At 45.5% G+C, this 240,356-nt stretch overlaps 1 protein-coding gene and 1 long non-coding RNA gene across 4 annotated transcripts; one reads left to right on the top strand and one right to left on the bottom strand.

The window, feature by feature from the left end:
- Positions 1-18,673: 18,673 nt before the first annotated feature.
- LOC119461630 (NADPH oxidase 4-like) lies at positions 18,674-201,088 on the bottom strand. Of its 3 annotated transcripts, XM_037722989.2 has the most exons (13): positions 200,172-201,087; positions 81,501-81,596; positions 71,017-71,130; positions 66,386-66,470; positions 60,014-60,111; positions 58,633-58,660; positions 54,435-54,507; positions 53,319-53,399; positions 52,659-52,812; positions 49,322-49,578; positions 45,918-45,980; positions 42,444-42,504; positions 39,397-39,456 (listed from the first exon to the last, which is right to left on the bottom strand). In XM_037722989.2, exons 1-11 carry the CDS (start codon positions 200,325-200,327, stop codon positions 45,923-45,925), a joined length of 1,200 nt encoding a protein of 399 aa, XP_037578917.1. In that variant the 5' UTR covers positions 200,328-201,087; the 3' UTR covers positions 39,397-39,456; positions 42,444-42,504; positions 45,918-45,922. The 3 variants fall into 3 exon arrangements, with proteins under 3 accessions (XP_037578920.1, XP_037578917.1, XP_037578919.1); XM_037722991.2 differs by lacking the exons at positions 39,397-39,456; positions 42,444-42,504; positions 45,918-45,980 and having other exon boundaries at positions 49,469-49,581; positions 200,172-201,088; XM_037722992.2 differs by lacking the exons at positions 52,659-52,812; positions 53,319-53,399; positions 54,435-54,507; ... (4 more) ...; positions 81,501-81,596; positions 200,172-201,087 and adding exons at positions 18,674-19,301; positions 22,319-22,419; positions 24,420-24,497; positions 26,336-26,444; positions 37,200-37,319 and having other exon boundaries at positions 39,390-39,456; positions 49,322-49,468.
- Positions 74,551-75,962, top strand: LOC125947329 (uncharacterized). The gene is made up of 2 exons (XR_007468189.1): positions 74,551-74,805; positions 75,829-75,962. It is a non-coding gene; the product is annotated as an uncharacterized LOC125947329 (long non-coding RNA).
- Positions 201,089-240,356: the final 39,268 nt, after the last annotated feature.

The following is a 240,356-nucleotide window of genomic DNA, read 5'->3' on the forward strand; positions in this document are numbered from 1 at the left end:
TTTACTAATTTCTTATGTAAAGGTTATTACTGGAATAGCCTTGTTTTAATAATCCGTGAATCCTCTCTGAAATTACCAACATGTAACTTCTCATTATACCATAGTTATTGCGTAAGGTGGGCTTTTTTACGTAAACTAACAAGCATTCATGGCGCGTGACGATGTTTGTGCTTGCAATTATATTGAGGGGAAAATCGTCTTGAAAATTACTGTCTGATGCACTACAAATTTCACAATGGATCTACATATCCCTAAAATAGTTACCTTCAATAACAGCAAAAAAAATGAAAAGTTTATGTTCTGGTGATTTGTTGCCTCTTTCAGTACGCAACTACAAGTACGTAGTTATTGATCAGTAAGTATATTTGCTGTGTACGAACGAGCGAGCATACGCAATAAATATTCCTAAAGTTACTTTCATGTTAAAATTCACTTAGTGTTTGCGCTCTTGCAACAAAAGAAGGCGAAAGACGAGTGGCACATACGTAATCCGTCATGTTCGTTTTCTGACGCGTCGCTTGCTCGTAATTATGAAATGAGGCATACGTATACAATGTTGCACTGTTAGCGTTTCATTTATTTTGGCTTGTCTTGTTTTTTGCCGCGTATATTTCTCGCGTACCCTTTATCTATACACGCCGTGCTATAGCTTAGTGGCTTTGGTAGGTTGTACTGCTAAGCTCGAGGACGGGGGTTCGATTCCCGGCCACGGCGGCTTACATTTCGGTGGAGGAAAAATGCACAAAACGCCCGTGTACATAGATTTAGGTGCACGTTAAAGAACCCCAGGTGGTCGAAATTAACAGAGCCCTCCACTGCGGCGTCTCTCATTGCCATACTGTGATTTTTGGGTGTAAAACCCCAGAAATTATCATTACTATCATTACCCTTTACCTGTGCTCTCCATTCTTCGTGATATATGGGTAAGTTCGACACGTTGAGATCGAGATTGGCATTCAACACGTTTTTATCATCACACCCACAGCATCAGAGGGATTTCTGGCCGTCGTCATATGACCACACGTCATAAGTTGTTATCGTTAATCGTGACGTGAGTGCAAGTACGTGAAGTTACTAATGCCATGACCCATCAGCCATCTTAGCCACACATTTGTGCCTTTCCACACTATACTTTGGTATACCAAGTGAACGAGCCGCGAGAGTTACGCGGTTTCTATTTATTTTTGGTACCGCGGCATCGGCCAACAGACACATTCCGCTTCCCAAGAGCGCAGTTAAGGATTTCGCCTTAATAAAGAAACACCAGAGCGCTGGATGCAGTCTTGTAAAGCAAATCGAATGCATGAAATGAAAGGAAGGAAACGGTTATAAGGTGCAAAAGCGTTAGCATTAGTTAGCCATATCTGCTACGCTCTCTTGGTTATTATCGCAGTCTCCAGGTTATTTGCTTCTGCAGCACGTTCACGTTGCTCATTCCACGCATAACTAAATGAAGTAAGCGCGCGGAATGCGTTACTCAAACAGCCGCGTAAGCAGCGAGCTAGAAGGAAATAGATATAATACCCATATTCACAGCCGGCAAACGCGTTCTCTGTGTGGTGAGTCACTGCGGTATTACCTTGCGGTGACGTGGTACTTAATATATCCGAAATTATCGCGATTTTGGCTAATAGCAACCAAAATATCAGGCTCGTAGCAGACGCCCGCCGCCTTGGCGCGGCTTCCGCAGCGGAGAAAGCCCACGGGTCTGGTACAGCAGCGCCCCAGCGCGGGAGTTCACACAAGAAGGTCCTCGCTCCTCCCATGCATTCGCGCGGCGCTTTGGACACTCTCCCATATTCTAGGTGACTCTAGTTCGCGCCACCTAACCTTCTAGCCACCATAGTGAGAGCAACGGCGGCGGCGGAGTGTTGCAAGCAATCATGACAGCAGCGTCGGCGCTGCAGTCGCCAGCAAGATCGCTCCACGGCGGTTGGTGCCGCGGGTTTCGAAACAAGCGTTTCTGTTAGCAATTAGCGCTCCGCATATTTGACATAACTAGCATTAAGCTAATGCATACCGTGCCTTGTTAATAGAGGAGACAATAAATGACTAGCAGATATCCTCTGATGGACCCGCCGTGGTTGCTTAGTGGTTATCGTGTTCGGCTCCTAATCACGGGGAAATGGAATCGAATTCGAGCCACGGCGGCCGCATTTTGATGGGGGCGAAATGAGAAAACACCCGTGTACTTAGATTTAGGTGCACGTTAAAGAACTCCAGCTGGTCCAAACTTTCCGGAGTCCCCCCACTACGGCGTGCCTCATAATCAGATCGTGGCTTTGGCACGTAAAACCCCATAATTTTTATCCTCTGATGAGTGGTCCAGTGTTAAAGGTGCATTCACTTCAGGCACGTCACAGCCGGCTCAAAGATTTTTTGTTGGTCTCGGTCGCATGCGTTCTACGTGCTTTCCCGAATCGTCGGGAGTGAACAAAAATTATTTCAGCTAATGCGAAGTGGTGTGGGTAACGAAAGCCGCACCGATTTCTAGGCTCGCAGTGAAGAGCTCCTTAGGTCATATTGACGCGAGACAGAAGAAGACCGGCACCGAAGCAGAGGTCAGCATTAGACCGGCACGGAGGAAGAGAAAGTAGAGGTTGCTCCTCGCCATCTTGGCTGGTTGCTGCTACGCCTGTGCTACTCGCCTATTTTGTAAATACTTGTAAATATACGTTCTCGCGCAACATTTTCTGGTGGAGGTGCGGGGTACGCTGCCTGTTCATTCCCATCACCCAAGCACGGAACTCCGAAGTGGTCGCCGCGTTGACCCCTCGGTGATGGCCACTGAAGCACGCACCGCGCCGGAACCTACCGTGCAGCAGCCGTCCCCGCCATCTGTCATCTTATCGCTTCCGCAAGATCCGGGCACCTTCTCTGGCACAGATAACGTGGACGTCGAGGACTGGATTGCATGGTATGAGCGTGTCAGCAAACAGAACAGATGGGACGATACGCTTATGCTGGCGAATGTGATATTTTACCTGAAAGGAACCGCGCGCGTCTGGTACGAGACGCACGAACACGATCTGACCAGCTGGGACGTTTGCAAAGAAAAACTGAATGATTTGTTCGGCAAGCCCTTGGGTCGTCAACTAGCCGCTAAAAAAGAACTTGGCTCCCGTGCGCAGTCATCTACTGAATCATACATTTCGTATATTCAGGATATTCTAGCGCTTTGCCGTAAAGTTGACGGTAACATGTCCGAAGCGGACAAGATCGGACACATACTCAAAGGAATCGCCGATGACGCATACATAAAAAGGAAAATACTATTCTTTGCCTGCTTAAATATAACCACGAAACTGAAAAGCATTAAAAATAATACATACAGATTGCTCGGTTAGCCTAACTTTTGTAACAACCGACGATAGTTGGATGGATGGATGGATAGATGGATGGATGGATGGATCGATGCTAGGAGTGTCCCCTTTGGAACGGGGCTGTGCGTTGCGCCACCAATCACTTGTTATTATATTGCCTAATGTCCTACACAAATAATTCTTCTCACCGAACTTTCTGAACCCCTATTGGGAACTTTGTTTTTATACGCCTCCGTTGTTTGTCGCTTCCCTGCTTTTCTTCCACCAATCTTCCAATCGCCTCTTATTTGCAGTCACCTCTTAACGTTCGCGCGTAACCATCACCATCTAAAATCAGTTTCGGTAAACTAAGATGCTGTGCATAAGCCTCCGTGATTCGCAACGCATTCCGTCAGTCACCTCAATGCGCAAGTCCCGCACCGCACTTGATTCGAATGTTTCTCCTGTTTCCTTCTGCATTACGCTTGCGCGAATTCAGCTACCTGTGTAGTGCTGCAGTGCTACATTTGTGGAGCAGCCAGCTAATGCGTCGTGCTATTGTCCTAGAGGAACCCTTGCGACGTGGGCTCGATTCCACCCAGAAAATTAAATTAAAGGATCTTGTTAAATTTAAAGGATCTGTTTTGTCATTGGAGAGTGGTGACACAGTCTCAGTGGCGCGCGCCCAGTTACCAAAGTTGGCATCATAGACGGTCATCGAAGATCGGCATACTCCTACTAGCACACACCCAGAGACCCAAGTTGGCGTCAAAGAGGTTCAATGAAGAGCAGAAGTTTACTTGAACAGCAGTATACCTACGCAGTCCCGCATCTACAGTGACCCATGTCGGCGGGAGAGAGATTCGTTAAAGGGCGGCACATATACATTATGCCACATACCCAGTTACTGAAGTTGGTGCGATGGTTGGTTTCGACCCTGTTCCCTCAGCATAGCGGCCTGATACTCTAACCATTTGATCATGTACTAAACAGAGACCCAGGTTGGCAAGAAAACGCTTATATTACATACAAATATACATATTCAGCTCCCGGTAAGTCTGTGAAGTAACCTAAGAATGCTAATGCATTAATAAGTAACTTTCTATATAATCTGTAATTAACGTACACCATGTAAACTTTCATTCTACGTTGTCCTGAACACGCCTGCTTTTTGAACGAAATATATACCGCGTCAATCGGTGAGCTCGGCGAGAAGATTGGAAAAAAACGAAGTGCATGAGAATAGGAATAAAATGAGTGAGTAATTATTTTCAGGGCCCATACGCTACTCATCTCGAACTTTCTTTGTACATCCCCTAACTAGGCGCCCATTGTTTTATTTTTCAAATATGAAATGTCTGCCGTTTTTGGTCATTCAAATGAAGCGGAGGAAATTTGTACGCGTTTCAAGTTCAAGTTCAAGTTCAAGTTTATTGCTTCATTAGTGGTACATATATGCAGTAGAAAATATACAGAAAGAGGTCCCACAGTTAGAAACTGCAGCGGGACCTCTTGTTCTTAGTTACATAACATTATATAAAAAAAGGCGTCAATTGCGGTTATGAAAAAGAACGAATTACACAATTTCTACAGTGTTAAAGCAATACAAGTTATGGCAACACATCACCACATATACAAAGGTGCATAATAAGCAGCATAAAATACATCAAAGAAGGAATGCAGGTTACAAGGAAGTAATATAAGCTATCAGTGAACGTTGGTACGACGATAATGTAGGTGAGGATTTTACGTGAGCAGGTAAGTTATTCCACATTTTCACACTAGCAAAACCAACAGTTAGTTGGCCATAGTTGCTGCGTGATTTTGGAAGTAAAAGGTTATTTTGTAAAGAGAACCTGGTAGTGTTAGGATTAGCAAGACTATTCCTGCCAATGATATAATGTAATTGTGGATTTTAAGTAGGCGGTAAATAACAATGCTGTGATTGTACCAGATAATTTTATTTATTGTGAGGAGATTTAACTCAGTGAAAATGGGGGTAACATGAGCATTATATGGAGCCGAAGCAATGATACGGACAGCGTTATTTTGGATGTGTTGTAAGGGAGCTATATGACAGTGGTATGTGAGGCCCCAAGAACTGATACAGTAATTAAAATGGCTGTAAATAAAGGCATAATACAATGTCAGGAGAGTGTGCTTTCGAAAGTAGTGTCTGGCCTTTAAAAGCACCCTGATATCAAAGCGGCTTTCCTTTTTATGAAGCTGACATGCAAATTAAACTTTAGAAAGGAGTCTAATTGAACACCTAAAATGAGCACTCATTAGATGGTAATATTGGGTGAGAAGCTATGTACAGTGGTAGAAGGTTAGGGCGAGGTTTATTGTGTGATCTAAAAACCATAAACTTCGTTTTCTGAGGGTTAATTAGCAATTTATTTTTTTGCACCAACTACTGATATTATTTAGTTCATCATTTAAACGCTCAATTAGCGTACAGATGTCGTTATGAGAAGCGTAAACAGTGGTGTCGTCCGCGTACAAAAGACATTCTGTAGAAGTTAGACAGTTTGGGAAATCATTAATGAAGATTAAAAATAAGATGGGGCCGAGTATGCACCCCTGTGGAACGCCAGTGTTAATTATTTTTGTGTCAGAAAGTACTCCTGAAATGCAAACCTGTTGCTGTCTGTCGTGTAAATAACTGCGCAGTAGCTCTAAAGATGGACCTGTTATGCCATATGCGCTGAGTTTAGTAAAAAGAATGTTGTGATTAAGGGAATCGAATGCTTTCGAGTAATCGATAAAGACAGATCCTACGAATCTGCCCCCATCAATTTCCGCTTTGATCTTGTCAGTGAGGGTGATTAAAGCTAGGTTAGTAGAATATCCAGCACGAAAACCGAACTGTCTTGGTGTTAACAGTTGGAACTTGTCCAAGTAGTTAGATAGGCGCTGTGCTATTAGTTTTTCATATAACGTCCCTAGAAAGGTCAGGAACGAGGGTTTAGCTATCCTCATTTAGTCCATATTTAAGATAAACACTACAAAATTTGCTGTCAAATCACCCCTAAGAAGCGCTCCAATATTACGCTATAGACATAAACTAAGTGAGTGGTTTAGTTCTTTCAGGGCCCATGACCATAATTACTTAATGTTTTCGAGCGCTTCAAGTCGCACCTAGCAGTGTCGCTGTAATAATTTTAATTATGGGGTTTTACGTGCCAAACCAGTTCTGATTATGAGGCACGCCGTAGTGAGGGACTCCGGAAATTTGGACCACCTGGGGTTCTTTAACGTGCACCTAAGTCTAAGTACACGGGTGTTTTCGCATTTCGCCCCCATCGAAATGCGGCCGCCGTGGCCGGGATTCGATCCCGCGACCTCGTGCTCAGCAGCCCAACACCATAGCCACTGAGCAACCACGGCGGGTGTGTCGCTGTAAACTCAAAGAGATAGTGCGCGTTCTTTTTGACAAACCCTTGAAACGTTTAGTTTACATTGTTGGCATTTTCGTGACCTTAGAAACATGGATGCGCTCTTTGGTCAAGAAAATTCATAGTTATCTTCATTTTTATTCGTGAACATTGCTTCTGGTTGTCGAGGTTCATTAGTCAAACAATTAAGATGGTTTGCTGAAAGTGACGAAGAAAAGCAATAGATACTTTGAACGCAGGCGCAATTAAGCTACCCGTTCAGCAAGTGGAAACACTCATGGCGTTTGTGCTGTTCTTAACCCAGCGAATAAGGGGACTTTCAGGCCATAAAGTTAATTTTATTTCCCCAAGGAAGGCGCGTTTGCCAATCCTGAGCGCCAATCCTGAGTGCCAATCCAGATTGACTAGCCAATCCGCTCAGGATTGGCTAGTAACTTTTACGGGTGGCATTTTTCGAGTGGCTTTTCATTCCGCATGGATTGCGTCACTTGGAAGCTTGAAGACGCGACGCCATTGACAGAACGCGTCACTGCCGGAAGTGAAATAGAGTTTTGGCATCAGTCAAAAGAGAGAGAGAGACAGAAAAGCCAGCATAGAGACAGAGCGTGGCTGGCGCAAGAGCTGGCATCTCGCCGATCACCTTCATTGGAAGCAGTGTTGGGTAAGAGCACGTGTTGCGAAGAGAAAGCCGCCCCACTTTATTTTCGTAAACGCTAGCGGCAACACTCCTCTAGCTTCGCTAAAGGAATTTTGGGGTTTTACGTGCCCAAGCCAACGATCTGATTATGATGCACGCCGTGGTGGCGGGCTGCGTATTCCTTCTAACAGCTAGGTTTTTAACGTGCACCCAATGCGTGGTTTACGGGAGTTTTCGGATTCCGCCCCCATCTGAATGCGGTCGCTGCGGCGGCGATCGAACCGGCGACCTCGAGCCCAGCAAGGCAACGCCATTGCCACTGCAATACCACAGAATTTACCGCTGTAGCTTCATTTAAGCACTGTGTTCGAGCAACATGCTTCAGTTTCTGCCCATTCTGTCATTTCAAAAAGCTCCCAAGTGTTTCCAGGTTCTCGTATGATCGAAATTAAGCTTAGTATGACCACGAACAATAAAAGCAATAGGCCAGAAATCCACACTCACTGTGTGAATTTGTGCGCAAGAAGACAAAATTTTCGTGACAGAAAGTTCGGTAGTATTGCCTTGAAACCAGTTGAACGCAATTCCCGCACTGTGCGTTGTGCAGGGTCTCGTTATCTTGAGCGATATTTTGTAAAGTGTGCAAGGAAACCAGTAACAGCGATAACATGCTTGCGGTTCGGAAGCTCCGTGTACATCTAGTATGATGTTAACATTGTCCGCGGTTACGTGCCTATGCATTCATCATGCGTAGCTAAGGTTGCCAGCTATCAAGTGAACGAAGTGGGGACGGGGGGAAGAGGAGGAGGAACGGGGAGGCTGGCCCTGTTATTGCGAGGAGATGCCAGTCTGTACGTGCACCAAGGATGAACAATTTATTTAATCCCTCCGCGTAGCGATCTACAACAAGGCAGGTGCACTATTGTTGCCTGACTAACTTGCGTATCCATGCGGATAGAGGCACTAAACGGTAACGGCCTACAACGGAACTATAACTACGACAAAAGTGCAACCGCCTTTATGCTAATGACAATTGGATTACGGCGGTTTGATACAAACGCACATAGACACAAACACTCAAAAATACATACATAAATAGGTAGATTGCCCCTGTAAAGAGCCTGAGGCACCCTAAGAATGCTAAAGGAATAAAGCTATATCTATTGCGCTGGCGTTAGTGTGGTCATGTATCCATGTTGTGACAGCCCGCGGTATCGGGCAGCAGATCAGAAAGCAAGGGTGCAAAGCAGCACAACGCCTATGCGGGGGCAATGTCGAGCCCTCTATCACCACAATGGTTTAAGCAGAAATTCGGAAGGTTTTACGATGTCCGTCCGTCCGTCAGTCTGTACGTTGGCGGGAAATCTAACTGATTTCCCGCCAACGTGCTATGTGTATCCATCCATTCGGCAGCACTAGTAGACAACGGCGCTTCTTTTCGTTTGTCGTTGATGGCGACGAGAAGAGGGCGATGGATAGAGAGGCACGATGCATACGTTGGACGTTTGAAGTGTCTGATTCCGCGGACAACGAAACCATAGAGAAAGAAATTCAACAAGGGGGACACTCAGCAAAAACTGGCAACAGGAAACACGTCACCATACGTCACGCTATAGTATTGATGCCGAACGTTAGTTGCCGCCAGCGTCGAAAAAAAGAAAGTGATATTAGGTTGGCAGACATTGATTTATTTTTTAAATTCTCTGCTGGGGAAAACTAAAACGTTTTGCGTATAAATGAACTTAAGCTTTGCGACGTATTTTTCTTGCCTTACCTAGCGACAGGCGAATGACGCGCCAGATGCATGCGTCATCCACCAGACACTCCCCCGAAGTGAGTGAGGGCGGCTGCGCGCGCGTTTGAGCGCTCACCCGCGGCGACCTGTCCGTCTCCTTTTTTTTAAATGTATCCTGGTTTCTTGGGCTCCCGGCGTATTCTTGCGTTCCTTCTGCACTGGAACAAGACACCACTGCACTATTGGACTACGGCAAGGTGAGAAATTTTGTTTCACAGTCTACGACGCAATTAGGCTTACAGCATGGGACCGAGATGCAGTTAGCGAAAAACAGTTCGGCCGTCCTGGTGCAGATAATTTGAGTTATTGAATCGTGCTGGGACATGTTTCCGACGCTTCCTAGGGGATTATTGTAACTTATTTCGGTTCTGTTGAGGCACACTGGCCGCGCAGCGCGCTGTGACGCAGTTAGCGATAGGCAGCTCGGCCGTGGTGACAAAGTTAGTTTGGCGTGTAATGAGTCTTAGAGGGACAAGTTTCTGACGTTTCTTGTGGCCCCGCAAGAACATATACCTTTTTTTCGGTACTCACGACTGTCGAAAACGCGACGGGCGATTGCGAAGAGTGATAACATGTGAGTGTGTTGCTGGCGCCGGCAAAACGCGCGAAAGATAACGCCGAGGAACATTTCAGAAACTTGTAATTAGAAAATTCCGTTTTCTAAAAGACCGAAAACAGGATTTGCACCCACGCATTTGTCTTGAGTGCGAGTAGAAGGCATTCTGCGAACGTCTAGCATGGTCCGGCTGGGAGCCTTTGTTGCGTCCGTCTCTGTGTATGTAGCGTACCGTCGCGACGCCCGAGGCCAAGTTTTGGAAACGCGACGTCGCCAGTGTATTTGTGCTGCTAAAGTGCAGGAAATGATGCCCGGAAATGGGGGAATGCTTGGAAATCAGATGTTTTCATATTTTATGGTATTGTTTGGGATGAGTCGGGTATTTTCCACCCCATGTATGTAAAAGCGAATTGCTTTTGTTTGTAATACCGCCCATTCACCGCTTTCGCACGTTTCGCCTCTACACGCAGTATTCCTATATCTATATACCAAATGACACATGCTTGTAACATGCTGTTCCATGCTTGTAAATGTCACGTGCTTGTAATTTACTTTTTTCAGCTGATGCCGTCCAATGGACGCTTCATACGGGAACTACTGCGTACTTGGGGTCACAACGTTGGATGGACGCACAAAGAGCGCGAGACGAGCATGTAGAGCAAAATAAATATTTCCTCATTTCAGGAGTGTTGCGTCTTTTTGAAATTGCACGTGGCACAGATTCGATGGGACTCGACAAGATCGTTCGCAATCATTTTTACCGAATAATAAACTGATTCCGCACGAAGATCGTGCGCGGTCGGGCAAAAAAAAAAAAATGCAGCTCGCGTGCTAGCTAGCGTTCAAATGCGCGCGCCCAAAACCGAAAACGGCAATGATTGATGCCGACCGCTTGGCGCGCTGCCGTCAATTCGGCCGCTGGGCTCTATGGGAGTGTACGCTCTTGGTTGAATTCCTTTCTCTATGACGAAACTGACACACGTACTTCTTTATCTTTCTCGGGTCACCACGTTTCACCATCTAAGAAATGTTATCGCTCATCGCAGGACGCGCAGGACGCGCCTGCATGTTTCGGAAATTTCTCGAATCTTATCGATGGTTCTATCCTCTGTCTGTTGTCACCGAGCCTTGTGTAATCTCAGTGTATGTATGCGCGACGCGAATTGTGTAGTACTTTGTGGAAAATACGCCGGCACCAGCGATTACTCTGCATGGAACTATGCTGGCACCTTCAATAACTCATGCATAAAAGCCGACTCGCTTGACCCGCTGATCAGATTGCGACGATCGCCGACTGTGTTTGCCGCTAATGTTGGGCTTCGAGTGTAACTTGCTTTTGTGGGCACAAGTTCGTCCAATAAAGAATCAGTTTCGTCATTCACAGTTTTACTACTTTTTTTGTTTGCCACCACTACTACGTGACAAAATGGTCGAGCACATAGCCGGTCCTCGCCGAGGGAACCATGTCAAGGTAGGCCCACTCGGTGCCAAACACCCCCCTCATGTAGTGCGGAAACCACTTGTTTTAGGCCTTCGAGAGGTCGATGTTGCAGTCCCTGCAGATGGTGAGCGGCATGTTTCTTTCGTGAGCGTTATTGCAGCAAGGTATGAAGGTAATCTTGCTGCAAGCTATTCGGTGCACTGACATGAATCGCTGCGCCGTGTGCTTGGTGGCCCCGGAACTTACATAGTCGGCGGCAACGGTGATGTTTCGGCCGCTGTATGCTACGTGACCTATGCAGATGTTTCTGACACTGTTGTGCAATAGCGAATGATCGACTTGGGGGGACAGATCTAGCGCGACCGGTTCGATAGCCAGTGATGAATGTAGACGTTCTTGTATATGGCCACGCCGGCGCATCTTCCTCTGAGGCGCTTACTGTGCCCGATGATTTCAAACCCACTCCACCTTTCCGAGAGCGCGAGTACGTCTGTCCAGGAAATGACCGCGTCTCACTCGTGATCCCTGACGAGATCAAGCAACTGCTCAGTCGATGGCGGCAAGAATCACGCCTTTCTCAAAGTTGTGTTTCTCGACAAACTCCTGGGCCTGCCCCATGTTCATGTTCAGCTTGTTGTCGGCAGAGCCTGCCATGAGGTGGAACTGGAGCTGTTCGCTGGCATTTGTCAGACAGAAGCCGTCAATACTGCATGGTGGCCCGGGACAACGCCACGTACACGAGCTAAAGGGGGCGCTTGCGGTCATAGTCGTACACTATACTTCATTCTTCGTGGCCCCCTGGGACTTGTGAATTGTGACAGCGTTTGTCTGCACGAAAGGAAACTGCGTCCATCGGCAGGAAACGTTCTTTTGGGCAATTACCGCGTTGGTAAAGGTGCGTTGTCCGATGGGCATCCAATTCATATGGACGCGAGGATTCCTCTGGCCAATATGCTGGGAACACGCCACAAGGCCGACGGCCAACCACGGGAACTGTAGCCAGAGTCGCACAGTAGAATCGTTATCATCGGGTTCGAGGCACTAAATCGTGCCCATGCTGCCTTTCACAAGGCCGTCGGTGACATTCATAATGGCTGTGATCCTGTGAGGCTTGTCCATGCACCGTGACCATTCTGCAGCCAAGCCCACTCATATACCACTTGTCTTCATCGTAGCCAACTTCGCACTGCCTTGGAAAAGGTACTCCGGCTTCTTGCATACGACGATCTTGTCATTAGCCGGTCTGCACACGTCTTCCAGACATCAGCCGCTGTACCATCTAGTGCGGCCACTAAATTTATTTATTTTTTGGCACTTCCTTGATTACATCTATGCTACCCTATCCTTGTTTTAAAGCACCGAAAACGTTCACCGGAACTGTAGTCAAAATGGTCCCGCTTTTCGCGCTAATTTGACAGGTCTCTACCTGCCTAATTCTCCATCTCCCCGTTTTCATTTTAACAATTCTAAACCTGACTTACCTGTAATCATTTACGCAAGGACAGCACGATCTCCGCAATGCTTCGGTTGGCACAGAATACCAAATTTAAAATTTTGGTAATACATTGCTTGCCTAGGGCTGTTCCTTGTCCACTTCTAGTTTTACGCTTCGGGGAAGAGATTGCATTGATTATTGCAAATCGAATACTTTCAGCGAACTCAACAAACATATGTGTTCAGCCCTTTTATGGTCTATAAAAATGAGAAGCAGGACTTCGCGGTTATGTTCGGTTTCTTTCCTCAACAGTTTCGGTCGGTAGACCAACCTTTATCAAGGGCTACAGTAAGTTCTCGTGACACAGCCTCTTCATATATATATGTATTGTAGCTGTCCGGGTAGATTAACTAACCACCAGACATAACTTCAGTAAGACGGGTGTTGTCCGCCAAATAGTATTTTCCCCCCCAACACTTCTTCTTCCTCTTCTTTCACATTCCAGAAATAGTCCGCTTCACCCTCCCCGGCTTCTTTTGTTTACACCTCCTGGTGTAATATTTGAAAACGTTTCCGATTGAGGTGCACTCAGATTGACCGGTGGCTCCCAGGTACCAAATAGTCTTCAATACACCGTGCTGCAATGACGTTTTAACCACGGGGAAGGGTCCGTAAAATGTAGCGTTGGTTCCTTTCCTTTCCTGACTAGGACTCGGTATTCCACTTCTATATCTGGTATGTCGTTGTTTCGCCTCTTGTCCAAGTTCCCCTTCATGCGCTGTCTGTAGGCGTCTTCTTGTCTCTCACTTTTCTTGACCTCACTAAGTACAAGCTTCTCCAGGCTGCGGAGTTCGCTATCCGCAGGGAGAGTAGGCACAATTCCAGAGGTGGCAAAGAGAGAACTGCATCCTAAACCGCTCGTATAAGAACGATTGTGGTGTCTTGTAGCAGCCTCGAGGCAGCACTTCTAGCCACCTCGGAATTTCGGGTACATCTTCATGTATTGCTTGATGTCCCTTATAGCACGTTCAGCATGACCGTTTGCTGCAGGGTGGTAGGGTGAGCAGTACTTTAGTGTAATCCCATGATCTCGTATCCAGTTGGCTAACTTTTTGCTCCAAAAGGCCGGGCCATTGTCTCACACTATCGTCTTTGTGTTTTGGAAGCATTCAGCTTGAAGAAGACCAATGACACTGTTGGCGTCTTCTTTTCCTGCCTTGGCAGTGATCATTCTTGTGCATTCGTCGATACTGAGTAAAAACGCTTGAGTTTTCCTTGTGCCTTCTCCCTTCTTTGTAAGTTCCGCGAAGTCCGAGTGGATGACATCAAATAGAATGCGTGAATGCTTCGGGGTTATCATCACATCTGTCGCCTGCTTGAATTTCACTTTGTTCACTTGACATAGGTGGCACGTGTGAATGTAGTTTCTGATGTCACCCTTCATACATGGCCAAGTAAACCTTTTCAGCAGTTTGTTGTAAGTGTGCCAGAAGCCGTCATGTCCCCCCGACTCTGGACCGTCGTGGTATAGTTGAAGTATCTTGGAAACCATTGTCGATAGCAAGTGATATCTTACGCCCACAAACTTCATTTCCTCAGTGCCTTCCCGCAACTTGACGTGATTTATTTCTTCTGGGTGTTCGCTTGTCTCGTGGACAAGTAATCTAAACATGGCGTCCGAATCTGTCAGTAGCGGGCCTGGCCGATGTGATACGTCAAAGTCGAACTGTTCTAGTTAATTAACATATCTCGCGATTAGACCATGCCGGCTGTGCCATGCCTAGGAGATGAGGCAAAGCTTGATGATCGGTAAAAAATGGTGAATTTCGCGCCCTTCTAGGCAGGTTCTAAAATATTGTACAGCTTTTAAAACTACCAGCGCTTTTTTTTCTGTGGTAGTATAATTGATTTCAGCAGGCTTCAATGTATAGCTGTATTATCCAACGACGTATAGTGATTTTGATGATCCGATTGTCGTGGTGATTTTTGATATCGAACTGCACCCGCTGCTTAGCGCAACGCATCAGTATTGAGCGCGAAAGGCAAGGAGAAGTCTGGTGTGCGTAGGATGGGATCTGACGGTAACAGTTCGACTAGTTCGCCATATGCCTTTGCACACTCCGGATCCCATTGGAACCAGACATAACTTCAGTAAGACGGGTGTTCTATCTATTTAATCTTATTCTACGACAACCCATCTTCATCCTCTTCTATCACATTCCAGAAGTAGTCCGCTTCATGTATATGCACTCATTTCTTGCAAACCTGGTTCCCGGCCCCCCTTTTCCCTCTTTAACATTGGCGTCGTGCAGAGCTACATGATGTTGTGCTGGGTCTTTTATCACTGCTAATTCAACGTCCTCATAGAGTCGCGGAACTGCAACTACTGGCTATCTAACATTCGTCAGCGACGCCATCGTGGGCTTACAGTTCTTATCCTCCACTTTGTCCCTATGGACCACGTTCTAGAAGCAATGGTCGCGTGGTGTGATTCCCGTGACCCAAAGCATCGGAGTGACGTGTAGCGTTCAACCATGTGTAATTGTTTGCCGTAACGTGTTACACCAGTCCCAGCTTGTAATTGCAGCTTCGACTTCGAAACCTACACACAAACACACGGAGGTCTGCACAAATTGTAGCCAATGTTATGGGGGGGCATAACTCTGCCGGCTAAACTACTCGCTCATTCGCGTTCAGATTTTGCGGATAAATAGAAGTTTGTAGTGAGTTTTATTTTTATTTCGAAATTTGGGGCCATTACTTAGCAGTTTCGTGATCAATAACGGTTAGTGGACGTAGTCTATGGCGATGCTACTAAACGATATCTTGCAACGGATCATGGTAGCCGTACATAAACATGTACGTACATTCTAAGAAGTATTCCGGGGAAAATGGGAGTAACTGCACAGTTAGTCCAAAAAAGGGCACTTTCGTCCCTCAAGGGAGTAACTGCAGGAGCGTGGGTGGCGTGTGCAAATTTTGGAGAGTAAGTGTACGATCCCTGGTGCGAAAGAGAGCAACGGCGAGGACGAACTGCGACAGTTACTCCCCATGCACTCTGCTGTTTTCGTCCGTCTCGTGGAGTGATGCGGCGAACGCGGTATTGTCTATATATCATGAATAGTTGGAAGTTCGTGTACTGTCTACGCAACTAGATGTAAAGCAGCACGTTGCATCTTCGTGAGAAAATTGCCGGAAATTTAAAAGGTGGAATCTGAAGAGCCGTGCACTTCGTGTGCGTGCACACCATAAGAGAACGGTACACATTAAGCGCGCAAGTCATAAATGGATTGCCAGATTTTCTTGGCCAATAGTACCTAAGGTGTTCCTTTCGTTCCAAGGAGATAACTGAAGCGATGTGTAGCTCAAAAGGGGCACGCTAAGCGATAGAGAAGTTGTCCTCTGTCGTCTTGCGTGCCCCGTTTGCGCTCGCTACACGAAGATCACGTAATGTCTCAGTTTAAATCACCGTAAGAATAATCGGGCAGCTTTCTTTATGTAGTCGCTTAGATTTGTAAGTATGCGCAACGTTAGATTCTCCCGGCATAGCATACACCAAATGGCGAGTCTCTTCTGTTATTGCCGCACCTGCGTTAAGGTCGTTAACCTCGTCTCGGTAACCTGACTTGTCAGCGGAGCTGCCATGGTGAAGTGGTTAGGGTACCCGACTTGTGAGCGAGAGGACATTAGTTCTAATCCTACTTGCCGGCGCGTTCAAACGGATGCGCCGGCAAGTAGGATTAGAACTAATGTCCTCTCGCTCACAAGTCGGTTTGCACTAAGCACGCAAACGAGGCGGAGGAAACCGCGATAGCCTTGGCGCTTAACGCTGCCAAAGGCCCAACGACTGTTTTCTCCGACTCACGCACTGCCGTCAGGGCCTTCTCGTCAGCCCTAGTGTCTAAGCACACGGCTAGCCTAGTCAAAAAATCTCTTGAAAACACTGCGGATAACGAGACAGGAGGTCACCACATCGTCTGGTTCCCGGCCCACGTTAAAGGCGTAGTTAATCAAGCGGGATGCAACCCCAACGAGCAGGCCCACTGCCTAGCGCGTGAATTCACGAACCGCGCCCGGGCTAGCGGTCCAGCTCTCTCACAGGATTGCTCCCCTAAAGACCCTCTTATCACCTTTAACGAGATCACATCCCACTACAGACTGAGCAGAAGGAAATTCCCTCCCCCTCACCCAAAATTAAACAGGGCTCAGTGTGTCACGTTCAGGCTATTACAGACGAGATCGTACCTCACCCCCAGAGCGCTCAATCGGATAGATTCTAACTTCCCGCAATCGTGCTCCAAATGTGGGCACGACTTCTGCTCTTTCGATCATATGCTCTGGCTCTGCCCGTCCAACGCGGGCTCTGATCTTCACGACAAGTCCAAGTGGGACGCCCTACTGCAAAGCGCGGACTTTACGCATCAACGACAGGCCGTCCAGAGGGCCCGCGACGTCGCCGAGAGTCACCAGCTCCCGGTTCCGTCATGGGCGGAGCCACCAACTTGATTGGGGTGCCTTCGGCTCCCCCAATCTTTTTCCTCAGGACCTTTTAATAAAGTTCTTGTCAACTGTCAACTACCGGCGCGTTCTTTTTTCAGCCCAGTCATTTCTTTATCAGCGTATAAATGGCTAATTTAATTAATGCCATCTTCGAGGAGCATCGGCAAGAATAACCGTTACTCTCTTGAGGAGCATCGGAAAAGAGCAACTGTTAGTCCTCCACATGGGGAGTCACAGTTGATCCCCTCTCACTTACCCCCGAAAGGGAGGAAGGGTTGTGGCAGATCAGTTCCTCCCCTAAAGGAGTAACCTCAATACCCCCTTTCCTCCTTTTCTTCTTAGAGTGTATATACATGTAAGAGTGTGTTATACGTCCTTCTATCCGGTGGGTAATAAGTCGTAAGTAAAGGCACATGTACAAAATCAGCCAAACGCAAAATCGACGAACCCAAACAGACGAAGCGTCACGGTCCGCTCAACCGGTTACAATGGAAGTTGAATAAAGGACGTGCGCTGTGCGAATGGGCTCTCGCCTAACTTAGACGATCATCGTAAACGCGTTCTGCAGGGGTTTCTTTAAAGCGATGGCTTTCTGTGGCTCTTCAACCCACATTGCAACAGGTACGTATATATGCTTCTGCCTCACCGTTTATACGACCTTGAGGGTGACCTTGATACATGGATATATATATATATATATATATATATAATTTCGAATGGCTGGTTTTGAACTTTGGGACGTATTCTAGGACGATCATTATCAGCGATTCAGTGTGCGCGAATAGGCTGGTTAAGCAATACGTCACGCGAAAGCAACAGTACCACCGAAAGTGATCGTTCAAGAACACGTCCTCCGGGGTGCCCTTCTGCACATCGTCGAATTCCGCCATATGGTGGAATTCTGTAACAGCGGCATTTTGAGTGGACAATGAGAGTTGATAGGATGGTGCATTTGACAATATGGCGGACCTTGACTATTTCTGCAACAGCAACCCCGGTTTCCCCGGCATGTTTCCGATGCTTTAATAATTACACCAGTGGACGTTTGCCTACGAAGACGGAAGAAAATAAATTTACAATTTTCGCTCGTGTAAATCGGCGCTTGAAGACGCTTGGAGCGTTAGGCGAGTTGCAGACACAATCTACTCATAGGAAAGGGGCGTGCGTATTTTCTAGCTGGTGATGAAGAAAGTTACGTCATGCGTTCGTCGTCAAAATTCGCTTCGAATCTCGCATGGCACTCTGGCGCGTTTCTATAAGGTCAAGTAAGTCATGCGTTGCGAGTAAAGGCGGTTTATTAGGGAGTAATTGTTCCGCTTTCTCTGCAAGGTCCACCATGGTGGCTGAGGAACGCGTTTCTCACTGAAATCTGTAGTGCGTCTGTTTTAATGCGCTTATTTGCCTCGATGGCTCACGAACATTCGCGTACACAGATTCTCACAGTGCAAGGAATCTGCGTAACTATTCTTGCACGCTTAATGTGCACGTTCTCGCAGATATCTGCCACGCTTTCCACGTGGTATAGATGAATGTGAACGCGCTCAGTTCCTTTCCCGAAAGGCACGTTCCATCGATTCTGCAGAATAATGACAAAGACACTCACTGCAAACAACATGTCTCAAGTCTAGGACTTAATTTTATTCGTCAAAGAAAAAAAAACAACGAGGCTCTGGTAGTGAGACAACAGAAGGAACTCTCTCGCGCTAAAATAAACGTAATCTTAAACGCGTATTAGCGGGGGCGCGTTGCCGGTAAATAACATCAACTAACAAATAAATAAACGGAGCAGTTGATATCAGGCACAACACAGCAGTCAACAACAAATAACAGAACGTCTCTGAAGGAAAGGTCAAGCGACCCGGAAGTCCTCTCTCATCGAGACAAAGGACCCGTTGCATCACCGATGCAAACATTCACTTGCAGAGGCACTTGCTGAGCGTCGTTCCCGTGACAGTCCGATGCACAATAGGTTTGAGTTTCCGGTGATCGAGGTTCAGGTCACTTCTAAAGACAGCACAGCGCAAACAGCGAGTATCACAAGCAATGACTGGGAAGTGCAGCCGGCAGCACGTAAGACGTTCTCGTTCGGCTTGTCCCGCTCGCGGATACGAGAGTCTCAGGCGAAGCTCTCCTTGTAGAACGAGAACTTGTGCCCCGCCAGTGTGGCGATGTGACAGTGCTTCTTGATTTCCTTGTTGAGTGAAGCCGGTCCGCACGAAAACACGGCGACCTTTTGCCTGCAAATATAAGGTCAAACACGTTTGCGGGAACCATCCACGCTGATTACCTAAGTAAGCGAATAATAAATTTCTCACACTATCGAATTATCCTTCCAACACTGTGGGCCAGCGAAATGCATGACATCACCCAGCAAGACTGGGAAAATGGAGCGTTTAACACGTTAATGGTCATTTCATAATTAAAGCATTGTGTAGGGGTGTGTAATGGTGTGTAACGATTTTGAACGAGTACAGGCAAGTATTTTTGGCGGGTCAATGATTTTATATTTTTAAGTGAAACTTCCTGTGCGAAACCCTCCAGATTTTTCAGACCATCGCTGGGTGCTGCTGTCTGGGTGAAGCTGGATGCAGCACTAGCATCTCTACTGCTCTTACAGGTGTCCCGGATGCTGGCCTTGTTTTCTACGGATACTCAGTAAAAAACTAATGATATATAGATATCATCATTGCAGCCGCGGACAAGATTCCAACTCGAGGAAACGTAGGGTAAACGTAAGACACTAATAGAGTTTCACTGGCTACAGCACTGGCAGTCACTTTCTCCTAAATGCTTACAATAGTTTTCCGCTTTGATAAAAAAGAAAGCGCACCATTCCTTGGTTGACGGACGTTAGCGTCCCAAAGCAACACAGAGGCTTTGAGAGAGGCGTATACGGAAGAGAGCAGTGGATTAGTATCTGGGACTTTGCAGTGCATGTGCCCGAGTTCAATACACGACAATTTTTCGATTCAGCTTCCACGAGACTGCTAGCACCACTGCGTGCAATCGAGTATCTAACCTCGCGCTCATCAGGATAGGTAGCCAAGGTCAGTGTGCCACTGCGGCGGGTAACATTGTGCGGACACCTGAAGTGTTGCGCCACAAGCCTGAAGGTTGACGGTGCTATAGAGTGAATGAAGGAAGGCAGGGAGGGAATGGAAGCAAGGATGGGAAGAGAATAGAACTGAAGTAGTGGCAACCGGTGTGCATCCCTTCATTCGTTGACCACGCATACTAAAAAGGCTGAAGCCAGTAAACGCAGTAAGTACACGTTACGTGCACCATGATAATTTGCATAAAGTGCGAATAACAAGCCCCGCCCTTCTTCAGAAGACTTCTCTCTCGTGAGAGAGATCAGCGATTAGGCATCGGCGAACCGTTTGGTCGCCTTGCAATCATGCCAGTCGTGGAATGGGTGACGAGAACCGGAATACCGGCTGACAAAACTCTTGCCTAAAACACTTCTGTGAATACGCGTCCGGAAGGTTAAAGTTAAGCATTAAAAAAGGAATAAACATTTTCTATTTTCATCGCGTGAGCTTATCCCATGCCGCAGTTTGACATAATAAATGGCAGTCACTCAAATTCACTCACTAAATATATCTTACGCTCACAGCTCACTCAAGCTTGCACTCATCATTATTAACGCTTGTAATGTTTCTTTCATTTCAATGTAGCTGTGTATGTGTTTGTGGATTATGATTGTGTTGTATGTATGATTGATTGCATGTGTTGAGATTATGATTTGTGGATTTGTGATTTATGTTTATATTATGTGCTGACTATATGTGAAAATGTGATTATATGTGACTATATGTAAAAATGCATGTACACGATGTGTGCACCACCCGCTGACTAGAGACTGTATTGTAAGGTGCCATTATTGTTTATATTCTTGAGACTTTTTTCTTCAGTGCAGTGGAGTGATTGAACTTCTACATTGTATGTACCACTTTTTTTTCCTCACCGTGTTGCTGTGCAAACGTTGCTTATATGAGAAGGCTATTTTAAACCCTGTATGTTGCAGGTTAGACGTATTCAAGAGTTGAGGAGTAGCCGGCGCCTTACTTGTGCGTCAACATCTCCTGATATCATATCAATAAAAAAAATCACACTAGGCCTCTTTCATAGTGACTGGGGCACAATAGGATCGGGCTCACCCTTATCCACTCGTACTGAAACAACACAAGCGGACCTCTGAGCTGAAGCGCACGTATGTAGAATGTTGGGGTGCGGGCCCGTAGCCTCTCTCTTCTCTGCAACAGATCCGTCATTGCTTATTCAGACTCGCGAGTCCGTGCACTCATGTTCACTTGGGCCCACGCAGCCTCATGAAATAAACCGAAACAGATTCATAGTGTATTTCGTTCCGACGCCACACCGTTCTCACAATCTAGACTCTCAAAGATTCGTGGCATCGGGGGCTGAAACACGCTTATTCTCGTTAGCTCACAGTAAGAGTATTTGCTTGGTTATGAGTAAGTTTTGTGTGTAATGGCGTTTCAAACAGCATGTTGTCTGTGTGGGCACGTGGGTTCGTGGGAATGGAGATAAAGAAAACGGGGTAAATTGCGAAATATTTAGAATATTATCTTGAGATTCATTATCGTCTTTAACCGGTGCTGTGAACAGCCTTTACGTAGCGTACTTTTTCCGTAAATCAGAAATCTCCTGCCAGTGAAGTTGTATTTATTAGACACTAGTAGTACGTTATTCTCGCATTTTTGCTATAGCTATCTGGTTCCAACAGGTCGCGGTCATGGACACATGGACTCAGGATCACGTGGACAAAGCCCCGTATGTAGTTTCAGGGACCATGTGAGACAGGCTTACGTCTACTCACTCAGACTCACAGAAGCTCCGTCTCAATTCGACTCAGACCGGCACCCAACAGACCAACCCAGTCTCTTGCTCATGATGATTCTAACATTGACTGGGCACGATTGAGTTCGCCGACTTATATGTGAAAAAACTACAGCATTTTCTTGTGTCAATGTGGTGCATTTTTCATTTGTGTGTAATTTATTGCAGTTTCCCCGTACTTTTCAGAGCACTTTGCAGCCTGGAATGGCTACAGCTTTGATAAGTATCCTGATAGCAGAGATCAACTGTTTGAGGTACTGTAGTTGCACAGCCGCAACTCTGACATTATTTACTGGATTTTTACTTGTGTACGAAACTCCTAAAGTAACTTCGACATAACTGCTCCTGAAAAAGACGGAAACCTTAAGGATTAAATGCTGCACGAACTCACCTTTGGTATACCGTCTGCCACTCACGAAACAGACGTGACCAATCTGGTCTTCCCACACGTATTCGGTTCGCAAGTAATTGGTACTTCTGCCAAAATTCATTCTGCGAAGAAAACAAAATGCAGAGCTCATATTTACAGTGCACACACAAATGAAAATTTCTTACGACGACAGCACACCTAGAACAAGGCAAGGTACGGCGCAGAGATGCGTCAGCGCGTCACTACTTTATGCACGGTGAACTTGAAAATTTGTAAATTGTGTGGAACGTTGAGTAAATATTAAACGACAGGAAGAGTTGTGAATTTCTTTGGTGCTCGATAACTGCGCTGCTTACGATTTTCGCATTAATCGGGAAGTATTTTGACGACAGCAGTGAAAACATATCGATCTGGACAATAAATCGAAATTCAGGCCTAAGCTTCAATGTTTCTAAGTTTGAAAACCCCAGGCATATTTTGTTGCCGTCGCACATTTTCTGACTCAAGACATCTTTAGTACCGATGCGCAGGATGTGTTTCCATGCTTCTGTGTGTGTGCGCGCGTACGTACACATGCTGTATCCGTGTTTGCGATGCGCGTCAAGGTTCCAGCGCAGTGCTGCTCTTACACCACGAGCAGCCGACGTGACCGTTGTATGCAAGATGCTTGAAATACAGAGGGAGCTGAGCTTGTCGACTTAACCAAAACACGCCGCTTCTGTTACACTGGTCACGACGCAACACCGGACGTGGAATCCATCGCCGGCCATCCATAATCTTAAGCCGACATTCATTTTTCTTCTATTCAAAGGTTGATGTTATTGTCATCAACGTACTAACGTGGGTAACGGGTTCTTTGTTTTTGTACTTGATGTGTACAGAGTGAGGCATCGATATACTGTTCTCTAGGCGTACCGCCTGCGCAATGCAGCCTGAACGAATGGTGTCGCACGCAGCTAACATCTCACATTTATGAGTAATACGCACAGTTGCGTGATAAACAACGGGCTACGACGTCTCGATGGTATACCACCATCTGTTATGGTAATCTTGCATTGAAACGCGATGCAAGTACACGGTTAAGTAATTCTGTTCTGTATAGTAGTGAACAGATAAATTGCACCCAGGGCTCACTGATACTGATTTTGAATTCCATTACTGTATTTCCCGATAGAAACATTTTTATTGCGTTCCGAATTTGCTGTGTCAAAGTGTAAAAAGGTGTATGTGAATATGTGTATGCATATAAACATATTTTTGATGTATAGAGCGAGAGTAACTGACGGTGGTCTGCTCTGGACCACCTTCAGTTGCACTCCGCTCCTAGAAGAGGCAGGACGTGTGTCGAGTGAACTCCTGAACAACACTTTGGAATATTGTGAACTTGGTTTAAATATGTATCCGGGACCTCAAAGAGGCACGAGGTAATGCTAACACATTCTCTCGCATTTACCACAATGTTTATTAATAACGGAATTTTACACAGCTATCACGACATTAATTAGAAAGTTTCAATTGTTTCAATTTGATTGAATTGTTTTTAATAACGGAATTTTACATAGCTATCACGACATTAATTAGAAAGTTTCAATTGCTTCAATTTGCCCCGACGTTAAATCAAAGCAATATATGAATATCGTAGTCGTTTCAGAAGCTGGTTCACCGCAAATAAGGATAAGGAAAGAGAGAAGTGCTTCAATTTTCACTTTCATTTACACGTAACATGGCTACTTAGTCGTCAAGCATCGATATCACGGGTATGCATACTCAGTTGCCACCTAACCGAAAACGTCGGGGTAGCACTCGAAGGAAATGTTCAGTGTCTGTTAGCATTAGGCAGAATATTCCTTTATTTTTGTCGAGCAACCAAGTCCCCTGATTTTATTTATGCACATCAGCCTGATATTACAACACGCAATTGCAAATTTCTGACACAAAGGTTGCAGCTCAATTGCAAGTATTATCGCCGTTGGGCGATTGCACTGCAGTTGCACAAGGAAGATTTGAAGCGACTTGATATGACACAATGAAAAATTACACCTGTCGCCAGGAGTTTGCGGCTTACTGCGAAGTTCTTTGCTGGCACAGAGGAGTGCTCACGCAGTACAGACGTTCTGCTTACCGACATAGTCTCGTGTGGGTTACCTTGCGTCACGTAAAGGTGCATAGTGAAAAAATCAGGCAAGTTTTGTCTCCACATCTGCAGGCAAGACAAAAAGGATAGGCACATTGTTAGGCCACGTTGTAATGAGATTTGGATAGCATGTTTAGCGCCAACGGAAGAGGACAGCAAGGGAGACGGCACCACAATACGCTAACCTAACGTAACCTAACCTCACGTAGCCTAACCTAACCAACGCGCCCAACAATCGGCAATGCAAAGAGAACCTTAGGAACTCAGCGCAGTGCGCTACGTTAGTTGATGGCTGCGATTTTCTTTCCTGTTCGCACTCCAGCTCTTAATGTGTAAGCGTTCACAAGCTCTCTCTCAATATCTGTGTTAAATATCGCGCTCGCATTATTTCTTTTGGTTTCTGACCAACCATTATGATATCGAAGAACGTCAAGTTAATAGCTGCATATGAGAAATCTGTTCACGTAGTTACATTTTGGAAGTGACGATATAAAATATATGAAATGGAAAGCAGCGCTAGAAATATTATCAACCATTCTGAAAGTAAAAGAAGTCAGGCGACTGTACAAAAACTCTAAATAAATAAGAATAAATACACGATTTTCAACGCCACGACATCTTTTAAAGCAATATTTTTCGCAATCATTACAAATGTAACTGGTTCCGCTATGTAGAGCAGCTGAGTGCAAACCTGCTGTTATTTGTATATCATAAAAGTGCTGCGTAGAAGCATACTTATATTGCAAAATACGAAACTTTTGGCTTTTCGAGAACCAGTATCACACACGCTTTATATAAGTTAACTGCGTTTCACCATCCAATGATCGTAATGTGCACTCATTGATACACGTAATTACACCACTGTGTTCATTCCAATAAAAGCCTTCTGTTGGCGTTAGAATATTATGTGCTATATTTTGGCACGTAATATCTGGGCAAGTTTTTAATTTTTTTATTTAAAGCTGTCTTTGAAGGTGTAAACATTTTGATGAATGATTCACTATAGAAAAACTGCATTTACGTGCTGTACTTTATACATGCAGACGATGAACGCGTTTTTAAGTACAGCCTTTATTAGGAAACGACACGTGTCAACAGCAGGTTAAGTTGGATCATATGACCACCTTCCTATTTTACATATGTATTGTGAGGCAAACACATTTGCAACGAATTTGTCTACTTAATGAAACAATATACGTGAATAAATGACGATGCTTTGTAACGAACATGATGAAAACACCAGTACATCCTACTTTCTGAAATTAGGTTTCGCACCTACAATAACCTTAATGAGCTTAGACGACCCTCGTGTGACTTGCTGTGTCGTATTCGACTTTTATTTTCACAATTTTATCAGATCATAAAAAATGTTCTCCACAGATTGAGAATAGTGGTACTTTTGAACACATTAGGTGAAATAATAAAACCTTTTGTATATCAAATATTTTCATTTTGATAAACAGGTGTCGTACCCTGATTAGGGCTTCAGGGCAGGCTTTGTAAAGAAGACACTCGCATAACAAAAAGAAAATTCACGGTTCCATCTGACAAGGTCGTTCGCCTGTACCACAAGGAGTACAGCGTTCTTAAACTAATTTAATGCTTTCATTTGTTAACATTTACATGGGTGAAGTGACGGAAAAACCTTGTCGGCTCTCTCCGCCAACATTTATACAAATTTGTGCTCACAGAAATATTTTCCCAAGATGATGCATCAGTGGAAGATCGAATGAACAATATACTGTCTGCTGTTATTGTTTCTGTGTTCGTTTGTTTCGATTCGGAAGGCCAACAGGCAGGCCTTAGAGCATTGCTTGGATTATACATCACTATATAGCAGTCACGCTTACATAACTCATTTCGGCATGCAACGGCTTCAGATGAGTCGTCAAATCTTAAAGTACCTCGTAATGAAGGTTGGTCAGGTGATCCGCGAAGGTGGTGAACATGCTGATGCTTCTGCTGACCCAAACTAAGTGGAGGCGTTCAACTCGCAGCACGTTCTTCGAAGAGCTGTGAGGAGAAGTGCGAGAAATCACTTCACTGCCCTTTGTTCTGGTACGTACACAGTTAGCCCTGTAGGATTGTCATGTCACATCATTTCGTAACACGTCTCATTTTCACTGAATGCATGGCTCAACAGCGTAACTGCTTGTTTACCCCGAAAAAGCTTAAAATGCACACTTGGTTCACAGAAACGCGCAGAAAATAAGGTGCATGCGTAAGTTGCATTCACAAAAAAAAAATATAGTGAACGCTAACGACGTGAACATGACCCTGATATAAATGCACCTTAAAGCAGGCGCTTCCGCCGTGTTATTTCTAGAATTATTTAACTCTTGTTCAGCGGAATTTTACTAAGTCAAGGAAAGTTAAGGTATTACAAACAGTCGCCAAAATTGTCACCACGTCACGCCCCCTTTTCTCTTTTATGAAATTTTTGTAAAAATTTTCGAACCGAAGTACAAAAGTGTCACAATGACCGCTATCGGGAAGCTGTTATAATCATGGCCGACGGTGCCGTCATAATTTTATGGCCGCCAAATGAAGGCAAGAAATACTTTTAACTGTTCCATCCGCACACATCTCTAATGCTAAAGGTAGTTGGTGCTTTGTTTTTTTTTTCTTTTTTGCTGTTGAATAAAGACGTTTCACGTGAAATCGCTGTGCTATACTTAAAAAATATCGTTCCACAAAAAACAAAATGGCAGACCGGCAAGAGAGTGTCACTGCTCCGTCATATTCACCACAATAGTCAATGTTATGTGTAAAACGTTGAACAACAATTTAAGGAAAACCTGAGCGCCTAAACTAACATCTCGATGCTAGCTATGAAATGGTTAAGCCATACATTTTCAAACTACCCACAGTGTTGCACATATGCATTACGGAAGTGAAAGAAGCGGCCATCGCGGTGGTCATTGCCACAAGCTCGCGCAGAGATCGCGCAGAGATCACTCCCAAACAGTACGCAGAAATTACGCTAGAGGTAGAGTCCCACAGGTAGCGCTGTGAGCATATGCCTCTGCTGACAAATGCGTTTCGTTCGTCCCTCGAGTTTCCGACGTCGCGACAATGTCCTACGAAATCGCACCCTGCCGAAAACAGCCGCGATCATCTGTACTCTAGGTCACGAATATCTCGCAAAGAACCTGAGAGCCCATGCTTCGGCTCAAGCGCACGTCCACCGAGCCTCTCAGCGAAACGATCGTGGAGGGACTCAATAGGTTTAATCTCCTTCGAAGAGGATGAAAATAGCGCATCAAACAGATGGTTCTCACGATTTCATCAGCGTGGTATTTCATGTATTTTCCTTAGTACGTCAAGACATGTCGTTTACAAATGTGCTGACTTGGCACACGTCGGCATGTGCATCAGGCACCAGCTTTTACGGGTGCAAGAGCTCCCTGCTTCTGAAACTTTGAATGCCCAAATGAGTAATCGTCGTCATTTCATTAACGCCGTTATGATTTCTAATGCGGTTCCTGCATAACAGAGATACCCAAGTTCTTCTGGAGGCGCGGACCTGTATGATTCGGGAAATAGAGAACGCTTCAGACAAGACACGTTCATGATTCCTATTTTTGCACATTTTAAAGCGGAACTGTCAGCCTCTAGTTGGTCGGGATTTTTTTTTCGTATCAGTGTGCGCGGTGCTCCGAGAAAAATGTGGTCCGATCCCGGAGGCAGTGCAAAGAAGCGGGAAGCACAGAGTGTGCAGCTTCTCCAAGAGGCATCCCGTGACGTCATTAGACGATATCGTCACAAGACGATGTCGTTATTCTCGTATATTCGAATTACAATCCGAAGCTATGATGTCTGCAGCTTGTCTGTAAGTCATACTTTACAAATCTTCTGACACAATTTACTTTGAGAAATTAATTTAGTTCACTAGCGCACGTGTGCTTGGCGGAGGGCCTAGGAGAATGAGGATGAGTGCTGCCCTTCCCCACACGTGCGTGCGCAAGAGATGTGAGCGCGAGCGCAGACTCATACGCTTTGTGCCCTGCCGTGCACTAAGCAAACGCTGCAGTTGCAGTTAGCTGCGCTCTGCTACGTAGCCTAGATACCGCGGCCTGATGGTGGTGCCGCGACAAGTCCACTGGCTACGCGCACTGCGGCTCGCTGAGGTTAACGGCGTTTAGCTTACGTTTCGCGCGTCCTAGGCGCCAAAATCGGAAGTAGTGGCGTCTACGTTAATACCCAAAATCAAACTTTAACTGCACGACACGATGACGTTCAGTGGGCGGTGCGTTGTGGGCGCAGCCTGCTCCGCCGTAGCCTTCGCAGTGGCATTGCCATTAAAGAAGGCGCGGAAGGACCGCGAAGGCCGTGTTTGATTGGCAATGACTGTGCTTTTGCTGAACCCATTTAAGTACTTTTCGCGGCACAGTATTTGTGAAATAGCCTATTTTACCTTCAAATGCATTTCTCATCTTCAATAAAAAAGTGGCTCAGGGCCCCTTTAAAACTGCCCCTACAACGTCTCCTCAGCAAAGAATAGTTGGCAAAGCGACGGCGTATACGTGCCGGAAGATATGAACAGTATGCTGCTATGTGAAACCTTTATTATGCGCGAAGAAATCAATTCTTGCCGGCAGGCGGTGAGTAGCCGCACTGTGCCGCAGCGATCAGTGGACATCCATCTCTCTTTTTTTCGGAACGGGACAGTCTCTGGCTATTAAAAATAAAGTTCACTTTTGTTTGGCACATTACTGCGTATTTAGTTCGTGCACGTAAATTTGACGTGGTGAGTTTCCGCGGTTTTGTGATGTCGAGCGACGGACAGGCCAACTTGGCGCGGTCTGAAAACATTTTCACCAATCGCCAAAGGCTAACGGTGACAAAGCGTAGAATCTCAAAAAAAGGTTTTCTTTTCTTCAGGCTAACTATGCATAATCAGTGCGTACACGTCTGCTTGAGATGGGCAGTTTTCAAGGTTTTCCTGACCTCTCGTGACACAGGCAAAGTATAGGCGTTGCATCAAAAATGTTCGACCAGTCGCGGAGGGCTACCGAAAGAAATGGAATAGAAACAGATTGGAATAGCCTTATGTAACATCGTCCTTAAAGTTCGTATCGACCTTCTTAAAATTTGCAACTGCTTCTTCGAGCTCTATACCATTTGTAAACAGATATATATTGAAAGTGGTACCGCTAGATTTCCTAATTTCTAGTCAAAATTTTACTTTGGATTTTTACACGTTCATTTCTAAATCAGAAGAGCCCAATAAAGTTGCTTCACCGACACAGCTTTGGAATCATGGCCTTGAGCTGGTGGGGTTAAACAGAAATTATCGTGAGAGCAATGCAAAAGTGACTTTACAGCGAAGTTCGTCTGCGCACGCCATAGCCAATCAGCACCGTGGCAACATCTTTATGCTACGACATCCATGTCGCAAAACAATGTCAACACAGAGAAGTGACAGGGAGAGGTATCTTCAGCCACGGTACTTCGTAGTACGGGAAGCAACGACCCTGTTCTTAACATACAGCTTTCCAGCGAGGCAGTTTCTGAAGTCGAAAAAAATTATTCGGTGTAAACCTCCAAAATTTGAGCGCTTTACGAGGCGGTAAACAAAGACAAAGTTGTAGAGGAGGGGAAGTGTATCCCCTTATAAACAGAAGATCGGAGCCTTAATTATTTTAAAAATGGCAACGTACGCAGTAAAGCGTGCTTGCGGGTTCTAAAACTGTCTGTTGTGAACTTGAACCAAAGCATATTCAGCATATTAGCTTTTTTTTTTTCTTCACATTTGGTAGCCAATAGTGCACTGTACGAGTTTCTTTAGCGACGGACTTAGTGCTTTAATGAACGAAATTCAACGACGCTGTCTGTGTAGCTACGGAGAACGGAGCAATACCACGTGACGCTGTGCCCACCAATGGATGACCGCTAACTGTGCCTTCGGTGAACCACTGAGTACCGGGTTTATAAGTCATGTGGCTTTGCAAAGAGACAGACGAGAAACAATGCAAGAATAGTGTTTACACACTGTAATAAACTTCCTCAATGTGTTTGTGTCTTTTAATGAGTAAAAGGTATTTTTAATCATGTTGATTGGTACGTCCATCGAAGTGTGCGACAGCACCTGATCATTCAGCGGAAACATTTTTAGCACCCTGTAGTCAGTAAGAGCCTAAGAATTAAAAACAAGCTTCACTCACAAAAACACAGTGCAGCCGCACGTTAAAGAGTCGAGTCAGCTGTAGTCCGCTCACAGCTTAATGAATTTACTCTGATAATATAAATGCTAGGCTAAATTAAAAACAAAGGCTAGTGTTTTCAAGCTAAACTGTTACATTTGGCGGGGCATTGACATTAGAGCCACCCATAACCATTTCATTAGAGGTTCAGGTTTCATTGTGAAACCAGTGACTCGAAGACCGATCTGAAGAGAAAACCTTTGTTTAAACATGCGAAACCGCTTGATTTTTTAACATAAATCCCTACCAAGTCGCTCACCTTTTGTTGTGAGCAAGTATGTTCTTTCTCTCCGAATGACGTCATATTTGCAAGAGCCCTTGCATGGTTGCTGAACTTTTCAAAGTGCAGCGCTGTGTGCCGTTGCCCTCAGAGCGCGGGACGCTTTGAGTGCTACATCTTCCGGTTTGCCACATCCTGAAGTTGTTTTGGTCGTAAGTTTTCCCTGAACTGCGTCAACTCTCAGGAGAAATGTTTTTCTTACGCGACCCTGTCGTACATCTTCTTCCAGTTTCTCTTTCACTGCTGCCGCTATCGGTTGCAGTCAGTATATATGTTTGTATGGCGCGCCTCCTACGCTCTCAGTTGAGTGTTTTTCGTTGGCGTTGCCGCCTAAGCTGCTATTTTTATCAGTTTCTTCTAATGAAAGATAGGACGTGCTGTCGTCTGCGTTCGTATGACTAAAAAGTCAGGAAGTGGAAGCTGGATGCAGTAGGCACAATATCGATCCTCTCACAAAAAAAAAAAACACAGTAATAACAAAACAACAATAATATTATGCGTCAAACCCTTATACGCAATTCTCTGAATATTAGCCTCTAGCTAATGTTGTTCCAAGCCGTTTTGTAGAAACATTATTTATGGGAACGCCTAATTTCATTCGCGTGACTTTATATAAGTTCTGTCTGCTTCGTATTACCCTTTGCTGTATCGTGTTGTCTAACTTTTCGCACCATCGTATGTTGTCTCAATCCCCCACTGCTGATGACGAAGCCCAGCTGTATTTTACTCTATAAAATGTCTCGCTTAAGTGGACTGTGTCCTTTCCGCGTATTTATAGACCGTTTTATGGGCGAGGAGGAACGTTGCCTCGAACGAGCGTGACGCGCCGCTCTCCTCCTCGCACTGTTATGTGCGGATCGCCCTTTCTCACAGCGGCCGCTTGGAACGGTAGCGGTGTCATTGCAAATCAGTGCAATTATAACGTGTGTATTATGTGATTGCTGCGACGTCAGATGGCTCAAGGTCAACGAGCTACCGCTACACTTTATTCGACTGCTAAACAGACTTGTACATAACGAATCACATTAAATGTGAAGCATTTGCTGGCGAACGTTTGCCACTTTGACAGTATCTATCTTGCCGCCTACGTCTTGGTACTCTCATGATCGTTTGGTTAACTTGGTATTTATCAAAATTGGCATAGTATGACAACAGTGTCTGAAGAACGTAAATGAGAGGTCATGTCATGACATGCGTGTCGTAGGTCATGAAACTGCCGCCTAAAATGACAATGACCCAGCGAAAAAACATTAACACTCAAAACCCACTGAAATGGTTTGAACGTGGGTACTAAGGGAAGGAAACACTAAAGGGTGCTGGTAGAAATCATATTCATTAGCATGAGTCAGCAAAAATGGCAATGACTAAGCGAGAAAAGATTAACACTCATAAACCACTGAAATGGGTTCAGACGTGTGTACTACTGAAGGCTGGTGGCATAAGGCTGGTGGTATAAGGCTGGTGGTAAAAGGCTGGTGGTCGAAGTCATAGTCTTGAGCATGACTAGGGCTTTCGCCTTAAGGTCTCTTAGGCGTAGCTGAAGGGACTGCTGAAGACACAAATGTCATGACATGCGTGTCTTGTAGGTTAGGAAACAGACGCCTACGTCTTCGCGCTCTCATGGCCGTTTCGTTAACGTGGTAGGCACCCCGCACACTGCTTCGCATAACATCGATTCCCACAGGTCGTGGGATCTGTCAGCATTTAATTACTTGTAGTCTATTATATTTTATGCTAATTCTGTAATTTAGCGATTACGTTTTGTTGCCGACAACGCTCACGGTAATTAAATTCTTTTTCCAGTAAATAATTACCTGTAACTTTCTTATTTGATAGGCGAGACAGGCTGTTACAGCCTGTCTCGCCAATACGGAATTTTCGGAACCTGAATTTCACGGTAACTACAGCATAGGATGCCCGAGATTGCACCACGCAGCAGCTTCATGGATGCGCATGTTGAGACCGGCAAACCCGGGATCTCAGTATTTGTTTCTTCATGTTAACGCTCCACCAGATGTCAGCTAACGAATTGAACCGGTGCTGGTATGTCCCAATAGCGACGGCGACTTGGAGCGTTAATGCCGGGGTATCAGCGCCGGACGATTTTTTACAGGTTTCCATTGCTCGAAACGGGAGCGCCTTCTTCAAGTCCGAGCAACAATGAAGCGCTGCGCTTCACAGAGAACGCGGATGCTGAGTAACGACAATCCTGTGCGTAAGATGTCCGTACGTCACAACACCACCTTACTCTCTAGCGCGCACAGGGTCACTGCTGATGTCTTCCTGACAAAAACGTGGGAAGATGACCGATGAAATTTTTGAAAAGCAATTGCGAGTAATGATAAGCAATGTACGAAGGGCTGCAGAGGACGCACTGAATGTGCCAGGTCCAGCTCGTTCTGTTCACGGTATCTGCGCAATGATATTGAAAGGTTCGGGGTTACCCCAGATTAGATCCGACTGATGCGTGTAAAGCGTGCGGACACAGAGTAACGCTGCGACACATGCTCTGGGAACGTGCCGGCAACAATGGCGCTGAAACCGCCGCCGTTCGCGACGCGCCCGTAACGGCAGGCGTTACTAGATTAAAGGAAGCCTCGAGCTCGCTCGTTGCCCCGGCTGCTGGGGCCGCCGGGGACCTTCTCCGTCAGCGTAGCCACCACTGGGAGGCGGCCCTGACAAGTTCGGAGCTGGAATACCAGCTCTGGGCCGTCCGACAAGCCGAAGATGCCGCCCGAGTCCATGGACTTCGAGCCGACACCTGAGGCCACTAAAAGCAAAGTGCCGGCTCTTTAAATAAAGTTTAAACTTTAAAGTTCTTCTTCTTCGGGGCAAAGTAACGTAGAATTAATCGATTACTTTCGAGCATTTCTTCAATTACTTTCGTGGGGCAGTAATTGGCGACTGTAATCAATTACATTTTTAGTTGCGTAATTGTAATTGTAACTTTTTTCTGTAGCGTGTACAACTGCTGCAAAAGTAAGTTTTGGAAGCGAATCTGAAGTGCATCTTCAGCCGGGCGACTCCACCGCTGTGGTTGCTGACAAGCATCCACTTGGGATTGCCAGCATAAACAGAAACGACTTGACGCCATCAGCTTCGTCGCATGTATGTTCAAAATTTGTTTCCAGTGAGCCTCACGGCGACGAATTCAGTAACCGCGATCAAACTGTGGGATATGAACGAAAGGTGAATACGAGTCCGTGAAGTAGTGCCAGTGGAAGAAGTTAACTATTTCTTCGCGCACGCACATTAAAGTTATTCTATTGAAACGTCTAACATTAGCATGCTTGGTGGAAGTTTACCGAGGACATGTTATGAAAATAGTACATGCCGACTAATAAAATGAAGGTGTGTTATTTTTCATTCTGTTACCAAAGCTCATGCCTACTGTGTGCCGGCCGCACCTAGTTCACATGGGCTCTCCCTTACTTCCGCATTTCGCCGGCAAGCTGTCTGACCGATGCCGCGTATCGCGCGCTCTTTATTACTGCATAAAGTCGCTGTTGCGAAGAGCAGTTCATTTTTCAGCTATGTCGAGTCGGCGAGGTGCCCTTGCACAGGCACCGCTTGAAACCTAAGACTGAGCATATTCTCTTCAGCTTGTCGCGTGCGCCTGGTTGATCGTGGCATATTTGTGGCCACAGTCATCACGTCGTTTTATCCATCTTAACGACGCTTCCAGTCGAGTTATTGTCCAGTTGGTTATTTTGTAAAGCTTGATGCCCAGGTGCCAGGTCGACAATCATTGAAAGCCGTACCGCGAAAATTTGAGGAGCAGGAAGGCTAGCAAAATGTGTTTCCTCTGAGCTCCGCTAGTTACCTGGGATGGGATGTACGCTGGTGCGGCCCACCGCATGGCAAACGGAACACCTCTGATTGCTGTCACTTGAGTGATACCTTAATCTAGTTCAAGGCTAGACATACAATAATTACACGTCGTACGTATATTACGTGCCGACAGTGTTAAGGCTTGACTCACCTCCTATTTAGATTATGGGTAGAGTAGTGGCAGCGCCTCTAGACCCGTCGCTATTCGATATTTGGGTTATATATAAGCTCAACGCTTAGCAAAGACACGTTCAGAAGTTTCGCAATCGCAAGAAACTTCTTGAAACCTCTCAGGAATACTCGAAAACTTGCCACTCGCCGTCAACAGCCCGTTCGTCATGCAGCCTCCAGCGCAATCTCACATACCAGCATGGCGCCGGACAATAGACGGCACTGTGATCGTGAAATGGTGACGCCCTCAATAAAACGCTCCATACGAACCAAATAAAACACTCTACGTGGTCGTGAAAGCTTGTAACGTGCAGACTGGTGCACCTGCCAATGTGGCCTAAATGTTTTCGTATTCAAGCTCTTAGACTAGGAAGGCTTAGGAGTGAGAATCAACGGTGAATATCTCAGCAACCTTCGGTTTGCAGATGACATTGTCCTATTCAGCAACAATGAGGACGAATCACAGCAAATGATTGAGGACCTTAACCGAGAAAGTGTAAGAGTGGGGTTGAAGATTAACATGCAGAAGACAAAGATAATGTTCAATAGCCTGACAAGAAAACAAGATTTCAGGATCGCCAGTCAGCCTCTAGAGTCTGTAAAGGAGTACGTTTATCTAGGTCAGTTACTCACAGGGGACCCTGATCATGAGAAAGAAATTTTTAGAAGAATAAATTGGGCTGCAGTGCATACGACAGGTATTACGAAATCTTGACTGGCAGATTACCACTGTCGTTGAAAAGAAAACTGCAATAATTGCATTCTGGCGGTGCTGACATATGGGGCAGAAACTTGGAGGTTAACGAAGGAGCTCTAGAACAAGTTAAGGAACGCACAAAGAGCGATGGAACGAAAAATGTTGTCGCAGTTTCACCCGAAAGGCGAAGCATCAATTGCGATAGCAACTTAGTAGAGAGCTATACGGAGTAATGATAGTAGTTTTATCCGCTGTTCAAACTTGGACATGCAGCAGCACCGGCAACACACAGCACTGTTGTCGACGCCGTCGGCGTTTTGCCCGCGTTCAGAATGTTGGGCCTAACGTTAAGAGACAGGAAGAGAGCAGTGTGGATCAGAGAACAAACGGGGATAGCCGATATTCTAGTTGACATAAGGCGCAAAAAGTGGAGCTGGGCAGGCCATGTAATCCGTAGGATGGATAACCGGTGGACCATTAGAGTTACAGAATGGATACCAAGATAAGGGAAGCGCAGTCGAGGACGGCAGAAAACTAGGTGGAGTGATGAAGGTAGGAAATTCGGAGGCGCAAGTTGGAATCGGCTAGCGCAAGACAGGGGTAATTGGAGATCGCAGGGAGAGGCCTTCGTCCTGCAGTGGACATAAATATAGGCCGATGATGATATTTGAATCATGTTTGAAAACTAAGCAGGCGGTAGCACATTTCCCCGTGCATTCTAGCAGTAATCCTTCACGAATGCATTCAGGCCCATTCTACTTCTGCGATAGAACACATGGGCACGTGAATTAAACGTGCAATCAGTGACTCTCTCTCCCTTACGTTCCGAAGAAGTCGCTTGCAGAAACTACGTGACCGATTATCACGAATTCCACATGTAAAATTTACGGAAGACCAACAGCAACTTTCGCCACGCATCAAGCAAGCATCTGAGTTGGGCCAAGAAAACGCCCTAGGCTAAAGGTGTTGTCCCCCCCCCCCCTACTGCAACGAAATGAACTGTCTATATCATCATTATCATATTAATTCCATAACCACATCATAACCAAAGTCACTAATTAGGCGCTTCGTTCTCTAAACATAGCATTTTGCTATCCTATATTGCAATAGCGTTTATTGCCGGACGGCACATGTTTGAGCACGTTGGTACTTAGTTAAACACTTAAAATAGCTCGGAAAACATAGGACTGAATGAAGAGAACGGTGTCCTTTTGTGTTGCATTCTATATAATTGTTTCAATCTTGTGTGCCTCCCTTTCAAGAAAACAGTCCTTCATGCGGAAATTGCAAATAAAACAAAGCAGTGCTTCGTTCTCGCGACATCCGAGATCTCAGAACATTCGCTCGTCGTTACACACGTGACAATTACATTACTATGCGTTTAGGAAGCCCATAACTGTCAGCCTCCGTTCTGGGCTCTGATGTAAACGTACTTCCCTACTAGCCCAAAAGAGGCAGGGCTCAACAAATTTCCCTGGCCATTGCGTTTCGATTCGAACACCAAACACAGCATTACAACGCAACATATTGTACAAATTCACCAAACAATGCGAGCATTCCACGCACTTCAGCAACGAACTTACATTATGTGATTGAAGAACGAAACAAAGGGAGTAATTCCTATACCACCGGCGATGCAAATAGTGATGGCGCTGCGTCCTATCCGTTCGGACCTGCTACAGAAAGGGCCGTCCACGTACAATCTGCAACGTACAATACACACAACACATGCGAATATTTCTTGACGATGCCTCCTTCAGACTCGGCGACTGAACAAACTCTTCAAAATTTGTATTATAATAACGTCGTTAATAAATCCTGCGGCGATAGTATTTATCCATAGCGTAACTACAGTTATGCAGGAGGACAAATTCACCAATCTTCTCCCCTGGAGAGGGATGAGAGACAAGGCTACATCAAGGCCACCACACATAAACAATATTGAAATAAATTAAATTATACACGCGAGAGAGAACGCTTGAATTTTGCACCGCCCCTGTATTGCTTCTTTTTTCAGCAATGTTGCTAATGTTACTTGAGACAGCCAAAGCGCGCTGAGAAAAGCGGTTGCATCAACTCTGTGCAGAATGAGCGGCCCCGCGCAATGCAAGATAATTGAAAGTCTGATCGAGAAGATGGTATGTACGGATAGGGAGGGTGTCATTTGGGGCACACAGGTGTAATTTTCGAGCTATCACTTATTAGTAAAGTCAAGAAACGTTAGCAAATTCTTCTTTGCTTCATTCTTGTCTTGATCGTTTCTAGTTTTGTTAAAAAATTCTTTGGTTGCATTTTCGTAGTCTTCAAAGCAGATAGCACAGTTATTTTACTATGTTTTTTGGGGAGGGTGGGTGTACTCGCCTAGTGTTCATGAAACTGCCTTGCGCCTTCCACTTTGTACTTTGGCGATGTTAAAAAACAGATACATTTCTTTGGAGGTTACCGTTACGTTTGCGCTACAGTGATGAGTTTCCTATAAATGCTGTGGCTGGCATTTAGAAGAACATATTGTGAAATTTGCGCAACATTGCCATCCTCTATGCTTCTCTGTATTTCTGCGCCTATATTAAAGCAGAACGCTTCGCTAGATGCCAATAAACCAAATGTTGCACTAGAAAATATTACTCCAGAAAGACCTGCATGGCGCTGACAAAGAAGAAAATAATGTCTGCTGCATTGCAACAATTAAAATTTTGTATGAGGAGGAACTGCAGAGAAATTTGATAAGTATTGTGTTTATAGAATAGAAAACAATCATCTTAGAAATCCAGTACATTGAGTGCTTCGGTATTTCAATTGTTAACAAATAGAACACATTCCTGTAGCTATCACGATGGTTCCCTCGTGCCTTTCCACCAACGTATTTATACAAGAGAAACTTGCGGACAACTGTTCACAAGTGCTAGAACCTATATAGAAAGTGTACCAGCTTACGTTAGCCAAGCTGTTCACTGAAAAAAAAACAAAAACACGGTGCACGATACAATCATACGAACCAAGGTGTACAGTCACCAGTGGTCTGCTAACCGAACACGTATGTATTACAATTGTATCTCGCACCATGTTTTAAAAACATTTTTAGGTGAACTGCTTGCTAGCGTTGGCTGGGACACTCGCTATATGAATGCCACATAATGGAATGAATGGGTTGAAAATTTTTTTTCGACTGCAACGTTCTTGGAGACGAATCACTAATAGAATTCTTGGCGCTAGTTTATGTACGAAGAATTAATTTGCATTGTATATCGTGGTGTGGTCGAAAAGACACGAAAACATGCGACAAAACGACCGTACTGGGAACAAATGTGACTCCAAACTACTCTATTTCCAAGAATACCGGTACGGTTTTAAGAAAGGCGCCAGCGTACACAAACGCATTTGGGCGTCTAAAACGGACAATATCGCGATGGACTTTGAATGTCAAAATACATGTTTATTCTAAAAGACACACGAAGACGATGGTAATTGCTGTGCAGGTTGACGCATTTCTCAAGACAGCATGTCTGTCCTTTCTGAATAGAGTTAGCTGGTTGGCAGTGGCGTTTTTCTCTCGTCCGGTCATTTCTATGTATGTTTATCTGTTCCGTTATAAGAAGTGTGAACAGACAAGCCCAACAGTAAGCAGCAGTACAACTTTTCGGGATTCGTCGATCCAATAATTGAGCGGCCCTTGTGAAAGATGCATTATGCAAGAAATAACATTTATGCAGGCCTTTACAAAGCTGAGTTCAGGCCGAAGGTATCTACGACGAAAGTTGAAATGTTATTCTTACTTGGGATAGGCTGGCTTGTCGCTTTTTTTGGAAGCTTTCGGAGCGACGAGCTTTGTTCGCAGCACACCTGAAATGTAAGGCAAGGAAAGAGTGATGCGTACGAATAAAACGTGGAAGCTTTCGAAAGTTTGGCAACAGAACCCAATGCAACTTGGACAGCATGTGTTCCCGGGCTCTGGAACGAATGCTTAGGTATATACAGAATGTCCCAGCTAACATGCACCAACGATTTTAAAGCGATGCCTTCTACAAGTAGGTAATCTTAGTGTATTTGTTAGTGGTACCATAAGGAAGCTTACAATATTTCTTTTTTCTTGAAATACCTATTTTCTGATCCTTTATAAATAGTGCTATAACTTTCTAAGGTTTAAATTTATGGTCCCAAGTATATTAGAAAGTATTAAACAAGCTTGAAAACATCACCACTTTTGAGCGGTGGCTAAATTAACTTAGTGCTTTTATGCCGCTTTCAGACAAAGCCTATAAAATTTCAAAACAATAGCAAGCAAGGACACGCAGCCTACCGCTCGCTTACTAAAGCTGCGCTGTATATTCTAAAACACGCCGCTAAGAAACAAAAGCTTCCCCATTATAGAGAGAGACCTTTAGCTTTGCGTATTACGTGATGCACTGCCGTGCACCATAATTCAGTAGCTTCTCTATGCAGACACAGCTTCGACGCGAAAACCACTGTCGACATGGTGAAAGATAAATTTCGTACCATACAGGCATCGTGTACCATGGTAAATCGTAAAGTCAAATTATTAATGCCATTCGAAAATTATGCTTTTAGCGCGTTCCACATCGCCAACGGTGATGCTGTGACGCCATCTGCTTGGCGGAAATCAAAACACATTCCCGGCTAGGTGGCGTCGCTTTCGTCGCGGGGAGAGGCTACCTCAATCCTTGGCTGTTGCGTGGCGATACAAAGGCACGCACTGCAGCTTTTGCAGTGCCCTTGCCGTAGAGCTCAGGCTTAATTACAACAGTCCAGAGGGCATTTTGAGGACGCCCAGGGAGCTTTCGTTATAAAGGTCTATATGCCTAGCAGCATCAAATCAAATTAGCTAAATCAATTATAACAGCAAAACGTATAGCTAATGCTTTGCGTTCAGCGTAGGATGCGATTAAACGATGGCTGATCGTGCCGTTTACTTTTTTGCTGTCACGACGGAGAGCAAGTAGCAAGGACGAAATCTAGGTTTGTTGCAGGCGGTCTGGGATGGTCTTGGAATGCGCAAGTGGGCGTAAAGTGTCACACGAAGTAAATCACTCTATAAGGCGATGATTGCTTCGATTTGATAGAACGCTAAACTTTGCGCGGCCGCAATTTTCCTGAAACGGCAAGCCTTGCATAGCCTGAGAACGAAGATATTCGCCGCGGTGATAACTCGTTTAGGTTGTCAATAACTGCAGCGCAGGATGTCATTTTGCCGCATCTGTTCTCATTATATAGAACTGGTTTATTTCCTTGAAATAAAAAAAAATTCCATATAAACGTCAGCAGCACCAATACAAACTAGAAACCAATACGGGCTTCTCGAAAAACATGCTTGACAGTTGAACATAAATTTGTTCTAGTCCGGGAATCAAAGCCAGGACTGAAGCATATTTATGGCAGCTGATCTGCCATCTCAACAGATGCAGCGAGAAACTGGATTATTCAACAACACTAAGCCCTTGGATACACTAGTATTTCCTGTGTAAATCAGCAATGCAAAGGGAACATTATGAAACAAAAGGAAAATGAAAAATGACATTTGATCCGCGCGAACGCAACGTCATGCTGCAAAAGAAGTTCAGTACGGGTTACGCAAAAACAAAGCGTCGCAGGGCCGAAAAAACAGGTCGTGTTTCAAGCCGAGATAAGGCCAACAAAATAATTTGCTAATTTGAATATTCGAACGTGATCACAAATGCTAAAAAGTTCAAATATTTATTATAAAAAGAAATTAACGAGAATGTTTAAAGCGAAGCCTTCCTTGCCTAACGCCCGGGGAATCGGCGTGGTTGGTGCTACTGTTGTTGAGCCGGCCGTTATCTCGCTGATGATGTTTGTGAATATAGATTTGTGTGGTAATCAACATTATATATGCACCGCATGAAAGCTCGGCAAATGGGATGATATGAGCCATGAATGATGGCTGACGAAGTTGTGCCAATTAGCACACCTCTGTTCTGCGTAATGCAACAAGAAACGACGAGAGAAATCCTGTCTTCTGCTAGATATCTCTAAAGCATATATATATGCATATATATATACAATATATATGTATATATATATACTGAAAGCAGTACAGGCGCACGTAAAAACTGCAAGCCAAAACGTCGAAACTAAATGTTTGTTGCTTTCTTTACGCGCGCCTGCACTTCTGTCAATTTAACAAATACCGGATTCGAAGACCAATTTCCTTCATATATATGCTTATTCCTGGTGAGACATTTAGAATGGGCATGTACCAGTGTGACAAAAGCGGTTATAATTCCTAATGCATTTCGGCATTTCTCTTCTCTGCATACACCTTGCCTCAACTTTTTTTCTTTGACCAACATCAAACATCGCCTTTGTGCTCGTGGTATTGCCGTGTCGAGGTACAACGGTATATGCACACGCGTACATTGTTCACAATTTTGGCACTGTATAGTTCTTCGCTGTCACTACAGCGTGACAGCATGCACTACTGTTTGCATTTCGGCACAGCTTGTGAACGGCATAGTGCATAAACATTTGCACTTCCTGAAATTTAGGTTGTGACGTGTGCGGCATATAAATAGAAACATTGCAAGAGGTTGCAAGATCTGTGGGAAGAAAGTAAACACTACTGTACGCATTGCTGTTAGTTCTGTAGCATTTGTTTAACCACTAAACTTTAGCACCAGTTCCAATATTCGGCCTTGAATCTGCATATATTTGCATCCTTTCAGATAAGTGTCGAAATTGTTGCCGCTTATTATCCTCAAGTGCATGTTCATGAGAAACTGAATATTGAGCGTACATGTTGGAATCACATTGGACGAAGTCAAAAAACGTGAACACTGTGTAACTATACTGACCTGTCCAGTCGCCGTTCGTAGTCAAGTGTAGCGTGAATGTGTTGTCCCCACCTTTAGAACACTGCATCAAAGTAAGAAATCATCCTGGGATCAGTTTAGCGGTAGGTGTTGATATCCCCACAGAAACGTGGTATTTCTCTTTTACGATACAGCCGGTGACTGGCGGCACATTGTGACAGAAGGAGCTTCCTGGGCATTACATGTGTTGTGAAAGGCAAGATACGTAAAGCCAAACGTAACTGTCACCTTTTTTACAGTCAGGTTGTACAAAAATGTGAACCCGTCTGGGTGCCGGTTCGTTCCATTGATGTTACACTTACCTTTAAGGTTGCTGTCACGTTTACTCTTCGGGGCCGACGGTAAAACGACATATGAGGCAGTGTAAGGTGACATGAATTCGACTTCTTTTGAACCCAGGGAGCCGCAGAGTAAAATTGGTTTTGCAGAAAGACCAAGGAATATGGATGAAAAGAAGTGGCTCGCTAAAGTATTCAAATATCTTTACCTCAAAAGTGTAAACGCAGAACAAAGGAAGAGGTCAGGAAAGTTGGCAGACAGGCACAGGGTAAATGGAAGTGTCAATGGACAATCAGCAGTCATAAAAAAGAAAGTAACGGGAACAAAGACGGTAAATAGGTTGCAAAGCATGGAAGCAAGAAGACCGTGGAGGGTTACAAAAACGGCTATAAGGAAATCAGGATGTAAAATCTGTATGATAACGCAAAGGGCAGTGCCTTGCTATTTTAGGCCCGAGCATGGATTCGACTTCTTTTGAACCCAGGGAGGCGCAGAGTAAAATTGGTTTTGCAGAAAGACCAAGGATATGGATGAAAAGAAGTGGCTCGCTAAAGTATTCAAATATCTTTACCTCAAAAGTGTAAACGCAGAACGAAGGAAGAGGTCAGGAAAGTTGGCAGACAGGCACAGGGTAAATGGAAGTGTCAATAGACAATCAGCAGTCATAAAAAAGAAAGTAACGGGAACAAAGACGGTAAACAGGTTGCAAAGCATGGAAGCAAGAAGACCGTGGAGGGTTACAAAAACGGCTATAAGGAAATCAGGATGTAAAATCTGTATGATAACGCAAAGGGCCGTGCCTTGCTATTTTAGGCCCGAGCTGGCTGCCTGAGGACAAAAACGTAACGGAGCAAACATGAATCACAGAATGATGCATGCGATGAACGCAAGATATTCACCCAGCGAGATCCGCAGGAAATGTCCAACTTCGAGGAGCATTGGGATTCAAAGAAGGTGGAAAGATTAACTGGGTTGTTGTCGAAATGCGTAAGAGACGTTTAGAATGTTGGTGGGGAAAAATCAGGGAAAAGATTATTAGAACCGGAGTCATTGCAAGCGCAGGTAAAGGCACAATATATTGATACAGGTTTTAAATTCTAAATTTAAGATCGAGATCAGATAAACAAAGGGCTAGATGGCGACAGAGGTAGGACAACAAGTAGTCCACAGGTGAAACCAGAGGCAGTCCTTTGGTTTTAATTTCTCTGTGATTCGTCTGCCGCCCTTCATATGCCAAATTGACCAACAGAGGTAGTAAAGACTTTGATTAACTCAAGCAACCTAGGTGACTACTTGTCGCCACCCCGTTTCGAAAGGGATGCCACTAAATATGGTCATCATCATAGTAAAACAATGTTTTGCAATACGAAATGACGTGCAAGACGCTTTTGCATTTCACTCCTATCAAAATGAAGCCGCCGCGACCAGGAATTGATCCCGCTACCTCGTGCTTCGCAGTGCAACGATATAGCCGTTAATCCACAGCGGCCGGTCATTCAGTTCGTCTCGCCCCTGCTACTGAAGTGACAATGCGTTCAATCGAGATGCGCGCAAACCTTAATTTGGCATCAGGTATTTGAAAGGAGAAAGCGCGACGGAAGATTCATTTTACGCCACACTTGTACGCCAAATGAGTTTTAGACCGTGAGTCGCACTTCGATGCACCGTGAGCCTAAAGAGGTAACTAAATGATTATTTTGGCGGCAGTTATTTTGATCTGCATGGCCATTATAAAATGTAGAAACGCGAAATTAGGCTCTTGCGGCGATATCATTCAACTTTCAAACATAAACATTGGCCGTATCATATCGCAAGAAACAGCATCGTCCAGCGTATTTCAGTGTGAAAGCAGCCGCTTTTCGACACTGGATCGCACTTGGGACGCTGGCTGGTTTCACTTGTTTCCCTGCTATGACGCTGGGCCGCAGTGGTATGCGCTGTAAACACACTGGATCTTGCTCGAGTTCGCTGGCTTGTGCTGGGAACTGCACTGGGTGCATTTGTGCCGCACTACTTCCAGTATTCAAGGAGTATAGGTACCATTGAATTTTATACACCCCAGTGTAGGGTAGCAAACCGGAAACTGACTTCTGGTTAACCTCCCTGCCTTTCCTCTCCCTCTTGCTCTCTCTCTATATGTATGATACAATTTTATCGGGAGATACTAGTCTCCTGTCCTAAATAACGCTATATTTGGGGCCAGAATGTCAGTTTCTTGCGGCAGCTTGGAATAAAGGTGGGTGAGCTGCTCCGTTTATGCATGCATATGTGACACTGACAATCACTTCTTTTTTTATTTACCTTTTGACTGCGCGGGTAGCTCTATTCTTGAACGAATTCAAGCAAACGCAGATAACACCTCGTGCTTTAGTAGTTTGCATTTATTTATTTGATTGATCTGGCGTCATTGAGGGCTCACTGCTCAACATGCATTTCGTGCACGTTCACAGTACTTCTTGTGTCAGTGTCGGTGATGTGTACATGTAATGGCTTTTTTATTCATTCATGCATTCAGTTTATTGATAAATAACAAGAGATAGGTTACAATGTAATCTGGATCGATAGCCTACATTGGCTAGTGGTCGGTCCAGTGAAGAATACGTCGAACAGGTTAGTAGTGCAAATCTATACAGATATGTATACAAATAATAAAATCTGATAAAAAATATAACGAGGTATGTCCATAATCACATCATAAAAACATATAAAAGGTAATGTAGCTAGAATACGCTGACGATAGCAAGTGAAAAGACTGTTTACAAATCTTTATATTGCAAATAAAACATTTTTGCACTATATTTAAAGTTTCGTGCTACTTTAACTTCCAGGGGTAGTTGATTCTAAACTTTTGTCCCGTGAAAGTCAAGTAATCGTTTTCCATATAAATTACCGCATGTATGCAAATTAACATTTCCGTTTGATGCGTGTCTAGTGTTACCCGATGGTAGGGTGAAAAAAGTGGAGGAGAGGGGAAAGCTGGTGCGCCTATTATTTGGTTCACAAAAAGGGCAACCTTATAATTAAGAAGTGCCGAAGATTTTCTGTTCGGAAGACAGCTTGATTCTACAGAAGTTTTATCTCTAGACTTCCCTTCTTTTATCTATTTACTGTACGTTTATCGTGTTCTGCATATCATACTACAGTACAGAGATACCGAACGTAAAGAAGCTCACTTACCGATGTTACTGTGAATGGATGCCACTCCAACAGCGATATCTTCGGGCAGTTGAGTAGCACATACTGCAAACAAATAAGTTGACGTAAAAAGTTTGTTATGACTTTCGTGAATCGGCAGTATCTCTGTACTACTATATGCATGAGTGTACTGCAATGTTATTGCCTTATACAAAACTTGCGCAGCAAGACATTCTGCACAAACCTTTGTACGGCGTCTTAGAGGGATTTTTCAGCGACATTGGGTGTGGGTCTTATAGAAAAACTGGCCATGTCTTTGTTAGAAAAACGTTTGCCGAAAGTGTCTCAAGAGCAAGCATCGCCAGCCAGAGCAAAAAAACAATACAAAAACTAAAACCGCCAACCATGAATTGGATTCGGAGAAATTCTACAAGGAGAGAGGGCGAAGAGCATCACATGACTGCATTATTGAGATTTAAATTGATTGTATGAGGCAAAGGATTATTTAAATTTCACTAACTGCAAACGGCACTCACCGAGACACTTCAACGTTTGACATACGTGAACTGAACCCTATTATTCATTACAAACATTTACAAGGATGCGGGGAACTTTTCGCGCCATCTAGAAAAGTGTTCCATATGCGTCGGCCAAGCAGGACATACGAGTACATATAAAATGAATAAATTACTCAGTGCCAGCGAGATAAAACGCACAGAAAGGTCGGCATTTCTTTTTCTAAACTCTCCGTATGGCTCATAATTAACAACAGCGCCATAAACAGACAGAGAAAGACGCTAAAACTGGAACAGGTACTTCTTGTATTTTGCGGATGAACATGCTCCGTTCAGTAGCGCTGTCTTTTCGGCCCCTTCGCACTGGAGCTTCTTCGCTTCACGTGCTGCTAGGGGCCGGACGTACTTGCAGTTTTGGGGGTCGCCGAAGGCCAATAATCCTCTCTTACTAACTTACAGGGAAATATTGTGTTTCTTGCGGAGCAGCGCTCATTGCCGTTTGGAGGCTGAGCACTAAGCGGCGCGCTAGATTAGCGAGGCGGCGGCTGACATGGTCCTGCGGCTGGAAGTCCAAACACGCGGTGTTCGGTATAGTCCTGCAAAGATAGTAGACGTCACGACGTGCGAAAACTTCGATGGCCTTTCATGAATGATTTTGCTAGGTTGCAGAAGCCTGCTAACAGCCTTTTTATTAGTACGAGAGACAGAGCCCTCACGTTAAAATTGTGGGCCACGTCCTAGTTCAGTTTAGGGTGCAACAAATGGGACATCCATTACATCACTTATAATCCACTCTTGTCACCTTGAAAGTCGCATAATGAAAGTTTAGGCATTTCATAGCACTGCTCTTCCGATTGCCTTAGAACGCATTATATCACTGCCTCTAGACAGAAAATTCACAAAGAATTCATCTCGTGCTCATTGAACGCGTACTCTTTACAAACAAATCACACCTAAACGATGCACATCGTTGAAAGAAACGAAAGCTTGGGCCGTCAAACTTCGCTTATTTGCAGCCCGAGCAGGAAAGCTGTCCGTGGGCTGCTCAGAGTGTGTTCGCGAGGTTTCAGGCTCATTAAAATGGAAATTGATGAGCTTCGTAGGCGGTTGAATAACATAAGAAAATGATGACAACTGCCTCAATCCAAAACGCAATTAGAAAATGCATTAGAATAGCGCTATCTTGCAGTGAATACTACCATTTGTGGCATACGTGCGAACTAATGTGGTGTATTGGAGCATCGGAAATTAAAAAAAAACAAATCAGGCTACAGGGCAGTGTGTGGCAGAGTACGATGTTCTCAATAACATTGCGAATCTTTTAAGGTGAAATATATAGAAACAGGCTAAAAGTGTTCCATACCTGTGGTGCCCTAGAATAAAAAAACTTCTTAGAACAAAAATTAACGAATCAACCAAAGTAAACTATATCAACCCATCAACTGGCAAGCTCAGATTAAACGTCAAAATGTAGGCGTTCAACTCGGAACATTCGAAATGCATATTAAAATCTGATGTCATGAAACTGATTATTTTCATTGGCGCCATGCAATTGATAGAGTTGGACATAAATAACTGCAATTTCTCTTATAGACCTGAACTAGCAAATCAACAATAACTTTATACTCACGTATTCAAAACTCTCGTGCATGTGACAAAGGGCATGTGTTGCATTGCGATATCAGAGTAATAGCATACACGATCTGCTCGCCTGAAAGGCGTGGGAAAATAAAATAAATACATGACGAAGCTTGCCTAGCATTCTGTGTAGCCGCCAGAAAATCGTGTGCGTCCGTCGTAAATGGGTTGTCTAGAAAAGACTACTACACCTAGCAGCTGATGATAGTCCGCAACAACGGTACAACGGAAAAACGCCGTCAATCGCTGCCTTTCAGACTCTAAGGGAAACGAAGAATCGGAATCGCCAATATTTGTCTTTTAGAAGTATATAAAGCACGTAACTGTCTTAGTATGTATATGTGACATTCTTTATCCAACTTGTATGGACTAGATTACAATATCTGGCTATAGGCCAGGGCCCGTATTCACGAAAAGCTCTTTCGCTAGAATCGTTCGTAAGATAAAGTTGTAGTAGAATGTGATGCTTGACATATTATTGGCGAAGGTCAATAATATGCCAACGGCAAAGAGCACTTGTGAAAGAAGAGCTTAGTGAATTCGGCTTTATAGCTTAACGGGGGCAAAGATCCACATACAAGTGCTGCCCTTTCCAAAGACAGACGCACTTTTTAGACACATGATTACGTCGGCATCGAAATGTGGTGTGCATGTGCATGTGGTGCACTAAGCGTGGCCGGATTTGATGCTTTGTATGTAGCCATCCTTTCTGTGCACGTTCCACTGTGTCGTGGCCGTTAGTTTTCTGCTTAGGCAGCCCGAGCACTGCATTCATAATCATGAGTAACAAGCAAGTTACCCAAATCCACTACAACGCACATTACTTTCATTTACTTCTCTTCCTTCCTGACCTTCGGCCAAATCGAGCAGCCCATCCGGCGATAACGTCTGCGCGGCTATGTGCGAGCAAATCAAGAAACTCGAACCAAATAGAAAGAACGAAAATCTGAGGCCGTTATAGGTGATGATGCTTTCTCTTCAATTCTATTCGTTTTTTATCACTCATCGCAGCGAATGACCGATACTGGCGACAACGGAGGCACGGCTTCCCGCGAACCAATGACGAAGGGCAAGAAGAATTGAAAATGAACGGAATCGCTACATTATACTGTCCCTGAACCTATCATTCGTAAAGTTTAAATCAATTTTGCATCGGTTCCTTATCACGCGGCGCTTCTTGTGTCCGATGAAACAAAACTAAATGGAACGTAGTCAAATACGGTGCCTGTTAACGTATTTGCAGTTCCAGGCTCTTCGGACACGATGCTGAGGGGGTTTACGGAATTCGTCTACCTGTCCCGGCCTGGCGAGCATCCCCTTCTTGGCGAGTCGCAGTTCCACGACTGAGTCTCGGTACGGGTCATCGCCGGGGGGAGGAAAGGGGCCGGGAGAACCCGAGCCGCATCAGGCGTCCCCGCATCGGCCTTGAAACCTGCAGGTGCGCCGTGAAGCTGGACTGCTTCGAGCTTCGCGGCCGAGCGTCGCCTGTAGAGCCGGCAACAGGCGTCCAGGCCGAAGAGCGCAAAGGCCGCCAGGATCCACTTCCACGTCTACTGCAGCAGGCCGCCGCGCCGCAGGGCGCATGCGCAAGAGCATGCGAGTAAGCGACCTCAGGTCTCATCACAGTGACCATGCGGAGCAGAGCGCCTAACGAGAAGCAGCACACACGCAGGAATCACAGTGTTTCACATGGAGCACGTGTAATTGCTTCAACCTACTAATATACCGTCCAGCTAAGTACTGCCGCAACAAGAAAGAAGATATTCTCTTTTTTTTATTCCCTGGTGTTTCCACATGACATAACTCCAGGATATTGAACAGTGATCAAGCTGACGACTTCAAAAGATGGATAATGGACAACACATTTTGTAAGTCGCTATTGCAGTGCCTCTATAAAACGAACATGCATGCTTTTATTTAGCTCCATTATGACGTCATGCCACGTGGCAACTCAAGCGCAAAAAAAGAACAAAACGTCAGGATATATCATAATATATGAAACATTAGAGTGTATTAGCCGTTCACATAATATCGGGACACCGAAGACGTATACGGCAGTAGCGAAGGTAAGTAGCAACATTTTTGCAACGCTTTGTCCAACCACGATGCGTTAAACACGTTTCCTATTCTAAATAGGTGTGCTTGGCGAAGACTAACTTCAAAAAGACTGCGTGTTAACAATTATGTCGTTACTGGCACTTTCCACAAGCACCTAAGCAGCAACAAACTGCAATAACAACTTTGTGCGCTTTCTGATTAAACATTACACCACCACATCGTGCTAGCAGCGGTGCTTCTGCCATGTACGTCTGCGGTTAACGCGGATTCCAGAAAGGGCAATACGTTTACGGACAAACTAAAGCGCCTTATTATTCCCACATTGTCAAGCCGGCGGGTATTTACCGTATGCGATGAGAAAATAGGGTACTGGAAACGACATCAAGGCAGGTGCCTTTTATAAAAACATGACGCTCTAGAAACAGTACCAACACACCGACAAAGCGCGTGCCCAGAGCCAAACATGGCTCGCGCGATGCACATTTTCCACATTTTGTTTGTCTTCGCACTGCTGCAGGTAGTATTTAAATCGGCAGCGAGGTGAAATAAGGGAATTGGCAGAACAAGTGCAGTGTATTTCATACCCAGCAGGACAATGAGCTCGAACAAGATTGACCATCGATGAGGAGGATGTCGACACAGACATCACAGGGCCCGAGTAATCCCTTCGCCCTACGCACTGCGTTCATCGACATTCAAATTATGTCCATGAATAACTTCTCATAGCTCTGAACATAATAGGTTGTAATTCTACATCTATGATAAAATCCGTTCCATTTATTTATAAAAATTACCTTTATCTCATTAGTGCGACCTGCGAATAACGGCTGTTCACTCTGTGTAGCCCGTAGCTTTATTTATTTATTTGCACATGCAGCTGTCTTCTTTTACAGACATAGCTGGAACAGGTGAAGAATGAAATGTGAAATACCATATGTTGTATAACTGAAAAAAGAAGTACAATACCACAGCAGCAACAGCAACAGCAAAAATATGGCAAGTTGGGACAATATGAAAGCATAGGTTGATTAATCCCTAAGTAAAAGATTATATAACTGAAACAAAAGGTATAAGAGCAAAACAGCAACACAACAATACTCACATAGAAATATGGGTAGGTAGCTCTTTAACAAATGCTTCATTTGGCAAGTTACGCAGTGCGCCGTCGAGGCTGTTCCAAAGCTCCGTGGTTCGAGAGAGAAAATGAATTTTTAAAACAATTGATGTGGCGCCGAAACGGTACAATGTTTAAGGGCTTAGTGAATCACGATTGACGTTCAAGATGACGGATCGAAGTGATAGGTTCTTGAATTTGTGATTGCGCGTGAAACTTTGTGCACCGTGATAAGCCACTCATACGTGCGCCTCTGCTGCAATGATGGAAGCAACAAAAGCTCGATCTCCGGCCAATAGTGGCATTTGGTCGTGCCGTATGTTCTCTGTGAAACCTTTTTTTAATACTTTTCCAGAACAATTTTTATGCATAGCTAACCATCTCCGTCATTAAATATAATAGCATGTGCATGCATGGCCCTTCCAGCATTCTTGTCCTGAACTTTGTCATACGAACTAAGGGACTGGTACTACGCATATGTAGTTGTCCGGCGCTGCCATAGAGCACAACTGCAGATCACCATTTGTTTACATACTGGCCCCAATATTGTGCAGATGGGAGGGTAATAAAAATGTGGTAGAGCATTTTTTCCTCCCAGTCAAATGTATATTAACGTCGTCTGCACTTCCGAAGGATTACGACAGTGTGAATGAGAAGCCACGTACGTACATATATATATATATATATATATATATATATATATATATATATATACAATGGTTAAGTGTTGGTCGTAATATTGTTCAAAAATTATTCGATGGCTAGGCTACTTTTCTCTAATACTGGTGTCACATGCTCCTGTGCCCTTTCCAATATAGAAACTATCCTTTCTCTCTTTGTCAATCTATATATCTGGTGTCGCTGGATACACGCTGACTCCGTGGTCTCGCAGGTGCAGCGCTCTGCGTTGCATACGTTTCTACAAGTATATAACCATTCACAAGTTGGTGCACGGCGACAAAATTTAAGTATATATTTCTGAGGACACACGCAGGTTCCATTCTCTATTGGCCTTTATTTCAGTGTCATGTCTCATGTTTTTCTGTGGGACATTTCGTTGTAGGCATTGCCAAGCACCTGAGTGAGACAACTTTATTGAATATCCTGCAAATTGATCGTCTGGGTCTAGGCCGCGACGGGGATTTGCTGGCCAAGCGGGGCTTGCTGCCCAAGCACCTCTGATCGAAAGACTTTTATCCGGCGCTTCAACACACTATTTAGTCCTGCGCAATCCGTCGCCACATACTGTAGGTCTGCAAATGAACTTTAGCCACAGAAGTAAACACTTATATTTCCTTCATTTTACAAATAGGATTAGAGTACTGCGGCCTTCCTTAAGAGCAAGACGCTCAATACAGCTATGATGTCGTTCCCATTCGCCTTTGCGAGTGGTCAAATTAAAGGCTTCCGCTTTCAAGCTGACATATGAGTGACATAGAACTGTATGCGTAGACTTACCTCACTCTTCTGGGAAATGAAAATAGGCGGTGCAAAGCAGACACCAACGTCCGGCCGCGGCTCTGGATAAGGGATCTCGTCCCTCCTGCTGGTGTTCATAAACTGGCAACCAGGAACGTGCTCCTCGATGTTAACTTGTTCCTTAAGGACTCCGCTATTGTGTGAATAAAGGAGGGTGTACCATTAGAAGGTGTGTGTTGAACGATGTTGATTAAGCGATCGAACAAAGCGTCATTTGGTTTTCACTGAAACGCTATCTCAGAATATGTAAACGCACTCGAACGTGAGAAGTTAAACAGTAGCTGTGAGGGTAGTGACGTTTAATTATATTCTCATTGTTGTATACTGATCTGGAAGTAGGCGACAGAAACATAACAATGTATTTTCGGTAAAAGTACCTGCAAGAACATTCTTATCTTTTGTTTGCCTCATTACGTCATCGTCATCACTTTATCTGCCACTTCACAGTCGGTGTACTACAAAAGGCGAACTCACTGATCGCATTTATTAAAATTAAAGCATCAAAGTATTAAAGCACCGGCGAGCAATTAATCCTTCTGTAACCACTCAAATTCTCTAAATAAAGATATATAATATTTCGCCAAAACTAAATTATCGATAATGTCTGCCTGTTTTAACCACGCAATCTTGCGTTCTTACCTGAGAGGATGAAATATTGCTAACACCAGGAACAGCAATAAAAGATGATGAGAGTACCAAAACAGATCATAGCACGATCTCCTGTAGAAACAAGTAAAAAGCATTAGCGAGACTGTCTTTGTACAATGCGTGATCTAAGGCTAACATTTTTAAAAATTTTCGACCTAATTCACCATGAGTCTAATTTCCAAATATATACGCCGAATTTTGGCTCATTTGAAAATGATACTAGCGCCGCTCAGTTCTCAACTGAGATAGTTTGCCACCTGCTTTGTTCAAACCAGAAATTATCAGTGAACGCATCAAAAGAAGCCGTAAATTAATGCAGCCTAACAATATGCAATGGCCAACCTTCTATAAATTCGGCAATTTCGAAGGTTTCAGTTAAGTCGCCTTCACATCACTGTTGAATTGCTTAAAATTGTGAATAAAACATTCCGTAATGGAAGCCTAATCCACGCTTCGTAAGTATACAAGTAGCTACAAGTATTTAGCTCTCTTTAAAATAAGCAAAGTAATTCATTTTTCGACTATATATATACATATATAGTTACATCGAAGATAATGGTACAGCACTAAATAGCTTGAGCGGAGCAGTAACAGTATATATATATATATATATATATATATATATATATATATATATATATATATATCCGCAGCACAATAAAAAAATTAACTGCACTTACAAGATTATATATATATATATATATATATATATATATATATATATATATACATCTATAATCTTGTACGTGCAGTTAACTTTTAAAGTGTGCTGCGGAAATTAGCGCGCCTACAGAAGTCTGCCGATTTGTCTCACCAGGAAGTCAGATTACGCAGCCTCGGTGAAGATACATGACTGAGAATGAGTATCAGAATGAGTATCAGGGCGTCGACATTTCATTAGTGCTTCATCATGTGGATGCAGCGCTGAAGTGGTTGTGCGTATTTTCGCGTCCCAAGCACGGTAACGCTTACGCAATTCAGTGGCCAAACATTTTCAGTAAATTCAAGAAACATGTTCAAGTTCCTTCTTGTAAAAAAATGCTCGCAGAAGGCCCCAAGTGGCCACAATCTCAAGAATTACACCCCACACGCAAAATCACATCTCACCTGACGCACTTGAGCGAAGCCACGGAAAGAAAGAGAAGAAGGCACACCATTGCGAGACCAGTCCAACCTGGAACTGAAATAAAGTTGCATTAGGTTTTATTCATCCTAACGACAGCCACGATAGATGTTCGCTGGCGTATAATGCCCATTGCATAGTAGTTAATTGTGGGGAAGAGAATTTAAATACGCGGACTTCTTCTCAGGGCGTGAGCATCGAAGTGCACCATAACATTTCACGCTTCGGGGCCGGGTTTTTTACATAGCGAGTTCTCCTGCACTTTTCGTAAACTTTTGTCAGCGGGAGCAGTACGTATACATTGCCGAATACTTTCCTTTCAACCTTCACACTGCGCCTTCCACTCTCCACTTGCGGCAACCAGAAGTATGTACCGTAGATACCCATGGAATATTTTTATATGGTATGCACAAGAAGATACCGCCATCTGATGCTGTACCGGGACACTTGTCCGTGGTTCGGTGACCAAAGCCAGAAACCCTGGATACATTTCTAGGTAGAAGAAATGAATAGAAAACGGAGCAATGGGAGGCACAACTCGCCAGTTCGGACCTGGGAGTGCAACTTGGGATCCTAGACCAAGTCGGGCGGGCGGCTAAGGACAATGGAGCCCTGGAAAAGGGCCCCACCCAACAAGTTTCTAAGTCCCCCTTTTACCCCCTTCCCCATTATCAAATAAAGTTTCGCTCTCTCTCTTTCTTTCTTTCTCATGGCAACTATCTTAAGAGTATAAAAGAAGATGCTTTCTAGTTGCCTCCTTTCGCTCCGACACCTATACTACTTCTAAAAATGAAGTCAGACAGTCGTGCACAAAAGCTTTATGGTCATCCGGCTCCCAGACGGTAACACATTGAAAAAATTGAAAACCTATTAAGGGCTGAACAGAGCAGAAAATAGTCCCCAAAGAAAAATAAGCTGAGCGACTCGTTAAAAGCACCTGAAGCAGAGAACTTGTTAATAGGAAGGGTAGTGTGGCAGACATGATAAATCATTGCTTAACTGATACTGAGTGCACGTTGCGTACGTAAGTACAAGAAATTGAGCAATTAAGCGTCATAGCAGAAAGACAACTAATATACTAAATATCGTCACGCGCTTTATTGCGAGGCCCATCTGACCGCGTAATTGCACAGACTGAATACGCTGACCGTTTCGGTCTCCTTGCGTTCCTAATGCTGGTGTTTTATTCAATGCAAGTCTTTACACACACAGAGATCTTTAGGCTGGCGCAGTTTCTGACAAATTCAATATTTATTATAGCAGCACTCAGATAAAGAAGTTCAATTGACAAGGCCGTATCACTTCAGCTCCTTTCAATTTTGCACTGCACAAATAAGCTTCGTTGAAAGTAGACAAATTTTGCTTCTTCATGTCTCCTGTATTTAAAAAAAAAACAGAAGTGACCGGGATGTGGCCAGTAGAAGTGGCAGAAAAGTGTCCCAAACCTCCATTTCAGGAGGGAAAAAGTGCCACAGGGGCTTCTCTGATACGATAGCAGACACTAAAATTCCTCACAAAAAATCAGAAGATTCCACAAGCCAAAGTGTCCAGGAAGGCAATGAAATCTAAATTCATTTGCAGCGACAATAGCGCTGCAGCGCCACACAAACCGAGCAGTGTAACCGAACTTTTGAGATGGGTATAAATCAAGACACGATATTCGATGGGATTCAACTCCATAAATAACACCACACGCTTTCACTTATTAGGTTACAGGAAGGTAAGAAATTGTTACATAAATTAAAATCTTGTTGATCCGCAAGACGCGATACCGAAATCGAACAATTCAATAGTAACAAACTGAGTATGTCACCAGATTAATCGAGACGTTAATATTGGCACGGTAGAGCAGGCAATGCATGAGTAGCTAAACGAGAAACAATAGAGGAAAGCGTGCACTGTATACTTACATCATAATTGCGCGCAGGCCAAGTAACCCATGCGCATATTCCTAAAAAACCCACGCACTTTCCGGACTAAGATAACAACTTGCGCGCTACTTTATATCAGTTTCATTGTGTAAAGCCTAAGTTTACTGAATTACTCATTATCCATAATCTGTTGCATCTCTTACAAGCTCCAGCTTGTTTCGCACAGGACTACAGACGTGATAGCCGTTATCAGTTGTGATTTCATTGCCACACACTGCGCACTAGCGCAGCAAGTTATTGTCCTGTGCATAAGTGTGCGTTTGTTACAGTGTGGAATGATGCATTTCAGTTTACCCTGTTCCGTCTAGCCTACAGGAAATTGTTAAAAACTCTTTTAAATACAATCTTCACCACTGGGCCAACTCCAACTTCCCTATTCAATTACTACATTCAAAACGCAGAAATACTCTCGTTAAACAACAGCTGAGCCAATTTGAATGAAACTTGATGCATTTAAGAGAGAACGATGAATAAAGCAGAGTGTAGACAGACGAACTTTCATTTAGGCTCTGCAATGTCTAGAAAATACTGTCAAAAGCTATTAAGTAAGAAAATAAGAACGAAGACCTGTTTACAAATCCGTACCGCTGCAGCGAAAAACACATGGCAGCTCCTTCAAAACCGTACCTGGTAACCCATCTAAAGCAGCGAAATGTGACATATATTAGTTTGCAGTTTATGTGAAATTGTTACCGTGTTAAAATTCTTACAAAGGTTTTGCAAAAGTTCGATGCTTAAAAATAGCTAGCGTCTTACAGAGTGACGTATGATACACCAATTTTGTTCACTTCGTTAAAAGTACCCAAATTTTACTTCGTGGTTATCTTTACTGAATTCTCATATAGTTTTAATCACTGAGTTCCAGTTGGACATTTTATAAATGAGTTCTTTGAAAATTTCCGAAATCACGACTTTTTCTAAACATTTGGAGCCCTAAACTGAAAATATTTTTTTTCTGCAGTCGATAGATACTAATATTTGTCTTTGAAATGCAATAAACTTCATCAAATGCAGTGCGATGCATGCCAGAAAATTGATTTCTCACTTCATGACTATTTAGATAGTAGCTCCCGTGGGGAAAGCTTCCTCTTAAGGTTGATTCCCATGGTGGCCCAAGCCGCTGATACAGTAAGCGGACGGAGCTCTGGCCCACAGGAAACGAATGTAAGGCATCCTGTATGGCAACCAGCGTTCACACTTGTGCCAACAGCAATGCCGCGACGCACAGCCCAACAAGCGGAGGAAACAATTTTCAGTAACCCCTATTTATGAAATCGCGTTGGCTAATTTACCGCTCATCCTGATGCACAGGTACGTACGTGTAGAGCTTCTGACCTGACCGGACACTGGCGTGTTAGAAACATGGAGGAAGAAAATGAACTAGGAGGCAGCATTACGGCACATAACCAGTCTTCACTAACCAGCTCTCCGTGAAGCCATCCTCTGCGCTTTTTTCTTCCCCCAGAAAGTTCGCCTTACACGTGATTTTGCGCTCAGCGGACTCAGCCTAGTGTGCTCGGTTTGCGGTAGATTTTAATAGATGCGCAGTTCCTTCCTCTGCTTTGCCAACCACTCTATGCACATTTTTTCTCGTTATGATTACGCAACTACAGCCATTTATTGCCACGTATACATTTATCGTCTTCGTTGCAACGTACAAATACGGCAGCCGCCCCTCGCTATCGCACCCAATATCTCTTCAAAAGAGCGTGCACTGAGATTGCTGGGAGCGGCAGACAAAAAAAAAAACACCTACCACGATGTGATCACGCGTTTTGGCACACTATTTCTGGCTTCACTCGGTATCAATTCACGCTCCCTCGTGATTTTAATGCGTAAGCATTCTATGGATAGTTTCCTCGGAAATATCTCCTTCCGTCCGTCAGTCTGTCCGTAACGCCCGACACGATGCGCTTCATAGGCATACATGGTGTCCTATGGCGGTATACATGGCGTCCCAACTATCATGCACCAAGATTTAAAAATATGCAAATGCCACGTAGCTGGACAGACCCAAGGTAATGTTGTTTGCCATCGCTTAGAGATATTCGGATTATTATTATTTTTGCACCGACTGGCTGCTCTTGACGCGATTCATTGGATGCCGCCGTGCCATGATACGCTCGGTCCGCGGTATGAGTCAACGATAACTTCCGTAGCGCAAGACCGCCTTTATGTGCATAATATAGAAACTGCACAGTACTACAAGTACGGTGCCTGCAAATAGGTAACACGAAAGAAAGCAGCTTACCTGTCCTGAGTATCATCAGAAGCGGATCCTGCAAACAACAGATAATAAGGAAACGGTGAACGAAACATCAACAACATATCAACTTGATCTTTTCGCAACAAAGGTTAAAGTATTTGCAAAGAGAAAGAGCGAAGAGATGACAATCAATGATTAACAGAGTTCATTGGCGCAAAGACCAGATGCAAGCAAACAACTCCAAGCCCATGGTAATGAGTTGTCAATGGTGTCCGAAAAGAAATCTTCCAAAGATTTCAGCGCATTGCTGTATCGACTATCGATATGTATTTCTCATATAGCACTGGGAGTGAGGCTTCATCACTATGAGCCACATCATTTCCTCGAGTCTCTAACCATCGCCATAGCAGGGCTTGTTCTCTCGATATTGTTTCGGCGCTCTACAGGCCGTATCCCCCACTAACGGTGCTTGAAACAAGCCGTGAAGCTGTTATTACAAAGGCAGCCCGTGAAAATTGTATATCGTGAAGTGAAAGTATCCGATACAAAGAAAACCTTTGAATACAAAAAAGAATGCCAGAAATATTAAAACCCCTCAAAAGCTGCAATAAGCTTGAGCTGCGCGGTTGGCTCTAGAGCAGGAACTACATGGGACTAGTAACCTTGAGTGCATTTCTTATTACTGCTAAATGACGCAACTACAACAGAGGATATTTATTAATTATGACCCATGAGCAAAGTATGTGGACCACAGGCTCGCCGAAAGAACTGAATCGATTCGGGATTCAGACGCACAAACCAAACGTGGTGAGTGCTTTGGAAAGTTCTGCGTGCCAAGTCTGGACTGGAGTCTGCAATTTGTAATTGCATTCAAAGGTGGAGATGAAAATCGGCTGTATCGCGCAATTCCTGGCCCTAAATACTTTTTCTCAGAAAGAAACCTCCTTTGTAAACGCCCTACAGGAGGAGGACCTTGCAAACATTTGCGCATGTTTAATGTAGACTGTGTTTCTAAGAAGATGACAAGCGCATTACAAGTTAACGGTCAACAACTTGTCATTTCGCCTCTAACATAAATTACTTAAGAAACATACCCTACCAAGACATATAGAATTGTTTTATCGATGCATGGTTTCTTAATTTTTTTTACAAAGCATATTTCCATGTGTCTAATAGGGTGAACTTGTTAAATGCATATCAAACTTCGCTCTAACTTAATATTCGTCAGTGCGGCGTTTTCTCGGGACATACAGCACGCACTCGAACGCGCACTCAAATCACGTTTTTTCAACACCCACGCAACGACTGCTGGTTTCGTATCGTTGTGCAGTAGAAACAATTTAAAGTTCCATGTTTGTCTTGTGTGGCTCTATCCCAACTAATTTTGCGCGATAACATCAAGGACCATAATATACAATCAACTCACCTCTCCGGGATACCTGGCCATGTTGATTTCCACATAGTCGTGCGAGTAGTAAGAAGAAAAGTTGCACGCGTTAACAAGGTGCGCCAAAGAATGGACAACTGGAATCAGATAAAAAAAAAAAAAACGTCAAAGGAGTTACGGCCACGGATGAAACTGCAAAAAATCACACTGCTCGAAGAACCATGACTCGGTTAAAAGAAAAAGAAAACAGAAAATTGAGCAGGGTGATTCAGAAGTATGCTCGTGCAAAACAAGAAATAGTGTTTTTGAAATAATCAACAGTGCACGAGCAAAGGAAGGGAAGTCTGCAAGTGAGCAAGCTGGTATTCGTTCCTGCAGAATAGAAGGGGGGTAGCACAGAAAGATAGAACACAAAGCAGAAAAAATTGGCAGCCGATCCACGAAGTGAATGCTGATGATGGAGCGAAGCTCCTAGGACGATTACAGCTGCTGCTCGAGCTTTCGCTTTGGGGTCTTGCTGCCGTTGCCAGCGTGCTGCTGCTTCTCGTGCTCGTAGCTCGCGGTTAGCTTCGCGGCGCTGCCGTTGGGCTGCCGCGTCTGGTTCTCGAAGTGTAGGATCAGAGTCACGACGTTTGCGCTTACGTTCGCGCTGCTCCATACTGCAGTGCTAAGTGTTGCGACAGGGGCGCGGCGCAGCGCAACACTTGTGCGCGGTCGGTATGCGCGCTGCGTGCGCGACGGGGAGCTACGATGACGACGGCGACAACGGACATCGTGAGAGCCTAAGGAGCTTCTCTGCTAAAAAAGGAGAGGCCACAAGCACTGCACTCGCATCTGATTTGTATTTCGAAAAACGTAGTCTTATACAGATGCACCAGCGCACCGTCATGTGACAAAACAAGTACTTCATATCACTGAAAAAAAAGAACAACAAACAAAGCATGTTGGTCTTTCTCACTTCCTTTTCTAGTTATATTCTGGAAGGCTTCCATAAATGTTGACGCGTAACTTAAACTGAAAGAGTCGAGTATGTTTTGCCTGTTTTTTTTTCACTGATATGAAGTGCTTTTTTCTGATGATGATGATTAATAACCGTAATTGGGGCAAGGACCAGATATGGCGAAACAGCGCCAAGCTATTTTTTTCTGTCACACGCCGTTGCGCTGATGCACATGTTTAAGTCTATGTTTATCAAAATACAAATTAAATGCGAGTGCAGTGTTTGTGTAGTCTCCTTTTTAATATGCAAGTGTTTTATGCCGGCGTCCACGATAAACTTACTGTAACGGATGTGACGTAGGCGCAAGTGTGTAAAATATGATCTCGTGACATTCAGGAGCCTTACTCTTGACAGGGATGGTGCCGCCATCTACGAGCGGTGAAGCGAAGTACTGCATCATGAAACTAACGAGCACGGACAGAGAGCGCTTCAGTAGTCTCAACGCAGCGGAGGGGCAGAGGCTTCAACGTGGTGTAGGCCTTCTGCTGAGGCGTTGAGCTGACGGCGCAATTTGCCGCACACTGTCTTTCGCGACGGATTAGCCTGTGCCGCCTCATGGCCTACGGAGTGCAGCTTCAACATGCAACAGCAGTGTTTACACGCCGCCTACTGCTTCGCTTGCGATGGCAGCAACTAAGAAAACTGCTGCGCTTAGCGGCGCAGAAAGCCAACGACGTCGACGGGCGAATCTCGCTTTGGTCCGGCGAGAGACACGCCAGCGTGAAGCAGAATGCTTTCGCGCATTCGCGGCGCACGCTGCGCACGCCGCGAGCTCTGCCACTCGCATTACTGAAGCTGAGCGCGTGACCACTCAACTGGTTGTCCAAGGCACTACGGAGCCGGACCAAAATGATCGCACTTTCGCCGAAGCGACTCGGCAGCAGGACGCCGCTCGCCGACAGGAGGCCGCGCGCCAAACAAACCTGCCACACGGTCACTGACCAGCAAGTCGTGCGCCTTTCGCTGCTTCAGACCATGAGTTCACGAAACGATTTACTAACAACCCTTTCGGTTTCACTTGCACGGTGTGCGAACGCCTGTGGTTTGTGGCGGATTTCCGCAATGCTCCGGCGCGTGCAATTCGGTGTCTCCGAGGGATGTTACCCGGTGGCGAGTCGTTCGACATCTTTCCCTTGTTTGGCAATTGTCGAGGATCCCGGTACAGTGGTAGGGTGCCGCTGATGGTTACTTGCAATTTAATTCTTCACGTACAATAAACATGCAACAGCTTCTGTGAAGACACTTTTCACTTTCGTGTTCTATTGATTTCTATGCAAGAGGGATCAACCATGATTTCTCTTCATTGTGTTCTGTATTTTTGCGCTGTCCTCTGCTGTTCAGTATGAGCAAAGGGATCATCGTGCTGGAGGCCGCGTATCGACAAACTTATCTTGGTCAAGCCGTAAAGAAAAGAATGTTCCTTAGATTTTCAAGTTTGACGTCCCGAATCTGCACCACGGGTATCAGGGACGCCCTAATGAAGTGCTGCTGATTCACATTGACCAACTGGAGTTCTTTAAGGTGCACACAGAGCACAATAGACGAGCGACGTTGGATTTCGCCCCCATTGGATTATGTGGCCTCAGCCAGGATCGAATCTAGCACATAATGCACAGCAGCGCAACCCCCAAAACCATAAACCGCCATAATCCATGGCGGCGACTAAAAAAGCCCTTTTTTATTTGCCGAAATATTGCCTCTAGCCTAAGATATCTCTTGTTCGATCACTGTCGATTAGATAACGACGTCTTTGCAACTACAGGAGGAGGTAAAGTAAGGGTTAAGAGAAATATTTAGCACAATCAATTCCGCTTCAATAAACCGAACGCTTACAATTTTCTAATACGTCCTCGATATTTAATACACTCGTCTCACGTTCCAGAAGGCCGTTCTATTGCATAGCATTTCAAGTCTTAGCAATTACCAGCCTTATGAACCAATTACAGAACAGAATACAGATTAGGCCTTTGAGTACTATTCTGCGCCCCTCCCCCGCTCTTCGCCACCCCCTTTTTTCAGCCGCAGCATCACGCACGAAAAATAGCTCCCAAGCTAGAGGCATGCAAATAAAATAATATAATATGTTGAGGTGGAACAAACAAACAAACATTATCACCCTCCTTGCAGTAAAGTTTCCTTCGTATTCGGTTTAGTTGCGGGATAGCTGTTTCACCCTAATAAATGCGCCCAGATGAACTTATGATACGTCTAGTGTAGAATACGCAGAATAAACTTATGCACTACGATTAAGTCAACTTTCGACAGTGTAGTGTGAGTAGGTAGGAGTTGCAGTTACAGGAAGCTCCTGTCCTATCATGCCGTTCCGTGAAAGCATATTGTCAGTCAATGTGGCTGGATGGAGAGACTGCGAAACTTTCAAGTTAGTGATCTCGTATAAAAAAAGAACAAGTTCGACCAAACTGTCTCATGAAAGACTGAATGCATCCTGTCGACCAGATGTTATTTTTCACGTTTGTTTACGCCTCAATTTACGGCTGAACATTTGGTATTACGACATCTTTGTTTTATGTTTACAACAGTCATTTTTGTCCATTTTCTATGCGTTGTCTTCTGAAAAACTGTAGTGTTTTAATCAATTTAGCTCACCACGACATCGTTACATGGACGACGGAGAATGCAAATAACTTGATAAAATATCTACAATGTACTTTTTGTGTGACGATAAATTCATACCATAACTTCATATTGCTCACAAGTGTATCACAAGTGTGTCCGAGTTTCGCACACCTGCCTTTCAGTAATATGAAAATCTACGCACTCGCTGAAATTTCAGTCGTTCTAAACATCATTTGAAAGAATTATTTCGGATGTGCATTTCACCGAATAAATTAAGCCGCAACGTTTCCTTAAGTATTACTGAGGGTCAATTTTACGGTTTATGTGTTTAGCGCGGAGTCACCCAGTCACCAGTTTAGTTAAACAGGAAACGTCTCACTTGCTTTCCACTTTTGTGGTAAGAAAGTTTTTTTTATAAGGTCTTAACCTGAGCGAGCTTGGACTGCCAATGCATGGTAACTTTAACGCACATCTACAATCCGTTGGACGAAAGCGCTCTGTCAGTATGTTCTAAATGTCTTTTGTTCACGTGTGTGTATGTTGTGCAGAAAGATACACCATGGAGGAAATTTTGACGAATACTATTTAAAAGCAGATATACATATAAAGTTCAATTCCGGGGAATTCGGTCCAACCGGGAGGAGTAGAAGGCAAGACTGATGACATTTTTTCCGTTCTTTATGAACCTGTATGAAAAACCAAACACAAACTTTTTCTCAACAAAATCACACACACTGACTACATCGTCTGACCATCCTTTCGCTGTAGTCAAGCTCGCTCGCAAATCATGGCTCGGGTCCCGAAGTTATGCCCTGCCACCTGTTCCCACGCGAGATGTTCATCGATGACCAACTGATCGATTTGCTCCCACTGACCCCAACGGCGAGGGCCGCGTCGTGCATCGGTCGTTTGCACGTGGTGCCAGGTGGATCGGAAATACCTCGTATGGTTGTTGGAGGTAGACGAACAAAGTGAAGATCCTATCGCGGATTCGCCGAAAGTGATAGATATACAGTTATTGAGGTAGTTAACACAGAATGTAGGGCTGTAGATGAAAACTTCACAAGATCGAATAGTTGCATGGCTTCTACAAAAAAAAGGAAAGAACGTTTATGAAAAAGAGGGACAGTGTTCATTTAGCTTTGTTCTCTTTTCATTCTTTTTTATCTGCTATGTAAATACTCATTAATACGTAGTCACTGGTAAGCGCGGCGACATCGGTAAATTCCGCACCGTATTCTTGTTCCACGTGTGGCAATTCTAGTATTATCCGGTACTCTTGTCGTCGTCATCGTGACGCGAACTCGTGCAGTGTAGAGCAGCTACGTGCCGTGAATTCATTTTTAGAAAATTGCTATTCCGCAGACTTCTTTCGCAACTTTAACTCCAGTTGTTAAGAGGAAGCATCATCTCGAGGCCGCTCAAAATTTCCCGATATAAATACACATAAAACGCAGAAATGCTCTCACTAGACAACCGATAGTCCAATTTTAATCAAGTTTACTGCATTGGAAGAAAAAAAGCAAATTATAGCAACTGTAGGACGCCTAATTTTGATTTATAAGCCCAATTGCTTTATAGAAGTCTCGAAAATTGTTTACTAAATAATTGACGCACTAAGTTTGCAAATCCGTAATTTTTTAGCAAAAAATAACGTAGCACTACTGGAAACTGCTTCCCTTAAAGCATCTATAGCGGAAAAATCTGATATATGAGGTTGAAGTTCACGTGAAATTTCAGTGTACTTAAAACGATTTCGCAAAGATCCTGCTCAAAAACTTGCGACTCATTTGGAAGCTGTGTTAAAATGCATCCATGTCGTCCGTTTTAGATGCCTGATTAGGCGCAGTTTATCGCAGAATTGACATATCATCACCTAGTGAAGTTCAAAGTTGAAAAGTTGATATTCTAATTATTTTCAAGTTTGCAATTTCGAACGTCTTTTTTAAATGGCGGATTCAATAGAAAGTGATCTTACTACAGCCACTACAGTCGATTTTTTTTCTTTCAAATGCAACAGGCATCATCAAATTCGGCGCATTAGATGCCAAGAAAAACAATTTCTCCGTTTTCAATCGTGTATATTGATATGAGCGCCCAAGCTAAAGCAGAACTAGAATACTTCAGCGGACATTTCTTAGAACACTGAAAATCAATTTACGTACGCAGATCATACCACTCCAGAGAGAGTACCAATAACGTGCGAACGAGGACTGCTGCGTGAACGCGGCTGATCGGTACCATTTATGCGGGCGGCTCGCATGTTACAGAGATGCATGCTGTAAGTAAAGAGCACATACCTCCAAGAACGACATGCATTTATGACTGTGATACTGCATTTGAACGAGAGGAAGCGAGACGTCATGTTTAAGTATTTACTGCTCTGAAACGGCCCCGTTATTTAATCAGAGTGTAGGGTAAACGAATAGGCATTTGCAGTAACGGTGTGCGCTGCATTGACTGGCCTGTGCAGAATTTGGACTCAGCTCTGTCAACTAATATTGTTTAAAATGAACGCAATACAATAAGGGCAACGCCTCCGCATTCTTCCTTTTTAGCATCAAAACAAGGCTACTGATTGGTCTGTGCTTCGCGATGCTCCATGTATCACTGTTTTGTTTTTTCTTGTTGAGAGTATTTTCGTTCAAAATTTAAGCTAGAGTGAGAAAAAATCTATACAAATCACATGAGATATACGCAATTACAGAGGTAAGACAGGGCAGATCTACCTGGAGACGACGGTGTTTATAAACAAAAGAAAAATGTTCTATTTCCACTCTATCATTTGCTAGTCATGAGCCCCACAGCAGTTTTTTTTTTTTTTTTGCACTTACTTGAAGTGATGATGATGGTTGCGGCAAACAGGACGTGCAGCCCGACACCTTGGTCCACACATACCCGCACACACCCGTGAAATTTCTGAAACAGAACGCGCGAACGCGGTTATAGTCTTCTGCTTTGTCGTTTTTTGTTAAAAGACGATAATGGTGAGCTTTGGAAAAAGGGCATATAACAAGTGTAGATCATTCGAAGCAAAAAAAAAAAAAAAAAACGCTGAGTGCCGAAGATGCCCAAGTTTCTTTTTAGCCCCTTTACTGTGAAAACATATAGACAAACCTTTTGTTTAGGCCAGACCACAAAGAAAACTCAATTTCCTAAATGAACGCATGATTGCAGTATCATGAGCAAATGTTGTCGTTAGGTATCTATATGATAAACAATGGAGTTATGATGTATTTTCTGACCATGCAGAAAGGAATTCTACTTGCAGGAAACTTGCAAGAACGCTATTGACATTGAAAAACTTGAAGCTTTGCTGTAAAAGGGTATTGTGTATTTATTGCAGCTAGTACCTGCTTGTATGATTCTATAAGTCATGCTTGATAGACTAGTATATACCCTAATCATGTAGGCAAAGAAAAGCTAGAGCGCTTCCTTCCGACAAATCTATGAGAATAATGATACCACGAAGTAGTATAGACCGTGAAAACTTAGAGTGTCACTTAAAGGGACCCTGAATCGATTTTGACGTTTTGTACAAACGTACTGAGTTGTTAGAGTAGGTCCTTCTGATCATTATTTGACGCATCTAAGCGCTCCACGCAAAGCGTGTAATTTATTATAAGGTTTTAAAAAGGTTCATTGCTAACTATCGCAGCACGTCAATCGGCTGAGTTTTCTGACCAAGTGACGCGATTTGACCACAACACGTCACTGGGCCAGCAATCCGATTGGCTGCCCAGGGCGCGTCATCGATAATTTTCCAACATTATGGTGAACGAATATTGTTCGTAATAGTTCAAATGTTAGTTAATTTGTTTCTATAATAAGAAAGTATCAGAAAGAGAATGCACAAGGACCTGTATCACTACACTAAAAGCACTTCCGGCTCACAGCAAGTGTCGTCTGCTTGTGTAAAAACGTGCTCCGTGTTGACGAGAGCTGCGCGGTCAGCGTTAGTCCTGTTCTTTCTTTTCGCGAACACCATGGTTCGCCCTTGTTGCGTTGTGGGCTGCAAACGTAGCGATCGGCGACATGTAAAGCTGCGACATCGTGCCCCGCTGCAAGGCAGCAGACGAGCGGAGTGGCTGTAGCGCATCGGACTATCGGTATCCCAACGGCGCCAGCATCTACGCGTTTGCGGCCGTCACTTCACGTCGAAGGATTGCCACAATAGAGTTTAGCGTGTCCGGTATTCAGGTAAACGCAAGCGCAAGTGTACTGGCCGTTGTACCACGTTTTACGTGATGAACGGAGGCGCAAACGTGAACTTCTTGCACGGTGCAGCCCCCTGGCGGCACAGAGCTAACCAAACACACAGCTAATATAGCAGTAACCAAGTTATTTCTACTTTGCTGCTGGCTCAAATTTTCGGCAGGAGCTTAATCTTGAACGCGTTGTCTTTTTATATGTTTAAAATCTTTTATACTTGGTTACAGGAATACTAGCTCTGTATTTGGCTAGTTAAGCTCTGCGCCACCAGATGTCTGGACCGTGCATGCCAATCAGGCCGCTCACGTACGTCTACGAAGCTCCTTCATCACAGCGGTATGGAGGGGCTTTAGTTTGCGCCTCTGGCTATCCGTCAAAACACCCAGATCGCCTGTGGTTACCGGAATAATGGACACGCTCGGCGCTGCGACAGAACGCTCGCAACCCACGCTGCTTGATCGCTCTCGCTGGGGATCGACGGCCAGGCGGCTAGCGGAGAGGTTGAAGAGCCTTCGCGCGCTGGCTCCAAGACAACCGGAAGTAGATGACAACACGTCACAACATGACGTAGAGCCAGTGAAGGCGGAGTTTAGCCCCGATCACTCGGTGAACGAGTTGAGGAGGAAATGCATGGCTAGGGAGGAGGGTAACTTATAATCGTCCGTAGCTCTCTTAATGTGAGACGCTTCACTTAAATTTTGACGCGAATGTTTTCCTGTAGCTGCACCCTACGCGTCTACAAAATTTGTCCGAAGCGTTTCAGGGACCCTTTAAGTTTGTTCTTTCGAGAGAAAATAAATATGTGCTCCCCCACGCAAAATAACGCATAACTGCATGCTTTTCAATATATCTCTATATATACGAGATACAGCAATAATTACTTGCTTTGCAGAAGCACCCGAATGTACTGTTCTATTTAAAAGATATTTAAAAGGCTGATAAATCAAAATGAAACATTCTTGTATTTTGTATGTACCGATAATATGTATCAACATTGTTAAAAAAGCCGTTTATTCACGAACGTATGCAGTACCATGCGACGCACTCTCACGATACATTTTTCAGGGAAAATATTACTCTGAATTAATCTCAAGAGGTGCAGTCACTATGCACTTAATTGCTAGAGATGACATAAAAACATACATGTTTTCTTGTAATCTGTCCTTCGATACTATTAGGATGTTCAGTGCGTATCACATATGATATAACATTCGGTGAAGAGGTTAAAATGAAACGAGGTATCGGACTTAAACACATTTTGCTGAAGCTGCCGGCTTGAATTAGCAGGAGGCGTATAATCACTGGTATGACAGGCAGAACTGCGGTGAGTTTAACCAATTTTCGATTATATCAAAAAATGCCTTCAGTTTATATATTTTATACTATTCAATTTTGTGTGTTCTCAATGCTTTGCACGAAACCTGAAGTGTTGACAAATGGTATTTATTGGTTTAAGGTTAGCCGGAATTCAGAACAATGTTTCGTAATTACCGATATGTACAAGTAGTAAATAACAGTTCTGCGTGTGACGGAAAATTTCCTTGCAACGCTACATTACATGCGCTTTCACAGAGAAACTACGAGCTCTGTGCAGAAGTTCCTGAATTTCGTTGAATTATTGGAAAATGGTAAATCTAATACGTATAAATGTTGTACATATCTTTCACGGCGTTTTCAAGCACTTTTGTTGTGTGCACCCACTCAAATTATTTGTGTTTAATATATTTGGATGTGCTGTAATGCTACTAAGAAGAACGCATCACAGGTTAGCTCGCCGGCAAACATTACTATCGTTAAATCTGTAGTAGCTGTTGTGATAAATTAATCTGTGCAAATAGATTAGTGCGATTTAACGTTAGCTTGGCCGGCAGAAAGAGTGAAGGTTAAACATAGGCCAATATATATAAAATTTCTTGTTGAATTTGGGAAAGAAAAATCAATCTAAAATACATAATAGATGTACGAATGACTATATCGAGCTTATCTTCAACAGATACTGGAGATCCACTTAAGATCACAACTTAAGACCACAACCGAAGAAAACCTCTTAACGATGGCGATATTTCTGATAAAGATAACCCAGATACATAAAGTCTGTCAGCGTCCTTTGATTAGTCCTAGGAGTGCTCCCTGCCATCAGTTTCGTGAAGAGCAAAATACAGTCATCGATAAATTTTATCTTGTGGTGATGCAAAATGTAGCATAAGCAATGATTAGGAAAAGAATGGGAGTTTGGAGAGGACAACAGCGGGTTATCCCCATTCTTGTATGTGTCAACGTTCAAAGATACTTTTCAGCTGATACCGATGCCACTTATTCCCGAAGTTCCATTTCATTGGACTTATACGCTTTCCATTAGACACCTTAGAATCGCCTCTCGATGTGCCCATTTGTAGTTCATCAATGTCGCCAAGGAACGTTCTTGAGCGAATCTACACAGAATTTCAAAGAAGGCCTTTCGTTTCTCCCATGTCATGTCCGGTGCATTCGGTGTGAAGATTCGCCATCGAACTACTCAGAAAGCAACATAGCTTCTCAGCTGTATGTACCTAGTTCGCGCACTTTTCCGTAAGGCATCGCATCCGTTGTCATTCTGCCTCATGCTATAACTCAAACGACAACAATATTGCCTGTAACTTATTTGGAAGAACCAGCTGTGGTAATTTCGCAAGGTGGTCCACAATGCCCTCCATGGTTTCGTGAGCGCGGTATCAGTCCTTCTACACCGACAACAGCGACGTCGACGTAGGCAGCTGCGCAGAAATACGAATAAATAGTCGAGGCACAGAAGGAACGTACGACAGGATGGTCCGGTCCGTTTGCTTCCCGACTCAGAAACGACATTCTTTCGCACAATATAGCCTAAATGCGCTGCTTCAACTTAGCAATGCAAAAGAGCTGCACTGGCAGCGATGCGTTTCCAGACGATACCCCGTTTTCTTTTCAAAGGTCACACCGTGTCAATGCGGTCAACTATTCAAGCAGCAGCCCCTTCAACGCAAACACGCCCGCAGCTTGAAGAGATGCAGAAAGGCAACTCTGAGTTTTCTCCCTCGCTGGGTCTTTCTGGTCAGCCTCCACACAGCCCAGTGATGCTGATCACGTGCCCTGTGCGTCGAGGCCTCATTACGCTACCGTTAGAGCTCAGGTCCTTTGCGCGGCTCCGTTGCTGCTTCAGGATTAGGCCACTCATTATACATTTACTTTCTGTGCTAGCGAAGTGATATGCGTCTTCGTTAGAAAGCACACTTACCGGGGGTAACCAGGAACTGATAATCTGAAGCAGTGTCCTGCACATTGGAATGAGCACCATGAAGCAACTGAAGTTGATCACTGCCGCTGTCGCTCGGGACAAGCAGAGGCCTACCTGCGCGAAGGAATTTAAGCACGCCTTGTTAGCACATCGTACAGGTCACACACGCACATCTTTGACGCTGTCATTTAATGACTATGCACTATAAGCGACACTTAATATATGGACTAACAAACATGTCCCGCCTTACGATCCTCTTCATTTTAAATATACGTGTAGTTCAAGGTTTAGTCCTTTCTTGTCCAAAATGTGAAGCACTATAAATGTTCGTTTGAGGAGACGAAAACAATCAGCTAAAGCCTCATTTTAGGCACAATAAAGGGAACGAAATAGCTACTATAAATGGTTGTCAAACCACGACCTGTTTTCTGTATTTAGTGCGTGTAGCCCCTTTCGATAGTCAGAAAACTGACGTAACGTTCCTTTGTGAGGTCTGAATGATAGCAATCATATTTTGAAATCAAATTAAATCCCGTCAGATCTATTGCTAATTATGCACAAATCACAATAAATTGTAACCTTCCAATCATTTTATCTTGTTACGTTCACTGGAAAATGGAAGTTATCGTAAGCGAGAGAGTTCTCATGAAAATTGCAAAAAATATTCAATCGTTTGCCCACACCCTAGGATTTCGACCAGTTACCAAGGTTACCAAGGTATTTGCTGTTACCATAACCAATAGCATGAGCTGGAACTAGCACGTTCCTTCCTTATGTGACTCAACTTTCCAAAAATTTTGCCTACGACACAATTCAAAACAACTTCCCTCTGAACTTAAACTAATTGCTTATAGTTCTCTCACCCGTGCTAAAGTAGAATATGCAGGTACTGTATGGGACTCTTAAACTAAATATAACATTGATGCCTTAGGTATGACTCAGCGCAAAGCCGTAACGTTTATAGTTTATTAAACAGCGAGCAAGTGACTCCCCAACCAACCTAATGATTGTAAACAATTTTCAAACGTTGCAATAAGGAAAAAAATCAGATTCAACATTCGTTTTAATAAATAGTAACAAATTGTATTTTCCCGCAGTCTTACAAAAAACTAATTAATGCCCGCCAAACAATGCATCTCCACGCTGCCTTTTTAACACCTTACAACGCCAGAAGTGACCTCAAATATTTTTTTTCCTTTCCACGCACAGTAACACTGTGAAAAATGTACCTGCCAAAATAACTAATAAACACTGAATAAATGGAACGCTTTCGTACTCAAATTTGGGTGGCTTCCCGGTTAATGAACTGTTTCCTCTAAATTAGCACACATTATCTGCTTTAAATTCGTTATAGCTTTTTAAACTGATGGCGTCTCTACTATCCCTTTATTGTTCTACTTTTCCGCAGCTGATGCTGTGTTGAATTAAAAAAATGGTGTATTGGTTGTTTCATACTGGAATCTAAAGATTTCTTCTTCCCAGAATGCTTGTTGTATTATTTTGTACTGTACGTTTTTTTACATTCAGTATGTTATTTTCTTTGTACCTCCCCCCCCCCCCCCCCTTCTTGGGCCATGGCAAGGCCTGCAGGATTTCAAGAAATAAAATGTATCACTTGACATAATTTTGCTGGGAACACGAGAGGCCACTTTTCGTTAGTCCTAAACTGCAGCCTACATGTTTACTATTTTTACTATAGCACAGTCAGCATGTAGTGCCATACTTTCCAGCTTTGTTACGCAGCATGCGCACCAAGCACAAAAAAACAAAATACACAAGAAAATCTGCTAAACACTTAATGAGAAGAGCTTAAATCCCTGCTAATGGACTGAAGTCTCCAAATGTTCAAGCAACAAACTAAGCGCTGAATAGCGCACATTGAGACTCATTACTGAAGGGAAGGAAAGAAAGAGTGGAGGAGGAAGGGCAGGGAGGTAAACCAGTTTAGCAGAACCGGTTTGCTACCCTACACATGGGAGCGGGATGGGGGAGAATGAAAGATGGGGAACAGAGAGAGCAAATAGCACAGCACACACATCGTCAGTCACAGTCCGTCACTCTTGCGTGGTACGTGACATCAATGTCACAGCCGCTTGTCCAAGTCCGTTTCTTTCAAAAAATTAAGCAGTCCCTTCGCCGCCTTCAGCTGCGATATCTTCTGTCGACGATAAGTGAGAACCGTTTCAACTGACATTGGTCAGTGAAACGAAAGTCAAGGCGCGCTAAAACGGACGCCAGGGACTGTCTTTGAACTTTATATTCAGGATAATCGCCTAGAATGTGTTCCAGCGTCTCCTCGCAAAGACAGGCACTGCAAAGAGCGTTGTCGGCCATTCCAATGAGCAATGAATAAGATTTCATAAAGGCCACCCCTATAGCCAAATGCGATAAAGCAGAATGGCCTCTCTTAGGCGGAATGAAGTTACCATACAGAGATGCATCAAAGAAGGCAGCTGGTATATTGACGATTGCTCCGGTTGGTCTGGCTGCTTGGTGTGCACCACAGAGAGAGCGTGATCTCCTGTGCAAGCACTCAAAATCTGCTAGCTGCGTCGGACCGTGAAAGTGGTATGGCATCTTCGTGTGTGTCTTCAAGAGCTACCCGAGCGGCATTATTGACGTCTTCGTTCCCTATGACGCCGCAGTGACTTGGCAGCCACTCAAACGCCACGTGGTGTCCTTTCTCATGTGATGTATGGAGTAGCCATCTAATATCGAATACGAGCTGTTCGTATGGCCCGCGACGCAGAGCTGATAGCACAACTGGTAGGACTGCCTTTGAGTCACTGAAGATTGACCACTGTCGTGGTGGTTTCCGATTTACTACGCAGAGTGCAGCGCGCAGAGCAGCTAGTTCCGCAGATGTCGATGTCGTTGGGTGGTCAGTCCTCAAGCTGATGGTAATAGCTCTTACTGGGACAACCACAGCACCCAATGAACACTGAAGGCTTGTGGAACTACCAGTATAAATATGTACACTGTCCGCATACCTATCCTGCAAAAGAAGCAGAGAGAGTTGTTTCAGCACAGGCAATGATAGCTCAGATTTTTCCCTGATTCCTGGTGGTACACCGAGATGTACTATGGGGCAAATACGACACCAAGGGGGTATCGATGGCGTAGATGCAGCGGTGAAGCCAGAGAAAAGTTTGTCGTTGTACTTGACGATAGATTTAGAGAACGATGCTTGACGCCTGTCTGAAGGTAGCTTTGCAAGGTGGTGATAAGGGGCACGTGCAAAATATCTGATGTGTGTTCTCAGAGCTTCCACCGTAATGTGAATTTGCATAGGATGGTTCCGAGTAATCGCAATAGTTGCCTCTATCATAGAGAAAGAAATTCAACAAGAGCGGACACTCGGCAAAAACTGGCAACAGGAAACACGTCACCATACGTCACGCTATACTTTTGACACCGAACGTTAGCTGCCGCGAGCATCGAAAAAAAAAGAAAGTGAACTTAAGTTAACAGGCATTGATTTTTTTTAATTATTTGCTGCGAAAACTAAAACGTTTTGCGTATAAATGAGCTTAAGCTTTGCGACTTATTTTCCTTGCCTTACCTAGCCACAGGTCAATGACGCGCCAGATACATGCATCATCCGCCAGACACTCCCCCGAAGCCAGCGAGGATGGCTGCGCGCGCGTTTGAACGCTCGCGCGCGGCGACCCGTCTGTCTCCTTCTTTTTTTCTTTTTTAAATGTAACCTGGTTTATTGGGCTCTCGGCGTATTCTTGCGTTCCTTCTGCACTGGGACAAGACACCACTGCACTATTGGACTACGGCAAGGTGAGAAATCTTGTTTCACAGTCTACGACGCAATTAGGTTTACGGCACAGAACCGAGACTTAAGACGCAGTTAGCGAAAAACAGCTCGGCCATCCTGGCGCAGGTAATTTGAGTTAATGAATCATGCTGAGACATGTTTCCGACGCTTCCTATGGGACTATATAGTGTAAGTTATTTCGGTTTTTGAGCCACACTGGCCGCACAGGGCGCCGTGTCGCAGTTAGCGAGAACTCAGCCGTGGTGTGTAGTCTAGTGCATCTTCCTAGGAGAAGTTTGTGGCGCTTTCTCTGACGCCAGACATTACTGAAAAGTAATTTCGTTACTTTCTGGGGTACTTTTGAGGCACGCTGGCCGCACAGCGCGCTGTGACGCAGTTAGCGATAAGCTGCTCGGCCGTGGTGATAAAGTTAGTTTGGCGTGTAATGAATCTTAGAGGGACAAGTCTGTGACGTTTTTTGTGGCTCCGCAACAACATATACCTTCTTTCGGTACTCACGCCTGTTGAAAACGCGATGGGCGATTGCCAAGAGTGATAACATGGGGTGTGCTGCTGGCGCCGGCAGAACGCGCGAACGACGAACATATGAGAAACTTGTAATTCGAAAATTACGTCTTCTAAAGGACTGAAAAAAGGCATTGCACCCACGCATTTGTCTTGAGTGCCTGTTGCGTCCGTCTCTATGTATGTAGCGTACCGTCGCGTCGCCCGAGGCCAAGTTTTGGAAACGTGAAGTCGCTCGTGTATTTGTACTGCCAAAGTGCATGAAATAATGCCCGGAAATGGGGGAACGCTTGGAAATCAGATGTTTTCATATATGTTTGGGATGAGTCGGGTATTTTCTACGCCATGTATGTAAAAGCGAAATGCTTTTTTTTTTTGTAAATGCCGCACATTCACCGCTTTCGCACGTTTCGACTCTACACGCCGTCTTCCTATGTCTAAATACCAAAATGACTCATGCTTGTAACATGCTGTTACGTGCTTGCTAATGTAACATGCTTGTAATTTACTTTTTTTTTCAGCTGGTGCCGTCCGGTGGAGCTTCATAAAGGAACTACTGCCTTACCTGCTGGTGTCACAACGTTGGATGAGCGCACAAAAAGCGCGGAACGAGCTTTTATATAGAGCAAAATAAATATTTCCTCATTGCACAAAAGGCCTTGAGTCTACTTTGTGAAATTGCACGTGGCACATATTCAATGGGACTTTACGAGATCGTTCGCAATCATTTTTACTAAATAATAAACCGATTCTGCACGAAGAGCAAAAAAAAAAAGGAGGGGGGGGGGGGGGGCAGCCCGCGTGCTAGCTTGCGTTCAAAATACGCGCGCCCAAAACCGAAACCGGAAGTGATGTAAGTTATTGACACCGACCGCTTGGCACGATGCAGTCAATTCGGCCGCTGGGCCCTATGGGAGTGTCCCCTCTTGTTGAATTCCTTTCTCTATGCCTCTATTGACGTGCATATCGGCAAACCAAGGCAAATCCTGAGTGCTTGAGCTTGTGCCCTCTGCAGAACACGAATATTTGTCTTATAAGTCTCGCTCAGGACAGGTAGACTATATCTTAGAGAACGAGAAAGAGAGCTCTGTAGAGTTCAAGCATTACGTCTACTGACATCCCTCACGTCTTTCCTGCCAATAATTAAACAACTGGGAAGTTGCTGTCAGGCGCTGTTTATGTAGGCCACGTGCGGGCTCCAACAGAGGTCTCGGTCAATAATTCCTATGTCATAAATCTGTGAAATCTGACACAGGAAATGGTCCGCCCATTATTGAGATGACATAGGGCGTCATTGGTTTGCGAGTAAATGCCACTAGTGCGCATTTTTCTGGGGATATGCTGAGACCTTGTTTACACAAGTAGCTTGCTGTCATAGTTGCTGCTCTTTGAAGTCGCGCACGTATCTGAGGACGTGTGACTGCCGAAGTCCAGACACAGATGTCGTCTGCGTATATTGAAATCTTGATAGGAGTCGGCAAGTATTCAGCAAGTCCAACAAGAGCGAGGTTGAATAGCGTCGGGCTGAGAGCACCGCCTTGAGGAATGCCCCGGCTGCTATAGCGTCGCGTAGTTGGGCCATCGTCAGTTAATACAACGAATGATCTTGCAGCCAGGTAACTTGCTATCCACAAAAAGATTCAGCCGCCTAGGCCAACCATCGCAAGAGCATCGAAAGATTACTGAAGTTATAAATACAGTAGCACACTATTATTATCTTACTCTTTCAGAGTTCAAAATTGTGCCTCTTGTCCCTCGCCATACGTTTGTGGTTAAAAACGAGCGCTTTGCGTCGAGGGAGATGACTGGATCGTTTCTATATTTCCGTGTGTTTGATGGTTTCGCGCACTCTGAGATTCTTCGGTGCTCGCCTGTAAGAACTGCGAAAATTTCTTAGGGCAAAAAAAAAAAAATCCGTGTTTCTTTTCTACATCAGAGGTGGTCATAGTGCTACAAGACACGGACAAGAATTAAAGAACAGGATGAGCGATAATTTTCAACTGAGTGTTTATTTCGAGAAACAACCGTCTTTTTTTTGAGAAACAACTACGGTTGTTTCTCGAAATAAACCCTCGGGTGAAAGTTAGAGCTCGTCTTGTTCTCTCGTTCTTGTCCGTGTCTTCTAACGCTATGACCACCTCTGATGTATCTAACCAACTAGCCCAAAAAGCCATACTTGAAAACTTCTTTTCTACAACAGACTGCAATTTTGCACGCACTTAACCAAAAACAACCCGTTGGAGCACAGGAGTACGTACCTCCATACGTACACTTATATAAAAAAAAGGGCCGTGAGTGCTGCCTGAAGCGTACTTTCTTGCTTTAGATAAACCCCTCGGTGCTGGTTGTCTAAGTACAACCACAAAATGGAGCGGACGGTACGTATCGCAAAGGGGGACCGAGAAATGACGGTCTTCACTACTTCCAGCGGACTTCGCGTCCTTCCGCCATACACATGCGCAGAACAATCTACAACCTTTCCAAGCTATAGTCTACAGTACACATTTCGCTAAATGCTGCGCGTTTCAAACTTGCCCGCTGCAGTGTAGCATGGAGTTGCATGCTCACTGCCGAAGAAGGGGACTTTTGTTGATCAGTGTTTCTCTGGCATTGCTATCCTAGTAGGTCGGCACATGATGCAAGATCCTCAAAAGCTTAAGTAACTTTGACAGCGCAAGCGCTATTTTGATAGTATAGAGGTCAACACACTTGTCTGCAACACACTCCCGAGGGCCAAAGCAGCCAGCAAAGCTTAAGCTGACCACGAGGTCGAGAGAAATCAATTGAAACTTCAAATGTAGTCAAGCAAGCTCACATACAACCGATGTTGTGCAAGTCGACAGATTCACCAGCGTAGTCGTGCGAACGTGGTTCGCCCGTGCTAGAGATGTGTGTTCACCTCTATACATATTGCCATTGCCATTAGCACCAGGTACGTTGCCATTAGCGACAGCATCTTCCAATGGTACCATGTCTTGTGAATAAAAGTAATAAATGTGCTTTACAAACGGAAAGAGCTCCCGCACAAGCATTTGTATGTGCTAAAAGCCAAGAATAGGCATATGCAGGCTGAGAGCACCAACACAGGCATATATAGTCAGTATGGCATGAGTGATAAACCAGGTTTTAATCCATATTTTGCGCTCATACACCATCATGGAACGGTACTTAAGCACGAGAGAAAATAGGCATCTGCCAAAAATTCGGTATCAACTGATCACATTTCGAGGTACCATGCTTAAGAAAGTTTAAGGGGTACCTCCCAATAGTGAACACAGGTATGTACAGTCTGTTTCACACTTAGGGGAAATCTCGGAGCGCATTGCATTGCGATGCGGCGAGCGCTGGAGTCGGGTGCCGGAAGTATAGCTCACGCAGGCGCAGACGGTCGAGGCGCGTTATATTGAACCGCGTCGACTGCTACGGCGGCGCGCGCTGGCCGCATCGTCGGGAAACGTGCTACTGTCAAGGGCAGTTCATCGTTAGTGCGGGCACTGAGCCGATAATGTTAGCTAAATGTTGTGCGACGCCAACCTCTGAGCCTTCATTGGCAAAATGGGTTTCTACACAGTTCTTTTGACAGCATGCTTCGTTTGTTCTTTCGAAAGGCCGAGACACTGAGTGCGTGCGCGCCTATATCATCACTGCGTGTGCTACCGTAATACGCAGCGACAAGGAGACACAAAAATGTGCGCACAACGTTTAGTTGACATTATCGGCTTAGTGCCCGCAGTAACGATGAACTGCCCTTGACAGTAGCACGCTTCTAGACGATGCGGCCAGCGTGCACCGCCGTAGCAGTCGACGCGGTTCAAGGTAACGCGCCTCGACCGTGTGCGCCTGCGCAAGCTACTTCCGGCACCCGACTCCAGCGCTCGCCGCATCGCGATGAAATGGGCTCCGAGATTTCCCTAAGTGTGAAACAGACTGTACATGAGCAAATTGCAGCATATTAGTGAAATTGAATGAAAAGTTAATGTTACAGAATAGCTAGGGCAAACACAAAAATACTAAATAAAAACGAATATAAAGAATAAAAAACAAGGTGTTTAAATACAGGGTAGCAGACATAATTTAGCGTAGACGTAAAACTTATATAAGGCCAAACTTATAACACGAACCACATCAAATCAAAATATGAACAGATTCACAACTCATTACATCATCATCATCATCAGCCTATATTATGTCCACTGCAGGGCGAAGGCGTCTCTCTCCCTGCAAACTCCAATTACCCCTGTCTTGCGTTAGCTGATTTCAAATTGCGCCTGCAAAGTTCCTAACTTCATCACCCCACCTAGTTTTCTGGCGTCCTCAACTTCGTTTCCCTTCTCTTGGTACTCATTCTGTAACTCTAATGGTCCATTGGTTATCCATCCTACGCATTACATGACCTGCCCGGGACTGGACATGGACTGATTACATATATTTACTGAAAGGCGCTCTTCGCTAAATTCTTGACACTCGGCTGTGATCTTCCGTTTTAATCGTTCTATCTTTCTAACGCGTTCACGATGCGTTTCCGGAAGATAACTAAAACATGCCCCACGCCAATTCATCATCATCATCATCATCATCATCAGCAGCAGCAGCAGCAGCAGCAGCAGCAGCAGCAGCAGCAGCAGCAGCAGCTTATATTTATGTCCACTGCAGGACGAAGGCCTCTCCCTGTGATCACCAATTACCCTTTCTTGCGCTAGCGTATTCCAAATTGCGCCTGCAAATTTCCTAACTTCATCATCCCATCTGGTTTTCTGCCGACCGCGACTGCGCTTCCCTTCTCTTGGTATCCATTCCGTAACCCTAATGGTCCACCGGTTATCCATCCTACGCATTACATGATCTGCCCAGCTCCATTTCTTCCTCTTAATGTCAACTAGAATATCGGCAATCGCCGTTTGTTCTCTGATCCACACCGCTCTCTTCCTGTCTCTTAAAGTTCGTCCTAAGATTTTTCGTTCCATCGCTCTTTGTGCGGTGCTTAACTTGTTCTCGAGCTTCTTTGTTAACCTCGAAGTTTGTGCCCCATATGTTAGCACCGGTAGAATGCAATGATTTACACTTCTCTTTTCAACGACAGTGGTAAGCTCCCAGTCAGGATTTCGCAATGCCTGCCGTATGCACTCCAACCCAATTTTATTCTTCTGTAAGTTTCTTTCTCATGATCAGGGTCCCCTGTGAGTAATTGACCTAGATAAACGTACTCCTTTAAAGACTCTACAGGCTGACTGGCGATCCTGAATTCTTGTTCCCTTGCCAGGCTATTGAACATTATCTTTGTCTTCTGGATATTCATCTTCAACCCAATTCTTAAAGTTTCTCGATTAAGGTCCTCAATCATTTGCTGTAATTCGTCTCCATTGTTGCCAAATAGGACAATGTCTTCTGCAAACCAAAGGTTGCTGATATATTCGCCGTTGATCCTCACTCCTAAGCCTTCTCAGTCTAAGAGCTTGAATACTTCTTTCGAACATCCCTTACATTCTTCTTGTTGATCAGTTTTGACAGTTCAGCGAATTTTATATGATCTCTTGAGTTGGACACTTTATGTTTTGCCGTTTCTTCATTAGGTTCTTTGTTTCTTGGGAGAGCTTACCTACTGGTTGCCTTGGCGCCTTACCTCCTATTTCAATTGCTGCTTCTGAGATCAACCTAGTTACGGTTTCATTCATTACCTCTCTGTTGTCTTTATCTTTCTTTTATAAAGCTGCATATTTGTTTAGGAGCACCAGCCTGAATTGGTCTGCTTTTAATACATAACGCGCGTTTTCTCCTTCAAGCTCTACAATGCATTAAAGCATTTATAAGCAACGCGCGCAAGGCGTAAACGGGCATTGTATTAGATTTAAATATGGTGCGTTCTGTTATTGTAGTTTCAACTCTTTGTTTTAATAGCTTCTTTCAAATAAAAGCCATCTAGGTATCACGTTGCTCTTTGCAACGAGGAGTCACCGTAAGGATGTCAAAAACAGACAGGAGAAAAACACTCGTACGGCTGCTACAAATGATTACAAATCAATTGTGCACAGTTAAATTAGATCTTTGTGCAACATGAGCTATCAATTACGGCTTAAGCAGCGCATATTTGCTTCATTGTAAAGGTGCCTTTCACGTGCGATAGAAGTGCTAAATAAAAAGGCGGGAAGGCACTTCAATATAAAAACCAAATTTATGAGCAATGTGAAAAACTTACCCCGAGTATTTGGCGTAAATAGAAGTGCTTCTCTTCGTATTTGTACGTGCAGTAAGTGGCGAAAAATATGGCCGTGACAGCGCCTATCCATGCGACCTGAAATGGAAAAAAGTGTGTTTTAGAACGCCGACTGCAGCTTCGAGTAAAAGAACACCACATTAATATGAAATAAAGCAGGTGCAAGCAAGGCACACAGCGTAATTCGTTTTTCGTGAAAACAAGTTAACTATTATCCAAGGACCAAATGAAATGTGGGCAAGAATTAAAGCAGGTGAACTTATTCCCCACTCCGGCTCTTCATGTGATAACACGTATGATAAATGTTAGCAAACTGAACATACTACCGTGCTTCCGTCTATAACATTAGGCCATTATTTACCGCTTCGAATGCTCGTCAATTGGACCTCAATTTCGTTTCAAGTCTCCATTATCCTTCCATTTGTTTGGCCACCGCCACAGAATTGTTGCAATCACCTAAATTTTCACTGCCACCTTTTATCATTGCGGCAGAACGAACACCACGCTGATTGGTTCTCTAAAAATGCTACTGCGTGACTTGTGATAAGGGGATAAAGCAAAGAGCAGACCAAGGCCATGTCCCAAATCGCAGCTCTTACATTTTTGGAGAATAGAGGCATAACTATCGTGATTAAAATTAAATTAAATTATGGGGTTTTACGTACCAAAACCACCAGCTGATTATGAGGCACGCCATAGTGGGGGACTCCGGAAATTTGGACCACCTGGGGTTGTTTAACGTGCACCTAAATCTACGTACACGGGTGATTTCGCATTTCGCCCCCATCGAAATGTGGCCGCCGCGGTCGGGATCCAGATTTTTGACGTTACTAAGTGCAGATGGCTTAAAGGTTTCTTCCTCTTCAAGGATCTCAGTTACGTGTCATTCATAACGTCGCGATTTATAACGTCACAAAAAATACAATAAAGCTGTTTTCGTTAATTCACTTTCAGACTTCCTTTTCGTGATCCTGGTTCGGTATTCGATAATCGTAGTTCACTGCTTCAAGAGGCTCACTACCAAATATGAACTCCTTTTTTTTCAGTCACCAAGCTACGTACGTTATAACTGCGGATGTATTACGACCGAAATTATGCATCTGCTATAATATCGCTTCTGCTTTTATATGCAAACATATGGAACACATTTTCACCGGGTTTCTTACATATTAGTAGCACAGCGTAACGTGGACGGCCGTGTACGCCCCTCCGAGTCATATCGCACATACGCGGCAATGCATTCTTAGCTGTGGGGCACTTACATAGAGAAGTACCAACGTTCCTGTCACAGTAAGAGTGGCTTTTTCTGCAATCATAAAATGGTAGTTAACTAATACAGCTCAAATTATTTTTCTCTTTAGTATGCCTTCAAGAAATCTTTCGTGACCAAAATTAAACCAGCGGTAGTCCTATCACTGGACTGATTTTCAGTTTTAGCGATGCTACGCTACCACGCCCTTCACTTCTGTCTTAACGCTTTTATATTTATAGTCTGCTACCTGTTCCTACGCTTCTTTGCCTGAAGCAGTACGTGCGCATGTCGTACACGGAAGAATCGTGAGAGTAACTGAGAACCTGGACAGCGGCGCAGAAGCACTGAAACAGGTAAGGCAATCCTAGTTATACGATTACCAACCGCTTGCTTTACAGCTCGTTAAGCGTTTTAACACGGCCGCTAGGATGGCCGTACAAGCGTCACCATATTGTAGTTTCAGCGTAAAAACAGCAATTACTTCTGAGGGAGAACGTGCGTTGTAACGTGGCGTCGATGCCAGACGGCTGAAACAGTTCTCGTACATTTTTTTTTTTTTTTACGACTCAACCCCGTGGTGAACTAGCACACGGGCGCTGAGGCATTATTTCACCAAAACGTTAAGATACAGAATGAAGTTACGATTCATTAATAAGCTGCGTGAGATTGATAACTACAGGTAGGGCGAATTTTCATTCCTTTGGGTCATAGGATTGTGGCCTAAAGGAATCTAAATTAACCGCACGATGGAAGAACGGAACTGGCGGTAATAGTTCCACACTCGCAACAATTCTGAGTTGGAAGTCCCCGCCACGCTGTTCCGTGTCCTCTTCTGCGAATAGTTGATCACGTAATATTCACACTGCTCAAGCTTACTCTGTGCGCCGAATGGCTGTTTGTATCAAACAAACGCATTCATATACTCATGCGCACATGTTCGGATCTCATCTCTTGGTACTATGAAAAGCTTTACTCTTTATAATTTTTTTACTCCAGAAGAATGGGATAACTATCCAGGCATTTTGGGCTTTGCCCCTTTTTGTGCCGTAAGTGCCGTAAAGTGGAGTAAGTGCCGTAAATAGTGATATGTAGGGCGTACCCTCTTCAAGCTTCTTACTGAATGTTGGTGAAATTCGGGCAGCCTTCTGCAATATAATTTTTTTAAATGCTGCCCATTATGCTACGTTGGTAAAATGCGGTGAAGGTCGGCAGATGGCCATAGGGGCCATGTCCAGTATTCACAGGTATGAATGTCTTGTTATGACGAATTTCATAGAAAAGTGAGTTCAACCTGACCTTCTTTTGTGTACAAAGCATTGCGGCACACTTCAAAGGTAATACCAAGTTCAGCTATTTTTGCTACATGAAGTTGCACAGAATAATGCCTAGAATAAACAGAGTGACCTGACGTCGCATTTTCATGAATCTGCAAGATTGACTTTTACACTAATAGGGAAGGCACGAGTTCTGCCGCCATTTTGACCACATCGTTGTTATCCCAACCACTCAAGTATAAATATTTACGATATGACCAACCTGCGCATGTAGGTGCTAATTTGAGGGCCATAAGATCTGAAAAGTCTGCAGTCTCTGTCACCTTATTCACGGTGACATTCTCTAAATGCACCGTGTATAATTTATGTAATTATGATAGCGTCCAGTTGAGTTTGGATGCTTCGAATATTCTTCGTCTGTTACCGGCCCCGCCCCTTCCCTTATCAATCAGAATCTATATATGTTAGCTCTATAGAGGAGTAAGCAATTGCGTAAACCTGGCGCCACATTCATCATATTGTAACCTGACAGCCTTGCGCTGAGCAAAGTTTTGCATACGGTCATTGTAAATTCTCAAAAGCATACAAAGCAAATAACCTAGATATTCCAACATACGAGTCGTTGCCATCATGTAATGTAGACAGCATCGGTTATCTTTTAATTGTAGAAATGTGCACCACTTATAAATGTTGCTGCGCTCACAGTGTAGTGACGGTTGGCTCTTTAAGATATCAACTACGAAATGACAATTTTCGTGAATCCCAGCAGTAACAGCTGTGTTAAGAAGCCGTATTCCGTATGTGCATATAGCAACAAAAATGCCGTTAATTTGGTGGAACAACATAACAAAAGCATGGACCTAAGGAGACCTGCATTAGCGCTCACTTGTATTTTCTAAGTCTTCAGTTAGGGGGCACAACTTCCGCAAAGATGCATCTTTACAAGCGCAAACAAACATCAAATTTCATGACCATCGTCTTTCTTGTGTGGCTTTCATTGTAAGTCCTGTTGGCACGTATTCTCCGAAGACCTTTTTAGTCATCTGATCGGGCGCTCACAGCGACCATCACTTTGGCTCCTACAATGCTGCATTCTATCGCGGCACAGAAACACCAGGAAAGTCCCACATTTGTGCGCCGTTCAATGCGACTTATCTTCCTCCCTTCAGGCGCAGTAGGAGTCGGGCTCTGCGCAGTAATTTTCTGCACGAAAAGCCGCTTAAAGTAACCCCGAGTACTGTACACCTTGATGCCGCTTCACTGCAGCGGATTTGGCGATAGCGGTCGCGATAACATCAGAAGCGACGTGCAGAGAAGAAGCCTACGAGAGTCAAAAGGAGGAAATGATAGCCCGGCTTACACAGCCGGAAGACGTGGCTGGCGTAGCGAACGCAGTCTATACGATGCCGATTATCTCAAGGAGGTATTACGCAAAGAAGCAGGCGCTGCCACTAGTTATAGCTCATTGTTGCTGTGCGCAGGATGCGTGGAACGTGTTTTGCCTTTCAGGAGCTCATATTACGAGACCGCGTTCCTGGTTGAATTCACCGTGTGCTAGATTGAATTGGCATCCAGAAAAGTTAGAACGCAGCTGCTCCTGCCTGCCGTCTGGTGTAAATGCACCTGCTACTACAGAGAACACGAGCGCGAGGTGTGTTTTCAAATAACAAGCTATACTATCACTGCATTTCTAGCAATGCACAGCCTAAGCCGGAACCAGATGATGAACTGAATCATTGATTTACTCTTGAGACGAACGTGACAGCTTAACCGCGCCACAAGCAGCTCAGGGCGCCCTTGCTTGCGGAGTCTGTCCGAGTCTTCGTGTGAATTGAGCCCAACACATGTCGTAGCAGGAGCTTTATTATTGGTGTTCTTTTGGAATTTGAAAAGAAGGGACAATTTATTTACCAACATAATTACTTTTATGTTGGATGTGGTATATCAACTATACACGACCGAACAAATAGGGAGCAAAAAACTTTGCATATTTGCGGCTATATATTTCTGCCACTGATAGCGTCAATGACAGCAGAGACGTGAAAAATAAGACAGCATGTGTGCAATTGCTGGTTTAGGTGAAAGTACGTGTTACATTTGAAACGGTTCAAACAGCATCCCACCGGGCAGTGATATGCAGTTGAAAGGAACGCAGAACAGGCACTCGCTACGATCTAAAAAAAATGTAGGCATCCACCCAAGTGGTGGGCGCGACGAAAAAGTGGCCCGACGGAAATGACGACGACCAAGGCACGAGTGAGGCGATTAGACTTGTGCGATGTCGACGATCACCAAACAGCCGCTGTAGTACCACAGTGATGACATGGCGGCGATCCCAACGCCAACGATGACGGTTCGACGACGGTGTAAAATGGGGGCTACAGCGTGATACGTAAACGATCCGTGAACGAAACCAAGGTCCGGATATTTCTTTTTGCTTCAGCTAGAGTTCTTTGCAATTTGTTATACCTAGACGATGCTTCTAATTTATTGGATCACTGCGTAGATCGCAATAAGACGATATACACAGTGAAATATTGAATTGTAGACTGTGTGCACAAAGTTAGCGGGAATTGGGCTTTTTCGTACATCCTGTGTTCCGTAAACTTTTGCGGCCGACCACATTGTTAGATTGAAACCAAAGAAAGTCCCATAAGAAAAGAACAGGATGTACAGCAGCCTGCGCTGTCTTTCTAGTCTACGAACCGTCGCTTTGGAAGTACGGCGTTTTGCTTTTATTGCAGACTGGATGTACTGTGTGCCGTATCAAGCGTGTTAAAACAGGGAAGCTATACCGTAATACAGAATACTGACCTAACATATTAGAAATTTACGCATCTGCAATATAAAAACGCCAGCTTTTACAGCGCGAAGATGCATCCTAGCTGTTTTAAGCTTTATTATTGTGATGTTGATAATCATCATCTTCATTATTATTATTATTATTATTATTATTATTATTATTATTATTATTATTATTATTATTATTATTATTATTATTATTATTCAAACAGACTGCTGCCTAATTGAAGCTTGACAGATGTGGTTAAGTACTGCGAAAAGTAAACCGTATAACATCAAATCATATAAAAAAGAAAGTAACACAATTGTAGGAGAAATGGTATTTCGCTGCGTGGCATATACATAAAGAGGTCTAAGGTATATCATGTTGCTACACCGAAAGTACAGCCCAAGAAAATATTAGCAATGCACATTCTGTGGAACATGATACCATAACACACGACAAAGTAGTGCTTATGCACTCGACTCATAAAATATTTAGCGTAGACGCGGTGGACACACAGGACAGGAGGCTACGAAGCTGCAATCGGGAGAAAATAAAATGCAGTGTCAATCTTTACACTTGCTCATACAATTAAAAGAACGGTAACACCTCTCTGTTCTCAGCAGCGTTCTTTTCCTTAATACCGGTGTCACACGTACACTTCTGATCGCGATCGGGGCCCATCCGGATTAAGCTTGACCCGGATCGAGTGTTGTTACACGGTCATTTGCAATCGCGATCTTGCGGGATTGGGACAATCGCGATCAAGCCTCTTGATCACAATAGCAGGCTGACGCCAGTGCCCTCTAGCGCAGTATTCTAAATATGCTAAAAACAAAAAGTGAGGGCAGTTACCTTTGAAAACTTTTTTATCAGGAACAGTCAGCTGCAAAATTGAGATATTGTCCAAATTCAACCATATTTTGCAAGTCTGAATGTGTGGCCAAGACATTAAGCAGTTGTGAGAGTTGCCGACGATCAGCAGACGATAATAACTCGATCCGGATCGCTGGACCATGCAGCAGCGACCACTGTAGATAGTGATAAAGAAATCCGATCAGGATCTGCCCCGATCACGATCAGAAGTGCACGCGATCACGTACGATCGCGATCACAAGACGCATCTCGCTCTCACTTCCGTTACCCTTCTACCACGGGCCGACCTTGAAGGGCTTACCTGTTCTTCAATATAGCATTTTCCCTCACACTCGCTTAAATCAACTTTAAGCCAAGGTGATGTAACAGCCTAGAGTAAACTAGATGTACATGTTTAGTCGTAACCACGGGATAAGATAAGACAGGAGCGCCGACTCTGCTCGTCTGGAAAGGACACATTCTGAAACGCCGGTTCCTGCTTCAAAGCGTGTTCGCCAGATGGCGCTACGAATTAGGAAAAACTGCCGGAGCAGAGAGACGGGCCCAACCAACCGAAGCATGCAGAGGCGCGGGCAGGTTAGGCCGAAAAAAAAAAAAAAAAGCTCGGGTCTGCCGGTCTTTTTGTCGTTGCTACAGCAACTGTAGCAACGGCACCTGCTTGCCCACCCGTTTTGTCATCTGCATACATGGTAAACAAAGCGACGAAGACGAAAATTTCGCACCTTCGCTTCCGCGCAGACGTAGAGGAGTGAAAAACAAGTACTTCAGTTGTGTCTTTTTGTACAGCATCATTTATAGTCCGTTTCCTTTAAAGAGATGTAAAAATGTTTCGCATACGTGCATAAAAGCGGTACCATGTGCTTATTTGCGCTTTTATTATTTGTGCAGATATTTTTTTGTGTTTGATTGCTGTCAAATCGAGACGGCCGAGGGCCCGCTTTTCTAGCAGACGACACGCTCTACGGGTGCCGCATTGCCCGTTCCGCGCCGCCGTCACCGCCGGTCTCCGCCACTCAGCGCATGGGCACATGGAAGGAAGCTGTTAAGTGGTTTCCACGTGCCTCGACAGATGGCGCTACGCGATGACATAAGTAGAAGGGAAGGAGAAAGCACTCGCAAAAGCGTAAAGAGGGGCGGGGGGAGAGAGCAAAGGCATGAGCTAGACCCCCGACGTCGGCGTTACACGGTTTGGCCCGAGCGAATGCATTGCGCGGCGGCGGAGCCGGCACTCCTCTTTATCTTACTGCGTGGTCGTAACTATGGCATAGACAACTACCCACAGCGTGTCAAAGGTACCAGAAAGTGCATTGGATTATTCACATCGTTTCTACTATCAACACTGTCATCTTTTGTTAAAATCGAACAGTAGTGGCCTACGACAATGGATACAGCAGCTGACAAAATACTCCCCTTTTTCTTCGTCGATGTCATTCATTTATCTACGGAATGTCAAATCTATACCTCTGTTAGTCGCTTCGAGCTTTTGAGATGCGACCTTGCTGACCTAAATATAATCGGTAAATGTTCGTAATTCAAACACACCTTTGATTCGGTTATTGTGCCCCATGCATTCTTTCTTTGTCCCGTCCTCACGCGCTCCGTTATAACCATGTTCCAGCAAACCGGCAACGAACTAGCTCATCTAAGTCTCTTAATTGCGGTTCTATGTATTCACTTCGAACTTTTGCATAAAAACTACTACACGCTATGGAGTGCGACACCATGGTCTCATCGAGGCACTGAGCCCAGTCCATGCGTCAAATAATTGAAGCTTTTATCATTAAAATGAAAGGGGAAGGCTCTTTTAGTCAATCACCAATTAAGCTATGCGACAAAGAATTTGAATATCTGATCAGCACGCGTGGCAACGTGATAAGCTTCAAATTTGACATTGTGCCCGGAAGACAGGAATGTTCCGGGGGTCGGTAACGTATTTTAAGATATGTGGATTTCCTTCATGTTTCTCAAAACAAATTACAGATGAGAGTCAGCGCTTGTCCTGCGTGTATTTTCGTCTTCGTCTTTCGTCCTAATTGTGAGCGCTGCACAGAAATTCGCCATGAACGCTTACCAACTCGCTCAGTTTTCTATCCTAATGGAGACAGCAGTAGTTGAGATTGTTGAGCAATAACGAGTAGTATAACAACCTGTAGCCCCCATGGGTAGATACGTCACTGCTTTCATTTGACGAATTAACTGAGAAAGTTTCTCTGCCACAAATTTTCCGTGAGCATTCGACGAAAGGAATCTATTTCTTTTTATCACTACTGCTACCAAATACCTATTTCTTGGGATTGGGATATGGGATTGAAAAATGGTAGACATGTGATCAAACGCTCTTTGTGCCGAAGTTGAGGCCAGTGTAGCCGTTATACTTTGTTTGCACCAATCGTTTGAAAATTGCTTATTAAGTTGTGAAGGCTATGTGGATGCATGCACACAAAGGCGACAGATATGGTGAGGCCCACATTAACTCCTAGTGAGAAAAGCACTTGTTACGAACTGATATCCGTGAATTTGCATCCATATTTCGATGAACGTTCTGTTCTTCGTCTGAAACGAAGATAAATAATGGTTTTTGCCAGCTTCAAGCCCCCTCCCGCTAACTGCTTAAGCACCCTGTAATCCTAGTGCCATTCTCTTGCATACAGTTCCTACTCCAAGCATGGCTTTTCCTTTTTGTTTTCTTTCTTTTTATTCGTGTCTTTCTTTATCTTAAGCAATAGGGACGAAGTCTATTCGAGGGTATGACGTAACGGCTGACACGTACTCCGTCTTTCCGTGTTTTCCTTTCCTCTTTTAAACGGCGGGGCCAGTCTTCAACAAACAGTCTATCCAAAGGTATGCGGTAACCGCTGAGGCGAGTGAGGCTGAAACGCGGTCGGCACTGCCAAATAATAGCGGCGGAATAAAAAAAGAATACTAAGCAAATTCCACCCCGCCCTCCTCACCTCATCTCCTTCGCGAGTCGTGAGGCGAAACGGGATGCGAAGCACAAAAGCAAGAAAGCGTCTCCTCGCGCATTGGCGTACACCCTCCTACCCCACAGTTGAGTGCAGCGCTGTAGAATCTGTGCCTACGGTTGTTTTGGAAGCCTCAGAGAAGCGAATGGTGCCAACATTTGCTACTGCACGAGACTACGGCGCCACGCATCGCTTCCGAAGCTGAACGGTACAGACCGCAACATTACCGCCGGAAAACGCACGTTGGCTGCGGCGATTTTCGCATTAAGCGCGTGTCCCCTTCGGCCCGAAATCGAAGGCCCCCCCCCCCACCAGATGCCTCGATGTCCGCAAGGGGTCCGCTGGTGATTACCACCGCAGCCCCCCTTGACTATAGGATCGGGCACGCCTTTCCGCAAGTTTTCAGCAGGCGTCGCCGGCGTTGTAGCGAAATGAGCGAGGCGGCCGAGGTGGACGAGCGTTTTCCGGGGTCGCGCCTTGTGGTTCACGTAACACATTTCGCTTTTGCTTCTCCCCTTCCGGCCGCGACGCGCCCTCTTCACCTCGGCGCCGTCACTCTCGCTGAACGTGTGTGCGTGCGTTCGCGTGAGGTTTGTTTGCCCGCCGACGGAGGAGAAGAACGACGGTTACGCGCTCGTTTGCCACTACGCGGCGCCACGGACATGTTCAGTAACACTAGGGGCTAGTGGTGCGCTAATATTGGAAACTTTCGAATAACGAATCTAATGATGTCCTATTGGATTCGACCTTCGATAGAGTAATCACAATTCGTAAATGTAAATATTCATTCCAATAATTTTCGAATATTTCAAAACGTCAAGTGCGCCCAAATAAGCTTATAATTGGACCATGAGTACGCTAAGTTTTCACCTGCGCGGGCATAGTATAGGCATATTACACGAGAACTTGCGTAGCGGAACAGGCTACGTCACTTAGGCAGAAATATTTTACAGGTTGCAAAGCGATCATTCGCACTAATAAACCAACGAAGTTACGACGCAGCGATACAACAGGTATTATTGACGACCACAATATCATCGATGCATCATGCGCTGACACCTGCAAAGTCTATACGGATGCTGCTATTCTACCAGACGGCGGGAGGACATCATTCCTCAGTACAACGCATAATTTCATCAGCGGCCACCAGCGCTATTTATCTACGGAAGCCAGCGCTCTAGTAATGGAACTTCAAGCCATCCACGACGCTGTGCAAGATGCGACATCTAAGCTGCCTACCATCAAACAACTAGATATCTTCACTGATTCTTTAGCGGCTATTCAGGAACTGAAGAAGGTTGACAAGGCGATGGAAATCTGCGAGACAATACACACGATGAATAGAAAAACAGCTACCTGCGTCAAGGTACACTGGATTCAAGGCCATGCAGCGAACCCTCACAACATTGCTGCTGACCAGCAGGCACATTGCCCTCCTAATCCAGACCTTCCGTCTATTCCCCTCCCACCTCAACCCCTTAACTCGCTCCGAGCCCGTAAAAATTTTCTCCGGCAGGACACACGCGCTCTTATCCCCCCGTGTGTCTGCTCCCTCCCCCTTCACCTTACTAGGGCGGAGGAAGTTGTGCTTAGGAGGCTTCGGGCCAGGGTGGCCCTTACACCGGCTGTGATCTCAAGGTGGAACTGGTCGCATTTACCACTGGGTGCTACGTGTCCATACTCCTCCGTCCCTGTGATGGAAGCAGATGCATACCATCTAATATGGACATGTACTGGTTTACAATCGGAACGCTCGCGTCTCCTACTGCAAGCCGGCCTCCGCTACAGTGTGACAACCAGCTATGACCGCTGGATACATGACAACAGATTCCACAAAACACTGCTTCAATTCATACACAACACAGGCCTCACAGCACACATATAATACACATATACACATCAAGAATTATGCCTTAACGGCAAGTCTTTATCGCAATAAAAAAAAGAGCCCTGTGCATGGGAATAAAGTACATGTTTGTTTCTGATGGTCCAGTTGTGTTTTGAATAATCAATGCTTCATAAAGTACTGTGTAATGACAGAAACTTGCTAATCTTAGGAATACTGAGATGTGAACATAGTTTTACATAATTGTGATAACGGCCATTCATTTCTCGAAAACTATTCGAAATATATTCGATTCGATTTGCTTCTCGCATTATTCGATTCGGTCCCAAAAATCACTATTCGCACACTTCTACTAGGGGCACATGTTTTACACGCACACCAGAGCGTTGGGCTTGCCGTGTGCTCAAATCGCTGATGCGCACGTCTCTAGGCAATGCACCGTTGACCTTACGGTTCGTTTGCACGCGTCTCCAACGCGGGTCGGAATCGCACTATAGAGAAAGGCTGTCAGGCTTAGCTACATTTAACAAAAGTAGCCAAAATGGGAGCCCAACCTCCTCGTAATCGTCATTCGCCGCACTATAGCGTCATTTGTGCCACAACCCCTTAGGGAGAGTAACTTACCACCGCTAAAACTCCTGAAGAACCAACGGTGCCTGGCCGCCTAAATCGAAAAATCCTTCACGCAAGTCGCCAGTGGAGCCTTCTACTGAGAGCCCCATACACCCGCTACATTTCTTTCTAATCATGTTTACTACTTTTTTGCCCCCTTGTAAGACCTTCCACAGGTTCTGCACCTTTCTAGATTAGGCCGACCCCCTTCCAATGACTTTAGGTTTCCTAATAGTCTAATTGTCTGATGCTTTATAATATTATTCGCTTCTGCTAGCTAACTCGCCAACAGAAACAGATTATTGTATTTACTTTAGCGCTCAACAACAGTTTGCAGCTAAGGGGACGCTATGCAAACTGGGTATATGCCATTGAGCTCTTGACACTACACGCATTGTTCGTATCACTGGCAACATTACGTGATCCCAGTTTGAATCTCACATCAGACAATTCATACGTCCTGAGCTCCACTTGCAGTGGGAAATATTGCTTGCGAGGTTGAAGACTGGCCACATGCTTATCTGCTTGTAGTTCAATGTCACCCGGTAAAACTAGATAAAAAAGAAAAAAACAAACGAGATGCAGCGCCCTCTATTCCTGTTATAAAGGAAGACGCGGGAAACAACCAAACAGGTAAAGCTTAGTTGGAACACACCCACTCGATTGTGGCAACCGGGCCCGGCATAGCTATGCAGCACATGTATGTCCGGCCGTTTAAAATTATTGGTGACTGTTCTCACCAAAGAACGTCAAGCTTGCCTAACAAATGCACGAAAAAGCCGCAGGCGACATATGTCCAATTTCAGCGCGAAATCGAGCAGCGGCAATGAAGTACATTTTCTTATTCGTTTGTGTAACACGCCCGCCCTGCGTACGCCCGTCGGAACCAATTTCAACTGACAGGTCGTTTATTCGCTCCTGCGCCTGATTCAAGACGTCATTTCGATTTCCATTAGGCGCATTTCAAGCCCGTGGCAGGCAATCCTTGGAGAGTATTTCCGTTGCGTCAACTTTCCCTGCCCTTTCCCTGTCTGACGGCGGAGCCCATCATCCATTTCATTTCCGGGTGTCCCGACGTGTTGTAGAGGTTGCAGTCACCGGGCCCAGCGGGGAGTTCTATTCCCGCGCAGTTGCGTCGCGCGTCGTCGCCGCGTGTCTGCTAGCGTTGACAAGGCTGGGAGGACTAGGTCAAGTAGCAACTCAAAACTGGCGGAAGGAGGTAGGTGTCCGAAGGCGCAGCTGACATGTGAGCAATCACTCTCGCGATCCGCTTTCCGGCGCTCTACATGTCTGAGCATGCAGTAGGTCACAGGCACAGGTACGTATAGGTAGGTACAGCATGCACTGATAAAAGCGCGCAGAAACACGCGGCAGTTAGCATCCTTTGCTTATTCAGCACGTAATATGCTTTCAGGGCGGTTGTCGTTTGACGCGTATAAATTGAATTTCAGCGTTCAGTTCTATATGGCATAGTAGTTTTATCGGCCGGGTAAGCTTGTAAACATTCACTTACTAACTAAATTAACAAGCATGGTGCCACGCGCGCACAAGCATACATGAACATATCTCACTCGATGAGCGCGGAAGCTTGCTGTCAAAACGCTGGAGTGAGGAAGCGCGGTGCAGCAGCGAGCGAAGTGACCTTCGTGCTGCCTCTCGCTTCAACGCGAACTAAGCGGCGAAAACAAAGTGCACACGGAGCTATCCGTACTTGGCGCACTCTGTCCCCATTGTAAATGGCTTTCAAGATAGGGTCCGCGCAACCGCACCAAACACAGAAACACAGCAGCTCCCTGAGTAGTACCCCCCCCCCCCCCACCTCCTTCCCCTGCTCCCGGTTCCTTGCGCGCGACGGAAGACCGCTCGCTTCCTCTCCGCTGTCCTCCAATGCGCGTGCGAGATTGCGCCGCCATCGTCGGCTCACCCTCGCACGCTTTCTCTCACATATACAGCATACAGCTTGCGGCAACGATGTTATCGCCCTTAGATTTCATACGGAACATCACGTCGACGCTGACGACGATGGCAGAAATGCGCCAAGAGTGTCCATATCATTGCTATCGCTATTATACCATTTTAAATGTGAGATCATTTCTACGCCTATCCCTACCCACTTTATCCTGGCAATATATCTGGCATCGATAGCATTACTTGGTAGACGTTGTCAAAAACGAAAGCGAATTTAGAAGGAAAGAGTTCAGTCCTCTACAAGGAATTAAACCCGGGCCCACAGTATGGTAGGAGAGTATCTACTCTTGCACCACGCCAACACTTGGGGAAGCAGCGCGTAATACGTGTGGCTAACAGAGGCTGCGTACAGAATCAAACCCGAAGTGTTTCTCATGGAAGAAGAAAACGAGGTAAGACAGGAGACAGTGCTGGGACGCGATATAGTAACTATAGTAGTTGGAATAGTTACGATATAGTAACGATATAGTAGTTAGAATACGAAGGTCATCGCCTTTATACTACAAATAAGGCCAGACACCAAATAGAAGTCAATGTCCATGATAGTGACAGGGCACTTCAACATCGTCATATGAAATTCTGCAGAGAGATGCTTTCTTACATTCATGAGGGAGGTACTGGGGTTAGAACTCACTATCACAGAATTAATACCTACAGCAAGTACAGGAGGTGTCGCAGACCATGTCTTTGCTAGAGTATATACAACATTTGAAAGCGCTGAAATTAGTATGATAGTTCAGTATATAATACATGACGATAGAATGGAAGTTGAATAGATGTACGTGTATGTGTGAGAGTCCGACAAAGCGCGTGTGTGAATTCTCGCGCATTACCTTGGACAATGATCGTTAGGTATGTTCTACCGGGATTATTTCTTAATTAACTTCTATCGCTTTTCTTTCTATACTCTATCATTCCTCTGTATAATCCTCTGATTTTTATCTCCTTTTCTCCGAGCTTACATTTATTTCGTGATTTCTCTAAATTCAAATTGCGGTGTAATCCATGAAACACTGTTCATAAAACTGCACTGCAAGGTATACAACTGTAATCACAGGGAAACAACGAAAGTTAGCCGCAACTTCCGTTTCAAGGAGGATACAAGGGTTAATGGATAAAACAACACTGTGAGCTACAAACTGCAATCAATAATGCAGTAAGGCAGTCGCTATGATCGCACTGTCTATACTGCACTGGGTCTGGGTAGGAACGTTCGTTTGTAATCACAACGCCGAAGTCCTCTTAACGCGCGATATCGAGTGCCGGTTTAATCCAGCTATATATCTAACGCGATAAGGATGGCTGGTGCGACCTTAATTGACTTTGTCGGGTTTTCTTCTCCTGCACACATTTAGTGAGCACTTGCGGCCACTTGTAGAAGAAACCGGCCGTCGTGAGAATCATCATCATCATCAAGACCAGCCGCCAACACTAGGAGGATGCTTTACCTCGCGAGCTTCTATCAACGAGTACATACGTGGGAACAGCGAAATAGTCTTTCTCGGTAACTACTTCATAGATATTGCTGATATTTCCGAATTTGCAAGGAAAAATTGAAGTTCTAATAACTGAAGAATTTATAATATTAGTTGGGCTGTCTATGTTTTTTTTTTTCAAAAAAGTGTTGGAAATTGCGAAATTTCAAGAAATTAAAACATCACCATTGCAGCTGAGTAATAAAAAACGATATCACAATTATGTACACCGCACTTAATCATAAATCTAAAGCGGACAAAATGTATGTATTAGACAACGCTATTTTATGTTGAAATACCCACACAAACAACGTAAAACGTTGACTTAAGCTGTGGAGTTATCTATCAAACTTGTAGTCTTGAAATACTCTAAAAGATGCAGTTTCCATAACTGCGACAACGTTTTCTGTGTGTGCAATGTTACGCATCGGTGAAATTCGCGCTTCTGTTTCTTTTTTTTTTGTATTTCACATCTTTTAGCAAAGTTTGTAGTTACAACGTGGTCCTAAATAAGAATTCAGCTTCTAAGGGTGTTCTAATTTACGAGTATAACCCTCTGACAAGTGCAACAAAGTTCAGTCAAATCTATCCGGCTGTTGTCTCACAAAAGCGTTTCTGCATTTTATATGTATTTGAATAAGGAAATTTTAACTAGCCCCGAGCTACAGACGAAGCAAGATGAAGGCCACTTTTAGTGATCTTCAATTAAACCTATACGGCGTCACCCACATTCATCATGCATTTCGAAATTTGCACATCTCATCACGCAACTTATTCGTCTACTGTCGTCTACTGTGGTCTCCTTCCCTAGGCACCCACCCTGTTACTCCCTCCTGCAAGAGCCAAACTTCAAAAGGCCACTACAGTACGACATAATAAGAGATCTACATCTCGTTATTAATTTCAAAAACTGGACAAGCGGCCGAAATAACAATGCCCTCCTCCCTCTTCGTCTTCTAATATAGCACCAGTTACTCGTATATGCTCCATGCATTACATAACCGTTCCAACTATACTATTCGCGCGCCAAATGATTCTGTTCAATGAAAGTTTAGTTTCACCTAAGTTCTTGCATTTTCCTAATCATGAAAAGCATCCTGCTGCAGATGGACTAAAGAATTTTCAGTTCTTTAGAGGGTTTTGTAAAGTTTATGGAATGTGGGCTCCATGCTACAGCTCTACACAGGAACGTCAGATATTAGGACATAACAATTTCGTGTCTACCATACTTGGAAAACACCTATCGAGCCAATTGAATAATATGCTTGCTATAAAACATTGTTAAATACAATCAAAGAAATAAACCGCTACATGATGACTTATCTCGCATCCAGAGCAAATACCCGAGCCGTCTAACTTCCAATTCCTTTTGCTAAAGCAGTTTACACATGCCATTCAAACTTGCAATGCAGGTGCAATCAAAAGTGTTTAAAGATACACGCGACAAATTTTAAATACCATTTTCTTGCAGGGCCTTTGGGTTTCAGGTGCTATCATGGTAGCACACAATTGTGAATACAGCGCCTGAAAGGGATGTATCTGATCACAATATCTGCTACACATTTTTGACCATCAAGCCATACTGCCGCGTTCTTGTCCCCCAAGGTCACACCTATCAGTTCTCTCTCACCACTCACTAAGCGGGTCTCGGCATCCTCTCGAGTTTCTCTATTGTCCTTCAAGTTTCAGAACTCAAAACTTGCACCACACCCTCATTGTTACATGTTTCTATTCAAGGATATACGTGTGCCACCATTCGGGGCCTGACTTGCGAGCGCTCGTAATCTACGCTCAAAGCGATTTCTATTCCTTAGGGGGCGTCGCATACTCGGGATCAAGGTCCCCCGTTAACTTATTTCCTAGATAAACGTAACCTTGCGCAGGCTTCAAATGTCTGACTACAAAACACGAATTTTTGTTCTTTTGCCAGCTCGATGAACATTAACCATTTCCACAAGCTTACTCCTAAGGCTTTGCGGATTCAATCATCGCTTGTAGGACGTCTTTAGCTTTGATTCGTGAGATTGCCAGAATGCAGAATTAAAAGGTCGCAATCCAGCCTCGCGCAGCGATGTTATCACTACACATATAATTCTGCTAAGCTCGCTCAATGATTTCGGAGATAGCCGCAGCACCGCTGAGTTATCTATACGTCTGCAGTTTTACATACACGACGATGTGCAGAGAAACGACTCCCAGCGAACCTCATGCAACGTTGGTGATTTCCTGTTGGGTATGTGCTTTTACGAACGGCTTTATGTTTGAAACGACGAGCTTCAATCTGCATTTAGTTTCTTTTTATTTTGTTTGCACGACAAGCGCATCATATAGATAAAGCTGCACGAGCTTGAAAGAATGAGTCGTAACTGAGCATCAACTAATGCGCCGCGGAACTATACTCCGCCAGCTTTATTTCTTTATCTTAGATAAGCAGCTTCCTGCATCAGAGCTCAATCTGACTGTTCTGAACCCTCCACACGCAAAAAAAAATTCTTTGTGATCACGCAAGAATTATCTTTATCGTATGAGGACATGAAGCACACAGAAACACTGAAAACACGGGGAATGCGGGAGATGGAAATTCAGGACGATGAGCAACGCGAGAACAAGGTGAGAGCAGGAGTCAACGTTTCGACAAGTGGATTGTCTTCTTCAAAGCGACATCTTGCGCTGGAAAAGGAAACCTTTGATTGTGCGCAGTGATATCACTAGAAAATCCGTCAAGAAGGTGGTTTAAGTGGCTTCATGCGTAAGTTTGCCTTCAGCCAATAAGAGAGCATCACTTGCCTCGAGCTCATAATTTGCATATTTCAAGGCTGCCGAGTAGGGAAACAGACGGCACTTAGTGAGATAAAAAAGTGAGTCGACAGCCAGCGCGATATTCTCGCATAAAAAATTTCAGTTTAGCACAGACAGCAGCCAATGTTCATGAAGTAGCAATTTCGTGATTTTCCCACTGTAGTGACACGAGCCTAGAAAAAAAGAACAGTCATAGTAGAGGGAAGACGGAATTTAGTCTCAAAGGGTAACGATGGCGCACTCAGATGGTTTCAGGAAGCCACAAACAATGATTATCTAGCCGAGGCACTAGGAACTGAAGTGATACATATAACTCGCAGAACAAAAGATTGATTAGAACAGCTACAAGGACTAAAGGATATACGTGCCGAAACCACCATCTGATTATGAGGCACGCCTTAGTGGGGGACTCCGAATAAATTTGGACCACCTGGGCTTCCTTAACATCTACCTAAATCTAAGTACACTGGGCGTTGTCGGTATTTCGCCCCCGTGGAAATGCTGCCGCCGTGGCCGGGATTCGATCCCGCGACCTCGTGCTCAGCAGCCCAACACCATAACCACTGAGCAACTACGGCAGGGAAAGGTAGCCAAGGTAACTTGTCTTCGTTGAGAACAGAACACCACCTGTATCGTCGACTCCGGGCTTAGCCTTCCTTTTGTTCTCATGCCGTGATGAACTCGTCTCCTGTCTTCCTGGGACCCTATGTCTTTCATTTTGAGACGAAAAAAAAATATATATATATCGTGCCGCAGTGCCATGTGAGCTTCTTTCCTCTGAGCTGGGTGCGGTTGCGAACTACACCAAGGCCGTAAATAGTTAAGGTAGCATCTTCAGTGGCGCAGCAAGTAAGCCTGTTCCGAGATAGCAGAAGTTTCAGCAAAGCTGCCCCCAGCCGGCATGTGCGTATGAAATTAAAGACTTCTCTAAGAGGAATGCTCCATGGCTCCACCCCTCTCCTTCTCCAACGTGCTCCTGCAATTGCCTCTGAAGCTGTTGCGTTCCGCCGAAAATTGAGCGAGGAAAGCGGCCACGAATTACGCAACGCATCCGCAGCGGAACATAGTGAATATGAGTACAACTATTGATCAAGTACCCTGAGGGCAAAATACCGAGTTCAAGTTCTTCACCAAACCATCCGTGAATTTTAATGAGTACCCGATGAATATATTTCAGACTGTGTCTTCGTTTTGTTTCCGGGCCACAGCGTCAGGGAACGTAGATAATATCACACATTGGATTCAGGTAGAGCATTCGGTTGTGTGCGCTCGGTGTGATTTTTTTTCTCTTTTTATATTTATCTTACTATACGTACTTGAAGGCGCCAAGTATCTCGAATACAACATTAGCGGTGCAACGGGACAGTTTACCGTTAGGATCTCTCTCCAATTTGCAGTCGCCCAAAACTTTTTTTTTTTTGCACCTACGCCCAGCCACACTTTCTGGGAGCGCCAAGAGTCTATGCATTCCACAATTTTTTATCACGCAAAAACTAAAAAAATTGGAGGACGCTTAAGCTTCGCCTTTAAGAGTCGAACGCGATAGCACTCAAAGATCCCTGACTGATGTCAGCCTTCCGGGCAACTGCAGCTTTCTTTTTCTCCACCTTCGCCTCCACGCGCCGCTGCCGTTTTACGCTGCCAGGGAGGCGAGCGTCATCTGGATGGTCTTTTTGCAAGCAACCGACCGCGGTGTGCAGTTGTATGAATTGTATAAATTCTGGAAAAGGGGTTTGTGCTTGAGTTCCCTCGTGACAGAATTATGTTTTCTCGTACATTCATAATGACAATCCCAGTCTAACAGGTCTGTAGGTTGTGCTTAAGTCGTACTTTACGATTTTTCTGACGGATTTTACTTTGAGAAATTCAAAGTTTTCACAAACGCATGTGCGCCACGCGGTGGGCCTGCGTGGTCGGGGTAGTTAGGTATGATTTGCGACACGGTGCCATTCACGCTATCGCGCCAAAAACAAAAAAAAAAGATGAAGGGCTAGATATTGACGCAGCCACCGTCGATGCCTTTGTTTGGGCATCGGTAAAACCTTTGCACAGTTCAGACAGTAGCGCAGCCATATCCAGGTTTGCAAGACAGCGGCCTTTGCGCAAATATTGTTCAGCTGCCGTGCACGGTAGGCGCAGGGAAACACTTGTACATTCAATAAAGGGGCGTGGGCACTGTCGAAAGCAAACCGCGTTCTCCCTTGAGGACCACCGTGTCCACACGCGCCCCGAAAGCGCAAGCACATGAGTTTGGCGCATGTTCGCAGAGCGAAAAAGAAAAAGAAGGGGGTTTGGGGTCGACAGGTCCGGAACGGACTCGGCCGGAAGAAGAAAAAGCGCGAGCCACAGCCCGCGATATGCGCGGCAGGACTTGAGACAAGTCGCGCTGTGCCTGCCGGAAACGGGTCTCCTTCTTGAAGTCGAGTGCCGCGCGGTATGCAAGTATACGGCGCGTTCAAACAACGTGCCTGCAGCCGCTTCTTGTGTTGGCTTTACGGCCCTGCCCTGCCACGACTTCTTCGGCACGGCTCCAACGACGACGACGGGTGAAAGGGCACGCGCGCCGCTGTGAGAGTGGCTTCGGCGAGGCTGACACGGGGATGTGTGCGGCCCCGATTTTAGGTGAGCCGCCCGCGGAGTGCCGGCGGCCGCAGCTTTCAGAGAAAACGCTGCCAGGGCGCACCGGGGGCGGCAGCGGGACGAAGTCTAAAGACGCGCGTAGTCATTGTCCAGGACCGGTCGAATGCATCGCCCCCGGTGTGCGCTCTGCGTGTCGGATATATACCTTGCCCCCTTGTGAACTGCTTCGCTAGCGCGCCCGGCGGCAAGACGGGCGGCTGCCCGGCGTCGGAGAGACCAAGCTTCTCCGCAGCTTCTAGATCCATTCACGCATCACGCCTGTCGGCGCTTGTATACCATCCTACATAAGCGATAAACGTGCGGTGTCCCCCTGCGAAGGTGGCTCGCAAAATAGCAGCTCCAGGTATATATGCGGCCGAGCGCGTTAACCGCGACTTACCTGCGCCATTGTCTGTACGCGGACGGCCATTTCCTTCGTCTCTATTTTCTACCTTTCAGTGCTGTTTCTCACTTTTCTTTTTCTATTGCAGCTGCCACGCGCAATGTCCGCAGTTCCCCGCTCTCCCCTCTCGTTTCTGTTCTAATGGTTTCGTTTACTAGCGTCGGCACGCAGGTCACGACACACACGTCGCGCTTAGCGTGGCCCTTCTTCTGGCGCTGACTATCCTCGGAGCCGGAGCTAAAGGAAAACGGCGCCACATGCGCGTAGCGAACATGATTTCACGAGGAAAAGAGGCAGGAGATGGCACCGACAAGATACCAGCGTTCCAAGCAGCCGCTGTCAACGTTCAACCTTAAGCAATGTTCCGAGCCGTGCTCAGCTTCTTTAGGCTTCGTGGGTCGTCCAAGATGGCTGAGGCCATCACGGAACAGGAATAATAAATGTTCCTCGTTCCATGAGGCTCATCCATATCAAGCCCAAAGTATATGTATAGACCTAGTTTAGTGAAAGCTTTCGCCACGCCGCCGCCATTCGCACATAAAAAAAATGTCTCGGAAAGCGTTCGTCTCACAAACCCCTCAAAATACTGTGAAGGAATGTCTGGCAGCCCAGGTGAAACACCTGTACTGACGAGTCTACATTCAAGCTCTGGCCAGCTGAATGCTGCAGTTTGCCGCTTGTGAATCTTCACCGGCTGTGCAGCGAACACAGTGCAGATCTGTCCCAAATGAAGCGAGGACCCATGTTACACGAGAGTACGGGGAGTTTTCGCACTCTTGCCTCTGATAGCTGGTCGCGGTCTTTTTCATATGGTCTACTTCTACATCTTTGTTGGCCGCGACGTGAATGCCTAGAGAAGAACCGATCGTTTGAGATTCACGACAATACACACGATGGCAACAGATTGTTGCAAGTAAGCGAGCAACAGAAGGAATCAATGAAGGAATGAACGAACGTAGGTGCAGGCGAACGGACGAATGAAAGAACGAATTTAGCATCAAATGAATGGACAAGTGATCTCCACAGCCTAGCTGGTAACTGGTGTTAGGCGTTGAAATGAAGTCATCAACTGTCAGAAGCCACGAAGACACGGAAGTGCTGGTCAAAAAAGAAAAAAAAATCGCCGAACCCCACGTACATGTGGGAATCGGTCATAAGCGAAGCTTTTTTTTATCTTTAGTGAAATGTCTTCACTTTACTTGTCCTCACTTATTCGTACCTCGGTGCTCCTCCCTCAATACACGCTCTGGTCCAATTGTGTTGCCATTATGCTGCCGAGTGTGGGGAAATCCCCACACTCAGCTGCTTTTGGCTCCGACTTCTTCACCTTTCTATAGCCGACTTGTTCGACTTTCTGGCTGAATGAAACTAATTTTATGGGCCAATTCTCTCTGTCTGGGGGATAGGCCGAGTATATTGGTCGGACACATAACTAATGGCACATACATTATTGCACATATCTTGCGGGCCAGGCTGTAAATCGGCAAGACAGCAGCAGCGCGCACTCGAAAAGTGGGACGATACGGCAAAGAAAGCTTCACTTCAAAACGCATGCCTGAACGAAGGCTTAGTGTGCGTGTTTATGAAGCGAACCGAGGGCACTGAGCACGCCACTTGCAACCTTGTACAGGACGAACGACCGATCAATGATGCAAACAAAGGAAGATATATGGAGGGAATCGTTGTGAAGTGAAGGTGCAATTGAAGCGTGATACCAGAACAATAGTTTCTCAAAAATTAGGGGACTTCGTGGCAAATACGAGGCTTTACTTAGTCCTGCTTTGGCTGTATGGTGTGGAAATCTGCATCATAAAAGTTATAGGATTACTATAACAGCACAGCTACCACAAGGACAGCTATGGTTAGGACCTATGACGTTTCGCAACTCAGCGTGAGGTGGCGGTTAGAACCCCTACAGCGGAGGCAAAACAATTGACGGCATCGAACTGCAGAAATAAAACTCCGCGATTATGCGCTTAGATTTTGGCCAACGCAAAAAATTAATTTCGGCCAAAATTCTTTTGGAGCCCAGCTGCTGACGTATGTCACAGTCCACCTGATCTCCAATATCCGGTCTATCTAATGAGTACAGCACCTTACTTCTTTGTTGTGAAAGGCGTTGAATTATTTTAGAACGGCTCAACGTTTGCGTACTTTATTCCCATAAGTTAAGCAATATCAAAAATTGAGTAACGAATGTCAACAATACTGCTTATGTGAATGGAAGTAAACTTACACCCATCCCAATCTCTCTCCTCCCACTCTTGCCTCCATTCTGTTTGTCAACTACACCTTCCTTCAGTCTTAAGTTAGCGGAAGGCGAGGTCATCTCAGCCTTGCGCATGGCGTTTTTGTCTGCCACAACTATACCTCCACGTTTTTCATAATCTCCACCGAACCATTGAAAGGTTTGTAGAATATCATGCTCCGGTTACGACAGAAGTTGTACAACGCATGTCGTTCTTCTCATTATAGCACATGTTAATTATTCAACAATAAAACAAAAAATAGTTGGTGACTTCATGTATAAAATGAGCAGTATAGTGGCAGCCGCCGGTAGGGCATTATCAGGTGGTATTAGATTGGCTGAATCCTATTAGATTGGCTGTTTTCAGAGATGCACACCTTGCACAAACGTTTTGGAATGTCGCTAGAAAGATTAGTTCCGTCTTGTTTTGCCCAAGCGGAATGGTACATTCTCACATGGAAAACTGGCAAAAGTCGGGCGGTTACGAGCATACAAAAAAAGTTAAGTGGACCTAAAGAAGAAAAATAAAATAAACAGAGTAAAAGAATCAAGGGTTGGATTCCGGTAGAATGTATGAAAAAGAAAGGAAACTTTATTAAAACGGTTGAGATTCTCAGACGCCCTAAGTCCAAAGCCTCAGAGGCGAATTTTGGACTCAATAAACTCTGCCACGTGCTCTTAATTTCCGGTGTTGTGGCTTCAGTCAGCCATGCAGCTTTCGCGGATAGAGTGACGTAGGAGTTTGTGTGGACGGGTGCAGGTGACGGGCCACGTCCACAGAGTCGTGCATGTCGTGTCCGAGTATTTCCTGCAGTATGTGCGTGGTGCGGGGGGGTCGAAGGCAAGGCATCATTTCGGATGCAGTAAAGTCAGACTTGGTAATGTTAGTCTGCTCTTGTCGAATTAATGAACTTTGCCTTCACTTTACCTTAGCACTGAACATGAAGATCCTTCTGTCGTATAGGAAAATGCGGAAGAGGAGTCGTATGGCTGCTTGGTTTGGGCTACGAATGTCAGGTGCTCGGTAGTACGGGCAAGCTTCTTAGCTTTTCATGTTCTTACAGTTTCTCGTGGATATGTATCCGGACAAACTGTTAGTACCTGCATGCATTTGATAGCCTCGGCACATACTAATGCTCATGTCTGCAGAACACTTCTTTTCACTTTTGTAGATTTAATTTTTGTATGATCATTTTTCTTCTCACTGATAAATTCAGCGTACTTATGTATTTTGCTCCATGTATTGAAAGTGTTTTTACTCTGTGTTGCATCTTACGTATTATAATAATGTACGGTATACTGGTAAACGTCTTATCCTTGCTAAACTTTGCTTCCTACTCCTTACAGGTAGGTAGGATTTAGGTTTAAATAACCCCTTTTGACTGCTCTTCAGCAGTTAATTCTTATTGTAGATGAACCACAACAATGAAGAATTAATAATATAGTTCGTTCGGAATTTGCGATCGTTGCAGGCTCTTGCACGTGCGCTTCGATTGCGTAATAACATGTAGACAAAGCCGAAGTTATAAAAAAAATTAACAAATCGTCAGGATAGCCCCGGTCCTTACTACCTTGCATGTTCTATCTGTCGATTAACAGTGCATCTCCTCCTCTCGAAACAATTACAAGCATATTGTTTTATTGCTCTCATGACAACAAACAAGATAATCGCCATGGAGGAGCTACTAGGAGAGCGACGACCACCGACACCGCAAGCGCAGCTGGCAAGTGCTTAAGCGCCCGGTTTATGCCAAGAGTTGCACTCTCAAAGGCTTTCGTGGGCGCACAACAACGGAATAACATCTGGAGACGTCCAGCTGGTGGCGGCCTCAGACCTTGGCAGTCACGTGATAGAGCGAGAAAGAAAAGACCGCAACTGTAAGCGACGCAAATGCTCTTTGGCGGTGAATCCTTCTATGCCCTTTACGATCCGTCCACAGCCACCACGTAATAGCGGAGCGATGCACCAAGCGAGGCAACAGAGAGTGGCTAGTCGTTCATCCCGGCATCCCAATTGTTCCCGCGGCCTTTGCTCGGGCGGCTAACCGTACCCATGTGGCAGCGCGATTAACCAGAGCACCGGTGGGGCCGGCGTCATTTTCTTTCTCAGGAAGACCCCCGCACTCGTTCCTGGGGCTCTTGAAATCGGGGTCACGGGGTCGCGTGCCTTGTTGACACGCCGTTCCCCAGCTGGTGGCCCGGAAGCGAACAGCCGGACACTGAAGCAAACAGGCAAACAAAACGGCTGTGACGAAACAAAAGCCGTGACCGGACGGCTCCCGCCACCGCCGCCGACGACCTTTCTTTTCGGTGCACTGGGCAGCAGATACGTGGACCCCGCATGTTCAATTCTGCTGTGCTTTGGTTCGACCTCACATACCGCAACTTCTGAGTACCTAATGGTCAAACGACTGCAACTTATCTCAGGCTAAGTGGAGGAAAATGAAGCAATGTGTATCATTGGTGCAGCTTTATATTAGACAGTCGCGACCCGCCGTGGTTGCGCAGTGGCTATGGTGTTGGGCTGCTGAGCACGAGGTTGTGGGATCGAATCCCGGCCACGGAGGCAGCATTTCGATGGGGGCGAAATGCGAAAACACCCGTGTACTTAGATTTAGGTGCACGTTAAAGAACCCCAGGTGGTCCAAATTTCCAGAGTCCCCCACTACAGGGTTCCTCATAATCAGATCGTGCTTTTGGCACGTAGAACCCAATAATTTAAAATATTTGACAGGCGCGGTCTTACGAAACAACTAGTTGAGGACCCAACAACAAAGGTGAGGCCGAAATACAATCTGTGTCGTACCATGGGAGCCGAAAGTGAGTGGCAGTGATGAAAGTGGCATCCAAAGCATTGCAAGGTGGAATTTGTCGGATGTGTATACAGTTCGGAGAAATGACACACGCAGAACCTAACTGACAACAGTCCATGAGAAACCTACAATAACCGAATGGAGGTGGAAAACTCGTGTACGCGAATGACAGAGGGATAGAGAGCCACCACACGTGTTTGCTTGCAGGCTCCGAAAGTCTACAAAAGTCTGGGGGCTAATCTATCGTGATTCTAGGATGGAACCATTGCAGCTATGTAAGCGAGGATTGTGATGGATGCAGTGCCCTAAAAACCATATTCCCATGCAACTTATGCTTTACGCACTCCAGTAGGTGCCCTGCAATGGCTTGGGTACCATTATGGCTACGCGGACACTGACCTTCTCTTTGTTAAGGATGTGGAGGGCCGCTCCGAGCTCCTCCATATCTCTGCGGAGGCACCATGGATGCACAGTTCGGACACCAGGACGTTGTCCTGAATTACAATTTCACGTATTTTTGGTCTATGGCTAATATTAGCACACCGAAACCGAAGACGAAGGCGCCGGGAAACACAAGCGCCGACATTCGATTGAAATTCATTGAAGAAGCTAGTTAATGTACAATTCTGACGGCGCATGCGCAGTAGCGCATACTGCTTTAGACTAGTTATTAAGGTGTAATGAAACGATACGCGCCTAACATGCCCCTAAGAAGAAATTGACATATGATCTGAATGCAGGCGTGAACTTGGCGGTTCGTAGTTCATTATTGTAGCAGCCCACTAGTGGCACACAGAGAACAAGACGCAGAGGGAAGGCGAGAGCCCACAAAATAAAGGTCAATGTGCGGAGTAATCAGAAATATAAAAGGGGACACCTCCATGCGCAGCCATATTGCTTTTATGGGGCAGTTTAAACTGCAGGTCCTCGGCCAATCTGGAGACAGATGAAGCCAATATGCAGCAATTATGTTTTTTTTTTGTTTTGCTGTCTGAAGTTTACATTAGTTTTTACGACATTATACCTTGTACTATAAGAGTGTACTTCGCAACATGTACATGATTATCACTTTTGTTCTCCTAAATAAAAGATAAATTCTCGCCTTAGCATCATTCATAGTGTTCAAACGAATGTTAAAGGATCGTCCTTCAAAAAATTGCTCTATACCGTCGCCATCTTCATTATGTAGCCTTCAATATGTACACACCGGCGCGAAAAGCAATCTGCTGCGCACTTTCAACCTAGCGCCCGTATACTGTAAAAATTTACTTCCTCCGATTTTATTACCTACTCATACCTCCCATCAAGTCACCGATGCCAGAGACGTTGGGAGTAGGAAGCTTCATCATCTCTGCACACAAAACGTAAAAATAAATAATAAGAGCAGTTACAGAATGCTACTCCAGGTCTGCCAGGGGCACCAATAGAATCTATCAACTATGTATATCAGCAATCATACTTGTCCCCATGGTGTAGAAACAACAACGCCCGGGTATCTTGACATATCTAGGCACGCTCCGTGTGAAGCATGTAGACGTCGTTTTGTGGTTCTGTCAAGCTTTTACACAGTCATTCAAAACAGTCAGTGTGAAAGGAGATAGTGAATGAGCAACGTGGCGATACTGATAGTGGCAAGCGTTCTTTAATAGTGGTAATCGAGATTGGCAACTTCTTCGCTGAGCGTATCTTTCAAGGCCACTAAAGCACGTGGCCAGGTATCGAATAAACCAGTGTCACGGATAAACAGAAGAAGGAGGATTAAAACTTCTACGCGGGATATTGCCAATCCTTCTGGATCCATCAGATGCCGTGAACGCGAATGAGGAATACCTTTATTCTGTAACCTCTTAGGAAGCGTGTCCCTTTTCACCACGACAGCATAAGCATCACGAAAATGGTATGTATCTTCTACGTACGAGGAACAAACGGAGAAAGGCTTCTCCCTGTTTCACATAGCCAAACTGGCCTTTATGGATATTTAACCTTTATCATAAATACAGTTGTTCCAATTATTTTTAGAGAAGTCACTTGATTACGCACTGCGTGTGTGGCAGAATGCAAAGAAATCGATTGTGAGAACGGATGCCTCGCTTAGTTATTTCATGACTTTATGGGACACTTGCCATTGGGGGCTGTGAGATTTCTTCCTAGCGAAAGTATCCACGTTGTCATTTCCCAGAAAAACGATGCGATATGAAACCCACCGAATCTTCAGCACAGTCGCTTTGATGTTGCGTCTTCTCACGAGAGCTGGCGATGTTTGTGGCAACTACCTGCAAGGTAGGCCGAGTAGTAAACGACGCATGGGAGGTCCACAAGCGTAGAGTAAAGCCAGGGGGTCCGGCAGACCAAACCAAGGAGTACCCGGAGAAGCTAGCTGCACCGCGGTCTGCGTTCACTTCGTTGCATCCGCCTGTGCACATTTGGAGGCGATTTGGATAAGCTCAAGTCAACTGCTCCAGAAAAACAGACTTGGCATAAGCAGACAAAATAGAGCGGATCTATGGTGTGCTCAAGTTGGACTCAATGTTGCCGGCGGGATTTTCAGTTGCCGCTTTCATGAGCTGCGTAAACATAAGCCACGAAGCGTATTCAGCGCTTCATAATAATGAGAACGTGGCCTCACGCTGAGCTGTCGGAGAAGGGAGCGATGACTCGCTTAGTCGAAGCAGCTGGGTCACGAGATCCTGGGACGACTGAAGCCGGAAAGGGTGTGACTCAGTGTGATACAACACGCTGGTGCACGTGGGGTACGCGACGCCGCCACAACGTGATCTGCAGGCACCTGCGAAATAGTCCGTGATCTGGAGTAATTCCCAGAACCACACGCTTGAGATTTGAGATTTACGGATGACAGACTATATCTCCGGTGGAAGTGATAGGCGAAGTGATGACACGTGCGCCTCAATAACCGAGATTGCTTACTGGTGAACTCGTGCGAGACGGTGGCGCTGATAGCCAGATATTATCTACGCATTAATGCAAGCATTCTATGCTAAAACCATCTGCCGCAGATATCCACACAGATAGATATCCTCACTGGTATACGGTGACCTAAAGAATGTGGAAGACCAGCCACGCCGATGGTAAATAGCAACGGAAATAGCACACATTTCTCAGGAACGCCGAGGAAGACACTTGATCACAGGAAACGCCTCGAAGTCGAAGCTCTCTAAGCGTAAAAGGCGGAGTCATCACGTACGGTGACAGAGTAGAAAGAGAATCCGTTGTGTCTGATGACCTACTAGACCAATAAATTTTCACGGATTAACTCTTTCCCTCCCATGGAGAAAATAGGTGTTTTTTGTATGTTACGGCAGATGTTTTTTTTTCTTCTGAAGGAACTACTGCACTCAATATTTATTCTAATACATAAACAGAAAGCAAACTGAATGAACTTTTCACGCCTATTAGTTTTATTAACGAGCTTTATGTCATAAAAAGGTATAAATTCTTAAATTCAAAATTGTGCGATAAAAATGAACAAAGGTTGTAACGTTACGCTTGTATCTACTAAGAAAAAATGTTACAAAAATTATGAGATACACAAAATGTATTGCCATCTATTAGGTACTATCTCCGAAAAAATCAATATTTTTCATATAACAGGTATTTCGCTACAAAAACTTAACTGCAAACACTACAGTTGGGCGTGTCGGGCTGCAGCCGCCGAAGTTCCGGGTTCGTTTGCGTCGTCGTCGCTTTCAAAATCAAAGTTCGACGTAAAGTCAGCGTCCTCTGACTCACAGTTATTCGATGTATCGATAATATCAGCCGCAGATGCAACGGAATCGTGATATCTGCGATCTCCTGTAGCGCGGGCGCCATTTGCGGAGCCGAACATTTTTGCGTTCTGCTTTGACGATTGCAAAATTTCGGAGCTCGTTTAAAAATCACCGCATGAAGGGGAAAATGTGAACTGCTTAGAAAACAAAAATATAGTTTCTCCTCTTTCACGTCCGATGGCGCAGTGTGACCGTGAGCGGCGCGGAAGGTCTGGAAAGCGGCGTTTCAAATTAGAGTGGACCATTGTCTAGTACACTCTATTTCAAACCACTGATAGTGGGCGGCCATTTTTTTCGTTATCCTTTAACGATCGCGAAACTACAAAGCGCGTTTAAAAATCACCGTCTCGCGGAAAAAAAGCGAACTGCTTAGAAACTTAGAAAACTAAAATATAGTTCACCTCCTTCACGTCCGATAGCGCAGTATGTCCGTGAGCGGCACGGAAGGTCTCGAAAGCAGCGTTTCAAACCATCGATACAGGGCTAACCATGCCCAATGGTACGGAAAGAGTTAATCAGCTAGAGAAGCGAATGTTTTCTTAGTTTCAAGGTGTGTGCTGCAAAAAGATTGTGTGTTTTGAAAATCTCTGAGGGGGTACTGACAGCCCTCATTACCCTTGACATTGCAATGAAGCGTGACAAAACCAGAACAAAATGAGAGCCGTTCGTGTCTCCTCAGATTAATTACGTATCGTCAAATTACCTATTTCATTTCATCGTGTGGCGTCTGCATTGCTGGGTCGCCGTTAATTTGAAGAAGACTTCGCGCTATGCACTTCTGCAGGCTGGCATCTATAATTTCACTTTGAATCAGCAGCGAAGTGTACTGACAGCTTAAGCTCAGCGATAGTTAATTCATTATCGCTCGCTATGTCAACAAAATCATCTCCGGAATGCGATGTTGAGATAGTTGCTTCAGGCTTGAAATGTGGTTCTGGCGCAACAAAACTAAGAGGAAAGAAGAGGCGACACAAAGAGCGCCATACTTGCAACTGAATTTATTACATAGAAACACCCATATTTTATACACACAGGATTGACATGCGCAGAACCATGCCCCAAAAAAATTTACAAATCACCAGAGTGCATCTAAAAATCGGTACTCATTACTGTGCAATGAGACCGACGGGACTCTGACACAATTACATCACCCTTTTCCTTTACGAAAAATGCCTCCAGCAATTCAGGTGCCAGCATTCCCCGACTCTACCTAGTAGACGCGTGTCCCCAAACTGCGGCTCGCAATCACACCAAGCACAATGAAAGGGCAAGTGCGAACCTGTACCGTTTTTCACCGATAATTTGTGCTCCCTTAATCGGTCGTTAATGCAACGTCCAGTTGGGCCGATATATACTCGGCCGCAATCCGGAGGTATCTCGTAGACTGTGCCGATGGCACAGCGCAGAAAAGGCCTGGTGTGCTCCTTTGTGCACGCAGGCTTGGCCCTTTGAGAGGCAATGCGGGCTCAGACCCTCGACGGCTTATTAGGCGCAGAGAAAACCACAGGAACGTCGTGCCGATTCGCAACCTTTTTCACGTTGTGCGCGACCTTGTGCATGTACGGCACAACTTGAGGTCTTTTCTTGTTTCTTTGCTGCTGACCGGGCCCTCTGCTAACGACCTTCAACCTCTGGAGCAGCATCTCGGACATATTGATAAGGACCGAGGAAGGATGGCCGGCTGCAGCCAGCCGCGATTCTTGCAATTCTTGGCGCTCTCCGTCTTGCCTCTTAGTTGTGCCAGAACCACATTTATTCTCAGGAATATTCACTGATATCATCCCTGTAACTATCCAACCACGTCACAGAAATGGATCTTGTCTTGTGCGTTTGAAACGAGGAATATTGTCGAAGATCCGAAAACATCGACACCCATCCTATCTTCAGAAGTGCGGTAGTGTGGGCACGTTGGTTGTAAGTGGCGGATTTGTGCGTGGAGGTGCTTGTTTACTGTCCTTGTCCAGTTCCCGCTTCTTTATTTATACTATCTCAGTTGGTCGTCGATCGTGCCACGCAGGAGTAAATGCTTTCACGGCATTTGTCTTCACGTAAAAGAATTTTGTCCGGCCTGGTATTAAAAGCACCAACAAGTTATTTGGCGCAACTGGGAATGAAATGAAGAAGTGGTAACATTTCACCTCCACACTTATTTCTTTAATTGATAAATGCTCTAATAGAATTTTGCATCTTGGTGCTGGATAGGCCTGTGGGATCGTCGTTTATGGAATGTAATTGTTTGATTATGTGCACCGTTTGGTCCTCAACCCATGTCTTTATGTCCAAATATCTCTTGGAGTTTCCACGTTCAGACTGCATGGGAATGCGAACAGTAAATTTGTTAATTAGTCACGTATTGTATTATCGCTATTTTACCATGTCGCAGGAAATATACATAAAGCTGTGTGGACAAAGCCAGCACAGTGAGTGGCGACAATGATACTTCCACCAAAAACAGAAACCAAATAAAACAATCAGGATAGGAAGACGTATTTCATGAAGACATTAACAGTTCAAGATTATGCTGACCTAAATAGAAATTTTTCATGCTGAGCATAATTACTTGCTACTTTTATCATCAATATAGACAGACATTCATACTTCCTTGTAACCAGTCTTGCACTTTGCTTGTAACCTTATTTCAAGCGAAACCATTCCTTCCATTTAGTACCGGCTTCTGAAGTGTGCTCAATGACGCTGCAAGGCACTTAGTTTTGAGTATATTTAAATAAAATAGGTTGGAAAGGTACACCTCTATTACAAGAACGACAACCAAAAGGAATCTTTTCTCCAATATTTCAGGCGCTACAGCTGCGGAAAAGTAAATACTGATACAGCTAGATTCTCAAGTGACACTGAAATTTATTTTGCTCTGTTCAAACGGAAACGCACAATTAACTACAAGAACAAAGCCCACACCACATTGATATAGCCATCTCTAATAATTTCTAAATCAACGAGCGCGGCTGTTTTACGCAGTATAAGTGGAAAACTTATATATGACCTGAATGGCGCATGAATAAAGTCAACTTTATGCTGAACGATTACTTTTCACAGATGTCTGAAATTATCCATTTCCTTGTTAATTTCAAGTACAATGTATGTCAGCTACACATGTTTGACGAGTGATTCTCACCACTCTCCATTCGTAAAAAAATTATTTGGTCATATCGCGTTCTCTTTCCCACGGGGATTCCATTAAAAAAACCATGTACCCATATGTCATATGGGAAATAATCCATATGATCCCCATATTTAGTATAAAAACGTATGAGAATGCCATTTATAATCACACATGTTCCTATATATATATATATATATATATATATATATATATATATATATGGGAACATGTGTGATTATCGATCTAATAGGTTCCGATGAGACATGTTCACACACGCACACACACACACACACACACACATATATATATATATATATATATATATATATATATGTGTGTGTGTGTGTGTGTGTGTGTGTGTGTGTGTGTGTGTGTGTGTGTGTGTGTGTGTGTGTGTGTGGGACATGTCCCATCTGAACCTATTAGATTACTAAATGTGATACATGCACGGTTTCGGATAGGGTTGTTCTTATTACGCCAATCACTTCTTTTTTAAAGCGACACATCCACCGCGTACGACAAACTAAGGTATATTCCAGCATTCCGCTTAAACAACTGTGCAACTCGGCAGTTTTTCTTTTTTTTTTTCAAAACGCCTGTGCGTGCGTGTGTCATGTGCGCTGAGCACGAGGTATTCGGGATTAAGCCTCGTAACTCAATCAACGTTGTTGGTATGCGTACTTACCAAATTCCCATGCTCTTTTCTTCTTGTTCTGGCTACACTACTTTCCGCCACTTCTCTATAATTTCCGTAGGGCCATGATGACACATGAAATAAATCGTAAAATCTAGCCTGACAGGAAGCAGGCGCTTACGTGGCACAAGTTGCTCAGAAACTACACACAGATGCCACGCGACCTAGCTATATCTTTTCTTTTTTTTTCGGTTCCCAGAAAACAAGAGCGCTCGCTGCTAGGCATTTCGTGCCGGAGACCGTAACCTTGGCCTCGACCCCCAACGAAGCTACAAGTGGAGAAGGAGGCGCCTCCCCCCACTTCCCACCGCCAGGGTTTCGAGTCTGGCAGCGCAAGCAAGAACGGCGCAGCGTCTCTCGTGTTGTGATGGCGACGCCGACGGCAGAGACTTTCCGCCTACACCCCCTCCGCCGCCTCGCAGCACTCCCAACGTGTAACATTACTCCGAACCTCCCCCCTCCGCAATTGCACCACCGCTCGGATAGAGCTCGGTTAAAATAGCCCCGCTCGGTGCTCGAGTTCCTCGGAGAAGACGGAACAGGCCCGAACCTCGGCAACCACTATTCTTTACGCTCCTCCGCGCGCACGACGCTCTTTTCTCGCTGCCGAATAAACAAAACATAAAGAAAGATACAGACGGCGCGGAACGAAGCGACGGCCAACTTCGTTTAGTTTCACCGAGCCGGCAGACTTCCCGGCGACTCCGGGTACGAGGCTGCTTGCGTCACTTGAACACTCGAGCGCAATGGAATGGCGCAAGTGAACGAGATTCCCGGCGAAAGGTTGCGCAGTTACTAAGCGCTTGAGGGTTCGTGGTGGTTCCGGTGACGGCTGTGACACGGTGACAGCTGTCCAGTGGTCCCCGGATGGAAAAAATTAACGTAATGGCGGCTCATGCGGAGGGCAATATTAGGGCGGCAGTGTCCGCGCCGCCCTGGAAGGCGATGAAGTAGGGATGTAACGGTGCTTCTTCCTAATTCCTCACTGCTTGTCAAGAAATGCGGCGCCGAAAGGTGAGCCACGTTTTGGCGCAAGAAGGCGTGCGGCTCACGTGCTAGTGAACAAGTGATGCTCTTGTTGAAGCCGTCCAAAGCGAAAGTGACAAACGACACGTGTTTTGCATAATGTAAATACATGCGGCAACTCCACCACTTCTAAGAGAGAGGGTGACATAAAAAAAAAAACACCATTCCTTGTTGGCAAACAGAATACTTCATTGTTCTTTCCAGACCTCAGAAATTGCGCTCGGCAAAAACAGAAAACTTCATAACCGCATTAGTCCATTCTGCCTCCATTTCAATACACTTGCCATGGATTTCTCGTCGTGGCCGCAGATCAACGGCAAGAAAGTGAAGCAGTGTGCATTTTCTTGAGCGTCATAGAGACTGGTGTAGGTGAAAGAAGAGCGTTACGGCAGCGCTCGGCATAAACATTTCGAGATACGTGGGCAAACTCTTAAAACACTCCTGAATTCAGACGCAATAAAGAGGCCAGGTGGTGCACAACTGTCGAGCAAGGAAGTTCAACCAATGTGAACTTGACGCCATCCCAGTCTCATGAGTAATCGAGAACTGGCTATGGCACTGGCGCAGGTCTCCGCTGAAGCGAATAAAATATGAATTGAGGGTGGCGTCACGGACCAAATTAAGGACGCTTTATACAGGCGGGAAACGTCTACGAGTAGACCACAAGGGAGCTGGCCCCTTGACTGCATGGCAACTGTTGAGTACATGCCAGTTAGCGCGGTTAGTGAACTCGACGACAATCGCATGAAGTTGCTACAAGTGGCTTCGTTATTATGCCCGGTTTAGAAAACCTCGAGGAATCATTTATGTGCGTGTGTTAAGGCTGTAGGAACAATTGCCCCTCACGAATGATGTGAACGTTCTTACCCATCATCAACACGGTCATGCACAAATATGTATTTGCACTCAGCGTTTTCGCACCCTTAGTAACGCGCATAGATAAAGCCTTGACTTGCCGTTCAGCCTAGTAGCGTTCGTCATGTGTGTATTAATTCCTGCTGACCCTTCTCTGGATCGCCGCCACAGACAATCTTCATCACTTTCTATTTTATTCAAGGCTAAAGCAGACTGACTATTCCTCTCGCTGAACCATGGCGATAATGTGTCTGGAGTTAATCGTCTGCTTTCAAACTGAGCGGGTCTTGAACTTTACTGAAATGTCCGTTCAGTTAGTTTCGTCAGAATAACAGCATCAGTCCCATACTCTACCTTATGCCCACAATAAATGACCCTGTAGTGTACATTTTCTTACAGTCGTAGAATACGGTGCATCTCCTGCTGGGCCACCACGACACGAGCAAGACTGCGACAACAGACATGAGTAGACAGTGCCGGAGGAATTCCTGACTGTTTTTTCTTTAGGATGCACACGTGAGATTATTTCAATTACATTCGTTCAGCAATATTGAAGGTTCTTGAGGCTAGCTGCGTTCGGTTGTAAAGACTGGTACAACGCACACATCTGTATAGCTCGTCAATAACGCAGTTGTCGATTATAACGGTTTCGGAGAAAAGAAACGAGCAGAAAATGCGAAACAGCGGATAGGCTTTAGGCATGCCAATCCCACTTATGCTAATGCTTTTGTGTGACAGCGTCTTGAAAGATGATTCGCAGAAGGGAACGCTGAATTCGTGCAAGAGAGCAGCGATTACCCGGCACATAGTACGGTACTGCGCTTTCAATGCCGCAACGCGATAAGCCGCTTTGGCTGCCTGTCAACGCAACTCTCTCGCTAAGCTGCTTCTAGTAGTCGGTCATTGCTCAGGATAAGCTCACCACCCGTCGTGCGATTCTTCTCATAGCTACTATGCAGTTGCGTAAGCGCGCACGGTGGTCGCCGGCTGCTCCTACCTCATTAGTCACCGACGTCACTTGACTTTTAGTTACGCGGCTACAGAGGACATTAGTCAAGAGTAGTATAGACGTGTTGATGGAAGCGCTTTGAAACGGTACTGGAACGTTAGTACAAGGGAATGTATTGCAGATTTTGCTGGCGCGATAAAAAACACCAGATTGTTCAATTTTATTCGAAGTCTTGCACTGCGATCTCTCTCTTGTAGACTTTCAGTTGCGCTGTGATATTTAAACTGCATCAGCCTGTCTTTTCGAAGACGCACTTCAAATAATGTTAAGCTCAGACGGTGAGATTCAAGACGTACTGCAGGCCGCCGCCGATAAGGTGGAGGCCATAGCGGGACGCATGGGTCTCGTCTGTTCCCCCGAGAAATATGAAATCGTTCTCCTTCCTGCCCACACCGGCAACCGTAGACACACTCCCGACATCCACATCCTCCTCGGCAACAAACATGTCCCCAGGGTAGACAAGCTCAGGGTTCTCGGTCTGCATATTCAGAGCAATCGACACAACACGCACACCCTCCAGACACTCCAATCCACCGTCGACAACACTCTCAGACTGCTCGGCCGCGTGTCCAACCGACACGGCGGTCTGCGGGAAAATAATCTTCTCCGACTAATACACGCCTTTGTCATCACAAAGGTAACTTACACACTCCCATACTTACACCTTCTCAGAAAGGAGACAGACAAGGTCAACACCCTCCTTCGCAAAATCTATAAATTCGCCCTAGGCCTCCCACTACGCACGTCCACAGAACGGCTCATGCAGACCGGTACCTTCAACACACTCGACGAGCTCGTCGAAGCCCATCTCACCTCCCAACAAACCCGCCTTTCCAAATCGAAAACCGGACGACACATTCTCAACTCCTTAGGCATTTCTCCACCATCTCTCACTCACCCCAAACACACCATTCCACACCACATACACGTGAATTTACACATTCCACCACTCCCTAAAAACATGCACCCTATACATCACATCCCACGCAGGAGGCAAAGGGCCAAGGCCCTACACAGAAAATTCTCCAATTCAACCGACGTGCTCTATGTCGACGCCGCCGAATATAGCACTGGCTCCAAATATGCCCTCTCAGTAATAAATTCGCACGGCCAGTTAGCTACGGCCGCCTCTGTCTATGCTTCTTCTTCCGGAGGAGGCGGAGGAGGCGGCCATAGCCCTGGCGTTCGCTATTCCAAATTCCTCCGTCATTGTCAGCGACTCAAAAACAGCCATCAGCAATTTCGGAGCGGGCAGGGTGTCAAGACAAGCCCTTTCCCTAACCCTCTCTCGCCCTCCCACACAAGACGTAGGCCTGATTTGGACCCCAGCACACGCGGGTCTCGCCGGCAACGAGGTGGCTCACGCCAGCGCCCGAGGATTAACGGACCGGGCGCGGGCATTAGGTGAGTCGCAAATCGTTGCTTTCGAGAGGCCGTTTTCCGCGAGAGATCACCTTCTCACATTCCACGACATCTGTGCACATTATACACTCGATCGTCTCACATTTCCTCCCTTGGCACGTAATTCTCCACGTAAACGCGAGATCCTCTGGCGGCAGCTACAGACTCGCACCTTTCCCTCCCCTCACTTTCTACACGTCATTCACCCTTCTCTCTACCCTTCCCCGGCCTGCCGCTTCTGCTCAGCGGCCAAGGCCAATCTCGACCACATAATGTGGGGATGCCCTCAACACTCATTGCCCCCTCCCCTTAATAATTTAATTACTAGTGAGGAGCAGTGGGGGGCTGCCTTGCGCAGCTCCAGGCCCGACGTTCAGGAGGCCATCCTGGGGTGGGCTGAGAGGGTAGCGGAGGACTACCTCGAGTAGACCCCTTCCCCCCTCTACCCCGCTGCCCCTTTCCTTGTAAAAAGGATAAATAAAGTTGTTACTACTACTACTACTAAGCGCTTATGCAAGTTGCATTGATCACTTTATGGCACTGATTATGTATATTATACTGGTTCACTAGTGCACATATGGCAAATTAAAAAGTCACAGTTCGCGAGCTTCCTTCAGTTATCAGGCGAAAATCGCAGGCGACTTGCCCCCAATAAAAAGGTTGCAAATAGTTATAAAGCCACCAAAAAATTGGGCGTTCATTGTAGCGTGTCGGCAGGTTAAGGTTATCACGTTATTCTCAAGATACATAAGATGCACCATTAATTACCTTTTTCTCTTTGTCCCCACTGTTGTTTTGTTTATTTGTTCTTAATCTACAGTATATTTCAGTACAAATCCTAATTCAAGAAAGTGTTAACAATTTATGTCTGCGCTGCCGCCAGCGTTAAGCCCATTTTCTGGTCTGGTTCGACAAAAGCCATTCAAATTTTTGTGCATAAAAACGCGAGAGTTCTTTGAAATATCTTGATAAAACTACACCAAGAACGGAGGGACAGTTGTTCTTGTTTTTTTTGTTCGCGCTAGCGCCGTCATTTGTCCATAATATATAAAAATGTCGCGTTGGCTAAGCGGTCACAAAGCGACTAAGTGGCGGGTGTTTTTGCACACTCCGAACTATGGCGGCCACGTTCCAATGGCGGCGTATGCAAAAATATTCGCGAACTGAGCAGAATGACTTGTTGGGCTATAGCTGGTCATTCACCTTACTAAATAAACGGTTCAAACGCGGACAAAGACGTAAACGAGACGAAGGCGAGCGCTCGTTTTCGTTCTCTTGAAGAGTTTGTCCGTTTTTCTGTTGTACATTTACCAACGTGTACTAACGTTTACAGCACGTAGCCAGGGTTATTCAGAAAGCAAGCCCCGCAAACCGCGTCGTAGCTCAAGTGTTCCTTTTGAGGATTTAACTCCCATTATTCACTCAATACTAAGGTTAAACGGAACACATGCAGATATCATTTGTCGCATTTTTTTAGGTGTAGTGAGAGCGGAACAGGCTGCGTAAGTGGTATAATTTGTGCGCGCTTAGCAGCCCCAGCTTTCGCTTGACAAATTGCCAGAAACAAACGTAAACAATAACCGGAAAATAAATGGAAAGAAGTATGAGGTAACGCGCTGCGAGTTCAAAAAAGCAAAAAAGTCAACGCCTTCATTACCCACGAAACAAAACTGCACGCTGCATATCTCGCGGTGGTCCAGCGGCAACAGATGCTGAGTACATGTAATAAAGGCAATAATTTAAGACTGTACCGTTTTTTTTTCGTGACAGCCCATTATGGCATTGCATCCCTTGGGCAAAAGCTTCATGCAATACAATTAAGCTTACCGGCCACACTTCGATATAAAGTTAAGTCTCCGTTGCTGTTTTTGCTTCCCGGAAATCAATATTTCAAAGGCTACGTAGTAATTTCAGTCTAAGAAGGAATTTGTTAGGCAATACTGTTGCTCGAAAATCGTAAATTATTCCTCAGAAGAGGTCTTAGAGATAGCACAGAGTACAGTGTGATGGTTCCAGCAAGTAGAGACGCGAGGAGCACTTAGAAAACAGAAGCGCACAGGTCAACGCAGGACTTACCACAGAACTTTATTGTCAACAAATTCTGTAGGTCGCCACCACGCATGCGTAATAAACAAGCCGTAAAACAAGGAAAAAGAAAGCCTAGCCACAACCCCTCCTTCACCCTCCCCCTGCCTCAAGCACTTAAACAAAATTTAATTATGGGGTATTACGCGCCAAATACACGATCTGATTATGAGGCACGCTGTAGTGGGGTACTCCGGAAATTTGGACCACCTGGGTTCCTTTAACGTGCAACTAAATCTAAGTAGACGGGTGTTTTCGCATTTCGCCCCCATCGAAATGCGGCTGCCGTGGCCGTGGGACACGATCCCGCGACCTCGTGCTCAGCAGCACAACACCATCACCACTGAGCAACCACGGCGGGTCCCCCAAGCACTCTACACATGCTCAGCATGGTACCTTTACAGATATATTTAAAAATTTGGGTTCCTTATCGGTGAGATGGTCTGAAGGTTCAATCACACATAACTGTGCCTGCAACTTTCTGATCTTGGAATTCGCATTCCAGTCTCCTCTTTTTCGAGTCTACCGCATTCTCTCCCCTCTACCAAGGAGGGCTGGTTCTCTCCTGCACCATTTGGGAACAAAAACCGGTGCTCACTCATGCCCTCATTGATGCACCGGCCTGTCTGGCCAACGTAGGACCGACTGCAAGAGAGAGGTGTCTGATAAACAACAGCAGAAGCGCATTTCGTAAAAACGGTGGTGTTCTTTTCACCACAGCCACTGCTCACTTCCTTCGTATCTCCTGCAATGCTTTTGGACAACCTTGCCAGTTTGCTCGATGTAGAAAACACCAGCGTAATGGCATTCTTTGTGGCCACACGCTTTGTGGCTGTGAGACAAGCAATGCAACTATGGTATCATTTCAACCTTTTTGTTTTCGAGGATTAAAATGTCTTCCGCGCCCTTCACAGGTTTCTTTTTCGTCATCTTTCTCAACAAGGTTGAAGCAACGGCCGTGAAAAGCGAAGCCGGGTACCGTGCAGACAATATCTTGGCTGCCTTGGCATCAAAACTCTCCTGCGCAAAGTGGGTACAGCTCTTGTTTAGAGAATTTGTGAAGCCCAAAGAAGGGCTACCTCGCTTGATCAACTTGGAGTGGGGCGATTCGTACGGGAGGAGTGCTTTTCCATCTAGGGCAGTAACGCCAACCTATTTGACTCGCACTTTGAAACCTAATAACCAAATCGAGTTATCTTTGCAAAGTTCATGAGTGAACCAAAAGTCCCGTCGAGGCTCTTCAAAACAAGTTAAAAACCTCTCATTCTTGCTATGCTGTCATCGGGGGTTTGCGTAAAAAGCCCTAAAAAATTGTCTACACATGAAACATTCACTGAATTCTTTCATTCTGCAGCCTGTAATTTACATTACTGTCAAACTTGGATAAAAAATGTGACGCAAAATAGGAACAACCGTTGATCCGATAAAGATGCCTTTTCTCTGATTGAAGGCATCATTGTTATAAAACACTACGGTATTTGACAAGCAAAACGTGGGGAGTTCCATAAAGGAATTAGCGACAGAAAGCTTGCATTCATAAAAGCTACTACCCCTCGTCTATCAATGGTTTCGCGTACCGCTGCAAACATGTCCTCTTGTGGGATATAATAAAACAAGTCCTCAATATCTACAGACATCGCAGCATTGGCACATGTCTCACTAGGCTTTAACCAGTCCAGGAATTCCAAGGAGCTCGGCGGTATTCCGCCGGCGGTATTCCGAGGTATTCATAGCTTGCAACACACGCTGCAGAAACCCAGGAACCACTTTCTTCCAGGAGACGGCTTCTGCAACGACATCCCGAAACGGGAGCTCTGGCTTGTGAGTCTGAGCCGCGAAGGACACTCGTTGAACATCTTCCTTACTTTGTTTCGCGGCTTTCTCTAGGCCCTCCAGTTGCACGTTCATGAGGAGTTTTATTGCTTGCGCCTTTGCCTTTCTAGGCGACGCATGCGAATGCTTAAAATTCTTCTCAATGGCAAGACAGGGTTTTTCTGGAAAGTAATTACACAGATTATCTAAAAATAAAGTCTTATTTTATATTGTAGCAATTATGTGGTAGAGAAAAATTGCCAAAACATCGTAAATATTTGACTAAATAGTCCACTGCGCCCATTAAAAGCAGGAAGTTGCATTTTCTTTCGAAATATCCTCCCACATTTCAAACTGACCTACGCGGATAAAGTAGGTACGCAGAGCGGTTTCTTGTCGATATCCCTGAAGGGTGAGCAGGCTGATAATGGCATAAGCGACACGGATATCAATACGAAACTGTCGGCACACGTTCAAAGAAAGCATTAAGAATGACCTTGTTCGAAGAATCAAACAGTTTACACGATTACACGACTTCAAAGCATTTAGCCGCGCAAGATAGACTTCTGGCGCTGATTTTTTACTTCAAGAGTTGTGTTCATTTATGAATTTGTAGATAGAATACAGTCGCCTTCAGAGAAACGCTCATGCGGGCATTCCTTCACACTGGAAGTAGCGCGGGCGCAATGTCAATCTACCGTTTTCCTCTACCACCTGGTCAAGTGCTATCATGAACTCGTTAATTTCCGCTGCCTCAATATATAGCCGCTTCGGAATTTGGCTAACAGAGACTATAAGAGAAATTAACAAATTTACGCGCAATGAGAACGCCACTTCTGAACAAGAAGTGTAAAGTGGAACGCAACTTAGCAACGTATGACCGAAGTGAAAACAGAACAAAGTAAACGTTTCTACATGCCACGCTAAACGCCACCAAATAGCTTCCACGCGGGCAAATATAGAGTCGAACCCGTCCCAAAAGCACACCTATTATTACATTTTTAAACTAATCTAGCAAGCAGACAAGCAGGGGTACACCATGTAGAATGACTCAAAGCTGTACCGTTCGGTATCACATTTTGGTGAACGGTTGGAAACGTTCTCGAGAGGCATATTATAATAACTCACTGTACTTAGCACCACACTCTACCTTAACAGCTAAATGTAGACGCATTGATATGCCAGGGGACGTGCCTGTTGAAGTTAAAATAAATTCAGTTTTGTCTTAGTTGGCGGCACGATATGCCTCACATCATCGCTGTACCCACCGCAGTGGCTTAGTGGCTTAGTAATTATGGAGTTGCGCTGATAAGCACGAAATTACTGGGTTCGATTCCCACCACAGGTGGCCACATTTCGATGGGACAAAATGCAAAAGCGCTCGTGTACTTCGATGTAGGTGCACGTTAAAGAACACCCGCAGGCCAAAATTATTCCGGAGTGCCCTAGATGGCATCCCTCACAATCAAATCGTGGTTTTGATGCATAACAGCCCTGAATTTAATTTTAATTGCGTCAGGACGGCAGCGCTGCACCGTCCTTTGTAAAGGTGCCCATGGTCCATGTGCACATAGAAGATATGCGGGAATATTTAGATTGACACGCAGTTTCAAAGATTAGACGGGACATGCGTCGTTTCCGACTTGGTCGATACGCGTCAAAAGGTAACACAACAATGAGTAAAACAACGGCTACATCAGAAGAACAGACAAAACTGTGTGCGCTTGAAGAACTCAAAGAAGAAATGCAACTTTGCCAGACGCCACCGAAACCTGCTATAGATCCGACACATGCGTGGTTTGGAGCTGCTCGTTCTGCTAAAACAATGGCATTTTGCCTGGCTTCATTTAGCAACAAACAAGCCCCTTTATTATACTTACGCAACATTTGATCAAAGTTGAAGCGAAAAAAAAAGGTTCATTTCAAAAACTTCATATCTAGCATTCCGCAATCGTTTCATTTCTACAACCCATCACTGGTACGTTCCCTATTAGCCCCAACAGAAAATAAAGAAAGAAAGAAACAAACAAACAAAAGAAAGACAGAAAGAAAGAAAGAAAGAAAGAAAGAAAGAAAGAAAGACCGGGCAGGCTGATCGATGCGCAGATGTTCATACTGCAATAAAATGTAAATGAAAATATAGCCTCCGCTATGCAGTGCTGGTTACTGCAGAGACCTCTTACGTAAGCAATCCAGGATGCTGCACCACTTTGCAGCAGCCCCGGCATGCAGCCGCCTCGGGTACCGTCTAGATAGCAATCTCCATAGTGCCGCTGATAAGGATGCTACGAACCCGTTTTGGCTCAACTACTCAGCCTGCCCCCTGTGTTGTCAGTGCCAACGCGGCGTGGTCCACTTTCTCTGAGAGCCTAAACCGGCGCACCCTTTTCGACTTCCGTGCGCTGACGTCAGGCCGTGTAATCTTTTCTCCCGCCTACGTAAAGCGTTTCTCTCGTCGGTCTACAAGACGATGTTCTCGTGTGCCAATATTTGCAAAGCTCAATGCCGCAGATGGATCGGCATACTTGGAACTTTCGAAGCCTAGCGTATGTTCCCGTTGCACGGCAGCTATTGAAAGCATAGGCATATGCGCCTACGCATGTTCACATAGGGGTGCCTATTTATCCTGTAGTGCATCAAATGGCCGCGGACACTGCGGTAATTACAAGTTGTGTAACGCTGCCCAGCTGATAAGCCACTGCCTCCCAAGTCTACATAAACGTGTTTTTCCGATCCTTAGAGATGCCCGCGAATACACGCAAAGTGCTATAGTGGCCAGTCGAGCGGCAATTTTGCGTGTATTCGCAGGCTTCCTTTCACGCTCGGATAAACACTTTATGTAGCACGTATTGGGCAACAGAAAGCTATATCGGGAGTTTTTAATGTTGCTGCAATAATGTTCTCATTGACACTTTTAATCTAATTGTAGTATTCGAGAAGTTGATTAATTATTTAAGATTATCTCATTAGGCAGAATCTAAAAAAAAATAATCTGAGTATCTGCAAGCGACGGCAAACAACATTTCCTTGGTTCTGTCCAGCTACGTAGCATTTGCATATTTTTAATGTCTGGCCCAAGTAAAGTGAAAACACCCTCTATTGTTGTTTCTGCTATCGGAAAAGGAGCACCTGTCAACATTATAGGGCAACGACATCTCGTTCTTTTATTTTTATTTCGACAAAAGCAGAATGGTAGCTAGTGTGATAGATGGAAATCAGTACATTTTTAGGCTATCAACAATAAAGCCCACAAATAACAGTAAAGGATCAAAGGGGCCGATTAGAGGTCGCGCAAGCTAAATTATTAGCTGCCGGTAGGAATTCAGTAACTAGAAATAATGAAAGTCTTCTAAAAATATTAAGAGCTTAGACATTGGCAAACAAGTGAGGAAGTAATTAACTATTCGTAACAATTTAGTAACTAGAAACACTGACACTTTTATAAAAAAAACGTAGGTAGGCATTAGACATCGGCAATCAAGCTCAGCAACTTGATAACCCCTCTTTGCAATTTTAAGAAAGTCCCGCCGTTTTGCATGCCCAAACCACGATCTGATTATGATGTACTCGTACGCCGTAGTGGTGGGCTCCGGAATAATTTTGACGGCCTGGCGTTCATTAATGTGCAGCCAATGCACGGCACATGAGTGTCATTGCACGCCAGTTCTTTCGGAATTCGGCAACCGAGTCCGGGATCGAATTCGGGACTTCAAGCTCAGCAGCACAACGCAAAAGCCACTGGGCCTCTTTGCAATTTTCTGAAGACGCAGTCGGGGTTCTGAGGCGCTCACTTCTGTTAGTCACAACCATGTGAAGCGCCAGGCAATGAAGTCCTAGAAAGAGTAGCGGAAGGTAAATGTTTTGCTTAATTGAAATGTAGAAATAATGAAGCAAAAGGAAATGAAAGTGGGCGAAAAGGTAACTTGCCGCAGGTGGTAAGTGAACCCACAAAATAAAATATTTCGTCCATCCAAGAGAGTGATCGGTATCGGTGACAGCGGGATCGCACCTTCATGCGAGACAGTGACGAAGTGCAAGCAGCCTGTCAACTGAGAAACCTTTTTTCAGAAAAAATAAATATGGCTTACAATGCAACAGCAGTGGACAACGGCGTTGGAAAAGCGGCCGCAGCTTACACTGTGTTGCCGTTAATATACATCTATACACCGTTTGCTTTCTCAACAAAGCGAGAAAATTACACAACCACAAATAGCAAGCACAAATAACTTCCAAATCGTAGTGCAATTTGCTAGTCGGCATGTCAGTGTACTATGGTAACGCTGACAAGTGCCGACAAATCAAGTACCGGTTTTAAAATGTTGTTCCCGTTAAACTTTGTAGCACGCACTTAAGCAGCCAAGTGACCTTACGTTCCGGCGCCACGCTTCGCGGGAGTTAGCTATGTGAAAAATATGCTATTTCTAATACTTAGGTGCTTGTCTTCTTTTAAATTATGTAATTAAACCCATGCGATATATGTACATTACGCAATCCGTTTTATCTTGTGTTGTGCACTGTCGAGTAGGTCACATTATTCGATTGGACAGCAAATCGGCACCTACGGCTACAACACCTCAGAAAGGTACGGTGTTCTGCGATGCCAAATCAGCGTTGCGGGCGCTAGAATGTATTTTGAGGAAACGATCCTACTACATGCTCATGTGAGAATTCACAGAACTTCACCACCCTGCCCAGCGAAATGGCAACATTATCACGCTTCAGTGGGCGCCTGATGACTGTGCTGTGATAGGCAATGAACTCACTGACAGTGAGACAAGATTAGCAATATCTACGTTTAGGAATGTGCGGGTTGGCCACTCGGAGTGCGACCTCACACTGATCACTGATCAAGGCACTCATGCAGGACCTTAATATGATACAGAGATCTCATGCCGACAACACCTATAGACGCGTGCATACTCTGAGGTTCTGCCTCAGTGACCTGCTGCAAAACGTAAAAAAGAGCCTGCAAAAAGAGCCTGCATCAGGATTCGGCTGGGCGTTCTATTCACCCACCGCTACGCACGCCTCTTCAGACGGCGGAATAGGCCTTACTGTGAACACTGTCAAGATCCTGAAACATTGCAATATATATTATGTGATTGCCCAGTCTGGTTCTGCAGAGGTGGACGCCGGCCAGTTTCCTGGACAGCGTAGGCAGTCAACGGACAACGTACGGACAACGGACAACGCCCTGGACAACGTACGCTGTCACAGGGCGCTATTCTCAGCACCAGATCTGATACTGCAACTGCCAATGCAGACAACGAAGGATCCTTTTCAAGATCCTGCATTACCCGGGACAAGACGAGCGGCTTTAGTAGGTCCGCCGTCGAATCTACATAACCATTCACTCCTCTTCTACTCTACATCATTCATCCCAAAACGTTCACTCACCTTCCCTCTACCGCTGTGCATAGTAGTACACAAGAACGCAGCAGATCAGATACGACCTATCCACTTTTGCTGTAAATAAAATATATCTCACCGAGTACTTCACGAGTGCCTTTGAAGCTTTGGATATTTAGACACACGGAAAACTACGTTGTAGTGTCTGGCAACGCATCCATAACGTTTCCCGCGAGGTATCATCGTGATGTAGCACCCAGTTCTCCTTGATTCACATTAAAGACATGTTTAGAAATGCAATGTATTGGGAATGTGCATAATGTTGAGGAAACCTTCCGTCAGAGTTGACGACAATATCATTTAATCGTGGACTCCTTTCGCGAAAAATTAAGAAATTCCACGAAAAGTAGATGACGCACGTTATGAACGGTTAAATACAAAAAAATAAACGATGTGTTCCAAAGCAAGAACATTTGGAAGCAGTGTGGCGTCAGAGATTACCTGTACATCTCTTCAATGCTATATACAAATGGAACGTCTCACATGATTAAACGCATACGCATTCGGAAATGCCGGCTAACCCAGCGTGGACGAAGCATCGGTTCGTCAACCTCACGACCTTTGGAGCAACACGCTCGCAACCATTTTTTCTTGCTTTCGTGAAAGACCTTTCGTGGAGAGGCTTCTTTCGCGGTACGTGGCCGACCGGAACCGACGTGGAAGTTCCTGTGATGCCATGTGCAGTTGCCTCACAATTTCGCCACACACGGACGAAGTACGCGCAGGGCTGCAGCGCGTCCCGAGAACTCCGTTGTCGCAGCCGGGCAAGCGAGAGCGAATGCAGATGAGGCCTGCCAACGGCGTGTTGTGCGATGTGGTGCCCGCTCGTTCACGCCTCGTTAATTAGGCCACTTCGTCAGAAGCAGCGTCCGTGCCAGCTTCGGTAGTCACACTGTTGCTTATTTCTTGCCATATCGAAGGCCTTCCCCGTTTAGATTACAGCTCGGTGCTTCAACGAATACAGTAGGTTGGTCCAACAGAACAGACATGTGGGCTCGTCGTTTAACTTAATTTCGAGGAACGCATTTCAAACAGGGACCAGGAAAACAAGGAGAACTAAGCGATGGGAAGATGAAACCAGCCCCTGACTCATCGCTTTTTCATTTGTCGTCTCCATAACTGTTGGCGCTGTGTTCCTCAAGATGGCAACAGTGGTTCCGCACTGATGATCACGCCATCACTCTTACGGAATTAGCGTTTCAGCCTTTGAGCGCAATAGCACGTATAAGGTGTGAAGACTTCCGTTCAGTATAGTATTACATTCTGCCTATCCAGGGGCCTGTTGATTCGTTTCCGAAATTTTGCCATACGTAAACTTGTTTTACGAACCAGACGCAAACATATAGATTGTCGTGCATGCAACCCAACGCTTTGGCACTCCATTACAGCATTAACATTGCTATGGATTCCAGGTGCTGTGTGCGAGTGGACGTGTGCAACTGACGATTCAGCGCCTCTCACACCCGGCAACGGTGGCGCTTAGGAGATAACAGTAATGAGGAACGGTGTAAAGCCGTTGAATTACGACTTTGCATGTCGAGACCTATAGTCTAGACTCCGAGGCACAGTTTGTAAGGCTGCAGAATGCACCTTAGTAAAGAGTAGCAAACGATTTCAGAGCAAGCACAACGAGTGGCTTAGTTTGCGGTTGCAAGTATCAGTGATAAAACAACAATAGGTCTGACTTCTGCGATAAACAAGGATTCTTGCTGGAGCTCACCATATTAACAACGTCACATCTGCCATTACATTTGGCTCATTTACAAACGGGAAGGTACCCGGTATCGTTGTCATGAACTTTGCAGGCGAACTGTCAGGTGCACAAACACGAAACGAGTGTTGACGGAACAAAACACACTTTAGTCACAGTCACAAACAAAGACAAAGTACACAACTACATGCAGTGAGATAAGTGTTGTTGACACGGAAACACTGCCGTTGGGGACGTCGAGGCGGCGTGCTTCACTAGGCCCAACTTCCTCGCGTAGACAGGTGCCAACGAAGTTTTGGAAACGCTTGGTGCGGACAATCCTTTCCTTCACTAACTGCCGGCGCGGTTGGCTGAGGCCTCGAAACCCAACACGCAGTTGATGATGATGATGGTGATGATCATTTGACATAGCTCGAACCCACTAAGGGGGATATTCCAAGATTCGGGCGGCAGGAGGTAGGTAAAGGAAATTCTTATGTGAAAACAATGAACGCAAAGTAAAAGAAAAACAAAGGGAAAAGAGCAAAAGAACTACTAAGCGAGCGAGCTGTCACACTAACTGAAAGGCGAATGATAAAAGAGGTTACAATCAAGGAGAGAGTTAATATTAGTAAAGAATTTGGAGAAACCAATGTAGGTGAAATGAATGCAGATCTGATATGTAGAATAAAGATACAATAATTAGCGTGGTAATCGTTTTGTTCCATTTAAATGATCAAATACTGCGCAACAAACGTCTCTGTGACTATAGTCTAGTGTCGAGGCCCCAAATGATAATAATACTGGTATGCTTAATCCTAATCTAATTTTGCCGAGTGGAGCTTCGAGTAACCTCTTTATCTGGTGCGAATATCGTCTGCGTGATAAAAAGTAGCGTTCCATTGATTCTATTTCCTTACAATTGTGGCATACAGGGGGCATCATCAGACCAACGCAGTTGCTACTGTTTTCATTATTGTTGTTGTTGTTGTTGTTGTTGTTGTCGTCGTCGTCAGTCGTCTAACAAATAAGACCACCCGTCTTCTCGACAAACTAGCAGGCTTATTCCCCTCTGTTAGCCTGCACGTTTTTTTTTCGTCGTTTAGAGGCCCTGTCTTTGAATTAGACAGTTTACAGGGTGTCCCAACTATCATGCACCAATATTTAAATATACAAACACCACGTATCTGGACAGAACCAAGGTAATGTTGTTTGCCGTGGCTTCGAGATACTTTTATTATTACATAAGTAGGCGGCTTATGTTATAATTAAGTGAAAAGTCTGAATGAGAAAATTGTAGAGCAATATGAAAAACTCCCGATACAGGTTTCTGTTGCTCAATACGAGCTACATGAAAGAGTTTTGCCGAGAGTGAAAGAAGCCCGCGAATACACACAAAATTGCCGCGCGACTGGCCGTTCGAGGCACTCTGCAGAAAAATGCACTGACGTTCTAGTTACTTTTGTGCTTCAATGCGTGAAACGACGTTTTGTTAAGAAAGTAACTGGAAAGCCCAATGCATTTCTCCGCAAAGTTCGGGAATTTAAATCTCGAAACTGGTGTCATCCGGAGAATTCGTTCGAAGTGGATCCTTAAGACAGCGGTCACTATTAGCTGAAATAAAACTACCTAATGATTCTAGCTCATAGAATAATTACAACTTTGTCACATCGCTGTAATTCGCGTAACCGTGAAATGCCGATAAAAGCAATCTAGTCTGAAGCACCGGATGATCCTACTAACATATTGTAACTGAGTGGCCAAGCTAGCCTAATTGAAGGCATTAACTTTTCGCATTTTCAATGAATCAGAAAAATAAAAATGGGCTATAGAGTGTGCATTAAACTTGCCACTTTACCTTTGTTGTACAGAAATGCAGACTTTTTTTTAACCGGTGCAAGATTCGCAGAGATGCGGTATTAATAACTGGATCAACCATATTAACAAGGTAGGTGGAACACAACCGAAATATACACAAATTACCCCGAGAAAGTGTGGAAACATAGACTGTGTGGCTGAGTACCAGTCCCCATTGAATGATAGTTAGCGCTTCTTTCATGTAAATAGAAACTTTGTGCGCATTTCGCGCAAGAATTTGGCATTGGAGGGCAATGCACGATCAGGAGAGTACAGACTAGGTCTGCACTTAGTCCAAAAAGACTAGCTGCAATGACCGGTGGTGAATATCCACCAAACTGCAAACATTGTAACTGCCTCCTGGTGGGCCAAGATCACATCTTACAGGGATGCAAAAAGAACCCTCCCCCGAGAGAACTCTTTAGGCGAGCTCCTTCACCAGAAGAATGGGAGAAGAAGACGAGAACTTACAACCCGGAAGACCTAATACGGTTGGAGGAATGGGCTGATAGCGTCGCGGCAAAACAGAGTCCACGCTAGCCCACTCCGATGGAAAAGAAAACTCCACTCAACCTCGATAATAAAAGTTTATTCTCTCACTCTCTCTCTTCATGCAAGCTAACGGATAATACTTTCATTTGGCGTCGAGAAACGCGCGCGGTTTCCTGTCGGCCCCCCGTCGTGAACTGCAACACAGCGGCCGGCAGTGCAGAGTCACGTGGGGTGCGCTGACCGAGACGAAGTGATATCTATTGAATTTGCTCTTGTTGGTTAGCATTTGTGACATTTGACTTCGTGCTCGCGACTTCGGTGGTCGCAATATGCGAACGCCAACTGTTCATGTGTAAGCAAGCCTGTGTGTATAAGATCGAAATGAGCTGCGGTATAAGCAAGAAACTGATTCAATTTACTTTGGTGTTCTTCAGACGCCACCTATAGAGAGTACGTACGAAGGCCGCATATTCTGCAGGACGTCTATGGCCAGCGAAATTTCTTTTTCTTCTTATTTCTAGGGTTTTAAGTGCCAAAACCAGTTCTGATTATGATGCACGCCGTAGTGGAGAGCTCCGGATGAATTTCGACCGCCTGGGGCTCTTTAAGGTTCGCTTCAACGCACGCACACGGGCATTTCCGCATTTCGCCTTAATCTAAATGCGGCCGCCGCGTCCGGGGTTCGATCCCGCGACCTCATGCTCAGTAGCGCAGCGCCTTAGCTAACTGAGTCACCGCGGCGGGTGGCCAATAAAATTTCAATCTATAGCGTCACCAAGAAATAGGATGTCGCCTATAGACATCCGGGTGCCTACGCGTGACATCAGGCCAATCTTTTTCTGGTTATGACGATGGCCGCTGTGAAAACGTAGCGCCCGCGGTGGAGGCCGCTTGCGAGCCTAACCCGCTAAACACACCGCTTATAGACGGCGAAATCATTATCTGGCTAGCTATACGCTAGCTTTACCCAGGAGAGAGAGAGAAACGAGAAGGGAAAGGTAGGGAGGTTAACCAAGGACGTGCCCGTGAGACAGACAGAAGAAAATGGAAAGGCAGGGAGGTTAACCAGATGGGAAGATCCGGTTTGCTAACCTACGCTGGGGAAAGAAGGGAGGGGGAGGTAAAGTGACAGCAAAGTAGAGGTACGGAAAGAAAGGATCACAGACACACAGTCGACCACAGCTGGCACAGCACAGTAGCACTTGCGGCACTATAAACATCTGTTCAGGCTACAGCTGCTTGCCCAAGTCTGGAAATGACCCAGGAAATGACTAAGAATGTAGTATAGAACATACGCGCTGATGCGGATTGAGACAGAATCGGATAGTACTGAGTAAAGGCCACCTCGCGGACGACTCATTAAGCGCGCGTGCCTAGCATGCACTTATTTAAAATGAATATAGCTCTACGGACAGTAGGCCTCTATCGCTGCATACAAGCTGCGTTCATCCGATTGCAAGCGAGCCTCTTAGCGTGTGCAAGGTGTTACCAGAAGTCCTTCTCGTCTGAACTGGTATTCTATGCACCCATCCAGAAAACGCCGCAAGAAACAAAGCGACGTAGAGAGAAGTGGACCAATACAGTAGTTCCCTTCTGCGTCCCTGTGCACGTATTCTTTCATGCTGCTTTGTTCATAATCACGGATTCATAACACGCCCAGACTTCAGCTTCTTGATGTTTTACAAAAATAGTTTGAGAGATCGTTTCAAGATGACGTGGGTGATCATGGCAACAGTGCCCGATAATTGAGTGCACGGAAATATAAATCTCACTGGAGCGTGGCAAGTTCCTTTTTCTGACAGCAACACATGCACGAATTGTTTAAGTTGAGTCCTTTCTTGCTGATAACGGTTTTGCTGTACTTAATAGCACGCTTCCTGGGGCGTACACTGTACATTATCGGTGAGATTCGTCATTTCCTCGACTAATGATGATGAAAAAGGTTTATTAAAATATGGATAGCTCATCGGCCAGCCTCGACTGATAACATTTCACTTGTACTCGTATATATTCCTGTGTATAATTGATCGTAAAAAATAAATAATGCGGTGTTACCTGCCGAAACCACGATCTGATTATGAGGCACGCCGTAGTGGGGGGCGCCGGAATAATTTGGACCACCTGGGGTTCTTTAACGTGCACCTAAATCTAAGTACACGGGCGTTTTCGCATTTCGCCCCCATCGAAATGCGACCGCCGTGGCCGGTATTTGATCCCGTGATCTCGTGCTTTGCAGCCCAACACCATAGCCACTAAGCAACCACGACGGGTTAAAGTGATTGTACTGAATATAGCTGGTTAATATGCTTTTTTAGTCTGCAGCGAGTGTCATCGGCCTGCGAGACTCATTGTGATCTCTACGCTGCTGCAGTGATGTTTTCACCCTTGTATTTTTTTTCATGGCTTCGGACTTTTTCCCTCGCGTTTAGCCTGTGCGCAAAACCAAAGTCACCGCGCGCGACAGCGTGGACTTTCTAACAAGTTCAGCCGTCCGCTTGGATAAGCAGTTTTCAGTAACGAACCGAGATCATCAGGCGGCGTATTGACCAATCTTTGTACGACTTAGGGTATTGCCACATCATTTTCAATGATTCTGCTAAGTTTTCTAACTCCTAGAGGAAAAACACTCACATGCGAAATGAGCTGTGCGTAAGCCTGTGCGTAAACATGCTATAATATGCGCTAAATACTGGTCTGGTGTGCATTAGAGCACCTATACAAACTGTCTGCTCTGCTCAAGTTGACTAGAGTGGCGCACAGGCGAGGTATTTCAGAGCATCGAAAGTATGACTCGCCCGTCCTAGTCGCTTGCCCCATGCAGCAACATGTTCAGATATTTAACACTCAATATGAGCGTGTCAAACAAGCACGTGGGCTATATCTTGTTTGGTTTTCAAGGTGGTCACGTTCTGCTCCGGCATCGCATCAAGAAACGCAATACGCCCGCTGAATTCATAAACACGTGCGTCATAAAGCACCTATGATGAATCGTGCTATATGGCAAGCATAATTGGAAGATTCTTAAGAATGCACTCAATGTGCAGATGCCGAACGATGCACCACTACGATAAACACACACCCCAACGCGATCAAGAAGCCAGTGTTTGTAACCAGCATTGGCAGATTAGGGGACGCCGGAGCAGATCATCGCTGCTAGAATAATTTCGGCCTTTTAGGTGGCACAACATGATGATACAATTTATTTTCGAAAAAAAAAGCACCGGCGTCAACAAGGTAGAGTACGTCGATATCACAATTTTCTATCCACCAATTGTATTTCACGAGGATGGTTGGCTCTAGTGAAATGTACAGCTTTTTCTCACGTTTGCTAAGTAAAGTCGTGATCAGATAACTATAACAGCAAATATCTAAGCAATTCTTGTGATAACTATTATCAGAATATTTACAGATGCAGAGTCTGAGCCTTCGTTTGCAGGGTAACACTCTATCATATACTGAAGGCCGTATGAAGCAAATTGTCTATTAACAAAAGCAGCGGTTATTGTTGGACGTTCGGGTCTGAGGCATTTATTTCATCCTTATTTCACGCGGCTATAACGTCGTTTTCGATGAACTTGCGCAAGGCTTTTCTAAAGCAAAGTTATAATCACAATACACATTTCATTTCCAACCACTTTACATCTTATAGTGTAGTGAACGAGATGGGGACCTTGTTTATTCATCTTACTTTCACTCAAATGTTTTTTTTTTTTGTAGCTCTCTACGCACATTACAAGGGCGCTGACGAGAACATAAAAAGAAGAAAAAACACAAGGAATACAAAAAGGGCGAAGAGGATCGTGACGCTTCTTGCACGACGTACAAGCAATCGCGGTGCGCATCGGCCTCATTGCTAGTGTTCGCATGTGCTAAGAACACGTTCCGAGCACGACAACGTACACGGTCCCGTTCATGACAGCAAACACTTGTCAATGTTCCTCGGGGCACTCCTTGGCGTCGATGATAGGCCTGGTCGTAACGCGAATTCGTCACGAGAAAGGGTGCCAGGTGCTCCAGTTTTTATGCTACCACGCCTACAGTTGGGAAACCTTCGTGCGTTCGAAGTTCGTGCGGAAAATGTCTAATGGTACGACCACGGGTACGGCGCTGTTATTTATCGGCTCTTGTTTGCTTTTCCGCCGGTCGTCTTCGACGCTCTGGTGACCTAGACAGCGAATATTCTGGTCCTGCATCTGCCATCGAGAAAGCGTGCGAGATCGAAATATTTATCTCAAAACCCATTCTTTAGATGACCTGCCTAGTTCCGCAGTTATTCTTTTTTTTGTGAGTGCGTAATGTCATCATAAGAAACAGTAAGTTGTGCAAGAGTTGCGAAGAAAGTGGAGGAATAGCACATATCCTGGGGTAAAGCGCTGGCTGGATGTGTGTGCCGGATTTAACGTGGTATAAGAGAAAGTGCAGCTGCAGCGTAAACAATCAACTTAAGTGTTATAACTTATGTGTGCATTTTTCTGAATCTCATCTTTTCATAAGTGTGTCCTTTTAGCTAAATAAATGTCATTTGTAGTTGACAAATTAATGTGCAACTAGGCCTTTACTACTGTTCTGCTATAGCCTAATTATGTCTCGCTCGCTCTGTAATTCTGTTGACTATGTTTTACTGTGTGACATTTCATTGTTGAATGAGCTGTCGCGTTCAAAGCGTTCGGTTTGCTTCCTAGGTCATATTGTAACACTATATTACTATATTAGCACATTTCTTACCCTACATATTTTGTTTATGTATTCACATACGTATTCTAACTAATGTATCAGTCATAATTTTTTATTCTACTCTCCCCCCTTACACTATGCCTCTAGGGGCCTGTAATGTATCTTTATATAACTAACTAACTAACTAACTAACTAACTAACTAACTAACTAAATAAATAAATAAATAAATAAATAAATAAATAAAAAGGTAACTTTTTGTCTGCTATGCGGCCCACCAGTTCCAATGCCTGTTGGTCGCTAAAAGTATAAAGATATTATTCAACAAGCACTATAGTGTAATCATCAGACCAAAGGTATACAAAGTAAAAGCTTTTCAGAAACAGATATCAATACATTTTCTGTGGAATATCCAATTATGTCTCAGCGAGGGATGAAAGTTCGTATGAAAGCTTCTTGATGAGCACACGGTAATTTGCGCTGCAGTACACCATAAGCATCATATGTTAAGCCCCTGACATGCTGTCCGCCGGCTCGTGAAAAAGTGTCAAGGGTACAGGAAAAGCCTTTAAAGCAAATTATATTAAATACACAATTGCTCGTATAAGTTCCCGCTCAACTAAACTAAAGATAATTTTTCAAAGAACAAAAATTGTATCGCAAGTGAAGAATAGATTCGCTATTTTATCTGCCTAATTGATACAAAACAAACTGAAACGCTTCCAATGACCTAGAGGGAAATGTTAATTTTAGCTCCACACCTAACAAATAACGCTCTTGTGATAATACCTATAAACCACGGCCGTCAAGGACATCAAAGCGCAAAAGTGATATAATATGCACAACTCCAAGTGTTACCACTATTTTGATAACCACACTGCTGCAAAACGACAAAATGAAGCAACACTAACCTGCTCTGTAAACGAACATCATCTGTGCACTTCGAAAGCTCTGTTAGGTAAAACTTAAAATATTGTAATCCATTTCTTTGTCATCAATGGCAAGGCTGCAAACTGTATGCATGAGTTTCCTTATGGCTCCCATTTTCGGCAATATTGGTGTAATCACCGTATGGCAAAATAAAAGTTCTCCCTCTAAATTTCACTATATAATGTCTTCCTTTCGCTTAAGAGGGACAAACAGACAGACAATGAACTTTTATTAAGGTCCTGAGGGACTAGCCGGCGGAGACCCGTTGGGGCCGCTGGCTGCTCCCATGTCGGAATCGGGAGGCCAAGCCTCTCCACTCTTTCACGGGCCCTCTGGACGGCCATGGACTGGAGCTTGAGTTCCGTACTAGGGACAAATATCATTTTTTATATCTGATAAAAAGTACCTCCAAGTTGCCCCCTTGTATTTCAGTAAGAGACTGCTAAATTGAATTCGCATATGTTAGTCAGACACTGTTCCACGCAACCTTTGCAAGAGGAAAACTTGCTTTGTAGTCATTCAGCCGCTGTGAGAATTATGAAAAGTACAGCCGTGTCAGCAGCTGCACCGAATTGTACTAATCTCGGTGCATCTACCTTCATGATGCCCTGTGATCATCATCCGACATCCCCTCATCCCCTTCCTTGGGGCAGCAGCACCGGCTCGGGATTTTTTAAGCGCATTTCATCCAACAATTCATACTATAGTTACGAAGTTGCGAAGAATTTCTCGCGCGCATCGTTTTATCTGCTCCTAGAGACAATCTAAGAATGATACGATGACGCTGTTGTCGGCAGCGAACATTACGGTGTGTGACTCGTAGTTATGAATCAGTGGGTATGGAGTTGCTGCTGGGTGAAATTTTCAGGGTTTATTTGCAGGCCATCGCTGTTGCCCGTAATTTATTTTTGATCGCATCGAAGTGTACTGTCAGGCCTATGTGGCATCATTACAAGCATGTGGAAAAAAATACTTGCACATAACATACATATCAAGTGATGGTTGTTTACAAAATACATGGCAAATACGCATGAAAGTATATACTACGATTAAGATTATAGCATTTTTATTACAACTTTTTTCTTGAAAAGAGACACAGAAAAAGAGAGAAAGCAGTAGCTTGTGAAAATACAAAACTTTTGCTCCCTGGAACAGGAGAAAAGAAAAAGGACATGTCAGCTGAAGAAAGCACAGCACAAGGCATCACATCACACACAAGTAAGGAGCACTACATGCAAATTAATAAAATATGTATTAAAATACAAAGACTGTAGCACAAGTTGTGGCGCTAAGACGGCTTGATGGACGTGTTCCGCAATATTTCCTATTGTACGTATGTAGGATGGCACATAATGAAGGGCTCTAGCGATTTCACTTTTGCACAACTTATACATTAACACGAAAACCCGAATATCTTGTCACTTAAATAAAATGTCAAACAGACGTTTATGGTGCATTGTTCAGCTTAACGGCACCTATAAATAGTGTCGGCGCACTGAGTTTAATGAATTCGGAGGAGCCATGGACAAAATATTTAGCCCTATACACATTTGCTCGAGTAGGCAAATAAGCAAATCCTCGCGGTGGCTTCAAATCAGGCGCGTTAAACCATCACATTCAAAACTGAACCAGATCGTCCTGTCACGACGTCTCTCATGCAATACTTTAAAAAAATGAAACCCTGATCAATCGATTATCCATCTTGATCGAGCCCTGAGCCTACCGCTCAGCCGCAGGACGCTATACCAACCGACCCACCACGGCCGTGTCCGTGGGAATATATAACCACGAATGGCTACATAAACACGCTGCAGTGCGTGCGACGGCGAATAGCCCAGAAAAGTGAGAAAATGCAGGCTGCATTACAGAATTTAGCCCTCACAATAGCTAAAATAAGAGAGAAAAAAAAGGCCCACAGTTCGAAACTAGCCGCATGCACTACAGAGAGAAAACACTACACCGAGGTATGGTCACTCCGGCTGGACGAGTCGGTATCGAAAGCGTAAACGGAAGTGTAGGACGCCTTTCCTGGCTAGCGAGGTGCTCCTGTTTCTAGGCCCACTGGCGATGGCATCGTTCTTACGGCGTATCTTGCCAACGATCAAGTGAAAGCGCCTATTTTAGTAGGCTCTTATTCGCTCTTTTCGTTCACGTATCATGTTTGTCTGCTTCAAGCAGGGGCCGCCATATGTTTTTCTTTTCTGACGGCCCACATACTGGAAATCTTCAGACTACTTATTTTATGCTTTGTTATTGTTACACTAGTTCGTTACGTTGTCATCTATCGCCTTCCGTTGCCGACATCCGCCACTGCTTCCTTTCTTTTACTCGTGCCTTTGATTAGCTTCGTACGCTGTCCTGATTGAGGACGCTATGCAGAAGGCCGTCGACTTTTCAGTGTCACCACCAGATAAACATATTGAATGAATGAGCACATGTATTATGAAACTGAGTTAATGAAGCCCACAGTGGCCCACCGTTTGAAACATGCATGTATTGCTACCGGTAGAGATATAAATGAAAATATATTTGCAAGCTTCTTACCACGAACTGCAGCACAACCAAAATGGCGGATACTCTCTATTCCCAATAGTTGTTTTTGTTTCTTTCACACCGTTTTAACGTCGTCTTTGTCGCATTGCTCGTAGTCTTGATACAATATATATCTTCGTTATCGCACCAACTGTATAGTGAAAGTTACCATCTTGCATGTTTCTCGCATAGAAATAGACGGCTTTTTTTCTTCGAGAGCTCAATACAAAAAAGGTATCGGAGTGAATAAATCCAAGCTCTGTTAGGACTGTCATTTGATTCTGACAGGTAATTCCACAGAGATGGCCTGCACGGACATGGATGAATGTACAGCATCTCTGACGAAGACGGCCCAAAGAACACTTGGCCATGCGATGATCTCTCGGCAGGTGCTCTATATAACGAATGCGAGTCGGTTCCTAAGGATTGAACATTATGAGTTTCTAATTGAATAGATGTCGCTCTGTTGCGGTGATCTGCAGAAGTTTATAATATGCAAGCCATGCTTATTCCTTTACATCTTGTTGCCCTCATATGAGGATAGATGATATTACCTTTAATATTCGCTTTTAAAATCTCTACATATATATTTCATTTTCCAGTGTAGATAGGCATGTCATAACAAAAAAAGAATACCACCACTCAATATTTACTCACGAATTCGAGGGCCAACTATGCAGCCCGAATACTGCTTAGCTACAGAAACCAGTACACCAACTAAACTCGCCAATGTATTTCTTTTTTCGAAGCTTCTCGTGCACCGATATTAGCGTGTTCAAGCACTCTCTCCTGAGGAAATTTAGTAAAGGCTGCTTGTAAACGTGAAAGAGACCAATATAACGCAAAGAAACAAACGTTCCTGGCTACTTAACACACATTAAGAATGACAGTGAAGTCAATTTTAGCACGCACTGCTTTTTCCTTATGCCTGTCACACGCTCCAGTAAAGGGTCAGCAGTGCAACAGCTCGTCCGCTCTCAAACACCTGCAGCGCGCATTCGCATCACGCAGGGCGTCGAACAAGGTCATGGGTAGGCTGTCCTATTTATGGTGACCGCCACTGTCTGAACGATTCAGTTTCGACCATCCCGACTGGACTAGACATCTTTCACAGCTTAATGGTACAGTGCTTGTCTTACATCGTGTCCTTTGTGGGCAAGAAAACGTGAACAAAAGATGGGCTTCCGCACTCTCGTCTTCTGGGCTCCCGCCTCGATGCGTTAGAAGACATCGTGACAGATGGACGTCACAAGTATACGTTTCGTCGTCTCGGATGTTCAGAGTAAGCGCAGGTTTCTTCGCTATCTCCCTGAATGAATTCAGCGCAGCGAGAGCTGCCGTACGCATATTTCGATTGGTTCACGGCGATGCCTTTGAGGAAGGACGGAACGATGATCGCCCCGTGATTTTGCCCGTACGAAAGCAGCCAAGAAGTCGTCGCCTAGTCTAGAGGCTATGAAGTTGTGGAGGCAATGAAGTCTAGAGTTTATGAAGCAGCCAAGAAGTCGTTGTGCGACTTCTTGGCTGCTTCATATTCTATAAACTTCATATTCTCTAAACTTCATATCCTCCACAACTTCATAGCCTATCGACTAGGCAAGCTGCTGAGTGCTGGCGTAAGAGATTAGGTGAATAGAAGACCCACCACTGTAGCTTAGCGGATAATGGCGTTGCGCTGCTGAGCTCGCGGACATGGGTTCGATCTTGGCCGCTGAGGCCGCATTTCGATGGGGCCATAATTCTAAAACGCTCGTGAACTTTAAACGATCCCACGTGGCCAAAATAAATCCGTAGTCCCGGATGACGGGGTCTCTCCTAAGAAGTCGGCGATTTTGGCAGGTGAAACCACAGAGTTTTATTGATGAAGGTGAAAAAAGACACTGATGATGTGGCTAATTAGAAAAATATGCTAATTTCCATCAATAACAGAGCAAAAATGCAGCAAACATGCATTGAAGTCGCGCGTCGAGCTCCTTTTCTCAGAGAAAATCCGAACCGAAGCCTCACACAACACTGCACGCGTGACACACACGCATATCTTGTCCGCGTCGTTTCCATCAGTGCAAAACCAATTCTGAAACGCACAGATATCAGCCACACTCTTTCTGAGATATCTGGATTAGGTTGTACGAGCCCGGGAGCAAATTGCGCACTCATAAAGCATAACGCTCATCAAGTCCAGTCCGGCGGCTGAATGTCATAATAACGACAAATATTAGAAAAAAAGACGGATTTCGTTCACAGACCAAGTCAAAACTTTGTTGATGTTGGTGCTAACTGCCCCGACCAGTGTTCTTCGATGTAGATTACTGCCGCTAATGACGCCGCCGCACCGTTACAAATGAAGCCGCAGGCTCTGATAAACGATCGCCTTCTTGTATTTACTTGCCGTAGAGATAGCTTTGTAAAAGGCCACGATTTACGAGCCAGATGACGGTCGCGGCAAGATGAAAAAAAAATGGAAAAAAAATGACCTAGGACGATACATGCATATAGCAGAATTGGCACAAACACAGAAAGCGGCAGAATCTAAACTGGTTCACTCTGGCTGGCTTCACATTTCCAGGTGACTCTACGAGAATACTGGAGCATGAAAACATTTGACTGGAGCGTTGTGGCCATTGCTAAGCATACATGTGCAGCGCGCTGGTTCACAAGGGGAATGAGATGCTGTTAGCACGAGATTTATGGTTTCATTAATGCGACCAAGTTTCCATAAAGATGGAATGTCAATATGATTGCAGTTATTAGGTAAATATATGTAGACCAAGTAAACGCGAAGACACGCACCTTATCTATGCCACATTTCTAGAACACTTAAAGAATTCAATCAGACAATTTATCAATGCACAGTACAACTTACATTGTAACATGACAGGCCTGCAGTTAAGCGTGAGCGCGTAATTTTAGGGCATTTCATTTCGACCGTATATTATTATGTCTTCTTCATGATGCACTGTAGGTTTAACATTACAGTCGTTAGGCAGTTTGTTCACATATGAATGAGAAGAATTTGACATAGAGCTCGGGGAAGTGAATTCACAGGTTTTTATCGCCGTAGTGGCTTGTTCACTCAAATGAGCTTACTCTTAGAGCACAAGTGTGATAAATGTACAGAGCGAGAGGAGCACTCTCGCACGCTGTTTCTAAAATCTAATCTTGGATATGATGATGAGGAGCATTTATTGACATGCCCTGATTTAATTAGGTATGCTATACATGTTTCTGAATCTAGCATTTTTGTAAGCATCCCCTTATTGTTTTTTTTCTTCTTCCTCTAAACTTTTCTATCTACCTTGTAACGCTACCTATGACTAACAGATCCGGTCGTATCAATCTCTTCCCGGCTTTTTTTCCACCAGTACTCTAAAAGTCTCTTGCTTATCTCCGCTGCTGGAAGGTTGACTCTTCTATCCACTTTTAATCCAAGCGCTTCTGTAAGGTACGTTACCTACGGGTCTCACTGGGATAATCCCTTTTCATTCCATTAGGATGTGCTGAGTGGTCTCCGGATTTTCGCTGCAGCATGCACATGCCTCATCTTGCTGCGAATATTTGCTCCGGTGTGTTTTTGTTCTTAGGCAACCACCCAGAACTTCAAATAGCAAGGCTCTGGTCTTTGTGTTATCGTACAGATTTTCTCTTCTAAGTTCTTTCTTCCCAATCTTGCGAATTGCCATGAGCTTTTTTGTTTCCATTCTTTGCATCCAATTCCCTGTGTCTGTTTCTCTTCTTTTCTTTCTGATGACTCCTAGTTGCCTACTTACACTTTCAATTACCCTGTACTCGGCTGCCAACTTTCTCGACCTGTTCCTCCATTCTCTGTCCTGGCTTTTCAGATCGTTTGCACAGCCTGCGCAGCCTATAGGTGCCATTCGGAATCACGCACGGAGGCTACAAGGCGACACCCTTATCTGTAACGTGCCACGCCTACACGTAACGACGTGCTTCTAACGTCGAGCATGACTCTGAACTTTTACACGGGGGCAGTTTTGCAAGCTTTCGCTTCCAAACACGACCAGGCGAAACAAACTGCGTTTACGCGACTGGTTACGAGGCGAGACTACAAGGAGCGCCGGCGGGCGCCAGGTTTTGGTCGTTAACGCAGGCCCAGAACCAGCTGGCCGTCCGCGTTCCACTTTTCACTGCTTACGTGTACCGGTCTTCGTATACGCAAGGGTTCGGCCGCTCCTTCGCCGAAGCCTACAGCGGGCCAGGGCGCGGCTTGACCCCGAACAGAGAGCGAGCGCCGCACCACGTGCCACTCGATTGACACCGGGCAAGAAAGAAACCGGGCGCGAGCCGCAACGCGGAAACGAAGCGGCTGCAGCGTCGTTGACTGTCGTCGGTTGCCGGGACGCGCATGCCGAGGGCGGACCCACAAAAAAAAAAAAAGAAAACCGTCGCCACTGCCGCTGCCACGCTTCGGCCATTGTCCTTGCTAAGGTCAACCTTCCTTTGCTTGGTTCGGGTTTGCTCAGCTGCTGGCTGATGTCTTTCTTTCGGGGGCGGCCTTACAGTTTTGAACCTTACCACTTTCTTTCATTTTTCCGCCGGCCCAGAAATCATCACGACCCCCGCTCGTGAAGTAAACGGGTTCGAGCGACCGCCTTCGCACAATATTGCGCCTTCGCTCGCGTGCCACGAATTGTCCCTTAGGATTCTTCACTCGTTGTTCTGCCCTCGTAGCCACCTCGCTGACACTGCGGCAGCCAAACAGACTCTTGGTTACCCCTTTCATGCCCCTTCCATCATCTGGAGTCTCTAGACAGTGTGCTGGCGCGGTTCCTTCGCACTGTGACACTCGGCCGCTCTTTTGTTGACGTTTGACGCCGTTCCCGTTCATCGCGCCCCGTATCGCGGTGTCACGTTGCAAGCGAGGAAGCGCGTCGCGGTGTCGATCGGCCGACCGGGTTTCGCTCGGCTTGTGTGAACACAACGACACGCGACGGCGAGCGTATGCCCGCCGAAGCGTGCCGCGAATCTGTAACGCGAGCATCGCCGAGCGATCGCGCTTCGCTGACCCAGGGAGACCGTAGCCGGCCGGCAGTGCACGAGAAGGGGACGAGGGGGACACGACGTATGTAGACTGTCGCGACACGTGTTTGCTGTGGCGGCGCGGTTAGCTCGCGCCTTACAATGTGCACTGCAGTCACCGGTTACTAAGAAAAGTAAACAGGAAGGTAACCTCGGAGAGGCGGCTTCTGGCAGACCACGCAGAGGAAAACTGAGTCACGCTTGCAATGCCGCCAGCGTCCCGGAGAGTGGTAACACCTTCGCGTTACCACTCTCTGGGCTGCCCATCCTTCCACAATTCTTCAAGGTGTGAAACTTTGTCGCTATCGAAGAATGCATAAGAGCTCTAATCTCTGCTCATCTCGACGGTCATTCGCGAATTCGATGTCAAGAGCGAAACTAACTCTTTCAATACTGCCTGTAGCTTTCCAATACAAAACATTACGGAAATGACCACACTTAATTTCTACAAAGCGTAGCAAAAGGGCGAAACCGTGTTCTTTGACAGTCGTACGCTGTAATACAAAAGTGTTCCGTGTCGCCAATAAAAATTAATAGTGCATACATTCCCTATTCTCGCGTTGTATTATTCGAGAATGAGTTGACGCTGATAGTGGTCACTGGGGCAAGTTAGAAATAGCAAACTATGAGGCATTAGGTTACTTTCACGATGTCCAGGCTCGAGCCAACGTTTGGCTAATATGTGAACTGCGTATTTCTCGTCGATCCAATACTCGCAACGTTCTCTGCCGGTTTCCATGCCATCGCTGAGGATCTCATCACTCATTTTTTCTGTAATAATCTGTCATATCCTTTCCGGTTTCGATGTTTCTGACGGGAACCTTCTTAGTTATTTTTTTCTACAGTGTTTTCCGACATGTCCTTGCAGATTTTCACGTCATTTTCAACGATACCATAAGGTTTATGTGCACAAAATCGCTATGGCTCATCGGGTAGCTAACGTCGCCATAGCTACCGCGAAACGTGTGCACAGGCAGCGCCATGGGGCTGGTCCCAGTAGCCTGCGATTGGGGAACGCCGTATAAGGGCGTCGAACCCTCTAGCGGGTGTTGGCTCAACCCGGGCTGTCTCATGGTGAATTCCGCTGGTCGATCTGGAGCACGTTTTCTTGCTCCGTGGCAAAGAAATTGAATTTCACTCGTCGATCTAGAGCAAGTTTGCGTTTTCCACTGGTCGATTGGGATCAACCCGCTCCGCGACGGAGCGCTCCTCGTTGATCGACAAAGCAGAGACGGATTTCACCAGAACTCTGAAGACGTTCGGCGTCACTTCCAGATTGGTCGGGTGGCTTGGCTGTTTTCAGCTCTTTTTCTGAGGCGTCCATCGTACATACCACGCTGCAGTGCCGGCAGACGCTGGTCGCGCCGGAGTCTCTATACCACAGCTACATGGAGCTTTGAAAGGCGTTTCACTCTGCTGCGTCTTTTGATACTCGGTGGCGGAAACAGTGATTTTATTCTCCACCGACCTGTAGTCGATAAAATGAAGAAAGAGCGGCAGAAACGATGCGAATGACGGTGCGTCGAGCAGACGACAGCTAATCAGCCCGTGAGCTCGCCTCAGCCAATGCGCGCTTGCCGAAACAACCGGAGCTTCAGGATAAGGCGATGGCGTCGGCGCAGCAATTTCAGTGTTTTGGCTTCAACCTCGGCGCTTGTCAAAGCGTCCGCCGGACACGCTACGCCATTCTAGAAGCGGCGCTGAAGGCTTAAGGTGCAGATGATGAAATCGCGATATGGCTGGCGGATAAGGCGGGCGGCCGACTTCTGCTGCGATCTCTGCCGGAGCATGTTTATTTTTCACTGGTCGATCTGGATTGGGTCGCCCGGTGCCAGATTTTGTTGATCTCTCGTGCATTCAACACCCCGCTCTAGATAGACCAGTGGAATTCACCATCAGTGTTTCTAGCCCCGGCTGGCAAACAGCGAAAAGGTGCCAAGCCGCGACAGCCGCATTAGCGAGCACCACGTTTACTAGATAAATGGGGCTAATGCTAGAGGCGCACATATGTTCCTTCGCTGTGGCAGACAATAGATTAAAAGGCATGTGCTGAGAAGCAAATTTATCATGACTGTCACAGTAGCTTTCAAAAGTTCTTTTCTGTTCATAAAACATTTATTCGAAAACAGCAGATGCAGCCATATTCACTATGATGGTTGTGTAATGTGACGTGTGCGAGACGATCTATTAATCGCTCGCCTCCATTGACCACGCGGCACAATGAATCGCTTTGCATATGTGAAAATAGAAAAAAAATACACCTTGTTCCCGTAGGGGAACGCTGAGTAGTATGCGAAGCAGCCATGGGGTCGACTCATGGTAGTTTTATCAGCTGTATAAACTTGGACATGCAGCAGCACCAGCAACGCGCAGAACTGTTGTCGACGCCGTCGGCGTTTTGCCCGCGTTCGCACCGAACGCGCGCGGCGTTGGTGATTGTTGCCGGTGCCTCTGGGGCGCCTAAAGTCCCTAGATAATTTTTTGCTTTCTAAAAAGAGCAGAAAATCTAGGGACTTTAGGGGCGCCTACCGTCGCGCCTCTAACCTAAGCGGCTTCGCATTATCGCGCGCGGAGCCGAGGGTGTCGCCATTTGTTGCGCAATCCGGAGAGGAGAGGAGCGTCGGAGAGGAGAGGAGGAATGCCGAGAGGAGCGGAGATGAGACAAGGAGAGGAGGGGGAGGAGGATGCGCATGCGCAGTAGGGGTGTTATCGCCGCACGGCGGAGGGACGGAGGGAGGTTGGGAGTGACATAGCCCCGACCATAAGCTGCTTCGCATCTAAAAAGTATGGACATGGTTGCACGCGGTTATAACAAGTTAGTCGACCGATAACACAGTATTTCGTGCTTTCGGAAAGGACGCAGACGCTCCTCAGCGCCATCAGCAACTACCGAAACTACATTTACACCACAAGACAACACACACGCTGCTTGGCACGGCAGCAGTAGCGAGCGAATTGACCTTCATGCTGCGTCTCGCTTCAATGCGAACGAAGTGTCGATAGCATAGCGCATACGAAGCTACCAGCACTCGGCGCACTTTGTACACATTACAGATCGCTTTCAAGATGTTGGCGCCTATGCGGCGTACGCAGCAACCACCGGTAGTGGCAGGCTGCCTCAGTTTGACCTTGGCTGATCTCGAAGGTCAGATTTACGGAACCAGGCGTTTTCTGGGTTTGTACCTGGAGTTCTAGAGCTATCTCTTTAAAAAGATGAATTACGGTACAATGTGCACTAAGTCTTCGTTGTTGTTTGATATGATTATGAGGCACGATATGATATAATTATGAGGCACGCCATAGTGGAGGACTGCGGGTTAATACTCAACCACGTAGGATACTTTAGCCTGCGCCAAATGCGCGGTACATTTTGACCCCATCGAAATGCGGCCGCCGCGGATAGATTTGAACCCGCGTCCTTGGGCTTAGCAGCGCAAAAGCCAAAGCCACTACGCCCCTGCGGCGGATATACTAAGCTGTATCGTAATAGTAACACAGTTTGTAGAAATTTCCATTCTCAGTTTTGCTCTGCACTGCCCTAGTGCTCGCCGAAGTGAGAAATAAGGCTTTGTTAGTATAAGATTTTCAGAGGCTTTTTGCACCACTCCACAAAAACAGCAGGGAAGACAACGCATTCAAAGCGTCCCATTCACACATCTAGGCGGATGCTTGATTTGCCATATATGGTCTTATAATCATCGAAAACAGGCCCATGAAAAGGTGAGAAAGCCACACATTTGTGAACAGACATCTGAGTGACAGAAAAACTGCGGCATCTTTCTCATAATACACTGTATTTGAGCCATATCTAAAATATTAGTCATCGAATCCCTGCATCTAAAGCTAATTTGAAGAAGCCATACAACTTTCATTGGTGGCCTTGGTACGACTTCGAAGGCTCTTGCAAGCCTCGACGTGGTGACCCTTCTGGATGTTGAACATCGCATTACCAATTGCGGTCTTCAATGAGTTTTTGGTATGGTGAGGTTTCATGTTGAACTCCGTTTCAGCAACCTCCCATAAGTAATACTCCATCAGGTCCGCGCCCGCATATAAGAGGGCCTTATGTCCGAGGTGATGCGCTTGTGAAAATTTTGATACAGCAACTCCTGCGTCGATGAATCTATCTGTGGAGGTGCAAATTGTTGCTCGAAAACGTATTTTCCCTCAGCGAAATGTTCAATTCATGGGTTCAGCACTGTGTTCAGCACTCCAACATAAGCAGTAGCACTGACTCGGAGGTGATCAGGCAAGAGATGGGAGGGCACGACGTGACCCTCACGACTGACAGTACCGTAAATTATGACAGAGGGTGCAAACAATGTCAATAACAGGGAGAAATTCCGAGGCGCTAGAATAAAGGCATCTGTCATTTCTGCTCTGTTCAGCACTTCATGCTGCACAAAATTATTTTTGTCTAAAGAGAACTAACAGCACGCCTTTATTCTCCGGATGCTTGAGCTAGTTCAACTGGGAACTCCGACCGAATTAGGCGACTCTACAGCGTCTTCCAGGCATAGGCTGCTCTGTATTCACGACTTGAGGCTCATATACAATGTCCTATTGAATAAAACATCTCATGGTACACTTCTTTTCTCTTTTCGTAACTGCCCTCATCAATCTTCTGGCGTTGTCGTCGACGATCTTACGCAACTGATCGATGAAGTCAGCTGTTCTAGCAGTATACTGGCTCGTTGACAATGGTTTCTTTTTCGGGCACTTCATGTATGCAGCCCCGCTTCTGGGTCAACAGGCTGTTTAAGCAATTTGAAGGCAAATTATCGTGCCACATTATGGAATTTCGCATTCTACGAGTCACTGTGGTCGGCGGCAAGTACCACTAGTACAGCGCGCCCTTTCATTTAAAGCGCGACGCTGGAGCCCTCCACCTTAATGCGAATACTAGACGGATGACAAGCAAGTATTTTTGAAGGCAATATTAAAGCGATAGGCGAATCCATTTTACAGACTTGTGCCTGTTATCTAATATAGGTATATCCTCATACCCATGTACAAAGAAATACTAGGATGGTCTCTCTGTCACATCATGCCATGAACAAGCTTCACAGCCCTCAGGAATGACGATTTTGTTTTTCTGATTTGGAAGAAAGCGGTTGCTAACACACTTTGGTCTAAAGGTTTATTTGCTGGCTTTTATTGCTTGCCATATGCTTTACATCCACTTTCTCTCGTCATCGTCACCCACCACGCACCTCTTCCCTCTTTCTGTCCATCTTCCTCTTCCCCATACGCAGGGTAGCTGACTAGAAGAATCTACCTCCAGGTCAACCTCTCTGCATTTCGCATCATAAAACTTTACTCTCTCTCTCTGTCTCTACAGTAAGCCTAAGATTGTTTAAAATTTTGTCTAAATAACAAAGTGCATAGTATATACAGCACGATGCCTCCGCAAAGATTAACTGTTTGTGACCGTTAGCGGTTTATTCATAACGCTATTTCAAACAGGGCAGTCAGATACACGTCACATTTATTTATCGGCACGTCTTTTTTACGCTGCCTGAACTAAAACCAGAGAGTATACTTTTACAGTTTTTCGCCGTTGCAGCTCTCGTACTTTGATTTACTTAGGAACAAAACAGAGCTCTGGCTCCAAGGACATATATCACAATATATATCCCAACGAAAAGAACGAGACGACATAACAGATGGGCTAAAAATGATGTGCATGACAGGACACCGACAAGCTTGCGGATGAAGAAACTGGTGTTTATGTCCACTCAGAAAGTGCAATAATTATGAATTTTAATTATTATTGCCCGCCGCATGGTCAACAGCACTGTCACCATGAGTCATGAAATCAGGATACTCTAACGAAATATATTAGAGAGCTGTCTGGGGAAAATGAGAAACGAAACGAAAAACAGTTTAGCCTCCCGTAAGACCCCAATCGCCACCATTGCCTGAAATGCAGGGCTACTCAAGGTAAGATGTGCACCTATTCTCGGCTTCCAGGCGAGATGTTGCGAATTTTGCTATATCCATCACTTTTCTACCGCGGTAAAATTGGCACAAACGAAGCCCCCGAGAATGGCATAAAACAAAAGCCCCCAACATGCCAGCGTCAGAACATCGGCTGCCTTGTCTTCGAACAACCGTACCTAACCCCCCTGCTCCGAAAGATACGCGCTCCAAAGCGATCCATACCCCGAACACGCTTCCGAGATGCTTCAGATATTGTGCTTCGAAATTCAATAGGGCGTGCTTTACCATGCTGCCTGCCTTTTGAGAGCGATTTGACCAGGCCTTACGACATCGCAATACGCTAACTGGAGAGTCGGCCAAGTATCCCCGACGGCGTTTCGGAACACCGGCCGCCACACGGCGGAGCGCAGTTTGTAAACCACACCGGTCCCTCGTGTGCACGTGCGGTCATGAGTAATGGATGGGGGTAGCGTCTCGCCCCTGCACGCCAACAAACGGGCTTTCACTGGCCGGTAGAAAGAGAACAGGACCACACCACTCCGGTCACGGCCTCGTTCTGTCCGCCGCTTGGTTACGCAAAAGGGCAACGCCGACGAGCGCTGTTACCTTCACTCCCGCACCGCCGTAATTATGGATTGCGGCTCCCGTATTTCGTATCACAATTGGTGTACGCGGTTTCGCAAGTGAACTTCCGCTGGTTGGACAGGCGGGGCTCGTGCCTGTGTCAACCTCTGCCTCTGCTATTTCTTCGCGGCCTCAATTTCCCCACTGCTGAGGTCGCGAAAGCCATGACCGGAACAACTTCAAGTTTATAGCGCTGCCTAGTGGGAGTAGAATTCATTGAATTCGTGCAATGAGCGGGATTCGCAGGCGCCCCGATATGGTCGCGGACAGCCTCGTCAGTCCCTTTCCGTGGACTCCTGCCATCTCTGAGGAATTCCGCAATGCTTCACTGCCTGGCCTGAAAAAACTCGTTTCCGACAAAGCGAGCACTGGTCCGCAATAAGTGTAAAGATATCTCGTCTCCTGAAGCGTTACAACTGCTGCGATTGACTGTTGTCCCACTTGACACCGACGGTCACCAAGGTTTAAGGGTTAATGAACAGGAAAACTATAATAATGTTCCCATCTTTGCGACCTGAGAGTTGCGATAATATGTGTTAAGGAGGAGTGCCCTATACTCGCTGACGCGTTTGTGACGCCGTTGAATGATCCAGGTGGTCCGGCGAAACATATGCAAACAAAATGCACATGTCTCGGCAACCCTAGAACAAGGTAGAGATTTGTCGACACAAATACGGAAACAAACGTGATTTTTCGTCCAGTTTGAAAACACTTGACTGCAAGCCAATCACGTTAAAAGAGGTAACAGCACGGCAAGAGAACTAAGTTACAGAACTATTTCATCTATGAGAAGCGCTGCTGTTCTTTAGCTCGTTTTCCCATTTTGCGGACTGATTCGAATCGCAAAGGGAATCCATCTTGCTCAGCATTGTACTGCGACGCGACCACAATGCCGGTTCGAAACTAACGTCCCTCTGTGGGTCGTGGAATCACACGGTTTGTCTGAAGACAGCAACTGCACTTTCAAATCGCACTTGCAGCGCTCAAACTTGACGGGAGCCTTACGTAACCTAAGGTGTGCCGACATACAGTTCAGCTCGCTTGACACGATACGCCTTTGGTCGCAATACATTCCCATCCTCCGGAGAATTTACCACCGGAGGCGCAAGATTACGAAGCACAACTATCATCAATACCTTGAATGTTTCTCTGACAATCCCCAATCACAAATTGTATACTTTTGTGAAATCATATCTGCTAAACAACGCAAACCATAACGCCATACATCATAAATTTGGAGCGGGAAACTAGGCGGTTTCAAGCGATAAAAAAAGCTGAATTCTACGCAGATTCCAGAGGTCTCTACGATGGTGCTCGGTGCAGTATTGGAAAATGGGATTGAAGTTCTTTGTACTTCGGTAGATACGTGCTGGTACCCCGCACCTCCACCAATTATAAAGGAGGTTTATTGAGGTGCGTAGCGACAGCCGGTCGTAGGATGCAAGGATGCATAGGTCGTCATCTTCCTTACAATATATATATATATATATATATATATATATATATATATATATATATATATATTACATGCGAAAGGCAGGGAGGTTAACCGGAAGGAAGATATCCAGTTTGCTATCTTGCACTGGGGAAGGGGGTCAGGCAAGAAAAATCCACACACATAGAAAGAGAGGCAGATTAACATTTAAAAAACACACATACACCCACACAAAGGAACTCAGGAGCGTCACAGTCGTTCAAACAGGTAGCTTGACCAGAGGAACTTAAGTAGCGCCTTCTTCGACTTCTGGTGTGAAGACCGCATCAGCCGGCATTCTAAGATCGTGTGCTCAGAAAGCGGCCGGTCGTCGAGGCGTGCCAACTCCGTCACGAGCGACTGTCTCTGGAAGCTGTAGCGGGGACAGTGACTCAGGATATGCTGGATTGTTTCCTCGCTGCCGCAGCTATCACAGGCAGCACTGTCACATTCCAATGCGGCAAACTAAAGCATTCGTAAAAGATACTCCAAGCCTCAGCCAGCAGGGCAGCTGTCTCGATTAAAGAAAGTGCAGATGAAATGCGTAGTCGGAGGGATGGGTCCAGGCGGTGCAGTCGAGTGTGCCGGAAACTTGGTGTGTTCAACATGGATAGTGTCGCATCACGGGCGAGTATGCGAAGCTTTTTTTGCTGCATAGGTTCTTGATAACCGGGATGGGTTCCTTCTCAGCATTTTCGTGAGCCCTCCTCGCAGCTTCATCAGCGTGTTCGTTGCCCATGATGCCGCAGTGGCCTGGGAGCCACTGAAAAGTGATGTCATGTTCTTTTTCTTCTAGTTGGTGATAAAGGTGCCTTATTTCCAACACAAGTTGGTCTTTCCGTCCACGACATAGAGCGGATAGCAGACAATGCAGGGCTGCCTTCAAATCAGTAAATATGCTCCATCTTCGTGGTAAGTCGTCGTGAATCATGTGAAGTGCGCTGCGAAGTGTAGCAAGCTCCGCAGCAGTCGACGTTGCCCGGTGAGACGTTTGAAACTGAATAGTCACGGCTTCTTCCGGGAAGATCACAGCCCATGTAGATCTGTCAAGAGTTGTAGAGCCATTAGTGTAAATGTGAAAATGACCCATGTATGTCTCGTGCAGCATGAGTAGTAGCTGGCGACGAGAGTCCTGCTTTCGTTTGAATCCCTTGTACCGGGAGTGGAACTTGTGGAGGCGCCAAACATCAAGGAGGTGATAGCAGCCTCTTGGCAGGGGTATAATCTCGAGGGAGGCAGTCATTGTGCGCCGATAGCTCTTGGCAAAACGAGGCACTGGTATTTGGTAGAAGCCGCTGTTTGGTCAGTTACCTAAACATTGTTGTCAAACAGCTCTAAGCAGAAAAAAATGCAAATCCACAAAAAGGACGACGAGGAACTAGCTATTTATTGCCAGAACGATGGAAAATAAGTAGACTACTCTTTCGGCCACCGCTGCAAGGCCACGTGACGGAGTAGTAAACGTGCGGTGGACCTTATCAGCGTGGAGCTTGGAGCGCTGGCAATATGATTTTTCGCTTTCGTTAGCAGACTTAAACGCTGCGCCACATTTCAGCCATGATCGGTGTTAGATCTGATCAAGCAGATCAAGGCTGCAAGGCGGGAAAAACTCGTTACTGCACTTATCAAACCTATCAGTAACGCTGACAACCATTAAGAAAACGTCGACCACATATGGAGACCTGATTTCATTGCCCGTTTCGTAAACTTGGACTGCTGGCCCATGTAGCTTGTGTCCCGTTGCCACCCCGTTACCGCTGGTAGTAGTTTGATAAGTATACAACTGCAAGTTACACCACTGCCAGCTGTCTGCACGTTACAGGCTTAACGAAGATTATGACGCCGTTAACGTAAGAGGGTGTTGCATGCTCTATATTGTCGATTTGAGAATTGTGTCTAAAAATTTAGGCTAACCCTCTGCTCGATTGCTGCGTTTTGTTTACTTGTCGCGTTATTCGCGAGAACCGCAATGAAGAGTTACTCGAAAGCCGGTCTCATGTAAACGGGTGCAGAAGAAGCCAAGAACTATAGAAGATGGGCGCAGCGTTGTGCCTGTCTTCGTTTCCTCACTGATACGTTTCCTGCTGTGCTTGCTATACGCACCGCATACAATAACAGCTCACTCTATAGGCGCTACACTATTGAAAGGAGATTTCTTGTTCAATTTATTTTCGCTTGTCGTTTCTGTTTTCACTGATTTCTGATTTTCTTGCATTTCTGGCACGGTAAATTCCCGTTCCTGTCCTATCAGCATTTTACTAGCTTGGGTGCCGTACTCGAAATACAATGGCTTGGACTATCCCTGAACTTCCAGACATCTCGCCATGCTCGAAAAAAAAAAAAACCGCCCAAGCACTCCGTACAGATGGTTAACCCGCGAAGCTGAAACGTGCGGCCCCAGTGTTGAGCAGTGGGTTAATCCCGACGCTGTATTGAAGCGTTTCTCAATTATTCGTCACATGTTTGTGTTTCTAGTGGAACGCAAGCGCCAATGGCGGGAGGATGCTGCTAACCACGACGCCGAGCTAACTCGAGATATCGAACGCATGCGACAACGGCGAGCCGAGAAGACGTCGCTACGGGCAGAGCAGCGGCAACGTGGCAATGGCGGCAACGCGTTCGCTAACGACGTCACTAACGGCGCTTCCAATGGCGCGCGCACTTGGGTGCGACGTAGAGAACGACGTAACTGACGGCGCAGCCAATGGAGACGTTTAGCGAAACATAGGATAAACGTTTTTTCGTTTCACCTGGTCATATACATCTTTCTCTGTAAAACGTCCTTAAGCTTCGATGTTCTCTTTCAGAGCGTCGTTGTCACACCCCCAAATCACGTATGGAACTCTTTCAGTGAAACTCACCATCCTGCCATTATTCTTTTAATCGATATTTGCACTCCAATCGGCCCGTCGATCGGTAGCCCCGGTAGGCAAGTGCCCAGGCAATATAACCGCCTATCGGCGATTCGTTTACAGCTCCTCTTAATGGGCGCTGAGATTCGCGTGTTTGCCGCACTAGGCAAATCTCCCTCGGCGCACTACCTGTTTGCACTGCGCCGAAGAGCGTTGCGTGTGGGTGTGTGTAACACCGCTTTCGGGTGAAGATTTTCGCCGGTCGGGCGTTGCGCGCAAGGAACTTTCTACGCAGAGATTCATCGGTGTAGGTGTCGCTTTGGTCGCCGCTGTGCTGAAGAATACCCGAGAAACGAAGCAAGAAATGAGAACCTACGGTCGCAGGCATGACACAGAATTCCACATATTTGTCCCTACCAGTCGACGAGCGAGGAATACCTCGCCAGTTGGCGTCTTCTTTTTTTAATTCTATTTGCTCACTTTCTTTCGCTTATTATGCAGTGTGGCTTCACGAAACGAGAAAAGAAAGAAGCTGTCGCTTGTGAAACCGGTCTCTGGCTCGTTTAGTCGGAATTCGAGGGAAGGAGCGACTTTCGTTTTGACAGCCACATTCATGCCGTGCTTTGGATATACAGCTCTTGACGGTCTCCATCACTCTTGTTGCCCGTTTTGTATACGGCGTAAATATCGAGCTCAATCGTATCGATTGTCCGATTTTCAGAGGAACCTTTCCAGCAGAAGGGAAGAAGACACAGCGTCGCACCGTTAAGCCTTAAGCGCTGCCTTGCTGGCGACCGGAATTTCAATCAGATTACCTACCCGTGCGAAAGGAAATGCTTTGATCCGTGTCTGCATGCACGTCCTCGTTTGTTTTTGTTTTTTTTTTCGCTCTGTATGAGCGCATGTGATCAGCGCATTTTCTGTCACGCGAAAGGGCCCTATGCAATGCTGCTTGGATTTTTTTTCTTAGTTGCAGCAGCTCGTCAGTGAGGACATACACGATTGTGTACATAACTCCTTTTGCCCTTTCTGTCCAGTTGCACCAATGGAAAAGCCACGGAATTTGATCTAGTGATTTGACCCCACTGCATACTCGATGTGACACCATTTCATATTGATGTGCTGCATATTCCTGCAGATGACCATGTTGCTGGACGCACTATATACCGTTCTTGGCGGGATATCTGACGTGCTAAGTTAAGTTAAATAACTAAGACATCCTTTCTTTTTCTTTCCATTACTCGTGATGATTCCAACGTGGTTCACACCGGTGATTCAATTCATTTGATGAAAAGAAACGCTAGCTAATTGATTGAAATATCATCATCGATTCATGTCCACTGCAGGACAAAGGCTTCTCCCTGGGATCTCTAATTACCCCTGTTGTGCGCTACCTGATTCCAACTTGCGCCTTCGAATTTCCTAACTTCATCACTCCACCTAGTTTTCTGCCGTCCTCGACTGTGCTTCCCTTGTCTTGGTATCGATTCTGTAACCCTAATGGTCCACCACTTATCCATCCTACGCCTTACATGGCCTTCCCAGCTCCACTTTTTCCGCTTAATGTCAACTAGAATATCGGCTATCCCCGTTTGTTCTTTGATCCACACCGCTATCTTCCTGTCTATTAACGCTAGGGGTAACATTTTTCGTTCCATCGCTCTTTGTGCGGTCCATAACTTGTTCTCGAGCTTCTTTGTTAACCTCCAAATTTCTGCCTCATATGTTAGCACCCGTAGAATGCAATGAATGTACACTTTTCTTTTCAACGACCATGGTAAGCTCCCAGTCAGGATTTGGTAATGGCGGCCGTAAGCACTCCAGCCGACTTTCATTCTTATATAAATTTCTTTCTCGTGATCAGGGTCCCCTGTGAGTAATTGACCTAGGTAATCGTATTCTTTTACTGACTCTAGAGGCTGACTGGCGATCCTGAATTTTTGTTCCCTTGCCAGGCTATTGAACATTATCTTTGTCTTCTGCCTATTCATCTTCAACCCAATTCTTACACTTTCTCGATTAAGGTCCGCAATCATTTGTTGTAATTCATCTCCATTGTTGCTGAATAGGACAATGTCATCTCCAAACCGAAAGTTGCTGAGATATTCGCCGTTGATCCTCACTCCTAAGCCTTCCCAGTCTAAGAGCTTGAATACTTTTTCTAAGCGTGCAGTGAATAGCATTGGAGATATTGTGTCTGCTTGCCTGACCCCTTTCTTGATAGGTAATTTTCTACTTTTCTTGTGGAGAACCAAGGTAGATGTGGAATCCTTGTAGATATTTGCCAAGATATTCACGTATGCCTCCTGTACTCCTTGATTACGCAATGCCTCTATGACTGATGGTATCTCTACTGAATTAAATGCCTTCTCCTAGTGTATGAAAGCCATATAGAGAGGTTGATTGTACTCCGCAGATTTCAAGATTACCTGATTGATGACATGGATATGATTCATCGTAGAATATCCCTTCCTGAAGCCAGCCTGTTCTCTTGGTGGACTGAAGTGAAGTGCTGCCCTGATTCTCTTGAAAATTATCTTGGTGAATATTTTATATAATACTGAAAGCAAGCTAATGGGTCTATAATTATTCAATTCTTTAACGTCTCCCTTCTTGTGGATTAGTATATTGTTGACGTTCTTCCAGCTCTCTGGTACACTTGAAGTCGTGAGGCAATGCGTATAAAAAGGGCCGCAAGCACTTTAAGCATGATATTTCCTCCATCTTTGATTAAATCGACTGTTATTACGCCTTCACCAGTAGCTTTTCCCCTGGTCATGTCTTCCAAGGCCCTTCCAACTTCATCGCTAGTTATAGAAGGAACCTTTGTATCCTGTTCATCAGTACTTCCTGTTGACATATATACAGATTTAATCATTCTGTAATTACGAGGGCTCACAAGACAATGCACTAAGCGTCATCCTGACTCGTTGACTTTTCCTGTAATTCAGTCTTAAAAGTCTAGGGATAACATTATGCAAATATGAAACAATTCACCAACATCCCATCCTAATTACTGAGTGAAATGCTTATAGTCGAATAAACGGCGTATAAGGGAGGCTTCGGACACCTTCTCTTCCGTTTTCAAAGGCGTGTACTTTTCTGGAAGAAGCACGCTTGTATTCCAATCAAATTTGTTCAATGTGAGAAATATTATCTGTTATTGCTATTGCAGCTTTGGAATAAAATCGTTATTCAGCTGCTCGTTAATTTTTGTACTTCGGACCTCGAGACACGCTGGTGAAACGGCGCACTGCTTGGTTCTGGTTATTTTTTTTTCGTGTCTTTTTGATAGTGACAATATTACTTGTATCGTTCTTGCCATCTAGAAACAATGTGTCCTCGTAGACCGACGAAAAATATTTTTCGTAGAAGATGCGAGCATGAATAATCGTGTCATTTGACTAGTCACTCCCGCCATTTTCCTTATGTCACATACAAAGATCAGGTAATTATATGTGGCGCAAGCTCCAGGGTTATAATCTAGAACGCAAACGTTTTCAAAGTTTTCGCCACCGGTTTGAACATTTAAATCAGCGCGCCGATCAGATGCGGTCCTATCAAATTTTCTGCTACAGATGCCACTATCACATGCTTCCTAGATTCTGCGGGAAGGTCCGGGTTATAGTGACGCCACATGAAATACCGCAGCATCAATGCAGCCCAAACTGTCAGAAGCCCTTCACTGTGCCGACAAAATGAGCAAAATCGGTAACACCAAAAATGTTTTACGCCATGACCATCGTGAGGCTGGCCATGGGTGTGCCCTTGCTCAAACCAGAGGAAAGGTGCGAAGTTCCACACCGGGTTCGGTGACGTCATGTTTTTTTAAATTACTTATTTGATTTTATCGTCGTCATGACGACATGATAGTATTCCCTTCTTGCTGCGGCCTGCACGCGGCTGGGTAGTTTGTGTGTGCTGTGCCAAACTAGCAGCAATTCGCTGTAAGAGTAAAAAATGACGTGGCGACATGGTTTGCCGGCACACGCAATACCGAGAATCAAACAAATGAGTGACTGCTGAATTTTAACATCCCGATTCAACACAGGTGCCACTGAGCGACAGCGTAGCGGATGGCTCCGTAATTGTTTTAAAGAACTTGGGACTCTTTACAGTACAACCACAACGCGGTACACAAGCGTCTTTGCATACCGTCCCCATCCGAAAGCGGCGCATGATGACGGAATCGAACCAGAGACGCCATGCTTGGAGCAGGGCGCCTTAACCACAGACAAACCACGAGCGGTTCGTGTAAACGTTTCAGGTGCAGTTTCCAAGTCGAAGCATCAAATACGCAGTGAAACCGGCAAATTTCGGAGCTTATCCAGCAACCCTCAACTGTAATCGCAAGAACATGGCGTCAGAAAGAGCCTTTTTCGCAAAATGCCACAGCGAGCGATGGAATTTCATTCGTGCTTGCAAACTCCGCTGCGAAGCGAGAACAGATGATATCGGGAGTCGGGCCCACTGCCGACAAGGCGATGTCGGTGCAAGCAGAGACTGAGAAATTGCGGCGGAAACACACCTACTTCAGCCAGAATTTGCGCTTGCGCTAGTTTTCGTGTCATTTTTTCCACAAAGGACGCGAAATCGTGGGAAGGGCGCCTTTTCATCGGTTTCACAAGAAAGAAAAGAAAGCAGGCTGGCGTTGCAAAATAACCACGGAGTCATTATTTACCAGCGCACGCCGCAGCTTCATGCATGTATTATGTACGGCGCGTTACAATTTATCTCAGTGGTGTGGGCACAGAGAAGTTGCGCAAGTGCGGACTGATACAGATTACGGCGCCTGCGTCGGCTATACCGCCAGTCACTTTTTTTTTTACAATTCGCAATATTGAAGTGTACAAAGAAATGATATGAAGCTCGACAATGAATGCGAGCAGCAGCCCCAAATTTTAATGGATCACTCGCTCTTTTGAATTGGGACAATCAAGCTCGCCTTAGAACGCTTCACCGCGTGAGGCCACACCGAAGTCTTTTTTATGTGTTAATGCGAAAAGTGACGACACGTGCCGAGAGACCAGAGAGCAAAAACAAAAGAAAATGAGGGGAGGTCGGGGAGAGGGGGGTTACGTACTCATTTTCTAGCCCTGCTCACCTGGCCTTCGTTCGTCGATTACTTATTCAAAACTCGTATTGAGGTTTCGTGAAAGCTATCTTAATTCATGTATAACATAGATCAGTAAACTCGAAAAACAACTGCAATTGCTAAATTGTGCGGCGCAAGCAATCTGAGGCTATCTTCCAGGATTTTTTTTTACTGCCGGACAATTTGTCGCAAGAGTGAACAAGTAGTATAATCAATGCACTGTTAGATCATTTCTTTCTTTCTGTAGCGAAATATCCAATACCCTACTTGAGCAAAGGGCCGCAGGCAGACGTACAGCGGCGATCAATATGGAGGCCATCAACACGTCACCTTATAGTTATGACTCACTGCCGAAACAACACCATTCCGGAGTGATCTTAGTTACCCGTCCCCTACGTAGGTCCACTCTTTGTTCGTTTTCTCGCTCCACTTTTGGTTTTAGCAACGAAATACCCCATGCCCATGTGGAGCTTACGTCATGTTCTTGCGAACCAAGTCACTTAATACATTCCTGCGGAGTAGAGGCCTGAATGCACTGCGCTGAAATATTTTGTGGCAGTGCATTTCGTGAGTGCGTGTGAATCTGTGTGCAGGCGGTTCACCTTTTTTAGTTTGTTGTGTCGCTTACTTTCGTTCATCCCCCACCATCTCACCTGGAGTAGAACGCCAACCCTGTCCGCTAGGCTTACCTATCAAGATACTATCAAACTCTCTCACGTCGAGGAAATTTCTGTGCTGCCCCCTTCGCCCCATGCGACATTGTGCCCATCATTGCCGTTGCCACATGGCGTGTGCGGTCGCTTTCCTCTTGCATTCGAAACAAGGTGGTTCCTTCAACAAACAAGTTTGGCGACTTGGAACGTTCGCAGATAAAGGGGTAAAGGTGTGCAAAATTCTCAGCGCAGAATGGCAGAGCTAAGCTCGACTTTACAACAAGTACCGGCACGTTCGTGTAGGGTGCGCTGCTGTTCAACTCTGTCTTTGCGTCGTCTCGCACCGGTGGTTCCGGCGAGTCCATTCTATGCATGCAGCTTCCCGATCCCATGACGCTCGTAACTAATCTCATAACGAATCGTCTATAGCCCTGGACTGCGTTTGCCTTACCATCAATCTCAGTTCGTCTCTTTGCGCAGTAGTTTCTAACACATCGTCGTGCAACCAGGTGGCGAGCGACGAAGTCCGCGGTGTATATAGTGCAGACTGCATCTCGGTACATTGAGTTACGCGGTCATCGGAAAACATATTCGGTCTAAAATGCGTTGTCGGCGGGTTAAATTTTTGTTTCTGTCCATAATCTGGGGTTCGTTGTTTCGAAAATGTATGTAGACTTGCTGGTAGTAGCCTGTGCCCCAGCTCGTCGAAAGGCGCCCCGTTTTTGGCTCGACAATGCGGAACGCGGAATGTACAAGCTTCCCAGTTCCTGAGACGGTCGTTGGTGCTGTTTCTTAATTCAAAATTACCGCGCACACCAATTTGCAGGGCATCCAGTGAGTTTATGATGACGGGTGAAACATAATCGATTAAGAGGGAACTCAGAACGGCAGACATTATTTGTAAATCAGCTTGTCGGGAGGGCAAGCGCAACAAAATCGGCCGACGTTGCAACGACAGCCAGTTACAGAGAGCAGCGGGAAAAATGTAGATAACTTCAATCGTGGCACAACCATAAACGTTGCTGTGATCAGGTTAATGGCTAAACGACAAACCAAGTCCACCAGGGCTTCTCTCACCATAAGCAATCTTCGCGCGCACTAGACACACAGGCTACAGAACACATCCTACCGATTTACTGATGGCGCGAATGCTTCCTTTACAATAGAAGATTGTTCGTGGCCAACTGTGCATCGCCAAGCAGCGTCAACACGTCCAAAACAGGTCCGACTGTGAGCCACAATGCTAACGCTTGGAGGTGATTTTGTCCTTTTAGTATATTAATTAGCTGAGTGCATCATTGAATTTAGGGCGAATGGGCACGCCTCGCCCAAGTTCATTGCAGCTTGACGACACATGAGCTGCGGCTAAACTCCGTCTGCGATTTTTCGCTCGGTGCGTGCGCCCTTGGCCCACGTTCTTAATTTATTTGCGACATCCAATTTATGGGACAAAGATTCCCATTCACCAAATTTTCCTGTTTCCCACCCCAACGCAGTTGAGGTGCACATATATACTACGCAAGAACGTATTTACATGCCGAAGCTAGGCATTTGTGCTAAGCGTAGGCAACTGGGCTAGTTGGCTGTGAACATCATTATGAAACATCGCTCCAGCGCACAAATAAGCACGTTACCCAAGGACGTGGCACGAAGGGCGCTGTTGACCGGAGTTTTCACAGCCGCACCTCGAAAGCCTAACAGGTCTATGAACATCTGTCACCTTCTGTGAGCATTGCATGAGGACCAGCAGAATGTATTTATTAGTCAAACCCAGTTATAACAAACTTGTCAGTGGGAACTTGAACGTAACAGCGCTGAAAACAGGACGATCACGACAGGAGAAGCCGCCATGGAAGCTCCAGGTCGTGGTTTAGATCACGGCCTCAGCGGGCGCATTCCCGTGGGAGGCCAAATGCAAAAACGCTCGTGTCCCGTGCATCGGCCACACGTTACAAGTAGTCTTAATCCAGAGTCTCCCACTACGGCTTGCCCCATAATCAGATCGTAGTGTTGCCATGTAAAACCCCATAATTTAATTACTTAAATGTAGACGCAAACGGCGCTTACTGACAATCAATTTTGTTTGCGTGCAGTGTCGACGCAACACAAAAAAAAAGAAGAAAAGATGACACAACTTCATAAAGGTGGTGAAATGACATCAGTTACCGTTCCATAACATGATATCACACGGTTAACAGTAATATTGTATGCCCTCGTTTGCTTGTTTTCCCTTCTATTGATTGCACTTCCAGTACATAAGACGTCGACACGCATCATATCAGACGTGCAAACGTAGTCATCGTCGTCTTTGTCTCCTCTCGTCATCGTTCTGTTTTTAGCGTTGTTACCTTGAAGTTCCGGAAAGTACCTTCCAGCCCAATTCCACACGCTACTGATGTTAGAGGGCTTATAATAGTTCAGCATATCAAGTAATTCGGTGTATTGGAACCCAAGTATAAGGAACGTTTAATAGTTTCATGGTGTTTTCGTTTTACACGAAAGATCATATCAGCGCGACAGCACAGAAGCACCCCATGGTGACCTCGCTGTCGCCGCAGAGTGCACGTTATCTGAACGCAGCTTCAACCCAGGATCTATATAACTGTATATCGGGTTATGCGTCGTATCGAACCGTACGTGGTTATGTATGAAAATGGTGTCAGACATGCTGAGCCGCATGATGGCATGGCGAGTGGTTTTATGGCGTCGGTTGCAGGCACTCGGAGTTCGATACATCCACTATCTAGTTCAGCTAAAGAGATTTATTTTACATGAATGTCGCTAGAGAAGTTCTACGTATTTGATATGGAGTACATTTCGATGTACGCTATATCGTTATAATCGGCATTGATCGTACATACTTTCCAAAGTAAGCTTCAATTAATCATTATGGTATTCATTGTAAAAACTCTTCGACTCATTCCCTTTCGCGCGGAAATTTCCTTCTCGATATTAGGCCCCGCTGGCTTCAGTAAACACACTCGTTCGCTGTATCGAAAACCTATAGCTACACTAACGAATTCTCCGTAACTCGTGAGTCTGATGAATAGTATTTGCGGTGTTTGTAAATTGGTATGCAAGCTTACGCTTAGGGTTTCCGCTTGAGTTACTCAATAACATGGTGCAAATTATTTCTGGTGTTGCTGGACCGAGAAATATAATATTAAAATGGACGGGTTACTGAAATAACCTCTATTGGTCATTATAAATATAACACCGTTAACGTGTTTGCAGGTAAGGAGTGAATAATAACTGAGTTATGCGGCTATGGTGTTGGGCTGCTGAGCACGAGGTCGCGGGATCGAATCCCGGCCACGGCGGCCGCATTTCGCTGGGGGCGAAATGCGAAAACACCCGTGTACTTAGATTTAGGTGCACGTTAAGGAACCCCAGGTGGTCGAAATTTGCGGAGTCCCCCACTACGGCGTGCCTTATAATCATATCGTGGTTTGGGCACGTAAAACCCCATAATTAAATTAATGTAATTAGCAGAATACCAAATACATGCTTTAGCTGTGAAACGTTTGATCTTTGCCTTATGTACTGAGAGGATGGAGTTGAAGGTAATAAGCTCAATCAGACACCAGCAGGAGTACAGCCCTGCTATACACACTGAAGGAAACACGAAAAAAAAGAAGGTGCTTTAGAGCTATTTGTGCTGTTCATGTCCTTGTGTTTGAAGCGCGTACGCACACTTCTCCTTCCTCTTGACATAGATACACAGATAAAGGAAAACACAGCTGGTCGAATGGAGGTCAGGATCAACTTATACTGACTGCATCTCCGAGCATCTTCGCCGCCCCGGCCGGGATATAAAAACGCAGCTAGTATGGCGAGAACCGCTAGGTACCCTTGTCAGAGCGACCACAACAAGGCTGCTTGCATTAAAATTTAGAACAACCTTCGCAAGATGGAGTCGCCACAAGCTCAGAGCTCACGCATTCGCAGGCGAAAGCAGACCGATAGAATCAAACGGTGTAGGTGAGCGATGTGCCTCCCACGTTGCGACCCGTTCCAAGGGCAGGCCGCCTGCATGCAGCAGCGAAACTACAAGGAGCCTGTCGCGAAACCAAACTGTCGTCGGTGTCGCACGTGGTCATAAAAGGAGAGAGTGGGGCCTCTGGGCTTTGAGAGGACTGATGCGATGGCTTGCATTTGCGGCCGACTGCGGCCACGTCGTCGTTCAACAGTAGGCGATGGCGCCCGTCGAACTGCACACTGTCTCCCACGTTTTGTGTCTGCACACCTTCTCGACAGCAAACTCATGCCGCCAAGCATTTTCGGCACAGCGCGGCATTAGGCACCTTCTAGGCCGACTCACGGACCCTGGCGAGGAGTCTACTTCAATCTTTAAATCGTTATATATATATATATATATATATATATATATATATATATATATATCCATTGTTTCCTTGTCTTTTTTGAGTGTGTTTGTGTGTTGACCCAACTTTCGCTTACACAGCTTTCATAGATACCACACCAAAAAACAAGGTCCAAAAACATTGTATTCCATTCCCCATATTTTTAACGCCAAAGTGATTCGTTTCAGATATATGCTCCGAACGTCAGTTGAACGGAAAATTCATACAATACATGAGCAAAGTAAATATTTTGGAATTATATCTAAGGAGAAAAAATAAGTGAAAATAAAGAATAAACAAAAAGGAAGGAAACAAGAAAATCACACACGCACACAAAACAGAACTGTTTCTGTGGGCACTGTCATGAAGTCCGCGAAGGCGTTCTCGTGTTGCATTGTCTGAACGTTCCGTCCTAAGTAACACAATGCAGAGTCACAATTTGTCATTGAGTCCGGTGTCTTTCAAGTAACGCAGCAGTGCCTTCAGGGCGGCTCGCACCGTTGTTTGTGTAGGCCAGTTTCCAAGGATGTTCTTTTCTGTTATTGGGCGTTTGTCCAGTTGATCTATTGTCGCTGAGAGAGCTGCTCTCTGCGGGTTGAAACGAGGGCAAGCATTGAGGGTCGGTGAAATGTCTAGAAGCTGAAATGAGCTTCTGTGGTTCACTATAAGTCTCTAGGCGCCTCGTCTCATTCGCACGTAGAAACCTGCATCTCGCACAGAGGAGGCACCTTGCGCCACTAAAATAATGCTATGGCTGTCAAAAAGAACAGAAAACGGATCTAGCCTAACACTTCAACAGACGAAAGCCTCACAAGCTCTGTAATGCTACGGCCGCAATTTCAGAAACCTGCAGCGTTGCATGGAGGTAAAATTCGGGTTCAATGACTGACATATAGGGAACGCAGATTGATTGATAACTGAGCAGTTTAAGGTCGCTTTGGCATTACACAAAAGACAAAGCGAACTTCAAAAACAACACGCTGTTCGTAAAAACGAACTTGGCTGAACTCTTTGCACGCTGCCTATCTAAACGTGAATTATCAAAAGATATGAAAGCATATATGGTCATAAGGCAGCATATACTCATACGGCAGCAGATGCTGCACACAAATCAAGCTGTTTCGACTGTTGACGCGCACGTAAATACGGAAAACATGAGTATAAGTGCGGTGGACTCAAGATCACCGTGTAGCGCCGTAAAGATGACGTGAGCTAGTTTCAAGAAGCAACTAAAACAAGGGCACGCAACGTTATACATACAACTTGCCCACACAGGCCGCAATATTAGACGATCAAAATTCAACAACCACGCATTTACGTGCCGGCGGTAAATGTTTATTCCGCTACGGTGAGCGACGGCGTCAGTCAAAGGAATGAGGCTACAAGGGCACCGAGACTTCGGTAGCGCTGTTTTCAGGGTTTGAGATAAACCATCGCGGTCCTGCGCTGCGCCTCGTGGCTGAATATCAAATGGGCTTGTTGCCGACCCACTTCCGGCCCCCGATTCTGTCGAAATAATCTAAACAGTTCGATCGTTTTACAGGACTTCACAACATATACTGCACTGCTCGTTGCAGCCCAGCCTTCGTGTGTTTTAGTATGTATGTCGAGCAGCGCCCCGACCTTTGATAAGCTTGTAGGCGAAAGTCAGAGCAGGCGTTGTTTGCAAGCGCGAGGGTGCGTTTGCGTGAGCATGCATTGGCTGACACGAGCATTCGTTGCCCACAAACACAGAAGCTTCTACTAGCGAGTAGCTTAGAGCTGTAACGCAGACGGAGAAAGGCTTGAAGTTCAGAACGTTAACGCAAGGTTTCTGCGTCCTGGTTAGGAACGGGTTTCTTTAGTAGCGATGCACATCTGTGGTTCCCCATTTATCACTACCACAATGGTCATGGCCGACCACAGCAGTTCGTACGGGGAGGCCGAGCTAGTTAGGACGTGAACTAGTGTAAAAAAAAAAAAACTCTGTCACGGAGCGATTTCAAAACTCCTCGCTGTTTAAGGCGTCCCTTGGTAGCATAGTGCAGGAATTTTGGCACGTCCTACCTGCCAGAATGCTGATTTTCACCACGATGTGATCAATTTTACGCTGCGAAACACACGGAGGCTTGTATACAGGCGGAGGTTTTTTCAACTCGTCCTGCTTCTCCTTCAATAAAACAAAAAAGTTCACAGGACTTTTTTCAAGAAATCTGCTACTACTCCATGTTGCGCAAGTTGGCCATCGGCGACAACCGCCAGATTCAAATAATTTAATAATCAACCACCACATCTATTCTGCAATTCATCAGTCAGTTATATTGACAACACGATATGAAGGAAGACAACAGATTGGTTGAAATACCGAAGATTTTTTTCATTAAATTCTACGTTTTTACGTACAAAAACCACACTCAGATTATGAAACACGCCAGTAGTTTGGGGCTCCGGAATAATTTTGACCATATTGTACACGAGCGCTTTTGTATTCCACTCATCGGAATACAGCCTCCATAGGCCGGGATGGAACCCATGGCCTCGAGCTGAGTAGCTGCAACGTCCTATAGGCACTGCGCTACGCAGCGGTTAAGCAAATAACTTTTAATACCGTTCCTAAAGTACGTACGAAGCCCCATGAAAAAAAAAAACTTGCTCATACGTGTACCTGTATATATAGTGACTGTCCAATCTTGCAACGAATACATTAACTTCTCTTCTTCAACGGAGTGATGACGGACCACTGGTACATTTTTTACTGCGTTCAGATAGCGCTTTCTAGTATCGTGCGTGATATTTCATCGTGGTTCGCATAGAATACTGTGTTCTATTGAACTGTGGACTGCGCACATATTGTTTGCAGTGAGATGCCAATGGCCCGCGTGCAGGTCTGCTTTTCAGTCGTTCATCTGTGTTCCTTCGATTGCACATCATGTGACGGCAGCGCCACCAGATCAGCAGGACGTCACGCTCTGTATGAGCCGTAGCGATTTCGTCGCCCGGCGATATACGGTGCAGCGTGCCTGCATTGATTATGACGTCGCGCCCTACATCAGGCCGCCGACCAGAGATGTGGATCGCCATTGTGATTTGAGATGCAAGGGTTTTAATGTGCCAAGGAAACCATGGAGCTAAGATTAACGCCGTGGTGGAGGGCTACGGATTAAGAATCCCAAGTGGTTCAACCACTTGGGATTCTTTTACGTGCAGGTAATTTGTAGTACACGAACATTTTTTGCACGTCACCGCCATCGAAATGCGGACGCCACGACCGAGAATCGAACCTAGTAACTAGTTTTCAGCAGTAGCACGTGACAGCCATTGCGACACCGCGGTGGGTACACGCTCGCGATTGTGTGAAATAAAATTTCCAAATCCAAAATTTCGAGACAAATATTCTGGCTATATCACGACGAACATCCAAGCGTTAGGAAAAGAAAACGACTATAAACATGAGATCGTTCAATCCTGGTATATCTTGGTTAATGTTTCACGTTAAACAATTAAAAATTGTGAAGAAAGTTTTTTGCACTATCAAATAAAGAACAATAAAGAAATAAAGCCAAGAACTAGAAACAAGAAATAAAGCCACGAACAATATACGTGTGCCACTGCTCCGACGACAGAGTTGTACTATCTATCCACCGCGATTTTAAGTATTTGTACACTCAATATATGCCAAACGGGGACAGCCGAAGCCAATTTGAGAATTCATAATACACATCCACGCTCTAAAAATTTGCGGGAGGTAATGGTGGTGTTCTTTCTTTGTATTCTTGTACCCCTGGTTCCTTTATTATATCATGCTGCATCAGAACACCGTCGATCACTTCGTTGGCACACGTAGTTCAAGCCAGTCGCACCATATTTCTCTCTTTTACCACCGTCAGGTCAACCACTTGGCAGGCGCGGCCGTGGGTGGAAACAGTCATTTGTGTACATAGGCCAAACCACGCGTAAAATATACCGCCAGCGCGGCTGTTTAGAGTACACGAACTTCAGGCGCCCCCGCGCCCGCTTTACGAAACCCAGCCCGCTCGCCTGCCGCCTTCACAAACAAGCTATTCAGGGTTGCGTTCTTGAACCACCAGGGCTGCAGCCATGCGCTGAAAGAAAAGCGAGGCACGCGCTGAGCGATGTGCCTAAACATGGCTCCCCTGCTTGCTTGTTGCCACGTTTGGCGAATACTTACGTCGGTCAAGTTTATCACAACCGTATAATTTCGTACAAAAAAAATTTGTAGAAGTGGCTCTAATGTCTGTGCGAGCTGCAAGCCTACGTATGGGTGTGATGGGTGCAGCACATCGATTTGCCTAAACTTTCTCCTACAGCGACTTCGGACGGCTTCGCAACTTTGCAAAATTGACCATTGTCGCCAAAATATTACTCTAGAAAGGTAGCAATTCTCAACAATTTAACATGTGGACCCACACTAACTACATTGGTGCGCTTAGAAAAGTATATGAATGCTTGGAAATTGAGAAAGATAAAGCGCCATAAACGACGTCACGAAACTGATTGAAGTCGCAAGCACGAATATTATATATAGTCAAACCCATGTACTAACCACCATTCCCACGGCAGCGCCAGACTTTCTCGTAGTAATTTTTTTGTTGGAAACTGTATGATGGCAACACTCTCGAACTGTGAGAACCGGCCTTTCGTTTCGGCACTCTTTCGTTGCCTAGCGAAGAGCAAGCGGTATCGTAGGATGAACCGGAGGCGTGACGTGAGGGGAATGCCTAATGTGCACGAGCGATAAGCGTGCTCAAAAGTAGCGCGACAGCGGTAAGGTGAAGCCGACCCGTAATGCAAATACGGAACAACAACAAGGAGCCGTAAACTAAAGTTGGTGATGACCGAACGATACTGCGCCCAAGTGAGCCGCCGTCGCGCACACTATCACTCTGTACAATAGTGTCGGACAGAATTGCTCTCACGGCCCAAAGTGGTGAGAAAGCCGGCGATTAGGCGGAGAAGCAGGCGTTCGGTTGAAGCCATTCAACGGAGCACTGCTATTTCAAGCTCGCGCAGACTTCTCTCGAGCGAGTCGACGGTTGTTCTCGTTAACATATTCAAATATAACAGTGGGCAATCCCTTAAAGCGATTGATGAGGAAATAACCTGCCGGACACCTTCGTTAAAGGCCCTATTCTCCAACATTGCCACTTTAAATACGAGACAGTGACGCTGTTTTTTTCGTGGTTCTGTTGCTTTAGCCGGCGTTACCCCATAGTCACGGCGAGAGTTCAAAAATATCGTATCCGAGATCTTCATCTCCCGTCAGCAATGTGTGGGCTGCCGTTGTTTACTTATGGTGATGATGATGCCATATTTAATGGCACTAACCCACTGTGGGAGATAGGCCACGAACTGAGTTCTAATATTATTAAAGAAAAAAGGACAAAGAAATGGATAATCGAAGACGAGAAAGAAATCGATAATAAATGGAATACAAAAGTGTATAATAACGTAGTCAGCCTTGTATAGACAGGTAGAGTATCGATGTTAATGATACCTAAAGTAAATGGTCGATGTAAAGAATAATTTAAATTTTGAATAATAATATTAGAAATATTATTACTGTGATTTTTTTTCTGTCTGCTATTTGAATTTTATAGTTTTGCAATTCATTGAAGGAGAAATAAATAATTCATAGAAAATGAAAAATATTAATACGGTAATCTTTTTGTGTCGCAGAGGTATTTATAGATAAAGACTCGGCAAACATTACTCTGGCTGTATCCTAATACCGATATTCCAAGTGAGAGTAGAACAGTACTGCATAAAGGCAGTCCTTGATTACGAAGGGGAATTCCCAAACATCGTTTTTGTTGAGTAGGAAACCGCCGACACGATAGTAAAGAGTCATCGATGGATTCCGTTTCATTGCCGAGATGGCATATAAAGGGGATACCGCCAGATCACATCTGGGCAAGTGAAAATTAGGTAGAATAATACGGCAACGCAGCCTCGTAAATGATACTTAGAATTGTCGGTTAGGACAGCATCGTCGGTTCGAAGAATAATTTAGGCGCATGCAGTCCGTAGATTTTTCTAATGAGACGCTCTTTCTGTCTTCAGTCAAAGAAAACTGCGTATATCTAGCCGCAATTATATGCGCAGTTTCCCGCAGCCCAGGTATCACCGGGCCATTCAAAGAAGCTTGCGCTAGCGAATCAGCTATTTCATTAAGATGAATGTCTCGGTGGCCTGGTACCCATACTAAATGAACTAAACTTAAGTGGGACGGAGCTAATACATAAAACGTCTTAAGAGCTGTTGAACTTGTAGACGCGTTAAGCGCACTGCATACAGAAAGAGAATATGTGTCAATAACTACTCTCGTAGCATAAAAGGGTAACTTTCGCAAAGCAAGAACTATTGCCGGTAGTTCGGCCTGAAAATTGATGTACACTCTGGCAGGCGAAGTGAATTATATAATCGAGCAACGGTGAGTAGATTCTCACGCCTGTCTTCTCTTCACACGAGGAAGCATCAGTCGTTATTACATTTATTGGGAACTGGGGCAAATGGTCTTGCAAAGTAGTATTAAAAAATGTCGGCTGTTGAAACTTAACGTTATTCGGAAAAGTGTCTGCAAATTCAACTTTGAGTTACAACGTGGACCTATCAAACAGAACGATTTTCCTAATACGATCATTCAAAGGTGATATAATTGTGCCTGCACAAATACAATCTGTCGGGTACATGCAACCGTGACCATGTGTTATCAAAACATCCTTCTTTCTGGGGTTTTACGTGCCAAAACCAGTTCTGATTATGAGACATACTGTAGTCGAGGGCTTCGGATTATTCAAAAAGTTAATTTGGTTCAGAAATAAATGCATATTCTGTACGTCGTAGAGGAGATTGGTAAGTTCCTAAGCAGGTTTTAACCGTAAGCATGCAGAATTTCGAGTGAAGAGGAGGTACGTCCTCTGCCTCGCCGTCCCACCTGCGTCCTTGTCGATGTTGCAGTGCTCGTCTGACCGCCGTCTACGCGCCATTACTGCCGCGCCGCTTTCATTTTTGTTGTTCTCACGTACAAAAGCCTAATAAGCACAGTTATATCAAAACGACGAAACAAATGCTCGAGCCATTAAGGTTGAAGCTAGCGCTGTAAACTGTAAATCATGAAGATATCATGCATTTTGTTGTTGTTTGTTAAGGCGAAGCTTTCTTCGGCGCTCCCCTATACACTTTGAGGTTGCGGTCTTGCCGCATATAGACAACTTCGGCCATTGCATATGTGGCGCGGGGAAATTTGTCCTTCATAGACACTGTAGTGGAGCTGATGATGATGACGATGAACCTCGGTCATGGCTCGCACCCACTAAGGGGGATAGGCCAAAAATCGGGCGGCAGTGGGTAGCTAACGAAAATTCTTATTTGAAAACGAGAAACGCGAAGTTACAGAAACAAAATTAAATGGTGTAATAATTCGATAACTATGCGAGCGACCAGTCAGACTAACTGAAAGGTGAATGTTAAAGGAGGTTACAATCAGGGAGCGTTAATATTAGTGAAGAATTTGAAGAAACCAATTTAGGTGAAATTAATGCACATCTGATCTGTAGAACAAACATACAATAATTAGCACGGTAATCGTCTTGTTTCAGTCAAATAATCATGTCTGCGCAACAAACGTCTCTGTGACTATAGGCCTTGTATTTGAGGCCCCAAATGATAATAATCCTGCTATACTTGGTCGTAATCCAATTTTGCAGAGTGTAGCTTCGAGTAATATTTCTATGGTGTGAATATCGCCTGCACAGACAGAAAAAGAACTTTAATGACGGTCCTGCAGAAGCTCCGTTCCCACTCTCAGGGAGGCGACGAAGCCGCGGGCCGCACCCACGTCGGGACGGGGAGACCGAGCTCCAGTGCCGCATCGTGGGCTCTCTGGACAGCCCAAAATTGGCGTGACGTGACTGGTCGGAGCTCCGAAGAGCAGAGCTTCATTCCTCTGCAGTGCATCGATGCGGGCCCCTCTGTAATGAGGGGCATCTCCAGCCAGAGCATGTGGTCTAAAGTACTACGTTGTCCGCAGCTAGGGCAGTCTGGACTAAAGCAGTCTGCACGATAAAAAAATAGTGTTCAATTGTTTCCACTTCCTTACAATTGTGGCATAGAGGGGACATCGTCAGACCAGCTCTATTTAAATAAAGATTCAATTGCGGGATACGACAGCGTAATCTGGTGTATGTAACTTCCAACTGCCTGCAGCAGCGTGTCCGACAGAAGGAGACGATTATAAGAGCGCGAGTTCAGAACGTCTCCAAATTCAGCCGCTTTGAACATATTCTATTCCTTAGCTCCGCCCCAGTTAAGTTTAGTTCATTTAGGAACAGTACCAGGCCACCGAAACATTCATCTTAATTAAACAGCTGATTCACTAGCACGCACCTTTTTAAATGGTCTGATGGTATCTGTGCTGTCGGATATTACGCGTATCATGCGGCTAGATATAGGCCACTTTCTGTGATCAAAGACCCAAAAAAGCATCTCATTAGCGAAATTCGCGGACATTATCGGCAATAATAATAATAATAATAATAATAATAATAATAATAATAATAATAATAATAATAATAATAATATTATTATTATTATTATTATTATTATTATTATTATTATTATTATTATTATTATTATTATTATTATTATTAACCTCGACCCTTTAGTTTACTTTAGGTTATAAGTTCTTCTTGTTCTACCTGTTTATGCAAGACTTAATACTTTATTGCACAGAATTTCTTTTCAGTTAATATCGGCTTCTTTATCAGCTTCAGTTACTTTTCTTTTTGTTTATTATATACCCACCGGGTTGGTGGAGTCTACAGTAGATTTGTGCCATTATACAAGGACTCATCATCTTCATCACGTTCCCACCTCTGAAGTTGAGCCGACGTGTCCACCAGCCGCTCTTGCCTAACAGGGATTTTCAAATAAATGTGGCCCCTGTCCCCTCGCTATACCGATCTCCACAGCATCTCAGACCATTGGGTGTGTGCACCTAAATAGGCATCCATTCTTGGCCACCTCCACTGGATTTGTGCCTGGATAGGACAAGCACAACCATAGGCACGAAGTGTGAAGTTGGATTGCAGAAAATCGATGTCGGGCACAAAGAAGTGATGAAGTCGGGAACGTAAGCAGCCGAGTGTGGAGAAATGAGAGAACGGAGTGAGAGCAGAGCGTGGATTTAGGAAGACTGAACTACACAGAATTAAATAAGCCGGCAACAGAACAGTCGAAACGTTGGCTACACAGAAGTGCGCTCAATTACACTCCATTTGCGCCATATTGTGCAGACTTTTTCGGCCGTAGCGCAAAATTTGCATACCATTCGCTTTAACGTGCATGCACACATCAAATAAATCATCGCTTAACAACGATTCGCGCATAAAGGTCGGATCCGTCAGATTTTCCTGGACGCCGTAATGCCTAAACAAAGTTCCACATGAAGCAAAATTGGAACAAACTGTTCTTTATTTTTCGCCAATTAGATTAATTTTTACAGAAAAGAATGACAAGTTGTCTGAGTTAAAACTTATTTGGTACATTATTTATGTAATTAGTAATTCTTTTGTTGAACTATCTATAGAATAAACTTCGCTCCACCATAATAACAGCACTAATGGCTGTGTGTCAACTTTCACGCACTTAAATCAGCAGTTGAGGCATCAACTAATAGGTTGGGACGGTACAGGTTGAAGCGCACCTGTTACATGTTCCATTCAAGCAATTTGAACGGACGTGGGACTGACTTTGTAGCAGGCATACTTAAGGAGTGATTTGAAAAAGCCCCTCAGCCAACTGACGTAGTACTCACGTAGGAAAGTTCTGGGCCAGTCCACTAGGAATGCTTTTTGTCAGCTGCTCACGCCAGCGGTGAGCACGTTGTTTTAAACATGTGTTCGTGTTGCAACTGGGCACTCTCGGCCATGCGAAATATCCGTTCCGTTACACAGCATGACGAAAACATGTGTCATGGCGACCTTGTAGCGCCAGCTCGACGGATATCGAGGCGAAGCGGCGCGCATTACATGCAACGTTCGCATTGCGTGTTTCGAACGCCAGAATTGCAACGCTGCATTCATCGCGCGCAGCGGAACGTACATGCGAACGAAATCAAGGCTCGAATGCGTCTTGGTTCACACGCCCTGGTTTAAAGCGACAGCGGTCTTCGCATCGCGACTGTGTACGCTCACGCAAGAAAGCGCCGAAGCGTGTACGAAAGAGACGTTACAAAATGCGGGGCTCGTGAAAACGTGAGTGCTTTCCACATCGTGGAGTTGGATTATCTCCGAACAACGAGCGACGGAGCACGAAGGTGTAAGCAGCGCACAACAGGCTAATGGTTGAGAATAGGGTCAATATGAGCTGTCTGCTTTACATCACACATTGCTACAGCCACGGTGTATTACACGCGAAATGTCCGGTACGATCTGCTCGCGGGAGTTGTCCTTGGTTGCGTTTCCTAACTGTCCGCAGCGGCAGCGTGATGCTAATCGCTACGGTTTATGAAACGCGATCAGTGCAAAGCCTGCACTGATGTTCCACCCCCCTCTGTCTTCGGTCCTCGATTCGCATTCAAACGAGGGCAGGCAGGCGCATCACCGCCGAGATGGGTGACCAACGATGCGACATCAGTTTTCTGCAAAAAAATTAACTGCGTTGTTCTCCTGAATCCAAGGCAATTGTATGACCTAATTCTAAGGCTGCGGAGGGACTCGGGAAATAGAGCAAGTCGACTTTCTGTTTGACACACAGAAAAAAAGCAAGCGAAAACATACATTATTTTTCGTTTCTATACCCTGTTCGACGGTTCCGCTTATCGTATAATGATTCCACGAGGTGCGAGGTTTCACGGGCTGGTGAGAACACAGTAGGAGTGAAATATATTCGCTTTCAATAGCTTGAGCTCAATAGCCCGAGTGGTTGCATTAACTGCATACATACAACGCTGAGCGTTTCTTCATTTCGTAAATGCGCTACCTTTAGCACAGACGGTAAACGAAAGATGGAGAGATGAACATAGGTTGGTAGAAATATAAGCCTTTAAAATTCTTACTCTAATGACGGCATGGATGTCGCCACAGCGGTGGTTCTGTTGCTATGGTGTGCGCTTCGAGAAATGGCCGCGGCAATCATGTTCACATGGCTGCTAACGCAAAAATTCTCAAGGCGCGCGCAACAAGCTCAACCGCTAGCACTGGATAGCCAATTGCCGGCAATGACGGGCAATTGATTGCCGGAAATTATTCAGTCTAACACCACCTGCAGCAACAACACAGCGTCACTGCCACGACTAGCGCAAAATATCAAGAAATGTTGAACATCGATAAGCGTGCAAGTTAAGGCTCGTTCACGCTATAGGCCAACACGACACCGATTTTGGTCTGCCGACTGTTGGCCACAGCGTTTTCCGTCCTGTAAACTGCTATCGCCAACACTCGGCAGATCAAAATCGGCGTCGTGTAGGCCTAGTGTGAATGAGCCTTTAGTCCTACACCCGTCCTTCGCGACTGACTTACTCCAGCAGCTTCACTTCCCATAGCAGCGAGGTCAAACGTGGAACCCAACTTGTTGCACACACGGTTAACGACAGCAGGCGTACGGGCGTAACCACCTTTAGAGTATAAATGGTAAAAGTTAACAGCAGGCTGCTGTGACATTCGTCGCGTGCAGGTAGGTACGCTTGCAGAAGCAATGGGTTCACGTTACCGAAACCCGAGGGTCAAAATTATTCCGGGAACGGCCACTACGGCGTGCCTCATAGTCATATCGTGGTTATGGCACGTATAAAGCCCCAGAATATACGTATTTCTTTCTTATTTAAGCTTGCACACAATAAGATTGTAGTGTAGACAGAAGAGATAAATCAGAGGCACACTTAAACTGCCTCTGTAGCTTTGGTCAAAATTTCCTGTCGTCCACCCACTTACTGTTCACCGTGATGGCCGAACCAGCGGCTGTCTTGAGCCGCGCCTGCGGCCGCCGTGGCCATTGTAAGCAAGCGAGCAAGTGCCGATCAGAAGGCGTTTGGCCAAATATGGCAGCGCCCATGGGTATGGTGCTGTAAGCGGTCTATATATTGCGTGCGCCTAGAAAAAGAAAAGCAGTGCAGAAACGCTGTATCATTATTCACTGGAGCCCATAGTGGTTTTGTCTGAAACAGCCGCTGCTTCACCGTTTCGAAGCCTAATAACGGAAGCGCGCCAGAGGTAAAGGCGTCACCAGCAATGTTCTTACATTCTGTGATAACATCACGCTGTCTGTTATCCATCGCTACCAATCACTCAATCGGCACCTCATTAGTTTTCTGGTTATCATCTGGTTATCAATAACGAAGCGATAAGCGCGTACGCAAACTAACCCTAACAGGCACTTCGCGGCGTAGAGTGCGTAAACACAAGCTCTGCTTTACAGTTTCATTACGTGCCTCGCTGCCTGACCCGCCTCTCGAAACGCGAGCTATACAAACGATATAAACAGGAGCCGGACGCGCTACGCCGCCTGCATACGATAGACGCTCACGAGGGCGCTGACATTTATATACATCTACGCGGCTCGCGGCGTCCCGATGGGACCACGCGGCGCGAAATGGGACCGCATTCGCAGAGGGCGTGGCTCTCCACACACACTCCGGCGCCGCTTGTTCGGGCCAGATCGGCCTGTGCGAGAACAGCTCATATCGCCGCGTTGCGATCGTTTGCACTTCCTCCAACAGGAGCACCCTGCCATTCCGTCGAAGCGGCTCGATCAGTTTCTTATACAACAGTGGCGCAAGCGCCCGACATTAACCTGCCTATACCGAAGGCCCAAAGAAATGGCCGATCTCAGGCTCAATGGTATACCCAGACTGACAGCGACGAAAGAAAAATGCGGTGCGCCGAGCAGCACGACCGGAATTCATAGCTCTGGTTTCTGTAACCTCTGTTCTTTTTGTAACAAACCAGACACAATCTATCTTTTTTTTTTCTTGTAGCTGCTTTTCCTCCCTCTGCAGAGTGTTTCTAGCGTACTCCCGACTACCTAGCTAGGCTTAACATTACCGACACCGAGCCTGTTGGGATTTGGTGCGTGTCACTCGGGTACCAGCCACCGGTCTATTACACCGTGCTCTGAACAAACTCATTGAAGCGTTCAAATAAGTTAATGCTGAGTGCCAACGGTCCAGTATCTACTTTCTGTGAAGCACGCCTTATCAAAGTCCTTATATTTACGCAATCTTCCCTTCTAATCCGAAGCTTTCCTCCTGAACCCTCCAGGACTTTCCTGCCCATGGCATCATGGTACTGCGCTGGTCCCCCAGCCCCGCTCCCTGAGTCTCTAACCGTTACTCACAAATCGCACGTATATTTCTCTCGTGCCAACGCCATCTAGCTATCTGAGATCATAGCGTGCGTCACATTGCGTAGCATGACTGCACGATGTCACTTGCGCGGGCGTGGCCGTTTCCTTTGCGCCAGAGAGGTTGGACTGAAATGGGCCAAATTATAGCACTTCCATGAAGAGCTTCACAAAAGCTTCGCTTCGCCTAGATTCCAAGATATGCGATGGAGCTGAATAACTTTTTTTAATGACATGCATTCTCTCGCTCATCCTTGGCACTTTGTGGTAGGTAGTTAGATTCCTGTCTCGCCTCGCTTTAAGGGACGTGAAATAACGTATTACCGCATGCTGCGGAAGCGATGTGGGAATCGAAGCTCTGCCGTGGAGCACAACAGCCCAGTGCCCTAATCATTGGGCCATAAGCGCACTTCTTTTTTTTATTAATTGCGTGGAATTATGAGTAATACTGTGCGAAAATTATTCCCATTAGCATTTAGACACACACGAAAAATAAACGAATGCATGATACGCAATCCAATTAAAGTTAAAAAATCGGGCAAGCGAGGACAAGCGTTTACATGCTAAATCCACTCAGGAACGGGATTCAAAGATTCCAACCATACTACGCATTTAAGCAGCTTCCTCTTGAAAGACAGACCTTGTCGACCGAGGTAGCTCGGCCTGTCTGTCAATCGTGCTGCTTCTTCATAATGAATAGTGCTCTAGTAATAAACAAATCAGACGGTGTATTGCTGACTGTATTTTTGAAAGGAAGGGACCGGATATCGACGCCTTCGGCATTTTGCCCGCGTTCGCTCAAAATGCGTGCGGCGTTGGTGACTGTTGCCGGAGCCTCTGATATAAATAGGCACTTGGTGCCGCAGCTAAACGTCGCCTCCCTTCCCTCCCCCTCCCCCCTCCCCCACGGCCTCTCGCGCGTCGGAAGAAGGCGCGTTTGCTCTACATATATGGTGATTGTAAAGGAGGAAAGAGACGCTTACTTCTGCAGCCCTTAAGCGAGCACGGCGCAGAACACGCGTTTGTTCTCCGCCGTGCGTTCACTTCCCGTGAAAGCGCGCGCCCCTCGCGCCCTTTCACTCGCACATACAGCGTTCGGCGCGCGGCGACGATTTCATCTCCATTGACGTCATACGGAACCTCACGGCGACGGCGACGGCGACGGCGACGGCTACGGCGACGGCGACGCCGACTGCAGAAATCTGCTTTTGAGTGTCCATATAATTGCTATCGCAATAAAACAAATCAGAAAGTGTATTGCTGATTGTCTATACCATAAGATGGGACAGTAAGTTCTTTGTCGATAGTTCTTTGTAAAATATTCCCAAAATAAAATGTGTCACGACAAAGAATAAAGCAGGGTTCTATTGCCTCGAGCTGGTTGCAAAGTCTACAATTTGCATTGCAGGATACATATACATGTTTCAATTGACAAGGTGGAACAGTGTGCAGCTTATAGAGGATGTTTTCACTGCTGGCGTTATAGACAATAGACAGTTTTAGCAGAGCGCCGCTTACGCTCCGCTCCGCTCAGATTTCAAGCTCTGAGATACTGCAGGAAATTGCGTAGATTTCGCATTTGATAAGCGCGTCTTGCCGAGACGCGAGCGACGCGCTTTCAACTCGGCTGCAAAACGACGAAGAGGCCAAGTAGACACGGTGTCACGTTCCGCTCAGTCGGCTTTGTAGCGGAGCGAGGGATGCGGTCTTCGTTCCGCTGATGGTATGAGCGTTGTGCGCAAGCGCACTATAGCGTTCCCGCTAAGCGGTTGTGTGGCATTCGCTAGCATATGCCGGTCTGAGCGGAGCGGACAGCAAGCGCTCAGCTAAAACACTCTATTATACGGAAACGGCATAGAACATCTTCATCAAACAGATACAAATACAGCTTTCGATACATCGGTACTGGGAAAAGTTTATGCACAGATGCTATATTTAGCGACGTTCAAACGCATAATTCCCTCGCTCCAAAGCTAGCAAGCTCTTCGAAACTCTCGGCGCATGCGCCTCGTGCCACTTTTTCGTCTTCATTCCTTGTAACAGCTCGCGCTTTGAAGACTCGACCATATCAGGGACCGGTGCCCGGTCCACTTTGGCCAGTAGCTTCCTCCCAGCAACTTAGACTACGTACAAGCTGTGCGACGTTGTACAGACTTCACCGTCGCGCAAGTTAAGTTTTGATATTTATTCGCGAAAGTACAATTGTCGTCGTCGTTTCAACATACATCACATCAAATAGCCATACGTAGGTACGATTGTATAACACGTAATGGCTGATGACGTCATAACCCGTGTCACTCTCGCATACGCCCGTCCAATACCTATGTAGAACTCAGCAATCGCCATGTCGTAGGCTGGCGTCGAACAAGCCGGCGTAAGATCATGCCATTGCCGTCATGCGATCCTCTACAACATGCTGGTCATCGTGCCGCTGTCGTAACGCGCACTTACGCTCGAAAGCCGTACCCACAACTACTCAATTTACAGGAACACGTTGGTCCACCTGGTATCGTTTTGTGGAACCCCACAAAATGCTGGATAGCCAGGTACCTGCAAAATGATTCGCATAACATAGATTCCCACAACGCTTCGGATCTGCACATTTGTTTTATTCGTTAAGGGCCCCGTGTCGTAGAAAGTCCGGCGTCGGTGTCGGCGCGGGCGCGCCGGCGTCGTTGGCGCAAATAATCATCCCGAACCACCCCTACCGCGCAAGCCCTCCGCGTAGCGCAAGGCGTTAGTGAGCCAAATTGAATTTCTCAAAGTAAAATCCGTCACAAAAATCGTAAGGTACGACTTAACCACAACCTACAGACGTGATAGGATCGGATTATAATTTGAATATACGAGAAAAAAAGCCTGATAAGCAGCGAGTGACCTTTGAATGCTCTCGCGTTCCACTCTTAAAGGCGAAGCTTAAGCGTGCTCCAAATTTCGTGGGCATGAGACATGATTCGAGGCCACGACCGCAACGACGACTCCGCGGCTTGGTCGCATTACTCGTGAAAGTCGAAGAGCGGTCCGGAGCACAACCCGGAAACAGGGCGGCGAGACGGCGCTCCATCACTTTTGCCAGCGCTCTCGAACATGACAGATCTCAACTGCCCGGCCCGGCCCGACTCTTTCGGCAGCCGTCGAGTGCGAGCGATTAGGGAACGCGCGCCGCACGCTCCTTAGGTCAAATCATTACGGGCGCGCGTGTATACATACACAGGACGGCGCCGCCACGCGCGATTTTAACGCCCGGTGCATACAAAGCAGTGGCTGCAAAGTCCGATATTCCGTTATATTGGCTTACGCAACCGGAGCAAATATACGCACTGCCATACAAGAAGAAAAAAAAACACACAGGGCGAACGATGAAGGACAGCGCTTAAATATTCGCGCACCGCTATCAATCTGTCCTCATTTTTCTCAAGCCAATAGCATGTCTGCCCTCGTACTTTTCACTGCGTGCTCAAAAAGGTTCACGTCGCAGCGATTAGGGTGCCGAATGTTGTTCAAAAGACTAAACACCGTCCAAGGTATAATATACGCATTGGGAGCACTGCGTTTTCGGCTCTTATTGGTCTACTCTGCGTAATCCAGTTCATCTTTTTTTTTTTTTTGTTCAGACGGAATGCACGATTAGCTCGGGCGTCAGCTACAAGCCACATTTGAGCCACGAAAGCGTCAGACCGGGAAGGAGTAAAACGAGCATTCTGCACAAGGGCGCGGCAGAAATGATGCCGAGTGCGTGCCACTCTTAATTCTTTCCTTCTAGTCAAGGCGCTGGAGGGTTAGTTACATATATGCGCGGATTAGAATTAAGGAACGTAGACCCCGTCATGCAAATGTCCGTAGGCATAGTTGCGGTTCCACGTTGGCGTTTCGGTTCAAGGCAGCACCCACTGCGAATATGTCAACGCCATCGCAGCCGTTTCCAAGAAGCCAAAGAAAGAAAGAAAGAAAGAAAGAAAGAAAGAAAGAAAGAAAGAAAGAAAGAAAGAAAGAAAGAAAGAAAGAAAGAAAGACGAAGTGCGCCGCGCAGTGCATCGGATGAGACTGCGTGGGAGGCTCGGCATTCAACATCCGGAAAAGCTGGGAGTGAACGAAACTCGCTCGCAGTGACTCGTCCTGTGACTCACAAGCCCTCGGAATGTGGCGGAAAACAAGAAAGCCACAACTCCTTGTACTTTTTTTTTCTAGGTGTGTCTAATTGTCTAATTGAATTGAATGAGAATACGAGCCTGTGGATTGGAATATGAGATGGTACAACGAATACTCCCCTTAAGTTTATTATCAAACAGGCAGCGTGTTTTAATCACATTTAAATAGCAAGAAACAATGTTCCCTTCGATGTAAATATATCAAAGTTGACTAAATAATATATCGTCTCAACTGACGCTAAAGATCCGAAGAATGCCTAAAAACTAAACATAATCGATCGGGCTCGATACCTGAAAGATATCGCAAAAGAAAAGCAAAAAATAAAAACAGAAGAAAATAAAATAAAAACCATCGCTCCACTCGTTATGTACAAACCCTGTGCAAATCACTATTGGCGCCATATTTTCGGTAAAGATTAAGGAAGCACATTTCAGACGGCTTTGCGGCACTTTCCCACCCAATGAGCACTAACGAGTGCTCTTAAACCGTACTGTTTGGTTACAGGCGAGTAATAAAAAAATGTCTGCTATAAATTCTTAAATTGAGTACAACACCAAAAAAACTGGTCTCCAATCCATGCTGTCAAGGTGGTCGGACAGCGAAGCTGTAAACGACCACTGGAGCGATTACCCATTGCGACGTAGTTTGAAATTGTTCGCAAGGCGCCATTCAGGTGCATTTCACCTAATTACTAGCCTAAGATGTTTCAACGGCCTGCGACTTGACTTGCTCCTCTACTCCGTGCCCCTACAAAGAGTTGGACCTGAGAGGAGAGATGTGCACTTGACCGCAGTTTCGCCGCGCCTCGTATGCACGCCGTTCTTCAGGAGCCCCAATTATACGTGGCCTTCCCATATCAATGTCACCACTCAAATTAGTTGCTAGGCGGGTTCTTCTTTTACGTACGAAAGTGTAGTTGCGTCACTCCATGCTTCGTATGCTACACTTGCCGCTAATTAAAGCCCAAACACACAACGAAAAAAAAGAAAGCGTCACCGCAGTATGCTACGATATAGCCCTTTCCGTTCTGTCTTTGCGCTGCAGTTAATGGAACGCAGCATCAAGAAACGCAATCCTCCACTCTTTCGACTTTCCTGCCTAAACATTGCGTCAATAATGGATAAATCTCGTCGATTCCGGTTATCTAAAAAAAAGAAATCTGACCGTTTTCACAAAAACCGAGTTATTGAGAGCTATGTCATGATTTAGCGTAGCACTCGACCTTCTCGGATGGTGTTGTAACTATATAGGTGCGGTGTGACATGTTGGCGCGATGCAGTACCCAAGGCAACTGCAGCACGGCAAAAAAAAAAAACAGCCTCCGTTCCACCCAGCGAAAGTAGATGCACAGCGAAGCTGTTGCCGACGTTAGACAAGCACCACCACGACAAGCGACTCAAGCGACGTACGTACTGCACGTGTGCGGAAGTGCCGGATACGTGTTCACTCCTTTAGGGCCTCCGCCAAGCCAAGGGCGTTATTGAACCAATTAGATTTTACAGAAATCCAATTAGGCGAAGTAAATGGCGTAAAGATATTCGTTAAGTACGACTTACGCACAAGCTGAAAACTTGATGGCTTCGGATTGCGATTCGAATACACGAGAATAACGACATAGTCACGTTAGATATCGTCTGATGACGCAATATGATTACGCAATCACGTAAAAATGCGACGTCACACGGTGACGTCTTCGTCAAGCGATGATGTCACCTGATGACATCATGTGATGCCTCTTGGAGGAGCAGCACCACTGTGCGCTTCCCTCTTTTTTTTTTTTTTTTTTTTTGCACAGTCTTCGGGATCGACCCACATTGTGCGAGCACCGTGCACGCGGACACGAAATATCCCGACCAACTATAGAGGCTGACAGCTCCGATGTAAAAACGAAGTAGTCTATTCTCGGATGGTCCACGGGAAACGAGGTACTTTAACCTTCCTACGCGTAGCGCCCATACGTCATTTTATTTTAGTGTTTAATCACTGCGTGTGAACGGGGCCGCGAATGCTCTCGTAGGACTCCGCCCTGCTCGCGTTCAGCGGCCGCTCGCTGACTGTTGATCGCGTAAGTGCCACTTTGCACGCGTTCCGATCTAGCATAGTGCGACATTGCTTCGGGGCACAAACCCGTGCGGCGTGAATGTCGTCCTGATGCGGGCGAACCTTTTATGGATCGCGGCTGTTGATGTTTATTGATGGGGAACGTAAAAGAAAATTGGCCAACTATATCAATCGCCTACGCATCCGCCTTGTTGCGCAACACCACAGCGTAATGGCTTTGGTGTTGCGCGGCTAAGCTCGAGGGCGCGGAATCAAAATCCCCGGCCGGGCGGCTCCATTTTGGAAGGGGACAAAATGCAAAAAAACACCCGTTTACCGTGCGCAGGGTGCGGGGCAAAGAAACTCACGTCCTCGAAATTAATCCGGAGTCCACCACTATACGGCGTGGCTCATAATCATATCTTACATTTGGCACGTAAAACCCCTGAATTTACTTATATTTTTAAGAATCGGCTACGAACGTATCTTTGAACCAACGTCTCTTGATATTTTGTTCGTTGTGTTTCAGGCACAACATGCAACGCAAGAAAAGGATCAGCAACACGGGCGTGGTGCAATAAACAGTGTCATTTCTTGAAAGGTACGGATCGACTGGATTAGACATACACGATTAGAACAGACGCTGCTAATTCGCTCCGCCATTTTTCTGCTAGCATGGTTGCCAATTGCGTGCGCAGACTAGGTTAGATAGAGCGGGTGCGGAACTACAGTTAGCTTCCGTAGTTATCAACTGGATGTAGAATCTCAGCAAAATATAGCGAATAGGGACACTAAAATTGTCTGGGATGGGACGCAGTCTTACTCAGTACATGCCTTGCATCGAAGAAAATTGCATCGAAGGAAAGCTCGTCGCTCGGACAGTGTTTGTGCAAGTGCTGTCTAAATTTATGACAATAAAAAAATTATAACGAATTAAGGAGGCAATATCGATGCAAAGTTCAAGGCTTGCTAGTTTCTTTCTTTCTCTCTTTCTTTCTTTTTGGGTAGGTTATTGGCCTCACTGGTATGATATGCTAGTTAAAATTTGGTGGAAAATTCTTGAGACAGAGAGGGACAGTAGGCAGGACACAAAAAAGCACTAGCAGCACTTATGTGTGTCCTGCCTACTGCTCCTGTACCAAGGATTCTATACTAAATAATTGCAACCTTGTGTTTGTCCCGTCTGAAAAGAAAAATGTCGACGTAAAACATGGCAATAAACAATGCAAGAAGTGAAAACCCGTTACACGACAACATACTGACATCGAGATCAAACACCCAGCCGAATAGCTTCAGCTCGCTTTACTAAAACCCTAAACACATATTATTCAAGCTCGCACAATTATTTCGTAAAGAAGTGTCTCGATCAGGAGTGTTCCAATCAGAAATGTTTCAAGGTGTACGCGACACGTTCTAGGTATCATTATATCCATCGGCGTTCTTGCTTTTGATGCACTATATATCTCGACGAATCGCGCACACAGCGCCTGAAGGGAATATCGGCCATTAAGTTATCGGCGTGGATTTCAGCCGGAGGCACAACGTGGGAAAGTTACACAATGTTCTCTCACTACCAAGGCGCGGCACGCGACTCACCGTATACCGACGTTATAAGGTCGGTGCATACGTGACAGCGACAGGAACCGCCGCAACAAACGTTCAAAACGTTTCAACGCTGGCTTCTTATCACGCGGCCAACCGCAAATCCTGCGGAAATTGTGCGGAAACAAGGCCTACGCGTGAGCAGTGGTGCTTGGTTGGAGCTTCCAATGCGAAAGCCGCTGACAATCTGCAGTAGCTCTCGCTTCGGTTGCTGGCTCCTGGGGAGCGCACTTTCCCCTCGGTAAAACAGCTTACACGGCGAGGAAAATCAAGGCGCATCGCCAACGGTGTCGCCAGCGTCACCATTTCTTCTTCGCATTCGGGAAACTTGCTGATCAGGATTGTGCCGCCGTGCCAGCGGAAGCACGTTGTCTCACTCGGTCGTGCGTTGCTGTGCTTGATAAGTTCGGCCACTGCGCGTGCCGAGTCGACCACGCGCGGTTCCGAGATGTCGGATACGGCACGCCACGCTTTCCTCGTGGCATCACCGCGCTCATCGTCCTCGAAAGGGAGGCCCCACGGGCCCCACGTGTACACCGCCACGGAAACCTTCATAACCTAGCCGCTCGAAACTGTGGCCACATTTGTTGGAGAGCGCTTTACGAGACATGAAATGCTCAGCAAATGAGGATAATGAAGCCGGTCTGTTAAAGCACACCCGGATTGCGCATGAGTATGAAGTTCACGTTTTCAAGTCCATATCGAAATAGTGATTTCTGTGAGAAAAATACTTAATGTTTTGTTTTTGTTTCTTTTCTCTCACTCTCTCTCTATGCAGGTGTACGTTTTCATTAATGACCATGCATCTGTTTTCGTTTGTGCAGGAGTTCACACTGCCCTGTATGGGCTGTAATCTTTCGTTTTTCTCTTTACTTTTATTCAAAGCCCACAGAGCGAAATCTGCCAAACATCTTATATCGTTTATAATGTGTCTACGCGAACGAATACATGGGTGCGAAATTGCACATTCACCATGGACCCATTACTAGTCAATGTATATATGGGTCCACACAGCTTCTTCGGTAATTACATTTTGAGCTATAAACTGAGCAAAACTGAACTGAATTGCACACGATTATCGGCTTCTAGTTCCGAGGAGGACATCAGAATGTAGCTGAGGACACCAATTGCGGGTAACGGAGTAACAACAGGTGAGCTGTAAAGGGCATCGCGCATTGTCAGGCTTTATTCGCCCACACATCAATTGAAAATAGCTGACACCAAAAGTAAACGCAAACTAAAATGACACCGCAAGAGGGGGTAACAGTAATAACAACAAGGTCTAAAAATCCACAACGCCTTCTTTTCTCATCATATTGGTACGAAGAAGTAGAGTACGGTTTAAAATATTACGGCACCAGCAGCAAGAATGGCGATAGTTCTCTGCAACATTCAAGACGACTGCGACGCATTTAGCTGAAAACGCGACTGCACTTGTGCAACCCCCCCAAAAAAACAATGTTGTTTTGAACGAGGCTAACTTTGTACTAATGCTTGACGAATTATTTTACTAGTATTTACTCGGAATGTTCGCAACTATTTTGCCACTGGCTTTGCCGCAGACTAGCCATAGCTCACTGATTAACAGTGGATTGCATTGAGAATAATATTAGGTAGTCATATTCGGAAAACAAAAATTGAATCCTAGCGCGTTGGTGCCGGCGAGTACGTGTTTTTCTTGAACCACTTAAGAGGCTTCGACGTCATCAATATTGATTCTATCACATGATTGATCACTGAGTATATGAGAGGTGATGGCAAACCGTTTATAGCGCTCGCACGAAGCGACTGTCATGCCGAATTCATTTTTTCGGAACGTGCAAGCCCTCACCGCAGTAATAACGCCCAGTGCATTAAGACTATCCGATTTTTTTACGGCGTGCCAGTCCGTGGCATCACCCCGTCGAATATGATTCGAAAAGCAGATTATAATTAAGGAAGCGGCACACTATAGGGCACTGTGAGAAGAAGTAAAATAATAGCGAGAAGTAGAAATACATCATCAATATCGGGCCACTTGATAGACGTATCAAAAGTTCTTTGGCGACTTAGCAGCAAGTACGAGAGAAATAAGATACCATGACGTCGCACCTCTGAGGTCCTGGATATATGACTGAAACCTCGTTCACCTCATTGCAAAGCTTCGTTCACCTCATTGCAAGAGCTCACTCGACAGACGGCCTGCCGCTTCTAGGAGCAAAGAGCATGATAGGTAGTGGTTATAACACATTGCAAAGTGATTATATATATATATATATATATATATATATATATATATATATATATATATATATATATATATATACAGGGTGTTTCAGCGAACACTTTCAAAAATTCTTAAAGGTTACCTGTTGTAGATAGCACAATTCTAGTTCATGAGCTGGTCTACTCGAAGAGGCGGACATTACTTTCACAAGAAATTGAAATGCATAATCGAATAATAACAAAAATTTACTAATGAATTTTTACCTAATTACCTGATGGCCCATATTGCAATTTACAAATCGTAGCCGTGGAGTTCGCAAGGCGGATCCACTTGGAACGAATTCTCGGGATGACACCAGTTTTTAGATATTAATTCCCGAACTTTGCGGAGAAATGCATTGGCGTTCCAGTTAGTTTCTTAACAAAACATCGTTTTATGCATTGAAGCACAAAATAGTTTTCCTAGATTTTCCGCAGCAAGCACACGCTACTTCTTCCTTGTTTTACCCCACTTTATACGTACGTGTTCTAAGGCATCCTGTTCTCGCTTCGAAATGTAAAGGGCTTCCCTTTCAGTTATCATAAAATGATTCTTTCCTGATTTCATTTTTTTTCCTTTTAGGTAATTACTCATAGCAGGTTTATTTTCCATTGCCGCCATTCATGAGATTACCTCAGCCTCTCTGACTTTGCGTTCGACGTTCTTTGTTGCCATGTTGCTTACTAAACCGTTCGCATACTTGCTGGTAAGCTCCCTAATTTTTTTCCTCCTCTGTGACTGATTTTTTTTCTGTGCAAATATCTGAAGGGTCTCGCAGCCATTTGCTTTCTTCCATGTTCCTCAGTCGCCCTTCAAAATCAATTTTACTCTGAGCTCCCCTCACTTCAAGAGTTGTCCAGACCATATCACCCTGCACAGCTTCATAGTAGTCTTCCCGTGAGCGTCCAGTGCAAGGCGTCCCACTGACCTTTGGTTGCCATCGAGTCCTGATTGTACCCCTAACTTCACGAAAACAACCACATTTCCAAATCTAAGTTCTGGAACCCGTACACCTTTCCCCATAGCCCGGAGCACCAAATACCTATTGTATCCCCATATATAGAGCTCTGTGTTTCATTATGGCCCCATTTCTCTTCTCCTTTGCCGTTGTCTTCCCCTGTGTTTCCATATATCCATTGCGTTCGTTTATCCATATACCAAGGTATTTATATTCTTTTACCCGAGGTATTTCCTGGCACTGTATTGGCACTGTATGTTAACTGTTTTAATTGAATACCATCAATTAATTAAATTAAATAGAATTTACCTGCATTGCTAACCTGTATTTTACTGATGTAATTATGCTCAACGGCCTAAATGAGTGAATTCACTCTTTTCCCCCTTACCTTTATAAATTAAATTCATCCTACTTTGTCGCCAACTGTTTGGTATTAGCCTATCTTGTAACCTTTATTCTAGTGTTTCAAAAGAGATTCCTTATTTTTTGGTCCTAGTTGATTAGTCAGCCTAACGGGAACCTGGTTTAACCCTTTAGCTGTGCACTTAGGAATTTTCTCTTCGGCTTTCTTCCAGTTGAAATTTCTCAGCACCAGCCCCGGTGCTGGGAGTGTTAGTCATGCACCACCACTCTCGGAGCGATGATGGGCGGATGTGGTACATCCTTTTTTGCCCGATGTCGTCACGTGACACGTGAACTTAGGAGAACAGGCAAGTGGATAAAAGACCCTCGTATGCTACCTAATGACATCAAAGCTACCAGGTTTGAAACCCTCGCTATCAATGGACGAGAGATGAAGGGAAACCGAGGGGCACGACTTTGGTTAATCATATCCATATAAAGCAAACAGACAATGAAGCCAAGAGAAGCGTCGGAGAAATTAACTGTGATTGAAATTGAAATGTAGAAAATAATAAAGAAAAGGGGGAAATGAATATATATACAAATAAACACGCTGTCCTAAGCTCCCCCATCCTCTCTCTACATCTATCAGGTGACCGCAATCTTAGACTTTACTCACACACTTTTTTTTTTCTACTTAGATACTCTCCTAATGCTAACGCATCAAAACACAACATTCAATAGACACCAGGGCCAACTCAAGTTTGAACAAAGAGCAGAAGTAGGAGAAACAAAATGAGACGTAACATGGGGATCGAAAGTAATCACTGATTGTATCTCTCAGGCTGTCAGGCACGGCGTGCTGTCAAGTGTCGTTACAACAGAACCAGTCTGCAAGCAGCTCCGTTCACTCGCAGCAAAGAATGCGAGTGTATTGCACGACTCGAGCGCACAACACTGCACTCTGTAGTAGCGCTGAGAAATAAACCTAGGAAACGGGGTTGGCGTGCGGCCCTGAGCTACGAAAATTGCTACAAGCAGCCGTTGGCAAAGTTGAAAAGCAACTGCATGTCCGCCAGGCTCGCGAACAGCGGGGGGGATGGAACTCCTCCGCCAGAGGCCGCACGCCTCGATGCCGGGAGCTGCCGCAACTACCGCGGCTTGCAACCCATGCGTGACGAGACGCGAGCGCAAACCTCTTGCTCAATCGCGCAGTAACAACGGTGCGGCCAAGTACGCGACCCAAATCAATGACATCGCCTGTTCTTCTTCGGGGTGTCAAAGACTTTCTACCCGATGACTGCCGTGTCTTATTCGCGCGCCCGTTTGTTCCTTCACCTGCGCGGCTGTGTTGCTTCACAACGGAAACTTTTCGGCATTCGTGAGGCGAGACTCCCGTACGCTATTAAATATTACGACGCATGAATTGCGGCACCACGATGCACAAAAAAGCGAAGCGACTTCGCGCTGCATCGTGGCCTTCTCACAGAGGACTCCCCTATACTTGATGATTACGGGGCGATTACGATATCCCATACCATCCCCTCTCAGAACACTGCAAAGCTCTCCCCCAAACCCACCACCACGTAGGTGTCGGAAGTGGTCAATTTGCGATACCAACGCTACCTGGCGGAATTCAGCAGCGCGGCGCTAGAAGAAATCATTGCGAGACCCCGGAATGCGGACCTGTGCTGTCTAAGCTCCCTGAACGATTAATATTAATTATAGTTTAAGTGTATCTCTCTCCGCGCTTTACAGAGTGAACGAGATGCCTTGGCGAGTGAAGAAGGGAACTCCTTTTTCGTCTGACAGATGCGTTTGCACGAAAACTTAACTACGCGTTTATGCCGTTCAGAACGCGTTCACACAATATTGTGATGTTCAGAGGCAGCTAATTTACCGATATTCCCTCTGACAACTGTTTAAGGTTTACGAAACGAATCTGCTTTCTCATGGTGTCACTTAGTCTTCCAGGGCTTGAAATGGCAGACTTTGCCAACGATTCGTACATAAAGTGGAGTGCCTTACGGTCTGCCTCTTCACTGCGTACCGCGTTGTGTTAGAATAAATGCAACTCCACGCTCTAGTCCTGCGCAAAGTGGCGCGTCTGTTGCATTAGGCGTCAGTTCTGACGGCAAACGAGTGAGTTTTGCTGACCAACTAACTATCAGTCAGCTTGAACAGTCTTCGATCACTCCGTCGTCTTTCAATAAGTTATTGCCAAGCAAGACAGCACCCATACCGCGTGACAGCGTTTCACCGGTTCCTAGAAAGGGACCCAATGACGCCCAAGGGAAACCTCAAGAATGATCATCAAATGAGTACAGAAGGCGGTGAAGTGCAGGAAGCCACTGTGTAGACCCTTTTGAAAGTATGTTGTGGCAGCAAGGCCTTTGTAACCCCAGAAAAATTTTCGGCCACGCGTTCTTGCCCGGAAGTTTGCCATCAAATGACAACGTATTTTGTCACGTAGTTCACTATAAGTGAACATATTATCGATGTTTTCAAATGTAAAAAACGTGCTTCGTGCGTCTTGTGTGTGGATCTCCTGTGCATTCCGGGGTAAAATTTATTTATCAGCCAACGTTTAAATTGCTTAGCAATACACTGGTGCCATGCTTGAGGGTCATATATAAGTTTGCAGGCTAGCAAAACGTCCATGGTCTTTTCTACCGGCTAAGCCTAGAGCGCTGATTCAGACGTCGAAGCTACAATTTTTGGGGGACATGCGTGTGTAAAAATCAAAAGGGTCCCGCACTCTAAAGTAGAGACGCTTGTGTTCTTACGCCATTTTAGCTACGTGCGGCCATTATATCTGACGGCATTCTGAACGTCGCTTTTTTTTCGGTTACATCGCAGAAAACTACTTTGCATGCTTATCAAAGTATAGGGCGACGCATTCTCTGGCGTCGATTTCCGCATAGTTTGGGGGAAAAGCTCCGTCGATTCTTATGCCGATGCAGCTCGTACTCGGTTTCTTGACACCCACGTACCGATGCGTCCATTTTCGACGCACCCCATTTCATTTGAATGTCGTGCACGCCTGAAAACTGTTACTGTAAAAGGTCCAAGCGCGAGGGCGTTAGAACACACGACGCGGAAACGAGCCAGACGGACCAAATGCTATTCGAATAAACCGCACCTGAAACGCCGCACCAGCTTTGCAATTCACTTGTAAACCGAAGCTCTCGTTGTGAATTCTCCCAAGATTTTCTGACTATGGCTGCTCGTGTCTTGCCAGATAGCTCATGCACACACAGGACCGCATTCACATAATCAATCAGCTTACTTGTAGACTCATCCGCACTACCCATGTTCACTACACTGCCGGTGGCTAGCTATGTTCTCTACGAAACTGCACGGTGAAACAACGCACGATACCTAAATATCCTCGATGCAACAAAATAAGATTTCAAGCACACAATTCTTTTAAGAAGTCAAAGCTTTCTGTGCCTTCTTTCCATGATTAAACATGAAAAACTTCACGAACAAATGGTGCATGACGTAACGTCACACTCAAGCGCCAGGCGAGTGGTGCAATGCATGAGCTGTTCGATGGCGGGGTAAAAGGTATGCACGGCCGGGACGAGTAGTGAACATTCGTGCAGCCCCGTCTTTCATTGCGAGCCTAGGGTTCATGTGGAGCGTGGACCTATGGAAGGAGACATCGGTGTTCCCCGCTAAGTCAAGGACGACCTGGAATGTTCCGCTGCACAATGGCCCTGGGCCCGATGGGAACATGAGATCCCCAGGGGCTCGCTGTCCGACGATTGAGGTGCCGGAAGGCATGACACCGTACGGCTCCTTTCGAGCAGAATGAGCTGGGAATTTTTTCACAGGAATGTGGGCCAGGGTCTCATCCGCCGGGCAGTGGATGAGACCATGGCCCAGATACTTTCTCTCGACGGAAAACCGTCGGCGTTTCTCAACGCCCGATGCAAGTATTATCTGTTCGCTTGCGAAAAGTGGTCGTGGCATATAGCGAACCAGACACTCAGCTTCAAAACGCACCGTCGTTTATTGGATCCCCTGCTGGTCGGAGAACTTTTGTTCAGGTATACCAGTGAGTCGTACACGAAGCACAGCACGATGAACGAATAAAGACGGTAAGCCCATATCTTAGCTCCCAACTATAGCTCGCACTAAATGAACGAGTACATGACACAGAGTACCGATGCTCGGGGAAAACAAAAGTATCAACAGGCACACGAGGCAGATCCAAAGATTGCGCCGGACGAGCGGGAAATATGTAGGGCTAACTTTTCGTAAAATTTTGACTCACTACGCACCAGTAACTGCAGATAACTTAATACACGGTTCAAACATACACTTGGAGAGCCATCTGCACAGCAAATATTTTTTCTAGGGATCTGCTGAGTGCCAGATATGACGTAAGGTTCACGAGAGACGTGGTCAAAAAGAGGGTTTCCAGACAGAAACTAAATGGGCCCCGATTAGCAGTGTAGTGCAGTGCTCAGTGGCGAAGGCGTTCCGCTGCTGAGCACGAGGTCGCGGGATCGAATCCCGGTCGTGGCGGCCGCATTTCGATGGAGGCGAAATGCAAAAACTCCCGTGTGCTTGCGTTGTAGTGCACGTTAAAGAATCCCAATTGGTCAAAATTATTCCGGAGCCCTCCACTACGGCGTGCCTGATAATCAGAACTGGTTTTGGCACGTAAAATCCCAGAAAAAAAGGAAGAACCGTAAGGTTTAGTGAGGTCAGAGGCTCCCATGTGACCACGCCCTGGAGCTGCCCTGATGCTCTTTACTGCGCACGGGGCACCTGACGGTGCGGTATCGCATGCTCTATATGCATGATATTTCGGCGCGCATGATAGCCGTCACAGAAACAAGCGCAGATTCTTACGCTATTTTTGAAGGTTCTCAGACTTTTCACACGGTCCCGCAAATGTTTTTGTCTAACCAACGACCCAATTTTTATGCTGCCATCCTTGAACATTCTTCTCCTGAAAAATAAGTTAAATGCATTTATAAGCACTGCCCCGTGAGGTGAAAGTATCATGAAACAGTCTCACACAACTATCAAGCCTCAGCTAAAATTTCCGAGCTTCTAACTAAAAAAGGAATTCGGCGTCTAAAGTGAGCGTTTAGTGCGAAGGGATGTACTCATATTCGTGCGTTTTAATTCTTACTGCATGCACAAGCTACGATGCTCAAACGCATACGAACCAGAATGCCAAGTCTTCGGTTTCAACTTACATGACAAGGAATTAAAAAAATTAAGGTCTTTCGCGGAACCCCTGTCCGCATTCTTATGATCAAGGGTGCACGTCCTTTGACTTATAGAAAGCACAAAGAAACAACTACCAACTGATTTTTTTTCTTTCAGAAGGAACAGTGGTGCTTTAATAAAGACACGGTTGGTCAAAACATGCACATGCGACGAAAGATGGCTCTGAAGGCCTTGAACGAAAGTTATGCTGAGCCCCGAGAATAGCATGTGCGCTGTTCACATGTTTCCATGCATGCTCTTTCATCCCTGTTTGCCTTCTTGTTCTCTTGTTATCAAATGCATTTCAAAATGCACTGCTGTTCATTCTCACCTAAAGGAGAGGTTAGTTCCCGCGTCGTGCGTATCTCGTTAGCTTTACCGCATCGCGTTTTGTGCTTCTAGACTGCGCGCCAAATGCGTCAATGACGTATAACCAACCAACCAACCCACATTGCCGCCTTGTTACGCTCACTTATGCAACTGCATGTTCAGCATGCGTGGATTGGAGTAACGACAATCTCGATTACCTAACCTCGTCATGCCGACGGGCCCTAAGGAGCACAAAACAACACAACAAACGGGGGTATCATGCATCGAGGCCAATGGCTGCGGGTCACTTGGCCTTTTTGTTCGACCCTCGCTCAAAGTAAAGCAAAGCCCATGGACGCCTGCTCCTGCGGTGACTGGTTCGCGCAACGATAGACGACCCCGTTGTCCTATTATGCTCCTTTGTTTTTCAGCAGCCGCGTCGGCGTCGCTCCTGCTTACTTTCTCGCATTAGCTTTTCATTCCCCGACCGGGCGCAGTGCTACGCAGCTCAATCTTTGTTTCTTGTGCTCACGCGCAACTCGTTTCCATGGCAGTGGGCGGCTTTTGTTTTCTGCATCGGCCGAAGAAAGTAGTCGGCGATAAGCCTGAGGGAGTACGGTGTGCGACAAGCGAAAACAAACACAGAAATGTCCACCGTATGACGACACTGAAAGTACACGGGTAACGATATCGAGAACACCGTGAAAAAAAAAGAATTGTTCTCATGTAGTTATTGCGTTTATTTATGTATTCCTTCGCGTAATACACAATTGCCTGCACTCGGGACAAACGGAGGTTCCTGGCCTCCGGACAGGGTCCCACGCTAACCAGGCGGAACCGTAGCAGTCACCATCGCAACGCACACAAAAAAAAGTGTCGTTCGGTGCATCAAATCCAGGCATAGCAATACCGACGTAAATCCTAACACGACTATCGTAAAATTACAAGTAAATGTGATTAGAAAAATTACTGGTTCCTTAAGTAGAATAAAAGCAAAGGTGTTTACAGTGTACAGTACATTCAGTAAAATCAAAACAACGGAATACAGCGTGCACCATTTGTACATTCGAATGAAAGCTGGACATCGGCCGAAACAGGAATAAATCACTCCATCCACGCGTCTACTTCACTGTGGATATTGTACCCTACCGAGAAACGCTTTGTTCTGAAATTATATATATATATATATATATATATATATATATATATATATATACATGCGCGCTCATCCGTATTCTTCGATGAACCGATAATAGCCATGTATGAAGCTGCCATCGGTGGTGGGTTCTCAAGCCGTCACGAGAGGGCGATATGCCCGTCGGCTCCGAATAGACGGGAACTCAGATCAAGGAAGCATTGAGAGTTAAGCCGCAATATGGAGATTATTATGTAAAAGCCAGAGATGCGTAACAAGAGGCTGGATGATTGGTCGAGGAGGCTGACAGGTCTTTTGGGGCATCACGGATATTTAGGTCACAAACTTTCCTTTATGGCAAGGTGACGCCTGTCAGCACGTCAATACAACGAGGCAATCTGTAAGCATCTGTCCATCATTGCAATGGCTGTATGCATCGGGCTGCAGAAACCATCTTTGAAGTTAAACGATGAACAAAAAAAACTAATTTGGACGTAAAGGAGGCAATGATTGGTATAACGGTTCAATTATTACGGAACATGAAAACCTAACTGCCAATCGAATGGTAGCAAAAACGCCAGAAAAGCTTTACCATATGACATTACGATTTGTAAAGAACACTAGTCTTTTCGTACATCACAAAGCTCATCTAGAGAACCGTGTATAATTGTACGGCATATCATTGCCGAAGGTGGTGAAATTTTAATCTGTTTTGACACCAGGTTTTCTCACAGAACGTAAATTACCAAGGGATAAATGTGTCGCCCATCCGATTGTTACGGTCATACGCTTTCTTACGTTACGTTTCTTTTCTTTCTTTTTTTGTTATTATCTGAGTTCAAACTTTTACCTGTAGTCAGTTCTCGTTAACTACGTTATCTTACATACACTGTCGTTAATTGGACCATATGGTTTCTAAGGCGACGACACAGCAATGAACGGAGCATTTAGTATCTGCCCTCACGGTACATGTAATTTTTCATTCATATTTGCCTCGACATTTGCAGTCTTGAGTAGCACATACTAAACATAAGTAATAAAAGTATAAAGAATTTTCGTAAGGTCATGAGCATGCATTCTTATCGACCTCCTCCAGATACTCAGAGCAAAGTTCGCTTTAGAAGAAAGCCCAGCTTCCCAAAGTGCGCTACATTATTCCGCAGACGGCAGCTCTGTTGGATGAGTGACTATCCGTGTATGAAGTGCAAAGTGCATTTGTAACTGCTGTTGGTTGGAACAAGTCTACTGCCAGAGTTAATGTTACCTGTACTCCTATCGCAAATAGGCACAAGTGATTGTGGTTTCGGATATTGCTTTCGTAATCACGTTATCCCGAATGTATAGTTTTGGAGCTAAAGTCTACCACACTTGCATGAATTAGTGATTCCGGTTTATTTGTGGCGCAGAAGGATTGAAAACGTCGAGGGGTTCAATTCCAATGCAGCAGGATTACACAAAGCAAAGATACTGCACACAAAAAGTAAGTGCTCTTTTGTTTTCTCTCGGAACATAGAGGTTCGGAACATAGTCATTCGACGCAACAGCCTCGCCACAATAAAAACAATTGATGTGGATTTAATCTTATGCAAACTTATACGCGCGTCCCGTTTGTCAAACTGTAATGATCGCGGTATATGCAAGGCTTCACTGACTACGTTCAATCGCCCGTTCGGCGTTCGTGCTATGAATGCTTTCATTACGTTACCGGCTTTTCAAGAAAGCAAAATATGCGAGCGCTAAGGAAGGCAGTCACACTATTTGTCTTGTCACAAAATTTACGCCACATTTTGCACCTTCCGTCAAGCAGCGCTTGAATGTACGTCCCTCATGGAAGGCTACTTGCATTACGAAAAAGCTCGCATACGGACACGTGTATGATTATGTGCTGTCTTCACACTTGGTGTGATTACAAGCAGCGAAGCAGGCAAAAAGAACAGCACAAAAACGGCCCCACTCACCATCAGTGCCTGAGACCGCACCGCCACTTTGAAGCGCCTCCAACATCTAACAAGGCACGCCATCACAGGCGCCTCATCACTCCCAGGAGCCGCATCACGACCGCGCGCCACAGTCGTGGGCGTCGTCGTAACAACGTCCATCGTCACCACCATCATCCACAGTCGTAAACGGGAGTCGCCGATCGCACGGCCGTCGATATCGGCGTCGTTTTTATCTCTTTTCGTCGGCTGGCTCACGTGACAGCAAACTGGCTGCGGATGCTAGCTGAACAACACCACCTGTCGCGTTCGAGGCGTCCCGGAACAGCGGACACGTCCCTACTCCGCCACGGATCCATCCGACGTCGCCGGCGAAGTCAGCAGCGAAGAGCGCATATTTCCCGCGCGCGATTTCCGTGGGTCGACGGAGGCTGCGGCCGTTCTGGCGCAAGTCGGCGAGGGGCCAGATCAACCGCCGCCACTTTCTCCGCTTTTACCGCGCCAGCGCTGCGTTCAGCGCATGTCGTCTCCTCGCACGCCGAGGGTACCGAGGGGCGCTCCCAGAGCAACAGGCAGCCGAGCGGCGGCGGCGGTGCAAGACAAGCAACTTGCGCCACGCTGGATCGTCCGGCAGCGCTGGCTCGCCGACATCCTTTCCGAGTACTCTCTCCCTTATTTGGTCCCCTCGCTCTTTTCACGCCCGGCAAGGCAAGCTCCCCTCTCTAGGTCAAGTAGCAGAGACGCCCGCGATCCCCGCCCTCCCGGCTGCTGAATCCTTTTTGTTCTCTTCCGCAGGATCCGTCCGTGTGGCACGCACAGCCGTCCTCGACTTGATCGAAAGGAAGGGAGATGAGGGAACGCGATACCACACCGCCCAGACAACAGTCGGCCCGGCGGCGGCGCTGTTACGAAGGGGTAGAAATGAGGCGGCGGGAAAGGAAGAACGCTGCAATGTCTAATTCGAGCTTTTCTGTTTACAGTCTTGTGCAGCGCCCCACCGGCGGCAACGCCGGTGCGAGTGAAAGTCGGCCACTGGGACCCGCTGTGCGCGCTGTGGTGCGCTCACGTGCGGCTGGCGTGCTGCTCTCCGCCGGGGGGGCCGCGGAAAGGCGGCGGCCCGCTGCGGCTGCCTTTTTGTTCGCGTGATTGAAATGATTGCGTAACAACTGTTACGCTTATTAGCTCTGCGGTAGGAGTGCTTGCACGAGTACTGTATATACTAACGTTCGTAGCCTGCACTAAAACAGTAACGGATTGGCAGTCGTGTTCGGCACGGATGTAGAAAGAAGGCACTGTGGCCGCCAAGGGGTAATTAGGTTTCTTCTTTTAATTTTTTTGTTCTATTTTCAGATCGTATGACTAACTTCACATAAATAAGCTACGTGCTACACACTCATTCCAATCACGCCGGAAGTGTATAGTATCTTCAACTGCGCAGGAAACGGCGACATGTATTCAGCACAGTTTTTTGACGACCATATTGAGACAGGCTTCGCAATAGTGGGGGATAACATGTACGGCGAAGAGCCGCCTTTGCTGTGCTAAACGATGAGAGCTCTCAGTCGTGACGTCGCCGGAAAGGCGCGAACCGATTGACTCGCACACCACTGACGTAGCGGTCACACGGAGCTGAGGTCACGACGGAGCCGACATAACAAAAAGAACAAGGCTTCAACTGCCGCCGCCACTTCGGACCTAATTGGAGCCACTGCGCTAATGTGAAGCAGTTAGGTGGACACGCTAACCAAGCGTTAACCACCGCAAGTTATCAGGCCACTAGCGTATTCGTATCATAAGAAGCCAACAAACAATAACACCAAGGACAACATAGGGGAAATTACTTGTACTTAATCATTCAATTAAAGAAATGATAAATTAATGGAAATGGATGAAAAAACAACTGTCCGCAGGTGGGGAACGAACCCATGTCTTCGCATTACGCGTGCGATTCTCTCACCATTGAGCTACCGCGGAGCCGTTTTCCCATCCACTTTCTGGGGTACTTATGTTTTACAACTAGAACTAACCCTGGGAGTGTTCGACAGCGCCACCACTCACAAACCATAGAGCGGATGTGGAACATCCTTTCTGCCGCAGGCGTCACGAGCACGTGATCTTTTTTTTTTTTTGGGTGATGGCAACTGGTCAATAAACCCATAAGTTGGGATTTCTGGCACGAAGAACATAATTACAGGTTCCCTTTAGGTGCAGAAATATTCAATAGATTTATCATTATTCCCACCAGCTCGATCATACGTGTTCAAGTCTAAATAACTGCATTCGTAAACTTCGTTTCTGCAAATGCGAAAAATGTGACCATGTCAATGCCGCATAAGCCACAATTTCGCGAGAGCGGGAAGCAGAAAGACAATGTATTTATGGGTGGAATAACAGCTCTCGTTATCGAAATGACGAGCGCATCCTAAAAGTGCCTCTGACTGAAACTGACACATTCTCATGAAGTTCTCCCGCGTGACATGAACGACAAATAAAAGAAATCATGGATACACGCTCCGAGCTACGCACAGCAGTGCGTAAAGCGAAGAAACGGAACCGCGCTCACGTGCTGGTGCGGTTTACCACAGCGTTAAAAAAAACGTAAAACAAAACACTTGCACTACTCTGCGGGAACAATCAATAACACAGCATGGCAATCAGATAACACCTCACTCACTAGCAACGATGTCCTCGAGGCAAGCTACAACAACGCTCAGTTCTGTGAGCACGTATGTCGTACTACAAATGCCAAGTATTGCTGTTAACTTCGCTAGCGCAAAGGCTTTTTCTTTTTGCAAGCGCCAACTCTCAAAACACTATCAAATTCAGAGCATGCTCACCAGACTATAGCTGCTCGGTAGGCTTAAAAGACACTATCCTAGGTATCCCCCCACCCAGTCAAGTGGGGGAACAGTAGAAATCTCTGGCCGCCACGGCTTGCACTCTCAGTTGCTCACTTTTTTTCACCCAAGAGCACACGCTGCAGATTGCTTCTTGCAGCATCTCTAACAGCAGAGCCCAGGCGGCCCCAGGCTTGACGGCGCTAAAGTCCCTTGATTTTCTGCTCGGCAAAACTAAATATATACATAGGGACTTTAATCGGGGCAGGCGGCGAAAAAACTGCACACGCGCCTTAGGGGACCCCGCACAATTTTTCCTACAGGCATCGCACTCTCGCCTTGTTGCTCGTCTTTTCTTTCTCCCTCTTCAGGCAGTGCGTATGCGTGTGGCTTGATAAACGGTATCTCGCTGCTTTCTGTGAGTATAGGCATAATGCCGTAATATTTACTGGAATAAATTGGGCGACAAGAACTTGTACTTTTTACAGCGTGGTCACCGGCGTAAAGCAGCATTGGGAATCAGTGCTACCATGTCTTGCGTGCCGATAGAAACGGTCACAAGCAAATGATGTGGCTTCCACTTTTACTCCGATTTATATCATGACATTTTCATGCTTCAGTCTTTCTGAAAACCTTCTCAGTAAAGTCGTGCCACTGTTTGAATAGGGCAGCCTCGTTTTTTCTTCTCACGAGTTAGTCGCTGGTCACCTTCTTTCCCACGTAGCTCTTGACTCTTTCCAAGCACCTAACATGAAATCTTTTTTATTGCGATAGCAATTACATGGACACTTCAAGCGCATTTCTGTCGTCACCGTCGTCGTCGCCGTGAGATTCCGTATACAGTCCAGCGGCGATAAAATCGTCGCCACGCGCCGTATGTGCGAGTGAAAGCGCACGAGGGACGCACGCTTTCACGGAGAGCGAACGCATGGTGGAGAGCAAACACGACATCTTCAGTCGTGCGAAAGGCCGTGGGGGGATGGGAGGGAGGGAACGGAGGCGATGTTTAGCTTCGGTACCAGATGCGTTATCTTGCGACCGGGCGCAAGGGAAACTGGTGACTCAATCTCCCATGCGAAAGGAGGAAAGCGGGAAAGCTGTGAGGGAGGGAGGGGGCGCGGCTTCTACTCTGCCCCCATTGCGTACTTGTACTTTGCGCGGCTGAGGGCTGTCGCGCGCACTGTATCTTGAAAGCGATCTCCACACGGCTCTTACCTTTTGTATGCGCTGTGCTTTCGCCGCTACGTTTCCGTTGAAGCGATAGACCGCACGAACATTCGGTGGCGGTCGCTCACGCCAGCGGTGTGACAGCAGGTTGTCTGCGGTTTGCTTGTGCGCACTGACACCATGCTTGTTAATTCAGTTAGTAAGCTAATGTGTCCAAGTTTATGCAGCTGATAAAACAACTATCCTTACTCCGTATAGCTCTGTACCAGTAAATTTGCTATCGCAATTAATCCTTCGCCTTTCGGGCGAAACTGCGACTTTTTAAAGTTTCAAGGTTCGCCACTTTGACGTTTCATCAGATGAAAATGACCCCAACTCTTTCCTTCCCACTATGGTCGTTCATCTCAACGTTCATTTCAGTCACCAGCATATTCAGAACATATCTGTTTCATACATCGTCACCGGTCGTACTCTGTTGTCAACAGGGGGCTTATTTCACAAACCTTTTGTTTCGTAACAGCTGTTTGCGATTTAGCAGCGCTCTCTGCTAACATACGTGTATATCTAACGCCCCAATTGGCAGGCATCAACTTTTATGAACCATTTTACCTTAACATATCTGCGAATACGGGACCTGTTCTTTTAATATAGCTGCCTTATTGTCCTGTAGGCCTATATATCCTAAAAAATACTCAACAGACTTCTACTTCTTGAAATATGCGTGGTCACCTGCCTCTATGCGTTCTTGGCCCATCATTAAACCAAAACACCTTATGTGTGTTGCCTTCGTACCCTGGGGAGTCATGCAGCTTGGCGACTTTCCACGAGTGATGCACTACGTTGAAAGCTTTATGACGCCTTCCATCTTCTGTGCAATGCTAAGGAAACACGAGCCGGTGGAATCTCCGTAGCCCAGTGTTTCCCGTCGCTTTGAGAGATTATTTTTTACGTTTCATCGATTTCAATGTCTTCATTGTTAATCAATGATTAAAGTGGTTTAATGAATTTATCAGAACTAGATGTAAACTTCTGAGAGCAGGGAAATACAGCATTCGCGAATGGTTCTTTTTAATTACGTTGCTTCGAGTTGTTGATAAATTCGACTTCGCCTTGCTATCTGCTAGCCGCCTGGTTAGCCCAGATCATAGAACGGCTGTCCTGGAAAGGCGGTGGTCCCGGTTCGAGTCGCGGACCCGGACAAATTTTTCTTCAACTTCGATTGGGAGGATGTCTCATTGTCCCTTTAATACTTTTGAAGTTAACACTGCATATGGCGGCAAAAGACATTATGTGATAACTTTCAGGCTGTCTATTGTGTGTATGTTTTTTCTCTCGAAACGTTTCGCTGGTCAAGTGTAATCAATAAATCAGTCGAACCAAGGGAAGTAAAAGAGAGACTGCATTGTTTTTTGCTGCAGCGATATCAATGAACGAGACAACACACGTAAAAACTGAGACACCAAGCACGTGGCTTCGTGATTAATTGTGCAATCTTCGGTACCCGACAGAAGGCTTTATGCACGGAATGCAGCTAAACGTATAACCAATAGTCGCGGATATCACATCCACTAGCAAGCAGTTCGTAAACAGTCCACAAGAGCTCTGGCCACCGGTGTGATCTCGCCGGCCACGCGACAATAAATTGTCGCGAAATCTCCTTTTTGTATTACTTGGCCTCTCGGAAGGCCGGCTGGTCCAATTGAGCAAGCTGCGGAAACCGCAGGGGCATCTCGTCCGACTTGAGCCTGGGCAGACGGAACGACTCCTCCGGGTTCGAGGAGTCCATAAAGTCAGCGGTCAAGCCCACGCCGAACAGGAGCTCCTCGCCGCCCAGGCCGCTCACCTCTTCCTCCACGGGTGACCGAATGCGCTTAGCCTCGCTCCTGCAAAAAGGTACCCCGCCTAAATTGCGAGCACAACACAAGTAGGCACTTCGAAAATTTTTGGGGCAGCCTAACAATAGGCCGTGAGGTGCACCCTGCCTGTGCGAAAAATGAGAGCAAATCATCTCATCGCTGAAGTATGACACTGCGTCTATCAATACGCAAATGAATGTATACTCGTATATGACTTATTTCACCGTGCCTTCAAGATGAGCTCTCTATTTCTGATTCCGGGTGTTTAATCTGTGTTAATAGTGTGCAAGAGACCACATTCGAGACAAGGTCAGGCGCAGCGGTCGCTTTGACGTGCTGACATAACGGGAATACTACCACGCAAGGAAGTATACATGTATATTGACGCAAGGAAGGCAGCTGGGCCGGTCTAAGAGGTTCGGGGTCCGGGGCTAAATTTGCGTCGAAGCCCCAGTGATGATAAGGTGGATGATGATGACGACAACAATCATGGTGATCGGATAAGATGCCTAATATTTAGGCTGTTACAAGTTTCGCCAGCTGTTTTCAAGTTTATTCTCAGATAAAACTGCCTATAACATACATTCGAGGGCATGTTGCATCTTTATATAAAATTTGCAACATACCTGCTTTGACAAAAACGTGTTTCATTGCTTCTGTTAAGTTATTTATTGCTGATTGTCTAACAGACACGTCGCTTTCATTTAACGAATAAAGTTAGTCCCAAATTGACGAACTGCTCCATCACCATCACTCAGGAAAAGAGAACCGTATGTTGGAAAGGAACAAATACTTTAGTTATGCATCGAAATGTTAAACTGTTCTGCATACGAGTATATGGCATATAATGTAGGCAAAATACCAGAAAGAGCATGTACAAGAGGTGAACCCTCGTCTCCTATATGGGAGAATGCAAAAGAGAAAGGTCCCTTACGCGCGCTGGCCGAGCAATAGAAGATATCCTATATGCACAAAAGGCACGTTGCGTCCTCGCACCAAGCATATCTTGCTTTGATTTCGGCTACTACTAAACCCTTTTAAAGAATTCTTGATGTAGCACATTCCCTGGATGGCGCTTCACAACTTCTAACGTATAACCGAAATTCACGACGGGGCCCGAATGAGAGAGGCCCTTTAAAATTGCTAAGGGTAACCATCAAAGAAACATTTTTCAAGAACTAACTGGCAACCGAGGACACAGGGTTGCGGCCCCCTTTGCCCTTACGTTAATCCGGCCCTCAAAGGCAGATCAAGTAATTGACTGAGGCCATCCGTATATTTCTTGCTGCAGACCGGTGCGTCAACGCAGTGCATGACTAGGGCATGAATCGATCAGCAGTTATTATCTACATTTCACTAAGCTACAGTGAAATCCAAAACCTAGTAAAGTGCAGGTATCACTTTCTGTCAGGAAGTTAAGTGGACTGAAAACTACAGTTTCTGCTGCTTCAAGACTATTCCGCAATGTTCTTACATAACACACAGTGAATCAAAGACCCTACGGCATGCAAACACATAAGTGACAAGGTGGAAAATGGAACATTCTATTCGACGGCATTATGCTATTAATTAAGACACTACGAAGTCCTTCATTGCGCATTCTTATTTACCGTTTTTTTACATTCTTTTAGCCAAACCATATGGAACAATACAATTTCTGGGAAGATTCTTGCTCTTCCTGGATGCAGCCGATTAGTTCTCACTTCTATAAAAAAAATCTGCCAATAGCCTGCGTGTCGGCGTTCTGCATATAAAACTTGGATGTTTACGGTAATTTCAAATACCTACAAGAAATGGCATAATCAAATATCGATCGAACATTCAGTAGAATATAAAATAATCAAACACAGGCGCCTATATTTACAGCAGGAATAGTTATTTCGATATAATTATGTACCACGCCTCTGCTGACTAGGGCGAAAAAAGGCAAGAAGAATCAGTTCTAAGCGCAAGGGGCCGAATTCACAAAGCGTTTTATTCGCAAGTGCTCTTCGTAATTGGCCAGCCGCCTTCACTAATATGTTCACGATCAAGATTGATTGAGGATGTCTCTTACGAATAATTTTAGCCTAAGAACGTTTCGTGAATACGGGCCAGGATCGATCATAAGACATGATTTTTTAAATGCATGAAAAGCCTCTCAACTTTAGAGCTTGGTGCAAGTTTTCGAAGAAATAATCACTGCTACATGACTGGCTTTGCAAAAGAGCTACATGAATGATGGCCGCAAAAAAAATCTAAAGTTGTGGAAAGAGAAAAAGAAAAGGCTGCTAACGGACTCGTCGGCGGTAAACACGTGTAAGAGGGCCCGTGACAAGAAAGAAAACTCACAGGTTCCGGCTTGTGATAAAACTGCTACATGACTAGACTGCCAAAAACACTAAGGCTAAAATCACAGGTTGTCTACTAGGCTTCTACCGCGGAACCAAACGCCAACCTTGCATTACCCATTTTGTTTCTGCATTCCTTCAAAAACATTTCTCGTTCTCGGACTTTCCATAATTTGAGATACTTTCGTTAGGAGACTGAGGACAATAACCAGGCTAGCGTATATAGGCATGGTGAGAAATACTTGGTGAATGAATATTCAAAAGTACCGAATAGTTAATTGTTAATTACGAATACGAGTAGTTGAAGTCTACTATTTGAGTGATATTTGAAAGATCGAATATTCGCTTACATCTACAAAATAGTGTTACAGTATTCGTTTGAATTACTTTTAAATGGCCCCTAAACCAACGCTTAGCTCGAAGGCGAGCGATCCGTTTCTCTCTCCACTTAACTATCCTCTCCACGAGCGCTCTTTGCTCCTCGCCGCGTACTTTTCTAGCAAACACATGGACACAATCCCCGTCAATACCAACATTTTCGTTGGTGCTCTTTTCCTTGTCTCAAGATACCATGAACAGTTTCTGGCTTTGCGCTGTTGCCGCCCCACGCCCAGTGCCAAACACACCACACTAGGCGTATTTATTGATATTATATACATACTTTAAAGTACCGAGGGCATTGCAGAAAGCAGTACTTATTACTTCCAGTAGTGTACAGAACGAATAAGTTTTAAAAAAATTATGCAGCAACTCCGCTGGAGTTGTCGAAGTATGCTTAAACATTGTGCCATTTCCTCAACTGCCTGCATACGACGCGACGTATGTTGTTTGCCGCAATTCACGAAGCAGTAGACGGTTCATTAAATGTATTCATTATAGGCCTCGCAATCTGTTTTGGTTCTTTATCCAACTAGTATAAACCCTTATTAACCCTTATCGACCCTCATCAACCTTTATCGCACGCGATCCGTGCCTTGTCGGTCATCAATCTTATCAGACTTGATCGGACCGTTATCAACCCTTATCGGTCCTTGTCAACCTTATCAGAATTGCTCCGACCATTATAAGTCCTTATCGCTCTCTAGCACCTTATCCATCCGCATCAAACCAATATCAGCCGCGATCAGATCCATCACTCCTTAACAAGTCATTGACTGCTTAACAGTCTGTTGCGCGACAACACAGACGACGTGGTACAACACATTCATATGGTTCAGATATACGCGTATTCGCCTTCTGCAAACTTGGCTGTTATTCCCATTGGGTAAGACACTCAGCTTTTGAGCGTCACGCGTCAGCTACGGCTTTCCTTAGGGAGTCGACATAAAAATGTTTACGCATTAAAAAAAACGCACACATATTCGAAGCCACTTTTGAAATTGGTATCGGTAATGGCAGTGACGGGGGTGGGAAGGTCGTTTCATTCAGCACTGGTTTTAGGGATGAAACAGTAATTATACAGATTAGTATAACAATGTTGTACAACAACCTTACATTTGTGATCCATACGCGATGAAATGCACCGAGCGATCTACTGTTAAAGACAACACTCATATGTGCGCCTCTGGTTTTGCTGGCGTCCTAGGAGCAAGTTTCTGAGGAATTAATGTCAACGAACTGTAGAGGTGTGCCAAAACGAGTCACAGCTACGAATAGGCAGTTTTAGAATAACGTTTGCAACGAAACGTAAACGCATACGTACGTAAATGAATATCGTTATCCTTACTGCGCATGCTCAGTACGTAATTTGGCTTGGATGGTTTACGTGCGCTGCGATAGCGTACGTTATTTGGCGAGTTTACCGTTCATAAAGTTTGCGCACGCTAAGAAATAGCGTTTCCGAACATGGCGGCATCCATGGCTTTAGTTTCAGCGTGAATTCTCGTCATTGCTACGCTCTCCCTCTTGTTGATCGCCAATAACTATTGAACTAAGCTTTCTCTTCCTCTAAACTCACTGACACGTTCGTTATGAGCGCACAGCGCGACCAATTTCTGACATCGTCCGGCGATTCCGGCATCCGTAAGCCTAAGGAGACGCGTCCAGATAGCAACAGGATGGTTGCTAATGGACTGTCTTGGCCTGGATACGTGTGGCACGAGTCACCAGACGGCGCTCTGTTTTTCTAACGTGTTCCTAACGTTTGAGTTCACCCCACGGTAAACTAAAAGCCTTGAAAGGACGTGCACCGTAACTTCCCGCAATGGTGCGTGCATTTAACCAACGTAAGGCGACAAACGCTATTCTAAAACTATCTAATCACAAGTTATCTGTTGCAAATCTAAGCGAGTGTACACTTGCGAGCCAGGAAGATGGGGACATCCACTGCGCTCAAGTGTTCGCTTTAACAGTGGAGCTATCTGTACATGGGTTGAAAAGGAAGAGCGCTTCTTAACGCTTCATTCTGATGATAAATTTGTGAAAGAGTAAGAGCTGTGATCATTTACGGCATTAAGGTGATAGATCGGGTGGGTATTGGCCCGCGATATCGAGTTATAGGTGGAAGCACCGTCACCGCGTTATTGTGGAGAGGCGGTCGGCGTAGCTTCGCTTGTACTGCTTGGGCCCAACTTTCTCGTTAACAACACGCTGACTGCAGTGAACAGACAATATCTTACACTGCCATGCCACATTTTTGCACTAAATGCGTATAACTTTCCTATTTACTTGAAAGAAGCGCGAACTGTAATATATCGGATTACTAGGACTCAGGCACACAGTCTGTGTTTTGGCCCTTCCTTCGCGCTTTTTGGGTGTTTGCTCGCATTCGGCCTACTTTGTCAACACTGTTGGGCAACTTAACAAATTTCGCATCGTCTGCGATTCTTGCACTGGCTATAATATAGCTTGAATCCCTGTATAATGAAATTAAAGCTGCAAGTTAATGCGCACTCCCCTTCATCAAATATTACACATACAGCTCCGTTTCTTTTAACCTGCTGTAAAATGCAAACGGTTAATAAGTTCAATTAAACATGTTAGGCCACTGTGGGTTACAGCACGTTAGTAAGCTCAGTAAGGTACTTGAAATTACATATCTTTATCGCAGCCACTCTAAAAACGTGTCATTTAAACACAAAGCTGGCCTTGCATGTTTACACCTATGACAGCGATGCGACAAAGATGTAATTATTTGAAGGGATGAAGTCATTAGTCTCAGCGTCGCACTGAACAGCGGAAGGAATTTATAATAGCTGCCTTTCAACCCCGTGTCAGTACGGCCTCAGTCTAGAGAAAGCCGTGTCACTCATCATCTTGATGTATTATCCTCCTTAAGCTTTTCATTTGTTGCAGTGAATTAAAGTACAAAAGCATAAATATTGCGAGGCAAAATGTATTCACAGTAGTGGCATTAGAACCACAGATTGAACATGTTTTCCCGAGCGTGAAAGAAGTTCGCGAATACACGAAAAATGGCCGCGCGACAGGCCGCTCGAGGCAGTTTGCATGTATTCGAGGGCTTCTCTCACGCTCGGAAAAACACTTTTATGTAGCACGTGTTAACGTATTGAGCAACATAAAGCTGTATCGGGATTTTTTCATGCTGCTCTACAATTTTCTCATTAACACTCTTCATATAATTATAATATTTGAGAAGCTAATTAATTAACGAGGACTAATTATGCAATAGGTGGAATGTAAAAAATAATCTGAGTATCTCCAAGTGAAGGCAAACGAGATTGCCTTGGTTCTCACTAGCTCCGTGGCATTTGCATATTTTTCAATGTTGGTGCATGATAGTTGGGACACCCTCTATACTACAGCGCAAAGACGACCGAGCAAAGCTAAATGCTTCGGTATAGATCGTCAGAAAATACAGACCTACATTTATGACTGCGCTACAACGACAAAATTTAAAAATAGGCACGCCGCGTACACACACATTTAAATACATATTGCGTAGCAGATGACACGCGGCGCAATCCACACCATCTTTAGTTCACCCATTGTCCGCCGGGCTACCTTGATCTCGCAACCTTGATTTCGTCCAGGGGACATAACGTGATGGTAATGATTTTGATAGTGTAAACTGGGTAGCACAATTATGGGTAGATTCGAGGGCAGTGATGAGTGTAGATTGACTAGGATCCAACATCGCGGATGCAGATTCCCGTTCAGGGCGAAGTAGAGTTTTTTACAAAGTTGATGTCACGGACGAAGGTGCTTTGGAGAATTTTCGACGCAGGTAGCCTGGTGTGCGGTTAGAATGCCGAGTTACGTAGTCAACCTGCCTGCTTTACGACAGGTCATTAGTAATATTAATACCAACGTATCTGTAAGAGTTTGGGGAATCTCCGTTAAGATAATACGTGTTGTTTGTTTAGTTAAGGCGCCGGGTTATTCTCATGCTCTTTCGAACGTTTAGTCGCATACGCCATTTGTCAGACTATAAGGCTACACGGTGAAGATAATTTTCAATATTTGGAATATGTAGGGGATCAGCGGGGTTTGTTATACTGTGGGACATTGCGGAATCATTAGAGAGGTTTAGCTTGTCTGGTAATCGGGTTTACGCGGGCGTACGGGGCGTTGGGGGCGTGTTTGCGGAACCGTAAACGTGAGCGGCCTCTATGGTGCTGCCACCTGGTGGCGCAGAGCTCAAACAGACAAAAACAGCTAATATTGCAGTAACCAAGTGTATTCTACTCCGTTGCTGGTCTAAATTTTCGGCAGTGCCGTAAACGTGTTGCTGCCGAAAATTTACAGCAGCAGCGAAGTAGAATACACTTGGTTACTGCAATATTAGCCGTTTTTGTCTGTTTGAGCTCTGCGCCACCAGGAGGCAGCACCATACAGGCAGCTCACGTTTACGGTTCCGCAAACACGCCCCAACGCCGCCCCGTACGCCCGCGTTAACCCGATTACCGGACAAGCTAAAGCTCTCTATTCACAAAAAGTATAACCGATACAAAGTAAATCCTGTCATGAAGGTTATCAATATAAAGAATAAACAACCAACACCCCAGTACAGACCATTGTGGTACACCGGACGTAACAAAAGAGGAAGCAGAATAATACTTGCAAGCAGTAACATATTGATTTTGGCTGAAGGGAACTACTTTAATATCGGTGAAACATGTTAAACATATTAACGGCGATACAAGGTTTACTAAGCTTGAAAGTAAGTAAGTCAAAAAGTAACAGGCAAGAGAGACGACGAGGAAGAGCGGCCATGCGACTTCATGGCTAAAGCTGTGCTAGCAGACTAATCGGAACTGACAACCCCCGTATATTGACCAATCGACAGTTTTTACTCTGGTGACGTCACGTGCATAACCTTGATAGCTTCGCAACGTGTGTATAAATTAACGACTGGGAAAGCCAGGAAAGGATGTCGCGATTGCGTTTTCAATTTTCAAATTATCACAGGTGGTCTGGGACCTTTTAAGGGACACTAAAGAGAACAACAATTTCAGCTGTGTTAGTAAATTAGGCTTCCATAACACACAGACACACAAAGGGAAAAAAAACGCACTTAGCACCAGATGATGATTGGTAAGACGCAATACAAAAGACGGGGTGACGCTATCGTCGAGTTCCCGCAACAGCTCGCCGTGACGTCATTGATTTTGATGCCGTCTGTTCGGGTCTAGTTAAGCCTTTATCGGCAGACATATTCTACATTGTATTATAAAAGAGCCAAAGAATGAACACGGAAAGTTTCAAGATCTTTTACTGAACTACAACGGCCGAAATGCATAAAAACACTGCAATCCGTGACGTTGCACTGATCTACCAGCCCTGGGGTTTCGGAGCGAAATTGAATATTGGAACGTTGACCTTATTTTTTTTTCTTCGAATAATCAAGCTATACTATAACCGCGAAATTAATTGAACTAAACGTCTTAAAGAATGCTTCATCACTTTAAACTGATCGCAATGTGTTTCTTAAGTGTTCCTTTAAGGAACAAATCCCAGATGTGTCGTCAATTCCTGCTCTTATATTTGGACTTCAAGAGAAGGAAAGCTATAGTATAGGGCAGTTAGAGAGGTTACATATTAAACATTTGTCATTCCAGCCGGACTAGACAATTCTTAGAAAGGCAATGAGAAGTTCGTGTTGCAACCTTTGTGTAGACAACCTGGATTGTGGAAAATACGGAATGATACTTAAGGGTTGTTTTTTCTATTTTGTGGAATACACGTGGGGGGGGGGGGGGGGTGTTATGAGAGACCACGAGGTTTCCGATTAAAGTGGAAACGATGGAGTAGCACCTATGGGAAGTTTCACATTGAATGGATCGTATATAAATGTTAAATCATTTGTAAGCCCTTACAGGCCACTTGTTAGATCGACAAATTGCACGAGCGCTACATATTCTATCGGCAAAGACAGGACGCAGCGATGCCGATGGGTTAGCAGCGCCTATTTTCCATCAAGTCGGTGTATACTGAGCGATGTGAACACGAGCGCACGTGAAAACGAAAGCAAGGCACCAGTACTATCAAATTACGGCTGTGTCGCTGTAATTTGAACTAATATTTACTTACCCACCATTTGGGAGCTTTCTATAACATGCACGACCATGGTGAACTGTTCTTACACTCGGAGCACGTAAGAACCGGTGGCGATATCTACAGAAGGAGAGCAGGAGTTGGGGCGCAGATGTCACCTTCCGCCTGTCACTCCGTTAAGTGCCTGATGTCACTGCAGGAAGTCGGACCGGACAATGAAGTGACGGGCAGCTAGAGACCGCTTCCTGAACCGCCACGCCCCAATGTCCATCAGTCACTTCCTACGGCCCTGACAAACGTTCTCGTCTATGTTGCCCGCTGACCCGCCAGGCCCTAAGTATAGAAGGAAAAGTTGTAGGACCAAGCTGCGGAAAGCTTTCCCGTGTGTGGTGGTGAGCTTCAGTGAGAAACCACGGCTTCCATCACACTTAAATGTTTAATGGTATAAAAGTTTATTATCATTAACCACACCCCTGGAGCACTTGACGAAGGGCTTCTCATGCGTTGTAAGGCAACTTCGTGTTCCGCCAGTATAAATTCGAGGGCACAGCTTAGAAAGCTTGTTGGAGGCAGATAAAACTAAACGCACCCCATGACGGAGAGCAATCATATTTAAGGTTTTGTGATACTCTGTGCATACAAGGTATTAATCTCCGACCTTAACATGGGACGTTGGGCTTCTGCCCTTACCCTTCATACCCCATGCTTTGCATTGTGCAGCAGTGTCACGGATACAGCATTCATGACCGACAAAAGCAAGACAGCTGCCATAACATGGCCTACTTGGGTAGTAAAGCCAGACCGCATGTGGTGCGAGCATGATTTGCGGAGAGCCGACTCCAAACAAAGTATAGCTACTGCTCGTTTCATCACCTTGGAATGCGCGGAAACATAAGATTATAGTTGCTTTAAAGCACGCGGCTAATGAGCCCAGCCGACATGACCTTCACCAAAATAAATGTTTAAAAAATCATGAGCCATTCCACTATGTGCTGGTGGATGAGCGGCGAAGCTGTTTAGTACACGACACAGAAGTGACGCAGAATGGGGAGGCCATGTATATTCCGGACTCCCAAGGAGCAACGCGCCTACGAAGAGCGATGGCAGGAACAGAGACGACAATGCAATCGTAGACGGGAGTGCGCACTACACGCCGCCTCTCCATTATGACGAGAGAAGTGAAATTCAAAATGGCGAATGGCACCTTGTCTTACATACACGCGAAACGGTGCTGACGCCCTGGGAGAGCGGTAGCAAACTAGACACGTAAGCGGTTGTAACGCCAACAAAGAGAGGGCGGAGCGAACGTAGACATGGCGGGCGCGGGTAGCTCAAGGGCACGTTACTGGTCCCGGAGTCCACCACCTGAAGTCCATAGTGGTATGTACTATTGCGCTTAGATCCTTTCTGCACTATCACCAGGATCGGCCCATATTTTCGCACACGCACACCAAAAATGCACGGAAGCTTAGCCATAAACAGCCTCGCTGTAATGCACAAATCACACAGATGTCACAAATAGTAGCGCTTGTCTTTGTCGCTTCTTCCCATGTGAGTTGTCTTGTTTTCCGCTAATTTTTCCTCGTAAGTATGTAAGGCGCGGTGCCCGTACAATCTTTTTCAAAAAAGAAACTACCGTTGGGCGTGTGAATGTTGGAAATTTCCCATACCTGTCCTGCACTTGTTAAGGTGGCTGACTGGGCTAGTTGGTTATTCATACTCGGAAATACATGTGAGAAGAAACACGGGGACGAATAGCAGACACAGACAAACGTTGACTTCCAACTATTTTATTGACAGACATGCTTTATATAAGCACGCCCAAGAACAGATGCAAAGAAAAAGAAATATTTCCCCTGACAAGGAGGAGGAGGAATAAACTTTATTTAGGGAAATGAGCAGACGCTAAAATCGTCCGAGGTGGGCGGCGTCCCTAGTCCAGGATGCCGTGGGCCTGAGCTGATATCTTGGCCCTGCTCACCAGGCGATGCTGGTCTTCAGGGCTCGGGCTTGTCAGCTGGGCCTCCCACTGCTCGACGGTTGGTCCGGTGATGGGTGGTGTCGATGCGTTTTGTTGACATTCCCATATCATATGGTAGAGGGTATTGGGCGCAGAGCAGAAGGCGCATCTGTGAGTATAGCTCGTAGGATACATGGCGTGTAGCAGGGTGCCGTGCGGGAATGTGCCGGTCTGTAATTTGCGGAAGATCACTGCCTCTTCTCTTGTTAGCTTGGGATGCGGGGGTGGGTAGATCCTCCTGCCCAGTCTGTAATGACTCAGGATATCGGAGTATCTTTTCGGGACGCTATCATGTTGGTCTGCCGGTGCTCGTGAACCCGGTGGGATAGCCCGGAGAATGTGATCTCGGGCAGCAGCGTTAGCCGCTTCATTACCCGCCAGGGACTCGTGTCCCGGGGCCCAGACAATGTAAAGTTCTTGAAAATTGTCTAGTTTTTCGAGGATGCTCAGGGCTTGTTTCGAAATGCGGCCCTTTTGGTAATTTCTGCATGCTGTTTGCGAGTCCGTGATGACTGTGATGTGATCTTCCTCTCGCTTACCCGTAGTGGCTGCCAGGGCTATCGCCGTTTCTTCCGCGCAGTCGATGTCTGAAGTGCTTACCGAGGCTGCTGCTACCTCTTGTCCTTGGCCGTTGATCACGCTGATAGCGTGGGCCGCTCTGTTCTTGTACTTTGCCGCGTCGGTGTATCTGACTTCTTCTTGTTTTGATCCTTCGTAGGCCTTACGTAGAGCTTGCACTCTCGCTCGCCTCCTTTCTCTGTTGTATTCAGGGTGCATGTTTCTCGGGATGCTGGCCACCGTGATCTTCTCCCTCAGGGGCAGAGGAACCCGTTGTTTTCTGGACTCATATTCGACTGAGTAGCCCAGTCTTATTAGGGTGTCCCTGCCCGTGCTGGTGAGCTTGAGTCGCTCTATCTGGCTCGTCTTGTGGGCCTCTGCTAGTTCCTCCCAAGTATTGTGGATGCCCAGGCTGAGTAGCTTCTCCGTCGACGTTGTCGGTGGAAGCCCCAGTGCCAGCTTGTAAGTCTTTCGTATTAGGATGTTCAATTTGTCTCTCTCGCTATTCTTGAGACCCAGGTACGGGGTGCCGTAAGTGACTCTGCTGATTATCAGGGCTTCTATCAATCTGATTGTGTCCTGCTCTTTCAGGCCGTGCTTTTTGTTAGTCACTCTTCGCACCAAGTGCGCGACTTGGGTAACTGTCGCTTGCAGCTTTTTAATGGCGGCGAGACCGGCACCGTCCTTCTGGAAAGTGAGGCCCAGAATACGGAGTACGTCCACCTTGGGTATGTTGACTCCATGTAGGGTCAATGTTGGGTCTGGTGTCTCCTGCGGAGGCCGCCCTCTTGTCCTCCTTTTGAGGATCAGGAGCTCCGACTTTTCCGGCGCGCATGAAAGACCGCAGCGGTGTAGATAATGCTCGGTCCTGTCGATGGCTTCCTGCAGTGCGTCTTGTTGCTCGCCCACCGATCCCGTACACGTCCATATGGTCAGGTCGTCTGCATATATTGCGTGATGGATACCCCTGATGTTCTCCAAGAGCTTCGGCAATCCCCTCATCGCTATATTGAACAGCAACGGGGAGATCACCGACCCCTGGGGGGTTCCTTTGGGCGGTATTTGGAACTTCTCGGTCCTGAGGTTCCCCAGGCCTATGGTCGCCGTTCTACCCGTCAGGAAGTCCCGGACGTAGTTGTATGTCCGCCGTCCGCAGTTGGTCCGCTGTAGGCTGTTTAGCACTGCTTCGTGTGAGACGTTGTCGAAGGCTCCCTTCACGTCGAGTGCCAGGATGGCACTCTTGTGGCGTGTGCTGAGGCCGTCGATGACTTGTTCTTTTAGCTGAAGTAGAATGTCCTGGGTGGAGAGGTTTGGTCGGAAACCGAACATAGTATTCGGCAGGTGCCCCCCTTCTTCCAGGTAGGGCGAGAGTCGATTGTGGACCATGTGCTCGAAGAGTTTTCCCGCGCACGACGTGAGAGAGATCGGGCGCAGGTTCTGTATCTTGACGGGCTTGCCGGGTTTCGGGATCATCGTTACGTCCGCGTGCTTCCAGGAAGCCGGTATGCTGCCGGTCTGCCAGCTTTCATTGATATATTTTAGTAAACTCTCCGTCGCCCCGTCGTCCAGGTTACGGAGGGTCTTGTTGTTAATTTTATCCCTGCCGGGCGTCGTGTTTCTCGTGAGATTGTTTAAGGCTGCCATGATCTCCGACTTGGTGAAAGGTTGGTCTAAATCCGGATTGGGTTCCCCCTCGTACTCCGGGTGAATGACTGGCCGCGCCTTCCGTTGTTGTTAGTCTCCGAGGTATTTCCCGGTGATGGCTTCGAGCACTTCTTCCTCGGTGCCCTGGAAGTTGTGTATAAGTCTTTGTATGTGTTGCCCCGTGACATTTCTTGATTCCGTCTTCGCCAGAAGGGTCTTTAGAATGGCCCAGGTCTTTCGGTTGCTGAGGGTTCCCTGTAATCGGTCGCACACTTGATTCCAGTTCTGACGTGCGAGTTTTTCAGCATACTCTTCCGCCTGCCGCGAGACTGCGGCAATGCGGATCTTGAGTTTGCGGTTTCTCTTCTGCTTCTTCCACCTCTTCAAAAGTCCACGCCTGGCCTCCCAGAGGTGAAGTAGGTGTGGGTCGACGTCGGGATTGTCCGCAGTGAGTTGGATGGTCTTTGTGTACTTGGTAACCAAGTCCACCACGTTCTTGGTCCACTCCTCGATGTCCTCTAGGCTTCCGGGGTGTTCATATTTTCGGAAAGCGGGCCAGTCCGTAATTTTGGCCTGACCTAATCTCACGGGGGTTTTGTGGTGCGTGATTTCGGTCTGGATGATGTGATGGTCGCTGCCTAGAGTCTCTTCCAGTCTCGACCACTCGACTTGCCTTAATCCAGTGGAGAAGGTCAGGTCTGGGCTGGTGTCTCTGGAGACACTGTTGCCGATTCTAGTTGGTATTTGAGGATCGGTCCACAACGTCAGCTGGTGGTGTTGTGCCGCGTTGTGCACGTCCATACCCTTCTTGTTGGTTGATCGGTAGCCCCAAGCTACGTGTGGAGCGTTAAAGTCGCCCACCACAAGGAGTTTTTGACCCTTCGTGACTTTCTTCACTTCTCTCAGGAATTTGTCCAAGTCCTTGAGGCTGTCGCGCGGAGGACTGTATACATTCAGGATGTAGATGCTCTGCAGGGTTTTCTTGTGAGGAACAAGCTCAATCAGAGTGTGTTCAATTCTGTGGTTGATTTGGTGCTGCTGCGTCGTGTGATGTTTCTTGATCAGGACGGCGGTCCGGGTCCTTCCTGAGGCAATGTGCGTTTCGTAGCCGCGCATCGTAATATTGTTGGTTTCTGTTTCCTGTAACGCGACGACGTCAGGTTGGTGTAGGGTGCATAGGTGAAACAAATTTTGCCGTTTCCGATTTATTCCTCTGCAATTCCACTGCCAAATTTTGAGGGTTTGGGTCGCTTCTTTCTTCTTTGCTATTTTACTCGCCATCTTGGCTTCCCAGAGTCTCGTTCATCTGGGCTTCTCTGATGGGGTATTTTGGCTTTTTTCTTGCCTGCTCTTTGTCCTTTTCTAGGATGGAGATGCATTGGCTGAGCTCGTTGCCCATCTGGGTGATCTCCTGGCGGAGCGTTTGTACGGCTGCTTGGACGGTGGCTGCCACCGATTTACTTATGGTGTCGACGGCCTGAGCGAGTTCGACTCGGAACTCATTTCTCAGTTCGGCCTTTTCATTTTTCGGCCATTTCTCAGTTCGGCCCTGACAAGGAAACAAAAAAAAAAACAACAGAAACTGAGAGAACGCCAAGAGAAAAAGCTATCACGAGGACCTGCTGCACATACCCACACATTCCAAGAACCTGAGTTTCCTGTCAGATAGGGTAACCGACCGTTTACCCACACACCTGCTCTTCTGCGTCTGCTATTCGTCCTCGTGTTTCTTCTCGCACTGTGTATTTTCACTACACTTGTGTTCTGAATCGAAGGATTCAGCGCGTGAGTTTGACATTCGATTTCTCCGAGCAATAGAACACAGCCGAATTTACTTCGAGAATGCAATTTTTCAAGCTTGTCTGCCATGAAAAACGTTCACGCCTACCGCGCGTGTCAATCACTCGTTGCAAGTCAACTCTGGTGGCTTTCTTCCTCTTAAGGTATTATCCAGTTGAATATAATACGAAGCAATATTATCGCCTGTATATGTATTCGACTATATACGAAAATTGCTGTATTAGAATGCTCAATGAAGAATGCGAATATAAACATCAAACAAAAAATGCACCGCAGCGCCCCTAGCTACGTATGAGAGAGAGAGAGCGCGTCGGGAACGAATGCCCTTGTGCACCGCAGTGTCCCTAGCTACGGACGAGGGAGAGAAAGCGTGCGTCGGGAACGAGAGAGAAAGAGAAACGAACGCATTCGGGTAACCCAGAGCTACGGACGAGAGAGAAAGAGAGCGCGCGTCGGGAACGAACGCTCTTGTATACTCTTGTGCACCGCAGCGCCACTAGCTACGGACTAGAGAGAGAGAGAGCGCGCGCCGGGAATGAACGCCCATTAGCACCGCAGCGCCCCTAGCTGCAGATGAGAGAGAGTGCGCGCATCGGGAACGAACGCCCTTGTGCACCGTAGCGCCCCTAGCTACAGATGAGAGAGCACGCGTCGGGAACGAACGCCCTTGTGCACCGCAGCGCCCCTAGCTACGGACGAGATAGAGAGAGCGCGCGTCGGGAACGAACGCCCTTGTGCACCGCAGCGCCCCTAGCTACGGACGAGATAGAGAGAGCGCGCGTTGGGAACGAGAGAGAAAGAGAGCACAGCTGCACCTCTAGCGGGAGCGGCGAGTACTAGCGTGGCTACGACGGCGCGACGAGAGACAAGGCTCGACCCTAAGGAGCTTCGCCCCTAAATTCGAGGGCTTGTCACGTTATGCTACACCGTGTAAGGTGTACCCGGAAGCCTTGCACCACTCGACTAGTTCCAGGACGCTCTCTCCCGAACCATGGAGAACGAGGAATACACGTATCCGTTAATGCGCGACCGAAAAGATGGAGAATCCAGCGAACTACAGCCTGTCCTGCACACTCGCGATGAATTCCCCCGGAACCTCACGTCCGAACACCAGAAGCTCACTGCACACCGTGATCCAGCCGGAACTGACCCGTAACACGATTGTATACTGCGGCCCTTTGAAATGAAAGTCAACATTAGTGCCCGCCTTGTGAACAGCGTCTTGCGGCCTTTAACAGCGAATCGATACGCGTAGCCTACCACAGTGCGCACTGTGCACTGTGGCGGATCAAGGATGACTCGAAATCATCAACGTGCCCAGCATTGATTATACATTTTTGCAAGCTACAAACGTAGCAGGTAAATTTGCTTTCCAGGGTCTGTGAAAGCCTAAATTGGCGAACCGTGGGTTTAATAAAGGTTTACGTCGAATAATGAAATGTCAGAATCGATTGCATACAGACATTCGATAAAAATAATCTCCGAGCATCGTTTCTAACATCAAATATTCGCTCATTTCTTAAGGAGGTGAACATAATAATAATAATAATAATAATAATAATAATAATAATAATAATAATAATAATAATAATAATAATAATAATAATAATAATAATAATAATAATAATAATAATAATAATAATAATAAATAATGATATAATCCTAACGAAAAATTCACCCTAGTTTTGTATAAACTAATTCTTTCCAATAGGCACTATACGTTTGATTCTTCAGTCAATTAGGTGGTGGCTCACCCAGACCACCAGGCCCGTATAAGACAGCAATGAACCAGAAACAATCCATCCGATTAGCACCTTATCAATCGCAGTGTCAAATTTTCGAAGTCTATTAAACAAACAAGATCATCTGTAAGCCTTCATTGAATGCTGTTCCGCGGACTTAGTCCTGGTACCGAAACTTGGCTTTCGTCTGATGTAGCTGAAACCGAACTATAGACTTCAGACTCTGCCCAGGCGGCGCTGCGGAAAAACCCGCCACCAGCGCCCCATCGCAGCCTTGGCGCAAGCTGAGTACTGCAAAGAGAGCTGTCCGCAATCGAAGCTACATAGGCCACAATGGAGCCCCGTCTTTCGGTTTTGTCGAGGCACGGTTTCCTAAAAATCAAGGACCTGGAAAGCTTCTTTCTTCCATGCACGCTTCGGAAAGGGACAAGAGCGAAGTACGTGTACAATGTAAAAGAAGTTTCAGGTGTTATTTCGGCGCGCTGCAACTCGCAAGTACAGCGAGCATCCTACAACGTCGAGTTCGAGGCAAGCACTCCGATGTCCGTTCTCTAGCGCCTAAATGTGTTAAATTTGGGTACGTTTATAATGTCAAAGCGATGAAGTACATATATGATTAACTCAGTTAACTATGTAGCTTACGGTCAGTGGTACAAAGCTCGCTTTATCAGGGGCGAATGGCCCTGGCGACCTTCGCCTTTTCAGTTGCGTTCTCGCTTCAGCTCTCGCTTCCTGGGCGTTCGAGCGTGTTATCGCGCATCTTCGAATGTTTTCTTCACGGTGGTCTTCCGTTTGTATTTACTGCAAATGGAGATAGGTGCGTGTCCACTTTCGCGGGGTACAACCGAAGGCAAATCAAACCTAAAGGTTGTCACGAACGATATTTTGGGATTTATTCGTTTGAACACGTGTTAGCATTCGCTAGTTGTTGCACGCACTAAACTGATGGCTATCTGGTTTCAAATCTCTCAAAGGGTGACCGCTTGTTATTCGATTGTTTATCGCTCACTGCGGCGCGATTACATCTGTTGCCGGGCAGGCGCGTATATACACAAAGGATGCTACCGTTTTGGGGTTTCCTTTTTTGGAGACCACGAAAGCCCTATCGCCCCTCGTTGGCGATAAGACGAAGGCTTCTCACTTGTTTCGGTTTTCGGACGTGCAGACAACCATTTTTCAGTGCGCTTATCTTCTTATTCATGAATAAACATTGTGTATTTTACAACACAAACTACTTTCTCGTCACTTTACGATCACTCTAAAAATTACGACCATTTTTTTCGAAATTGGTTCTTTCGAAGAATTTAAATCAGCAATTAAAGAAATCGACCCTGGGTGGTCGCACTTGGCAAAAATAAAAATCGACCCTCAAAGGGTTAAGCATTTTATCGTAATGTTTAATGTCGTAATTATTTACAGAGAATAAATTCTTCCAAAGCCTTTTTCGGGCAGCAAACAGCCTGCGAACATAACGAAAGTAAGCTTCCTACAGTCCCTCCGCGAAGCATATTCCTGTCTCGCGGGAGCTACAGTACCGCTCAGTACCCTTGAATTTTTAGCAGACGCTTAAAACAACACACGCGCACAAATGAATGTAAATAAACGCGACATTTTTTTTTCTACACACGTGCGTTACTTCGCAATTACTCATCCAGATCTCCCACCAGCAACTTTATTGCTCAGATTAAAAAAAAAGAAAACGCAGTCAAGAGGGATCAGTGCATTACGAAACGTGCTTGTTGTATCGGAAAAGCCGAAACTAGAAATGAGCTCGTGATACCACAATGCCATAGAACACGATTTTGAATTCATAAAGGAACCAAAATGTTTGGTTAAACTGACCTGCCAAATCTCTCCGTTCCACTTGCTGAGTCAAGCGGAGGCGGACGTGTGTAAACAGGTAGAAATATCGATGGCACATACGCAGGGTGGTTCACAACTTTGTTTATTCTGTTGCCAATGAAGGGGTGGCTGCAGGTTCTTCAGTTTTCGCTTGGTTGCCATAGTCCCTCGTCAGGGCTACGCAACACAATTACAGCAGACCAACATTATCACACTTTCTCATGTGAGCGGCTCTGTTGTGGAGAATGCGAGTAATTCGCTTACCCAACACGCGAACCCAACACGTATCCAGCGCTCTTGCCTTTCTCCTTCATACGACCGGGATGGAAATCGGTAAAACTGAACGTTGTTATTCAGTCCTTCACGTTCATGGCAATTTACAACGCAACAGTAACGTCGATTGCGGCGTTTCTTCATAGCACGCGGAGCTGTCGCGGTTGCCGTCGTGCTCGCCATCGTCAAAAAGAACTTTATGGCAGTTCGGCGGCGCGTCCGACTAGCGGAGAAATTCATAGCTCTCATTCTGGGTGTTAAATGCGCAAAACATTCGCAATATGAACCAAAATTAAGTTAAATCGTTGTTTCGCACTCGTAGCTCCTTAGGCAACTTAGCAAGGGTGTCGGACTTTGCACTACTCAATTATTACCTCTTCGCACCGGCAGGTGGCGCTACGCGTCTTGCAAAACTCCAGAGTCTGACGTCTATCGTGTTCGAATAGTTTTTCCTTGTTTAGAAAAAATCAGAACCACATCTCGAGGCAGCGTGCGCATCTTGTCGCACTTTGGCCGGCGTGCAAATGTTTGTGGATCGCACTCCATTTCGCGCAGTCTGTAACTTGTGTTATCGGGGTTTTCTATCGACCACCCAGTTCTTCCGTTGAGTTTTTTTAATGTTTGCACGACACTTTGAGCTTTTTTCAAAGCAGGTATCCGTCATCGGAAATAATACTTGCAGGGGACTTGAACTATTCCGGAACCCACAGGCCAGCATGCAAATCCGTCGACAACGCAAGAAGACATGAATTTAGGCAATTTATTGATGTTCTTCCTTTAGTTTGACCCAAATGGTATGATGTCCCAAATGGTATGATGGTATGATTTCACTGCTAGGTATGATGGTATGATGGTATGGTATGATGGTATGGTATGATGGTATGATTGTATGATTTCACTGCTAGGTCTTGTACTGACTACAGATACACAAAATATGTATGTACGCGTCCTTGACTGCTTGAGTGACAACAATGTTATCCACTATACGAGATGCCATAAAATGTGAGAAACCCTGTAATGCAAAGAAAACAATATACGACAACAGAGGGGATGTACGTGCACTAAATACTGACCTGCTGACATTTTCCACGCAGTTTGTAATGACCTTTTCCGAACGTGATATAAACGAAAATTGTCAGATCTTTCACAGGAAGCTCACTGAATTTCAATATTAAAATTAAATTACAGGGTTTTACGGGCTCACTGAACTAAAGGGGAGATATATCCCAAAAATTACAATCGCATCTTCAAATAAAAACACGTGGTTTACTACAGATGTTAAGCGGTGCATTACTAAGAAAAAAAGAACTCACTCAAAGGCAAAGTATTCGACCTCTGCCGATGACTGGGAATGCTATCGCGAACCGTCAAAACTACGCAAAGCAGAAATTGAAGCAGCGAATTAAAAGTTTTACAGCTATGAATTAGCACAAACGTTAAAGAAAATACAAATTTTGAGAAGTAGTAAGTCCGAAACTTTCGTCATCATCCATTGTGTTGATAACAAAAGACGGTGAGCCCCTCCTGCAGTCCGATGTTCCGGATGGATTAAACACATCTTGTTTTGCTCGGTTTTTACATCAGAGGAGCCTACCATCAGATCGGAACATTTTCAGCTTAAACACATCAATGAATGGCTTCATAATTACTCGCGAATGTGTAAAGCTGCTATAGATCGTCTTCCAGTTAATTCGGCACGCGGACCAGATCGCGAAATTGTTAAAGCTAACAAAACCAGCTATAACACGTATCTTGATTGCTATTTTTAAACAGTCAGTCGATACAGGATGCGTGCCTGACGCATCAAAGACTGCGCGCGTGATTCACATTTTTTAACCTAGTGATCATTCCATAGCCTCAAACTGCAGGCCTATTTCACTTACAAACATATGTTACAAGCATATATGATATACTTCAAGCATATCATCCAACGTATTGAAAGTTCTAATAGATCGCGAGTTCTTTAACAATCAGGATGCATGGTTTCTCTTCGTGGTCGATCCTGTGAAACTCAACTGCTCGAATTGGTAACTGATCTCCACAAATCCTTTCGTTGTGCACTGAAAATAGATTATACGATTTATGATATATATATATATATATATATATATATATATATATATGCGTATAAATCATATACGTATATATCTATTGATCTTGCAAAAGCATTTGTGAAGGTTCTGCACATCCGCTTAATAATGAAGCTTACGAATCTTAACCTAAACCGTAGGATTATGAAATACGAACTACTACAGAATTGCGGCAATCCCTGTTGAGAAAGTACTCACATTTAAATATATCGGAGTTCATTTATTGCCTTGTTTATCTTGGAACGAGACATTAATACCATAACCAGTAAGGCATCGAAAACACTCGGCTTCATTAAACGTAACTTATACTTGGCGAACCCTGGTACTAAACTATTAGCATACACTACGCTAGTTCATTCAATAGTAGAATACACATACAGTATTTGGAATCCGTATCAAATGTATCGGACCAATCAACTCGAACCAATACAGAATAAAGCTGCAAGATTTATCGCAAAGAAATACTCGCGCAACTACAGCGTTACAGATATCAAGGAATCGCTTTCATTCCCCTCCCTTCAAAAGCATTGACTAATAACGCTGTTATCGCATTTTCACGCGCTTTATCATATTAATTATCTATTCCACGAATCCCACATCAACGCAGCTCATAGTATTTTTCAGCGTTTTGATCACCCATTTAAATTGCAACCCTATTTTGCACGCACTAATCTGTATCATCATTCACCACTACTTTTGCCAATATACGATTGGAATAAACTATCGAGGCACATTGTATCTGTCCGTAATAATGATGTTTTTGTTGACGAGTTAAAAATTTTCCTAAATGTGATTATTTCGATGCTCAGTGCTTAATTGCTTATGTTTTTTTTTGTATATGATGATATCACTGCATCTTACCAATGTTCTATTTTGCACGTTTCTTTTTATAACTGACTCCCCCCTCCACCTATGTAATGTCCCGAATGGGCCTTTAAGGATTATGATTAAACGAAATAATAAATAATGTTTCGTGGAGCCCGCTTCGTAGAAATAGGGGGGGGGGGGGGAGCGTTATTGAGTCTGTCATTCATGCAGGCATGCAATGCTCGTCCTGACTACCATTTGTTTAACTGAGGAGGTAGTGAGACACAACTGCTTTTAGTTACCTGGCGCACCATGACAATGACAGCATCGAAACAAGCTAACAGCATAGAGTGCTGTGCTCGGTGAAGGACCGAATTGGGATAATACCGCGCTTCTCAAAGATGGAAGTAGGGTGAAACCGAGTAAAATATAACTTCCATTGCATACATTGACCCAACATATTCATACATGTGCTGCCTGATGATGATGACGTTTTTTGTTGAATGAGTGGAAATGCGATCGCTGAGCAACTGCTGGCTCAGAGAACAGCGGCTCTGCTGGAGCACAATCCTTCGAAACAGTCCACATGTCCATCGCAACTTCAATAAGTGCTTTTATCCTTTTAATTCTAAAAGAAGCACGTATATTCGCCAAATTAAAATAGTGATGTCTGGAATCGAATATCAGCTAATAAATACCAAGGTCGTTTCGATTCGGGGTTCGAAATTTCGAATATTCGCGCCAGCACAAAAAAGCAGGGGGCTGCTGTTAACGGCTACGGAGTGGAGGCGCCATCTGGCGAGTTTCCGTCGAATCAGTCAGGGAGGCTATGGAGCTCCTTTTGCAAGCTGTGCGACACGTCCACGATGAGGCGCTACACCTTCAAATCGTCAAGGGAGCACAGTCAGTCGCGCGTTAGCTGAAACGCGCTGTTCGCGCTGCTATCCGCCAAAACATGGTCACATGTGTTAAAGGAACCCTTTCTTCAGAGAAGCCAACTTCACGGCTGCGCTGCTACCTGCCGCATCTCTGCCGCTGCCAGTCGTTAGTCTAGCATATAGCTCTGCATGGGCTCGGGTATTAGACCAGAAGCTCCCGGGCCTTGCCGGACGGGTAAGGCCCGGGGGATCGGGTCCTGCCGGGTAAACAGTTTTGACGTTTACCCGGGGTGAGCTCGGGCTTGCGAGCTTCGGGCTCTGGTCGAGCCCAGGCTTCAGTCTGGCCTGTATTACGCCTGGTTATAGTGTTTGTTACTTGGCAAAAATCTCGAATATAAAAATTACACGCAGAATCTCCCGTGGGAGTTATGATGAGATACGGAAGCATTTGCCACTAATCACCTGCTGTTTCGACGCCGTATGCTGCTGTGTTGGGTATAATTGACCGAGAACGAAGAACAGATGGCGAAGAACAGGTAAGTAGTAACAATGTTCACTCGTGCTAAATGATGATGCGTTTGGATGACGCCACTGCTTCGTGGAAGATGAGCACAGACCGATGAGTGCTGTAGTGGCTGCAGTACGCGATGCAAATGAACAGTGCTGCTATGTTCCCACTACGTTCGTAAGGCGCCGATTTTTCATAACATGCGTAAGCAGAAGCGCAACAGGCGTATGCGTCTAGTTCAGACTGCGTATACGTAAAGGCACCAACGTACGTAATTCACGCATAAATAGTGGGAGAGAGCATTAAAGTGTCGGCAACTTTTACGACTGTCACATTACGAACGTTACGACACATCCAATGACCGATATGCTTTCGGTTTTCAACAACCGGTGACGAGACTTCCGTTCTTCCGTCTGCAGGCAGCTCCGGGCGCGGGAAGTGCAATTCCGCCATTCCGTGCGCACGATTTGTTGGCTGTGTTGTTTGCCCCCAAGTTCGTAATCACTTCTCAAAATTGGTGCAGTGCGCCTTACCAGACTATTTTTATTTCGTCTGGTTTATTTGCTGTGCGTTTGTGCGCAGTGTAAAAGTGTGCAAAATGGATTCACTAGCGAGCGACGACTTGTTAATTGAAGAAGTGTGTCAGCGACCTGTGCTTTTTGACCAGCGTCTGAAAACGTACAGGGACAAACAACGTGAGCAAGATGCTCCGCCGAGGAAATCGATGACCGCAGATGCGTGCTCCGAACCTCGATTAGTGGTCTCACTAGGTTCGCACGGAAGTCGAACTGCCGCGGCAACATGCGTATGAAGTTATGAAACATCGCAGAGCCACCAACTCGGAGTTTGGCGAATAGGTTGTGAACGTTGCCGTCCACGGCCATCTCGAGAAATACTTGCCGCACCCAAACCCTTCTGCATCACCTTCGTCGTCTTCGGGCGATTGAGTACATGACTGTAAGCTCGTTTTGAGCGTGAATTTATTCGGTCTCGGCCAGCGCTCGCATGTTGACAGGAGTCATATTGGACCGCTGGTGACGTCGATTCTGCACCTCCCAATTTGAGTGGCCTGTCGTAAAAGTCGTAATTTACGCAGCAGTAAATGGGAACAAGGGTGCCGGCTTGACTGCCGTAACGTTTTTTAAAGCCGTTACGTTCGATACGCCGAAAGAGCTGTTACGCGCGTTACGAACGTGGTCTGAACGCAGCAACATGTCACGCTTGGTAGAGCTCGTACGTAAACGTGGTCGATGACGCTGCCTCCTCTCGATGCGAACCATTATCAATCGTGATCAAAGGTGCTCCGGCGGCGGCTGCCTTTGGCGCGGCCGCGCAGGCCATATCTTGAAAGCGATCTGCGATGGGGACTACGTGCACCGAGTGATGATAGCTTCGTGAACGCTGTGCTCTCGCCGCTTAGTTCGCGTTGAAGGGAGAGGCAGCACGAAGGTGAATTCGCTTACTGCCGTGGGCCCTACCTTGACAGCAATCGTCTTACGTTACGGACGTACGGACGGGTTTTCTCGTTGGGTCGGGATAAAAATGCTTACGCATTTAAAGATTCCACCCTTTCAGAAACTTGGGAAGGGTGGAAAATAGCACTACCCTCAAAGGGTGGTGCTACTTTTGTTCATTATAGATCCCTGGCGTTATGGTCTTCAGAACGTAATGTTTAGCATGAGACAGTGTCAGAGCCGTTGACGATACCTGCCCAATAATACGAGAAGTCATTTTTCTAGCACTACCGTCCGATGGATCACGCTACGAAATAAATGTCGACTAGAGTGCAAAACCGTTATTATTCTGGACGCGCGAAATCACGCGTTATCTAAGGAAGGAGGAAAACTGGCAAGCACCAGCGCTACATAAGAGACACTAGAAACAAGAATACACTTTTGAAAAGCGTTGCTCCAAAAACGAAATTCCTTCAACGGGCGGCCGCATCCTAGGACCCTTGCGCTTTCTCTAAGCTGATCAAAGTTTGTAGGACATAAGCGGACAAGTTACGGTTGGAAATGGCGTACAGCCGTCTTCTAGGCCTCGGCGGAAGGAGCATCTAAATTCATGTCAACTGTGTGTGTCAGGGAGAACACATACATCAAAGCCACACCATAATTTTATTACAACAAACTGGAATTAATTTCTAGGTTTCTAGAGAAAACTTGAATTTGATATTTTAACCAGATCGCAGCAATCGAAAATATCGTTCGATAAAGGCTTAATAAGTTGTCACAGTAGATTGATACTCGCCTAGATAGTGGTGTTTACTTCTCTATTGCAACTGCTCAGACACTCTATGCCCGTTCCAGAAAAATGCGAGTTGCCTGCATGAATGGCAGAATTACTATGACAGTCACAGAACCACTACGACATACCTACCTACCTACCTAGAAACTTACCTAGAAAATTTTACTTGTAATGAAACAAACGCGCGCACACAAGCACGCATGCGCGTGCAGCGCACTCGACAGCGCAACATGAGCTCTTGAGAAAAAGACTAAGATTTAGCTTTGAACACACGCACAGAAAAGTTGTTTCAATAGGAAAAACTCGCGAACAAAACCGTTCTGAAGTATCAGTTGCCACAACTGTTGATTAGACTTTTAACCGACGCAATGGTATACAGACCTATAAAATTTAGAGTTCGTAACGGCTTCGCACACTCTCCAAAAATGAAGAAATGCGTAATTGCAGTGTCTGAGAGATACGAGAACTATTTGTCTAAGACGAAAAAAGAAACAAAATACAGGACACAGAACGCTTTAAACAAGCAAAATTGAAAACTGAGACGGGAATATCTGTAGCATACAGCATGCCACTCAGCGGCCTTCATTATACTTTACCGTCGCAACAATTGTATTCTCAGAAAGCTTTCTTAGACACGGAGATAAAACAATGTTCAACGCCGGTGATTTTCAAAGGACCTTTTTAAACTGTTGTTTTACTAAGAACGCGGTCAAGTGCGCATGCCATGAGCATTTACTGGCTTCAAATTGGCATTGTCGAATAGCGCACTAAAGTATTGTAACGAGTCGCTTCCATGAGGTGTAGGAAGAAGAGGATTGGCCGAACGTTGCCCGGGTCTCTCTGATTTGATCTTGCTACTCTACTCAGTATATACCTTTTGTAATAATTATCTTAACTTCCAAAATGTTCTCACCCAATCACAATATTTCTTTACCCTCCAATTAGCGCACTTATTATAATTAAAGATTTATTCAGGGATGTTTGCGCAACTGCTACTGTCTTCCGGGGCGAATGATAATGTGTCACTTGGAAAAATAATTTCATCATCTGCACCGAAGTTTTCTATGAGAATTGCTTAGAGCCTTTACCTAGATAACAAGAAGATGTTTTTATTAAATCCCGGATGAAAACCTTTGTTCACCCTGTTGTTTCGATGTTAATCCATCAGTCTTAATGTCCCTGTTACTTTGACGTGTACTTTAGCTTAAGGTGTTAGTGAGTTTTACCTTGTCCGTTAATGTATTGTCCTTTGCAGCATAGCGCATTTCTTGCGACGTAAACGTGAGTGTCCGGATAGGTGTCACCACCTGGTGCCACAGTGTTTAACTAGAGCGGACACAGAGCTATTATTGGAGTTATCAACCACTGCTGTTGACGCAGAGTCGGCAGCTGCAAAATCGTGACAATGCAGACCGTTCCTTTTTTTTTCTTTTAACTGCCACGGGAACAAATTATGTAACAGAAACACTACAAGCTTTGTGGTTGGAAAAAGCCTCCCAAGATAACGCTACCGGCGTTGCCACTGCCGGTATTCCGCAAACGGCATCACCTTTGCGGACAAAAACTTTCTATTGTATAAGTGCAGCAGAAAAAAAAATCAAATTCTGCAAGACCAAATGTCGCTGGTAATCTTGTATTAATTGATTTTGATGCCAAAAGTAGCCAATTAGTTAGCAAATCAAAATCGGCGCAGTTATGCTTGTCCTATGTAATTGATGAATGCGACTTATGGTAGCCAAACCTGGCAGCGCCGCCGCGAAGTACCGCACCTTGATCTGCATTATTGCAACTGCAACTAAGCGTTAGATGAATGACGTGTTGCTGAACTATAACGAGCTGCTGGAGAATTTCCGGTCTCTTGAGTTCACTTTAACAATTTTATCTGCTCATACCGATGAAAATCCGTGAGGCCAGGTGAAGCTTGACAAACTTGGCAAAAGGAAACCACTGAGCCAAAACGCGTACTTTGGTTCCGGCTTGATCTCGTGTGACGCGGCGACCGCCTGCATGGCGTCATTGATGGACGCTTCGGAAAGTGCGGCCAAGTTCGGGAACCGCTCCTGGAGAACCTCGTCGCGTAGAGTGGGCCATTCGACTGTCTCCTGGAGCGCATTCTCGTTGTCATACGGCACGTAGGTAACCGTGCTTGAGATCTCCTGCAAGTGGGTGTTCCGACACTTCGTTGCTTTGGGCGTTTCTGAGCCAGTTATTTAGCAGTATAGTTTCGGCTCCTGGCACCGTATCATGTAGGGATTCATTTCTCGATCCATTCTTTTGCGCGTGCGTCATTGGTCATTTCCGTCTGTTGCGTCAAAGGCGTGCAGCCTGTGCTCACCATGTCAAGCATAATGTGCATGACGTGAAATCTGAGTACGCCGCATTATGCCAATGCTTCCTATTATGCCTTTCTGGATTCGTGAAAACTAGTATCATTTTAAATAAGGTCTATAGAAATGGAAAGCTTGCGGGCCCGGCAGTCTCTGTGGTTGTTCACTTGGACTACCACTCAGCGTTATTTGGTCAAGGTTTCATCACGGTAAGGACGTTCGGCCGAAAAGAATGGATCGCGAAAGTATACTTACATAGTTAGGCTGCAGCGTAAAAGAAGACGAGGGCAGAGACGAAGACTTGCAGATGCAGGTGGGCAAAGATTTAAGCTTCCGAATACGAACCAAATACCATTTCCCATTGTATTTGTATTCCATTTCCGAGTTCAATATTCAAAACTGGCGAATACTGTTTTTAGTCCTATATAAGCACACTTGTACACGTTACAGAATAAATCTAACCGATTAAAATTATAGTTACTTGATTGAAAAAAGTCACAGGCCTGCGCGGCACACGCAGCACAGTCACAGCGTAAGCTGGTGGAGAGGCTCAAGAGTAGCTCCAATTTGGGCACCACGCACAACAGGGTCTTCGTGGCAGTCTGTTCGCCTCGTTTTGGCGAGAACGACCTGAACTGTCCGCCCGGTGTCGACGGCAAGCTGCGGCTTGTAATGCCCTCTGCACAGCAGTCTGCTGAGTGCCGATCAAGCCTTACAACTGCAACTTACATGTCGGGCACGATACATGTGCAGGCATCTTAACTAGATGGCGCCACCATATTGGCGGAGGCTGGGGATCGCGTTTATTATTTTTTTTTGATTGCGTACCTCGCCTGAATGGCATCTCGTCGTCTACGCCTGCGCACGATGCGTTTGCAGGCGCCTTAACTAGATGGCGCCATATTACTGGCGGAGGCTCGGATCGTCTACGCTTGCTTTAAAGGGCATTTTTCCGGCGCCCGATAGCAAGCACTTGCGTGGCTCAGTGGTAGAGTATCTGGCTCCCACGCAGCAGGCGCGGGTTCGAGTCCGGCGGGAACCGGCTACTTTTTTTCCCATTTCCAGCGATAGCGGTTACGCTCGCCGGACGCCGTCGGCGGTGGCGGAGGCAGCGGCGGTGGACACCATCGCGAGCCGAAACGGCTATTGGAAGGAGCCAATAACAGCTTACGGTGTAAAAATGCAATTGAATACAGTGACCAATTACTGCCCCGCGAAACTAATTGAGCCACCAATGAAAAGTAGTCAATTGCTCCCCCTACATTACTTTACTTCCAGCTTTATCATGGTACAAATAACGTGAATAGAACAAGCTGGCCTGCTTCTTTCAGTGTGTGCGTTCAACCACACGTTGTATATTTTCCCTTATAATTGCTTTTCACAGTTCTTGCAGGTCATCTTCTCTCGCTATCTTGTGAAGATATCAGCAGTGACACTGAAAAATAGCTCGATGTGCGCAGCTAGTGGGAAGGCAGGCACTGTCGCGTCGGAACACCTTGTGCACAAAATTGTTGTTACTGAACGTCGCAATTCTAGTGTCTCGGTACTCTATGAAGTACAGCGCACCATAGCTGACGTGGCTTTTAGATGACGGACCCAGTAGGAACAACGAAACACTGAAAAGAAAAAAAAATTCTCCGACAGTGATTTTAAGTCATCAACGTCCGAATTGGCCATTGCTATCTAGCCATTGCAGCGCTGATTAAATTTGTCGGCCAGCATTTCGTGTACTGTTAAGACGTTTGTCTGCCTGAACATGTGAATTTGCGACTGTGCTGCGGGGAATTACCATGGGCGTTCTACTGTAGTTTCCATCAAATGGAAGCGCTGAAAGCTGCACCGCGTGTTGCAGCTGGTCTCGTTAATAAAGTAACTGGTTACACGTAAATGGTTACTGCCAAAAGTAATTCAATTAGGCGAATGTCGATGAGTGCAAATAGTAATCGATCAAATGCAAGACCAACAAAAAATTGTATTAATTACAAGTGCCTAATTACTCTTAACGTACAAGTCAGAATATAACGGATACATAGAATTATGTGATTTTACAGAGAGAATAATTAAAATTAAATAATGAGGTTTTACGCGCCAAAACCATGACCTGATTATGAGGCACGCCGTAGTGGGGGACTCCGGAAATTTGGACCACTTGGGTTCTTTAACGTGCACCTGTATCTAAGTTCACGGGTGTTTTTGCATTTCGCCCCCATCGAAATGCGGCCGCCGTGGCCGGCATTCGATCCCGCGACCTCGTGCTTAGCAGCCCAACACCATAGCCACTAAGCAACCACGGCGGGTAGAGAAAATAACGAATGTCAGCTGCTGTGCAGACTGCTACAGGAAGGCCGCGGTTGTTGCACAGAAGAAGCAGTTCCTGAGCGAACACACGGGTCATATGACTTCTGCTGAAGTATTCCGAATCGCTCAATTAGGGTCACTCGCTCATGGGAGGCAGCTTACGAATTTGCAGCCTCGCTTTAGGCAAAGCAATTGGCAGTTTGGTCAGTCTGTCTGTGCTTGAATTCCCTTAAAGCAGGCTGTGGCGTTGTACGTAGAGTCTCGCCGCTTCTCTCCTTCAACCGCACAACTCCCAACATGCATCTGGTGACGTGCTGTCTTGTTCTTTAAGTATTGCAATTGTCAAGCTGTACGACATAACTGAAATCAGCTTATCATTTACAAGCTGCTCAGTTGGCCTGCCCCCTAGTTGTGAAGGGAATTGCGTGCATGCAGTAAAAAATAAGTCTATATGCAACTTCAATTACTCTGTACTTGGTTGCCAACTTGCCTGACCTCTTCCTCCATTCTGTGTCCGCGACGTTCAGGTGCAGATACTTGTGCACTTTAGCCGACCATTAATTTTCATCCGTATACATTAGGAAGTAAAAGAGGGTCATAGAGGACCCAGACGCTAGCATTGCGACACTGAGCAACCACGATATTGCCCACAAGGTGTTCCTACGTTACAGTAATACCCAAGAAAATATATAGCAGCGTCAGCTTTCGACAAAGTGGTCGCTACGCTTGAAGATCATCCACGGCAATTCATGAGAAGTGTAATGTCGTCATTGGTGGAGGGGCCGTGTGGTGGAGTGGAGGAACAGTTTCGAGTCGAGTATCCTTTGAGAATAAGTGGGTTAATCTCGCGAAACAAAGGCTCACATTTGCAAGCCATGCAATGTATTGGCAGACGCACATTGCCTTTATTCCTAATTAAAAGTTCGTGCTCTCGTGCTAACGCACCGCACAGTTTGGACCATATAGGTCTTCCCACACAACAGTGGAGTGAGATAAACTGCAGTGGTTGCCGTTTTAGTGTACGTTTCTTCTCGTCTTCTAGGGGCGTAATATATCAGTCGTGATTTGTGTACGGTACTGCGTTTCTTGTGTTCATTTTTATTTGGGTGACAACGGTTTCATCGAGCCTTTTTTTTTCTTACCGGACGGATTCTATGTAAAATTTTATATTTCACTTTATTCAGAATTGACAAGAAATTTGCTACTTGGTTGACATTGGAAGGTCCTTTTTCTCGAATAATCGTTATTTAGGTACATTCTGAAATTTTAGTACCCAAACGCCGCTGCGTACAACTGCTGGTTTATTCGATGGAAACCCCAAGTCAAGTCGCTGCATGAACAGCTAGGAGCAGAAAGTCGCATGTTATGTTCACTAATAAGTTATGCTTTCTAAACAAGACACGAAGTTCGACGTATAGTCTGATATGGCTGTTAGTCTCGCGCACATGTCCTGTGTTTGCTCGCTAGTTTCCTCAGATAAACTAACAATTGTTATGTCTGCCCTGTGGCCTTCTTCGTCTCTGTGCTCGTCTTTTCCGGGCTGGTTTCATAATTTCAGTAACACGACAAGACTCCATTCAAGGCAATAGGCAACAGTTGACGTGAAGGTTCGACATGTGGAAGACACAGTGATCTGGTGAAGTACATCAGTAGTGAACAAAAAGTTATCATGCATTTCGGTTCGGCGAGTTAAACTTCGCAGAATTTTGGTGCAGCGTTATGCTATACCGATAATGCAGGGCTGTCCCGTAATGGCGTATTGTCATCTTGCTTTATTCACAGTACAGCCCGACCACTGTGCACATAATTTAGCGTATTCCAAGAATATACAACAAGCAAACCGTAGTTTCAACCAGCAGTGAAAACCTGAGCGCGCTCGTGAGAGAAGGTTTAATGACAGGTGGAGAGGGTAGCCGAGTGATAGGTTTGGCGTGCTACTTAAGATTTAATTTATAAAAAGAGATCAAATGACGATAGAAAAGAAAGAGGAAATGCACACGCATATATACATTCGCACGAAGTCTCCGAGCGAAGCAGCAGTGAGCACGTTGAAATGAATAACGTATAGCTTTATGGCACCGTCACTTGACAAATTGTTATCCATCGCTGTGGTGTAGCAAAAAGCACATAGATGGATAATATTTTGTTAAATGACGGTGCCTTGAAGGTGCACTTTCCACTTTGGTCATTACATGGTGCTCACTCCTGCCTCTTTCCGATATTTGTGCAAGTGGATGCATGTGCGTTTCTTTCTCTCGTCATTGTATTTCTCATTATACATTAAACCTGTAGTAGTACGCCAAACTTTCCGCTGGGCTAATGTTCCCACCTATCATGAAAATGTGCCTTAGGAGCGCACACGTATTTTCACTACTGGTCGATAACACGGTTTTCTTGTGATAGGAAAGCAGATAACCGGGACAGTTGGTATAGATTCGTGGTTGTTTGGAAGCGTAAGCACACACAATTAAGAAGAACGAGACACAACGAGCACGTACTGCAACTAAGTTTTATTCACACAAGGAAGAAATACGTGAGAGAAACATGAAGACAGGAGTCAACAAAAGGGAAGGCTTAAAATTATACTAAACGCACGTGCCGTCCAGCAATGAAATTTCACACCCTAAGTGATATCGAAGGAGACCTCACACAAGTTTCACTGATTTCACTTACTCAAAAAAGCTTCAGCTTACTCCCTAGCTCGCATTCCTGAGTGCGCGAAAATTCCGGAAAGAACCCACACATTGCGAAACGGGCAGACAAATGCGAACCCGGTGCAGCCTTTAAAGCGCATTGTGGTGCTCGAGCATGTGCACATTCAAGCCGCGTCCACTCTGCCCAATGTCTGGCTTGTTGCACGACAAAGGAGTACACTATAGTGTTGATTATGCTAATTTATATATCATTTGTCGACGCACTTTTGCCTACTGTACTCATTTCTCTTGAAACAAAGCATACATTGTGCAGACTGGACGCTGCTTGCGCGAGCACCACAATGCGCTAAAGGCTGCATCGGGTTCGCATTTCTCGGTTCATTGCGCAGAAATGTGCGTGCGTTCAGGAATTTTCGCGCACTTCAATACTGTATCGCAATCAGGACTCGCGAGCTACGGAGTAAGCTGAAGATTTTTTTTTTTCATAAGAAAAAAAAACAGTGACACTTGTGTGAGGTCACCTTCGATATCACTTTAGAGTGTGAAATTTCATTTCAGCACGGCAAGTGCTTTTAGTGTAATTATCCCCTTCCCTTTTGTTTCATCCTCTCTTCATGTTTCTCTCACTTATTTGCTCCTTGTGTGAACAAAATTTAGTTGCGGTAGGCGCTCGTTGTGTCTCGTTCTTCTTCGTTGTGCGTGTGTTTGGGCTTCCAACACAACCATGTTAATTGAGATACTTTCTTGGAATAGCCAACATCTGTACACGGTGGGTGGGCTAAGCGGTGGAGCGTTTTAGAACCCTACCTGCGAGCCGATGCGCACAACCTTCCTCACGCGCTGCTGGTCGTCCAAGCCTATTAGCGCCGGAATGGAGTGGCTGCGGGCCTTCTTGATGATGGGCCTGGGACTATATCTGCCTGGGCGCCAGGAAAGGAAACTTTTGGTCACAAACACTGCAGAACACACCATCCGAATCAAAACAGTTGTTGTGAGCTACGCTTGGCACAGTTCAATATCGTTGTCAAAAGCTTATGCGCATGTATAACACCAAAGCTTGCATTTTGTTTATTTATACACGGAATGCTACAACGCAGATGAGCTGGGTTCGTGTGAACGTAAATTTCAGAACTGTAGAAGTGTCGGTCTGTGTTGGGATCCTATAGCACAGCGTCTATACATTTCGACAGAGCGAGAACGAAGATCATTGCGTTCTTGTGTATAGTGCAGCAACAACTGGAACATTGTGAAAGAAGATGGCAAGGAAGACAGCAAGACACAACTCGTTTTTCCCACGTCCTGTGCCGTTCGCATTTTTCGAGATCATATCATTGCAAATTTGCGCATGTTTGGAACTAAAGAAAAACCCTCTGGCGCTAACATTTAAATGTAGGGTAAAGAACTTGAAGTGTTCAAGTAACCGCAAGTTGGCAAAGTAATTCGTTGCCGTCTACAACGGCGTACCTCGCTGGCCTATTTGTAGCCTTCTAATAGCGCCAAGGGTAGCCACTTACCTAAAGCATGCGCAGAATTGTTTTGTATTATAGACGGATGTTGTAAAATCTTAAAAATAGCATTGGCTTTCTTAATTAAGCATAAGGTTCATTCCAGTTTCTTTCATTGTGCGACGTCTGGGCTTCCGTGCAGATTATTCAGCAACAAACTGATGGCCTGAATTGTTTTGTTTGCTACGTTCAACGACGAGCAGGTACACAATAACGTTTTTATAGGAGCATCCACCGCGTTAAGCTTTCCCACGCTAACTTTATAGCTTAGACTTCTAGTCATTCACTTCCTTATCGCCAAAAAAATGCACTTAGCCTCGGGTGGAGCCGAGCAACTCTTTAATCTAGCACGAGCGACCGCCGACTA

This window comes from Dermacentor silvarum, chromosome 8, assembly GCF_013339745.2.
Source record: "Dermacentor silvarum isolate Dsil-2018 chromosome 8, BIME_Dsil_1.4, whole genome shotgun sequence".
In the NCBI taxonomy this organism is placed as follows: Eukaryota; Metazoa; Arthropoda; class Arachnida; order Ixodida; family Ixodidae; genus Dermacentor; species Dermacentor silvarum.

Excerpts from the sequence above, each read along its gene's own strand:
- LOC119461630 (XM_037722989.2), bottom strand. The coding sequence starts at position 200,327 with ATGATGGTGGTGACGATGGACGTTGTTACGACGACGCCCACGACTGTG. Across the intron at positions 71,131-81,500 it reads ATTTACGCCAAATACTCGGG|GTAGGCCTCTGCTTGTCCCG; the intron begins GTAAGTTTTTCA and ends TCCTTCGCGCAG. Across the intron at positions 45,981-49,321 it reads TGCTCGCCAGGCCGGGACAG|TATGTGCTACTCAACTGCCC; the intron begins GTAGACGAATTC and ends ATTTGTTTGCAG.